This window comes from Eublepharis macularius, chromosome 7 (assembly GCF_028583425.1).
Source record: "Eublepharis macularius isolate TG4126 chromosome 7, MPM_Emac_v1.0, whole genome shotgun sequence".
In the NCBI taxonomy this organism is placed as follows: domain Eukaryota; kingdom Metazoa; phylum Chordata; class Lepidosauria; order Squamata; family Eublepharidae; genus Eublepharis; species Eublepharis macularius.
Genome location: NC_072796.1, coordinates 102,627,707 through 102,916,064, shown reverse-complemented (window position 1 = coordinate 102,916,064; position 288,358 = coordinate 102,627,707). Strand labels below are relative to the sequence as shown.

Below are 288,358 nucleotides of genomic sequence, written 5' to 3'. Positions count from 1 at the left end.
AACATCTGGAAGCTTAGATGGATGTATAGCAGTTCAAGCATTCTCAATCCAAATGCATCAAAAGTGTTCACACATGGAAATAAAAAACAACACTGATAGCGCCACAATAAATGCTAGATTTGGCAGAAACCTTAAACAAGAAATTGATGCCTCTAGCCCTATGAAAGCTTTTTGGAAAATGTTCCTTTTCATTGGATTGTAATTTTTAAAAACTTTGTTCATTTTTAGTGTTTGTTTTTCATTAGTTCCCCTTTTTCTTCTCCTCACCCTGCTTATTGTGTGGCTGGGAGAGTGATTCTGGGGCTGAGGCTGTTGTTATCTCCTTTCCCCATCCCTCTGACCTCTAAAAGTCTAAACCAAATAGCACAACACTAGAATAATGAAGAGATGCAAGTATTAAGTAACATTAATGAATGCTGTCAATTTTAAAAATTGGATTATATTCATAATATAAATAGTAACAAACTGGTTCTTGGGTATAATGGGAAGGCACTTGATACAGCTTGCTGAAGCTAAGCAAGTTCAGGTCTGATCAATGGCTGAATAGGAGAGTTCCTGAGAACCCCATGTACTACGACTGAGCACCACGATTCAAGCAAGGGAATATAATGCAACAAATAAATACTAAGAATCTCAATAACAAGGACCTTGGGGTGCATTATTTGACTTGTTAGTATCCAAGTGCCCATCACTAGCTATGTGCAGATATTATTTCAACAAATAAAGAGGGAACAAGGATCACAGACAACCCTCCTCCCAAATGCCATGCATTGGGCTGAAGGTAAACATAGAATTTATGCATATACAACTTCATGGGAAAGGATACATGTGTGCAGTACCTATTATCTGTGCATAGGCTTTATGCAGGCCATTATTTCAATAGATTGTATCCTAATAGTTCATTGGTGCCCTTATGTACCACCAACAGAAAGCCTTTCCTACAAGAGTATCATGCATCAGCAGAAGGCTCTTTGTATCAGAGGAGTAGGGGAACAAGGGGCTAGAACAAATGTTAGAAACTATCCCAGTGAATGGAGACATGGAATGAAGACAATGCACATGATGACCCTTGCTTTCCCTCCCCTTTGTGTTGAAATGATGTCTGCATAAGGCTTTATAATTTTATTTATTCAAAATGACAGCTGCATAAAATGGATTATGCACTGCTTTTCAATCATATTCAGAACTGATTTACTTTAAATAAATCTGGACCACAAGGAAAGGTTAGTTCAAATGCATATCCCTGAAAATTTCAAATAGATAATTGTAACTAAAAGGAAATACAAGTCATTATTCTCAAAAATGCAAAAAAAGCATCTTTTGGCAAGTACAGTTGGAGAGTAGGAGTCTGTACCTAAGGGGGGGCCACACTCAGCATCTAAGCTATAAATTCTTTTGGACTGTGAAATCTTAACTGCAATATTCAGTGATATTTGTTATTTAAGAATAATGCCTTTGTTTGCCCATCATATCATCCCCTTTTCTTTAAGATTGCAGGGGGCGGGGTGGGGGAAGTTCCACTTATGCCAAAAATATCCATTTTCTCAATATGCATTTTAACTGTGCTGTAATGACTTGAGATTCACCCCAAAGAGGCTTTTTCTCAGCTGTCATGTATTCCATGTCCTCTTCACTTTAGCTCATTTTGATGCCTGAGTAGCGAAGATCCCTCTTGACATGATGACTTTCTGACTGACAGGCAGCATGCACGCATAAAGCAGAATGTCAAAGAACATGGCGTGATAAAAACCAACCATACTTCAATATGGTTATGATAATGCCACGCCACTTAAAATTCTTGACAGGCTAGCCTTGCAATTCAGAATATGTCTACCAAGCTTTACATGTATTTCGATGAGGCTGGTTTTGCTGGGCCTTGAAGGGCTTAACCATGTATTAAGTACCATTCACCCTTTTTTGGTCTAGGTTTACACCAAATCGTATAGCCTCTTAAAACTATTCGAAGTAAGAAATATGAATATTGCCACATGTTAAGATAGCACTATACTGAGATGTGATTGTGTTTAACTACAGTCTAGTGTAGTAAAATATGAGGGCTACTTCCTACATCCTGACTTTTCAGTGTAAAAAAAAATGATTCTGAGACTTCTGCCTTACTAGTTATATTATGAACACATTGCAGAACCTGTAGTATTTTACTGTACAAGAAGTATAGGCCATCCTGATTCTACTTTGTGCACAACAGAGCAAACTGTCTTTTCAGAACTTGAACTGAAATTTAAGAGAAGCAACCCATCAACCAGAACCCAGTCCAGCAGCTACGTACGGTGGTCCAAAAGGAGCTTGATTTTTAAAAATGAAGGCTTGTTGCCTGATTTGAGATGGGGAAAGTGGATTTGTCAGGCACCTTACAAGCCACAATATGAAGTGTTCAGTTTGATAGGTAACAAATGTGCCAGCCTCTGCTACAGCAATTTTTTTCGCCACTAAAAAAAGGGCCCCTTATTCAAGATCAGAGTACTTTGCAATTAAGGATGAAAAGTGTGAGAGAGGGGTACCTACATATTGTTCTGTTTCTGAGGTGCATAGCACATTTTTTAGGGTTCTGGACATCTCCATCCTCCACTGCTTTTCCAACTTTGGACCATTATGAAGCTTCATTCTCCATCCCTTCAGCAAAATGACCTAATAGAAACCTATCTAGAAATTATCATCAGAATGACTGAGACAAGGAGTTTCCTTCTGCTTGTGGCAATTCAAATCTGCACTGGGGTCAAGCATAGATTCAGTACAGCATGAAGAAAGCTGCTGCTTTGAAGACCCAGAAAAAGGTTAAAGAGGTTCAGCAAATACTAGCTGAAAAGGCAGCATTCTCAATTTACTAGGATTATTCCTGCCTTGTGCCTTTAATGGATTGTGTTCATGTTTGCTCTTTCTTGCACTGTGAGTTACATAAATTGCTATGCAAGCACAAGATAATGTTTTCAAATCTACTCATTGGCCCATTTATCTACTGCACTATAATCTGCCAGAAGATCAGGGAGTGGGGGAAGGGGTGAAAAAACTTTATAAAGCTGTGAATGTCAGCTCCCTTGGGCAGGCAAGGTGTCATCAACTCAGTGCTAGCTCTGCTGACTCATGCAAACATCTATACTCAGAAGCATTAATTTTCTTAGTGCTACAGTACATTATGTGCTGGAAAAGGATAAGAAGAAAGCAAAGTCATCTGGAAAATATAGGCTAAATTTGTGCAGCCTGCATAGAAAACATGAAGTCAATGGGCAGGAGGGATGCTAAATAGCACATCAGCGATGTGTTTAGAAATGTAGGGCATATACTTCAGACATTCTCCACCCACTTGAACTATCACTGAGCTATTGAAGAGCAGCACAGGATCTGCAGAGCTGATCAAGGTGCAAGAGCTGACTTTGCTAACTCTAACTCAAAGCAATTTGCAAGCTAATTTTTGTTTGCAAAGGACCTGGATAGTATTGCATAGCGCAGGGTAAATTTTGTGAAATAACTTCCTTTTATCAATCAGGCCCAGCTCTTAGATTGTTCAGTTGCCAGTTCTTTGGGAAACTAATGTGAAACTGACCAGGACATAGCCAATTTAGGAGATTAGCAGGGTACAGAGCAAGGCAGATAACAGCCGTTTCCACATGTCCTTATAGGGATGGCCCACTCACGGAATACTGGCAGCTTTTCCCCAGGATTCCAAACATCTCCATTTACAAAATGATTGCAGGGAATTCCTAGAGATTTGGGAATGGTGCCTGGGGAGGGTGCAATGCAATGCCACTGGAGTCCACAGTCTGAAGCTTCCATTTTCTCTAGGGGCCCTGAAATTCTGCACTCATTGGCAATTCTGGGAGGATGCCAGGCCCCATCTAGAGACTTGTAATAGGGGTGTGCACCAAGAAAGTTTCCATTTCAGTTTTGGTTCTGGGAGTTCTGGAATGTTTCCATTCCATTACTAATTTGTTCCAGCTGGGCTGCTGCGGATTTGGAACTGATCCATTTGGGGTTTTTTTTTTTCATTTTGGTCTGCTGCATGTGTGTTGGCTGCACATGCACAGATGCACGCTGTTCTTTTCATGGAGGTGGTGGTGAAACAATGAGACTCTGGAGCGGCTGTTTGCTTGCTTAACCGAAAACAGCATCAACCATTACCCCCCCTCCAAGTCTAAACCATTGACCCATTTTTTTCCTCAAGCACAATAACACACACACACACACACAATGGATCCACAGAAGATGAGCATTGGTGGGTGATGTAAGGAAGTTCCTAACCTAAGATTAGGTCTTTGAAAGAAAATGGCTGAACTTAGGTTCAAGTCTGTAAGCATTATAAGGTTTGTGGCCTAGCTCAAATATATGGTTGCAGAGCTGATTAGAAACACCTGCAGAGCAGTCTCTGAGTTCCCCAGAGATTCGACCTTTGAGAGATTGTACTTAGAGGGCTCTGTGTTAACTCGCTAGTTTTTCACACAGCTAAAACACCAGTTAGCAGCTCAGCCCTGATTGGTTCTTGAGTTGCTGGGTGATTCACTGAGACCTTAAAAAGATGACTTTTTCAGGTCAGCTCACCCAGTTCAACTAGTTTTCATCATGATGCAAGTATGCCAGGGAGAAGCTGAAAGTTGCAGGGCAGGCTATTCTTCACCCCAGCATGTCTTTATGCCAAATCAACTAGGCATGAGAGAGGGTTCGCATTCTAATGGATGAGTGAGATATGCAAAAATGGAAGCCATGTGGAGATGCTTAGGTAACTAGCTTCCAAGTTTTAGATAGGCAGTTTTATTACGTAGCAACAGTAAGAATTTCTTGTTTTAATCATTGTTGCTTGAGTAAGAGTGCTTCATGCTTTTGGATGCACCCCTTAACTAATAAACTTATCTTTTATTAAGCTACGTCTGGAATTCCTGTCTTGTGTGTCGGTACACCCCAGAAATGAAACTTGAGATTGGAAAGACTGGCCTTTGGGAAAGGAAGAGCTTTCAGTCTCACAAAACAAAAGGGAATGCATCCCACCTGCCTGATTACTGGAACGGCTGTAATCAGTGTCTAGAACTGGGAGGTGAGGTGCCGGGTCCCCTCTAGGTGGAGTAGTGAGCATTCCCAAGTAGGAGAAAGCTCCATCCAGTGCAGTCCAGCAACATTAAAAACAAGCCTGCTTCATGTGCACTTTTTCTTTTTTCTATAATGCCAATAACTTATTACCTTTGCATTCTGCTGTTGCCTGTTGGTTTCATGTTTCCTTGTGCTTTGCTCTCATAATGGGCAAAGTCAAATCCCTCCGTTTTGATGCTCAGCATTCCGCAGCAAAATGCGGCATTCTTGCTGCCACTCTTCTCCATCACCCAAGTGCAGGGAAGCAGGCAGACAGAATGATTGGCTAAATACCACCATCACCCAAACAGATCTAAGTTTTCCTCTGGCTGTGGGGGCAGGAAGGCAGGATTGGTTTTTTAAAAGAGGAGTTACATTTGCCAATTGACTCAGAGAAAGCCCTGAAAGACTCTGGAAGCAACACTAAACAGGTTTACTCAGATGCTGGTCAATAGTGCTTACTCCCAGGGAAGTCTTTTTAGAATTGCAGTGTATGGTTGAAGTCTTCCAGTCTGATTGAAGTCTTCAAGTCTGATTGATTGAACAGACCACAACCCACCACAGTGCTTTTCCTCACAGCGATTCCAAGTTCTCTGATCGGGGCGGGGGGGGGGGGGGAGGGAAGAGATCAGTGCCTGTGTAGCAATGCAAAACAAACCAAGATGCACCCTAGCAGGTATACTCAGAGGCAAGTCCCAAGTTACTCAATAGAGCTTACTCCCAGGAAGTGTCTTTCAAATTGCAGCCTATTCCTACCAAACATGGCCAAATGCAAGAGGAGGGGAGGGTCTCCCTTGCGAGGACTTGGATTGGCAGAGAGGAAGACCTATTTCCAGGGTAGCTACGGGGTGAGGGGTGGAAAGATGCACTGACACTGCACGTATTGGTCTTATTCCTCCTTCCAGCCAACAGAGTTAATTGATAACGTACTGTCTCTCTCCCCTTGGGATCTGATTGGCACTGTTCAGGAAAACAAGTGAGCCCAGTGCCTCAGCACTGCTATAAGGTGTGAACTGAAACACACAAACTTTTGGTGGGAGACTCATTTCAATTTAGTTTCCCAGATTTGGTTCAGTGTTCCAGAAGTTGCTTTAACAAGCTGAACCAGCGAGTTCTGCATGTAATTTCAGCTCATTTTTTTCCTGCTACGCACTCCTCTAATTGGTAACCCTAGTCCCAGCTCAAGAATTCAACATCTGAAGCAGACATTACCATCTAAAGGTGCCCCATAATAAGACGGTTATCCCGAATTAATTATTCCACCCATGGATGAGCTTGCCTAATTCTGCTGGGGAATGTTTGATGTGGGGGCTAAGAATTCCCTGTTAGAGAGCCCTAGTTACTTCACAGAATTATGCTTCTCAGGGTTCCTTGGAAAGAGAAAAAACATTAACTCAAATTGATATTCACTAAATAAGGAACACTTGATAACTGAAATTACGTTTCTCTGCATTCTTGTCAATAAGCATACCTGAAGTACCAGAAGAAAACAAGTATCTGACCTTCCCCCACCGCAGAAGCCTACATTCAGCAATAAAACCATGCAATACATCCCATTACCTTCCCTCACAGCTGATCACAGGTTTGTTCTTCTACTTAACTGTACTCCTTTCTCCTTTGCTAGTCCCTCTCTTTAACATTGATCCAGCTTCCTCTATCTTTGTTCTTTTCTTGTACTTTCACTCTTCCTCAATTTCTTTTTACTTCCTTGGCTCCAATATCCCAATTTTTCAGCTTGCATGGCTGATTCTGACCTTATGTTGAACACTGTTCAAGCCCTGGCTTGTCCATAGTGCCTCAGCAACACAGATCATGCTTGTGTAACTCTGTCAGTGCGCTGTCATTTCTGACAGTTGGATCGATTATGCCTAATTTGTACTAACTAGCCAAGGTTGTAAGGCCGTTTGGTTTCACAGACTTTTCAGAGACTTTCTGAGTTTAGGTTTTTACATATCCTATTTACATGAAAGGAAGACTAAGCTCATTTTTTTGTACATGTATGCCATCAAGAAAAAGAGGGGTCTTCTTAAATTTGCATACAAATTACAGTTATATTAAGTAATAAACACTTTTTGTGTATAACCTTTCTTGGAGGGATCATCTTACATGTAGGATCCTCTTTCTTTTGAATAAATACGATATAATTATTTCAGACCAGGGCCCTGGGTTATTATGGCATGTGTGGATTATATATATTATGTGTATATCTCTTGCATGCTATATATGATTGTATAAAAAGATGACAGTCATTGTTAAAAGCTATTAAGAATGAACATAATTAAGTGGGATAGAAGTTAGCCTTTAATTATCATTATTGAACATTTATTTATTTTCCATTCTTCTCCCCAATGAGGGCCCAAAGCACCTTACAATATAGACACAAACAAACAGGAAATGGGGGGAAGGCTTCTGAGGGCCAAGCAGGTCTTCTCCCTGTATGCTTATCGGCCTTCTGCCCAGTTCTACACTATGATTCTCTAGTTCACAACCACAGGATAAGAGTTCTTTGGCTCACACCTGTGAGTGTAACCTGGTACCTGTGAGTAGAGAAGAGAACAAACTCAGTGAGATGTTATTCAGCTGCTGCAGCCAGCTAGCTAGCAGGATCTTTCCCAGTTCCTCCCCTGCCAGAAGTTCCTCTCAGCATGCCTAGGCCTTAAGCATCTGTGAGCAGAGAAGAAACATGAGATGCAGTTCACATGCTGCTAGCTTAGAGTCTCTCTACACAGGAGCCCTTTTACACAAGGACGCTCAAGTGAAGGGAGACACAACATTAGCCAGGAAACGTAGGAGTTTCAAAGACAGAGCCGAAGGCTTTGTCACTTTCTCCTCTCTACTAAGAGCTGGTGATCGTTCCTTGGAGGGTTTGTGAAGGCTATATTAATTTCACCATGTGCTCACAGAGGCAAAGAAGAAATAAACAAACCCTCGGAGGAGCGAGCTCCAGCTCTTCGTAGAGAGGTGAAAGTGAGGAAGCCTTCAGCTCTTATCTTTTAAATGCCTACGTTTCCTGGTTAACATTGCGTCTCCCTTCACTTGAGCATTCTCGGGTTAGAAGTCTCATGTAGAGAGACTGTTAGGGTGGCCAGATTTCCCACTTTGGAGGGGAACTTCCCACCCCCTGCCTCAGTCTCCTGCTGCCACTCAGTAGGGTTGGGGGAGCGTTGAAATGGTATCCCATGATGCTGCAATTTCACTTCTGTCTCTAGAAACAAAAGTGACACAGCACCATCTCAGGTCGCCATTTTAGTAAGTTACCTCCCCCCACCCTCCCCCCAGTCTCCCAGGGGTTGCTAGCTAGCAGGATCTTCCCCAGTTCTACATATTAATTTTCTCATAAAACTCAAAGAGGTTTGGCAGCATGTTAAAATATCCATTTAAAATAACTTCGGCCTTAAGGATAAATATATACCTGACTTTATAAATGTAACCAAGCTTAGAAATTCAATATATAAATAGTATTTAAATTGCAACAAATCAGAGAACGTTGATTAAAGAATTTCTTTCTGGATAGTTATTTGCTCAGGAAATGCAATGTGTTCTCATCTGTTGATATAACCACTAAACTGTATTTTCAACAGTCTAATGGAGTTTTCTTTGCACTATATTTATTGCTAGAGAAAGAAGTTTACTCTAACTGCCTGCATTTATCTGATCAATTATACATAATATTATTAATCATACATTTTATCATTTTAGAAAAGCCATACAATGTTACAGTGCTTAATTCATAATTAACTTTCTGCTTGTGAATTTGAGTCAAGCCACACCAGTACTATTATCATCAGAATTTAATTAAAACACATGCAAACAATAATCATTTATTCTTATTAAATAAACACATTTAACATATTCTACAAGTTTCTCCGGACTTTCTTTGAGCTTACTAGGAGCCTTGGTCTAATCATGTGATCTGGAATCTGGACAAATGTTGCACTGGATGTTCATTGAATCCTGTGCATAGTCACAGGTATGTAAGGTCAGCTTGCCATGGGCCAGGCATGGGTGAGATACAGTATCAGTAGGTGTTTTCTCACTTATGCCAAGGGGACATAGGAATCGGCTCTGCCTCACTGAACTAAGAAGAGAAACTAGCAGTGAGAGAAATTAAGAAGGGATGTTTGATCAAGTAAGGCTACTTTATATAGTTTTATGCAATATTGAGGTGGTGCAAATAAAGAGATTTGGTATACTCACTCAGGTGTAAATTGTGTCTTATGTCTCCTGGGTTTTTTTTAACATGGTGACCTTTAAATAACATGTATATGCCCTTTGAGTTTGCTCTTTACTGTTTCAGACTGTTACCATCTATTGTTCACCCATACAAAGTTCTTTACCATGTCTACTGAATATCTTTTAAATGATGCCAGGAGGTTACTGGTTTCTTCCACTTTTCATTGTATGGACATGGTCCTTTTTCTTAATTCAGTCTGAAGAAGACATCAGAAGGATAGCAATATGAGTTTGTCTTATTATCCTATATATTTCAGTGTGCATGTTCATATAAATTGTAGATCCATGTTCCTCTACTGCAAATAGATCTGGTAAATTTACACTTGAGTTTGGGTTCATAATTGTTTATATCTTTCCATCTGGGATTTAACTTTTGATAATTCCTGCCTCTAGGGAATTCTGGATGGTTCCTGCTCTACCCTAGCCCTTTGGTCATTTGAAATGAGAGCCAACTGTGTGTAGTTTGCCATTCTGACCTTTGTACTGGATCGCTATTTTGAGGGTTCCCCTTATGTATGGGACCTGGTCCTGTATAATGTAGTAGCCTGTAATAGTGATTTCTAAGGTACCTAAAGACTTCTGTTGGCATCTCAGCTGCTGTTTATCTTAACTCTTTTGGCACAGTTGACACAGCATGTTCCAGTTGATGCTTCAGCGCCTGGGCTCCTTCAGCTGAATTCACATATTTGTCTGAAGCCTGTTGAACATTACACAAAATAAGCAATTCATGCAGCCCTTCGCACCATAATCTTCTACGATTCCAAACATGGGAGGGGGTGTAAAAAAAATTCCATTCGGATCAATTGCCCTTATGAACAAAATTAACTTTTTTTCTCAATATTAAGAAGATGCTTTCAAGTATTTACAGTTACTTGCTCCTAGATGTTTGTCGTGAGAGCCAGCTTGGAGTAGTGAGCAGCAGGACTCTAATCTGGAGAGCCAAGTTTGATTCCCTACTCCACCGCATGAAGCCAGCTGGGTGACCTTGGATCAGTCACAGCTCTCTCAGAGCTCTCTCAGTCCCACCCATATCACAGGGTGATTGTCGTGAGAATAATAACAACATACTTTGTGACGGATGGAGGGTGGGAGTGGGGGATCCCCCACCCTCAGCAGGGGGAATGCCATCCCTAAGTAGTCACGTACCCACTGAGGTGATATGAATCCCCAGCATCAGGGGCTTTCTACTTGGAGAGAGCTAATTAATACCAACATCTTCTTGCATATCCTCTGTACCTCCCTTTATTCTGCATCTACCCCTCCCAAACTGGTTCACTTCCTTCTTCCACATGATATGCCCATCATACTTTCCATATCAGCTCTTGCAGTAGCCAATGAGTTTCAACAGAGGCTGCTGAGTCTGTTCCAGCATAATCATAAAGTTGCATATCATAAAAGAATATAAATAGCATTTCCAACTGAGTTATTGGAAATAAATTCCAGTGCTAAAAATTAACAGCATATCAGTTTACAACCTCCTAGGCCACTGCTTATTGAATTAGCCTCATTGTCTCTTGAATGAAATCATAAAGGCTTGAGTTAGAAAAAATAATTTGGAAGGCATATTTGTTTATGATCTTTCAGCACCAAGAGAGAGATCAAACTCATGATTTTAAAATCATCCTTCAGAAGGAAGCACCAAGCGGAAAACAATCTGCTTTCTCTCCACAAGATATGTTAAGTCTATGGGAGTATGGCAAAGAGCAGCTTGGCTGTGTGCAATTTTTCAAGGTGAAAGAAAATCCCTGTCAAATCCCAGCAGTGAAAGAAAATGAGAAAGCGTGATTAATAGCACTGTTGAAAGCAACAAAATAAACCGTAAAACCTAAACTACCTAACAATGTGCAGAAAGCATGTAAAATCACAAGAGACTGTCCAATGTGTGTGATGGTGGGAGCTGGCAATATATATCAGAAATATGTCTGTTTGAAATGCAAGGGCTGTTTATAGCATTTATGCAAATGTACACTTCAGTTTAAGAAATAACCAAACATAGCAGGCCTCATGCTGCAGCTCTGAGGTGATATCATCAGACTGCCCTTCATGCAAGTGAGGGACCAAGGAGCAACAGGAACTGCCTAAAAGAACAAGGAGTGACATACGAAGCTGCCTAAGAACAAGTCGAAACTAAGTATTGTTCACTCTGATCGACAATGACTCAAGCAGAGGAAAGAGTTCTCCTACTGTGATCCTTTACCTGGAGATACCTTGGATTGAACCTTGAGTCTTCTGCGTGCAAAGCATAAGCTGTGCCACTGAGTTACAATCTATCTTCAGGCTTACCAGCAGGACCGCTCAGAGAAAAACAAACAGATTAATAGTTGTTTCCGCGTATAACTGAATGAATACAAGCGCCCCTAGACATGTGTCCCTGTGAATGAAGCTCACTATCCAACAGAATACCAACCTTACACTAAAGTAGCTTGAGCATAAGGAAGAAAACCTTCCTTACATTTTCTCTCACTCCTAGGAGCTTCTAGCTTAGGTTTTACATTTGGCTTAAAGTAGTATCATTTTTTTAAATAAGTTTTATTTGAAAAGAGAAATAGAAATGACAATAGAAAGTGCATAAAAACAGAACTTACACAGAATACAAAGTACTACATTTGAACTACAACAGAAAAGTATATTGAAAATATATTCATGTATTTTTATTCAATATCTTTGAGTCTTCAAAGATATTGAATAAAAATACATGCATGTCCACCACATGTGATAGAATGTTGTATCCAGGTCAGGGGCAGGACTGAAAAGCCCTGGCTCTGGTTGAGGCTAGGTGGGCCTAACTGAGGCCAGGGACCACCAATAGCTGTTTCTCTCCTGATCGGAGCAACCTCTGGGGCATATATGGGGAGAGGCGCTCTCACAGATATGCTGGTCCCAGTCCACTTAGGGCTTTGTAGGTTAATATCAAAACCTTGAATCTGATCAGGTACTCCACAGGCAACCAATGCAGCTGGTGCAGTATAGGAGTTATGTGTGCTCCAATTGGCACTCTTACAATAATGTGCAGCTGCATTTTGAACCAGTTGTAACCTCCGGACAATACTCAAGGGAAGCCCTGAGTACAGTGAGTCACTGTAACCTAGTCTAGAGATTACCGTTGCCTGGATCTCTGCAGTTAAGTCACGGGTCAAGAGATAAGAGACAAGCTGCCTGGTCTGTCATAGGTGGAAAAAAGAAGACCTGGCAACCACTGCGAACCTGCGCCTCCATTGTCAGGGAGGCATCCAGAATCACCCCCTGGCTTCTAACCCTTGGAACAGGCATAAGCAGCACCCCATCAAGGGTCCTAAGCCTACTCGTGCACGGCTCAAGTGCAGGATCTCCGTCTTTGTGGGATTCGATTTCAGTTGCCTCTGTTTCAGCCATCCAGTCATAGCTTCAAAAGCATGCTCCAGGACATCCAGGGCTGAGTCAGGCTGGCCACCCATCAACAGGTACAGCTAGGTGTCATTTGCATATTGATAGCACCCATGTCTGAAACTTCTCACCAGTTGAGCAAGGGGGCACATATAGATATTAAACAATGGATCTATCACCCAACTCTGCCACTCTCTCCAATTTTCCTCTTTTTTCTAGTTAGCTCTCTCTGTGTGTGTTGTATGATTTGTATGCAATTGATCTTTATCTTACTATATAATTGAGTAAGCATGTTTCAGACAACTCACTTTATACCCTGCTGCACCACCAGATGGCGATGCCGCAGAGGAAAGCCCAGGTAACTCACCATGTCACTCCAGAAAACATGCCATGGTGGGAAGCCCAGGCCGGGAACGGGAGCAGAGCAGGTGGCAATGCCCTCCCCGTGCCTTAACCCGGCTGATATTAGGTGTGGAGCAGGTGGCAATACCCACCCCCACCTTAACCCAGCTGATATTAAGAGTGGAGCAGGTGGCAATGCCCACCTCCCTCCAGCCAGCTGGTATTAGGAGGGAACAGGTAGCAATATCCACCACCACCTTAACCCAGCTGGTATTAGTAGCAGAGCAGGTGGCAATGCCCGCCCCCTGCATTAAGCCAGCTGATATTAGTAGCAGAGCAGGTGGCAATACCCACCCCCCTTCAGCCAGCTAGGATCAGGTGCGGAGCAGATGGCAATGCCCACTCTCTGCCTTAACCCAGCTGGGATCAGGAGCAGAGCAGGTGGCTATGCCCACTCTCTGCCTTAACCCACCCAGTATTCAGAGCAGAGCAGGTGGCAATGCCCATCTCCTGCCTTAACACAGCCGGTAATAGGAGCGGAGCAGGTGCCAATGCCCATTCCTATCTTAACCCAGCTGGTATTAGGAGTGAAGCAGGTGAAAATGCCCTCCCCCTTCAACCAGCTGGTATTAGGAGCAGTATTTTTATAAATTGTAATAGTATGTGATCAAACCAAAATGATCATGAACATATCAAACATTCATACAGTCATACAGAAAGTGTATTCATACAGCCTTGATAATTTCTAAACATAATACATTCAAAAGTCTACAAATGTGTCTGTGTAGAAACTTTTAAATTTGTAGACTTTTGAATATATTATGTTTAGAAATTATCAAGGCTGTATGAATACACTTTCTGTATGACTGTATGAATGTTTGATATGTTCATGATCATTTTGGTTTGATCACATACTATTACAATATATAGAAATACTTTCTAGTTTCCCAGGTGGGTTTCCACTTCTTTTGCTTATCTGCACCGGGATTTGCCTTGTTGTTTGCTACAGGTATTAGGAGCAGAGCAGGTGGCAATTCCCGCGCCCGCCTTAACCCAGCTGGTATTAGGAGTGGAGTAGGTGGGAATGCCTATCCCCCACCTTAACACAGCAGATATTAGGAGCGTAACAGGTGGCAATGCCCATCCTCCCCTTCAGCCGGCTGGTATTAGGAGTGGGACAGGTGGCAACGCCTGCCTTCTTCACCAGATGGTATTAGGAGTGGAGCAGATGGCAACGCCCACCAACACCTTAACCCAGCTGGTATTAGTAGCAGAGCAGGTGGCAATGCCTGCACCCTTCAGCCAGATGGTATTAGGAGTGGAACAGGTGGTAATGCCCACCCTCTACCTTAACCCAGCTGGTATTAGGAGCAGAGAAGGTTGTAATACCTGCCCCCCTTCGGCCAGCTGGGATCAGGAATGGAGCAGGTGGCAATGCCTGCCCCTGCCTTAACCCAGATGGTATTAGGAGCAAAACAGGTGGTAATGCCCACCCCCTTTCTTATCACAACTGGCATTAGGAGCGGAGCAGGTGGCTATGCCCCCTCTCTGCCTTAACCCAGCTGGTATTAGGAGCGGAGCAGGTGGCAATGCCTATCCCTCTTCATCCAGGTGGGATCAGGAGCAGAGCAGATGGCAATGCCCACCCCCTTCACCCAGCTGAGATCAGGAGTGGAGCAGGTGCCAATGCCCACCCAGTGCCTTCACCTGGGTAGGATCAGGCACAGAACAGGAGGCAATTCCCTTCTGCCCTTCACCCAGCCGGGATAAGAAGTGAGCAGGTGGCAATGCCCGCCCCCTTTAACCTACTGGAATATGGCACTGAGCAGGCAGCAATGTCCACCCCATCTTCACCCTGTCAGAATCAGGCACCAAGCAGGCAGCAATCTCCACCCCACCTTCAACCTGCCAGAATCAGGAGCAGAGAAGGTGGAAATGCCTGCACCCCCTTCACCCAGTTGGGATCAGGAGCGGAGCACGTAGCAAAGCCCATCACCCGCCTTTGCCTATCAGGATCTGGTGAGGAGCAGGAAGTAATGCCCGCTCCTTCCTTCACCCAGCAGGGAACAGGTGGCAGTGCCCACCCCTCTTCACCCAGCTGGGATCAGGCTTGGAGCAGGCAGCAATGCCTATCCCCCTTCACCCAGCTATAATCAGGCACAGAGCAGAAGGCAATTCCCATTTTCCTTTCACTCAGCTGGGATCAGAAGCAGAGCAGGTGGCAATGCCTGTCCCCCTTTACCCGACCCGTATCAGGCATGCAGCAGGCAGCAAAGCCCACCACCCCTTCACATTGCTGAGATCAGGTGCGGAGCAGGTGGCAATGCCCACCCCCTCCTTCACCGGCCGGGATCAGTAACGGAGGAGGAAGGAATGCTTGCCTACCCACTCTCTCCTTTCTAGAGCCCATTGTATTTTTTTCCCACAACAGGTTTTGTTTCTAGTATATACATATATAGCAAAAAGGAATTACAACTCTATTGCTTACATTTGCATATAACATGCAGTTAGTTGCTAACATTAATTGAAAGCAGCAAGACTAACTTCAGGTTCTTGAAAGGAAAAATAGTACCCAGTTTAACACACACACACCGATGTATCTCGAATTACACATTTTCAGTGCTTCATTTGATTCTCACTAGGTGCTTCTTTGAAGCAAGCACCATAGTGATACAGGAAGAGCAGCAAGACAGCAGATTTCCAACATGAAAACAGGTAAGTAATTCTTAAATTAATGGGTTTTGCTCACAGGCATTTGCCAGATCATCAATAGCACCCTAAGCAGCCCATCATCCCCCCACCCATCTTGCACTCCAACCTCCTGCTGCAATTCAGAGCTTCACAACATGGTCACCATTACTTCTGTCAAAAAAGGCTAGATCCTAGTCATTTATTCCCATCATCAGAGGGCTCACAAACAAAGAGTCCTGCTATATTGGATCAAAACAATGCAATTCTTCAATAAGTAAGACACAGTTGTTGTTATTTTAATCCTATAATGGTTAAAAAAAATAATGAGGTCATGTACCAAAAAATTCTTTTCTATACCAGAAAAAAGCTCTCATCTTTGAAAAATAAAAATTACTGAAAGCAGTGAGAATTATTAGGTCAAATTGTGCAAGTCATTTTATGTTCAAGGTGCTTTCAATATGTTCCAACAGTGAAATTATATATAATAATACTCAGAATAATGTTAAAAACATAAATTAAACCTTGCTTGATCAAAAGAAGGGTTTATCTAGTTCAGCATACTTTTTCTATTTGGCTTCCAAATAATTCTGGGAAAACAACAAGCAGGTCATGGAAGCAATAAACCTCTCTTGTTGTTCATTGCCCAGCACTTGATATACAGTATCCTGACATAAAGGTTCCCTGAAGCTGTCATGATGACTAATAGTCATTGAAAACAGTGGGAAGACCCACAGAGACTCAAGAGGGGGGGGATACAATTTCTCCCTTGGTTCCCTCCACCTTCTTCCTTGCTGTTGTCTTCCTTCTCTTCCCATGTCCTACTCTCTCTCCTGGTTGCCATTGCCTCTGTCTAATTCCCTCCTACACTCTGTCACCAGTGTTCCCCCAATATTAGCTCCCCTGTACCTCTCTCTATCACTGTGTCCTCCTCCTCCTCTTGATCTCGAATCTGATAGGGATTAAAGATGATTATCTTCTCAGTAGGTAAAAAAGGTAAAGGTAGTCCCCTGTGCAAGCACCAAGTCATTACTGACCCATGGGGGGACGTCACATCACGATGTTTTCTTGGCAGACTTTTTGTTATGGGGTGGTTTGCCATTGCCTTCCCCAGTCATCTACACTTTACCCCCAGGAAGATGGGTACTCATTTTACTGACCTCGGAAGGATGGAAGGCTGAGTCAGCCTTGAGCCAGCTACCTGAACCTGGCTTCCACCAGGATCGAACTCAGGTCACGAGCAGAGCTTGGGCTGCAGTACTGCCACTTACCACTCTGCACCACAGGGCTCTGGTCTGAGGCATCCACGGTGAGTTAATCCTAAAAATAAATATTCCAAAATTAAATTTACACCATTCATAAATTGAATATTTATTGGCATATTCCAGAACACAGAATAAACAAAACCTAATGAAACTGAAAACTGGAACCAGTTTTTAAAAGATTTTTCTACACTTGTAACAAGACAGGCATGACACATCATAGTTACCAAATAAAAATGAAGTACAGCCTCACCAGCTTAATTCCCTAGCGGAATGTACACTGTGACCTTAACTAAATGTTTTTATTGTTTAAGAACATGAAGGAACCCACCATAATTAAGCCTTCTGACTGTCTCACTACTTCTTCATACATTCCTCAACCTAAATTACTTTTTCCAACCATCAGAATTCTCCCATGGAGTTCTGATCTGACTGGCTCACATAGATTGGCTCATATAGATACAAATCAATTAGTATAGATGGGTAGCTGTGTTGGTCTACAGGAGAACAGTAGGATTTGAGTCCACTAGCACCTTAGGCATCAACCAGATTTTCATGGCTTTTGAGAGTCAGAGCTCTCTACTTCAGACAGGAGTAGGAATGGAGATCCCTGAGCCTTTATATCCTAGCCAAAGATTGCTGGGGTATTACAAAGAAGGGCAAGGTACAATGCAACTTGATTAGAGAAGAAATTAGCATCTGTGGTGAGACAGGAATTTTAAAACTCTGTTTAGCCCCAGGAGGTCTATTGTCCTGAATTTGTGAATAAATTCCATTTCAGCAATTTCACTTTGTAATCTCCTCTTGAAAAGTTTCTCTGTCTGAGGACAGCGACTTTTAGCTCAGTAATAGAATGTCATGGAAGATTAAGATGTACTGCCACTGGTTTTTGAGTGTTGTGATTTCTAACGTCAGATTTTTGTCCATTTATTCTTTTGTGCAGGACCTGTTTGTCCAATGTAGAGAACAGAAGGATGCTGGTGACACTTGATATAACAGTGGAAGACAAACAAGTGAATGAACCTGAGATGGTTTAACAGGCATTATAATCATTACTCGTCACATGCCCTTGAACTACACAGCAACATGACTTCTGTTTCATAAGGCTGATTTCTACTTTGTAACCCATGTTCCTCTTTCACTAAATAAACAAAAAAAAACCACACCAAAATTGGAGGTAAATATACCACCATACACGAAATATTTTGTACTATGGTAGTTGATCATAAAATATGTGCATACTGCATCAATTGGGAAAAGAATGTGTGTGTATTTGAAATTCGTTTTTCTCCCTTCAAAATATACAGAAACAGGGATCTGCCATTCCATGTATTTGAAAGAGAAAAGCTGTAAGCTCTTCAAAATTCATCTTCATAATCTTCATAACCATTTACACACATATGTTGTACTTAGGCATTTGCATTCAAGAGCAATCTTTTGAGAAGTGGCCTTAATTGTTTCTTCATACCCTGCAACAATTTCTCTGTAGTACAATATTCTGAAGGACAAAATACCATAGACCTTTCACTCCCGTGCTCCCAGCCTCACACGCTATACTTTTTAATCCCTAAACATCTTACATTATAGGTTGTAATTCATTCATTTAAGTATATTTTTGAAAAATAAATAGCAAGACCCTCAGAGGGTTTAGTTCTCTCACACAATTTCAAGTGTCTTGAGCTCCTTTAAAGGGAAGTACCTTATTGATTTAAAGATTACTAGATGGCTGAGTGCCTGAAACGGATGTTCGTCAGACATAGAGCATTATGTCTTATCACTGGGAACTGTTCCCAACTCTCTTTATTACTTTTTTTACCATGATACCACTATAAGGTTGATATTTGTAAGTTCCTACTTAATTCTCATCAAAGCCATCTGATAACACTTTAGTGGATATTAGAGAAACTGAGGTGACTGGGAGTGTTAATGGGCCAAACTTTACTGTCCTGGTCACTCACTAAAGATGCAACTGAAACCAGCATGCTGTCTCTGCTTTCTGAAATGCACAGAATGAAGCTATTATCAAATTTCACCATTAATGAGCTTAAGATTAAACAATTTACTCAAATCTGGATTGCATTCCAAATGATTCATTTACTAAATGCATAGGCATAATCGTCATCCCATCTGAATAATTCAGGACCACTGTCCTTCTTCTCATGTGTACGTAGTATTTTGGATGTTTATCTGGGAGGGTGTTCCACTGAACTTAGTTGGGTTTCTTACTGAATTAATAAGCATAGGATCAAACTGTATGTATTCTGTTCTTGGAAAGTCAATGATCTAGGGGTGTAAGCTGGATAATAACTTATCAAAATTCAGGCTAAATTATTTCTCTTTTTCATATAAATATAAATAATCCAACAATAATAATGAGGTTCCCCAGACCCACTCTGGGTCCCAAAGCCACACAGCAACTATGGGGAATGGCTTCCAAAAAAAAAATCATATGGGTTTCAGAACACTGGTGCAGGAAGAAGAAGGGTTCCTGCTTCCCCCACCCAAACCATCCCCCCCCCCACTGAAACAGCACTGGGGGGAGTTTCCCCCCCATTTTTACTGCTCTAGATACACAATACTTCTTGTGGAGCAGCAAAAATGGGGAACCAACTGCCTCCCTCAATGCTGTTTTTACACAGGAAAACATGGGGGAGGCAGGGGCATGCCAAACACAAACAGGCTTTCCTTTATTTTTTAAAAAGCCATTTGTCACAGCTGCTATGTGGCAGCAGCCAGTTAGCTTGGTGGTTGTTGCATAGGCCTGCCTGCCCTCCAGGGTTTGTGAACTAGCCAGCTTAATAGCAGTTGTGTTTGCCGTGGTTGGGATGCTGGGCCCCAGAGGGAGTGTGGCAGTGATTCTGGGGCCCCATCCTAGACTTTTACCTATGTCCTCAAAATCATTCAGGCCATCCTAGCCATTGTAGGATTGATGCAGGCTATACAATTGGCTTGGCCATATTTATTCTATGATCCTTTTTCCCAAGGTATCCACTTTGTTAAGGCTTCAGGGCAAATCAGATGTAATGCCAAGTTCTGTGTCTTCTCTGCCTCCTACCTGGCACAGCTTTTTGTTAGACGGCTACAACTGGGAACAGCTTACCTCTTACCATTTTCTTATTAATATTAGTCTCAAGTTTTATTTTTTATTTATACCCTGCCTTTTCTCCCCAATGGGAGCTTACATCATTCTCCTCTCCTCCATCTTATCCTCTCAACAATCCTGTGAGGTAGAATACGCTGAGAGAGTGACTGGCCCAAAGTCACCCAACAAGCTTCCATGTGGCAGAGCTGGGATTCAAACCTGGGTCTCCCAGATCCTAGTCTGACACTCTATCCACTACACCACACTGGCTCTCACTGCTTTCCCAACCACGGGGGGGGGGGGGAGATGGTACCTCTGTCCTTTTTCCTCATCAAGTAAAAAGATCTTGGGAGAGAGGAGAACTGGCAACCCCATCCCCTGCCACACTTACACTCTTGTTTGCAGGGTTCTAAAACTGCTTTTCTTATAATAAAAGGTCAAAGAGATGCAGAAATCCAACTCCCTCAGAACTCCAAGTATAGGAAAGAGAAAGTTTTGATTTTGGCCTAACCCTTTGTGGGTGACTTTATTTATTTAGGGTAGTTAGAAATGCATTGTTGCCAAGAAAGCCAAAAGTTCACATCCTGAGAGCATTACCTCCAGCTCGAGTACTTCCAGCTCATCATCTTTTCATGTAGTCACTTTCCTCCCAATTAATGCTTTGTTCATGAGCTGAAAATGAGCTTACATTTGTATTGTATGGCTCATTAGAGAAGCTTTGCAGTTGTTTGTAGTATTTCTGTTGGTGCCAACATGTATAGGTTTATTAAGAGCGTGCTACGTGGGGGCAAGGGGGGGGGTCCAATGAAACTGGCCTCTACGTTTCTTTGGAAAATAACATGAATTTTTTCCTCTTCTTTACAAAATGATGTAATTAACAGCTGCCAGTCACACTTGTCTAGCAAGTAGAGGTGGGCACGAACAAAAAAATAAACAAACATGATGTTCGTTGTTCATTGCCATCCATGAACAGGGAATCATGAACAACCATGAACATGACCCTATTCACGAACATGTTTGTGGTTGGTTGTTTGTGGGAGGGAGGAGACTTGGAAGGGAAGAAAGTTCCCTGCGCCGTTTGCAAACGCTGTGGGGAACCTCCTTCCCTTCAAAGTCTCGCTCCTTCCAGCCGGCTGGAAGGAGAAGGGAGACTTTGTTAGGAAACCCCTGACAAGCAGCTGAGTCCAGGGTGAAGTGCCCCTCTCCCTGCAGCTGTGCAGCAGCAGGGAGAAGGGCATTTCACCCCATCAGGCTGCACTCAGCCACTTGTCAGGGGTTTCCCTGACAGGCAGCTGAGTGGAGGATTTAAATGTCCCTCTTCCTGCGCAGCAGCAGGGAGAGGAAAATTTAAACCCCAGCAGGCTGCAATCAGCCCTTGTCCGGGTTTTCCTTGTCAGGCTGCAATCAGCCCTTGTCAGGGTTTTCCCTGACAAGTGGCTGAGTCAGGGGTGAAGAGCCCCTGGGCTTAGATTGGGGCTTCCAGGGCAACAGGAGTTCAGACAGAGTTCAGAAAGTCGGGCCTAACTGTTACCAAGGGAATTGATTGAAAGGCACCAGACTGTCTGGCTTGACGGCTGATGAACACCACGAACAGGGCTTGGAACGAACACATGTTCATCGGGAATGGGGCCTCACGAACAGCTTGCTTGCGAATGGGCTGTTTGTGGCTGTTTGTGTACTGTTAAAAATGGTGAAACAACAAAAATACATTGTAATGCTGCATCAGTGATTTTGTCTCCTGGAAATAATTGTTTGTAACAACACTTAGAACAGGGGTCTGCAACCTTTTATAATAAAAGAGCCAAACGACATCAAAATTCAGAGCAATATATCAACAAAGATCGTGTATAAGAGAGCCCATTTGCAAAACTGAAATTATTCACATTAGCAATACTGATAATCATCATGTTGATTAATAATCCATAAAGTTTCTGCAACCAAAACATGGGTGGTTGTTAAGTCCTTATTAGGAAGTGGCACACATGAAGTCTCCCAATTAGTAATAAATATATACAGTACATTAACGTATATCTGTGTATGGTTTGCATTTGGATTGCTGGTAGCTACTGTCAAACTTTACAATGTCCCTTTCCATAAAGCATCTCTATGCTTGTTACATGTGGCACAAGGTAGGTCATGGGTGCCTGACCTGACTGTCAGTGACATGTTCACGTAGGGACTAACCTTTAAAAACCTCTCTGTTACTCCATGTGGCTCCAAACACTGTGAGAGGGAAAGAGGGGCTTCAGCTGTGGCATTTTTATCAGTGGATATGGCCATGTAGGGACCTGCTTGCCCCTTCCTCAGGCCCCATGTGCCCTAGGATGGACATGTGGAGCCCGAGGAAGGGGCAAACAAGTCCCTGCTGGTGAAAATGGAAGTAGGGCAACCTGAAGCTCCTCCTTTTCCTCATAGTGTTTGAAGATGGGAGGAGTTATTTAGAGGTTTTAAAATGTTAATCACCATGTGAATATGTAATTAAGAGTCAGTTCAGGCATCCATGATCCAACTTGTGCTATATGCAGGGCTGGTTCCAGGGTTTCTGGCATCTGAGGCAAGATATCTGCTTGCGCCCCCCTGCCCCCGGCTAACCAATTTTAAAAAACAGAAGAAATGTAGGGAAAATGAAAAGCACAAAACTTGAAACTTTTTACATTTTTAATTTAATTTTTATTTCTTAATTTAAATTTTAATTTTAATTTTTTTAAATAAGTGTGAGAATGACAACAATCTTTGTTTTTCTTATTGTGAGCCAAAAATCTATTCTGTGAGCAGAAACAGCGACTTGCATTGAAGTTTGGAGCACAGCTCCTTTTGTGTGTGTGTAAAAAAGTTTCCCTCTCTCTTTCTTCCTACCTCTCTCTGAACCCAGAGACTCTTGGCAGTAGAAGGAGGGCTTCTCTTACAGGGACCGCTTGGAGGAGAGAGATGTTTGGAAGCAGAACTGAACTGAAACCTTCTCTTTCTCTCCGACCCTCTCCAAGCCTTAAAATATTGATCACCTTTGTCAGAGATCCCTTTCTAGAACTACCCTCCATGCTCATCCTTCTCCCCTACCCTTGGGTTTGAAGTGAACGGCAGCTGACAGCTAAGCATGTGGTATATAAATATTGAAATAAACTATTGGGGAGAGGAGGAAGGTGGGGTGATATATGTAAACTAGGGAATGAGAGAAGGAAGGTGATAAAGAGGGGGCGCAGTGTGAGGTGCTGCTCTGCTGGAGTGAAGGGTTAGCATTGAGATCGGAGAATAGCAAGGGAGAGGGAGAACGAAAGGGAGAAGGGGGGAGGAAAGTAATAGAATTTAAAACAACAACTTTAAGCCCAACAACAGTAATTTGCTCCTACCTGTTGCACAGGGACTGAAAGGGAATTGTGTGTGTCTTACCTCACTTCCTCCTTCCTCTGTGGCGGTGCACACACAACCAGCCACTCTTTCCACCAAAAGCATCCCCCCAAAAAAGCCTGAGGAAAGGTGAGAAGTAGAATTGATGCCAGCCGGGGAGGGGGAAAGGGATGTACTAAATGAATGACAGGATTGTCCATTGGAAATAATGGGAGAGGCTTGAAGGTTTATTGGAGAAAATGGGAGCCAGGAATGCCAATTTACTTGCATGGGCTCCATTGAAATGAATTACAACACAAAACAAGTGCAAGAGTCTAATAGTGAAGCTGTGGCTCATGAAAGCTCATACCCTACCACAAATTTTGTTAGTCTTATAGGTGCTACTGGACTCTTGCTTTTTTCTACTGCTACAGACAAACACGGCTATCCATCTTGATCTATCAACACAGGCCCCAAAGTGAAATGACAGTGCCTGGGAGAAGAATCAGTGGACTGGGACTAGAATGGCAGTGGGTGTGGAATGACAGGGGGTGTCATTCCAGTCCCAGAGCCCTGACCCTATTCCCAGGAGCAGTTGTTCCACTCTTTGACCTGTCATTCCAGTCCCTGGGCACAGGTTCTATTCCTAGGGGCTATCATTCCACTCTGGGGCTATCATTCTGGTCCAAGAAAACTTCTGTGACTCCCAGGGGCTGTCATTCCATTGTGGTGCCTGTAATTCCACTCCAAGAATGCTTCTCTACTACTAGGGGCTGTCATTCTACTGTGCAACCTGTCATTCCTTCCCAGAGCACAGATTCTGCTCCAAGGGGCTGTCATTGCACTCTGGTAGTTGTCATTCCAGTCCCAAAACACTTCTGCTCCTCCCAGGGTCTGTCATTCCAGTCTGGTGCCTGTCATTCCAGTCCCAGAATGCTTATTCTACTCCCAGGGGCTGTCATTTCACTGCACTCTGGGGGCTGTCCTTCCAGTCTCAGAGCACTGGACCTATTCCAAGGACTGTCATTCCACTCTGAAACCTATCCTTCTGGTCCTGGAGCACAAACTCTACAGCTAGGGACCATCATTGCACTCTGGGGGCTGTCATTCCACTCCCAGAGTATTCCATCTGGTCCCAGAGACCTTTATGGAAAATCCATTCCACATTTTCTTTGCAACTTTTTTTGTGTTGTGATGCATTTCAATGGAGCCCAGGCAAGTAAATTGGCATCCCTGGCTCCCATTATCTCCAATGGGCCTCCAAGCCTCTCCTATTATTTCCAATGGGCAATCCCCCTGTCATTCCTTTTAATACATGGTGGGGGGAAGCAAGAAAGAAGGGAGGGAACGAGGGGGACAAAAGGCCAGATGGGAGCTCTCTGCTCCCCAGCCAGGTAGCGTGTCTCTTGCTCCTGGAAGCTTTGCCCAAGGCTTAAATTGAGAGAGAGGAGGAGGGGGGGGGAAAGGCAGAGGGAGAAATGTCCCCACTGATGGGGCTGAACTCAAAGCTCCTCAGGTGCTGGCTGAGCAGGAAGATAGGGCTGCCCTTCTGCGCTCCAGAAGAAATGTCTTGCACCAAGAGAGGAGAATTCCTGCACGAGTGCACAGGAGCGCGCACACTGCAGAGAACTCCTGTCATCTGTTCTGTTGCATGCAACTACACTGGAAGTATTTATAACATTTGCTTTGTGTACTCAAGTCTGCAAGATGTAACTTTGTCCCTTCTCCCCCTTCCATTTTACAGTTTGGTTTCAAATTTAAGAGACAGCACTTGGGAATCAAAGTAATACTGAAGCAATACTTCAGTTGTGTGTGAAAAAGCTTATAATGAAAGTGCAAAAAAAAAGGGAAAGCTTTTGAGCATAAAAGATGTATTTGTTGTAGAAACATAGAACATAATAATGTTAACAGAATGTGATGCCTCATTAGCAAAACCATATTCCATCTCTACAAAGGGGCACCAATTTATGCTTTGGTTATGTCATTTGGCTAGCACTACTAGTTTTGTATGCAATGGGATATTTTCTTCCATTGTAGGCAATGATATGTATCTGATAGTTCTCTCCTCCTCCCCAAATTTTTCGTATATATGGCCTTTTTTAAAATTTATGGTATAGACATTAGGTGAATTCTTGCTAGCAGAGGTGGGCACAAACAGCAATATGAACAAAAAAAGCCACGAACAGCCCGATCAGCTGTTCGCAAGCAAGCTGTTCATGAGGCCCCATTCCCAATGAACATATGTTAATTCCAAGCCCTGTTCATGGTGTTCATCAGCCGTCAAGCCGTTTGCAAACGGCATGGTGAACCTTCTTCCCTTCAGAGTCTCCCCTCCCTCCCTCCAGCCGGTTGGAAGGAGGGAGACTTGGAAGGGAAAGAGGTCCCCCACGCCATTTGCAAACAACACAGGGAACTTTCTTCCCTTCCCAGTCTCCCCCCCTCCCTCCCACAAACAGCCAACCATGAACATGTTCGTGAACAAGGTCATGTTCGTGGTTGTTCGTGATTCCCTGTTCATGGATGGCAACGAACAACGAATATCATGTTAGGTTTTTTCCCCTGTTCGTGCCCACCTCTACTATAAACAGCATAAACAAAAAAAAAAGGTAAATTGAATGTTTAGTGGGCAAAGATGGGAGTATCATGGCAGGCCCCACCACAGACTAGAGGCATTCGTGTAAAGACCTACATGCAAAAGAGGAATGAATAGGGATTTCTCCACATGATTAGGGTCCATATACATTAGCAGGGCTTATACAGGTTTTCAGATAAATTGGTATATGTTGGGAACAAGAAATCTGCCATTGCGCTTCTGAAGGCAGGCAGTGTGTTTGTTTAATAAAGTGGAATTCTAGTGAAGTCCAATGCCATTGATATCATGGAAATATAGGCTCCTACTAGGATTTATCTGTGCCCAAAATGTTTAATAAGCCACACAAAAAACATCTACTTAAGCGATACTACATATTATCAGTCAGAGACAGCATGATTTCACAGCCTGTTGAACAGAACCAGTAAGTGAGTTCATGGAGACGGAGTTGCAGCTACTGTGCCCATAATTGGTTTACTAGGATGAACTAACAGCTAACATAAACATCCTCATTCCACTATTCACCAATACAGAGAGAGACAATGATTCAGGTATGTGGGTCCTGTTTAATAAAGGGCTTTAAAGGTAAAAACCAGAACCTTCTGGAGTCCAGAAGCATATAGGCAAGCTTCCAATATAAGCTTCCAATTTAACCCTTAGTATGAGTAGGTACTACAAAATAATAAAAAGTTAGTATCTATTAGATGCATCACTGAACTCCCCTCTAGACAGTTTATCAATAAGCTACAATTCCTTCATCAATTTTGAATGCAAATATTATGGCTACATTAAGATCCTGATGTGTTAGTAACAATGATTCCTGTTTTATACCCATTGTTCTGCAAGCATGAAGTTCATTTTAGGTGGCAAAAAAGCTATTTAAAACAGCATAATGCAATTTTTTTCTGTCAGCAGGTGTAAACAGAACTGAAAAAAATAAAATAAAGTTTAGGTACCTCATACATTTCAGGAAAAGTGTTGCCAATACTGTGAATAGAATATGTATTTTCCAAACTTTTCAAGGTTTTTTCTCCCCGTATCTATTATTGCAGGGAGTGGATTAAGTTTTGGGGTACAGAAAAGTCTAATAGATTTACAAGTTCATTAAAAAGAACAGGAAATGCTGCACGATTCACAGGAAAGAATTAAAAGTTGGAGTCATTTATTCAGAACATTACACCCTACCTTTCTACTCTATAAATAGTACTCTATGCATCTTACCATATATAAAATCAACAATAAAACCGAAAACATAATACAGATATAACCAACAGAGACGCAGCATCAAACAGCAATACTGTTCTTAAAAAATTAAAATAACTACTGGAGCAAGCCCCAATCTCTTCAAATCCCTCCAAAATCAAAAGAAGACATCAGATTATGGGGAGTTAAAAATCCAGATGACCCTCTTGATAGGGATAAACACTGAGATTTTTGTTATAATTTCTGATCCGGAATTCGGGAAGGAAATGGTGACTATTAACGAAGCTGAAGTTGGTTCCCAGTTCCCAGTTCATTCTTCACAGCTCCTAGTTCCTTATTCGCAAAGCTGAAGACAAATATTGTGGGGAAATTGAAAAGCTCTGCACCCCAAAATGAAGTTTGTAGGGGCACATATCATACACCTACAGATTCAGCAGACTCAGCCCTCTAAGTAGATCTGTACTGGTTCATTTTGGGGTGCAGAGGTTTTCAATTTCCCCACAATATTTGTCTTTGCGAATAAGGAACTAGAAACTGTGAATAAGGAACTGGGAACCAACTTCAGCTTCGTTTCTGACGTCTTTAATGCGTCCCACTGATTTTGCGGTCCTATCATTTCTTTAGTGCCCATTCCAGCCTGTTCCATGGTGTTCCAGGTGTATTTGGACAGAGAAAGGGTTAATAAAAGCATGATATTTCCATGTTTTCATTTCAAAAATACTGTTGTGCCGTGTGTTTAATACTTCCCACTGTTCTCTGTGATCCTATAATTTCTTTAGTGCCTGTTCCGGCCTGTTCTGTGGTGTTCTGGGAGTGTTCTGGCAGGGAAAAGTTTAATAAGAGCATGATATTGCCATGTTTTCATTTCTAAAATATTGTTCTCCAGTTTATTTAACACATCTTACTTTTTTTGTGGTACCAGTATTTGTTTAACGCCCATTCCAGCCTGTTCTGGCTTTTACCCCTTCCTGTCACTTCAGGACCCCTAGGGGTACCCGGAAGTTTCTGGTCTATGTTTTGTGAGGATTTTCAGCCTCAGGTCTGCTCTGTGTGCTTGTATACCTTTGGCAAGTAACTCTGGAGACAGGCAGGTAAAATATATTATTGTAGTTTATTAAAGAAAGAACATAGGAGTGTATGCAAAGCAGGAAATGCTCTTCAAAGACATTTAGGCAAGGCACAAAACCAAATAAGACTTTGCTATTCTAAATACTATCTAACTAAAATACTGCAAGCTAACTATATAGCAATTCTCTGACTTGGTTCCAAGACTGATTGTTCTTACCAAGGTATTAGCAAAGAGTCCATCCATGCCAGCTAACTCGAGGCATGCTGATAGAGTGGCATGGAACTGAGAGGTTACTATACAATAATGGCTGGACGGTAAAGGTGATGAATTTGCCTATAGACAGTGAGGCTTCTTGAGGTCTGAGGTGGGCAGCCCATCAAACCAAGGAACCAATCAGGGCTCAGCAACTTAAATGGCATTACAGCATGAGAAACTATGGGGAGTGCTGCTTAGATATATGACCAGCCACCAGGCTCTAAGCTTCTCAAGAACAGCTTCCCAAGAGAACTCAACAACCCATGAGTGTATCCAATTAGCAGTCCAAGAGACTTCTTTCTCAGACAAGAGCCTGAACCAATGTATCAAACTTATACCTTTAGGAGCCTGTTTAAGCATTTTCCTTATAGTGGAGCATGGGGAGGATTGGGTTTGGGAAGTGGAGAGACCTCCGTTGGATATAATGCCATACAGTCCACCTTCCAAGGCAGCCATTTTTTCTAGGGGAACTGATCTCTGTCACTTGGAGATCATTTGTAATTCCAGGAGATACGACCTACCACCTGGAGGTTGGCAACCTTAGGGCAGAACCATATATCTTGAACTCCTTGGAAGAAGGATGAATTAAAACACATTGTAAGGGAGGGAAAGAGTATTTTAGAAATGGTGTCAGCTTCTTTGAGGACCTTACAGTTGAAAAATAGGCTATAAATCTAATAGATATGTATGTACTAAACTGAGAATGGTGAGAAAACAACAGGTACTTCAGTTGCATTTCATTTTTAAACCAGCAGTTATGCTGATTTGTGGTTTTTAAAAAGGCCATCCAAGACTACAAGAGGCCAAGGTTTATGGCATGATGGCAACTAAATCCATTCAGAAAGTGGCAGGAGCTTTTATAAGCTCCAATATAAGAAGTCTTTGCCTTGGGTAGTGTATTCAGAATGAAATAGAACCTGTAAATGGCTTTTCTTATCATCCATGAAGAAGCGTAAACTTAATCTAGTCACTGTTGCTTTATCTCAATACCTTTTTAATTGACGTTCTGCCTAAACTAATGAAAAACCAACCTCTCTACAGTGACTGCTATTAGCACCTTATTTTGGCCTTGTCAGGAATGACTGACTGAGAAGTGAAGCTTAAACACTGATAGCTAGAAATCTTTCTGCTAATCCAGAGTCAGCGAAATCTTCAGAGTCCTCATATTGGATATATCGCTATTATTCTTTGTATCTAGCTTGAAGAGGATTTGAAATGGAAGATAACACAATTCAGTCAGACCTTGATACTCTCTTACAACTTCCTTTAAAGAGTCCCCCCCGATTTATTAAATCTATTTTGGCGGGGATAAGCTTTTTAAGAAGGAACACAACACACTGAAAGGGCTGTCTCTTTTTCATCATTATCTCTCTCCTCATAATTCAACATATCAGCATTTCATGAAGGAAAGCCTTTGACAGAACTGGGGCTCCAAGTATGTAAGTTTAGAAAATAGCACTATTTATAAGGTTTTAAAGGTTATAAAGACCTATTTCTTACGTGTTGATATATTCTGAAAAGTGCTCTAATGATCCCCAAACTGCTCGATAGCTTGTTTAATCAATACATTAAACAAATGCCAAGGAAACACAATTACTAATGATTTACATAGCACTCTGTATAGATCTCATGAGAAATGTTACTATTTCTGATACATTCTGTAAAAAAGGAAAACAGTTTTCCTGGTCTTAACCCAATTTTATGTAAACATATCCTTCCTAGAATATAGTAAAACAGTTCCTTTCAGCCAGGGCTAAAGCACACATAATGTGGAAAATCTGTGATGCCATCTCCTAACATTTAAGACAGAAAAGCCATCGTGGGGAGCTAAATTGGATTAAAGCCATGGTAATGGATGAGGTAAGTTTTAACCCTTTTCCTATTGCATGATAGAACCTCACACACACATGCAGCCAGTGGTTTTTAGGGGAGAATGATAGGTGATATCTCCCTTCTCAGCCCACACCCCAAATGCACAAGAGGTGCTGGTACTTTGTACCATAGTATGGGAAAATGGTGGAGAGTGCCATCAAGTCATAGCTGACTTATGGAGACATGGCTGGGATTTTCAAGGCAAGAGACTAACAGAGGTGGTTTGCCATTGCCTGCATCCACTTAGCGACACTGGCCTTCTTTGGCAGTCTCTCATCCAATTGCTCACCAAGGCTGACCCTGCTTAGCAGCCAAGATCTGTCAGGATTGGGCTTGCTCCTGAAAAGGAGTCCTGGGTACAATATGGGTACCTGTCCTTTGTTTTCCACCACAGATAGTATTAGAACTCTAGCTTTCCTCAGAAACTTAGCAATAGTTGTTTTCAGTTAAAAATAGATACTGGTAGAAAATATTGTTTACCAGTTGTCTCACAATGAAGGAGACTGTTGGATCTGTTCTAGACGAGGGCGAGGTTGAAAATGTTTGGTCATTGCTGATATGTAGTATGCATATTCTTTTAATATATTATCACATGTATCCCTGCAGTCCAAGTTCACAAATTCTTTTTTATTATATAATCTATTGTTTAATTACTCAATAGAATTTGTTTGGTTTGGTTTTCTCTTTTCTTCAGTACATTTAAATTCAAAAGGAAGTAAATAGCCATAAAGGAGTAACCAAAAAAAGTATCCTTTATGCAGAAGAGTTAAGACTTCGTTTCTCATATCACATAACAAAGTGTTTTATTTTATGAATCATTTGGGCATATCTCAGACTGACGGGATGGTTCTTTGAAGACCCGAAGATCAAACTCTTCGTATTGGCAGGCATGTAGTTTGAAACATAAACTATGACATTTCACATAGCAAAACAAAAGCTTATTACTAATGAAATTGCCAGTTATGGATTTCAATTGCTGCTATCTTCTTCCACAGCCACTTTAAGCTTTTAGTTTTTATTTAAAAAGCTTAATTGGAAGTTTTTATTACTCCCAATTAAGCTTTTTAATTAAAAGGGGAAGTTGAAGGAAGCTGCAGGCAACTACTGCTGAAGCTCATATCCTCTCCCCCCACCACCACCCCAAAACACTGAAGGGGAAAAATTGTTTTCATAAAATCACAACTGTCAGCCAGCTGCAGCTTTCAGTAATGCTCACTGCTGGTCCTATTTACCTTGCCAGGGGCACTTTGTGAATACAGAGACAGACACGACTAATTGGAAAAACAAGGCAGCAGCTTTATCCGTTATTATAAAGCAATTAAACCCATTCCAGCATGGCAAAGTACATATCACAGGAAAACACCCTACCAATTCCATCCTCTGTGATCTGTCTGTCCACTCTTCAGGCTGCAAGCATAAAGGCAAAACGATTCCTCATCAATTGTCATTGGGTTCAGTGCAATGTACTCAGAATAACTGCATTTTAGATCAAGATCTTACACAAACAGGGATTTAGAACTGGCACAACAGTGGCATAAGCATGTGGTGATCTACCCTCAAAACTGTGCGTGGGGATGGAAGTACGGAGGTTGCATCCATCTAACTTGGTTTTTATCAACCAAAAAGAAAGCAGGGATCCCCTTGGACCACCAAAACTGGTTAGATATGGGAACTGCCCATACAAAAGCCATGAAAGACAAGAGCTGTAGCAAGGCATGGAAATGGGTGAAATTCAGTGGAAAATATCTCTGGATCCAGCCCATAATCCTTTTCTCTCTTTATGGTCAGTGAATCCTTGTATTCTTATAAGAACAGTGATCCATAAATTTGCTCCATGACCTCTGTGCTTCCTTCACATGTAGGGTCTCTGTGATCTCTCACTTATCATTGGTATTTGGGGATACTATTCCATTATGCAACATGTCTATAAGCAAAGGGTGATAAGTCTGGGTGGGATGTTTGTGTGCTAGAGATGTTGGGTAAGTTTTATTTGAAAACATTGCAAGCTTACTGTTTGACATGCTCGAGACATTTGTGTATGTGGTCATAGATGGTTTGCATTTTATCTTAATGTTGCCTTTTGAGTTAACTTTTGTGTTTCTTGTGCACAGCATTGCACTGACACGAGAATAGATCCTGATTTTGACAATGTAGGGCAGGGGTGGCCCACCCACTAGGTGGCACTAGGCTATTGCCTAATGACTAATGAGCCAGAGAACAGGTAGGGCCAGGAGGAGCCCCATAGAGTCCCAGACCCAGCACAGCTGCCCAAGTTGCCAAGCAAGCTGCCTGATGTCTCAGGGCAGGCCTGCCTTGGCCAGAGGACCAGTTGGTGATTTGGTATATGCCTGGGCCATGGCTTGAAGCACACCCAGGCAAGTGTGTGGCTTGGTTGTATTCATCCAGGCTGGCTGGCCAGCATGTGGCTAAGGACAGGTCTGTCCAGCTGGCCTGGGCAGCTGGACAGGCACAACACGTCCTCGCACAACATGCTCTTCTCTGTCCACATCTGAGTTATCCAGCCTCCTGGGGCTTTGCATAGCACAGCTACAGCCCCTAAAGGTTGTGTTGGTACAACAGCAGGCCTTTTTGGTTGCAGTGAATGATGTGCTTCTACGTAGCTGCCACATTCTTTATCATAGAAGAAGATCGGGCTGTTAGAGATGAGTGATATACTGCAACAGAAGAAGAAATTAAAATTTGCCTTGCAGCTTTTTTTCAGTTTTCAGAAAACCATTTGGCACTTTGCTCAGTTTTTCTTACTGTTTAAATCTCCTGAATTCTTAAACTGGAAAGCAGAGGTTACTTCTCAGAAATAGTTTGTTACTGTTACCTGATGCCATTATAGAAATTATTTTCACTTGTTTAAGGCAAGAAAATGCAAAGGGTTTCTACTCATCCATCCTGCGAGATGAAAGTTTAGTTTCAAACAGTGTTTTATTCAATAGGATACAAAGGAACAGAAAAAGCTCCTTTTTATTCTCTCTGCATAGATTCCATAGAGTAAAATCTTGTTGCTAAGACAAGAAGGTGAAGTCTATTAAAGCAATTATTTTCTCAACGGCATTGTAAAAACAAAGGGGTAGGAATGTCTTGTGTATATGCAACAAAACAGTTGTGTGCATTGTGTATGTATGGGTTATAGTTAACTTTATAGGGTTCAGTTTCACAAGCTATTTTAGGCAGCAGTCCAGCTGGGTGGGTGAATATCAAAACTAAGCATAACAGCTGACAACACAATTATTAGTAGTAACACTGAGCAAGAAATAGAGGCTCAGCATCCTTGTAAGGATAAAAGAAAACAGATTGAAAGGAGACTGATAAGCACTCTTACAGCGGAGGGATGTGCACCTTTGCCTTATTTCAGATGCTTTACCACCAACTGTCCAAATTCCCAATTAATTCCGACTGACAGAGAACATTAGATACTTAATTCAGCCATCTTTGCCAGTCGGCTTCACGTTTGTTGCTGCTTGGAAGCCAAACAGAAAATTCTATATTTGTGCTTGCTGAAGATCCTGGGCATGTTATTGGTTTTGTATTTGTTAACCACTTTACAGTGACCTCTTGACTATTGCAAACACAGGAAAAGCCATGCATTTTAACACAACAATCATGTCTGACCATTCTTCTTGCTGCTCTGCAACAGAGTTAAATCAGTTCATGGCTCTGAATGTAGAGGATTAAACTGTCTTGAATTCAACGACTTGATGGGGACAGGTTCTCATGCCATAAATATTATTGCATCTAATCCTGGACAGTGTCAGCAATGTTTTTAAAAAATGCTACATTATTATTGCAATATATACATTAATGGTAGCCCCCCATGAGATGTGAATTAATTAAAGTCCATCAAAGAGAAGAGGGACAGTATCATTAAGACCAAACTTCTACTTCATACAAGAAACACAAAGGCAAGAAATTCTCCTTTTGCGTATCTTTCCAGCTTGACCCCATTAAATGCACAGCCAGAACTAAGCCAGAGACAGAAAGAAACTAATACATTATTCACATAGTAACCTGTCAGTTATAGGACGAGAAATGATTCCCATTTTAAAAAGCAAGTTGCTTGCATATGTATATTCGACAGGACTTTTGAAAGAACTCATTGTCACAGCTGAAATTGGCAGGAGAACTCTGCTATCACTCTTAAGGAAACACTGTGCACAGGAACAACAAAGACTGATGAGAAGCAAGGAACCCACTGAGGGTCCCTTCATTTTACCCTGTATCCCCTTTCTTATATTACTTTCTTTTCCCCAAAGGCTCTGTCAATTTCAGCTTTCTATAGAGGGTTTATTAAAATTGTTGTAAAATTGACAGTGTCTTCAGGGAGGCGAAGAGGAAATTAACAAACCCTCTGAGGAGGGATCTTTGCCAGCTTTGTAGAGAGGTGAAATTGACAGAGCCCTCAGCTCTGTCTTTTTAAACTATGCTTCCCATCTAGCATTGTGTCTCTGTACACTTGAGCGTTTTCATGTAAGATGTCTCATGTAGAGAGACTCTTAGTTACAGATGGTAAAATGACAGAGTCAGTGCATGGGGATACATATGTGTAATGGTTTCAGAGTAATTCATAAGCATACTGGTTTCAGAATAGTTCATAAGCATGATGATTACAAGACAGGAACATATATTCAATCGTTTATAAAAGGGCTAGTTTACAAAGACTTATTTTGCCACAGCTACCACTTAGGCTGATTTCATCCACAAAGTCAAACACAGCTTCCCTCAGCACCTTACTCACAGAATAACACTTTCCTCTCATACCCACCTACAGCAATTGACTGAATTATTTCCCTCAGAACACTTCCTAAAAGCTTGCAGTTCACTCTGCCCCAGGTACAGCTACTATCCAATCACAACACACTTCACTTACCCATCTATCTAGGGATGTGCTCCAAAAATAAAATAAAACCTGGGAAATCCACATCTGGGTTTCAAGGATCCCCCCCCCACACACACACACACAAATCTGGGATTCTTGAAATCTAGGAATGATTCTCTGATCCAGTTAAGACAGATCAGAGAATCCTGGATGTATTCAGCCATTATTCCCTATGTGGAAAACTACACGGGGCTATCCAGGGTACGGGGTTGGGAGTGGGGCATTCAAACAAACTCCACCAAATTTTCAAGGAACCTATTAATCTATCCTCTAAATACTACCCAAGTTTTATAAAGATTGGATCCTGGGGTCCAATTCTATGGGCCCTGAAAGAGGTGCCGCCAGCCATCTCCATTGTTTCCTATGGGAAAAACATTTCCAAGCAGGCTGTCAGGCAGAAACACATGGGGCAGGACTGCCAGTGTCCAAAGACACACTCTCAAATTCAACCTCAACACAGAGAAAGCCAATAGAATCAAACTGAACCTCCCCCAAACTCAAGTGCCCCCTGGACAAGCAGCCCAGCCACTCTCCATTGTTTCATATGGGGGAAACATTTCCAAGCAGGGTCTCAGGCTGCAACACCCAGGGGCAAGGCTACCAGTGGCCAAAGGCACACTCCCCAATGCAAGAGGAAGCTCAATAGAACCAAACCAAAGCAAGGGAATTGATGGAATCCCCTCAGAATCAGGGGGACCAACATCAAACCAGAGAATCATGTCAAGGCAGAGAATTCCACCCAAACCAAACTGAAGCAAAAAGAACCAAACTGAATCAAATGAACCAATCATGACAAAACAGATAAGTCAAATAAATAAATAAAAGCCCAAACAATTCTGGATTTATATAAGCATATAAAGAGTATATGAATGTATTCATCGGCTTTTTACCAGGCCTTCAAAAATGTTTTCCATACTGAAGACTTCAATTAGAAAATCTTTATGTCTGAAAAACAAGAGATTTTAAAATGCTGCTATAATGCTAAGTAATCACCCAAACAAAAAGACATTTAGGATTGGACTAGCTATAGCTTCCTCTGTATTCAGCAATATTGGGACAGAAAAGAATGAAGAAATATATAGTCCAGCTCTAAGCAGAGTTACACTCTTCTAAGCCCATTGACTTCAATGAACTAAGAAAAGTATAACTGTCTAGTATTGCACCACTAGAAAATAAAATAAAATTTAGAAAATAAAAGGCACTAGTATGAAGCAAAAATGAGACAAAGTTACTACTATTTTTATGAAGTGAGACATAGTCCACTTCACTATGTTAAACATATACTTTAAATCTCCAACTTTTCATGTGAAACAATAGTAAAAAATATAATTCAAGAACTGAATTTGAGGTTATTCAACCAAATTCCACTTGGTGTAGAAATATAAAACAGGTTTCAGCCTTGTAACATATGGAGTAGAGGCAAAAGAGGATGAAATGCATGCAAATGTTTGCCGTTAAAGAGTGTGACAACACTAACATCAGAATATTTCAGGCATTCACAGAAATATGCATTAACTGATGATTTCATCCCCTTTCCTCCTTCCCAAAGCAGCCTGTAGATCTGCATGGCTATTTCTCCATATGGGTCCCAAGACCCTGGGAATAAATTCTTCTGGGGTTGGAAAGACTTCTGGGGAGAGGGGAATGTGGGAGAGAGATCCGTGTGACTATCTATGTCTTCTGTGGACAGATAGCTGGATCCAGCTCATTGGATCTTACATACACACTTGCTATAATGTATGTTTTATACCAATTTGAAGTGACAGAAGCAGCCCAAATCTATCAAGCCAGCTATGCAACACTGATCCCATACACACCCCACGTTGACTTGAAAAGGTGTCCCTCATACTGAAAAGGTGATGACACAGAAACATTTTTGTCAGTTTTGAAAGACCATGAAATGGTTTTAGATACCTAGTGATGAACTTGTGATTTATCTTGATTTATCTACAGGTCCAGATATGGGGGTGTTTAAATTAACTTTATGAAGCAATGAGGCTTGAGGATACTAAAGACTATGAGTTGGATCCAATGATGCATAAACAGAAATGCAAAGTCACTTAGTGTGGTTCCACTTGCATACAGAGTAGCACTAGATATTCTGCAATATGGAACAATAGTCGGCAATTACTTGCACAGTGTCATTCTCGAGTGGAAATGCATGCTAAGAAGTTTAACTTAGTCCAAGCTGCTAGCATGATCTTTTTAGTACATTTTCACTTTTGCAAGGCCTCTAGCATGCATGGGAATCTTCTGCTAGATCCAACCCTGTGAACCATATAAAACTCATATAAGAGAACTGTTTGGACTAACTCTGCAACACAACCAAAAAAGAATTCAGAACTCTTCCTAAAAAGCATAGGAAGTTAATCATGAAAAGCTGCCTTGGGCTTTTTGGAAAGATGGGATATACATATTTTCAATAAATTATATAAATTAATAACAACAGCAACAACATTCAATTTATATACTACCCTTCAGGACAACTTAATAGCCACTCAGAGTGATTTACAAAGTGTGTTATTATTATCCTCACGACAATCACCCTGTGAGGTGGGTGGGGCTGAGAGAGCTCTGAGAGAGCTGTGACTGACCCAAGGTCACCCAGCTGGCTTCAAGCAGAGGAGTGGAGAATCAAACCTGGTTCTCCAGATTAGAATCCTCAGCTCATAACCACTACACCCAACTGGGTCCCTTTATCCAGCTGGAGTAAAGATGGTGTCACATTTTGAGTAGGTGGGTGAATAGGTCTGAAGCCATAATTCAGAAGGTAATCTTATTGGCATGAATCAATTTATAATTTGTTGCCTGGATAGTATAATAGGCCTATGCAAGACAAAGAACAAGTAGCACTGGCTCAAGCAGCCCAGATGCTATTGCCCTTCACTGAAGCATTGGAGAGAGAGAGACCTTCACCTTGAACTACAGATCCTAAGGGCATCAGTGTGCAAAGGAGATAGCTTCACCTTTTTTGGAATATAAACTTGTCCCTTGACAAGCCTTTCTCATGAACCTGCCCTCCAGGGGGAACTTGGACAAGTAGAAATGTCATAATTGTGGTGGAACTGCATATCTGAAACCTTTCTGTTCAAAATTACCTAAGACAAGCAACCTGTTATCCCCAAACAGTTAAATTTAGTTACTCAAGCTGAATCCCAACTTTCTCCTGTATTCCCCTCCTTTCCTGGGAACTTAGCAGAACAGTGTTTAGAGATGGTTATGATTGAAGGCACATAGAAAGACTCATGGAGCGTGGAGGTTAGGTTATTCTTAGAGCCAAAACTTTGCAATGGCAAAGAAGGGACTTTTGTTCGTGGTATCTATAGATGTCTTGCATGTCATTGTGCTGGGAGTGACTTGACACAGATGGAACAAGAGTTTGCCTTGCTAAAAGCAAGTATATTCTACAAAAGTACTGCCCTCCATTGGTAATTTATAATAATTTCATATGTGGACGCATGGTATATTATGCAATTATGCTCTGGGATCCGTATGACATATAGTGTGCCAAATGTTCAGAGGCAGGCTGCCTAAGAATCCAAGCAATGAAATGATTCAATGCAAAATAAATAAATGAGGACAAAATACAGTAAGAGGAATCTGAAGTCCCTGGAAGCCTCTTTAACGACATTATCTGAGGCCAGATGGGAGCTATGGGTCTGCTACACAGCTGCTGCACAGACAGAGCAAGTGGGTACAATGCCAGCTCCACAGCAGGGGTGAGGGCTACAGACATAGGACTACCTCCAAGCTCCACATGGGAGGCTTTGCAGCTGGGCTGGGCTTCTCCAAGAAGGCAGTGGGGTGCAGCAGGCTGGCATCAACATGACCTCCAGACCAGGCAAATGAAGTTGAGACCACACCTCAGAAGCCCTACAGTGGCCAGAAGGTGCCAGAGTGGACTTGTCCATCAGGGGGCACAGGCCAGCCCCAAGCCATTTCCTGCAGAAGGAGACAATACATGGGGTTGGCTGGTCCCCCACCATCCAAAGAAAGGAATAGAGACTTGCAAGGACTGTGCAGAGCTATTTAAGCCCCTCCTGCCCAGAGCTAAAGAAATGATTGTTGCAGCTGCTCCTCTCCCCTCATAGCTAGCACAGAGATAAGGGCAGGAAAGCAAAGGAAGAGCCCCCAATAGGAGGCAGCAGACCAACAGGTGAGAATTCAACTCCCTCCCCCAGTCTGAGGCCTCCACATGGGTGGAGGGCAGTGCTGGCACACCCTCTAGTGGTCCCATTGCTAGGAAGGTTGAAAGGCAGTGCCTGCACTGCATGCAGTTTGGTGTAGTGGTTAAGAGCGATGAGACTCTGATCTGGAGAACTGGGTTTGATTCCTTACTCCCTCACTTGAAGCCAGCTGGGTGACCTTGGGTAAGTCACAGGTCTTCTAGAGCTCTCTCAGCCCCACCCACCTCACAGAGTGATTGTCGTGAGGATAATAATAGCACACTTTGTAAACTACTCTGAGGGGGTGTTAAGTTGTCGTGAAGGGCAGTACATAAATCAAATGTTGTTGTTGTCATGATGACCCCGCAGCTCCAGATTTTTGGATAGCCATTGCTCCATGCCCACCTCCACCTCCACCAGCCCACTTCCTCCAAACACATATCTTTAAACAAAATGGTCTCATAGGTGAGTATGGGCACAATCCTAACAACCATCGCTAATAGCTTAGGATAGCAATCAAGCCCCATGCCAGTGTAACTGTTACAGAGTTACATAGCACCCAGCCAGCAGTGGCACAGCTGCACTTGTAAAGAGGAGAGAAATGAGTGCGAGGGGATTCTGGGGAAGAAGTGAGGTTGATAATGAGCCCCATCATCCCAAAGCCCGCCCTGTCTGATGGGGCTCAAGCTGAATCAATCATAACTCTCAAAAATACTATATAAAATTATTTATATATTATTTATTGACTTCATTTATACCCTGCCTTTCTGTCCATTGGACACCAAAAGTGGCCTATAGTGTCCCCCCTCCTCCATTTTATCCTCACAAAAACCCTGTGAGGGAGGTTAGACAGTGTGTGACTGGCCCAAGGTAACCCAGCAAACGTCCATAGCAGAGCTGGAATTTGAAGGTGGGTCTCCCAGATCCTAGTATGACCCTCTAATCACTACACCACACCAGTTCGCACACCCACAGCTTTCATAATAAGGCACAGGGCATGGGGCTTTATGTCTCTGGCTTCTTGTTAGGCACACTTAGAGGTCTGAGTGATGGGAACTCTAGCAAAAGGACACTTTGCACAAAAAGGGAACACTTTGCACAAGCATCCAAGAAGAAGAACAAACATTTCTAACACTGGTCTGCTCAAAACTCTTACAGGTACTCCAGCTCAAGACACAAACAACCACCTGTGCCCTCTACTCCAAGGGCAATGCAGCTGAACAGGAAAGCGAGGAGGGGGATCTTTTGCTTCACACTTTGTTACAGATGTTCTCCCTCCCACAAAAGTGAATTGGCTTGACAATCCTTCCTCCTTGTACAATTGCCACTGGCATCTGCCCCACAGGAGCAGTGCAGAAAGTAAGTGGTGCAGAGGAAGAGACTCTTCATTTGAAAGAAATTTCCTTATGCTGGAGGATTTTGCTGAGTGAAGCAGTGGGATATAGACCAGTGACAAGTGCCAGTGTGGTGCTGTGGTTACCATTTAGGCCTTGGGCTGGGGAGCACCAGATTCAAATTCCCATTTGGACTATAAGTGGTAGAGTACAGTACACAAACTGGACTTTTCAGAAGGGAGCTTATTGAACAGTATATCTGTATGATATCAACATATATGAGTTGGATTCAGCCATTTTTTTCACTGTCTTGCCCAATTGCCTCCTTACATCAGCCACCAGCCTACATGGCTTTTGGACATGCAGGTCCCATGATTCACAACACCACCTTTTTAAAGATCAAAGGAGACCTCTTCCTTCCTTTTTGACTTGCAGAAGAGCTGGCTGGAACCAACTTGTTTGATTCGTACATCACATTTCTGTGTACACTAAAAGATATTAGATTAGGGTTCCCAGCCCCTCTTACCCTCAAAGTGGGGGTTGGGGGGTTCACTAGGCATGGGGGGGGGGCTTCTTTCTCATGCACATGCACAGTCCATGTGCATGCAGAGCCAAAATAGGCCCCATCCTTGCCACCACCGGGGGGTTGGCATCTCTGTATTAGGGGTACACCTATAAAGTGCAATGTGCAAAAAATATCCAAAAGTGTATCAAACATGATTTGTGCATGACTCCAAAGCCTATGTGCAGATATGGCCTAAGATTTAACCTTGCTTCCATTGTTTTAGTAGGGCTAGCATTCAGTTACTTGGTTAAAGCATCAAACCAAATTGGGAAAGGGGATGTCACAACACAAGCACAAAGCTTTTTGCTGGCACAGTTAAATGCAAGCTGCTGGAGAATTATTTAATGAATGCACCATCACTTTGCATGTCACTGAAGTATGATGGCATTATCCTGAATAGTACAGATTTTAGAGGTGTGAAATCTGTCTAGTTTTAAATGCTAGTACCTTAAAACATTTCCAGTGTTGGTTGTTGTGGGTTTTCTGGGCTGTATTGCCGTGGTCTTGGCATTGTAGTTCCTGACGTTTCGCCAGCAGCTGTGGCTGGCATCTTCAGAGGTCTCTGTCTTTTGGTGCTACACCTCTGAAGATGCCAGCCACAGCTGCTGGCGAAACGTCAGGAACTACAATGCCAAGACCACGGCAATACAGCCCGGAAAACCCACAACAACCATCGTTCTCCGGCCGTGAAAGCCTTCGACAATATTTCCAGTGTTGCACTTCTGTTGGTATATTTCAGTTAAGTTGAAACAGAAAAAACTTTTCATTATTTTATTCAAGAAAATATGGTTGCTTATCGTTCATAGCCCACTCTCCAAGTCATTGTGATATTTCAAAGGAGTATTGGCATAACTTTAATCTCCATGCAGATTAAATTCATCTCTCTGGACACATTACATCATCTCTTTATTTGCAAAATTGCCTCCTTCTGCAGTAGCATGCAGACTCATTTTCAATTGAACGATCCCCAATGAACACAGAGAAAGCAAGATTGATACACAACTTTACCCAAGAATGCACCTGCACCAGCAAATTCCATCCAAAGATTTTAGGATAGTTTTGTTTCTTATTACCTTGCTTTTGTTGTACACATGAAACATAATTTGTGAGCTTTATACATTGTGTACTCATAACTGTTTGAGTGATCAGTGGTAGGACAGGAGTGTAGTTAGGCAGGCCTTTCCTAAGCAATTATTAACTGGAGACACAAGGGAATGAACCTGCCACCATAAAGGTACGTGAACATTCTCAGTATCAGTTTTATTTTGATGCTCCAAATTAAGATGAGATCATAGGGGTAGGTGATCAGCTTGGCTGAAAGAGCTCCCAAACTATTGAGTAAACAAATGTTGGCCACTTCTACATGGATATTTTTCCTTGCACGACATTCAGGAAGCCTCCAAAAGACATTGTGGTTATTCCAAGCATGACTTGTGGAATTTTGGGGATTCCCCATTTAAACTGGATTTTTAAAAAATAGTCGAGGGAAATGAATCTGCAGAGTGTCAGCGTGGGCATTCCCTCCATCATCACTACAGGGAGAGTGGTGGTGCTAAGCTATACTTTCAATATGGCACGAGGCACATTGCTATCCTTAGACATGCCCCCCTTTTAGCCCTTTAAAGGGCTTTTCCCCTTTCCCTGTAGAGCTTTTCTGGCATGTTACAGTATGGATCAGTAGGGAAAGGGAAAAGGGAGGGTAAAGGCTCACAGCAAATTGCCATGACATTTGCACATTTCCACAAGTGCAATGGAGAAAAGGGATAGGAGAGAAGTGAGACCAGGGACAGTGGCACAAAGATGTAAGTAGTGTGACACTCAGCTTGCTGCCGCTGCTGAGTCAGCAACAGCGGGGGCATATTTTTACACCCTTGGGTAGATACAGCCATTACTGGCATTAAGGAACTTTGCAGTAAAGTAACTGGTGCTAATTTTAGTATTAAAACTCTAGAAACAGAGTGGAAATCAGGAAAGGACACAATTTTAGTATGCAAGCTACTCACAGGATTTGCTAGAGCAAACATAGACAATGGCCTATGTGGACACAGTCAAAGGGTTGGATCCAGATGAAATTTTCTGCTGAGGGCGCTTCCACCAGCAATAGAGAGCTTTCCTGATTCCAACCTCCCACTGAAATGCTGCTCCTGAGGAATGGGACTCTCAGGAATGGCAGAGGCAAACTGGGGGGGGGGGTCTGCAACAGAAAGAGGAGATAGACAGAAACTGCATCTCCCATTATCAGAAAATTTAGTCTGGATCCAACCCTAAATCAGGGCTAAGAGCATGACTTCTAATTCTGGCTCTCTGTCATAGACTAAAGTCTTTAGAGCTAGAAAACTTCCCCCAGAAAGAAAGATGAAGCACAAAAGCCATTTTTTGTATATTCTCAGAGGCTGAGAGAGGGGAAGAAAATAAAATAGGTGACTGAAATAGAGAATGCCCTTTCTGAACAACAGAACAAATACTCATTTATAATATATGTCAGGATAACAAATTATAGTAGCACAATTGAAAAGATGCCAGTTCTTGGAAGGACATTGGGAATGGATTTTGATGAGATGTGTGCAACGGATATGTTGCCTAATGAAGAACAATGGAAAGGTATGCTCTATTAAGCTACTAATCACTAGTCTGTTCTTTCCATACTGCTAGGAAGAGAAGCATGATGAAGATTTGAAGATATTTACACAGATGTTCCAAGAGTAGCAGAAAAGGACAGAGGTATAGAAGGCATCTCAAGGCAATGTCAAGAAATCAAATGCAAAGATTTTGCATAAGAGAACTTATGTTCAGATATGAAAGCTTTCAGACATGATTGTCAGATACTTAGGCAGAAAATGTGATGGATAGCTAAAAGTGCTATTGACTGATTAAAAATGTTTAGTTAATCTGATGGCATATTACTTTCAAGATACTGGAGGAAGTGTAAAATTGTTTGTTGGATAAGAAGCTATCTTAGTTTCATTTTTTAATATGGTAATGCACTAACATGAAAATTGTCTCCCTTCCCTCCTCAAAAACCGCAAGTGTCCCTAAGGCCCATTAATTAAACTGGCCTTCATGAACTAATCAAGGAACAGTGCAATCACATAGTTCAGTTATTTCAACAGGAGATCTATAGGATCTACATCTTCCACTCAGCCATTAGAGATTAGTACCATGGCACAGTTATGCCTGCATAAAATTATGCTGGCATTAACAGGCTGCAGCAAAGAAGGGCTGCAAGATGGTCTTGCCCCTTTTACTGATGAATCTACTATTAAAACTGGTTAAAGCTTGCAGCCTAGTTCATTGGAACACTTTACTGAAGGAATACGATCATCATAGGTTTTGAATATGATTGTAGTGTGCTGCAGTATTAGGGGTTATACAAATTGTTGCCATCAAGCCTTCATTTGGGTTTGTTCTTTTTCTTCCATACTGAGGCAAAGATTAGTTTTTTTACTTCTTTGTAACACGTTTATACATATTACCCATCAATATATGTCTTCCTGACCCAAAATGCTTTAGGACTGACTGTGGCAAGGGTGTCAGACAAGGATGCATATTATCTCCCTACCTGTTCAACCTCCATGCAGAGTATATCATAAGGAATGCTGGATTAGATCTAGAAGAAGGCAGAACGAAAATTGGTAGAAGGAACATTAACAATTTGAGATATGCAGATGACACCACGTTACTGGCAGAAAATAGTGAAAACTTGAAACAACTACTGATGAAGGTTAAAGGAGAAAGCGCCAAAGCAAGATTATAGCTGAATATCAAGAAGACAAAAGTAATGACTACTGAGGAATTATACAGTTTTAAAGTTGACAATGAGGAAATTGAAATTGTTCAAGATTTTCTATTCCTTGGCTCAATCATCAACCGAAAGGGAGACTGCAATGAAGAAATCAGAAGAAGATTGAGACTTGGAAGAGCAGCTGTGAGGAAGCTAGATAAGATCTTTAAAGATAAACGATAACGAAAGGATATATGTGAGGGGCGGGAAGGGACAGAGAGAGAAATCCTGAGTTTTCATGGCCAGGAACTAGGATTGCCAGCTCCAAGTTGAGAAATCCCTGGATATTTGGTGGTGGAGCCTGGGGAGGGCAGAATTTGGGGAGGGAGCTAAGCTGGGATGTAATGCCCTAGAACACGCCTTCTGAAGGTGTCATGTTCTCCATGGGGCTTATCTTTGTAACCTAGAGATCAGTTCTAATTCTGGGAAAACTCCAGTTCCAACCTGGAGATGTGCAACCCTACCAGGAACCCAGCTTCTTATACAGTAGTCCCAATTCAGAATTAAGCATGCAGTTCTCCACAGGCTAAATTGAAAATATTCCCCCATTCCACAGCAATAGTGTTGTTAAAAACATATCAATCATGGGGGGAAATCAAGCAATGTAAAGATGAGAAGTACTCAGATGGATATGTGAAATGTTGCGTGATTCATACTCAGATTAATTTACCGATTTCATTTTAATCCTCTATGATACATTGCTATGCCTGTTTTTTAGACTGGGCAGAAAAAATGGGAATTTTCTTTCTGCTATCTATCCAATTCCAGACACATTCTCTTTCTATAGACCACTATACATTCTTCATATGGCAAATATACTATGTGGATGCAAAGCTGTCTTTAAATACAGTGCTTTATAATCTCTGTTTAAATGAATAGTATATCACAATTATTTCTTGACATGACATGATTATGTTCCTAGACTTTTCTGCTCTTGCACAAGGAACAGGCAGGCATCCACAGTCACATGGCATTACAGCATGATTAAAATGTAAGGCAAGTTTTTTCTCCCCCTGGTTGCACAGGAAAGGAGAACGGAGATCAAAAGCTCCAGATGCTCTTACTTGTTTCACTGGAGAAACCGCAAACCAAATCAGACACGGATAGAATATAATTAGACAAAAAGTAATAAAATCTCTTATCAAGATGAAGAATTGTGAACAAGTAGATGAAAAAATGCTTTACCATTTCATGAATGGATGTCACTAGTTGGGTTATGGAGTGGCATTTTGTTTCTTAAAAATGGAAGTAATAAAACTGAACGTGTTCTAAATAAAGTATAGGTAATTATACTGGTTTCTTGAAAATAAGTGCATGTTCCAGTACCATGGCAAAAAAAAGGTTGGGGTTGCCTTTTTTTACTCTTTTGCTGAACATAAGATTTTCCAGGAAAATGGTTCATTCTAAATCTTGAGCATGTGTAATCACCATGGCTAGAACTCTTCCCTACAACATATTATTTGGCATAAATTATTGAAAGCTGTTGAATTTGTGCAAGCACGCTGACAAAGCATGCTTTGTCCATTTCAAAGTTGGTTTCTGAAAAAATCCCTTTGAAGAATGTGGAGTTTTAATTTCTGTTTCAGTAAAGAAAATAAGCTAGAGGCGCCATCGGTGGGAAGAGACAGAAGAGATTTGTAAAGGACTGAGGTGGAAGACATGCAGAGAAGATACTAATGGTGAAAAAAATCTGTTCTGGAATCCCCATCCATATTTTCTACATTTCCAGTGATGTTACTGATAAAAATCTGCAACTCTTAGTACTGAAAATGTTTCTACTTCTTGATTGTTAATTAATCATTAAGTTTTATGCATTCGTCTCAAGCACTTGGATTCACTTTAGAGAATATATTCCATCCTTTACTAACTGAATAACTAGTGATGAGAATTTCCCAAACTTTTGAATAACAGAATGAACATATAACACTCATCTACAACGTTCTTTTGGTATGGTGAGTTTATCTCAGTGGTGGTAGATTTCATCATGGCAAATCAGTCTTACAATTCAATGAAAGCATTGTTGTAATAATAACAATGATAAGGAGAAGGAAGAAGAACCTGTGTGGATTCGTGGTTAGAGTACCAGACCAGGCTCAAAGCCCCATTCTCCCATGGAAGGTCACTGGGTGACCACGGGCCAATCACACACTCTTAGCTTAATCTACCTCACTAAGCCACTTTGGATCCCCATTGAGGAGACAGGTGGGGTAAAAATGAAGTAAATAAATTAATAATAAATATTTGAATCTATGTTTAAGCACTAGCTAGTTCCATATAACTAGGGAAGTGAGAAATGCAGCAGTGTCTGAAATTGTGAACACCTTTCTTTTAAAGTATCAGTTTGTAAGCAGTAATATATACTCTTTGGGTGGAGGAACAATACTATAACAATACTTATGTACACCTGTCCATGTGCACATGATAAATAAAGGAGAGTTGCCATTGTGGCCCATTACAAATCATAGGAAACAATGTGCAAAATCCTCCCTTACTCTCAAATTCCTCTAAGATCTCAGGGACTTGAGCAGGTTGGTTTCTCCTGCTCCCTTTTTTTGCCTTTTAACAGACCCTTCAACTGCTCCCCCTATTCTGCCCTGCTAGGAGCACAGTCACTTCACACCAGGCCATTTTTAGGTTTTCTCTTTCTTTTTCATGTTAGTTGATTTACAAAGACATATTACTCTGCAATAATGGAATGTCCCCCCCCCCCTCCATCCTTTCTTGTTTTAGGATGCTTTCACTATCCAAAAGTTTTTTGTTACATATAATGAGTTGATTACTTATGTGAGCTTATTGCTATGCAGGTAAGCAGCTGAGGCTGTTCATATTTCTGAGTGGTCTGCCATGAAACCAGAGGTGTTTGGAGAAGTTTTATAGGAGGCATTTTGACCTGTTTGCTGAACAGACTAACTTTTCAGTTTCACTGCAGTAATTCTAGATGTCATCTTCTTGCAGAAGAGTGCCACCCAGAGGATAATTGATAACACACAAACTCAACTATTACTATAAAGGTAAGAAAGTAATGTTTTATGAGTTCAAGTACAAATATATACACATAACTGAGTTATTATGGATATATGGGCAGGTAAGCATGCTGAAAAACAGAAAACTTTTTAATAGTCTTAGATGAGATCCCCATCCATAATTTCTCCATGAATTAGACACTGCACATCTACAAGTCTTTAAACCATAAGGTGTCCTTCCTTCTCAGTGGTAGAGCACATGTTTTGCCTTCCACTTTTGGTCCCTAGCATCTTCAGTTCCAAGGATATCCTCTAGCAGTGGAACTTCATCTGTAAAATGTTCTTAAAATATAACATAGGATGGGTTGAGATCCACACTAATCATCAAGGGGAAAACATGAAACCTAACCAACTAGTCTGTAGAAAGAAGCATCATGGACTCTTGTGAAGAAAAATGTATCTTCCACTTGCCCAGGCAATAGCCGGTCACAGTTATATTAGAGAGGAGGGGTCATGACTGTGTGATTTTCAAAAGATGAAATTGTTGATTCACTTGAAAGTTGGAGGCACTGCTCTTGGGACTGGAGGGCTTTTTAGAGATGCTTTACAGAAAGGGAAGTGATAACTCTGAAGTCCATAAAACTACTCCCCCCAAAAACACAATACAGGAAGATCTTTAAAACAGCTATAGAAAACAACTGTAAAAACAGAACCAGAGGAATGTAAGACAAACTTTTAAAAATAATAACAACTTGGACAATCCCTCTCCAAAATCACAGACCCTTTAAAAATTAATTCTGAGCAATGGCTCCAGAGTGCTGCTAAAATAATCTGTACAATGGGACCATGTACAGATATGGCACTTTCTTCTTATAAACCTGGAGGAGAACCCAAGTTTACAAAAAAAAAATTCAAAAATGAGAAAAGATAAGGGGAATTATTAAAAATTCCTCAAACCTCAATCACTGGGTAGGGGAGATGATATACTGTCTGCAAAGCAATAAGAGGTTGGCTGCCATTTTAGCGTTGCCTAGCAACCACCTAAACAGGTGGCAGAAGACATACTGAGATGTAATGAAGGCAGGTATAGTGAAGAAAGAGGGAAGGAGGTGGCAGTAAAGAGAGATGCAGTGGGGAAAGGAAGACTCCAGGAGAAAGGAGGAGGAGGAGGAGGTGAGGAGGATAAGAGAGCAGTAGAGGCAGCAGAGTAGAGAGGAGGAAGCAGTAGCAATAGGGAGGGTGAGGAGAAGGGGGAGGTGTGAGTGGTAGAGGCAGCAATGAAGGGACGGTGAGGGGGAGAAAAGCAGCAGTGGGAGGGGGGAAGCAGGACATAGAATCTCTCCTTCCCCATGGGTTCCCATTTGTACATTTAGAATATTGGCCTGCAAGCAAGGTCAGCTCCCCCTAAGTTGTTGCATATTTAAGGGGGAAAGGAGCTCTTAAATGGCATGGGAAAATTCAACATGGTATGCCTATATTGACCTTTCAGTAATGAGCTTGGGACTATCACTTTTGGCAAAACAAAGTAAAATGAAACAGCCAAGGGACCACAGAGGATTCTCAAGCAAAACTGCTTCATAAAAAAATGAAAATGAATATACAACCTATTCCCCAAGACAGCTTTGCTAAGTATTCATATTTTCTCTTGTACATCGTTTTTCTTTTAAAAAATGCTGTTGCAATGAGAACACTCAGAAGAAACAAACTGATTTCTTCTGTTAAAAGCGCCCTAAGGAATCATCCTTTATGGATGCTGAAGACAGTGTCTCCAAATTTGAGATATCAGAAATTTACTTAGGTTTCATTTCTAAATTTTCTTGAAGGTCAACAAGAAAACCAAAACAACTTAACAGGGAAAGGGATCTGTAGTGTAAGTGCAGGCAGGCACCAAAACTGCTTTCACACATTTCCCATCTAAATTGCTTCTCTCATTGTTGAGGCACATGTAAAAGACATAAATGCAGACTTAAATAAACTGAATTTAGGTTTAAACTGGTTGATAGCCATGTAGAAAATGGAGTTAAAAATGGACCCAATATGGCATAGGGGATAGAGTGTTGGACTAGATCTCGATTCCCCTAGATCCCCACTATCATGGAAACATGCTGGGTGATCTTGGACCAGTCACACATATTCAGCCAAACCTCCTTCAGAAGATGAAGACAAAATGGTAAAGTGCTTTGGGTGTCCACTGGGGAGAAAGGTGAGCTATATTTTTAACTATAGATGACTCAAGTTTTACATATCAGGTGTGCAAAAATCTTACCCTTTTTATTCATAAAGCCTCTAAAGTCAAGCCCTTTATATGATCATGATGACGATGAGGATTCACTTGCAGCACAAACCAAGCAATGTTTCAAGCTTTTTTGTATCTTGGCAGTGACAGCATCAGCAAGACAGTCCTTGAGTGCCTTTCCATCCAAGCACTTAGATCTGCTTAGCTTCAAAGACTGTTGTCTGGGTCTAGCGCATTGTTTACTTCGCTTATATTTCACTGTAACAATCATAAGAGCCAAATTCATCTAGGTTTACGGGCTGTTAAAGGAACCAAAGAAACAAAAGCTCTTTTCTCTATTCATCCTTTTTATTACAATTTCTTCTTGGGACTTCAAAACAGTTTTTCAGCTCTCTGAAAGATTTTGATCCCGAAGCCTCAGAAGAGAATGTTATAAAAATACAACAGTACTAGATAATAATCTTCTTTACTGATCTCCAGAACAATATTTCTTATTCAAAAGAGGGGAAAATATTCTCAGCCATGGGAGCCACAAATTGCATTCTTGTAAATCACCATAATCACTTTCAGGTGGGCAGGCATATTGATCTGCAGAAGAACAGCAAGTTTTGAGTCCAGTAGCACCTTAAAGACCAAGATTTCCAGGGTATGAGCTTTCAATAGACAAAGTTCCCTTTATCAGATACAAGATTTTTAATATAACCTAACTGGCAAAATATATCAGTCATGATTATCATTTAAAATCAATTTATAGCAAAACTGTAAATTACATCACTGTCCAGGCACAGGTTAGACAGCTTCGAGTCCAAAGGGGGTATTCCAGAATCAAGTTCACAATAACAGGCCGAGGTCAGAGACAAGGGACTCAATTCCAAACCCAGCAGTCAGCCGATGCATTGCTTCCACACAGCCACTCCCTTCTCTGCTGCTTTTAAGCCTCACACTGCTCAGCCTCTTGTACTGCATCATGCACAGACCAGCTGTCTCAGTCCTGCTCCTGTAAGCACTCATCATCACTGTTGATGCTGGGCTGGTGCTGTGGGGCTAGCCGGGCACTGCACCTTCTGGCTTGGAGGGCTCTCCTTGCCATCCTCTGAAGGCGCTCTCAAGGCTCTGGTGATGAGAGGGGAGAGCTGGCTGGTGCCTGGCTCCCTGTTACTGGCCCAGGGCTGGGAAGCTGAGGGACCAGTGTGCTGGGACCTGGCTGTGGGTCTATGTCTCATCCTTCAGAGACTTCCTCCTCCTGCAGTGCCTAAGCCACTGGCGGTGGATCTGGGTCAGGTTCACCAGCTGCCTCTTCATCAGAAGAGCCCTCTGCATCTCTTTGCTCGGCTGGGCTGGGCTGGTCCACAAAAGTCACTTTCTAAACATGTGTACAATTACATATGCACACTTCATATTGCTGTAGCATAGTATTTAAGTGGTTGGTCTCTGAGTCAGCAGCACCCTGCTGGTCTGAATCTCACTACTGCCATGAGCTGAGCAGGTGGCTTTGGGTAAGCTGCCCAGCTGTATTGTGGGGATAATAATAACACTAGGGTTGCCAGATCCTCTTACTCTCCAGCAGGAGGGGGGACTTGGCACTTCCGGAAAGTTATGCCATTGTGCAGGGCTCGAGGATGTTCCCAGGGCAGTGCGATGACATCACTCCTAGAGTGACATCATCATGCCACCACAGGAATGCACCTGAGAGGCCCATTCCCCTGCCTTTCCCCACCGCTGGCCAGGTGAGTGGTGGCAGGGAACAGAGGGTGGGTGAGAGGGAACCCCCACCCCCTCTGTGGGACCTGGAATTCCTAGATAACACTGACTTTGTTCACTGCTCTGAGTAGGGCACTAATTTATCTAGAAGGGCAGTATATAAGCACACTGTTGTTGCTGCTGGAAAACTCCCAAATCCCATAGTTCTTACCATATTGTGATGAATAATGATCTTAGAAATGATGAGTTCATTCTAGATTCTAGGGCAACCTCTTATTTTGTGTGAAAGATATTGCTTTAACAACTGTCCAAACTGCTGAAGGGAAGTCCTGCAGTCTTTCTAAAAAGGGAACTGTGGTGTTAAATTGTAAGTTACCAAATGAAAGAACACACAAACTCCTCCTAAAGGATAATAATAGTAATAACATTTGTTTTATATACCACTCTTCAGGATAACTTAACACCCACTCAGAATGGTTTACAAAGTGTGTTATTATTATCTCCACAATAATCACCCTGTGAGATGGGTGGGGCTAAGAGAGCTGCGACCCAAGGTCACCCAGCAGGCTTCAAGCGGAGGAGTGGGGGACCAAACCAAGTTCTCCAGATTAGAGTCCCTTTGCTGTTAACCACTACACCAAACTGCATGTGGTGCAAACACTGCCTTTCAACCTTCCTAGCAATGGGACCACTAGAGGGTGTGCCAGCACCCTCTAGAGTGACTGATCCAAGGTCACCCAGCTGGCTTCAAGTGGAGGAGTGGGGAATGAAACCCTGTTCTCCAGATTAGAGTCCTACCACTCTTAACCATTACACCAAACTGGTTTTTGCTTTATGCACCTGATTTCAAATCAAACCTTATATTTCAGTCAAAGCTGGATATGGAAGGCTATGAATTTAACTGCAAAAATTGTGTGTGTATCATTTCCCTGGATGGAGAAATGCATGCAATGGCCACACTAAGGCAAAGATCTCTATAATGTGGAAGGAAACAATAAATGCAATTTAGGGGCTACTCAAGAGCAAGCAAACTTATTAAGTCACGTGCAGACAAACATTGCTTGCATCTATGGCCACAAAAGACTAGGTCACACCAGTTATGAATGCATTCTGCAAATACTAGAAGAAGGCCTAGCAGATGGAATTGACCTAGAACAAACTAATCAGAGATATGATTGCTACATTACTTCCAAATCAACTAAACCTTCTTGTCAAAAGCATAGTGAACAGAAAATAAAAAACCCAATTGATTTAGTTCATTCAGATACCACAGCATAAGCATTTCCTTTTTCATAGATGATTTTTCAAGGTACACAGTATTATATCTCCTCAGTGAGAAATCTCAGGTGTTGGACTGTCTTAAAGACTTTTTAGCTGTGCTCCAAAATAAATTTGGAAGGAAACCACAGATCCTGCACACAATGGTACAGAATATATATCCAATGCAACACTGCAATTCCTGAGAGAGGAAGCCATAGAACACCAGACCACAGTAACCTATACTCCAGAACAAAATGGAACAGAAAAAAGAAAGGTTAGAACACTGTTGGACATGGTGAGATGCATGTTATGTGATGCTCAACTACCAAATCGATTTTGGGGAAAAGCAATAATGGCTGCCATATATATACAGAACTGGCTGCCAACAGAAGCTACTGATGCCACACACATTTGAACTCTGGCACGGTTATGTACCAAGAGTAAAACTTCTAAGAGTCTTTGGAAGCAATATCTACTCCTATTTTCCAAAGGAGATGACAGAGCTTCACAATGAATCCTTGTTGGATATTCAGCACAAAGCAAAAGATACAGAATCTATGATCCATACACCAAAAGAACCATTGTGAGCAGAGCTGTATACTTCAATGAAAGTGAGAAGGCTACACCTGAAGATGGGGCCAACACTGAAGAGAACAGCAAAGAACCTGAAAGAAAGAACCTGAAGAATTTCTAATACATATCCCTGTTAAACCAAGTGCAGATACAGTACTAAGGGCTTCAGTGTCAGAAATACTTGACCAATCAGAGCTTAAAAAATGCAGCAGTGGAACTAAAATGATCAACACATTCAACCAAAGGTATTCCAAATCCATGACTGTCCTACCTTGCAAAAACAGCAGAGATAATTCATCCCATGAAGTTAGGTTCAAGTATCTCAGCTACCACCAGAAAAAGCAGAGAAATGGAGGAAAGCTGCAGAAGAGGAAACTGAAGCCCTATTCAAGAACAAGACATGGACACTGCTACCTGGGAAAATGAAAGCAGTGGAGTGTAAATGGGTGTTCAAAATTAAGCATGATAAGCCCCGCTCAAATCCAAAGCAAGACTAAAGGATACTCCCAGAAATACAGAGATTTTTATGAAATGTTTGCATTTATTGTGGGACACTACTGTAAGAACACTACTAAGCCTTGCTGCAAGCAAAAGCTTGCATGTGGAACATCTTAATGTAAAAATGGCACTTCTGCATGGAGATCTAGAAGAGGATATCTACATGCAACAGCCACCTGGATTTGAGAAACCAGGACAAGAACACCTTGTTTGCAAACTGGAGAAGAGCATCTAGGGACTCAAATAAGCTGCTTGAGTTTGGAATTAAAAGCTCCATGAACTACTCTTTCAAGAAGGATTCAAGAGAAGTGAAAATGATCTTTGCCTATACACCGAGCAGAAAATTGGCAAATGGGCATATATACTGATTTATGTATTATTTAATTCTAGCATGTTAAAATCCAAATGCCAGCAAAGAAGTTGTGCTACACCTGAGCAAACATTTTGAAATCAAGCAACTAGGAAACATTACTCACTACCTAGGCATGCAGCTATACAGAGAAGAAGATGGAAGTTTTCTTATCAACCAATACCAAAAGATCAAGGACCTTATATCCTTCATAAATATGGAAGAAGCATATGCAGTTGCTATGCCTATGAAACTCAGCTACGTAGAACAACTAGATGACACTAAAAAGCTACCAACAGACAACAAATACTATGCTGCTTTAGGAAAACTACTATACGTCTGTACACTGACAAGACTCAATATAAGTGCTGCAGTAGGTCTGCTGTACAGAACATCTTCAGCACTAACCTTCAAAGATTGGAATGCAGTTAAGAGACTTATCAGATACCTGAAAGATGCAGCACATTTCAAACTCAAGCTTCCAGCCAACAGCAAACCTGAACTAATTGTGTACACAGATGTTAAACTAGATCCTTGGATTAAATAGATAGATAGGAATCTCTCTCTCCTCTTTCCTATCAGAGTATGGAGTTCCTAAAATGAAGACCTCTCATTTCTTTTTTAAACCTAAGCTAAGTGTACATTTATTTTCTCTCTCACGCTCACACCAGACAGCAAGCCCATCACGTTCTTCCCAGCAATTGCTGCTACTCTGCTACCTTCCTACTAGTTTATGGAAAGCCCAGTTTATTTCTATATATTTTGATAGTTCTATTCACAACCCTATGGATTTTATACTCAAGAGCCAAGAAGCAAGCGAGCACCAGGAAACAAGTTAACGTGTGCCATAGTGCCTATAAACACCATGTTGAGAATCACTGCAAGTAAATAAGGACTCCAGCTGCAGTCACTCGGCCTGTGTTTGCACTTCAGTCCTCTCTTGCGCTTTCTTTCACATGATATCCCAGGTTTAAAAACTCAGTTCATCTTAAATGAAATTTGCTGCCCAGTCCATTCAAATCCTGATGACCGGCATTCTTCAGTTATACTTATTATCTATTCTTTGTCCCTAGTATACACTTCATGGCTTCTAAAACATAAAATCCGCATCTTGTTCTTTCTAGTGCCTCAGGTTGAGTCCTGCAATGACTGCTCGCTAAAGTCAAAGACAGAGTCACCATTTCTTCCTTGGTCTAGAGAAATGAAGGTGTTCAGTTAGAACAAGTCTACAAATTCCTGTACTTGAGTGTAGTTTTTGACCCCCATCTTAACTGGCAATCTCATCTTAAATTTGTAATAAATAAAATCAAACCTTCTATGTCAGCAATTGAATGCTTCTTTTATAAGGGAAGCAAATACATCCCAGGGAGCTTGCATGCATTTAACATGAAAATCATTCCACAGCTCCTTTATGGAGCTTCAGTATGGATTCTCAGAGTAAATGAGAACCTAGATTACTCGCTTTGCCATTTTCTGCGACGCATTACAGGAACCCCAAAATGTATAGCTGGTACAGCTTTAAGATTAGAATTGGGTCAGAGCTCTGTCAAAGCCAAAGCATGGCTGCATGCATTCAAACATAGGCTGAAGGTCTTCTTCTCCACAAATAAGGATGGTTTGCTCTGCAAGTAAAGGAAGATCAATATTATTCTCATTGGATGCAAGAAATAGACAAGAAATTATCTAGCCATGATCTAGCAAAGGATAATATACTGAGACTTGGGAAAAGTGAATCTTTGCTAACCGTCAAGAAATGCATAAAAGACCTAGATTACTCCAGCTCAGTGATACATGTTCAGAGAGTAAGCTCCAGTTCTTTGGCATTCTTCCATCTCCAACCATCCCAGCTTACATCAAATACCTAACAGTTCCTCACTATTGTAGAGCATTCATGCTTGCATGCCTGAACACTGCCACCTCAGCAGTTTTATATGGGAGATACTGTAACTTGCCTTATTCTGATAGACCTTGCCATTGTAACTTGAAAAAGGTTGATTCCCTTTCCCATATGATATTGGAATGCCCTTATTATCACTTTTATCACAACTTGTGGATTATCCCTACTTTAATTAAACTACCTCCCACTGTATCAAAAGATAATATAGTTCCCTATCTGCTAGTGGACAGAGATCCAAGGACCACACTGGCTTGAGCCAAATATCTCTCCACTAGAGATGGGCACGAACCAAAATACGAGCCAAAGTTCGGCACGAACCAGGCTGGTTTGTGGTTTGCCCATTTTTGATGAACCACCATGAAATTTAGGCTGATTTGTTTGGTTCATTTTTTAGTTCGCCTCTGCAGACAGCCTGGCACTGATCAATCAGTTTCCTAGGCAACAGGGGTGGACTTCCTGCAGACCTTTTGCTGACCCGGAAGTGGCCTTCTGCTAGCCCAGAAGTGATGATTTGCTGTCTCGGGTGTGACATTTTCATGAACCAAACAAAACGGTTCATGAACTGGGGCAGGTTCATGAAAGTTTGTAGTTTGTGAAATGCAATGAACCACAAACCGCATGGTGCGGTTTTTTTCCGGTTCATGCCCGTCTCTACTCTCCACCTTATTTTCCATAAAGAAATAAAGACTTCTTATCCACTGCTCAAGATCACTGGATCAAAGGAGCTTAAGATAATGCTAAAATTGATTTTAATTTGCATCACTCAGCATTATATGATATTTGTTGTACTAGCTCAGAAATTATGGCACCCATATGTAGGTAATCTGCTGGGGAGGGAAGTGTCAAAATACTGAGTAGGGGAGCCATGAGATTCCTCCCTACCCCTCCCTTTGTAGTCAGTGAAGTTATACTTTCATTATTATGCTGCAATACTCCTCCCCCCTCCTTTGTGGGAAGAAGCACTGAATTATCCCTATCAGTGAGCCATCTCACTAAACACTGCAGTTGGTGACCAAAATAATTGTTAAAAGTCTATCTGCAAGGAGAGCCGCACATTTAAATATATGGAAGCTGCCAACATTAATAATGGAGATTTATATCACACTCCAAGAGGGGCACACATAAATTTTAATATATCCCAAGTCTATACCACATGCAAATCAGCCTGCTTCACAAATGCTTGACTTTCAACAAATATATATCATTTTCCTCTTGTACAGAAAACAAGCATTTAGGATTTTTCAAGAGTTGTGTTGCTGAAAATATAACAAACACAATCAACTAAAAATATTACAAAATCCTCAAACACTGAACTACCATTTGAATTGAGATTTCAGCTGGCAGAAAGTTGTTGTGCTGAACTTGAGTGCAGAAGAGTGATTTGTTGTCATTATATAGATTTGTAAAGGGATTCATCTTGAAAGCGTGCTCTTAGCAACCGGCAGTCATGATGAACACAATAGCTGTACCTACGAAAACCCCCTGACAGTTGTATCTCAATAAACAAGGACTGTACATTGGGGACTTTGTGGTACTTCCAAGTCACTTAATGCAACTAAGGAATTACTTAAAGCTAAATGGTTAATAATCCCATTGATTTATTATAGATGAATTAGTTTGGAATTATATCTGGCAGCAGGCAATTACTTATCTAGCATATATCAAAAATTTCAACTACTTGTAGGATTTTTCCAGCTACCTTTAAAAATACCTAGTGTATGCAGATCAGCCTGAACTTGGAGATGCCCCCACCACCACCAATGCCAGCTTCCTGGGACTGTGCTAAGCTAACGCCACTCTAGCAAACTCTACTTACCCAACTGCAGCTGGAGGGAGATAGAGGAGGGGAAGTGGCTGGCCACCATGCAATGTTCCACAGCTGAGGGAAGAGTTGTGCCAGCCAATGACATCAATGGCCAGTGCTAGGTATTCCCCACAATACTGGGCCCCAGGCAAGGCCCAGACATGATGCAGGCATTCCCAGGTCCTTGCAAGAAGGCTGGGAGAGGCCATGGATCAGCAGCAGCAGTGGCACCCATCCAGAAGGCCCTGACACAATAGGGTGGAAACAGAGGAGGCCCAGCTGATAACCCAGGCACAAGCTGGTGAAAGCCCAGTGTGAGGCTCTCCCCTGCCCTGACCCTGCCTTAGTGGGTTCAGCCACAGCATCATTGATGTGGCAGTTCCCAGCTGGATGACCCAGGTCTCAAGAAAAGAGCATGGAGTGGGCTAACATCACCCAGGCATCCCTCACTGCTCTCTTGGATAGGCTCTAGTCTCTCTGTGCTCTCCTCAATACTCCTTCCTCCCCACCCCAGCTTGTGGGTGGACTTCCCTTTTATCCCTTCACCATTCCTAATCTCCACCTCCTAGTCCCGCCCCCAACAACCTAGCTGCTGCCCTGGCTGCCTTAGGTACCCACACCTGTGGCTGCTCTGCTTCCAGCCTCTCCTGGCTATTTCCAACCCCCTCTAGCCTGCCTGCTGATTTGCTGTGCTGCCGCTCTTCCTCTGCCTGCCTCTGTGCTGGAGTGTGGCCTGACTCCACCTTTGCTGCCATCGATCTGCTGTTTGCGGTGGTGCCAGCCGGTTGTCCCTGCATCCTGCACCATCTCTTTCTGGCTGGGCTGTTGAGCTTCCCACAGACCCAGGCAAGGGGCTGCCCTGGAGCCATGGCTGGGAAATTGGTGGCAGCTTCATGGCACCCAGGGGGTGCCATGCAGCCTGCCTCCTGCTGCCAAAGCCTTGCCTGTGCTTCCTGCACCTATTGCTTCCTCGGCGTTCCTGGCCCTTGTTAGTGCCTCCGTTGCCTGTCCCATCATCATGGGGTGACTGCTAAGGGTGGTAGGGCAGAATGAGGGGGCCTGTAAGCCTTGTCTTTGGGGTGAGCAGCCCTGGAAGGGTTCCCAAGTCCAGCCCAGGTGCCAGATGCCCAGGCAAGTTCTGGGGGGTAGGGGGTGGCTACATCCTGGTACAGATTATACCCCCACCTGTGGCCTAGATGGTGGCACTGGTACTAGATGTGGGGCTGGTTGTGTTAATAGGTGGAGGGAGGATAAAAGAGGACTTTCCAAACCAGGCCAAGGAGGAGAATGGCTGGCCCAGGGTGCTGAGTGGCAGGGCAGGATTGATGGGAGGCAGGGGGTGCTCCCAGCGCTGCCAAGGAGGGGGTGCCGGGCACAGCTGCCAGCCACCGGGAGCATGCAGGCGGCCTCCCACCTGCAGGACAGGGGGCGGCCGGCTTGCCGTGCGCCCCCTGTCTTGTGGGGCAGGCAAAAGGCAGCACAGGGGCTGGGAGGCCACCTGCGCCATTCGCCTGCCCCACAGGACAGGGGATGGGTGGCTTGCAGCACGCGCCCTGTCCTGTGGGGCAGGCAAAAGGCAGCCCGGGGGGCTGGGAGGCCGCCCGCACCATTTGCCTGCCCCACAGGACAGGGAGCGGCCAGCCGCCCCCTGCCCTGTGGGGCAGGTGAATGGCTCGGGCAGCTTCTGAGCTCAGCCCCACACTGTCTCTGCCAACTCACGGTGCGTCAGGGCAACTGGCTTGCCGCACGGGTGGCACGCTCCGCCCTGCGTGATGATGTCACAGAAGTGACATCATCACACAGCGCTGGGAGTGCACGCATGCCCTAGATCGAGCCCTGCTGAGGGGCCAGGACTCCTGGGAAGATGCTGGAGAGGACCTGGGTGCTGCAACATCCCTCACTGCACTCCATTCTGAGACCAGGGGAAGCTTAGGCCATTGCAGCAGCATGGCAGCAACCAGAAGTCAGCTCCAGTTGAGGGAGCACCTCGCACCTGAAGTCTTTCTTCAACTGAAGATTCTTTGCTTAGCGGAACAAAATTGGTGTATCACCAGCCATGAGCTGAGGCTCGAAGTTCTCTTAAAATTACAGATGATCTATAGACTATATAGATAAGTTCCCCTGAAGAAAATGGCAGCCTCAGAGACTTGACTGTATGGCATCACACACACCCTGAAATTCCTTCCCCTCCCTAAACTCCATCCTCCCCAGGTACCACCCCAAATCTCCAAAATATTTCCAAGACAGAGTTGGCAACCCTAATCCAACCCTAATCCAATGTCTAACCTTGTCCTGTAACAGTAGAAAGATATTCTGTCCCTGTATAAAGGATGAGAAGATAGCCCTCCTGTGGAGAAATTGCCTTGATTTGGAAGACAGCCCTACTCCAATTTAAAACAAAAGTTAAGCAGCATCTTAAAGAATAGGAACATTTATTCAATATGAGCTTTCATGAGTCTGTTCACTTCATATATATATACGTTTTAAGAAAGCAGAGAATTAAGGAAAAAACAAGAGGGAGAAGGAAATGTTTGACAAATGAGTTTTTTGCAAAGAAGTTGGACAAATAGCTAAAGGAGTATTCTTATTCTTGAGAAGTATAACAAGAAAGGACACAGGATATAAAGATGTTTTTAAATTATATTTTTAAACAGTGAAGGGCACATCATTTATTCAACCCACATTAACTGCTTTCTAAAGGCATTGTAAAACCACTAGCATCAGTGCCCATTGTGTAAAAACATACAATGGGCTCTAGCAAACTGATTTGTCGGGCCCCCACCTAGCGGCAAGCAGGTGCTTCGCAGTGGTCTTAGGCCAGAGCAGGAGGATACTGAGGGGAGGCACAGGGAGGACTACCTAGGTTGTCAATTCAGTGGGCCTCCTCCTGGCAGCAAGCGGGCACTTCGCAGTGGCCTCAAGACCAGAGTTGTCGGCAATGCTCCTACACAAGGATAAAAAGCAAGTTGTCGTCAATACGGCTTGCCTTTTATATAGTAGGAGGATTATAGGAATCAACCACAAGAGCATGCTCACACATCATGGACACACACATGGACACATGAAGCCACCTTATAATTAATCAGACTGTTGGTCCACCCATGCTAGTATTGGCCACACAGACTGGCAGCTGCTCTCAGGCAGAGGTCTTTCACATTATCTATTACCCGATCCTTTTAACTGGAAGTCCCAGGGATTGAACTTGGGATCTCTGCATGTCAAGCACATGCTCTGTCTCCGAGCCACAGCTCATCCCCTGAAGCAGCCTTTAGTTTAAGGCAGGGCTGGCTAATCTTATGTACTTTTGCTGCCTATTATTTCAGGTTCCTCCTACCTTGATCAGAACACTGGAACTTCTTTCATGTGCAAAAGGAGTCACTGAGTCAGCAATAGTTGTTCAACTGGCCAGCAGCATTCCAAACACCCTTCTGTGGAAGTCAATTGTTCCAGTCACTTGCCCTTCATTTATAATTCCTTTGATACAGCCTGTATGAAAATTACCACCCGCTAACTGATCTGCAAGACTCCAGCACTGTCTTTTTCCATCACAAAATGCTCTGTAGTTTCAGTTCTGACCTACATGGCCTGCTTCAGATGACTCTTCTCTTCCAATTGGCAAAGTCAATTGCATAGAAAACTGCCTTTAAAAGTCTTTTGAATAATGCAGGAAATCCTTTTCTCTGCCATTATTCTCTGGGACTGCTGATTATTATGCAGAACTTGAGTAGAGGGAAAGGCTTATAAAAAAAGGTTAATAGATAATGCTTTTTTATTTTCTTGAAATTTTACCATTATTGTAATTTTGGGGGTTATATATTATGTAGGTAATTTAAAAGAGCAGCTACAAACCTAATGACTGAACTACTGATGTGTGTGTTTTCTTCCTTTTTCTACGGCAGATAATATACTAAATACATTAGAGAAAGAATATGTATCTATTTATAACAGTGAGTGCAAACAATTGTTCTTTACCCTGAGGTGCATTAAAGAGATCTAGGCAGGTAACCCAAAGATAAGGAGTGCTATGGTTGTTGTGGGTTTTCCGGGCTGTATTGCCGTGGTCTTGGCATTGTAGTTCCTGACGTTTCGCCCCCAGACCCCCTAACCTCTGCAGGAGTATACCGTATACCCTGCAGCTGTGGACAAGTTTACATCGGGACCACAAAGCGTAGCATCCAGACAAGAATAAAAGAACATGAAAGACACTGCAGACTTGGACAACCTGAAAAATCAGCAGTGGCTGAACATAGCCTAACTCAAACAGGGCACAGTATCTTATTCCAGGACACCAAAATACTGGACAACACTTCCAACTACTTTGTCAGACTGCACAGGAAAGCCATTGAAATTCACAAGCATAAGCAAAACTTCAACAAGAAAGAAGAAACCTTAAGAATGAACCGAGCATGGTTGCCAGTTCTGAAAAACACCAGGCTAACAAAACATTCTATCCCTGACAATAGCCCTGCAGAGAAGATTAGCACATCAAGTACCAATCCATATGCAAAAGAACCTCCTCAGGATACAGTGAAGCCTCCCGCCATTAGCATTCAACACCCTGGGAAACTCTTACAGGATGACTCAGCTCAACCCCACCCCTCCTGAGTAGATACAAATGACCCACATCTTTTCCACACTGTGACACTGAGAGATCTCTGTCTTTTGGTGCTACACCTCTGAAGATGCCAGCCACAGCCGCTGGCGAAACGTCAGGAACTACAATGCCAAGACCATGGCAATACAGCCCGGAAAACCCACAACAACCATCGTTCTCCGGCCGTGAAAGCCTTCGACAATACATAAGGAGTGCTCTCCAAGTATTGTTAAAGAAACCAGAGTTGCAACATAACTTTCCTTCAGGGCACATTCACACTGAGAACATAATGAGTAGCCGATCCAGGGACAAGGCATCAAAGCACTGTGGTAGATGGGGAAAGTACTGCTGCCATCACAAAAATCATGCCTAGCAACTGTGGGATATGGCCTACTGCTTTTCAAGATGGATCTTTTTTCAGAACATAAGAACATAAGTAGCCACTGTTGGTCAGACTGGCAGTCCGTCTAGTTCAGCATAACTTTTTACATAGCTGTCGAATCCCTTTTTAAATCTGTTTGTGGCCATCAATACATTCCTTGACAGTGAATTTCACAGTTTACTCACTGGGTAAAATATTTCCTTTTGTGTATCCTGAGCCTATTTCCTAACAAAGAGGCTCACAGAATTATCATTAGATTACACGGCTGCCGATAGGTGGAGTTGGGGCAAAGGGCAAGCTACCTGGTATTTGTGGAAGCAGAGATTGCCAGGGGGATGGAAAAGGAAGGAGACAGGAGGGGCTTGGCATCATGCCATCTGCTGCTTGTGGTTGTCACCACCATTTCTGGACAGTGGCAGAGAACAGATGCTTTTTTCTCCCTTCCTCTCCCCCCAAAGGCCAGCTGCCACTGGGATACTTGTCTCAAGTTGGTGGAGCAGTTTTTGGGGCATAGGCCCAGACTCACTGGGCAGGGGCCATTTGATACGGTGAATCTGTTGCCCACATTCCATGCCAATGATCCAATAGCTGTGGCCTATTTCCAACTAGCAATGATATGTTGTGTATTTCTTGCCCAGAGGCACCAACCTCACACGTAGCCTATATGGATGCAATTTCATTGAGTGCTCCCCCAAGTTCTAGTAGTATGAGAGGGGGATAAAAATCTCCCTCTATCCATATTTTCTACCCCAGGCATCTTTAATATATAAAAGGATAACCATGTTGCTGACGACTCACTTTTTATCCCCACACATGCACAGTACACGGGGATAAGAAGCGATTGGGGGCAAAACAGTTTGCCTCCCGACTACCTCCTTGGAGCCTCCACAGGCTCGGAAAGGCCCAGTGCAGCAGTGGGAAGGTCCAGCACCGTGACACTGGCCTTTCCCACTGTCTCAGGGCTTTCAGAGGCCCAGAAAGACCCAGCCCAGTGACAGGTAGACTCAGCACGACGGCACTGAGCCTTCCTGCTGCCGAGGAGCCCTCCACCACCACCCACCACCCAGAAGCCAACCACCACTGCCTGCCACTGCTGAGGAGACCACCACCGAGGAGCCCACCCCCCTGCCGCCAAGGAGCCCGCCTACCCGCCACTCAGCTGGGCAGGGAGAAAGTGGAGTGAACCCACTTTTTCTGTGCCCAGCTGATCCTCAGGCAATGGGGGGGCAGCACCAGAGCCCAACCACCTGCCGCTCAGCTCTGCAGAGAGAAAACTGGGTGAACCTGATTTCTCCCTGCTCAGCTGATCTGCAGGCAATGGGGTGGGGGACAGTCTTGCGAAGGCCCAGCACAGCTCTCTGGAGGCTCAGGAAGGCCCATCACAATGGGCCAGGAGCACGATGGGCAGCCACAGCTGTGCCTCAGGCCCTTGAGCTGGCAGGGGCCAGGTGGAGAGCAGGAGGATGGGAGGGAAGGCCCTGGGGCTGAGACCACCCCAGCTGGCATCCATAGCATAGCGCCTGAGCTTCTCCACCCTCCTTCCGTCTGGACAGTTGCACTCAGTTGCGGAGATCCCGGTGAAGCCCAGCCCCTCCTGGCCCTCCTGTGTCCCCACAGGCATCCCGGTGGTTCCCAGGAGGAGGAGCTCACCAAGGCTTGGAGGGAGGTAAGACCTGGCATGACTTCTGAAAGAGGCACACAGAGAGGTCCTCAGGAGGAGTCGGTGGGGCACTGGCAGCCAGCCAGGGATGTACGAAAAGTAATGACAGGATTGCCCATTGAAAATAACAGGAGAGGTTGTAGAAAATGGGAGCCCAGAATGCCAATTTACTTGTATGGGCTCCATTGAAAAACATTACAGCACAAAAAAAGTTGCAAAGAAAATGTGGAATGGATTTTCCATAAAGGTCTCTGGGCCCAGACAGACTATTCTGGGACTAGTAGTAGTAGAAGTGTTCTTGGACTGGAATGACAGACCCCACAATGGAATGACAGCCCCTGGGAGTAGCAGAAGTGTTCTTGGACTGGAATGACAGGTCACAAAGTAGAATGACTGCTTCTGGGAATAGGCTTTCCCCTAAATCCACAGTGAGTACAGCACCAAAGACTTTTGTTTCATTTTTCTATTGGCCTGCCTGGTGTCATTGTTATGCTGCCATGGCAGCATCCTGCCCATCACTGCCTTTTCAGTTTAGAAAATAGAGGATTATAAAATTACTAGAAACAATGCCCGTTGTGTGAAATACAACGGTCTCTAGAAAATGGATTCAGTGGGCCCCTTCCCGGTATCATATCTGAACCCCATCCATGCCAATGTTAATGCTGACCTGTTGTTCTGAATCAATGTTTCATGCTATAACCTGATGTCATGTTGCCAATGTCATAACTGTTTCTTTCGCAGGCTTACTGCAGGTGCTTTATCTAATGGACTGCAGACACATTCAGTGCTTCTGACCTTGTAGACTGCTCACTCCCATGCACTGCTATGTCTTGACTTTGATTTTTTGCTTTCTCGGTGTCTCGACTTGATAGTATAAATATGTGAGATGTTTTCACACAAGTTCGTGCCAAAAGAGAGAAGGTGCTCCAACCCCTTAATCATCTTGGTTGCCTTCCTTGCACATTTTCCAACTCTTCAATGTCCTTTTGGAGATACAGTGACCAGAACTGCACACAGTGTTCCAAATGAGGCTTTGCCATAGTTTTATACGAAGGCATTACTATATTGGCTATTTTATTTTCAGTCCCTTTCCTAATAATTCCTAACATGGAGTTTGCCATTTTCATTGCTGCACACAGGCTCAGCAGTTTCATCAAGCTTTCCACTACTGTCCCAAGATCTCTTTCAATCTCCACTTCAGCCAATTCAGATCCCATCAGCATATATTTATAATTAGGATTTTTTTTCTCCAATGCAAGGAACCTAAGTCTTGCCACTGGCAGAAAAGTGTATTTGTGGAGGGAAGGAACATGGGCAGGGAGGACTGTGTATGAGATACTGAGTTCCTTGAAGGAAGGAAGACATATTAAAAGTAATAGATCGAGGAAAGAGGGTTCCTCTTCCTCTGAGGAGATCTTATTCCAGTCTATGAGGAGGCCAAGGTGGATTTTGACAGCTCTACACATACGAAATTGTATTCACTTCACATAGACTCTATTTAGTCTTTAAAAATAACACTGGGAACAGAAACAGTGTGTATTATGTATTCCCTCCCTCCCCCTATGCACTGAAATCACCTCTGAAAGGGGATGTTGCCTGACTTTCTAGCAGTGCTGAGTAAACGCCAGGCTTTTACTATAAACTTTATTGGAAACAAAGAAAAAGAAAACTTTCAGCACAGCATTGGGTTGCCCTTCTCCCCCTCCCCACCCCCGCCCCCCGCCGGCTTATTCTCTCTGGGTTCAAATATGAAACGATTAACAGGAAGCAAGGAAGGGGAAACTTCCATCCAGTGCATCCACCTCTCCATTCAACTGAAAAGTTACACAAGAACAGAGCAACATCTGGGGAAAAATCAATATCCAGTTCTATGCACAGCCCTATTTTTTAATTTGGATACACTCGCATGATAATTGCTCTGCCTTGTTTTAAATGCCTAGTGGCAACACGCTTCACAGTTGCTGATGCTACGGCTCAGTCTTGTGGGATATAAGGTGAGAACAACTTGATGTACAAATGGAAGTTCAATTTAAGTACATACATCATGCTGTAGCTTTTAGTACCACAGAAGAATCAATAAAGCATGACTCCAGATAACAAAAAGGAGAGATGACAGTAGAGGAAAGAAGGAGTGATTATAGATGCTGCAAAGAAATCTAAGAAAGAGAGACATTCTAAAATCTTTCCCCCTCCCTCTAGTGCAAATATTTTTTATTTGTATGTCTCCTTAAGACAGATCATAATTGTTTGGCACTGTTTAGCAGAAATGTACCTAGCAGTATCCAGACAAACAGTCGAAACTGGATTCAATTTTCACACAGAAAGACGCCCCCCCCCACCCGAAGGCAATGCTAAGCTGTATCAACTATAATTCACATTTTACAAAATGCAAATACTAATAAGATATCCCAGTATGATGGATGGTTGCTTGTAGTCTGTCATGTATGTCTAATATGTTCGTAAATATTTTCTTAAAATTCTGATGCTGTTATGAGGGTGCTTCCAAGATGAAAAATTCTAATCCTCAGTATATTAGCATATATCTCATACTAACCACAACAGCATATTTACTTGTTGACCTATGGCATATCGCTTTTTCCATTATAATCCACAGGAACATAAGCTCCTTTTAACATTTGACATGCAGGGGGTTCCAGATGAGGGCTTTGAATTCTTTCTCAATCAAATTAAGTTCAAACTAAAACAAATACTGTAACTTTTATCACATGTGCAATCCTGGTATTTCTTGGAGGTCTCCCATCCAGTTACAAAGGCCAGCTCTGCTTAGCCTCTGATATCTAATGAGATCAGTCTTGCCTGGGCTAACCAGGTTCGGGCACCTTTTTTGATAGCCCTAATTAAATGATATATTTTACTGTGCAGTTTTCTTTCTTTTTTTCCTTTGAATAGTTTTTGTTTGTTTGTTTCAGCAAATTTTAAGCCACCTTTCATTATAGCAGAAAGAATATATAATGCATACATCAGGGGTTTTCAACATTGTGCCTGTGGGTGCCATGACTCACTCTCATATCTTTCCTGTTGTCTACCAGTGTTTTTAGAAAGTGAGAAAGGCCAGGTAGGACTTTGCTCAGCAAGACTTCTGATTGGCCATTGGAGATCTGTTAGGCTGTGCAGTTTTTTGAAAAGTTGTTTTGGCTGCAACTGCTGCCTCAGCACAAGGATCTTCAGTGAGCGACTGAAATGAAGCTGTGTGTGTGCAAAATAATAATAATAATAATAATAATAATAATAATAATAAAGAAATATGTTCATTTAAAGGCATCTTGTTAAACAGAGCTTCTGTTTGAAATGTTGACTATTAAAGTTATGCATGACCTCATTCTCTGACATTTTGTATTTGGTTCCTCCTCTTGTGTCATCAGTTTTGTAGTTGTGCCCACCATACTGAGTCACAATTCCAAAAATGCCTGCAGACCCAAAAAGTTGAAGACCCCTGGCACAAAAAATTGTAAACAGGTTTGGAAAACCTCATTGTGATGTCCGGGTTCAGTTCTGCCTCTTCCAATGAACAAGAAAAATGAGAGGCACCACAGGGAAAACTAGGATGAAGAATCTAGGGGGGGGGGAATCCACCACCTGGGGTACACATTTGGATAATTCTTAATAATCATGAAAGACAATAATATTCAATTGATACGGTTATTGGATTTAGATAATAAATAAGTATCCAATAAATAGTCAATTATCTATGTTATTAAACGCATACAAAAGTCCTATCTAATTCCATCAATATAAACCTGTACATTCAAAATAACATTCAGGAATATGTACACTAATAATCTTTTGCAATCAACAGTCCACAGCTGCATGGAACTTTGGTGTATGGCAGCAGGTAAGTCTTGTCTTGTAACTAATCAATGTCTGTTTCTTTTTCTTTTTTCAGGTATGCCACAAATGGATCTTCCTTTAGTCTTCCATAGAATAATGGTAAGTAACCTCTAAATATAGACTCCAAACATAGGGTCTAAAATGACATCCTTATATTTCTTTTTCAGAATGGACCATTATATCATCAGGGTGCATGAGAAAACAACCCATTGGCCCTCAGCCCAACAAGAAGCCAGCTAATATGTTCAGCTCGTTTCGGAATGTTTCTTTATCAAGAGTATCAAGATGGTCCTCTATCATTTTAAACCTAATAAAATAAAAATACATGCATGAATCTGTATTATTCATTCAATATGGCTATATGGTTTTGACTCCCTACATAATGAATGGATGGATAGATGTGGGTTCAGGATAAACAATACACATCCTCAAGTCATTCTGGTCATGACCAAGATATCTAATGAACTAAATGGTGGCAGCGTATAAGGGAAATAAATATTGAGTTCCCTTACTCCAATAGCTCTGGGCAGCAGCTGGGTGAGGGATAGTGAATTTAGGGAACTGGTTTCCCTGTCTGCTGAAGCCTCTAGAAAGAGGAAAGAATGGACCTTGTGTATATTGGGGTCAGAGGTCTCTACCTTATACATACAGCAGGCTAGATGACTGGCAAATGGTGACTGCCCTGAACTGCACGTGTAGCCCAGAACTTGTAAATGGAGGTTTATGTTGGGTGGCTCTGTGTCAAGGGCCTCATGATATTCATTTCTAACAATGTGCCATCAGAAGGCTTACTGGTATATCCCCATCTGTTAGACTAATGTGATATCTTGAAACTACTTGTGATACCACATCACAACTTGCACTGCCAACTTGGTGCAGTGGTTGCTGTGCTAGAAGCAAAATTCTTATTTTCCAGCATGAAAGAAGTATTTTAGTCCATTCACTTTAAATCTTACCGTTTTTTATGTCTATACTCCATCTTCCTCTGCAAAAGCATGAGTACCTGGCTATAAAAGAAATTGCCTCAACAATTCTTTTATTTGTACCACTCACAGATTAATATTTTTTTAAAGATGCTGTAGTGCTAGGTTAGTTTATGGCACCTGCAAAGGGTTTACTTAATCTTTGGCTCTCACAATGCAGTTGACTGCCATTCAGATTCATGTTCTTAAGACTTGCATGTTTTGTTGGAAGTCACTGAAAGCTTTCAGAACACTGGCAACAACAAAAATAGATACAGTTGAAATGGAAACTGGACAGTCAAGGGATGGCTGCTAAATAATATCACAGTTGTGGTGCTTCAGGTGCATAGCATGGAATTTTTTTCACTAAAAGCAGATGGAATTAAATTAGAGATTCATTTGTTAAGTGTGAGTGCAGCATATAATAACTATTTCTCTATTTATATTTTTAATAAGCAAAAAGCACAGCAGCCCCCTGATCTGACAGGCTTAAAGGGGATATGTACCATTCCCATTAAAATAGCTGCTCTCCTTTGTATAAGCGAGAGATCACAAAATAATGTGATATGAACCATATTTAAATGGTATGAATCAAGGAAGCACCATAAATGTAACAATGTTCCCAAGACAGAAGATGGGATGCCTTCTGCAACATCTGGCAAAGCAGACACAGCAATTTCCTGCTTGGCATGCATGCAATGGATCCAGCATCAAACTTACTTCTACATTCAATCATTCTTACACTGATATGATGCAACCAAGGTTAACATATTTTCTTTCTTTTTGAAACATGTTCTGTGACAGTTTTCCTACTTTAAGTCAGTAAATGCCCATAGTCCAAACTAAAATGTGGGCAGGATGAACAGTTTGTAAAGTGGGAGAGGGCATAAAGAAGCACCAGGAAAGGGTTCTGAAACCATCCTCTTCCCACTACTTTTTCTCAATAACCTTTCCCTCAGGCCATTTTTCACCTCATCAACTTATTACCTGTCTCAGTGCTCAGATGTGAGAAGGGGGTTGGGCTTAGCTGTGGTTCAGTGAAGGAAAATAAAGCACATCCTTCTTCCTGACGACCAGTGGAAACCATTCAACTCACCATTTTTCACCTGTCTAAAGCAACTTGCATTCTAACATTACCATCCTATGCAAAGTAACACACTTCTAAGTCCATTGAAGTCTGTAGAACTAGAGACAGTTTGGTGTAGTGGTTAAGAGTGCGGGACTCTAATCTGGAGAACCGGGTTTGATTACTCACTCCTCCCCTTGAAGCCAACTGGGTGACCTTGGGTCAGTCACAGCTTCTAGGAGCTCGCTCAGCCCCACCCACCTCACAGAGTGATTGTTGTTGTGGGGATAATGATGACATCCTTTGTAAACCATTCTGAGGGGGTGTTAAGTTGTCCTGAAGGGCAGTATATAAATCGAATGTTGTTGTTGTTCTTGTTAGAAGGGTGTAATTCTGCTTAGGAAGATAGTATAAGACACAGGCCACTCTGTAACATGCATTTTGGTTCTAAGTATGGCTCCAAATACTGCAGTACAAAATAAATATGTAGTGTGTCAGATGATAAGTGATCATACACATTAAAAAGTATGTGTTGCAAAACAATGCCACTGACCCATGTATCCCCTCCAAGGCACCTAGGCATCCAGCAGTCCTCCCAAGTCTCACCTAGTAATGCAAATCCACCCAACTCTCAGAGGGGTTTTTCTGGTTGTCTCTTGTATTTCTGCTGCCACCAGCTGCTCAGTTAGAGTATTGCTCTCTAAGAGGGTCAACACTCCTAGCACTCCATCCCAATGCCACTTAAAAGCTTGGCCTAGTGCCCACATCTTCCACTACTCAGCTACTGGGTACCATGGAGAATGGCTTTAACTTACTTGCCCACTTCTGGGGAGACAGTGAACTAGCAACCAATCACCTTCCCCTGGCACCCGTTTTATGTAACATGCTCCAGCAGTGGAGGTCTACGTTGTACAGTGAACAACTACCAGTATTTAAGATACTAAAAGATATATTAAAAAAGAAAAGTACACACACATACACCTCTACATCAACTAATTGAGCAAGGAAAACAAAAAAGTGGTGCAAACATACAGTTCTCTGTCCCTCAGTCCTATATGTTCCCTAGCTGGTCTTCTTCTAAGTCAGGTTCTTTAAGTTTAGAAGTTACAGCATTCTAAAAACTTCATATTATCTTGGGATCTTTGTCCTGGTTGCCAACCCTTTGTTAGCCCCACATGGCAATGGCAGTCCCCAAGATGGAGCTCCAGTGAAAGATATTCCATTTTGGGAACTCCAAATGTGCTTCATGGCTAACTTCAGATCAGTTTATCTGATGTAGGTTGCCAGGTCCTTCTCCCTATGTGGTATAGCTTGAAATTAACTTAATACTCCACTGAACATTTCTGTAACTGTAGGAAAATGCTGTGTAATCACAATCATTCACACAAAGTACAGTCAAATCTTTTATTGGCTCTAATTTGATATATGATTATAATTTATATTATAGCTCACTAGACAAATTCAGAGTCAAAAGGAGATCACCGCAGCTGTTAACCTGAAGATTCAAACAGAAGAGCACTGAATACCAATAAGTAATCTTTCATTCTATTTATCTTTCCACTTCTTCCAGTGAGGAAGAGCCAATGTGACAAGCTGAGAATCAAGAAACTTCCACTCTTTTTCTTCATGCTACTTTTGGGCAGATACAGCAGCTATCTGCTCTTCTCATTGGCCACAGTAGCACTGAAATAATGCACATTGCCTTGTAAGAAAGAGAGCTGAACACGCCCTCACCCCGTGCCAGAGATAAGGACACATCATCTTCTGGGTCACGACAGAAGCAAAGTTACAAAATTGCCAATGACAGACCACCAGCTCTGGTAGATGCCACTAGTCCCAACAGCACAGGAGCAAAAGGACAAATCTCCCGGCCCTTCAGGGAAATTAACCAGAAAGTCCACCCCACAACGTTGGTTTGCAAGTAGAGTTTCTCAACAAAGTTTACCTGATAGGTGGTTTTGGGTCAAGACACTGGTTCAGCCTTTTGAGGTTAGGAAGTCAAGAACCACAAGAAGTTAAAATATATAATTATTTATTTGGTGCAAAGATATTCAAAAACACAAGACAGATGTGGGGAACAAAATAACAAAGCTTAGCAGTTAGCTCTAACTACACAATCCAGTAATTCAGAAGGCAATCACAATCAGGCACAATTTCAAATTACCTCAGGTTCTCTTCTCAGACAAAACAGAAACGTTGCTTAAATTCATAACAGCAGACAAGATGATGGCTACATTAGGGTAGCAATCTTCAAAAGGAAGCTAGTTTCTCTCTTTGCTTTGCTCGCTTTGCTCCACTTTGTTTCACCATTATAGTATTGCTAACTAACTTTAAGGGTGAGGGTCTTAATTGGCTCAGGCCTGTTAGCCAATCAGAACCTCAAGAATTGATATAACTGTTGCCAGCAGAAAACACATTAAAGGGACGAAACGGAACCTATCTGCAGCTTAGGCCCACCTATTTCCCACAGGTGCAAAGAATATGTGCTCGGTTCTCAGAAAGGTAAATCAATTTTTAAAACATTTTTAGACAACAAAGGAGATACAGAAAAAAAATAAGGAAAAACAGGACTATCCATTACACTAAGGGAAGGTTAAGATACACTTTACACAGATTATCTAGAGCACAATCACCATACATCATTGGAATATCATATTCAAACCCACAACAACTATTCTCAGAGACATTTCCTCTCTCTTCCACTGTCTCACTATTAAACCAAACACCAAAAATATTATTATTTTTACTAAACCAGGGGTCACGACTAGACATGAGCAAGAACAGAAAAAACCCGAACAATCTATTCATTGTCCGTTGCCATCCACAAACAATGAACAGTAACTAACATGATCCTGTTCACAAACATGTTCGCTGTTCGTTGTTCATGGCCCCTTAAAGATCCCTTTAAACTATCAGCTGGCAAGTGACAGGGGGAATTCTCCCCTGCCGCCTCCCAGCTGATAGTTTAAAAGGCCCTTTCCTGCCACATGCAAGGGGCAGGGCCCTTTAAACACCCCACAAACTGACCTTCCCAATGGCCAATATCCACCAAATTTGCAGGGGACATAGTCCTCACTGTCCTCCGAAGATCCCCCAAGTTTCAGAGAGATTGCACTCCAGAAAAGACATGATCCATGTGCCCCCCTTTGCTGTCATTTTCTGTTCACTGTGGCAAAAATGGAACTGCCTGTTGGAAGGCAGCTACTTTGAGGGGTTACAAACTGACCTTCCCAATATCCAATACCCACCAAATTTGCAAGGGACAATCCTCACTGTCCTCCGAAGACCCCCCCCCCAAGTTTCAGCGAGATTGCACCCCGGGAAAGGCATGATCCATGGGTCCTTCCCTTTATTGTTGTTTTCTCTTCACAGTGGCAAAAACGGGACTCTCTGGTGGAAGCTACTTTGAGGGGTTACAAATTGATCTTCCCAATGTCCAATACCCACCAAATTTGCAGGGGACATAGTCCTTAGTGTCCTCTGAAGACCCCCCAAATTTCAGAGAGATTCAGAGAAGGAAAGCCGGAAGGAGTTCAGACAGAGTTCAGTCCTTGCCGTTGCCAGGGGAATTGATTGAAAGGCCCCAGAATGTCTGGCTTGACTAACGGCTGACGAAGGCAACGAACAAGGCTTGCAATGACCACTTGTTCATTTAGAATGGAGCCTCATGAATGGCTTGTTCGCGAACAGACGGCCGGGCTTTTCGTGGTTTTTTTCCATTCATAATGCTGTTCGTGCCCATGTCTTGTCACGACACCTGGTTTAGCAACAACACAAAAAACCACAGTTGTTTGGGCAGATATCACATTAAACCAGTGTTTTATCAAAACATATTTTATAAATTGTGCTTTATTGTAATATCTCAATGCAGCTGGAGGCACACATATTGTTTGTACCCTGTGACTGCAGACTGAGGGAGGATACAGCCAAATATTACATTTATCCCCCACCTCTGATGCCAAACAGCAACTGCCAGACCAGCCTTTCAGTAATGAATGTGTGTTACAATCAGTGAAAATAACCTAAAAAAGAGATAAACAAGCCAGATTATATGTTAAGAGATAATTGATGAGGATCTCTCAATACCTTTAATTTTCATTAAAAGGAACTGCAGAGAAAGTCTGATTTGGGAATTGATTTTCCCCCTTTCTCATCACATTATTTTCTTTTATAAAAATACATCTTTCAACATGTTAGTCTGGGGAGAGAAAAAAGACACTGAACTTTAAAAAATTAATTAAACTAACAATTGAATTGGGTGTTTCAAGGATCTATATATATTCTCACAAGTTCATACATTCACTTCAAAGGAAGTGGGAAAGGGGGGGGCAATATTTTTCCTTTTTTAATAGTTTTCCTCTCTAATAGTTTCAATGTGAAATACATTTCTGCATATAACTAGAATGAATTTATCAGGGATTGTACTCCCCCTTACCAGCAACATTTTAGACAAAAAGAAGACAGTGTCTCCATTTTATAGGCAATTATAGTTATCTCTTGAGAGAGGTAGGAGGGGACATTTGGCAGCCCCAGAAAGCAGGCAGAGTGAGCACAAATAATAAATAACTTTTTAAAAAAATAAGCCATGCACATCTTATTTAAACGTAAGTGGGCAAACTTATGGAAATACCCAGGATCCTCCTATTTATTACTCATGACTTGTGCTCACATAGTAAGCCTCACTACCTGCTATTCCTGGGTTGCAAATAGACATGGGCACGAACCAGAAAAAAACCAAACTATGGGGTTCGTGGTTCATGGGGTTTCCACGAACCATGAACTGACACAGAACTGGCCCAGTTACGAACCAGTTCGTGGTTTGTGGTTCATGAGGTTTAAATGCCCCTTTCTAGCAGGGAAAGGGGTATTTAATCATTTAATGGGCCCTTTCCTGCCGCTTGCAAGGGGCAGGACCCTTTAAACTATCAGGTGGCAGGTGGGGGAATCCCCCCTGCCGCCTGCCAGCTGATAGTTTAAAGGGACTTGCCGCTTGCAAGCAGCAGGGTCCTTTAAACTCCCCAAACCCAAGCGCCCACCCCCAGCCCCAACCCCCAGCCCCTGCCCCCCACTTACCTTCCTTCTGATGATGGGGTGGTGGAGGCCTCCTTCACTGCCCTGCAGGCCCACGAAGCAGAGGAGAAGGCCAAAAACGCCCTTTCCGCCCCTCAAATGGCAGCCATGGCTGCCATTTGAGGGGTAGGAGGGCCCTTTTTGGCCTCCTCCGCTGCTGTGCAGGCCTGCAGGGCAGCGGAGGAGGCCTCCACCCCCCTCCCCCAGCATCAGAGGGAAGGTAACTGGGGGACTGGGGCTGGGGGCTGGGCCGTTTAAAGAGCCCTGTCGCTTGCAAGTGGCAGGTCCCTTTAAACTATCAGCTGGCAGTCAGCAAGGGGGAGGCCTGCCCCCCCAGGGAAATGGCCATTTAAACTGGCCCTTTAATATGAACCAAACAAACCAGTAGTCCAGTTTGTGGAAGTTCATGGAAACTTCCACGAAGCCCCTCACTTCCACAAACCCTGGTTTGCGAACCCCGAACCAGGCTGGTTTGTGGGGGGTTTTGGTTCATATTTAGGTTCATGCCCATCTCTGGTTGCAAATACCTCTGTGCTTATCAGCAAAAAGATAACTGTAATTGCCTCTAGAGGGCTGTTCCTGTTTCTCCCGACTTTTGGGAACTAGAACAGGAACCCCCTTATGGACACCATCATTGGCTAAAGATTTTGTGGGTAAGGTGGGTGTGTCTCCTTTAAACATTAAGGTGGACTGGGTTTGGGACTCCGGCTCCCAGAGGACTGTGTTCAGGACTCCAGCTCCCGGCCCTCAATGGGACACAGCTTGTGCCAGTTCCGAGGGTCAAGAGTCTTGGGGTGATCCTGGATGCCTCCCTGAAAATGGAGGTACAGGTCACAGCGGTTGTCAGGTCTTTTTTCCACCTGCGGCAGACCAGGCAACTTGTCCCCTACCTGTCTACCTGTGACTTAACTACAGTGATCCAGGCAACGGTCATCTCTAGGTTAGACTACTGTAACTCGCTCTATGCGGGCCTACCCTTGAGCCTGACCCAGAGATTGCAGCTGGTGCAAAATGCGCGGTGTGTGTCATTATGAAAGCACCAAATAGGGCGCATATTACACCAATACTGCGCGAACTGCATTGGTTGCCAGTGGAGTACTGGATCAGGTTCAAGGTTCTGGTATTGACCTATAAGGCCTTGTGCAGAATGGGGCCAGCGTACTTGAGGGACCGTCTCTCCCAGTATATTCCCTGAGGACCCTCCGATCGGGAGAAAAACAACTGTTATTGGTCCCTGGCCCCAAGGAGGCCCATCTCGCCTCGACTAGAGCCAGGGCTTTCTCAGTCCTGGCTCCTACCTAGTGGAACACTCTGTCTACTGAGACCATGGCCTGGTAGGATTTACTATCTTTCTACCAGGTCTGTAAGACAGAGTTGTTCTGCCAGGCTCATGGCTGAGGTTGAGCCTCCACTGGCCGGAGGATGCAGCATCTACCCCGCTCCCTGTGAAAGTCGCCCACTACTGTTTGTTTTTCAGCTGCTGTGTTATAGTACAGCCGGGGCTTGACGATTCCTCAGAGGAGGAGCAGCTGGAACAGCCAAGGCTTGCTGACAGCCTTGCTCCTCCTGAGGAGGAGCAGCCTGTCTCCCATCAGCCAACCACAGCTGAACTGTCAGATGCTGGATCCCAGCCAGAAGCTCCCCTTCCCCAGATGCAGCCAGCTTCCTTATCCCCTCCAACATCTCCAGACCCCCAAGAGCAACGAGAGCAGCAGGCACAGAAGAGACTTACAGACCCGACGTCAATCAGCACACCTCCAAGCTCTGAACACGCCAGCCTTCTCAGACGAAGGAGGAGCTTCAGAGGAAGAGACTTGAAGCAGCTGTGCTAGCTGACATAACGCTCCCAGAGTATAAGAGCATGAAGGAGAGGCCCTTTCAGCGTGGCTTCAACGAGTTCTCTGAACTGCTACTGTATTGCCTGCGCTTGCTCCTTGGAACTATTTCTCTGACCTCCAACCCAGCCTGTCTTTGACTACTCCCTTGATTTATCGACTTTGTTCATTCCTAGCCTTGCCAGCTGGTTCTCGTTACCTGTCAGCAGTACTCTGCAGACCCGGCTGCTACCTGAAGCAGGACATGCTGTTACTGTGCTGCTTTATCCAGTTGTATTGTTGTATCATTGGTTATTAGTTGTATTGTTGCCGCCAGGCAAAAGAGTGCTGCTATTTTTATATGATGTTTTAATGTTTTAATATGGAACATTTTAAAATGATTTTAAGGTTGTTATCCACCCTGAGCCTGCTTGCGGGGAGGGCAGAATACAAATATGATATGATATGATATGATATGATATGATATGATATGATATGATATGATATGATATGATATGATATGATATGATATGATATATAATATGAATGAATGAATAAATAAATAAATAAATAAAATCAGTAAAGGTTTGGGAAGAGCCTGAACAGAATCTTTGACTGTTCGTGGCCTCAGAAGCATGGCAATCTCACACAGATCTCTGTCCTCCATGGACAGAGAAGGCCTGACTCTTCTGAATCCTCACAGTTTGTTACACACCCTACAGTTCAGTATCAGCAGCTGAGAAATTATTTTATCAGTTGTATATTCTGGTTGTTGTAATAAACAAAGTCACGGCCCTTTATTCTGGCTATTCATATCAGCTCTTTGTCATTCCATGCCCACCTGCAATGAGCACCCTGAGCCAAGAGGAAAGGTAGAGTATAAATATTTTAATAAATGAAAATAATGTCAGTGTACGTGCATCCCAGCACCAAGGCCGCAGGCGAGCCAAGCAGAGTCACACACACCAGTAAAGGCCAGTGCAAAAACTATGCACATTTATTTACAGAACATACAGTCCAACGTCATCCAATACTTTGTTCAATCAGACAAAGTGCTTCGCCAGCCGGTCTGTTTTAAGGCAGAGAGAGACTATACAGAACATATGCACTTACATACATATCAGCCCTGACAATTGTCCAATTAGCAATCATGCTGAGTCATTTAGCTCCCCCTGGACTGCATCATTCACAGGGGAGGAACCAGACCAAAGCAGCTCAAACCAAACAGCACATGCAGCCGTTAGGAAGCTCTCAGTGATCATGGCCATCCACTAAGCGCCCGCAGTCTTATAGCAATGTAATGCTGACAAATAAATGAATAAATTCTTTATTGATACTGCTCGTTTGGCCAATAGGTCTTGAACAATGCCACACTAAATACTATTATGACAAACAGATAATTGTAAAATAACCTAACATTTGCCACACTTAAAATCGTTTACATTTAATTACATGTGAAAAAAATATTGGCAAGCCAGTGTAACTCTTAATGAATAAATACCCACCTGCAATGATGAAGCTTTCTGCTGAATAAAATCTTCTTGCTAAATAAAAAAGAAATCCAATGGCATCTTAAAGACTAACCTGAGATTATCCCGTGAACGCGGAGTACAATACTTGAAAATTATTTCAGTTGAATGGAAGGAGGACACAACCAGGAATGTGTTTCTATTGAAAACAATGGAAGGGAAACCAAACTGAATAACTAAAACTGATAACTTTAATACTAATTTAACAAAATGAAACTTGGGGGACAAAAATGAGGAAAGTATGTACATCTCTAATTCGTGGTATAAAAGACAAAAAATACATGTTGCCTGATACAGATTTACTCTGTTAGGTTCAAGCAACCCATGACATTTGAGGTCTATGAATGGATACTCTGAAGTTTAATTTAGCCTTGAAAGGAAGATTGGATTGGGAATTAGGCCAAGGTTTTCAGCTCCCAATTTGAGAAATTCCTGGAGATTTTTGGGGGGGGGAGCCGAGGGAGGGGAAGGTTTGGGGAGAGAGCTCAGTGGCTTATGATTCTCTAGAGACCTCCCTCTGAAGATGCCATTTCCTTCAGAGGAATTAATCTTCATATTCTGGAGATCAGCTGTAATTCCAGGAGAACTCCAAGCTCCACCTAGTAATGCTAAATAAGACCCTGGAGCAAAGGAGTTTAACCTCCCCACCTTTGGTACCATTTTCCTGATTGAGTCTTATCTCCAGGCTGTTTTTAGTTCTTGTGGAGAGAACGTTCATAGCTCGTGGTATGCAATCCCTCATCTAGGCCTATCCCTGGCCTTCGCATGCAGCAAAAATAGGTGGTAAAGAGGTAGAAGAGTCCTGCAGTAGAACTAACTGCTGTGCTTCACACTGCAAATGGGACATTTAAAGTTTCTCAAAGCTCCTTAATTTCCTGTCAGTGGGAATTTAGCACAGCATGCAAGGTCTTACAGCTTTTCTCTCTGGTGTGCTTTTCTCTGTTTGATTTTCTCTATTTTCACCAGAATAGGGGAGCAATACAAACGTGACACCCCCATGTGCAGTCTGAGGTGATTCTGCTCATTCTGTTCCATAGAATTCTACCAGCATACATTGTTCTGCATCTGTAAGCAAGGGCCTCTTAATGCTTTCCACTTAGGAAATACAAACCCATTAGAGTATGGCAGGGGCTCTCTCAGCAGGACTTTTCCAAGCCATTACTGGTCACTTCAGGAGTTGATGGCAACACCTCCTTGCCTGGATATGACTCTTCTTCATGAGAAAGTTTTCTGAGACAAATCTATCATATAAAATATCACTGACTAAGAACCCCTCTGTTCACCAAAGCACTTTGCATCGATGGTTCAGACATCAGAACTCTTGGCTATTCACTGAGTAGCATAGTTATTTTAAACCTACTGAACCACTGTAGTAATAAGGTGATATCATGAGCTCTATTATATCCCTACCTCTTCAAATGCTATCAAGTACGGCGTTCTGCAGGAACAGGTTGGCTCAAAGGATATGACATCCTTCAAAAACTACAAAAGCTCTCACCAGGATATTGTTTCTAATCTAGAAACAAATGTAAGAGACTTGCTACTATAAAACAAACCAAAGCAACAACTGTTGGCAGAGGAGGATCCAGCGCTGTCCCTTTCCTCAGGTTTCAGAGAGGCACAAACCAAAGAGCTAGAAAGATAGAGAGGCCAGGGCACTCTGTTTACTGTTTACTGCTCTGAATATCCTTTGATATGTAGATTGCTCTTCTCAGGATTTCCTCCTCCTAACTTCCTCCCTCTCACGTCTTCTCTTCCTGGCTTTATTCCAGGCAACATCTCTCTCCTTCTCCTCCCTCCATCTTGGAAGCATGGATGCAGGACTTTTCCTAGCATCCATGTCCATCCTTAGACTAGATAGGTAGTTAGGATCTGTCTCTCCTCTTTTTCTCTCAGAGTATGGAGTTCCTACAATAAAGAACTCTTATTTCCTTTCTAAATATAAACAAGAGTATGCTTTATTTTTATTCCTGCACACACACTTGCCAGCAGAACCAGCTCACAGCCACCTATAATCACACTTTCTCTGCTAAACAATAGACTCCGCTAATGGCACAAACATGGAATTCTTTAATTCTGGGGGCCAACATACAATTTTTTTATCAACAACAACAACAAAAAGCTGTAGGATATTTTTTGTTTCTTGTGATCATACATGCTTAAAAATATCAGAACTATCAGTGTTAATACTGAAAAGTGGTAAACAAGAGTTGGTGGAAAGATAACCTAATTGTCAGCTACCATAACATTTTCAATCAACTATACAAAGACTGCAGATTTGCCTGATTTGTTTCCTTCTTATGTCATTTGCCCAAGATAAAATGGAGAAAGGGAGAATGATGGGACCCATTTCCATTTGAGAGAAAAGTGAGGTATAAATGAAGTTAGTAAGTAAGTAAAGGTAGATTTATGTGACATTTTATTCAAGTATTTTTTTTTCAAACTCCAGTGTTATCAGCATTGCCTTTTAACTTAGGATCTTGTTCAGGAAGTGGAGTTCCCAAAATATTATTAGAGTCAAATATATGGGTCCAGATATACGTAACCTGAGATCTCCTCTTTGATGGCATGTTTACTATGAACTAACAATACACTGACAGCCCTAGAAATGTTTTTAAATCCTGGTTCATTTTTCATATTGAAACTGAAATCAGGGTAACTGCTACTGTTTTATTATATGTAATTGCCTAAATAATACAAGCAAGAGCCAACTGATACAATAGGCACATGTAATAATTCTGCCAATTAAAAATAAATAAAATGGATAGGGCTCTTTTAGACCCTAACATGATTCAAACCCCAGATGGTCCAACAAATCAGGATTCGTAGATTTGCACCACACCAATCTGTGATTATCTGGCACTATTATTATTCTATCCATTGAATTGTGGGTTTAGTGGTTTTCTTCAAAGATTTTGCTTCTGCACCTTTAATTTAATTAATTAATTTTAATTGTGTCATTTATAGTTTTTTTATTTTGTTTTGTTTAGCATATTTTTATCCCATCCTACCTCTAAAGAACTCGATGTGGGATCAGCATTCTCCCCTCCTCCATTTTACCTTCACAACAAACCTGTGAGTTAGGCTAGGATGAGAGAGTGACTAGTCCAAGATCACCCAGAAAGTTTCATGGCAAAATGGAGATTTGAACCTTGGTCCTAGCCCAGCCTGATGTTTTAATCTCTGGCCGTTTTCACACTGCTTACCGGCCATGGAACATCGCACCAAGCTCCCAGAATTCCTGGCGCAATTTCGTGCGAGAACGACAGCATCTTCACACGAGAACTACAATTCTCATGCAAAATTGCGCCAGGAAGACGCTGTCATTTGGGAGCTTGGCATGATGTTCCATGGCAGTGTGAAAATAGCCTCTATATCACACTAGTTATCTGTTTGTATTGCACACTCTTAATCTGGGTGCAGACTTCTTGGAACAATTAAATTTTAAAAACTGGGTATTTTTAAGTAATTTATAATAAATAATATTATAAGCTACTTTAACAGTAGGGACAGTTCTTTCTGGCATGTCAGTGCAAAGAACACCACTAGTGATCATTTGTATATGATAGGTCTAATTACCACTAGTAATCTTTTGTATATGAAATGTCTAATTCTCACTGTTTTCTGTTTCATTTTCCATATCCCTTCTCTCCTTCAAGAGGCAGCCAGCATTTATGCTCCCCACCAGCACCATCTGATCCACAAGATTTAAGCTCATTTGCTTATGGCTTTATCCACCTCCCAGTCTAGGTCTGAAAATCCATGTTGTGGTTGGCTGCCTGTTAACATATACTTTCAGTGAGTCTGTGATGGCATTTATTAGTTCCATCTTCCCAGTTCTTGCCAGCGCATATTTCTTCTTGTTTCCCAGGAGGCAGGAGTTTCTAAGTGCAAGAAAAGAAATTCCAGTTTTGCACCTGCATGTTCTAGCACACCTGGGTAGTTTTAACACCCAGGTGTACTAGAACATGCACCTCTGCACAGAAATCCATCATGTTATGGTTACTTACCTTTTCCTTACTAGCTGGCTTGCCTGTAGAGAGAGCATCTGGCATTCACACATGGATGCTTAATCAGACAAGGGAAAATTTTGTTCTCTGATCTTCAGTAACAAGAAAAACTAATGCCAAAGAGCACAACCTTAGCCTCTTAGTAACTCTTAGCCTTTCCATTTGCCTTTAGGAGATGTATTCACTCACCCCCATTCCTTGTGAACAGTGGTTGCAAAAGGTAAATTAGCAAAAATGAGCCCACACTTAGCAATATTTACTACCTGCACTCAGCAATGTTTATTCACAAAACTAGACTGACAGTGCTCTTGAATGCCTTTTGCAGAAGCTGTTTTTGCTTCTGCAACACATATCTATGCCATTGCAGCAAATACTTGCTAGCTCAATGTCAGCTGGAATGAACACGTCATGCTCTTTGTTGGAAATCACAAATATTCAAGTCTCATCCCTAGCAACATCAGTTTGCAAGATGCCAACATCATGTTTGCATCATGCCAGCTGCACAGTCTGATGCATAGCAGAATTCTCCTTACTACATGGCGGAATAATACACTACCAGCTTACTATTTGGCTACACATGCTAAGTAGTAAGTTGCTACATGGCAAAGAGTCATCTGTATCCACCTGCTTTCTTTATGCAGGGCTTCCTTATGCCACATGGTTGCTGTTTGCCTAGGGAGTCTGCTAATAAAGTTTTTTTCCCCTCAGAAGAACGAGTCTATAGCTATACTCCAAGAAGGAAGAATCATCTTATCTTACTTGGGCTTAAAATTAAACTGGAAATGAAAATAATAGGTCAACAATAGATGACATTTGGAAAAGATGGCTTTTCTTTTTCTCACCTGTCACCAACATATAATAAACAGTATCCTGTTTTGACACTAAAACAATAGTGAAATTGGAATTTCACAGATAAGCACATAAAATCTTCTTCTTCCAGATGGTGACAGAGGGCAGGGCAGGCATATATTGGCTCACATGGTCATGCTCATTCAGAAACTGAAAAGACTAGTCCAATTTCCTGCAGTGTCCAAACCTTACATGGGGATTGTAAAAGAATAGCTATACAATGCCCAGTTCTCTTCAGCTTGCTATCCTTCACCAAAACTAAATGGACCTAAACCAACTGGAATTTTGCCAATCAAATAAATTTAGAATTAGAGTTTAAACTGTGTAAGACTTCAGTGTAAGATAAATGTTTGAGAGAAAACATAAATAATTCCTTCCTGGTTCCCTCTAACACAGAGATCATCAAATCTAATTTGTTTTGCATGCTGAATAGTGGAAGCTTTCTGGTCTCTGGTTGCTGTCATCATACAACAAATTATTATACATCAAAGAAATGAGCTCTGCCTCAAAAATGATGCCAAAAGTTCATGAGCTAGAAAATAATGAAAAAATTGCACCTATGAAATTACTGAAAACATTTGAAGAAATGAGTTAACGGTGATTGCTCACCAGTTCCTTTCAAATGTCTCCAATGGTGTGCTAAGAAAGAAAGAATTGCAATATAAGTACCAGATGTGAATTTGTGGCTAGAATTCAAGCTTTATGAAAACTTCTAATCGAAAATTAATGGTTCCATATTTTATTGTAAATTCTTCCTGCTGAATTCCAGAGGAGTACTAATCTGTTTAAGTCAAAACAATAAATACTCTTGTGGCAGCGTAAAATCTAAAAATCAACACCACACTATCTTTAAGCCTGTCCCAAAATTAATTTTAGTTTTTAAGGTGTGATAGTGCTCTTGTTTGAGTGTAAAGAAAAGGGGAGGGAGAGCCATAGATGGGGGGGGAGCATTGGCTGCCACCAGCAGTAGAGTGATTTGCTCTGTTTTTTACTTGTTGCATTTGAACCACACTGATCCATCTCCTCTGATATATTTTCAGCTCTCCTCTGCGTCCTCCTGTCCACTCTCATTTGCCTCTTGCTCTAGATTCATTCCAGGATCTGTGCCATCTTCACCAAGGCTAAGAAATGGAACCCGTCTCAATGGTCAATCAACGAGTCCAATATTGAGCACATCAAGACCTTCTCCTGTTTGAGGATTCTGATTTCGGCAGATCTCTTCTGGACTCCCTAATTTAGAACGCTTAATAAGGCAAGACCATGCATAAACACTATAAATAGGTTTTTCTACAACAGGGGAGGGAAGTATATTCCTGGAGCGGTGCAAGCTTTTAATCTGAAAGTGGCCCCCATTATTCTTTATGGCTCAGACATTTGAATTAAAGCTATATCTGATGATATTAACCAACCCTTAGCATAATTTCTTAGGATATCTTGAATATCCCTGTTGTGTGTCTAACACTGTATTGTGAACAAAATTTGGACAGCTTTCCTTGGAAGCAAGAGCATGGCTATATGCCTTAAAACTGATATTAAAATTGCTCTGTGCTGAAGATGGTTTGTTAGATACTCTAAATCTAAATCAACTTGGATGAAAGCCCTGGATGAGAAACTGATGATAGTTGGAATGTCGATTGATAATATGATTTATGAATCAATGAGGTTCGAAGGGAAGGGAAGGGAAGGGAAGGATCTATTGTATAGCATCTTATTTATTCCTGACCTTTCCTACACAGTTATCTTTATGTATTTTTCAGGTTATTTATTTGCACAACCATGTTTCTATTACCAGAGACAGATAAAAACAGAATAAAAAAAAACCATTCTGCTGTCTTTTAAACACAAAAGGAACAATTCAGTACATCCATCAACTACTATAAAAGACACTTGTGGCAGCAGCAGTGAAGCTAAACATTCTGGAACTAAACTGAGTGACTTCTCCATTTGCATTTCAATGTGCCACATATTCATTCAGCCCAGAGCTGCTCCATAAAAAGTACTGCTGTATGAACTCTCTGGAAATAAACTGAAAAGCTTGGATGTCACTTTCAACAATAGAGCACAACACAGAAGAATTAGGTTTCTGCTTAGAGTTCATTGTGGCCTGTTTTTTTGTTGTTGTTTTGTTATAGTCTCATAATAAAGTATTTACAAGATTCACAATTTCCAGAGTGTTTCTTTTTCTGTTTAGGTATTGCAAAGGTACACGGAGGAAAATTTATTTGCTTGTTAAGACTTTCAGAGCTACTTTGTTATGAAATACTTCCTGACATTCTTCATACTCAGGCTGTGGACTCCCTAAAAATAATGTAATCTTAAGGACACTGTCCTGAAAATAAGCCCTATTGAATAGACTTCAGTGGGATTTGGAGAAGACCCACATGTGATGGCACTGTGAGCCAGTTCTCAGTGTCAGTTGTAGTGTGGTATATTGAGGGGAAGCAATTGCTTACGGCAGTGGTGTGGGTGTACATTTCAGTTTAAGCGTCTCTTCTCTATTAGGATGTTACATTAACCATGCATTGGAGATTAGGATTGGGTTGCAGAGGAGTCCCACTGTACTGCACAGTGCTGCACACACTGTATATTCATTGTACCCAATATGCTGAATGGCAAAGAAGGACTCAGGGTTACCCAATGCAATTCATTGGCTGTAGGGTCAGGGGAGCACTTATTCATCACACATAGCTTAAACAAAGTATAGATATTGTTGCTAAGAGATGTTAGCAAATAGAGGTTAGACAAATGCATGCAGGTCAAGATTATTTGCCCAAGTTAACCAACCCCCACCCCCCCAACAGCAATATTTCTGCATGCTTGGGGTGAACAGCAGAAGAGAGTGATCATTAGCATGCCTTGCCTCTGTGACTTTCACAGAAGGACATGGCTTATTTATTTTTATCTAACCCTTTCTTTAAGGATACCACACATAGCATTGTTCTTGGTCCTTCTCATTTGTCCTCACAACAACCTTGTGAGGCTGAGAGCGGGACCACAAGTGACGCCTGACACAGGTTGGACACTTGCCAGCTTCCCTCAAGTTTTGATGGGAAATGTAGGCAGCTTGGCAGAATGTTGGACAAGTGACAGTTGAAAAGTCCATTGGACAGCAGTCAGAGAGTCAAGCTGCAAGACCAGGATGCCTACATTTCCCATCAAAACTTGAGGGAAGCTGACTAGTGTCCAACCTGTGTCAGGCATCACTTGTGGTCCCACTCTGAGTGTTGGTGACTGCCCCAAGATCACTCAGGAAGCTTCATGACTAACTGGAGACCTGAACACAGGTCTCCCTATTCCTAGTTCAGGTCTCTAACTGCTACACCACACCAGATTTCTCATTGAATATGAACGCTAATCTGGGTGTACTTTTTATCTGTATCCAGTAAAACAACTGTTATGTGCCTACATTTGTATGCCTGCCTGAAGTGTTTCCTACCAGAGCTTTATTGTTGCCTCTTTTTTATTGATGTGAAAATGCAAAGTGCTATGTGATATCAACAGGCCTTTTTAAATGGCAGTATTTGCCATAGAACTAGCAGCACCTGTGAGGGGGAGGGTCTCCTGAGGGGGAATGGTGAAACCTTCTATATGAGTACTGGGAATTTTTTTGAAACAAAAAGAAAACGACTAGATATTCATATACCCCTCACAAATAATGCTTTTGTGGATAAAAGAAGCAAAGAGTGTTTTTTAATCTCTATAAATATTGGTATCTTATACAACTAAAAAACACAGGAGGGAAATGGACAAAAATAGAATCAGAGTTCATCAATTTGCTTAAAATATGTAGAAAGGAGTCCAGTTGCTGGAAAGGAATACTGCAATTTCTAACCAATTCCAATATAATTCATCAATAATTGTGAAAATGAAGTCTGTGGCCACGAGGTGGCTCCCTTTTGTATTCTAGTGAAACAGCTTCTAACATTTCCATTCCTTCTGTGTTTACAGTAACAACTTCAACATAATATTCTCACAGTTGCAGCTATGAATGAAACTACTTTCACCAAAAACCTGTTGTAAACAAAAATTTGGAAGGAATCAAGCTCATTCGGCAGTGAAAATCATTGTGTGTGAAGAGTATGATCATGTAAATGTAATTGAGAATCGCTAAAAAAAGCTAGCACCACAGTTACAGAATCCAGAGTCATAGTCTGAATATTTATTTATATTTAAATTTTCATTATGTGGGATTTGTAGTAGTCTCTCTCCACATATGCAAACTTCAGCAGCGAGAGTTTCAGATTGCTGTGTTATCTTTCAGATTTTTCTGTTATGAAGACAGGCACTCCAAGGGTGAAGATTTTATTTTATTATCTCATTTTATTTTACTTCATTTATACTCCACCTTTTTCCTCAATGGGGACCCAAAGTGGCTTACATCAGAGCATTTCACTTTCTATAAGCTAAGCAGAGAAGCCATGTAATACTTTTTATTAGGAACAACCAAAATGACACAAAATGGCGTGCAAGCTTTCAAGTTCTCCAGAACTCATTCTTCAGGCTGGATGTTAATAACAAAAAAGGTGGGAGGGGTGAGATGTTTCAGGCCATGATGTTAAGGCCTTGTCTTGCCAACATTGTGTGAAATGCTGAGTAGTTAAGCAAACTTGAGATGGTATTGGTGTTTGGGGAAGGAAGGGACCTCAGCAGGGTATAATGCCATAGGGTCCCTCCCTCCAAAGCAGCCATTTTCTCCTGGTGAACTGATCTCTGTGTTATAATTCCAGGAGATCTCCAGCCACCACCTGGAGGTTGGAACCCTTAGAACTTGCACAGCTTGGGAGCAGCAGCCAAAAAGAGCAGATGGTGACAGGGCTAAGAGGAGAGAGCCAGTCAGGTAATCAGGAGCCCCTATGGCTAGAAGTTTTGAGGGAAGAATGGGGGAGTTCAAGATGGGGGCACTGGATTCCAAATTCAAAAGTGAGATCATGCCTTTATTGTGTATTAAGTGCCATCAAGTCACAGCCATGTTATGGTAATCCCATAAGGTTTTCAAGGCAGGAAATGAACAAAAGTGTTTTGCAGTTGCTGGCTCTACATAATAACCCTGGCAATTTCTCATATCCAAGTACTAACCAGAGCCAACCCTGCTTGGCTTCCAATATTTGATGAGATCAGGCTAGCCTTGGCTGTGCCTTTTATTATAACTAAAACAGTATGCACATTTTAAGTTCTCAAGAATTCTTTCACCGGGCACTGGATTGGGGTTGCCAACTCCAGTTGAGTAAATTCCTGGAGATTTGGGGTGGAGCCAGTGGAGGGCAGGGTTTGGGGAATGGAAAGATCTCAGTGGAGTGTAATGCCATAGATTCCATCCCCCAAAGCCCCCGAGGAAACTGATCTCTCTAGCATGGGGATCAGGTGTAATTCCAGGAGATCTTCAGGCCACTCCTGGAAGCTGAAGAACAAGATTCGGATCCAGTAGCACCTTAAAGACCAACTAGATGAGTAGATTTTCCAAGATAAGAGCTTTTGAGAGTCAGATACCACCTGGAGGCTGGCAACCCTACTCTACACAGACAGCAAATTGCAAAGGGGGCTGTTTTTGCACAGTATGACTTCAGAATGTATGGGTGGTCCTGCTTTGCAACAAAATTTCAAATAAACCTTGAATACAGCAGAGCAGAATGGGAATGCTTCTTCAGTCGCCTGCACATAGGGTTGAAGCAGGTGAAGGACTCTTGTGAAAAGTCAGTACAATGGAGTCTAGACAAGTACTGTATCGAAGTGCTATAACAATGCAACAGATCAATTGTGCCAAAGCTACATTTCATTTTTATCACATTTTAATAGTAACTTTCCATATAATATTTAACAAAATGTAGTAACATAAAATTGTAGAGCCAATGTGGTGTAGTGGTTAAAGTGTTGGACTAGGATCTGTGGGATCCTAGTCTGAATCCCTGCTCTGCCATGGAAGCTCACTGGGTGACCTTGGTAGTCAAATACTCTCAGCCTAACCTACCTCACAGGGTTGTTGTGAGGGCAAAATGGAGGAGGGGAGAACAATGTAAGCCATTGGGTAAGCCTCCCAGTGAGAAAGGTAGGGTATAAACAAACAAGCAAAAATGAATAAACTCTGTTTCATGCAAAGAAAATTAAAATTTTAAAATAAGAATATAAAGGAAACATATCCTGGAGAAGACCAGACCAGAACCTTTCTATCTGACGTACTAGTTTTCTCTTTTTTGTCTACAGAAACCACTCGGCCCTCTGAACCCTGCCTTCTGTTGCAAGCGCAACAGTCCAGAGAGAGGTAACTTTGTCCCACACCGACAAAACTCGTTCCCTGATTTTTCCAAGTACAGAGTCAGCGCTTCTCAATGGCATTTTGCTTTACATGGCATTTTAGAGGCACTTTTATTGGACAGGAGATTCAGTACCCCACATTAGATACCTAAAATAGGAAGGATTTCTGGACCCCAAGATACTTCCGCCAGTTCACAATAGCTGCTGTCTTGCGAACCTACTCCCTCTCTCACGCGCGCGCGCGCACACACACGCACACACCCACACACACACAGGTCCTGTACTGAGGGAAGTGCGACTTCATCTCCTAACTGTGATAGTCATACAGAGAGAGCCCTCAGGGAACCATTTCCTTACAATTAGCTTCGGGGAGGAAACATCAGCCACCTATCCTGGGACATTAACTTCACAAAGGAATGGGGCAGTCCGACTGTTATGCAGAGACATGCACACCTGAAGGGCCAACCAGGCTTCCTTGCTGAATCTGCTCCTCGCCACTTTTATTAGCTCCGTGGAGCAGGTCGAAACGTTTCTCTCTCTTCGTTCTTTCATATTTATAGCAAACGTGAGTCGAGGGAGAGATCCTGCAACCCGGAAACGCCCTCTTCTCTCCCTCCCGCTGGCAAGAAGAGAGTGGCCACGCGAGTTTCTTGACTTGGAGAGAACTGGAGGAAGGTGAGTAGGGCCTGCAAGCTACTGGGGTAGCAGTGGGAGGGGTGGAGGTAGAAAGGAGGAAAATACTCCAACGGACTGCAGTTATGGATAGGGAATTCCATTTCTAGGGTTGCCTACTCTGGGTTGAAAAATTCCTGGAGATTAGGGGGCAGAACCTGACGAAGGTAAGTTTTGGGGAGGGACCTCAGCGGGGTATAATGCCATAGAGTTCGCTCTCTGGAGCTGCTGTTTTCTAAGGAGTCGTCGTAATTCTAGATCTCCCGGCCCCAACTGGAGGATGGCAACTGTATGCCAGTTTCATGCCAGCAAAGGAGGCAGAGGGAGATCTGCCTTCTCTTCCACGGTATTTATGCCTCTGTGCAGGAATATGTGTGTGCAGCCCCTCACTCTTCCCTCCCTCTATTGGGGGGCATGTGAGATTGTTGCTCAGGAGTACCTATGGCTTTGGCTATTCAGATGAAGAACAGTATAAAGAGGTCACACAATAAATTGTTTTAAAGCATGCTGCACTTCTTCTCCTTTTGTTTCCTATTCAGTCATAAGTATGAGTAAAAGCAAACCTTTGAACCTAGCAGAGAGTCTCCCCCCTACCCACCCAATATTCCTGTTCCTTTAACAGCATGCTGAGATGCAGAAAGGTGCTCCGATAAAGTGTCTTTTCCCCCTAATGAAATTTATTTATTCATTTATAGCTTGCTTTTCTAACTGAGACTCTGGGCAGATTACAAAACAACAATTAGACAGCAATTCAGTTAGACAACGTAAGATACCAGATAAACAATGCAATAAGATTTGGATTACAGAATTAGAAAAGAATGCACAAAAAAACCCTTGTTTTAAGGTGTGACCTTCCATAATGCAGAAAATGGGTTACAAGGTAAAAGATACTGTAGTATAAGCAAAGTTACTTTGATGGGAGGGGCATAGAGTCAGTTGCCAAGTGTGTGTTAAAACAGGGAGGAAAAGGGGCCACAACGATCACAGAAGTAAAGAAACAGCCCAAATGCCAATGGTGCAAAATAAGGAAGGATAGTTTATTGTTCAGGTAAAAAAAAAATCCTTAACCTTTTTGGACACAGGATCTGAAGTTTTACAATCTATTCCAATTATTTTTTCAATAACACTTTGCTAAATAAAATGTTTAGTCAATGGGACACTTATTCTCTTCGATCTGATAATATGAATTTGAGGGAATGTTTGGATCATAGCAATATTTCCAAATGTGTGACTCAATAGAATTTTATCAGGTCTTCCCCAGGGATATTTACCTGTGGTAATTGTATTTATTGTAAATTTACATGTAATATGAGATTTTTTATCAGTCCTTTGGATTAGAAAAAAATATCTACTAAGGGATTTTACAAGATGTAACCCTACACAAGTGGAAATCTAAGAACATGCATCACAGAACACATAAGTAATAGTACGGTGAAAAGAATAAATGCCCCATTGGCTAAACGTTTTATTGAAAATAGCTGTGGCCTTTCTGATTTTACATTTCAGGTTGTACTAAAATAGAGAATGAGAAACTGTTACTGAAAAAAGAATCAGACTGGATTATAGGACTTCAGACTCTGGAAAATAGTAACAGTCTTCTTAATAAGAGCTAAACTCTTTTTCCAGAGCACCTTGATCTTTGATCATCTACCACTTTTGTGGAAATTTTCCTTTAATGTATTCCCCCATCAATTTCAGAAAAATTCTGCTTTGAGTTCCATGGTGAATTTACTCATTGTGTGATTTCTTTGTTATGGTTCTCAACTACAGTGACATCTTAATACCAATAGTGTAAAACAATCGTCTATCTAAAATCTTTTCCATATTTTTCCACATGTAGAGATTTTTTTTCAATAGAGGATAGGGTTGCCAGCCTCCAGGTAGTGGCTGGAGATCTCCCAGAATTACAACTGGTCTCCAGGCCACAGAGATCAGTTCACCTGGAGAAAATGGCTACTTTGGTGGGTGTACTTATGGAATTATGCCATGCCAAGGTCCTTTCGCTACCCAAACCCCACTTTTCCAGGTTTCTCCAGGTTTCACCCCCCAGATCTCCAGGAATGTCCCAAGTTGGAGCTGGCAACCCTAACAGAGGAACATTCAGTCTTGTGAGCTGGCCACCTACAGTCTCAAATACATCTCTAGTAGATCAGGGTGGGGATAATTGTGAGCTCGTACCCTGACTGAGTAAGGATCCCACAGGGAGAACTAGGCCTAAATGTGGTACAAAAGGTGCAAATCAACTGATCATATTTTTCCCGCCAGGAAGCAGAATAACAGCAGAAGTCTGCCTGGATCTCTCTCCTCTTGGTGTTGGAGTAAAAACAGCCCCGCTATGTATCCTGCTCTGGTATGGCAAAGATCCTTGGGGAGATGTGCTGGGGACGGTTTGGGTCACCCCTTCTCATTTAAACAGTCTTGATGAGCCTCTCTTTCTTTTGGCTTCTGGAGTTGCAAATGTGAGTTTCCCTCATGAAGCTTTGAGCTCTGCAGTAAAAATACTCAGAATCTCCATCACTTTTCTGGATGTGGGTAGAGTTGAGATTAATGAGGGAGACATTTTTTTGTCTAATTCCAGGGGCCAGTGACTTTCATGGATGTGACTGTCTGCTTCACTATGGGAGAATGGGCCTTGCTGGATCCAAGCCAAAGAGATTTGTACTGGGAAGTCATGGTGGAGAATTATAAGCTTGTAACCTCTCTAGGTAAGGATTCATAGTTGTTCAAGGTCTAAATTATGATCGGTCATGTTATTAGGATGTCAGTAGGAAAGTGCCCTAGACACACCAGTAGAGTTGTGAGAACTTGGGGAAAAATCAGGGAGAAAGTAATTGCTTTCCTTTTTTTTCCCCTGAGGCCTATTTTTCCAACAGAAAAATTTGCAAGATTTGAGGAAGCGCTGAAAAGAAACTCCTGTGAAATACTTTGGCTTTTAGAATGAGTAAAATGCTTCTTAAAGCAAGGGTTTTCTCACTCAAAATGGATAGCATGAAAAAGTCTGAGGACTTTTTTTATTTTCCCAATGGAAAAATTGGAAATTGGAGGGGCACTGAAAAAACTCATACAAGATTTTCAAGATTTTTTTATTTAAACGTAAATAATTTTGGCAACAATTAATATGCTATAATGTGTTTAATGTTAATACATTATTGAAAGAGTTGAGAGTGTTCAATGATATAAAGGTAGGTTGCTGAGTTGGCCCGCAGGATTTAAGTCCAGTGACATCTTAGTGACCAACAAGATTTTCAGGTTATGTACTTTTGAAAGTCAAAGTTCCATTCTTCAGATTGGTATCTTTGACTCTTGAAAGCTTATACCTTGAAAATAGGGGTGCCAGGTCCCTTAAGTCCCCCAGTAGGAGACTGGGACGCTGGCACTTACCCTGTGCCGGCTTCTCAATTCTTTGTCGGTGTGCATGATGATATCACTTCCAGGAAGTGACATCACGTGGGTTAAAGGGCAGCCCAGGAGCACACACATGCTCCCCAAAGGGCTGACCCCCCCCCACGAGCCCAGTTTGGCCCAAAACGGGCCCATTGCGGGTCACGGGAGTGCACCGCAGTGGGGCGTGAGGGTGCGCTACGCTGCCCAGGGATGTGCCTGCGCCACTGGGGGGCATGCCCCCCTGCTGGCCAGGTAAGTGGGGGTGGGGGAGGTGGGAGTAGGGGATCCCCCACCCCTGGCAGGGGAATGGCAAGCCTACTTGAAAATCTTGTTGGTCTCTAAGGTACCACTGTACTCAATTCCTGCAATGTGATAAACTTTAGCATAACACGCTGGCAATCCTATTAATTGTGATTCTATGAGAGAGTTTCTGTACAAATAATACACTTTCAGTGCAATCGTAATCAGAGTTACTCCAGTCAAAGCCCACTGAAATCAATGGGCTTATGCTGGCATAACTCTGTTTAGGATTGCAGTGTTTCTTTTCTTTCCTACATAATTGATTTTCTGCCTTGAATTTTTATGTTTTCCTATCTATCAGCAAAAATCAAAGATAATTGTACTATGGTAGAAAGAGTTTGCAATTCTTTCTTGAGTATACTTGCAAATTTTTAATACAAACTAAAGCTATCTATACTTTTAAATTCCATAAGTATGCCAAATAGTACAATTGTATATGCTGACAAAGTTATAAGTGTATTTTATGCTGTTCATTCAATAGGAGAAGTTTAGGTTTGATAGGAAAGTAAGTATTGCTTGTATTTCACTCCTCCCACCCCCACCCCCCAAAAAACAGGGAAAGGGAGACTTGGTCCAAGGCTTCAAAATGTCTAGATGTTTTACATCTCTAAACATCTGCATCTGTTCCTTCTGGCTAGGCAGGATTCTAAAGTCTCTTCATAAAAAAATAGAGTCCTTCCATGATAACTCATGTTAGAATAAAGACAGCAGGTAAAAGGACTGGGTTGTCATAAAACTTGCCATTTTATATAACATTTTTGCATGTTCATAGTGCTTCATCTATGTTACCATCTTGTAATCTTTACAGACTCCTGTAAAATAAGCCACTATGACTGTCCCCATTACTGTGGAAGGGGGACTCAGAAAATATTGGCTTGGCTAAGGCCACCTATTGAGTTGGTAGAATCCAGATCATGTCTGTCAAATGCAACTCTGTCCATGCTTTTGGAAACCAGCCAAGGTTTCAGGCCAAGAACCTTTCTTCTGAAATCCTTTTAACTGGAAATGCCATGGATTGAATCTAGGACTTTGTCATTTACATTGAGCTACATCCTATACTTCCGGCCATCATTTTAATTCAAGCTTGGCCTACAGATAGGCAAGCAGTACAGTGATGTTTTCTGGACAGTAAGTGTAGAATTGCTGAACAACATAGTGATTTGTATTCCTGGCTAGTGGAAGACATAGAAGCCTTCTTGATCCAGTGTACTATATTTGATGGGATCTTATCTGTGGCAGCTCAGTTAGCAGGGCTTTGCCGCCACAGCAGTGAAGTTGCTATCTAGCAGCCAGGCGGGAGGCAGGGGGGAGCTGGTGCTGTGATGGTGAAGCTGGGGGTTTGCAGGGTTGGGGGGAGCCACCACTGTGAAAGTGAGACCAGCTGGGCTAGGAGGAAGGATAGAGCACCCCCCCCCCCGAGTGATTCTCATGAGTCTCTGTTTGTTCCTTCCTAATGGTGTTTTTAGCTAACAGGCATTCTATTTGCAGCTATTAAAGTAGCTCTAGTTAATATCATGATCCAGTTCACCAATGGAAGTACACAAAAACATTTGTACATAAATTCCGGTATTATCTATAGCTAAATTTAATTTCTTCCTTGCAATTTCATGAGATTTCTCTTTTTATTCTCTCACAGATGATGTGTGGAAGAATAGGAATCAGGGAGAGCCATCATGGGTGTCACTGAAAAGAACCATGGGGGAAGAGAAACTGCATAGCTGCTCAATTTGTGCTACAAACTTTTCTCAGAAATCAAGCCTTATTTCTCATCAAAGAATTCACACAGGGGTTAAAGCCTATAAGTGTTTGGACTGTGGAAGGAGCTTCAGTCAAAGAGGCAGCTTAACTTCTCATCGAGGAATCCATGCAAAAGAGAAACTGTATAAATGCCTGCAGTGTGGAAAGAGCTTCCATTGGAGAAGCTCTCTTACTTTTCATCACAAAATCCACACAGAGGAGAAAACATTTAGCTGCTCAGTGTGTAGCAAGAGATTCCTTCATAAATCATACCTCATTAAACATCAGAAGATCCACACAGGAGAGAAACCATATAAATGCTTTGTGTGTGGAGTCAGTTTTAGTAACAGTGCACACTGCGATCGACACCAAGAAATCCACAGAGGAGAGAAACCGTATCAGTGCTTGGATTGTGGGAAATGCTTTGGGAGACGTGACACCCTCAATTGCCATCAAAGAACTCACAAAGAGGAAAAACCGTATAAATGCTTCGAATGTGGAAAGAGCTTCCGTTTGAGCAAAGACCTTGGCCAACATAAAAAACTCCATGCAGGAGTGAAGCCACATAGCTGCTCTGAATGTGGAAAGAGTTTCTCTGTTAAATCAACTCTTATGCAACATCAAATGCTCCACACAGGTGAGAAACCCTATCAGTGCTTGGAGTGCAAAAAGAACTTCAGTCGGAGGAGCACTTTAACATCTCATCAAGCAATACACAAAAAAGAGAAGTTTTATAAATGCTTGGAATGTGGAAAGAGATTCATTTGGAGAAAATCTTTTACTTCTCATCAAAGAATCCACACAAAGGAGAAACCATACAGCTGTTCAACATGTGGCAAGAGCTTTTCTTATAAATCCAACCTTATTAAACATCAGATGATCCACACAGGAGAGAGACCATATAACTGCTTAGAGTGTGGACGCAGTTTTAATAACAGTGCACACTGCAGTCGACACCAAGAAATCCACAGGGGAGAGAAACCATATCAATGCTTGGATTGTGGGAAGAGGTTTGGTCGACGTGACATCCTCAATTGCCATCAAAGAACCCACAAAGAAGATAAACTGTATAAATGCTTCGAATGTGGAATGAGCTTCCGTTTAAAACAGTCTCTCACTTTTCATCACAAAAGCCACACAAAGGAGAAAACATTTAGCTGCTCAGTGTGTAACAAGAGTTTCTTTCGTAAATCATACCTTATTAAACATCAGAAGATCCACACAGGAGAGAAGCCATATAAATGCTTGGACTGTGGACGCAGCTTTAGTAATAGTACACACCTCAGTCGACACCAAAAAATTCACAGCGGAGAGAAACCATATCCATGCTTGAATTGTGGGAAGAGCTTTAGAAGACGTGATACCCTCAATTACCATCAAAGAATCCACACAAAAGAAAATCGGTATACATTTGGATAGAAATTCAGGCAGCGTGGTAGCCTTAACTGCCATCAACAAATCAACAAAGGAATCCAGGACAGTTCAACACAGATTGGGAGAAGCTGAAACAATATTTAGTGAAGAAATGGGAGGTGGGAGGAGAACTGTGGCAGTTTGAAAATTACTGAAATACAATAAAAGTAGAGGGAGGTGACTTTACCGGGGGGTGGAGAGGTAAATGAGAATTTCTAAGCAACTATTTTATTAGACTATTATATATAGCATTAAGTATTATAGGTGTTATTACAAGAATTATAATGATAGAAATTAACTAATTATAAGGATAGAAACTAATTAATTTCATTTCTGGCAATAATTGTATAATGGAGATAATTTTATAATTGCAATGAATGAATTTAAGTAAGGTGGGAAAATATATATTAATGTATAGATTATGTATTAAATTGATTGAATTGGTTTGGAGGTATATATGGGTCAAATTGGTTGACTATTTTTGGTGGATAGTTGCATAATGAAAGAATAATACAATTATATAATTAAAACAGTATGAAGATGAGATATGTAGAAAAAGAAATATATAGAGTATAAGTTAAATTGGTTGACTTATATTGAATGTACTGTTTATAGAAGTATCTAAAAATATGCTAAATGAGGGATAAATTGTTTGCTCCATATTGAAGATGAGATTATAAGATAGAGTACAGAGTACCAAAATTAGCTAAATGATTATTATCAAAAGAAAATATGCCGAGAATGTATTATTTAGTTATGCATTATTTAGTTGTTAAAGTAAGTAGGAAGACAGAAGGAGCACTGTGTTATATAGATAAGCTTAGAAGAAAGTGAAAGTTTACGTTTGATAGATAGAATAAATTAGAAATGAGTAAGGGAAAAGGGACAAGGGGTTGGAAAACTGTTGGAAGTCAACAAAAGGGGGGGAAAGGGAGGGGGTTAGAATTGGAAAAATTAAAGGAAACTGATTGTAATGTACAATTTAATGATATCTAATCCAATAAAATTATTTTAAAAAAAAACAAATCAACAAAGGAGAAAATGTGTAAGTACTTTAATTGTGGAAAGAGTTTCAGCTAGAGAAGATCCCTTACCTACCATCAAAGAATCAACACAAGAGAGAACCCCATCACTGCTGAGAGTGTGAAAAGAGCTTCAGTAAAGGCACACGTCATAGTCAACATCACAACATCCATATACAAACAAGGCAATAGAGATGCTCCACACAAGTTGGAAATTTTACACCACCACCTCAGATAACTAGTAGAGAGGAACCAGATGAACATTTCACATATTAGGAAAACCTAGCTGAAGTTCCAACATTGTGAAAGGGTTCTTAATGGACAAGTTCAAAACCACAGAAATGCTCTGTGTGAGACTCCCAACTATTTTAACTAGCCTCCTCCAAGTACCAGAACTGTAGAAATATGAGGAAGAAAGCCCTTTTCATGGTTGTACTACAGCTTTGGAAGTCCTTCCCCTGAGATACCCAAAAACTAGCAACCTTGTGCCACTTGACAACAGACAACATGTTCTGTTCTGTCAGTTTTTTCAAATTGCTTCAGATATCTGATATATCTGCTTTCTTTTTAAAATGCTTTTATATTTTTTTTAGTTTGGTTAAATTTTTATCAATATGCAATGAAGAATGTTTTCATTTGTTTACTGCTTTGGCTTTTTTTGAATACCTAAACATTTTAATCTACAATTGGTTGACAGACATGACAGCCCTCAGGCTACTAAGGAGATAAAAATACCACTCATGAAACATACTCATCCACTGATGTGGCAGGAGAAGGGGGGATTGCATCAAACTGGAAGTGATGCCGCTTCTAGGAGATGCTCTAGGAACCCCAAAATCTCCATGGTCTTTGCCATAGAGATTTTGGGGCTTCCTAGAGCACCACCCAGAAGTGGTGTCTTTTCCAGGTTCAACATAGCTTCCCCCAGTTTCTTTAGCCCTATCAGCAGGTGAGTCCAGAGCCAGCCAGGTAGTAGCTCAGGGTGCACCCAGTATGTGATGGGGGGATGGGTAATTCAGGCTGGCTCATCAAGAACACAGAAAGTCTTTGGGCTGGCTCTGCATTAGAGATATGTCTTCTGAAAATAGTAGCTCTTAGCTTGTATAAGACTGCTATTTCAATTAAGAAACACAGGCTTTTCTGTACTATCGCCTCCAAATTACCCTGGAAATAAAACTCCTTGTGAATTTTATGTTAGAGATCAAAACAGGAGTCTCAACAACTTCTCTTTGTAGCTTTGCAAGTGTGGGCCAGGTTAAGCCTTTATGTGGTTACAGAGAGATCGCCATACACGTGTATTATTAAAGAAAAATTACCTGTAATCAATTAATATAAAAAGGGAACACATACAGTGGAGCAAAAATTCTCTACCTGGTAAAGAGAAAGAAAAAGGAGCAATAAATACAATGTTCATTCACTAGGTTTAAAACTTACTCCAGTATGATAATGAGTTGGCTCAAGCTTGACTCAGCCTTCCATCCTTTCAAGGTCGGTAAAACGAGTACCCAGTTTCCTGGAGGTAAAGAGTAGATGACTGGGGAACGCAATGGCAAATCACCCCTTAACAGAAGTCTGCCAAGAAAACATCATGATGCAGGGTCAGTAATGACTCGGTGCTTTACCTTTTTATGATGGTGAGTTAAGTGGTAGACAGAATAAAAGTATCAGATTTCTGTTTTATCTTTTTGAGCTGCTCCAGGCCTTCTGGTTAACCCATTTTTTCTTCAGCTAGGCCATACACGGGCCTCTTTTCCACCCATCCCTGGCAATTCCTATCAAAACTTGTTTCTCTCTTAAGCTTTCCCATTCTAAAATGAAGCCTTTTCAAGTTTCCCCTCAAACACAGGACAAAGTTTCCCCTTGAAATATCATCAGAACCTTCCTGATGGAAAATTACTAGTTGCTCTCAGTAAAAATACTACCAGTCCATTGCTAAGTCTTCAGGCACAAGAATCAACTCTTGTTCATCTGACTACCAGCCCTTAACATATGAAAAGTTATCCTCCACACTAAGGCAGTCTGAAGACTAGCTAGCAGGAGATGCCAACTGTTGGTTGGGACATTCCTGGAGATTTGGGGGTTAGAGCCTGGAGATGGTGGTCTTCAGGAAGGGGAGGGACCTCAGCAGAATATAATGCCATAAAGTCCACCATCCAAGCAGCCATTTTCTCCAGGGATACTGATCTCTGTAGTCAGTTGTAATTCTGGGAGATTACCAGGTATGTTGTGCTACCTGACAACCCTAATGGTTGAGGGATTGGGGGATAGAGGTGCAGTCAACCACATTTTAAAAAAATTACTTCATTTATACACTACCTTTCTGTGCTATGGGAACCCAATGCAGCTTAGTCTCCTTACATCAGAATGGGTATCTCCAAGATCCTGGTCCAACACCCTCACCGTTTTATACGTTGTTTATAGAAGAGCAAGATTCCGGTCCAGTAGCACCTTAAAGACCAACTACATTTCCAGGGTATGAGCTTTTGAGAGTCAAAGCTCCCTTCATCAAAAACACATACTCTGGAAATCTAATTGATTTTTAAGGTGCTACTGAATCTTGCTCATCTACTGCAGACCAATGCGGCTATCCACCTGAAACTGTGTTATTTATAGTCTACCTTTTTTAGAGTCAAGGCAGATTACAGTGTTGTTCAATTGAGTGTCTATCAAAATTTCCATTGCATATCATTCATCATTCAATAGTACATAAATTGCAGTTCCACACAAATAAAATTGGAGTGGGGGAAGTTTTTTTTTTTTTTTTAACAAAATTGACTTTTAACTTTCTGGGAGTATATCAATTGTATTAGTAACACTATGGTCCAAGCTTGTTTCTGCACCAGTCTTCTCTTTAGCAAATGTGATGTCCCTGTGTACTAGTGCTTAGATTTCTGTGTGCTAGGGTTCTTCTTGAGGGAGATTTCCAACAATCTGAAGGGATTCTGAGCAGAAAACGGTTTGCAGCTTTCATGTGGTGTCTACCTCTTGAATCTTTAATGGTTAAAAACAACAACACAGCCCTGATTCCTAGAGTGGGATGAAATATCACAACAATTGGGAATGCCCTTTTCTGTCCTGCTCACTTGGAATAGAGAGCTTGACTGTGTGAATGGTTTGTCTTGGAAGGAGGGTGAAGGTGAGAAACTGCAATCTCTTGCTGGTGGCCCCAGGAAGAAAGTGGGGAACTCTCTCCATGCAGTTGCGAGGCTCAGAAATGCAACCCTCCACAGGGACCCCCAGTTGTGTTCACTTTATGGCAGGCAACATGGCCATCTGTCTTCTGCAGCAACCCTGGGTAAGGGGGTTGTGACTGTTCCCCCCGCCCCTTCGCATTATTCCACATTTTTTAGTAATGTGAAGAGAGATATAAGAGCTCCCATAAGTAATGCCTGGACTCCGAGGAAATATGTAAGGATAGAAATGTTAATTTTAAAAATGTATTTAAAAGTACACTGTGCCGCTCTATTTGTATGTTTGTAACTAACTGAAGATCCTGCAAATCTCTCCAGTTGGCTCACATGCACAAAAGTAAATAACCATGCAGTGCTCTTGATCTCTTTAGATCTCAGAAGCTAAGCAGGGTTGGCCTTAGTTAGTAATTGGATGGGAGACCTCCAACGGAGACCAGGGTTGCAGAGGCAGGCAATGGCAAACCGCCTATGTTAGTCTCTTGTCATGCAAACCCTGCCAGGGGGTCGCCATAAGTCAGTTATGACTTGAGGGCACTCTCCACCACCACCACTCTCCCTGGAACTTGTGCCATTCAGAGAAATAGGCCCAGCAATATTAATCAGTTCCTTGTATCTCCTTGCAGAAGGAAGCAGAGAGCTTAACTTAACTTGGAATTTACCTTTTAAAAACAAAACTGAAACCTTTCAGTGAGTTTCACGACTGTGTGAGGTTTGGCTAACGAAAGGAAGAAATTGTGACACAGAAATGTGAGATATTTTTTCCCTTTCCCTCTCTGACATTGTCTCTCCGCCTCGAAGTCACTCAGCACAAAAACGGAACCACCAGAACCGCGCAAAAGACATGCAGATTTCAAAGCCACTTCCGTCCCTCTGGTAACGTGAGTTGCAGCTCCGTAGAGAACGTTCCTATTTCTTCCCGCAGAGAGACGAAGCCTACAAATCCCAGAAGACATCGCATCGCTTGCGGTGGGAGGAGGAAGGCAGGGCTCTAGCCAGAATACGCCGAGTCACGCACAGTTATAAGCGCGCTGTCTGTTGGGAGCTGTAGTTTCTAAAGATGGGACGGCGCCGCTTGATGCTCGCCTAACAAATCGGCGGCGGTGTCGCGGGTAACTCGGGACGCCGCAGCGGTGAGGCGACTTCCAAACAACAGGTAGGCGCTGCTGGTCTCTCCCTCCTTCCCTTCCTCCCTAGCTGGGCTTGGCCGCCTCTGCTCAGGCAGGGGCTATTGCTGGCTTTGCTTCTTCGGCTTCTCTCTTCCTGCTGGGGTGCCATGAAGAGGGGGACGCTGAAGCGGAGAAGGAGGCGGGAAAACTGCGGCGGCCGGTCAGTGGAGGCGAGGGGCGCCGGGCCCCTGGTCGGAGTGGGGAGGGGGTATGGCCTTGGCTGCCTCCCGGTGGTGGGCTTCTCTATCCCCATCCGGCGGCGGTCCTCGTCGCACTTACAGGGAAGCAGTTCTCTTAGGGTCAGTGAGACTCGCTTCTGAGTAAGTGTGTGCAGGGCACGACCCAGGCTAAAGTTGCGCCCCTGTGCATGTTACGCGGGAGTAAGCCCCATTTGGCAAAAGAGAGGGGGGCGCCTAAGTAGCCATGCGGAAGGTTGCCGTGAAGAGTCCTTAGTAAAGGGGGCGTCGTTCCGCCGGTGTCTTGTATGACCCTGTAACGCCGAAAAGAATTTTTTTGTGGCATAAGCTACTTAAATGTGGTTGTCTGAGTTGTCACCTTTTTATCTTCAGGAAAATTAAACCGCAGTTCCTATAAATGAATGAATATAAATAAAACGAAATTTTGTTTCTTAGATATCTTTTACAAATGAAACGAGGTGATTTTTAAGGTTATTGTTGATCTCAGTTGCATTTTTATTGTCTCTCTCTGAGATTAGGTATAGATGCAGAGGAGTTAGCCGTGTTAGTCTGTGGTAGCAAAATCAAAAAGAGTCCAGTAGCACCTTTAAGACTAACCAATTTTATTGTAGCATAAGCTTTCGAGAATCAAGTTCTCTTTGTCAGATGCATCTGACGAAGAGAACTTGATTCTCAAAAGCTTATGCTACAATAAAATTGGTTAGTCTTAAAGGTGCTACTGGACTCTTTTTGAGATTAGGTATATACAGGGAGATTTTGTTGGTGTTAAGTACACTTTTATCTTATTCTGACACCAAATAGCTCATGGCAGCATATAATAATAGCTGTGCTTATATACTGCTGTTCTAGACAGCTGAGTGCCCCACTCAGAGCAGTGAACAGAGTCAGGGTTGTTATTATAATTCCCACAATACAGCTGGAGCTGAGAGGAGTGGCTTACTCAAGGCTACCTGCTGAGTTCATGGTAGTAGAGGGATTCATTCAAACCAGCAAACTATGCTACAGCACCTGTCTGTATCGTTCATTCTCCCTCCTTTATTCTGTTCTCACAACAATCCTGTGAGGTAGGTTAGGCTGTAAGTGTCTGGGCTGAGGTCACTAGCAAGAAGGATTTTTCTCACGAAGGAGGAGCAAGAAGGATTTGACCCGTCTCACAGAGTCCACCACTAGCCACAGCACCACACTGCACTAGAATAGAAAACAGATTGTAAACCGTGAGCGCAAAAGGCCATGGCAAGAGGTACTGTTTTGGGCTCTTGTTTTTAGCCCCCTCCATTTGCAATCTTTTCTTGCATGTTAGAGAGTGATAGTAAAGAATAGCTAACACTTTATACGCCTGAAGCAGTTCATTAAAGGTTAAGGTTATGCTATCTATAAACTGGATGGTACTTGAGATGCCAAAAGCCTGGCTTGTTCTTGCTTTAACATTGATATCCCTCTTGAGTTAATGTCACATTTTCACTTTTCTTCACTTTTCTATATTCCTGCCTTTAAAAAAAACCTTTCTAGTCATGGGATGTAACTCTTAGCTGTTGGTCTGATACAATATTATGATTCACAAGTCAGAACTTGTCAAATTAATATTTCAATTTGTGAGCACATGGGATAAAGTTGTAATAAGATTTTCTGCACCTCTTTATTTTCTGATGACTTGTCATTGCTGCCTTGTATGTTCTGATGTTTCTTTTGAACTTTTGATAACTTAGTTTGGAGAGAGTTAAGTTGTGTGTTCATGAGAATTTTCAGGATTCAAAGGAGATCACCTTGGGCAACTGTTTTGTGGCTGAGAATGCACAGGAATTTTTTATCAGCACATTTTAATGTTTCAGTTTTAACAAACCAACATTTTGAGATTTTGATGTTTATCTAGTCTGTAGATTGAGAGTGCTTGCTAATTGGCAACTCTGGATAAAATCCAAATGGATGTTTCCGTGGATTCTACATGGTTATGTCTTTTCTGTTACTCATTATAAAACAGCGGCCTGTATCCTGCCCCTCTAAAGTTTAAAGCATTTTTCCAGCCTAAGGAGCCTTTCATCAATCTAAGTAACTCTTCCTCTGGCAGAACAACTATTTGCCTTAAGCTTAAGAAAGGCTCCTTAAACTAGTGAGCTAAAGGAAAGGCCATTATTTTTCCACAGCTGGTGGTTGAAAGTGCCATCATGTCGCAAACAACTTAAGGCAACCTCATAGGATTTTCAAGACAAGAGATGGTCAGAGGTGTTTTGCTGTTGCTTGCCTCTGCATAACAGCTCTGGACTTCCTGGCAATCTCCTGTTCACGTACTCATTGGGCCAACCCAGCTTAGCTTCTGAGAACTGACGAGATTGGGCTACCCAATTGGTGAGTTGGTGGATGGATCCCCTAGTCTTGCAGTACTAAATGCGGGGAATGAGCTAGCATAAAAAGCTAGCTTTATTACCAGGTCTGGCTTTGAAATCTAAAGCAGATCCCAAATAGGCTAAGTTTGCCATGTAATGTAATAGGAACTGCTGGGATTTTTTAAAAGCCTCCCTTTAAATAACTAATCCTTGTTGTTCATGTGCAACCTGATTGACACTTTATTGTTGTTCTACTGCTGGAAACTCTTTTGGATCTGTTCCTAATATTGTGTGGGTCCTGTTTGACCAGCAGTCAGTTAATTGCTATTTCTTGAGGTATGATTAGAATAACATCCGACATTCAGTTTATATACTGCCCTTCAGGACAACTTAACGCCCTCTCAGAGCAGTTTACAAAGTGCATTGTTGTTATCCTCACAACAATCACCCTGTGAGGTGGGTGGGGCTGAGAGAGCTCTGAAAGAGCTGTGACTGACCCAAAGTCACCCAGCTGGCTTCAAGTGGAGAAGTGGGGAATCAAACCCAGCTTTCCAGATGAGAGTCCTGCTGCTTTTAACCACTATACCAAACTGGCACATGGCAACAACTTGCTAATATTAAATAGCTCTGGGTTTGGTTGCTACTTGAATGAGACACATGCTGGAAATTTCATGTACACCAGCTTGAGCATTATGACAGAAGAAAGGTATTGGTAGCCTTGCAATTTCAGTGGCCTGGGTAGATGTAAACACATCTGAGCAAGGAGAGCGAAAAGGCAATCAGGTTGGCAAGACAGAGGAAGAGAGAGGATGGAAGTAAACACTGAGTTGGTGGAACTCTGCAAGGCTTCTTTTCTGCCAAACATACTAGAAAGCTGGCTGCAAGGTTGGAGTGTGGCAGTAGAAGCATCTTGTCTGTTGTTCTGAAATTTTTTTTTCAAAGGGACAGTGTTTTAGCAAGGTGTCTTTGCCTCACCTCTTTATTGGAATGTCTAAGAAACCCTCGGATGGAAAGGCTGGATATAGGAGGATGTCTGACTCCCGACACCCACATTGCTTATCTTCACCCTGGATTCAGATATGTGTACTTGTTAGTATCAGCTTTTTCAGTCTCTTGCATAGAAAGAAGAATAAGCAGTGGGAGAGGGTTGAGTGCAATGAAGACATAATATTAGCCAGAGCAAGAGAGTGCTATGGAGCATAAAGAGAAAAGGGGATCAGGGAGACCTGGTACTGGGGCGGGGTGGGGGGTGGGGAGGCAAAGTGGAAGTTAACAGAGAGGGAAATGGAGAGAGTTCTGTTGAGTATAGGGGGGCACGAGAGAGATGTATGGAAAAGAGTGAAGGAGGAAGACAGAACAATGGTATAGACCTGTCATTGTACAGCAACACAGAATAGAACATCATGAGGGAACTCTCAAGGACATGGGGGCGCCCATCTCTTTTTCCCCTCCCCCACCACGTCCCCTTTCCCTTTCCTGGCTGCTTCCTTCTCTCCTCCCCACCAATCTTTGTCTGCCTCCCTGTCAGCTTTCCCTCCCCACTCTACCCTCCTGCAGCTTCTCCTTTATGGCCCAGCACTAGTGTTGAATAGTGCTGACTGAGCCAGGCCCACTTTCATGGTGGGGAATCTGCAGAGGGTACTTCACTTTACCCTGGATCTCCCTCCCCACACCATTTTCTCTTTCCTTTCTCCTGTCACCCCATATGCTCACATTTTCTTTCAGATCCATTAACCAACTTACCTTTTATCTGCCCCCATCTTAGGGATTCCATTCCCAAAATTGGCCCTGCACGTGACCCTTCACTTCATGCCGGGAATGACATAATTCCTGGCACAACATGAAAGTACTCCAGAGTGAGCAGTCTGTGCACACATGAGGTAAGTTCCCCCAGCACGCACCTGCCCATGACCCTCCATTCCCTCGTTTGGCCCGGGGGGGGGGACACCTGGCAACCATAACTCATCTTCATCTACATTTATTATTTATTTACTTCACTTATATACTGTCTTTCTCCACAAAGCAGCTTACACTTTTCTCCTTGCCTCCATATTATCCTCACAAAAACCCTGAGAGGTAGATTAGGCTGAGAGTATATGACTGGATCAAAGTCACCCAGTGAGCTTCCACAGATCCTGGGTTTTCCAGATCCTACTCTGAAATGACAACCACTACACTACACTACACTGGCTTGGGGGAGGGGAGGCTGCTGTTGAACAGTAGCAAGCATCAGGGTCTGGGTGAGTCAAGTTATGTGATATTAAGTTGTTCAGTGGTTGCTTCTGGGCTTGGTCCCAATGAGTCTTCCCTCAAAGGCCAAAACAGCCCTGGAAAGGGCCCTCCCCCCTCACCCTACCTTTTTACTGGCAAAAACCAAGCTTGGATACTGGCTAAACTGTTATAGTTGCCTAGCAGCAGCCCCTGAGGTCATCTGGTTAAAGCTACAGGAGCTGCTTTTATTATTTTGGAGGGGTTTTTTTTTTACTCCATCAGTGTATTTTATTTTAGATTTCAGGTTTTTCCTGCAAACCTGGGACATTTTTCAAGTGTGTATGAGGATCTGTCTGTCTGTTCATGGCTCCAGTATTTAAATTCAAGTATCCTCAAATCAAGGCCATTTGGCTATTAGTATGTAAGATGGGATTTAGAGAGAAAATGCTGTGGAGGGAAGAAAAGGAACAAAGAAACAGTAAAATGAGAAGGGGGTTAATGGAGAATGTTTAAAACAAGACTAAGTTAAAATTATATTAACAGGAAAAATGATTTCTTACAGATAATGTAGCAATGTGGCCCTTATGAGTTAGGGAAAAAAATAAAATGGTCCTTGGAGTGATTTGATTTATGTATACATGCTGTAATAGGATTACAAGAATTTCCAGTTCTAGGAGGGAAGTGCTTGGTGATTAATCTATAGGGTTGAGAAAATGATGTCATATTGTTTCATAGTATATGATGTTGCAGAAGTACAGGAATCTAGCCTTTTTACAATATGATAATCAGGTGGTAATTAAATGTTGATTCTCTTCTCATTTATTGTCTTTGTCTCTTGCAAGTTTTAGCATGAATAAGAGCTTAGGTTTTTCGGGAGACCATGAGCTCAATAACTGGATCAAATTAAATCAAGATTGGTTTTAAATAAGTCGGAAAAGATTTGTTGTACTAGTTGGAGTATTATTCTTGCAGTGGAATGTGTGTCAGCCTTATTAAACTTCAATATATCATATTTAAATTTAGATTGTGCCACAGTTAGCTTTGTTTAGTTTATTCCCATACCATAGGAATAAAATAAATTCAGGACATACCATTTTAGAAACATAAAAATTATAATTTCAAAAAAAATTAGAACTATGTGAACTCAACTTTATTCTTGTTCATCCTCATATTTGAGGTCATTAGTGACTTCTGCTTTAGGATAAGATATATCTTTCTGTATTTCCAAATGAGCAAACCACACTTTGAATTTAGTTTGCAATTCTGATTTGGATATAGCACAAACTATGATTTGCACTAAAGTGGAGTTCACAAGATTATGAAGGAAAAGTGCATGTGAGCACAAGAGCTTGTTTATATAGTGCAAGCCTATGTTCAGCTTTACACCTGAAATTCATGGAAATACAAAGAAAATGCAAATGTGAATTATTATTATTGTTCAATTATTTCTTAAACAATTTTATCATATTCTTTTGTCAAAATTAATGCTGATGTAAAAATATTGCTCTCTTCATAGCATCTATTTTCCTATGCCTTGTTGAGATTCACTGAAAATAGATGAGTGTTGATCTTAGTTATAAAGACAAATGTCCTAACTGACTCATCAACACCCAGCTAGGGATCCCAGACCCCCCCCCCCGTGGGGGCGGGGGATCCCCCGCTCTTGCTCCCCACACCCCACTCCCACAGGAGTGCTCCACTCTGCAGTGCTCCAAATGGGCCTGATCCACAGCAAACCGGGCCCATTTTCAGCAGCTGCAGAGTGCAGGAGTGCTCCTGCGTGCTGCACCGCCCCAAAATGGGCCCATTTTGAAGCAGATCGGGCCCATTTTGAGGCGCTGCCACAGTGCCCAAAACGGGCCCAGAGCGCTCCTGCTCTCCGCAGCGCCCAAAATGGGCCAGTTTCGGTGGGGATTGGGCCCGTTTTTGAGCTGCTGCAGAGCTCAGGAGCATTCCTGTGCTCTGCAGTGCCCAAAACAGGCCTGTTCTGCCACAGTTCGGGCCCATTTTGAGGCGCTGCAGAGCGCAGGAACCAAAAATGGGCCCAATCTGTGGCAGAACAGCCCATTTCTGGTGCTGTGGAGTGCAGGAGTGCTCCACAGCGCCCGAAAATGGGCCTGCCCAGGGGGTGTGCGATGACGTCACTCCTGAAGGGATGTCATCACACCTGTGGAGGCGCGCGTGCACGCTCTGCGCGTGCACACACCCCTCTCCCCAAAGGTAAGTGCCAGGCCCCTGTCCTCCGCCAGGAGGTTGAGGGGGCCTGGCAACCCTACACCCAGCCCAAACCCCTGGACCTAGAAACATGAAATGTGGGGAGAACATTCCTTTCATGATATAAACACCCACTAAGAAGGGATTTTAAGAAATTCACCCCCTGAGGGGGTAACAAGGGGTCAAATGTGTTTTCCCAAAGGGATACAGCTTCCGTGTGTGGCTGGCAGACTGCTGCCTCCTTGGCCGCTCTTTCCTGATTGGGCCAGCCTTTCAAGGTCATTTGCATATGCAGGCTGATTGGGACTCACAACATTCCACACCTCATCTTCCCCCCCCTCCCCAGACAGTTGGAACACAGAGGTTATTTGCATATGTGGCCTGAATGATCCTCACCCCCCTCCCATTCTAAACAGTATGCAGTTGCTATTGGGAGTCATTGAATGTGTCCTGAGGTAAAATGCACCTTCTAGTCTTCCCCTAAAAGCTCACTAGGGTTGCCAATCTCCCTGTGGGGCCTGGCTTTCCTGTGTGGTTGGCAGGCTCCTGCCTGCTTGCACCCCCTTTCTCTGATTGGTCAGCTGTGGAACTCTGTGTTCTGAGGTAAAAATCAGGTAAAGGAAAATGCAGACGGTTGAAGAAAGATGCTGTAAGACTCCTAAATAGGGATTTTATGTAAACCAAAAAATCTTACATACCCATAAGTATTATAATTGGATTTAAAGTAGTTAAATACCATAGCGAAGCACAAGTATCCAGCTAGTTAATTTATATATACAGCACATTTTTATCCTGCCCTTCCTCCAATCAGGAAAGTGTATATTGGTCTCTCCTCCTCCATTTTATCCTCACAACAACCCTGTGAGGGTGATTAGACTGAAAGACAGTGATTAGCCAAGGGTCACCCAGTAAGATTCCATGGCACAATAGGGATTTGGACTCTCGGGTCAAGCTGCATTAACAGTGTAATCCTAAACTGAGTTACTCCAGTCTAAACCCATTAACTGTAATAAGTTTAGACTGGTGTAACTCAGTTTAGGATTTCCCTGTATATCATGTTTATTGTTTTTCCTGTTGGTTTCCCTTTTACTAAGCCTGAACAGAGTTTCACATTGAAATGTTTAAGCCTCTACAAGTATTGTCCCTATTTATTCAAGGATTTGTTCTTCAATGTGTGTGACAGGGGTAAAGTATTGGGGTAGAGTCAGGAGTGAAAGAAGGAGAAATAAAGCTGGGATCTCTGAGTTTGTGTATAGTGAGCAGGACCAGATAAATCATTGATGCAAGCATTTACTGAATATTTTATAAGAATTGATGGTAGCTACTGAACTTAAATTACAAAGTATCATTCTCAGTCTGTAGACTTTTCCCCTCCAGTTTGCATAACTTTCTAAAATGATTCTATCCTTTATTGTTGCTTTATATAAATGTGGAAAAGAAATCTGTTGTAAGAAGCACCACTATATTTTGATATTCCTATAATCAAAAACTGCTTCCTTTCCCCCCCAGACATTTGAAAAGAAAGTTAACAAAAGATCGTTGTCTAAGTTCTGCAATCAAGAACAATAAAAGTTCTTAGGCTTTCTAATGAGGAATGGCTACCCCATATGTTCCTGTTCCAATTCCTATAGGAAGTTCTACTAGTTTTGCAACAAATAGAAACCAAAGAAGATCATCACTTGGGAGCATTTCAACCAGTTCAAATTCTTCCAAAGGGCAGCTGGAAGACTCTTCTAACAGTAGTTTTAAAAAGATGAGCATCCCTGATGAGATTGGTGCCACTTCATCTCCTTGTAACAGTCCACTTGTTAGGACTAAATTTATAGGTATGAACACATCTATGGAATACTGTACTCAACCCTCAGAAGATACAACACAAAATACAGACTCTGGAAGCTGGGAAGATCGACCTGCCACGCCTACGATACTAGGATATGAAGTGATGGAAGAGAGAGCAAAATTTACAGTAAGTAGTGGGTTTCTCCTTTCAAATGCTTCCTCCTTCAAAGGTTTTAACCCAGACACTTTAAAATTTGAAGGTTATGGAATGTTTTTCTAATATTAATCTTGTTTCACGTTAAGTTCTAAAATGCTTATGGAATTTTCCTAGGCTTCTCTTGTCTTTAATGATTTTTGAGCTGCCCTGCTATACAAAGCTCTTTGAACTGCTGTTGAAAATTAGCTGATTCAGTACCAAAAAATAAATACTCCAGTTCTGCAAATTTTAGCTTTGTTTTGAGATTTATACAGATAGCTTAATATCACATAGGATCACGTCTGACATTCTTTGCCTGATTCCACATTTTGGTTCTTGAAGGTATTGGAGGAAGAGGACTATTCTGAATTGGCAGCACTATTTTATACAAGCAAGGGGTCATGTTAAGTTGGCTGTTTACCCATGTTCATCATCATCAGCTCCAGTCAGTGAGTTGAAAACTCCGTAACAATAATCAACAGAATAGCCAAATTGCTAATAAGAGGAAAGGGACTTAATCTAGAGAGTTATATTCCTATGGAATATAATTCTAAAACCTTAATACTTACTAATTCTAAAACCATAATACTTAGATGTTTTAATACCTGCATATTTGGTAATGTTGAAAGATACACTAAAACAATATTAGTGAATATTGGGTTGCACCCTATCATTCCACAGCTAAGTTCAGAGCCCTTTTTTTTTTTTTTTTGGTGTAAGAAACTTATACCAGAGGAAGAGCCTTTTGTGCTGGCAGAAGGTCTGCATTTAGCTGAGAAGAGAGGTAGAGTACAACATTTCTTCTTGGCTGTTACTGTTCTTCTGATTGTGGTGGGTCCATGAAAATCCATGATAGCCACTGAAAAAACAGCATGTTCTAAATCTATTTGCATTCATGAAACTCATCACAATTTATGACCATATATGTCAGTTGAACAGATGAACCTCTGATAACACAGATTCAAAGCTGATTGCTTTCCAAAATGTAATATGACCTCCCTAATAACTTACAGATAATCTCTTCTAGGGGTTCAGTGTCCTTCTAGCGCTGGATGCGCACATTCACATGGAGTCCATGGGGCTCTGGAATGGCAGCAGCTTGTCACTTACAGCTAGTATTAAAGGCATCTGGCAGTTTCTGTTGGACTATATAGGCATGCAGTAGTTTAGGAGTATGAAGATTAGATCCACTTTGTCATATAAACCATCATAAATTAATATCAAGATTTGCTGACTGAGTGATTCCGCACACGTTGGATCATGCACTTCCAATCCTCTTTATAGATCACTTGGAACAGATTTTTTTGTGTGCGGAACAAAAAATCCACCTCAAACGATTGATAAAGTGCATTGAAAGTGCATTATCCAACGTGTGCAGAATCAGCCCCTTTCTACATTCTGTTACTTCTCCTTATGACAGTTAAAAAGCTTATGTCCTGGCCATACTATGTAGATAAAAGACAATAAAGCCCCTTGCTGCTGACACAGTTAAGACAGATTGTAAAGTTTTGCATAATTTGTGGAAATCTTCTATGTTAGTGAACATTTTTAGAAATGGAAAATCTGAACTCCTCCCCCTGGTACTAGTTGGCTTTTCTGCAGCAATAAAGAATACTACACATCCAAATACTGTGCCAGCCCTGCGCATGCATGAAACAGATGGTCATTTTTCAAACTGTAGTAAACAGTTGGCAAGCTTTTATTACATTTGTTCTCTTCTTCAAACAAAGCATGTTTATGTCAGCTTTCCAATAATTACAGTATAAGTATGCTACACAGCTCACAAGATGTAGTGAAGTTGCTTTAATAGATTTCTGCTTAACAGGTTTACAAAATACTTATTAAGAGAAATCCTGAGGAAAACTGGGTGGTTTTCAGAAGATACACCGACTTCTCCAGGCTTAATGATAAGGTAAAAAACCAGGCAAACATCTCAAGTTACTAATTCACCATAAAAATCTTTCTCTTGTTTCCTTTATACATAAATTGTGTCAGATTTTCTTATTCAAAATATGATTTTTTTTGTGATTGAAAAGTGCCAATTATCTTATAGAATGTTTGCCAGAAGGGCTATAACTTCTTTAATAGCTGTAAATAATATTACCGAAGGCCATAAAATGGATTGGATGCACCCCCACTTCTGACTAATTCAAACAAAAAGAACTTGCATTTGTGTGGCTGTGATCTTGGCAAATGCCCTCATTCAGCTGCAGTCTCCTGTAACATATTGAATGTCATTCTACAGTTCCCAGTATCCAGGTGAGGCCTGGAGTTCTCCTGGAATTACATCTCTAGACTACAGAGATCAGTTTGCCTGGAGTTTGCAGCTTTGGATGGTGAACTCTATGGCATTATGCCCCACTAAAGTTCCTTCCCAACCTCTCCTCTCCAGGCTGCACCCTCAAATCTCCAGGAATTTCCCCAACCTGAAGTGGACAGTTCTACTCCCAGAGATTCCAGGTCCCCCCAGGTCTCCCATCACCACTCACCTCGCGGGCACAGGGGAATGGCAGGGAAACAGGCCATTGGCAACCGTACCTACTCCCCATTCATGATGGTCACTGGACTTTCTGGCATGGCTTTTGGGGCACTGCAGTGACCTTCAGGAAGTGGGAGGTTGTGAAATATTTTATGACTAGAGCTCTGCTCATGTTTCTTAGGATCCAAGCTAGTGTATGGCAAATTAAAACTGAAACTTTGCCATTATTTGATAACCATGCAATATCTGCTTTAGAACTGCAATGTGGTAAGGTTTTTTTTCCTTTTGGAGAATCAGCTACATTCTAAGTCATATCTTTTGACTTTCTAAATTTCTAAACTGTTAAACGGTATTCTGGGAGAAATTATCCAGAGGTTTTGCTTAGATGTTCAGGTCAGCATCTCCTTCTGTAAGGAATGCACTACTATGGAGGCTTCTCTCCAATGAGCTGATAATCTGGCCAGTTGAATCAGGAGACACATGATTTGAAATGGTATTTGAAGAGCCAATCCAAAACCAGTTTATGAAATACTCTCTCTCTCTTGATTACAATACTGGCTAGGAGTTCAGGATTTAGTCTTTTTCTTCCAGCTATATTTTCTTCCTTTCGGGGCCTGGTCATTATAATCCCTATTGATAAGAATTCTGCTGCTAAAATGCAGGAGTGACAGCCTCACTTAGTAAACACACTCCTAACTAGATGCGAAGAGGATCAGTTCAGTTGCTGCTCTTCAAAGCATTTGTGTGTCTGTGTGTATTAAAATAAACAAATATATAATCTATTGTATATATATATATATTTGTAAAGGAGCAGCAACTCAGAAACAAAAGAGTGCAGAAAAAACATGGTTAGTGCAAACAATTCCTATTTAGGAATACAGAAAGCATCTGACTCCTTCCTATGATAATCTCCTGGTATATTTTTTCAGCTGAAAGATATGTTTCCTGGTTTTCGATTGGCACTTCCACCAAAGCGCTGGTTCAAGGATAATTACAACCCTGACTTCCTGGAAGACAGACAACTTGGACTGCAAGCATTCCTACAGAATCTAGTTGCTCACAAAGACATTTCTAATTGGTAGGTGATTCCCACCTTGCTCTTCCAAAACTGTGGCTGTCCTAACAAATTTTAAAAGTTCAATTTGAGTTGTGCTGCCCACTATTCTGAATTATATAATTGTTTTTCTCCTGTACCACTGTAAGTGATCTTTGTTTCTTAAATCAAGAACTTTAAAAAGCATAGGAAGCTAAGAGATCTTACAATTACTATAGAGATATTAAGTTAAACAATGGAAAACAAAACCTTTGAATAGAGAAATTGAAATATTTCAAATTGTTAAGTTCCAGCAAAAATTTTAGATTCCAGCAGGAATTTTAGGTGGCCCAAACAGTTTAACGATTGTGCAGTAACTTGGAAACAGAGATAAGGTTGCAGGAAGGAAAGAGAGTATCTAACTTGTTTAATATATAACAGAAAACAGTAATTTATCGCTGTGTGTACAAACCTGGGAGATTATTAAAATCATGCACTCCCTCCTTGACCCTAATCTCAGATTTAGTTTCATTATTCATTTATTTTAAACATTTATAGACCTTTCTTTCAGGTAGCTGGGACCCAGTGGAGGTGACAACAGCAATAAAACCAATGCTTCTTAACATCTAACCACCATTAAAATAGCAAGCAGTTGTAATGTAATATGGTCCAAGCAGTTGCTTTTCCACTTCCACATCTAACCATAGTCACCACTGCATTCAAATTAGTAAACTATAGCTTATGTACCCGGCAGAGCAGCATTCTAAACTGCAGATTGTTCCCAGTTTGAAAATCTGCTTTGCAAAGCAAGCACAAACCTTAATTTGCTCATTCAGATGTTGCCAGAAATAATTATCCTGTGCTTGATGGTCAGCAGGAGGAGGAGGACAGTGAACCCAAAGGTCTATCAGACTCTGTCACTTAGTGTCAGAGCGAAGCACTTGTGTGAGCCAAAGGTATATGAGCAAAGGAACACATTCCACCTACTCCACAAAGGAGGAAAGCACTGCATCAGTACAGTATGGGATATGAGCTGAGCACATCTTGCGTAGTGAAAGGGCTAATGTGTACACAATTGGGTTTGGAAAATAGGCAGTTCTAAATCCAGAGGTTAGATTTTTATTGGCTAGAAGGAAAGAAAAAAGGTGGAGAAGTGGCAGTTTTAATGCAATGCAAGCAATAAAACTGTATCAGTGGCAAACATTCCCAGCTGGAACACAAAAAAAACACATGTTTTCAGGAAGTACATTCCCGTGTATGGTTGCATGAAAAGTGTACCCCAGGTATAAGGAAGTGGGAAGATCAAGGGAAGAAAAGGGGGGTCATTAGAGTGGGAGACTTCAGATGAGAGGCTTTGGTATGGAGAAGGAAATAGAAGTGCACTTGAGAAAGAGACTGCTGCAGCCAGGGCTGGGAACAAGGGGGACTGGTGGAGGGAGGAAGAAAGTCTGTGGTAGAATAGGAGATTGCTAAACTTAAGCTTGAGTTGAAGGTTTGGAGTAGAGATGGAAACAGACAGTTATGGAGGAGGAGGTCAAGAGGACATGCAGCCACAGGTGGGACTGTGCTCCCATAAAGGAAATGCCATGGGTTTTGGTTGGATTGGGTTGAGGAATTGCTAAGATGTGGGAGGGGATTGGATGGCTGCTTGAAGTCAGCCAGGGAAGAAGAAAGAGGCTTGGAACTGGCAGGGAACAGATTTCCTGGTAAGAAGTACAGGAGATTGTTCTTTTTTTGTTACTTAATCCATGAAGGATGTTTGACTACCTTGCTTGATGGCTCCATATTTTTTTTGAATATGTAGGAATGGGTTTCAGTAGCCCTCCAGGTCAAGTCATCTTGTCTCTGTTTTGAGATTGATCTCAGTGAGTCAAAAGACAGTCCTTTAGGCAGAAGAGCTTCACAATTACTTTGTCTCCATACTTATAACATTGAAGGGTTGTTTAAAGTTAAAGTGATGAGATGGTCTTAGTTGTGCTATACCATTGTCTTGTAGGACACATGAATGCAGTTGCAGGGCAAAAGCATGAAAGGAGAAAAGGGAAAACGAATATTGTCATTGCTCCCTTAAAATCTCCATAATGAAGACCTTAGTATAATTCGTATTGTAACTAGACATGTGTTTACTCAAACATATTAATTCTAAGAACATAAAAAAAGCCCCGCTGGACCTGGTCACAGGTTCCTCTAGTCCAGCAACCTGTTTCCAACAGCAACTAGCTATTGTTGTTTCTCCCTAAGATCTGATATTCAGAAGTACATTCTGTCTGACCGTGACAATTATTTTTATGAGGATATATTTGTACCTCATTATCCAGTATGGTTGTCATGATGATAAAGTGGTGTCAAGTCCTAACTGACTCATGGCAACCCCTCATGGAGGTTTCAGGGCAAGAGATGAACAGAGGTGAATTGCAACTGCCTTCCTCTGCATAGCAACCTGGTCTTTTTAGGTGGTCTCCCATCCAACTACTATCCATGACTCACCCTGCTTGGCTTCCAGGTTCCAACAAGCTCAGCTATTCAGGCTGCTATGGTTATAATACAGTTTATGAAAACAGCTTATGAAAGCTATCCTATTAAATTTTCTTCTTAGCTGCATACTGTAAGTGTTGGTTGTAGTCCAATCAAATGCTGCATGTTGTGCTTTTTATCATCATACCGCCACATAAGAGTTTTGCATTACTAACAACTTGTGTATCAAAACTGAGCTGCCTGCAACTCAGTAGTTTAGTCTAAATGTGTTATGGAACAAGCGAAGTCAAGGGTGAAGAGAACAATGGTGAGCAGCAGTGCTTTCCTATAATAAGTTGTTTTAAGAGAGTCATTTGCAGCCTTGTTCCACAGAATTTCAAAAGAGCAGTTCAAGCATGAAGAGATGATCCACTGTAAATATGCTTAGGAAGGGTCAGCTATTGTACCTGTCAAATGAACCGAAGTAGCGGCGTTGTTTCTGATTTTTAGATGGATCGTTTGGCTGGATAAATGTTATGAATGGGAAAGTTATGCTGGCTCTGTTTTTCCCATCCGCTGCAAATTGACATGCTTAGACCTGGTGTTGATAATAACTTTCCAACTACTGTTTCTGTGATAAATATAATGCAGATATCCCCTGGAGAGCTTTCTGTGTTTAGGGCCTCAGCTCTCAGCCTTTTGGCATGCCAACACCCTGCAGAGAGAAGGGAACAGAGAGAGAAAGAGAATTTGTCTTGGTATATGGAAACTACTATTTACTTACTTACTTTATGCTCTGTCCTCCTCAGTGGGGACCCAAAATGCCTTACATCCATCTCCACTCTTCCATTTTATCCTCAGTACAACCCTCTTGAGTTAGGTTAAGCTAAGTGTGAGTGGCTGGCCCAAAGTTACCCAGCAGATTTCTACCGAAGACTGGGGATTTGAACCTGGGTGTCCCAGGTCCTAGCCCAACAATCTTAACAATTTCTGAGCCTCGCTGAAATGCTTTGCTATGCAATGCTGTCCTTAGGAATTCTTTCATGCAGTCTAAGACCCAACTTCTGCTCAAGTACATTGGAAAGGATATACTCCTGGCATTTTGAGCTCTGGCAATTTAGAAGTTGTACTATGTGCTGTGTAAAACAAGGCTTTAAAAAAAATCAGACAATGAAAGGTTTGTATACCCCGATAATTAAACACTTCAGACCTTGCAAATAAGTCCACAAGTTACTAGACCATAGAAATGTTCACTAATCCAGCTAATGTGTATGCCACCACAGATTGTCTAGGGGGAGAAGGAACTTCTGACTCTGTTGGAAAACAATTGTTGCCCCCCCCCCCCCAGAATAGCAATTGTTAACAATTTTGGTTTATGTACAGAATGAGGTTTTGGATAGAGATGTATGGATTTGGTACAATAAATACTGAACTCCAGAAAGCTGAATTGGGCCTACCCGGAAGTGGTGTTGGGAGTGGTTTTCAGCAAATCCTTATGTTTCATCAGTAGCTGCTTTTGCATCTCTTCTACAAGTTTGCCATGAGGCACAGAGGGCTTGTTGTTGTATTTCTCAAAATCCAGAGCCTCATTGGGTACTTGGAATTTATTGGGCATTCTTTGATTCCTGTTCGGAAACTGTTACATTTTCTATTTAGATTCATATTTACGCCAGTTGATTTAAACAATATGTATTTTTTAAAAAATATTTACATTATTTATAGTCCGCCTTTCTCACTGGGCCCAAATTGGTCCCTGTGAAGTGCAGGAGCCCGCCCGCCACCAGGCACCATGATATCATTGTGATGTCATCTCACCTGGTGATTGCGTGCACATGCTTTGCCAGGAGTGTAAGGGGATCTGGCAACCCTAGACGCAAGATAGGTTCTACAGTGTGAGTCAATACAATCAACAACTGGCATATTCAATAAACAATGGACTAGAAGATGCAAATGCAAATTTGCAGAAATTTAAAAACAAGCAGAAACCCAATACAGAGCTGGAAAAAGTGCTAAAACATAAGCAACTAAACATGATGTTAAACAATGCAGAAACTGCCCAGTAGGAACATCCTACAATGACAGACAGTGTACAGTAGTATAGTCGACAGTTCCTGTCCCTTTACCTATGTATCTCTTTGAACCATTTCTTATAGTATAGCCCTCCTACCTGTGTAAAAAAGGCCTTCTGAATAATTCGATTTTGTGTAATTTGTGGAAAGCCAGGAGATTGGGAGTTTTTCCTGACTTCTTCAGGTAGGCCATAAAGTGGGGGCCACCACAGAGAATACACATATATAGGCAGCTGTTGATTTTGTTTATCTTCAGGATGGCACCCGCAGAAGACCCTGTTCAGATGAGCAAAGCTGCCATGATAGAATGTAGAGAAAGATGTGGTCCGGCAGATACGAGGGACCAAGGCCATGAAGGGCTTTGTATGTGATAGCCAAATCCTTGAATTGAGCCCAGTAACTAATGGGTAGCCAGGGGAATGATCACAATGGGAATAATATGCATACTCATCTAGCTCCTGATAATAATTGATCTGTGGAATTATATAGCAACTAGGGTCTCAGAGTTGGCTTCAAGAAGAGACCTAGGTAGAGTGCACTGTAGTAGTCTAGTCTTGATGTTACCATAGTGTAGATCCAGGTGGCCAGATCGGCCCATCAGGAAAGGCGCCATCTTCTGGACTTGACTGGGTTGGGAAAAGGCCTTTTTTTGCCGCTGCAATGCCAGATCCAGTATAAATCCTAGCCAGGACTCAAGACCTCTACTGTAACACAAAGGGATTTAGATAATGAGATTAGAGCTGGGTGTCATGTGCATATTGATGACATCCAATTCCATAGGTATGAATGATTTCTCCCAAAGGCTTTATATAGAGATTGAATAATATAGGTGATAAGATTGTGCCCTGTGGAACCCTGCAAGATAATTCCCACAGTAAAGATAGCTGTTCTCCAACAGCAATTCTGAGTCTATTCCATGAAGAATCCTTTCTAAATTTCTATGGGCACATGGTGGGGCAGTTTTCACCAATTTTCTTTTCCTTCAGGAGTAGGGCTACCAGTCCCCCAGTGGGAGTGGAGGATTCCCTGCTTCCAGCGTCTCCCCCCCCCCCCCCCCGGCGCCATTCGCCTACCCAGTGGTGGGGGGAAAGGCCAAGGAGGCAAAAAACCTTCCAGGCCAGTGCTCAGTGGGCGCTCTCCAACCAAGTGCGACAGTGTCACTTCCTCAAGTGATATTGTTGCACTTCGTGGCGGGCATACAAAGTCATATCATTGTGTTCAGCTGGAGCACGCAAGCAATTTGTGTGCGTGAGAAGAGATTGCCCTTAGAAAGTGTCAGGTCCTCCCCTTCCCGCTGGGAGGGTACCTGGCGACCCTATTCAGGAGATCATTAGTCCCTCATCCCCTAAGTGGAGCATTTGGGAGGTAGTTGGAGTTTCTGCAGAAGGAGGGAATTTCTTTGTGCCCATGGAAATTCTAGGCAGGATCCAAGCCAGTATGTGTGTTCGGTCTATTTCTCCATCTTTACTTTGATCACTCTTCCCTTTTCAAGCAGTTTCACTATTTATCATACACGCAAGAGAGTAAAAAGTATAGGGAGATAAACCTATTATTAATTCACATTTTAAGAAAGCATTGCGTTTTAATATTCATATTCATTGGGCTATTCCATTCCTAATTTCTCCTTTCTGCCTTCTCTTCTTTATAAGCCTCGCAGTAAGGGAATTTCTTTGTTTGGATGATCCACCAGGGCCTTTTGATAGCCTTGAAGAGAGCAGGGTAAGTAAATTGTTACGAAAAGGACTTTAACTACACTCCTAAGCCTGAGATTTGCCTTAACAGTGTTCTATAACAGAGTTGCTTTTTAACAGAAGAGCACATATTTGTTCTTTATTTACCATAGCCATAAAAATGTCTGATGCGTAGAAAAAGATATAAAATGAATAATCCATGGATTGTGCACCAGTACCTAAAGAATAGCAGAACAGGTAAAAGGCAGAGCCAGTAATGAAGCAGAGATTGCTGAAAAGACAAGAAACTGAAAATAAATAAAATATCTTGGACCTTTTAAATATTTATATTGCACTGTTTTATATTGATGTTTTAAAATTGTGAAATGTGAGCTTTTTAGTGTGCTGTTTTACAGAATGTAATCCGCCCTGAGTCTGCCAGTTTGGGGAAGGTGGACTAGAAATTGAAAATAAATAAAATACGATGAGAACAGGAAAAGAATTAGGAAGTAATAACAAATAATTATACAGAATTTCACATTCTTTTAAAAATGTCATTGGCATGCTTCTGGTTGCCTCATGTGATTTAGCTTTGATAAAGCTGACTGATTTGTTCTTTCTTGAATTTGTTTGTTTCTCTGAACTTATCACTTGTAATGTGTGTTAGTCTTGATATCTCAAATTCAAGTCTTTTGTTTTGTTAATGTTGCTATTCATCTGTTTTGATCATGATTGCTAGTTTTTTTTTTAAAACTGGCCCATGTTTCATATTTTCAGAAAATTCATTCACATTTCTATTTGTCGTACATTATCCTCTCCACTCAGTGGCATATATAGTTCTTTCTTTTCTCATTTTATCCTCAGAACAATCTTGAGATTGTTCTGAGATTAAGCTGACAGTATGACTCCCCCTCACCCGTGATTACCCAGGGATTTTCTTGGCCAAGTAGGGATTTGAACCCGTCTCATTAATCTTAGCACACCCTCTTAATATTATCCCACACTGGCTCTATATTAGTTACATAAAATTATTTACTTGCTAATGGACTTGTACCTCTATAATCTTGCCTCAACAGTCTTATCCTGCTTAAAATAGTGTATTTTTCCAGATTGTATTCAAGTGATGGTTTTATCATTTTGTCCTGAGCATCTAATTTTGCAAAGTAGTATAGAACTCATTTAAGTGACTTTTTGAAATGAAGTCTACTTAATTAGAAGAGTGCATTCTAAATATATGCAACCAAGTAGCACATTTGGACTGCTTCCACCACAAGTAGATTATGGGAAAGACTTATCCAAAGCATTGATTTCAGCTGGTATCCTTATCAGTAGCATTAATTTACATATGAATCACATATCAAATGACTTGTTTTATGTGTCCAATAAGTTTTGAACATAATAAATAGCTTGAATACATTGTATTAATATGTGCTAAGGTCCTTAATACAGATCATTGTAACTTCATTCCAGTTAAAGTATGATAATATTATTCTTCACTGCCTATTCATTTTGGCTATGGTAAACTTCATATTGTAAAAATTTTCTCCAGAGTTAAGAGAGTGCCTGCAACTGGCTCCTTGTGAATATATGGTTAACAGTGTCATCCTAAACAGGGTTTACACCTGTCTAATCCCGCTGACTTCCACAAACTTAAAAGGCTGTAAGCTTTGCTTTGAATGACCCTGTGAATGTGCTACGCTGCCAAATGAACATCACTACCAGGTTCCATGGGCACTTTTTGCTAGTGAAGTTAATGATAAATTATGAAATGTAAACATCTTGTCATAAATTGCAGAATGGTAGATTCTCTACTAATGCTTCAGCTTCCTGTTTAGGTGGTTGCATTTGTATAATGCTTTGCAGTAAATAAAGGACAGCTCAGAATTCTTACGTAGGTGACAAAACACAAAAGAAGAAATACATTAACTAGGAGTTGGGGTAACCCAGCCAAAAATCAAGGTTTCTGTGTTAAATAATACTAGAACATGCTTATTTGCTTTTCTCTTATGAACCTGTTTATCTTTCTTGATTCTCTTACTTAGTTATCCAACTTCATGTACTATTGGGAGGCATTGCTTTAAAAATCAGATTTATATCTGATTTCATAATACTCATGTTGATCTTTATTTTATTTAATAGTAGTCTATTAATAGTAGTTTAATTTAATTAGTAGTTTAATTAAATTAGTAGTTTATTTTATTTAATAGTAGTCTCCTATTAAACAGATGCTTGCCTCTTTTTTTTTCTTTTGAAATCCTTTATACATTTCAAACCCATTATTTCCTATTATTTTCTCTGTATTAAAGTTACCCATTCTCTTTTATTCTTTTCAAACCAACTTTATCTTCTTTGATTAACCCTTTCATGTTTGGAGTGATCCTTTTTTGTGTTTGGAGTTATAAATGGGAGTACCAAAACTAGACATAACATTCCATCGGGGCTAAATCTTTTCTGAAAAGAATGGTAGCATTTTCAATGACTTTCATATAATACCACTTTTAATAAATTGAAAATACTATTTGCCTAGACTGGGAGCCGTCATCATCATTCTTTTTACCTGGTTTTCCTCTTCATTTTGATTTTCCCTCATTTTGTGTTTGCTTTACAATATGGTTTTTTTGCCTTCAAACTGTATAGATTAGTTAGTGCTTTAATTTTGAATGTTAATACTTTCCAGTCACATCTATACTTGAATTCTTATATTAAGGTTATGAGCTTGTTTAACTCTTGATGAAGATGCTGACCACTACATTTTTTTTAAGGTTGGTATTATTAGAGTTGGAATCTTGTGAAAGAAACCAGACTGTTAATTAATAATTCTGAAGGAACATCTCAGGAACAGGACAAGCTCTGCTTAAACGGCTTTAGTCGTGCTAAAAGTGGCAACATCATGGCTTTTTCCACGTTACTACCTCCTAAAAATATTCAGTTTCTCAGTATAATGAAATCAAAGGCATGTGTATATGCTTTGCTAACATTAAAAATTCAAAAATTCCATTGAGGCAACCATGAATAGTAAAATAATTCCATCAGTATAACTTCATCAGATAAAACTGTGGTAACAAAAATCTCAAACTTTCTTCTAGGCTTTTTGTGAGACTCTGGAGGAAACAAACTACCGTCTGCAAAAGGAACTCGCTGAAAAACAAAGGGAAGTAGAAGCTCTAAAAAAAATATTAGATGAAAAAGAAGTATATATAGATGCTATGGAGAAAAGAATTAGGTAAGCTGAAGGAAAATACTTGGAAATTTACACCACAATCCAAAGAGACACTGATAGTTTCTGAAATACCCTTCCTGTTGCAGTCAGTCCACTACCACCACCTCGAGCCATTCCCTTTGTAGCACCATCCCTCAGAGGCCTGTGGTGTAGCCTGTGGCACAGCTGAAAGAGCAAGTTAGGGGAAATCCCACTGTGTGTGTTAGAAGCTCTGGAGTGCACGCCTGGGACTGTTGAGATCCCAGCCTTAGTGGCTGATGCAGCAGCTGGTGTTTTTTGAGATTGGAATAGAGGGAAGAAAGCAACAGCATTGGCAGCTATACAGAAGGAAGACCTTTACTATATGTGGCGTGGTATCTTTTTCTGTAAAATGTTTAAAATTATACGGGTGGGGATGAAACCCCGTGAAATAAATGAAACTCTTTATATTTTTTTCAAAATAAAACTTGGTACTCACGTTGATGTCATCTTTTTATCAGATGAAATCAAATTTGCAATGCCTATTGGGAAGAGGGCTGTAGTCAACAGACGCTTGTGCTGTGGTGCCACAAGACTTAAACATCTTGTCATTTTTTTACACCATTCTAGCAAAAAGATTTTGCTGCTCACTATCAGTGCTCTTCGTATCTTTCCTGATTGCCAAGTCAGAGTCCATTGGGACATCTCAATTTTTCATAGCTAGGGAATTCAGTAATAGCTGTTGCTTGCAAGTGAAAAAAAAGCAATTGGAGCACAGTTGTCCCTTAGCAAATTAAAGTCTTAAAGTCAGTACAGTGGTGGAGAGGTCTTTTAAAGGAAAAATTACTCAGGTGCTTTATTTTGAAGCTTACATTTACTGTGAGTTAAATATCTATGGTTTTTATTTCAGGGATTTAAGTGTAGAGGAAACAAAGTCTCGTAAGTTGTCAGGAGAAGAAAGTGAGTGCAGTGGAGAAGTGGAATCTTCTGCAGTAGAAGCAGATCAGGGTGGCCTGGGTGAAGACAACAGGTAAACCAAAAACTCCAGTTTAATTTTAACATTGTTTGCAATGCGTTGCACCTGCAGGTATAAAACTCAGTACTCTGAGATGTTATGCTGCACCAGATCCATTAATTTTCATTAGTAGTGCGCAGGAGGATTTCCTAGAGGATTGTGCCCTGTGTTGGAAAGCTGAATATTATTTTGCTTGTTTAGAGAATTTCTATCCTGAGCGTCCAAGGGAGCTCACAAATAAAACTGTTAATATACGTACAATTATAACAAGAAGATAAGATCGACAAAACTGATCAATATACTCAAAGATGCAACAAAAAGGAAAAGGTTGAGGAGAAAAAACTCTTTTTAGGCAGCAAGCAAAGTTGAAGAATATGGTCTTAAGCAGAGTTACTGTTCTGACCCTTTAACTTCAGTGGACTTGGCTTAGGATTGCATTGTAAGTATAGGTAACAGTTGAACCTTACCAAAGAGGGGTACTTCCACAGAAAAGGCCTCGGCATGTATTCTACCACAGCCTTCTTCCAGTGAAGCGGCTTCTTATTCACATTATTTAAAACATTTTAATGCTGCTTTTATACCCAGAGTCCAAGATGGTGAACAATCAAAAGTATTTTAAAAATATAAACAGTGGCAATTAAACAAAATGCATACACTGGAAGGAGAATCAGCAAGGGAATGCCAGACAAAATGGATAAGTCTTCATCCAGTAGCAGTACACAATGATAGATGGGCAGATCTCCCTAGGGAGTTAATTCCATCATTTTGGAATTAAGGAACTTCCTTAATGTGGAGGAAGGATTCAAGTTTTGATAAGTAGATATGTTGCCTTATCTCTAGCTATCTCACTTCTGAATAAGGAGTTCCCTGAAACAGGGCCTCTGGTTATTTTAAATGAATCCTATCCTTTTCCTTCTCTAAATGTACTTGCTTCAAACCACAAAGCACCGTTTGAAATGGGAAAGGTTGTTGAAAGTGTTAACAATTATTTCCATTCACTAGTTCTTGTTTAAGAATACACAAACACTTCAGCAGGGGAATTGTTTAAAAGAATACACACACATAACCTGACTGTGAAGCCACCTGGCATACCTGTACCTATTGATCATGTCCATTACACAAAACAGAGGCATAACAGCCTGAAATAACTTTTGGGGGTAGACTGAACTGAATTTCCAAATGTTGTACCCACAAGAGCTATAAAATGGATATTAAGCATCTAGTAGGCTTTGTGACATGGTTTTCTGATTCCCCTTCAGTTCAGAAAAAGAGAATCAAGAACCGTCTTGGAGTACTTCAGTGGCAGAAAATTCTGTGCCAGAAATTGAAGTTGCTGAGGTTGCATGTGCTACAGATGAAGAAGTGTAAATGACACCAGTTGCTATTGCAAAATAATAATCATGACAATGTCTGAAACAGTTTGAACAAAAGTATACAGTAGCTCTGAAGCACATATAGCAGGTAAGAAGCCAAGACTGAATGTTTACAGAAACCAATCTGAGTAAACTTTTGGCATAGGAAGTATAATCAGTGCTGCTTTGATTCAGCTGTTATCTAGCCTTTAGATATATTTAATTTATATATAAAGTTCTGGTTAAGGCCAGCTCAAATTATACCTAGAATTCTAAGTAATGTACAAATGCTGCTGTTTATTAATGTAAAAAGGCTGAAAAGTCACATGTGTAGATACCAATCATGTTTGTTTATCATGTGACACCTTGCTGCATATCATATATTTGCTACTAATAGATGATACATTTTGTATGGGCAGCTTTAAGGCATCTGATTTTTTTTTGTACAGATTCTTTATATAGGCATATAATTTTATGCTCTTGCAAATATAACTATGCCATCTAGGCTTAGTAAAAGAATATGATATGTTTTGGATTTTAAAGTCATAAATGTAAATAGCTGATATGTAAATTTTAATGCATCAAAAATAGGAATACTTGTAATACCAAAAGAATGTTTCACAAATGGAAGTATGATTGAAAGACTTTATGATGAGAATTATCTCAGTGAAGTAAACTGTAAAACTCAGACACACTTGGATGTTCACCCTCATGGGAAAAACAGTGTAAAAACTGATTTAACAACTTCTTTCCATTAAACCTTCTGACACCTTTGCCACAATGCCACATAATCATCAGATCTACAACTTTGCCTTATATAAAGAACACACTACCTCTTTGTTGCTGATGCATCACATGTATTTAAAATACCTATATATTATACACGGATAATTTGGGTCCTTTCAACCGTATTTCTGCACCATTAGTTAACTAGGTAAAATCTAGTTGCATTTTTTTCTTTACGAATTATATACGCATGGGAACTTGCCACAATGTGTTGTGCGTAGCTTATCTTTCAAATTGTATTAAGTCTGACAGTGCACTTTATAATAAAAAGACTTATTGTGCCAAGTTGATTGGCTATTTTTTTAAAAGATGGACCGTTGGGATTTGGGAAGGTGGGGGAAAGGATTGCATAGCTGTGCCTTCTTGTTATGTTCCTTGTTCTAGGCATCTGTGTGGGTCCGCATTATGGAATCTTTAAAAAATTCTGGTCAGCAGTTATTTGCTTAAAGTGCCTTCTTTTGTCTGGTCTTCTGGTGGGAAGAATGCTTTTTTTGTTTCCCTCTGTGCCACCTACTCTTTTGTTTAATGTTAATATGCAATCACAATGTGCTGGTGTGTTTTGAATGCTCACTTTGTATTTCGGAGCGCAGGGACAACATTCTCTGTAGAACTGCCTAAAGCTGTCTGAGGAAAATAAACTTTTGAACATGACAACTTTTCTTGTCATTTCTGTTGAAACCTATACTGACCGTAATCATCTGGGGTGCAAGCTGATCAACATTTACTGTATGCTAAAGGTATTGTGAATAGTGCATAAAATAATTTTGATGTTCACATACAGCTCTTCCTCTCTCTCGGAGTGCCTTGAAATAGGACTTTAGTATACTTCTGGTGGCGGTTTCTAGTTGTATTATATATTATAATCACTAGTAATCTTCTGTTTCTGAACTAAAAACAGCTGAGAGTATGTAATAGAAATTTGAGTACATTAGATAGGTTTGTTTGTTTTTCTAATCCACCTGATCAACCAGTCTGTCTGGTCGCTCTTCAGGTCTTGAAAACCTCATCCATGCCAGCTCAGCTAGTCTATTGTGTGAAAGCTTTAGGTGAAAATACAAAAATACAGAAGGTTACTTAAGGCATGTTTCTGTAAGAACCAAACATTTTGCCCTACTTAAAAAAAAAAAAAGTGCACAAGTTGGTCTAAGTTATTAACCGAGCAATCCTGAACAGAATCGTGTTGTTAGATTCTGATGTTAGACGATTCTGTAATTATCGGTTTCTAGCTTATAGATCAATTGAAATGCATTGCTTTGAAATGTAGGCTTTGCCTTCACCTTCTCAGCACTACACTACCATGGCCCTCCTGTGACTAACAATCCTGACATAACATAAAGCTTAATAAGGAAAGGCACTTTTCTCACCCCACAGTCGTGAGTGCATAACGTTATTGACCCTGAATCAGTAGGATCCATAGTGATAACGTATGAGACTGAAAAAACTGGATTAGCCCCATACCTACCACTTGGGATGTGGTGTTTCATTTCTTAATTATTAATTCATTTTTATTTATTATTGCTTTAGTTTTGAAAACATTTTGTTTTCACAAAAATGAGATATAGATTTAGTTTGAATAAATTCAAAGTATAATTTGGATTGACACTGTAAAAAAACTTTGAACAACTAGTTGAACAAGATAAGGGGATAAAATAAGCCATCCCATACTCAAGGCACTTCCCTGTTCAGATAAGTGTGACTGACTAAATAAATTGGCAGTTGGAGTGGTTAAACCTAAATCAATGACCCAGGTTTTTATCACTCTTTGTTTCAAGAATATGATCTTCTCCCCCTCCCCTTCCTGAGAAAATGTGTTCTTCCCAAAAGTATTGAGACCCCTGGGTATAATTCATGGCATCTTGTACCTCTCACTCACAACACCCTTCTTTACTCCCTTGGCATATTTGGCAGCATCAGCCAAGTTTATTACCAGGTGAACTCTAAATTGTTATCTATTTTGTTTCCCGTGGTTATGATACAGTAAATTTAAAATATTTTGCAATTAGCTGTGTTTGAGTTCTGGAGCTAATATATCCAACTATAGCTCTACCCGAGCTCTGAAATCCAGCAATGGTGCCTTACTGTAGGAGCAAACCTTAAATGAGGTTTGCAAGGACCCCTTGGGAGCATGTTTTCAGATGCCACCCTTCCTCCAAACTAATTGAAGGACATTTTTGTTCTAGAAGTCCTTTTTAGAAGCCCTTCTAGGAGTCCTTCTGAGCTTAAATTCACATTCAGCGTGATACATTGCCTGTTTTTTCATTACTGGTAAATATTTAAATGATTTTTATTTTAATGTTGTAAATACTTGGTTTTATTAGCTGTCATGTGACTGAGTTTATCCTCAGTTGGATAGGGGTTTCTATGCTGTTATCCCAACCTGCAGTGACTCCACACACAGCTGCTGTTTCACCTGATGATGGAGGATGTTTGCTCCAATGGTCTAATAGCTACACAGGGCTTTTGAAGTATCAGAAAATGGTGAAGAGGATCGCACCCTGCTATTGATGGGAGCGGGAGAGGCTACGGGGAGCTCTGTTCTCAGCACTCCAAGAATCATGCTTTGTTTGGCCAAACTGCTCTCTCTCTTTTATTGTCTCTTCCATTTTAACCTCACAACAATAACAACCCTGTGGGGCAGGTTAGGTTGAGAGAGAGTGATCCTCCCAAAGTCACCCAGCAAGCTTTCAGGGTAGGTGTGTAGATTTGACACTGCGTCTTCCAGAATCTAATCTGACTCTTAACAGGGAAAGGGCTGTGCTTCTGCTGAGATCAGCAAACCCATTTATTGTCTTATCACTGCCAGAGGTCCTGAACATGGTGCCCACTGACATCTTTCCAAGTGTTTTTAGAAATTGGGAGGAGCCAGGTGGGTCTTTTGCCCAGAAGGGCTTTTGATTAGCTATTGGAGATTTGATTGGCTGTACAGATTTTTAATGTTGCTTTAGCAGCAGCTGCCACTACGACAAAAGGATTCTTCGCTGCATGACTGAAGATAAGCTGTGTCTGCAAGCTGTGTCTGTTTATTTTAAAAGACATCCTGTTAAACAGAGCTTCTACCTGAAATGTTGAAGAGTCACTATTAGAATTATGCATAACTTCATTCCCTGATATTTTGTGGCTGACTCCACATCTTGCTGCTTAAAGGGAGATGAGATTTTGAAAATGTGATAAGGTATGCCTGGGGAGGGTGCAAAGCTACCTTGGATTAACTGGAATGGGGGCATCAAAAGTAATTAAGAGTTTCTAGTAACTTGGGGGAAACTGTAGAAGGGGACAGTCCAACAGGGATAATTACAAGTCAAGGGAACAAGGAGATCGATTGTGTATTATTACCTTGGCAGCAAGGCACTGAGTAGTCTTTTTATTTGCTTCCCAGAACAATGACTTAAGAATAGAAAAAGTTTTATGGTCAAACACAGGACTTTTGTTTTTGGCATGATTTTGTACTATGTATTTTTAAATGTAGCTCTTTATATTTGCTATATATTTATATTTGCTTCCTTTTGCATCTCTGAGTATATCACCTAAATGCAGGTTCAAGATTACTTACTAGAATTTAGTTCCTCAGATTCTTAATTAGAGAATGTTCAAAGTAGCTTGTTTAACAAGGAAGTGCCATTTGTGGATTAAAGCATATTGAAAGGTGTGATTTGGAAGGATTTTATCACACTGGAGGCAATATACAAATCACTCAGAGTTGTTTACATTGTCGAATACTTCCACGTGGGTATGACAGCATCTTCCCTTCATCAAGCTGTCTGCCAGTCCTACATTGTGAGTACAGTCTAGTTCGCAGACCATGTTGTGTGCCCGCATGCACGTTCCTGTGTAATTACTTGAGATTTTGAATAAACTTCAGTATAATTAGCATAAGACGTGTGTTTGTTTCTTGAAGGTTGCTAAAGAATAGCCACTTTCCCACCTTTACCAATCCCTCCTCCCTTCTGTTGCATACATTAGTGGTGATAGAGTGCTAATCTGCTTTAACAGTTCCAAGATGGTTAGTATATAATTAAAACTGAACTGGTGCTAAATGGAATTTAGGATGATTCCGTTAGACTGTTGTGTAATGAAAGTGTGTGTACTTTCAGCACCATTTAGCTCAAAACTAGACATCTGTAGACTCGCTCCTAGCCATCCAGTATTCAAATATTTCCTTGTGGTGAGTTCCTCCTGTTTGCATAATATTCTGTCTCCTTTTTGAAAAAACACCATTTGGGTCTTTAGAAGTTCAGCAAAACCTGCTGCCTGTCGAGGAGCCAAGAAAAATTGTCTGGCTTGAGCTGAAATTTTAGGTTGGCTTTCAGTGTGGGTTGAGCTTCAGCATGCCAAACTGCATCTTCAGTGCACATATCCCAAATCACCATAAACTGGATAGCACCGTGGGCAAAGGAACAGTTAATGTGAGCAATGTGCCTGTCATCCCTCTGACTGTATTTGGCAGTTGTGCTTCCCATCTGGAATTAAATGTTGTGAAAGCCATGGAAATCCCTCTTAAGAAAAAAAAGCCTTCTCAGACTGCTGAATTCTTGCCTGTGATGCTTTAGTGAAATTCCCCAGCAGAGGAAGGTGTTTGCTCTGTGAATTTCCCCATCTTTAATCATTGGCAAGGGGCGAAAAGAAGCTCACTCCATGAAGTCTTTGTGTTACAAGGTGAGTTTTATTCATTGTTATTGAGAACTCGCTTCAGAGATACCATTTGGGGTAGTGATCTCAAGGCATCTGTAGCATTTCTAGAACTTCAGTGTATCATCCCGATCAATATATCACAATGGTATGAAGATAATTTATGTTTTTGGGGGTGACGTGGGAATAGCTTGAGAGGGTAATTATATTATCCAGCACATTTCCAGTTAATAGTAGAGGGATGAATTGCTGAATCTGAAGGCTGATGAGTAGGCTGAAATTAAATAATGTGCTGTAACGGGATTTCCTCAGTCGGCGCAGGAGCTATCTCTGTTTCAAATCTAAACATTGTTCATAACTTTGCTTGTCTGTAGTCTAAAACTCTTCTGCCAAGTTCAAGCTAAAAATGGCAAATTCTTATAATCTTAAGGGAGAATTGGAGAAGAGCCATGGCTCAGGAACAGAGCATCTGTGTGGCATGCAGAAGATCCCAGGTTCAATCCCTGGCATCTCTAGTTAAAAGTTCTGGTTATAGGTTATGTGAAAGACCTCAGCCTAAGACCTTGGAGAGTCATTGCCAATCTGAGTTGATAATACTGACTTTGGTAGATCAGTAGTCTAATTTAGAATAAGACAGCTTCATGTGTTCCTGCAGCAGCATGGCCATTCATACCACCTTATTCCTTTAAGCATGTGCTGCTTTTTCCAAGACACTTCTGAATCTTACAATTATAAGCAAAATGGGAGTATTTATTGGCTTATTTGATATTTCTGAAGTGTGCTTGTCTGCTTATTGTCAACAAGTTATGAGATGACTCTTAAGAAACTGCCATGTTACTATGTACACAACAATTTTTAAAGCTTTTATTCTTAAAGGAAAGTACCAGGTACTGTAAAACCGCCCCATGACTTAGACTTCCTAGCTCTCCTAATGTTTCATCAGTGTACAAACGTTGTTGTAAAAACAAATCTTAGAGTTTTTAAAAATACTGACATACACAGTATTTTTTAAAATACTGACATATAAACATTTGGGGTGCTAACCTATTTTATCAGATGCATAGAGTGAATCCTTAGTCGGCATGGATAAACCCATAGAAAAGAGAATACAATGTGATATTATGAAAAGGCCGTGATAGGCAAGAGGATAAATCTGTAGAAATTGCAAGGAAGGGAAAAATAGCAAAGAGCATGCAGGAAAGAAGGTACAGTGGGTGGTCTTGAGTGAGGGAGCAACATTTTTCAAAGGGAAAGTGTAATGATTTTTTAAAATCTTTGCCTTTGAACCTTCAGTTCAACTCCTCCTTATGTTACCTTAAACGTATACCTCAGAGGGGCTCTAATCACAACCAGCATTCTTGTTATTTTCACTCACACAGAACTTCAGGTATTCTATACTTTGCCCAGGCTTGTATCTTGAACACCTTCCCTTTTTGTGTGACCTATATATTGCTGCCTCCCTGACTTCTTCCTTTTGCTGCCACCAAAGGCTCTCCTCTTAGACCTCCTTGCTCTAACTCATAGTATAGGAAGGATATAGATAGTAGTTTGACAGAACAGTCAGCATGTGAAGGTGATTTTCAGGTTAAAAGGGGATCTTTGTTGCTTAAAAGTAGAATTTATTTATAAGCATGTAAGCTTGATAGTTGCAGTTCTGATAAGTACATTTGTTTCAGAAAAGTGCTTAAGCTTAGTAGTTTTAAAAATATCTTCTTGAACATATATTCACAGACTTAGTTACACAGACTAATTTTCCATACAAATCTTCACTAACAGAATAAACTTTCATTGCATCCACACAGACTTAAATTCTCTTAGGCCTATCCACACAGCTTGCCTAACCTAGATAGAATAATCTCTCAGATACACACAGACTGATGCAGGCGTGTACACAGTTTGCCTGACTTAGCCAGAATAAAACCCATTTCAGGTTTCCTCGCAACCTAATTCAGTCAGAATAGCCTCTCTCTGAGATAATACAAAGGCTGACTGAAAACCTCTTCCCTCAGCTCTGTAACTGAAAAACTGCAGTTCACTCAGCCCTTAGGGTACAGCTACCATCCAGCCCCTCATCTCCTTTCCTCAGATGCCTGCATTTAAACTCACAGTAATAGCACAGTAATAGTAATAGTATTAGCAAGCAGAAATAGAATCCCAGTTGAATACATTATGTGCAAAACATTACAGAAAGGAATAAAGGAAGAGACATTTCAAGTAGGCAAGTGTGTTTTTGTGGCTAGAACATCAAACTCAGATCTAGAAGACCTGAGTTCCACTCCCCGCTCTGCCAGGGAAACTTGTTGACCTTGGGCCAGTTGCTCACTCTCAGCCTAATCTACCTCATAGAGTGGTTGTGAGGATAAAGAAAAGGGAAGGATGATGTTATAAGCTGCTTTACTTCTCTAGGAAAGAGTATAAATAAGTATAGGAGCCAACCAGGCTGGGCTGTGCCAATGAAATGCAGGTGAGAGAGGGAAAATGAATTAAGCTAGAGCGATGGGAGGTAAGCTACCATGGAGAAAAGGAACACACAAATAGAAAACCTTAGCATGAAAGATCCCAGAGTGTCCGGTATATAGCTACGTTATATATTTCTGTGACTAATCGATACGTAAGTTAGGCAGAAGCCCACTGGCTTCAGGGAAACTTCCTTCCGTGTACACAGGTATAGGGCAGGGTATTTCCTTTGTGTGGAAGTACATACATTCTTCACTCTTAGCAGCTGGATTCATAGGTGCCGCTGTGTCTGTAGAGAGTTTATTGGCAGAACTGTGGTACTGCCCCACCAGTGGCAGAAGATCAGAGCAGGGCACAGCTGCTCTGCTGCCAGCCTGCAGGAGGTGGTGCTGATCTGGCTAAGTGCCCCCCCACGCTTTCCCAGTGCCTCTCTAGTTGCTGGGGAGCAGCGAAGGCACGTTGTACTCATCCTTACCCTAGGCGAGTCATGTGAGCTGAGCTAAGGATGGTATTTTCCCTGCAGATGGCTACCTGTATATGTCAGCAGTTGAGGGAAACAAAGAAGACACAGAATCCCATCACCATCCTGCACCTATGAAACTGCCCCCGAGTTTTAAACAGCTATTTTATATTTTAAATCAAAAATATTATTGTCACTGCTGTTCCTTTTGTTTCTGAGCATAATAGAATAGGGAGGTTTCTTCCTTTTCCTTTGAACTTAAAACTTTCTGAAGAACAGGAAAAGCCTGGAATAGCTAAAAGATTCACAGATTTATTCTGCTAAGTTTTGAAAATGCCACAAGACACTTTTGCATTTTCTGGCTTAATGGGGCGATTGCTCTGGGCTTTAAGAAGTGGTCACCCCTGTACAGCTGTGTAGAAGAGATGTTGTTTGCCTGCTCTCAAAAATACTTCTACGGGTGCCGATTTCTTCACAGGAAAAATGTTGATATACTGCAGTTCTTTTGAGAAAGTGAACTTAGAGTCCCCCCTAGTGGCCAGAAAAATGTCTTGCATAATTTCTGATTTCATTACGAAATCCTATGAAACAAAGGCACAATCATTTTTAGATGCTCATTGGTAGCTTGCTTCAAAGCACATCAGCATCAGGTGGCATTACAGCATCTTCTTGTCTTTGCTTCAGTGTGGTGTCTTTTTACTGCTTGTAATTTGCTTGCTTTCACCTTGTTCTCATGAGGTATGCTTTAGACAGTGTTCCCACTAATGTGAGCAACTGAGCAATTGCTCACAGATTTTGACTCCTCCACTCATAGCTTCTCAGCTGAAGCTCACAGGTACTAACTTTCAGGTGGCCCCACCCTCCCATTCAGCAAGCACGTGTAGGCAGGCTCTATAGGGATGGAGCCTCGTCCCGCTTCTCCCTTCCCAGCTGTGGCTGGCTTGGCCCCCGGGGCAGACTCAGAGAGCACCTCCAGCTATCACCAGCTCTCTATATGGGGAACAGAGCAAAGCCGAGCAATAGGGCCTGGCCTGACCTCTACAGCCTGAATGTGCTGGGATCCCCTCAGCCACAGAAAGCAGAGGAGAGGAGGGGTAGCATCTCAGCTGCCGCCATGGTGAGGGCTTAACTTGGCTTTGGCATAGAAGGAGGCTGGCAAGAAGGACAACGAGGAGGAGGAGGGCGGGGTGCTAGACCAGGTGCTCATCATGCCTGTCGACAGCCAGATGAGGAGGAGGAGAAGGCTGTTGCAGTGCTGAAGGAGGCTGGATGAGCTTTGCTGTTGACAAGGCCTCCTTTTCAAGGCCTCCTCCAAAGTGGCTTTTACAGCCTGAAATGCAGACTCAGCCAAAAACCAGATCTAGCTGCCCTGTTTTAGCAAGCTGAGCATCTCCATCTAAAATGAAATCAATGGACATAGACCAGAGTAACTCTGCTTAGGATCGCACTGTTGGGGGTTTATTTTAGCACAGCTGCTTTGTGGCTGGCTCCAGCTTGGCTCTCTCATTTTTAAGCCGCCTTCTACTCTGCAGGATCACAAGCTCATAGCCCTCCTTCGCCCCCCACTCCAAACCTGGATCTGAAGCTAAAGTGAGCCTCCAATGGCAACTGTGCCTGACTTGCCTTCTCTCCAGCAGCAGAAGCTGAGGGAAGGCCTCCTTGTTCACAGGGGAGTCTGTAGGTGCAGAATTAAACAGGAAGATAAGAAGAAAAAGGGAATTTCTCAAAAGCTTATACCCTGAAAATCTTGTTGATCTCAAAGGTGCTACTGGACTCCAGTCCTGCTGTTCTACTGCAGACCAAGACGGCTACCAAACTGAAACTCTTTTGGTGCCACAAAATCTCTTTTGCTTTGTCCAAAACCAGTGGTTACTGGTCAATTCCAGAGGTTTAGGGTTTGACCCTGTTCATGGGGGGGGGGAGGGGTTGTAAATATACTCATTTTATTAAAACAAAAAGGGAATACAGAAAGAGAAATGGAAAGAAAGGGGACACACAAGACAAATATAAAGCTGTGTGCTACAAGGATTGCTAAAATACAGAGTACAAAAATCATAACCTTTAGAGAGATTAGAAGACCCTGTTCATGTTAACTGGCTTGCAACCTGCTGACAGGCCCAGTTTTAGGCTACCCTAATGATGATAGATCAAAGCATTCTGGAAATGTTTCCTCCTGTCATCCTGACTTCTTAAAAATTATGTGGGTTGTTTGTTTGTTTGTTTGTTTGTGAGCCACCTTAAGGAGCTCTCTGTACAGGTGATACATAAATATTCTGAAGAAAAATCAAAGCTTACAATTCTGTATTTACACGTCCTATCCCTCTGACATGCAACACTGTACAGATCTTGTTTATGTGCCCCAGAAAACTGGCAAATGGACTTCAGGCTATTGAAGTTGCATGCACAAAGTTACTAAGGTGCCAGGTTTGCCATTCCTGAGCTGTCTAAAATGAAAGGAGTATATGAGCCACATTTTCTTTGTGACATGGGGAAGAATAGAAGTCTATGTGAGAGATACTGCATTTGGACAGCTTTTGTGTTTTGTAATTGTCTAAAGAACAATTGTTCCAAATAGATTTCCAGGTGCTTGTACAGGGTAATGGCTAACAGCCTGAGCTGAGAAATCCACAGTCAGAATCACACCTGAACCACAAGAAAGCCAGTCAGCATGGATCTGAAACAAAAGTCCAGTGGCACCTTAAAGACTTTTCAGTATGAGCTTTTGTGAGTCACTGCTTACTTCTTCAGATGCAGAAATCAAATTTAGAATCCTTCTTATGGGGCAGGATGAGTGGGGCGGGGATTAATATCAAGGATGAATTCTGTCATGAATCTTTCAAGTGCAGATTTATTATGTGGGGAAAAGAAAATGTAAGAATGATTCTCAGGTTGATTTCCATACATATCTGAAGAAGTCAGCACTGACTCACAAAAGTTCATCTTGAAATAAATGTCCTAGTCTTTAAGGTGTCGCTGGGTATCTGCTTTATTTTTTAACAACAATCAGCATGAACATATCCATTTTTATACACACATATATATATTCTGATTTTGTGGCCCTTTCACCAAATGGGATTAGACTGTCTTGGACAACTGGTTTTTATTATTAATTTTTTTGATTGTAATCAAAACGTATTACATGGTTTTTGGATTCTAGAGAGGCTAAAAATCAATGGGCTTAGACTGGAGTTACTTTTTACAGGATTATACTGTAAATCTTTCTGCCTGTCTGCTGCAATCTTACTGGAATAGAGAAGGCTAACATGTGCCCAGGATGGGAGGCAGACTCTAGCACATGTTCTCAGATATATTTATATTTGTATATCAAACAGTTGGGAAGGAGAATTATTAATAACTTTACCTGCAGAGTAATTTAGTATGATATTTAGAAACCATGTATGAATGACTGCTTGCATTATTTCTAAGCGAGAAACAATACAGATTAAAGTAGTTTGTAATTTGTATGTTTTGTGTTTGTAGATTGAAATAATTTTTTTTAAAAAGGGGCGCGCTCAAATCTTTAATGCAAGTTGTTGTTTTGGCTCACTAGGTAGATTTTTGGCTCACAACACTGCACAACTTAGAGGGGACATTGGTTGTAGACTACCTATAAGTTTGCTTACAAACTGTGCTTCTAGACAGATTAGTGCCCCATCAGAGCAGTGAATGAAATTAGTGTATTGTTATCCCTACAATACAGCTGGGGAGTTGGGGCTGAAAGGAGTGACTTACCCAAAACCACCTGCTAAGCTCATGGCAATAGTGGGATTTGAACTAAATGAGTGCTGATTTGCAACCCAACCACTTAACCACTATGCATAAGGTCAGGCCTCTGCAAGATCCATGAGCCTCTTGTCACATGCTGAAGAGCAAAAGCACAGGGGCTCTTGATCTCGTTTGCACAGCCAGGGTCCAGCCACTTCACACAACATTTGGAAGTTCTGCCACTACAGGAGAGGGAGAGAGGCATCAGTCATTTACCTATAATCCAGGAGCAGCTCTGACATAGAACATCTGTGGGACAGCACTAATGTCAACCCATCAAGATTGTAGATCTTGACTGCTATATGGTGTCTCTGTGGGTGGTAAAATGCCGGATATAGGAGATGTCTTAGAGACGCTGGAGGCAACCTTTACCTGGGGCAGGATGTTTGATGAGCGCACTATTCGAGTGAAGATGAGACCTGGTAGATACAGGGGTGGGATCTTCCAGAGACATGTTGTGTTGTAAATGTTTTATTTAAACAATAAACAGTAAGCATAAAAGAAAAAACAATCTAAAAAGCCACACTAACAGTACGTATATACATGAAGAAGAAAAAACAGAACACACAACTAATAATAAAAAAAGAAAATACAACTTAGAAAGATAGGAAAAAGAGGGGGGGAGAGAGAAAAACTAAACTACAAGTTGAGTTCCGATTTTCTCCGTGACAAATATATATTGTTTTCAAAGTCTCACTTATTCTAAGATGTCTCACTTACTCTATTGTTCATGATTTTTAATCCAGATATCATCAAATCGTTATCTATTTCATGTAAATCGTCTATATACGGTTTCCATTCAGCCAAAAATGTAGATGTCTTTTCTCTAATCAGTGAAGTAAGTTTTGCCATTGACACAAACGCCAAAACTTTTACCCACCATTCCTCCATTGTAGGCACTATCAGTGTTTTCCGTTTTTGTGCCTACAGTACTCTTGGTGCTGTGATCATATATAACTTCTTTCCAAGTGGCTGTCCATCATTCCCAACAAGAAAGTCTCTGGCTTCAACTGGATTTTGATCTTCACAATCTTCTGAACCAATTATTGTATCTGCAATCAGAAACGTTTTGCTTTCTTACACGCCCACCACATATGGTATGAACCTTCTTGTTTAGCACATTTCCAACATTTCCAGATTTGACGCATCCTTGTACATTCTAGCCAATTTTTCAGGAGCCATATACCAACAATACATCATCTTCCAAAGATGGACAGTATTCACTGCCTAACCTCCATAGCACCCAAGCAGCAATGTTGCAAGAGCCTCTGTTTCCGCCACATCTATTAACACCGTATTGGTGAGGCACAAAATTGCATTCCTGTCCAAGTAGTTAAGGAAAAGAAAATTGACTTGGCTTACATAACATAGATGTGGTGTCTTGTCCCAATTAACTCTGCCTGGTTACGCAGTCCTCTACCAACCCCACACAGGTAGACTGGGAGGACAGGTGGCTATTATTCTCTATGAGTCCTTCATGTTTGGTAGACTCCCAGTGCAAAGTATCATTGGCGTAGTTTGTATACTACCGAAATTGGAGACCAAGGATGTTAGCAGAATAGCACAGTATATACAGCAAAGCACGTGTGCACGCATGCATTGAAGAGGGCATGTGTGAGCCTGGTTAAGCTTTAGAAAAGAAATGTGAGTCCATTTATTACTGGAACTCCATTGCAGAAGGAATGTAGCCCCCCTTCACTCCCCCACTCTGAAGCAGATTTTCTCACCAAAATCCAAGTTTGCCTGCTTTGGCTGAGCAGCTCCAAGTAGCATGTCTCTATTTGTGCTTTTAAAATTGTTTTGTGTCCCACCCTGATAAACATATAATTTTGGCATTTTTGTCCAACCCAGAAACTTGATGGAGGAAAAGTAGATCACTCCCACAGCATTGGAAATGGCACTGGAGACTGTATAATGTTCCAGGTCAGGTTCAAGATTTTGATCTTAACCTTCAAAGCCCTTAGCAGACTCGGACCACTATATCTGTAAGACCACCTCTCACCTTGTTTCCCAGAGGACACTCTGTTCAGTGGACAAACATCTTCTGGTGGTCACCGGCCCCAAGGAGGTTTGCCTTGCCTCCAACAAGACCAGGGCCTTTTCAGTCCTGGCCCCCACCTGGTGGAACTCTTACTGGTCGCCATAGACAGACAAAGATGTTCTGCTAGGCATATGGTGGTTGAAGTGGGCAGGCCATGAAACTGGCCTCCTGCCTTTGGGGAGGGGCTATCCACCGCCTGTTCTGCTAACATCTAGCAGTTGGCCGCCTAGTCCCATGGATTGTTGTTATTGTTGGGTCATGCAATATGTGTGCCGCTGCCTTTCAGAAATTTGTATTCTTGGTTTTAATGATGTTTTATCTTGTTTTAAATTAATATGTTTATGTTATGTAACATAACATGTAACGTGTTCTGCTATGAGCCCTTTCGCGGGTATAGTGAATTAGAAATGCAATATATAAAAGAAACAAGAAATTTATTGAACAGGCAGGGATGGAATAAGGACAGTCAGGAAATGAAAGAGAGGAGGTAAAATTTGTTGGTAGAACAGAATACTCTTTAAGTCACATGCAAAATAGTCTTCTTGAATCTTAGTTTCTATGTTCTTAATCCTTAACAGTGAGAGGTGTTTTGTTTAATACTTTGGTTGCAGCAATGTTTCTTCACAGAGTTCTCTTTTACAATTCAGATTAGTTCAAAACTGTTTCCCCTTTACAACAGGCCCGGGGTCCTCCTCAGAGCCAAATCCCCACACTGAGCAGGAATTACTCTTCTTACTACCCAATCACTCTTCACCAAAAACACACACCCAGTTCTCTCGTGGCTGTGCAAATGGGTTTCAGTTTGTGCTGGCTTTTATACTTCAAATTCTTGACTAGAATTCTCCCTCAAAACAATGTTACAGTTAAGGCAAAAGATTTCTTTTCCCTCACACCAGAGGGGAACCTGTCTGGCCTTCCCTGTCAGACTTCACACACACACTCCTCAAAATCCTGTCAGCAACCAACTCTCATCCTGAAGGTTCGTTCTGACTGGCCAATCAGAAAGGAAGGGAAAATCTGTCAATCAAGCTCATATACCAGGCAATTGTAACTCCTTTCCTTCCAGCTCTCTGAGTGCTGCACTTAGGAAACCTTCTTTAAAGTTTCACAGTAGGATGCCAAAAGATGCAAGACCACATGTCCTGCACCCATAGTGGCAAGATGGAAGGAAGTCCCTAGGAGAACAATCTATACCCTTGACATCTCTATCTCCATGACTCTCATAGCTCCTCCTCTGAAACCTGAGACAAGGGACAGCATAATAGGCAACCTGAATAGCTCCTCCTCCTGCAATATAACTATTAGCTTCTTCTATACACCTAGATAAGGTTCCAAACAGCCCTTGTTTTGTGCAGAAATGAAATCGTATTTCTTGGGAATAAAAACTTATATGGATTTGATTTATTGTTTACACTATTTTTTTTAATCTTGAGATTTTTATGTTGAGAGTATCTTCCTTTCTAGTCTTGTTTATTCTCATTGGATCTTAACCCTTAGGTTAGTATAAAGGAGTGTGACAGAATATTGACAACCGCCATCTGAACCGCCACACTAGTCCACTCATGTTGGTTTCATGGTCTTTAGACAAACTTCAACCTTTGAGTACTTGCAGATCTGGCTGTTATTTTTAGCAATGTGCTGTATCTGCAACAATGAGAGACTTCTACAATCTGGTTTTAAACTAGTCTCATAGAAAAGAGCCACCAGAAAATTGGCTGTGGGTTTGGATTTCCTGAAACAAGCTAAAATTGTACAGTTTCCAAGCAGACACTAATGATAGCTTTGTCTTATTCTCTCCTGAATAACAGGCTCGCAAAAGTATCTTACAAAAACTGCTATTTCTCCTAGAAAACCCAAACCCTCTATTCTTGTCTTCCATTGCTCATGATTACTTCACACCAAGAAAGATGAAGCCCTAAGTATGCTATATGCAATACTGACCCAGATCTGTTAGGTGCTGAGGCAGAAAAGTGCTTGAACCCATAAGCCACTACCATCTCTTTTACTGAACTGGAAGGTCAACACATTAAATAGCAGAGGTCGGATAATACTGTCCTATCTACATGTTAGTTGGGGTTGGGGGTGGAGTAGCTTAGAAGGAAAATGATGCCATAAAATCTAAAACTGCCATTTCCTCCAGGGAAATGGATGCCTGTGGTCCACTAGTTATAATTCCAGGAGAACACCAGCCCCCATGTTAAGGTTGGTAATCTTAGCTGTTCATGATTTCAAGAGAGCGAAATATGGCCAGACTCTAAAAGCCTTTTATTCAGAAGGCTTCACTAACATTTGCTGCAACTCCGTATGACTTGGGAACAAAACATAAGCTACTGTGAAGATAACCTAAAAACTCCATACATGCCTGCAGAAGTAACCTCATGCTTCTTTGGATCCTGCTACTGAGTTTTTCAGCATCCCAAAGTGCAAGTATGAGTGATATCATTGTTCAAGAAAACGACCTAGATGTCTGAACCTAATACACATGAAAAAGTACATAACAGTCATTCAAAGTGTATTTATTTCAAAGGACGACAGAAGTGAGTATCTCAAAAGGAACAGGCCTGCTCCTAGATGCTTAGCAGCTCACCTTTATTTCCAAGCAACATCCACACTGGACATTTCCCACCCCCCTATTCACAACACTGGCAGGAATGAGGACATTCTCAGCCTAATAAATGGGTGGGATTATGATGTGGGCTGTCATTTTCAGACGCAGCATCCTATGTTTAATAATCTGCTTCTACCCTAAAGTATTTAGGATCAAGATGCAAATCTGTATTGAGGATTGAGATAGCAAGAGCTTTTATACAGTCTTGTACGCTGACCAAATGCTTCTGCAAAATAATTGAATGCTGCTTGTGTGGACTAGATCAACCGAGTCTTCTGTATTAAAAACCACTATAGAAAATTGCTGTCCTAGAAAAAAAAATCAGACATTAGAATACAGGATTTTCTAAGGTAATCATATGAAGGAAGAAAAATGTTCCTAACTTGTATTTCACAACATGCCACGAACATAACTTTAAATGAGGATCACCTACACTCTTTATTCTTTTTCTTTTATCTGATATACTGTTAATACACATAACCTCCTGAGGAACACATTTGGATGAAACCTGCACTTTTAAAATGTGTGCAATTTCAAGTGACTGGCAACCCAACATCACACAGAGTTAGGTGCACTTAAGCCTTAGGCATGCCTACCACCACACAGGACTGACAATGGCTATTGCCAGTGCAGTTTCCTGGCAATAAGTTGTGTGGAAGTTCACAGGCACTTTTCACAACATGGCTAAGACATGGACTTAGGTTATTCCTGACAGCATTTTCTCCTGTGTAAAGAAAGTACAGGAAGGCCAAAAGCCTGGCAGAATAGTCAACATATTTCTTTGAGTTTCTGTTGCAACCAGCTGTTGCCAATCAGTCTGAGGTGCACTTAAACACACAGTGCAGACATAAGGAAAACTTACTTTGCCTTGACAGTAGCATTGTTATGAGGAAGGGAATTCGCTTTTTTAGATACAACCATTGACTTCTTAGTCTTTTTTTTTCTCTTTTAAAATATGGATTTCTTTTTGAAGAGAAATCAAGCTGCCTTTTTGTAACTTCAGCCCTTGCAGTTGTATTATGTTACACCACAGGGTAGTGCTTTAGCAGGAGGACAGAGAAGTTTGGGGAGACGCTGCCTGCCTCTGTGCATCTGCAGGGTGAAATTCTGAAATTTTGCAGAACCTCCCTTCCTACCCACCCACCCCTTTAAATTTCTCTTTGATCCAAACAGAATTGATTAGAAACAGACTCCAGATTCTTAAAATGAAGAAGCAGACTGTAGCATTTCCTGGAGAAACTGGTACAGAGGAATAAAGAGCGTTTCTGTCAACATCATCCTCACTCTTCCCTCAAAGAGACTCAGTAGTATCCCTGCCTGCATTGCATCAAGGACAGGACCCAAGATAAGCCAAGATTCCTATGGTCATACACCAAGAAAGACTAATAAACCAAACCAACTATGGTCAGATCCTAGGCTGATAAACGCTAACCGTGACCTATGTTTGGACAAGCACAGTAACCATACGGGGTCAAGCTAAAGTATAGTTTCCTGAAACTATAAACGAAAACAAAATTATAAACAAACAAAAAATCTTTTGTACACAGAATTTCTTGGCTTTATAAAAATTGTTACAGGTCTTCCCTAGAAGTTTACATCTTCCACTCAGGCTTTTATATGACTAAGCATCAATCAGCAGACTGGATACAATGCCTGATTCCTCTCATCAATTACTGTCCAGTTTATAGATCCAAGCCAAATCAATAACACATTCTAAGTTTGTTTTTACAGTCAATACATGTGATTTGTTAAATTTTCCTTGACAGCAAAACATTAAAAATTTATTGAGTCAATCTCATATAGAAACCTGTCTTCATAGCAATGTGTTTTATTTGCCTCTCATTTCCAGTCACCAACAATCTCTCAACATACATCTAGTTTTGTCCCCTTAGTCAAAAGGTAATTGGACATGAAATATGAAACATACAATCAAATAAATTATTCTAATCCTGTAATTAAACCTTTAAAGAAATTCGTTCAAACAAAAGAAATTGAATAAATGAGATACAGCCATTTCAAAAAAAGTCTTTTAAAAGCCTTCACAATTGATCCTTCCAAGAACAGGCAGTGCAATATGCTGTCTCACTATGAAGGATTCAGCATTAAAAAGAAGATACACAGAGAGAAGCAGAGGAGTCTCTTCTTCAATCCAGCTGCAATGCAACAGAGACTTGGGTGTCCCGCTTTATTTCAGGATGAAGCATCTTCTGTCCTTTAAATGGTTTGATAAATCATTGGGCCACACATTCATTCTAATCTGGATTTCCTCTCAGTAACCTTTGTAAGTATATTAAAACTGAGTTAGTCTAACTCAAATGAGAAACCCGTGAGAGTTCCACTCTTTATATTCAGTATCTTAGATGGCATTTAAAATAAACAAGAATCTTGTGACACCTCATGGACTAACATATTTATAATAAAATCAGATTGCTTGGTGCTTTATGACTAACGTACCTACATAAGATTATGCTTAAGTCATCTTTCTATACTCATTAATGTAAGGAGGTGTTCATATAATACTTACATTAGTCTTTAAGTTGCCACTGGATTTCTCCCCCTCCCCCTATGAGTAAGGGAACAAGCATCTGCATGAAGGAACATTTTGTATAACGCCACAGAATCCAACTGTGCCAAAATTATATGCAGGCCTGCATTTCCTTTATGCAATCACAGTTGAATGGTGGCCCAATGGACTATGGACTATGAATTTTAACTTGAGTCTGAAAAAGGTTCAAGCAAGAAGATTCCTGTTTTTCTACAATAACTTGTTCCAGGGCTGTACATGTTGGGAAACTCTAGCATTTAACCTAATCTAGCTCTCCACCATTGCTTCTACTTTCCTTTGCAACATATTCACCCTGAGGATCAAAGCCTCCATGGACTAAAGGGGAAAGACGCTGGGGAGACTAGTGAGAACTGGACCTTTGCCTGCTGTTGAATCTTACTTGATGCCTACAGACACCAAAAGAGAGAGAGCCAGCCAGCCAGCCTCAAGGCCACAAAATAATACTGTGATTACCCAGGAATACAAGTCTTATCTGGTTTCTTCAATGCATTTTAAAAGCCAGAAAAGGCTACATCTGTAGAGAAAATTGTCTTAACTACCGGTTTGGAGTAATCCCAGCTGTTTTTTAAAAAATTAACATACAGAGTGTCAGCAGTGACCAGTTTGTGCCTTTCTGTATCAAACACAACCACATGGTGTATAACACACAAACTCCGGCCATAGTGTAGCTGTACACCTCCAAGCTGCTGTTAAGACGCCCAGGCTGCCAGCTGCTTCATGTCGTCATCATCCTCCACTCTCTTCTTTGAAGATGCTGTAGCAACAGATGAGTAAACAACAATTCACTATACAGAAGTAACTAGATACAAAGGCTATGAGACTCAACAGAATGTCTTCCATATAAATGTGGCCACGATGCATCTAACCAAATTCCAGTTGAACTGACTGAAAGACATACTCGCTGCTAGCAGAGAGAACTTAGTGGAAGGTACATCCTAGAACCACTCACAGAGTTTTGTTCTGTGACTTGAGCTTGGATCCATTTTCCAGAATTTAGTCCAGAGATCTGGATGCCCTTGACTGTGGACAGTTGCTGCTCTGCACACACTTTCCCCATATCTCCTACCCACCAATGCCACACTACCAATGTGGGTCTCTGATCATATCCTATTAAGTTGACATAATGGCTTGGATCCTGCAAACTGCCAGTGGAAGACGTTGATGGTCCGAGATCTTCTTGCCCATCCATCCCTTCCCCCAGAACCAATGCTGACACATGTACTACTGTCCACACAAGTTGGGTGGCTGTCAAAGGGAGGGGAAGGGAACAAAATTGCCCTTTCTGCCTCTTCCACAAGCAGAAGAGAAAGATAGGAGCAATTTCACCCCCTTCCCCATTGCAATCACTTGACCTAAGCAGCTATTAGTACATGCAAGTTCCTCTACCTCAGGAATAAACTTCCAAGGGCTGGAAAGAACTTGGGAGAGGGGAGATCCCACAGCACTTGCACTTGCAGCATGCAACTCAATATACGTGAGCAAGGGACAGTTGGAAAAATGAGGTAGCAGCAAAAAAAGGAAGCACCACAGACCATCTCTGTCATTAATCTTTAATGTTGGGTGACATTTACCAGAAAAACCCTATTATTCCTGTGAAGTCACTGACCATCTGCCAGGATGATCACATGACATCTGGTGGACAATAATATTTTTTCCTAGTTAGTGCACCCTAATGTTGCTGTATAGTTTAGCTCTGATCTACAAATGCAGCAACTCTGGCATCATTTAAAATCAACAGGTGCAGTGACTTCGGTGTCATTTAAAAACACATTTTTAAAATGATTTCTATAGAATTATAGATTTCTATGATTTCTATAAAATTAAACTTGTGGCTCAAAGAGTGCCCAACAGAATTTTAATGTTTTTAATTTTAATGTTTTTCAAATATGTGCAGTACTATTGAGAAAAACAAGAAAATGCCATCATTAAGAGTGAACACTAAGCACAGGACACCTGCATCAAGGCAACTGTACAGCAGGGTCTGATACCATCACGGCCTGCCATTCTAGCTTTTCCTATCAGTATGCTGAAACTTAGTCCCAATGGGGTGGAGGAGGAAGAACAACTGGGCCAGCCAGCAGAAGGTGTCCCCAATGACCACTAGGAGTTATGGCAGGTTAGATACTACAGCTCTTTAGTACGTTGCAGTCCTTTTATGCTAGCAGATAAAGAAACTGAACTTCCTAGCACACCTGGGTGCGGCTTGGCAAAATCAGTATTGTTCAGCTTGGTCCAAATGTTACCCACAAAAAGTAATGCTGCTCTGCAGAACTTCCCTGGAAAGCACTGTGTGTGGAACAGTTTGCTATGCAGATTCAGAGATCTTCATACCACTCTAAATACGAATTTTAAATATATGCAATGGCAATGGGCAAATGATCCAATAATAATAACAACAGTCATCTAGACAGATTACTGCTCCACTCAGAGCAATTAAAGTCAGTGTTATTATACCCACAATCAGGGGGTTTTTTTGAGGGGGAACGCTCTGCAACGGCATTCTGGCAGCTCTAGAATCTGCTCACGTGATTCTTTCCTCCTTTGCCCTGCAAGGGAGGCTAAGCTGCTCTGAGTTCATTCTGCTTTGTTCATTCCTCTGTGAATGAGAGAGAGCTGGGGCCCGGCACAGGCACTGCAGAGGAGGCTTAGCTGCATTGAGTTCATTCTGCTTTTTTCCCATTCCTCTGTGAGTGAAAGAGAGAGTGGAAGCAGAGCTGCTGGGGCCGGCTCTCCAGAGGCGGCTAAGCTGCTTTGAGATCGTTTTGCTTTTGTTTCATTCAGGGGTTTCTGTATATGTGTGTGCTGCTTTGAGTTCATTCTGTTTTATTTTCACTGGGGGAGTGGGTGGGTGGGGCTGTGTATGTAGGTGTGCTGCTTTGAGTTCATTCCGCTTTCATTTTATTCAGGGGTTTCTGTGTATGTGTGTGCCGCTTTGAGTTCATTCTGTTTTATTTTCATTCGGGGGTGGATGGGTGGGGTTGTGTGTGTGTGTCTGTGGCTTTCATTCTTTTGTTGACTGAAGTTGACATTGTTATGATTCCCACAGCTTTTGAATGCAGATTGGTTCTGTGTTAGTTAAATATATCAGTTATGGTTATGTGTATTAGTCAAAAATAAGTTATAGTTACTCCAGTTTTATGCTAGGAATGGATAGCTGTGTCCAAGTCACAGAAGGCTTTCGTCAATATATTCATCAGCATGTCTTAATAGCTGTAACTCAAATGGTTCTCCTTCAGCTGATTAACATCACTGAAATTGCAGTGGGCATACGGGTGTTAAGGAAGTTTTTATGAATATTGTTTGTCTGGGACATTGGAATATTTATGAGCATTTCACAATGTCACAACAGCTTAGCCATTGGTAAGGTAAAGTTGACAAGCAACAAAAAAGCCATTTTAAACTAAGTATAAATCTAATGCAGCTAAAGCTGAGTATCTAATTTTGAATTGCTCCAGTAAAGCAAAACCCTTCCTGAAAATTTGAAAATTCAATATTCATTAGATTAGGAATTTCAGACTGTGGAATTTTGAGAAAGAATTTTGGATTTTTTTTTCTATGCTGGCAGAGGGAATCTTTTAGAATTTAGATGTGTGAGATGGGTTTTGGATTTTTAGAGGCCCCCTCCTTCTTGCATATTTTAAAATATGATTTCAAAGAAATGAAATGTTTGGGAAAGGGAATGAAAGATTGCACTTTTTGTAGAGGATACAGAAAGAAAAAAAACCCTTTCTCATAATAGTGTAATTTTTCAAGCTTACTAACATTTATCTCGTAATGCATTGTGCTGGGTTCCGGGAAGCGGCATCACTTCTGGGAGTGACGTCATCATGCATTTCCAGGAGCGTGCATGCACACATGTGATAGAGAGTTCCACCACCTCTTTTCCCAGAAAAAAAACCCTGCCCACAATACAACTGGGGAGCTGAGGCTGAGAAGAGCGGCTTACCCAAGGCCACCTGCTGAGCTCATGGCAGTAGTGGGAGGCGAAACAGCAGTGCTGTTTTGCAGCCCAACCACTTAACCACTATGCTGCATCAGGTCCTGGATGGTTTCATACAAACAGCATACATGTTGCAGTGTGCAATATTTTTTCCTCTCCTACACTACTGTATCATCTAATTTCTCCTGTTCTACCAGTAGAGAACTACTGAGAAAACATATCTCAGGACTCATCTTTGAGTAAGCTATCTAGATCCTCACACAAAGACAACAAAGCAGGAGCATTAAGACTGCAATGAAGTCTGCAGGGTTGAACGTACATGTAACCTCCACATATTTAATCAACAGTTGCAAAACACAAGTAACAGAAATTCATTAGTTACTATTGAGCTATACACACACACACACACACACACACACACACACACACATCTCTGGTCCCCGATTCTATATTGTGCATTACAAACAGGCAACTCAACACAATCAGCAGCATACCAGGTTGGGAGGGCAGTGGCGTGGCCGGTACACTTGGTAATCGGACATTTGTCATTTTGTTGTTGAGTTCTTCTTGCTCCAGTTCCTCCAATTCTGCCAGCAGCTCATCCTGAAAGTGAGATGTTGGCCAGTTACATTTCATGAAACAAGGTCAGTTGTAAGTTGGGCACTTGTAAGTAACTTCTTGGGGGGGGGGGGAGGCAGAGAGAGAAATGAACTGAGAAGTTTCCCCCAGTCTAAGTTTTCCTCTCCAGGATACTATAAGGTGTTGGGGCTTGCATGTATCAGATTCCCATTTCCCTCTTCTTTTTTGTTTGACACTTTATGCCTCCTAAAAGGCAATAAGCATGCTCTGTCCACATCAGGCCATTGGGGGAGATTTTTATCTACAAAGTCATATTTTTCTACATATCTGGAAGTCTCCTTAGAATGTAAGGACTCTGCAACCTGGTAATACCTCAGTATACTGTACTGATAGGCAATCAACGTTACCATTGGAAATAATTATATCAAGGGTATCTCCACTTACACCACTCTTGTAAACCGCCATTCACATGGATTTCTTCCACTCACATTATCTGTCCTAAGGACAATGCTTTTGGGAAGCAGGTTCTTTTCCTGCTTCCCACAATATCATGGTGCATTTGTGCTCCACCATGGGGTTCCCCAGCTTTTCTCCAATCTTTCTCAACCCTGCTTTCCCCCTAAGTTTTGAGAAAGATCAAAGTAAAGCCTGGATAGCTGCTCTATGCGTGGGGAAATTTGGATTTTCCAGCCCACGTAGCAGCCATTTTCACTGATGCCTGTCCCTGTGGCAGCCATTTCCTCCCCAAGCCACCAGGGGGCTTTAAAAGTGGCACTATTAAATTGTTATATTGATATACTGTTGTAACAACAGGTAATATAGCTAGGGTTGCCAGGTCCCCTGGGGCCCAAACCAAGGAATGGGTGGGGTTGTGAGGGAGTGCATGCAGGGGGAACGTACCTCACACACATGCAGAGCACGCAGGAGCACCATCTAGTGCTCCAGGGCCCATTCCCTGCACCTTCCCCTGCTGCCACCAGCCAGGTAAGCAGTGGGGCTGGGGGCGGAGGCTGGGAGCAGGGTATCTCCTGCCCCCACCAGGGGAATGGGATCCCTAGGTATAGTGGGTTCTCTGAATTCTTGGCTTTCATGTTTTAAAAATCTCTACTCACTTCCCTTATGGAGATATAAGGAAAAGGCATATCCTTTTCAAGGAAAGAGGCCAGAGCTTTTTTTCCTAAGAAAAGCCAGGAATTCAGAAAGCCTGCTAACACCTATCAATATAATGATATTCTAGTGCAAAAGGCCTGATGACCCAGAGGAGGGGTATATGGCCACTTCTGTGAGACTGGGACATGGAAACGGGAAACTTGACATGGGGAAGCCCCACTGCTGTTGTGCTTTATCTACAGCCACACCAGCAATGGGGAAACCACAAAATCCCACCCCTGTTTGAAACACGCTGTGATTTCAGGAAATTGGGTTGGGAAGTGTTTATAAATAGGAAGATGGCCGATTCTTTGTGTCCTTTAGGCTTGCAACATACCACAAGCATATTTGGTATGTGTGAGAGACAAAGGAGTAAAGATCTTGTAGACTAGTAATTTGAAATGATGAATGTTGTAAGCCACTTTGGATCCCTATTGGGAGAAAAATTGAGGTATAAACGAAGTAAGTAATTTGCAGGGCTGAGTTACAGATCAATCAATGCAACAAACTAGTGATTGCTTGGGAGTAAGAAAACGGGCTGTGTACAAGTTTTTAGATGCACATTCATTCTGTTTTCCAAGATGGAAGAGCCACATGGATCTCAGCTTCTTGTTCATTAAAGATGGATTGGAGGGATGTACAATGGAGAGTGTGATACTACTTGCTTCAAGGAGTTGCCCCATCAGGTGTCCAATCAGGGGGCAGGACCCTTCGATACCCCCACAGCATCAGCAGAGCAGGTACAGATATCCGAGTGCCCCAGCAACCAGTCTTTCCCCCACCTCTTGGAAGAGGAATATCTTGTGAGGAGTTAGAAGCCTGCAAGAAGCATGTGCCGCTTGCCACACCTTCTTTACAAGGGACTGGGAGTTGGCCAGTGAAGACACAGTCAGCCACCTGTTCCCTACAATGCAGGACAGGAGCTAAAGGGAGGAGAAGAAATAGGGCATAGGGAAACCTCCTTCCTCTCTCGCCTGAGGCTGCATGGCACACTGCATTGGAAGGGGCTGGGGGGGCACAGCCTTGAGGAGGACCCACTTGCAGCAACACAGAGAGCTTGTATTATCTTCACACATTGCAGGACTCTTCCATGTTTCATTTGAAAGAGATGAGAATGTGGGAATGATTGAGGGAGCATTATGGGAGCTGAATGTCAGTGCTGTATGCTTCAGAGGCCGTCACGTGCAGTATCTAATTCTGCTACAGTGCATCACAGCATGGTGACAGACAGACACAAGCATCATTCACGCAACTGTCTTTTACAAAAATAGCAGAAGTAGTTGAAAGTCATGCTTCAGAGAAAAGCTTTTATAATATGGACCAAACTTGAGCAAATGTCCTGGTCCATTCCTATTATTAAGCTTCCCTTAGGAGAAAATGTCTCTCTAGCATGGCCCTTAGTTAGAACAGAATAATTCAAAGTCTAATTTTTCACCACTTGAACACAGACTGTTTCTTAGTCAACAGAGGTTTGAAGTGTTTGGGAATGAGCTGGACAAGATTTGATCAAACAATAAGGAAAGATAACTTCATTATTCATTTGATAACATTACCAACCTCATCAAAATCATCGCCAACTTTTCTTGTAAGTGCTTCTGTTATCTCCTGGGCAATATCTTGCTGTTCAGTGATATCTTGCATCATGTCATCAATTTTGTCCAGATCCCTGAAGAAACAAACATTCCAATGACCTGATTTCCCCCAAAGAATCCATAGGTCAGAACCTGACATGGAAGGGCCCACAGTGGTAGACCAAATACTTTGTATGCAGGGCTCTCAATTCAGCAGGATACCAACCTGCATGGTGCAGGGAGCTTGCCAGTGCTGTTGTGACATTCTGGGCACAACAAAAAGTGATGTCACACAATATGTTAAAGCATCCCCCCCAAACACTAAGAATCATCCCTATATGAATATATCACTTCCAGGACATGTCAGAAGGAACATCACCACACTGCCATCACAATTAACTGAATCTGGGAAATGAAATAGAATACTCAAGCTCTGCTAATGGCATTCATCATGAACATAACCAGTAGGTAGTTTGAACTGAACTGGCCACTAGCAAGAGCCAAACTGAACAGGGAAAATGAAACTGCTTTTGCAAAGGGCTGAATTCTAGGACTTCCTAGAATGGTAAGCTGGACACGCCCCTGCGGCTCCAATCTGCAATACCTACAATATGAGAGTATCTAGCCAAAAAGGAAACCAAACTCTAACAATAGCTCCAAATTGTAGCTATAACAACAAAGGCCATTGCTTCAGAAATGTTGTCTCTTGCACTTACATATTTTCATGTACTTTTTTCATTGCTTGGGCAGCATAGCCCATGTTCTTGAACACTTCTGTGTTTGTGTGGGAATTTTCAAGTGCTTCACGCTGGAATTCAATGGTGGAAAGTGTTCCATCGATTTGGCTCAACTGTTTCTCATATCTCTTTTTTCTCTTCAGCGCTTGCAGTGCAGCTGTGTAAAAAGCGAGAAGATGTCAGCAATGTATCATTTCATAACACAGTAGAAATGCAAATACTTCACGCACTTAGCGCTGAGCAAGGAAGGAAGCAAACAAGATGGAAAACTTGAACAAACACTGAAGGGTGAATGAAGGAGGCCTAGAAACCTCTGAGTAAATTATGAGAGACATGTCTTAATTGTTTTAAAGAACAGGGTTGCCAGATCTCCTTACCCTCCCAGCAAGAGGCAGGGAGAATTCACCTCGTCTTTGCTCTTTGCGCATGTGTGCTCCCACACCTGCATGATGACATCACATCCCAGAAGTGACATTGTTATGCCACCCTGGGAGCATGCCCAGGAGGCCTGTTCCCATACCGCCCCCCCCCCCCAGGTAAGTGGTGGTGTGGGACAGAAGGTGGGAGCAGGGATCCTCCACCCCGACCAGGAGACCTGGGATCCCTATTAAAGAACCAACTGAATCAGCATTTGTATTCTATCCACATGCTACTCAAAAGTGGGGCATGAATCTCCTCAACCCCTCCCAGGGGCATTTTGACTTGAGAAAATGGTATTTGGTGGTGGTAGAGGGGGAGAGAGCTTCCTCCTGAGCTGCCAACTCCAGCTTGGGAAATTCCTGAATATTTTAGTGTGGAGCTAGGGACAGAAGGGAGCTCAGTGGAAATGTGATTCCATAAAGTCTGCCCAATGAAGCTGCCATTTCCTCCAGGGGAACTGTGGTCTGGAGAGCAGTTATAATGCCAAGCCCCACCTGGCAAATTACTGCCCTACTCCCCTCATGACTTGATCCTGAGCTTAATCAGATCCTCACAGACCTTCAAAATAACTTTCCCTGTAACTACTATGTGGCTGCAGAGAAAATTAGTACTTATACCCAACTTGTTAAAAAATATGATGTATAGCTTGGCCCCATGAATGTTGTTTTTTAGATTACTGCCATGTAATCCGTTTCAACACCAATTTGTTAGATAGCAAGGGGAAGAAATGCTGTTCAAAGGGGGGGAAATGTAAAAAATCCCACAGAATGTGTGTAAGCCTTTCAAATTTAAAGCATGTAAGCCTTTCACATTTAAAAGCGATAACTGTATTGGGGCACAGGCTCTTCATCTGCTTTCATTTCCACTTTATGAATGTTTTTAAAAAGAAATGATGACTTGATCTATGGGTTTCTCTTAGATCAGGAACAAGGATTTCTATTGCAAAGGAACAAGTCAAAAGATATGATTTCAAAGTTAGCAATTTCTTTGCGCTTTTGTACTACTGGAGCAGGGACACCTCCCCCCACCAAAAATCCTTTAATGACACAACCAACGGCCAAATCACAAAGGTGAGGATAGTAAGTTGTCTGTAAACTATACCACCACACTATCTCATGGCACCCCAAGGATTATCCATTACCATTCTGTGCCATTCCCACCCCTTCTCCAGGCAGTTCAAGAGTACATGGTATCTGACATCCGCATTTTGTCCTCAGGACCATTTTGCCCAAGGCCAGCCAGCGACCCTCATAGCTAAGTTTGGATTTGATCATGGGCAACTGTAGTCCCAGTCCAACACTGTAACCACTAATTCACATAGTCTCACACTTAAAATTTATTTCAGCTTTCATGACTCAGAAATTCTAATCTCTTTTGGTACCATCAGATTCACGAACTAACACAGCTTACCCCAGTCCTGAAACTAATCAAATACAACAAAGCTAGACATTCCGCGCAATTTGCTAGGTGTAGGGTCATTGCTGCTTCAGCACTAAAAGAGTTCCACTTCCAATAATGTAATTCTTATCAACTCCACATTATGACACTTCTAATCAACATCATCATCATGTCCTTCTATACTGCCGTTTTGGACAGATTAGTGCCACACTCAGAGCCATGAACAAAATCAGTGTTATTCTCCCCACAATACAGCTGGGTTACTAGGGCTGAGAGGAGTGGCTTGCCCAAGACCACCTGCAGAGTTCATGGCAGTAGTGGGAGTCAAACCAGCAAGCGCTGTCTCAGAGCCCAGCCACTTAACCGCTATGTCACAGCAGCTATGCTAGAGCTTTAAGGAGCCAGTGATTCTATGCAAGCTTTCACTGTTATCTCTAAGTCAGAATATTTCATTATAGTCTGTTTAAGAAAGTATCCAAAATACATATGGCTTACTGAGAAACTGAGATCAATGGGAATGAAGAATGCTAGACTGGGCCCTTGATAATGTAATTACGGAGCAAAGGAGATACACTGCTTGGCTCCCAATTATGCTCAGACTCTTAAATCTGTCCTCCTTGCAGTAATTTATTTCCATACTTGAGGACATATTCAATCTCATGTCTTCATTTAATTTTCCCGTCTATAACCTCTCAGTCCAGATACCGCAGCACAAAAAGCTTCTTGCAAATCAGTAAAACAAAGCTAACCCACCACCAAAGATGTATTCTTCCTCATGTGCCCTGGCTACAGCGCAAAGGTCAGCCATTCCCAAGTGCTTAGATTAGACAAGCTGTCTCGCACCCACTAAATTTAGAAACACACCTTGTAAATTTAGATAATTATGGCTGTTCTTAACGGCACCGTAAAGATGACAAAGCGCTCTACTACAACCATCAGCCTCTCGCAAACAAGCAGTGGCACGACAGGTAAATAACAACCTTGTATCGAATCAGAAAAAAGATTTGACTAGCACCAGTGCATAAGCAACAGATAGTGGGCGCTCTTGGGATCAAAGCAGCCAAACTTTTAAGGTTTCCAAACTGCAGAATCCACCCAGTCTTGTTTGACTGGCTGGACAACCCTAATGTGTTCCAAGAAGACGCCACAAACCTCACTTGAATGTCTTATGTCATTGGAAATAGCAAGGCTATTCTCCTGAACCATCTAGAAAGATTTTAAAACACACACATTTTGTTGATGCACATAAAATGTTGCCCTTTGTTTTGCAAAACTTAATACCGTATGCCATTAACATGTTAACAAAAGCCTAGCAATCTCACAACACATGTGCTGAATGCATCTTTAATTACAAACCAAATTAACAAAATTATATTCCATAAAAGTATTGTTTTATTTATACCATTTGTATTTATTAAAGTCAAAACAGCACATATAGAAATCCACTTTGAGTCAGAAATACCTGGCACCACCTGGGCCAGCTTGCTTGGTAGCAGGCTTGTGGGGTGGGAGCTAGTTCTCTATTGGCCATTGGGGAACCTTTGAGCAGTAGTCACTGAAGCAGACAACATTTTATCTCTTTACCGCTCTGTACATTCATAACCTTTTTAAAAAAAGATCTGTTCATTGCGCCTCTGTTTTCTTTTGCTTTGTTTATTCAGACACCTAGATATTTAGATAAATGTATATATCCACACAACAACAACCCTATGAGGTAGGTTTGACTGAGTGTGCATGATTGGTACAAGATTCCACAAGATTGCACAGCAGAACAGGGATTCGAACTGGGGTGGCTCAGATGATCAGATCCTGGTCTGACACTTTAACCTCAACACAGTGCTGGCTTGTGAGCTAGAGGCCAATCATCAGGCAGAAAGGTGTCTTATGAATACTTCAAATAAATCAGGATGTATTCTGAAATTGCTTTTGGGTTTGTTAAAACCAGGGGTCATTTCGTAGAAAAAGAGCTGGAGGAACTCATTAGCATAACATATTAGCATAGCTCATTAGCATATGCCACACCCCTTGACATCACTGGAAATGTGTCATTGGCATAACTGATTTGCATATGCCACACCCCTGACATCACCTATCCTGGCTGCTTTGGACCCAATCCTGGCCATTCAGGGCCAAAATTGGGCTGAAAATGGCCCAAAAGGGGCCCAAAATGGTCAGGGTTGGGCCGCTGCTGAACAGGACCACCCGTCAGAGGCCCGATCCAGGCCATTTTGGCCCCAATCCAGGACGAAACGAGCCCAAAATGGCCGAGAGTCAGGTGGGCGGGGCCACCTGATATGTGACCTCTTTGGGGAACTGCCGGAACTGCGTTCCTGTGCGTTCCCCCTCAAAATGAGCCCTGGTTAAAACTTTTCTAGGCTCTTTAATATCATTTGTGCAATGAGTTATTTGTATGCAAGCTCCACTACCTCAAGTGTACTGAAAATATCAGGGATTACAACCTTTGCCTAAGGGCTCCTTGCTGGCAAATTGTGGGTGAACATCAAAAAAGTGTTCCTGTGTTACAGGCCTTTTGCATCCTTCCTTTCAGGGTAAGCACACAAAATCACAGGGATGAGTTTTCTGCCATCCTTTCCTAGTACAAAGATTCTTAATTTGGGTAAAATGGGGGCCTATTTTTAAACTGAAACAGCAAGGGGTGTACACACACACACACACACAAGCCCTGTGCTAGGTTCCTTCTTTTTCAGCATGTTTCTTCCAGCAGCTTTAGCGTGGAGATCCTTTAAAGAATAGCATTTTTTCATTCAGTAAATGCAGGTTTGTTACTCCTTTGCTGCATAGTCAATATTCCTTGATCTTTAGGATGTATTGTAAAGAATATGAACTTACTTCACAGACACTCAGAGACTGGAAAAAGAAGATCCCCATTCCAAAGAGTTCAGAAAAAGAAGAGAGCCAGTTAAGAGTCAAAGAGTAATCTGAGGAAATAAACATAATTATCACAGGTCATTTTTAGAAATCTCAACACTGCCATTATTTGGACTTAGAACGATGATAGTAAGAGAAGCACCAAAGCTCTAGTCTAGAGTTCTGTGGAGTCCTTGTATTAAAGAAGTATTCATTAAGTGCACTGTTGTTGTAATACAAAATAAAGGGGGGAAAGTCTTCCTTAAAAGAACAGAGATCAAGGAAGCATAAAGCCTATAAGGCACGCTAAAGTTGCTGACACATGCATTGCTCAGATTCAAAGCTAGAAGACAAATAAAATTTGCAGTACTCTCCGCTAGCATCCCCAAGCCTTAAACTACAATTATTTCAACAATGTGCAATGATCATGGCATATGTAATACCTGCAAGCTTAGACGGAAGCCTCTTTTACGTTTTTGAAACGTATTTGTCATAGGCAGCCAGAAGAGATGAATAAGAGGTGCTGCATGCACCTGCTGCTCCTTGCTACCTATCCCAGCAATCTGAGAAGCCCCACTGGACATGCATAACTCACCACACTGACATTAAAGAGGACTTGGGAGTCAGGAGACAAGAACTCCAGCTCTTAGGCAAAGGTGGCAGGGTGGGTGAGATACTGCAGGGCCAGAGGTAGCAAGGCTTGGAGCGGAGGAGGGTGCAAGGTGGGACGATTTGGTAGGGCAGAAGCATGCCAAGTTGCCAACATCACACTGTCCAACATTGCAATGTCCCTTGGAGCAAAAACCAGAGGATGTTCTAGGCATTACCCAAAACTAAAGTGTCCTGTGACATCATGGCATCCCTTCTGGGTTTTGCTGGAAATGTTGTGTGCAATGCCAACATGCACACAAACACACACACACACACACACACATACACACCTCTTCCCTTTTTTCTCCCACTGGCCTTACAAGCACTAGTGGGAAGAGCTGGGATCACCAGGTGGCCTCCCACTATAGCAGGAGACCTGGGCTCAGAAGAATGTGATGCCATAAAGCCCAGCCTCCAAAGCTGGCATTTTCTCTAAGGAAATGGATCTCTCTAGGCAGGTCAGCTGTAATTCCAGGAGAACTCCATGACTCACCCTTGAGGTTGATAACTCTGTGTTCTACTGAGGCCAAGCCAATGTACCACTGAGACTACTGCCTCAGTTCTCTTCACAGCAATGTTGGTCATATTTATGACAGCTGTTTAGAGTGGGGGGGGGGACTCTCATAACCAAGGGTGCAACCCAACATGGTTCCATTATTACATCAGATGTGATGAAGGCAGGAAGAAAAACGGTATAAATCAAAGAAGAAAAGGAAGGGAGAGCAGCAACACAGTTTAGCTCCCCTCACTCATACACTTCATTGTCTGCTGAAAATAGATGCCCCCACCTATGCCGCCTCAAGCTCTAAATATGGGGGAGAGGTTAAATAATTAATTATTTATTAAAATATTTGTAGCCCACCTTCACCCTCCAAAAAGGGCCCAAGGTAGCATATAAATGAGATTACTCAGACCTCTGGATAAATTAGGTAATAAATACAGGTTTATAAAAACTACTATAACCCACTAGTGGAAAATAGAAAACCCAATTCCTAAAAAATTACATACTAATCGAAACTGCTTCAAACTGTCCTCATAAGCGTTACTGGTTTACAGAGCTTCCTAAAAAAAAAATCAGTAAAGTTGGAGTTTGCCTAATATTTTTAGGTAGACTATGCCACATTGCCACAAACTAGGGTTGCCAACTCTAATATGGGGAAATTCTGGAGATTTGGCAGCAGTGCCCAGGGGAGGTGGGATGTAGGGATGCCAATTCCAGCTCAGGAAATTCCTGGAAATGTAGGGTAGAAACAGGGATTGGTTTAATTCCAGGAGAACTCTAAACTTCACCTAGAGCAGTGATGGCGAACCTGAGTGCCCAAACTGCAACACAAAACCAACTTATTTATTTAAAAGTGCCAGCACCGCAATTAAACCTGAATACTGAAGTTTTAGTTAAGAAAAAACAACTCATACAGTTGTCCCAACTAATTCTCTTACTCACTCACAAGCCACAAATGAAAGTAAAGCAAGTTAAATCAAAGCAGTTTGCCCTTCTTTAGACCAGCAGCCCTGCTTGCAAGCACTCTCTCTCTCTCACTCGCTCACTCAAGAGCCACGACTGAAAGTAGAGCAAGTTAAATCAAAGCAGCTTACTCTTCTTTAGAAAGCCAGCCCCAGCAGCCTGTCTGCTGCCTCCGCTTCCTGCTGCTAAAGAGATGGGCAGCAGGGAGGCAGCCTTGAGGAAAAGGAATCACGTGGGCAGGGCCAAAATCCATGTGATCTCTGCTCAGAGCTACTGGAACGCCATTCCAGGCGTTCCCCCTCCAAATGAGCCCTGGACCTAGCGATCGGCAACTTGGCTCGCGTGTCCACAGAGAGGGCTATGCGTGCCAGCTGTGGCACGCATGCCATAGGTTCGCCATCGCTGACCTAGAGTGTCCATGGTATGGGCGCCATACCATGGACACTGAAAAAAGACAAGGCAGAAGCAGCTCTAACCAGCCTCATGGAGGGCACAGTTAAGAGAAATTGTTGGAATGAACTGCCACATGGGCCCAGACAAGTGAATAAGTGGGGCTCTGTCCTTATATCAGCCACACAAGCTAAGTCCAGTTTGATTATTACCACCTTACAGATAGTGGGACTGAGGGTGATATAGTGAAAAAGACAACTTTTAAAACTGAGCCTGTGACTAAAATACTTACGAATTCTCCCACCATGACTAATTTGACTTAGGTTAAGGGTACTAAAGTTCAATGTATCAAATAAAACGCGGTAATACCAATATAACTATGGAAAAAAGGATCATTGTTGAAGCTCATAACTTATGGAATAAAGAGCTCTCTTTCCCAGTAAATACTACATATTTTGCAGATACCCTGAGGTTTTGCAAATCTCAGAGCTTCCTTTACTTTTCAGTATGAAAATCTGAAACTAGTATACTTCCAGGTCACCTGCCCCTGCCCAATAGCATGGAAAATGGAGGGAGGGGGATGGCATCTCATGGTGCCATAACATCACTTCCTGCTGCATAAACAGACCTGACGGTTGTTGTGGGTTTTCCGGGCTGTATTGCCGTGGTCTTGGCATTGTAGTTCCTGATGTTTCACCAGCAGCTGTGGCTGGCATCTTCAGAGGTGTAGCACCGAAAGACAGAGATCTCTCAGTGTCACTGTAACACAGAGATCTCTATCTTTTGGTGCTACACCTCTGAAGATGCCAGCCACAGCTGCTGGCGAAACGTCAGGAACTACAATGCCAAGACCACAGCAATACAGCCCGGAAAACCCACAACAACCATCGTTCTCCGGCCGTGAAAGCCTTCGACAATACATAGACCTGACCTGACATCACCATGTTGTGGGATGCTCCAGAATTCACCCAGAAGTGACATCATATCCTCCATGCTGCTATAGGAGTCTCTCCAGTCTGTGTGGTAAAGACCAATCTCTATGATAACGGTCCCAGGGCTCCCCCTTCTTGTTATAGCTACCTTTTGAGGGAGTTTTTTCCTATTATTTGCTAGAGCATCACCTGGAAGTGCCATCACATTTCTCCAAAACTCCACCATTCCCAGGCATTGTCCCCCAAATTTCCCAATATTTGCTGGCGCAGGTCTGTCAACCCTAAGAGAGTATCATTGGGGTTTCCTGTTTCAAATAGCACTGGATGAATTGTGGGAGATTGTTAATGCTTCATAGATATTATTACACACTCCTCACTTGGCCAGAACAAGGAGTTCTAAGGACAGTATTACTCAGCTTCGATCTCCTTGGGATGAATAAGTATTTTAGAGGCTTCTGGTGTCTTTGTAATATAGACTTTATTTACAAAAAAATAAATCCACGTCAACCACAGGTAGAGACAAACAGGATACAGACAACAGATCTACTGGCCCATATCCATGCCCTAGAGAAAGAAACTCTACACTTTTCAGCTAAATGACAGCTCTTTAGCAAAACTGTCTGCTCCAAACTCAAAACTCCTGCTTTTCACAGTAGACAATCTTCTGTCAGTCAGCTCCTACTGAGGAAACATCTACAGCCATTAATCAACACTAAACTTCTTTGGCATAGACACCTCAAATCCTATCAAGTGAAGACAATTACATCCATTCAAAATAATCAAACAGCAAATCCAAAACAATATTTATAGCATGGAGAACTGATTGTGTTCTGACCACGCCACTAAGAGAGCTTCTTCTGCTTTCAGGCTGCAAATAATAGGAAAAAGACCTTTCCAAAAGGCCTTCAGGGGAGAACTCCCATTCTAGTCTACAAGGCCCTGCTTTACCTCTCCACCCGTGTCTGGTCTTGGTCTACTTCCCCATCTCCCTGCTCACCATTTCCTTCTTTCTGTCTCCCTTGTCTGCCTGCCAGGCTCACCCAGTCTTCTGTCCGCCTGCCAGGCTCACCCAGCCTCCAAAGGGCTTCCCCTGCCTGCACCGTCTTCCCACTTCCCTTGCCTCCAGCCAGTGTAGCAAGAAGGAAAGAGAAGAGATGTGGGCAATGGAGGCAAATCAGAGCCAACTCCAGATTTCCTTGCTCACTGGCTCCTGATGGCCATTGCCACCATAACTTTGTATTGCTACAACAACATGCCATCCGATTTTTTTTTTGTACATGCATGATATCTGCACAGTTATCACTGTCATTGCTTATGGGTTACCTTCCAATTCACTATTTCACATTTTCTGTAAATCTGAGGGTTCCCCTGGGTTTGCAAATCCTTAATTAAAGAAGTGACAGGCCCAAGTTTGCAGATGTTTTGATCTGTGCAATGGTCAGTCCTTCACTATTGGATACAAGGATATTACAACATGGGACAGTCTTAGGGATGCCAGCCTCCAGGTAGTGGCTGGAGATCTCCCGGAATTACAACTGGTCTCCAGGCCACATAGATCAGTTCACCTGGAGAAAATAGCTACTTTGGGGGTGGACTGTATGGAATTATGCCATGCCAAGGTCCTTCCCCTCCCCAAACCCCACTTTCTCCAGGTTTCACCCCCCAGATCTCCAGGAATTTCCCAACTTGGAGCTGGCAACCCTAGACAGCCTGTTGTGTTGTGGTAATGGCAGGTGCCTCACAGATATACACGCTCCTCATTTAACCAGTGTGGGAAGTTCGAAGGACAAAACTATCCTATCAAGGTTTGGTTTCCTTTGTCTTAAAGAGTACCAGACTTCTTGTGACTTCAAACAATTCCCGAATATTTTTTTTTTGCTTAAAGAGGAGCTATATATTTATTGCAAAACTTTCTGAAAGAAAGACACTTGGTTGTTGCAATCAGCTTTTTAAAAAATCAATTTGCTTTTGGTATAGCGATCTCTATGCATAGCTACAACTGGGTACAACGGAGTATTGCCTGAAAGCAGCACATATAGTAACTGAATCCAAGTCCTGAAAAATTATATTTAAATGCTTAAACTCAGTAGAATTGGCATGAAGCATTTTTCCATAAAACCCTACTACTGAAAATGAGGTAAATACAGCCCAGTGCTGATACTTTTTATGTATACAATTTAAGGTAGGGGCTGATGGACATAGGGACTACTGAGTATACACATCTGATCCATAAAGAAAGCCTGGTCTTTAAAACAGTTATATCTAGAGTTTTGCATACTGTGCGCTTAAACATAAGCATGAAAATTCTGTGCCAATAAATACACCTTTCTTCATACATCTCAGCAATGAGAAGAGCTAGAGACTTTAATTAAAGCTGGAAATTCAGAGAACTAGCAAATCATGGCAAAAAATCATTATAGTATTATTGCAGTTTAACACAACAGCAATTGCCAACTTTATTTTAAAAACCCTCAGAAAGATCTATAGGAACACAGTGGAGGAAAATTCAAAGAAAATGACACCTGACATCATAAACTGCACACAAAACTCCTTTGTGGATTCTTTGTTGCTAGTACCAATGCCTCGGTATTCATAACAGCAATGGCAGGGAAACAGAGAATTCATTGCATGAATGCAGCCTTTATAATTTTGGCTGCAGTTGACTAGCACAGTTATACATCTGGTATATTGTAATGGCCACCATAACCCCTAAGTTATGACAGGCAGCACAATATACAAAAACCTCAGTATGACACAGCCTGCGGAGAACACACTATATGGTTGGCACTAAGAAATGTAAAAAGTTTTTTTCCTTTTAGCTTTTTTTTTTTTTAAAGGTAAAGTTTGCAATATATTTCCAGAAGATGAAAGCAGCTGCATCATTTGGGAGGTTTTCCCAGCCAGCCAGCCTTATTTCACTTGCCTCTGATGCAGGGTTCCTGTGACCACGCTTCTAGGCTTGTGCTGTGCGAACATGAAACTCTTACATCACTTCCCAACTTTAAATAACAAAGCCTTCACAACAACCAGGTCACCCCTGCGGAATGCTGAGACATCAACAGGAGACATGCATGAGAGAACCTGAGCAGCCTGGCCATTTTAAAAACTCATCACAAGCTGCCAGAATTCATTACCCTATATTTTCCTAGAGTTCACACCACCAACCTGCCATGTTGCTTTATGAGACTGTAATGGTTCTGTATTTTCTGAGCACTCTAAGAAAATTTCTCTCAGATAATAGATACTTTCCTCCCCAATAATGCAGCTAGACTATTGTCACGGGCACTGCATTACAACTTGAGACCACATTCAGTAATCAGTGATGAGGACAGGCTGACTCAAGGTACTTTGCTGCGGCGGCGGCAACACCTCAGCTTCTTTTGTTGTTTCCCACCCAACTAACCCCCATGACTCCAGCAGCATGGGTACAACCATGCATCACCGTCTTAAAATGGACAGTGCCTTCTTGCCCATGCCACTGTTCTGGGCCCAGGCAGTGTGGCTTGTGTACTGCACACTCCCCCCCTCCCCAGATCCAGGCAGCTTAGGTGTGTGTCTAGAAAGAATATGTCTGCCTCTCACCCATTCTGCCCCCTTGGACCACCTTGCTTCTGGGATGCTGGTACCCCATCATCTACACTATCGCTTTGGACACACAGCTGTGGCTCTTGGAAGCGCGCGCATCCTCTCCTAATCACCTAAGCTTATTAGCTTGGCCCCAGTCAGCACAGGCTTGAGTCAGGCAGGCTCACATATTTCCACCCTCCCATCAGCTGTGCTGCTGAGGGCATGGAGACAGTGCCTGGAGTTCACAATCTTGAACATGGGCAGTGCAAAAGTGGGTCTAAGAGGCACATGCCTCCCTGCTACCACCCATGCCTTGGTTGCTACTGAGGGGGAGGCACATCTCCATCCCAGTCAACCAGGCAGCTGATATCAGAGGCAAGGCAAGCTTCAAAGCGAAAACCAGTGGACCTCACCATCTCGGATCCAGTCCTAGTGCCCTGGCTGATTAAGTACACCAAATGGCTGATTGAGGCGCTTTAGCGCAGAGCCAGGCTTGGGCCAGGGATAATGATCCTTCAGTGCCTGAACTTCTCTGTGAATTTTGCTTTTATTTAATATGCAATTCTTTGGAGATTGTGTGTTTCTCTCCTCTACAAATCTAATTCAGAAGTGCCCATCCATCTGTTATTTTAAAAAGAGAGGTAGCTATAGCCACAGGGATTCCCATCAAGCAATCCGTTGCCATTTTCATTGTTTAGAAGCTATTTACTCTGCTGAGCTGAAGGGCATATCTAAGGCAGGTTTAAATGAAGATGGGGGGCACAGCTATCCTCTTCTTACAGCAAGGATATCACTCCCTGCCTATTAGAGGCAAGCAGTGTATCATCCTGCCTTTGAAAAAGCACTTGTGGCAGTATGTGAAAAGGATTTGGCAGATTGTATGGAAAGCAGTCCAGCAAAAAATACTCATTATTCAAGAAAAAAATCTGAAGCAAGACTGCGTCCTGATAACTTTAAACACTGCTCAAAAAGAAAGCATGAATGTCAACATAGCTCTCCTCTAGCTCCTTCCCTCATTAGTACAATAGAAGGTTCCTTATCTACAGCGCACACACCTAAATCAAATTCCTGTATTCATTTCCTAGGAAAAAAAACCCTTGTGAAATCTCCTTGGATTTGAAGCCTCCCTTCCCACTAACAATCAACAGTAAATTCAAACATTGCCTTGCTGTTAAGTACTTAAATACTAAACTGATGGTTGAAGAAAAGAAAGCATTTGGGCATTGACCGTTATTTTTACGTACATACAAAACAGATCATAATTTTCCAGAACTAACTATATGACCTCTAGATCTTACTACTCCCCCTCCCCGACTTTCCTGGATACATACAGCCAGGGCTTTTTTTCTGGGAAAAGAGGTAGTGGAACTCAGAACCGCACAATGACATCACTTTGGATCAGCCGGAACAAGGGGGGAGTTTTTTAAAGTTTAAATTGCCCTCAGTGAAAATGGTCACATGGCTGGTGGCCCCGCCCCCTGATCTCCAGACAGAGGAGAGTTTAGCTTGCCCTCCGTGCCACTGGCGTGGAGGGCAATCTAAACTCTCCTCTGTCTGGAGATCAGGGGGCGGGGCCACCAGCCATGTGACCATTTTCAAGAGGTGCCGGAACTCCGTTCCACCGCGTTTCTGCTGGAAAAAAGCCCTGCTTACAGTATGATCTAATACAGCAAGCTCTTCCAAGTGCTGTGCTGCCACAATCTCCTCTTCTTTCCCTTAAACTGGTATTAGATGAAAGAGTTGAGATTCAATGATTTCTGAATCCACAAACCATCTATAGCATAACAACCCCATCCAGTGAGAACGTGCTTACAGTGGAAACATGCTAAGCAGACAATGTACAGATTTGTTTATAGGGCAAGGATCAGTTTCCTGAGATTAAGTCTAACTGATAACAAGCCCAGCCCTCTTTCCTCAACCGCTGCTGTGGAAATAAATGCAGATAAATATTTAGGACATCCTAAAAAGGGAGTGCTTCCCACACAGGCAAAGTGAAACAAGGGAAGGGGCAGCTGTGCAGCCTGATTCTGTGCATGCTTACACAGAATTAAGCCACACCAGTTTTAACAAAACTTATACCTAAGGAACTATGAAGATAGCTTTACAGTACAATCCTAGTTACCTCTACTAAGCCATACTAAATTCAATGATGCTTATTCCCAGATAACGTGTTCATGGGATTTAGTCTTTTTTTAAAAAAAACAACACAAAAGTTACATTGGAAGATGGAACATGAGCACTTTCATCAAGCAGAAAACCATTTTTACATTATACTATTACATAAATATAGAACACGCCTCTATGACTTCATGCAGAAACTTTTATTGGCTAGTTAGGGTGGGTCAGTCTCCAGCAGCAGAGTCTTAAACACATTAAACACCTTTCTACAGCCACTGAAGTCAATGGACATAGGAGGGTGCAAATTTGTTTAGGACTGCATTGCAAATGCAAAGTAAACACACTGCAGCTGACACAGACCTAAAACTAGATTAGCTCCCTGTCAATCCTAAAATGTAACATTCTGAAGACCAATAATAAATACATTTTGGAGACAGTGACTGAAAACATATAAGACCCTTTCAGCTTATTTTTAAAGAAAAGGATTAGTTTTAAACATAACATATTCCTGCAGTATTTTACCAATGACTATGAAACGTATATCATTAAAGTGCCAAAATATGTGAGATTCTTTAAGGCAATCCACTCTAACAATAGTATTGGGTTTTTTAAAAGAGACAGTAACACATTAATTTATTTACTTAAAGTACTTCTATCATGCCAATGTGACAGTCACATCTGACTCCAAGGACACCTGCCTCTTAGCCTTCAGTTGATTTGCAAACATTGACTACTTTAGCACTGACAGTATATGAGGAGGCATCACAGAAGAATGTGTAAGTAATGCAATCTGTCTCATAGTGTGATATCATTTCTAACCATAGTCTTTAAAATGATCTAATTGTAGAAGCTTTAAAGAAGAATTCAAAGAGTAGTTCTTCTACAGTACTACCTTAACCAAGCAAGGCAAAACCTGCCAACTTCCTAATAGGTAGAAGATTCACACCATTACACAAGCAGGAAACAAGTGTTGTAAACAGAGACAGTCCAAGAGAATCTATATTGTAAAATAATAAAAGGAGTCTTCTTAGGGGTGGAGGACTTGTATGGGGACAAGGCAGTTATGAGTTTTTTTCTTGAAAAATAAAAGCCTTTCATGTAAAATATTAAGACTTCATAAACTGAGTGAAAAATCCACACTGTGCATGAGGAACTCAGTTTTACTTGATTTTCTACATTCTTCTACAAGCTGAACAGTTCCCCCGCCCCCCATCCATACCACACACACAAAATAATTTCTACAAAGTGGCTGAGGAATATCCTAATGGTAAACAACCTGGGTAAGCCTTCCTTTATTTAACAGCACAGTTTTATTAGTCATAGCCTTAAGTGAGATACTCTGCACCTGCTCAGAAACACAGGACTTGGCATTTGGCACTGAACCTCCGGGCCGCAGAGGCGCCACTCACCTCGCTTGTCTCTGGTGCCGTGCTTCCTGGCCACCGCCAGCTCCTTCTGGATCCTGGCCTCCAGGTACTCCTGCTTCTTGGTCAGCATCTCCTCCGTCTCCCGCAGGCGGGCCAAGGCCTCCTGGGGCGTGGGGCCCCCCTTGCCTTTGCCTCTGGAGTAGCCGGAGCCTCCCCCGCCCTTAAAGAACTTTTGGATCTTGCTCATCTTGACCCTTGTCGAGAACCGAGCCCACCTTACACCCGAGAAGAGGAAACGAGCCAACCGGTGCGCTGCTAAAACTCTTTCCCGGGGCTCACCAAAAAGCCAGAAGCGGCGCTGGCTGCATTTCCTCTCTCCGTCCGGCCGCGGCGGCGGAGCAACTCCGGGAGGGAGGGAAGGAAGCGGCGGCTCCCGGGGCGGATGGCTGGGCCACGTGACCGACACGCACCTGCCCCAGGTGCTGCCACCTGAGGAACGCGCCCCGCCTCCGCCAATCCCAGCTGCGCAGGAGCGCTCTGAGCTTTACAAAAAGTTTTTGCTGCTTTTACGCGACCCAGAGAACAGTCGCTACAGCAAGGTGGACATTAAAAAATGGGGGGGAAATAGAATCGATTCCTGAGTATTTCTCTTAGAGTCAAGCTTTGAGGTAACTAGGCCTTCAAAGGTCTAGAAATCACAGCTCCTGGCTGGAGAAACCTGCTTATTGAACTTCTACGAGCCTTGTGAAGTCCAGAATTATTGCTAGCAGGCGGGGCATACGAGGATCCGAGACACACACACACACCCCTTGTATGATGGGAGCAGCTGTTTCTAAATGGTACTGCTAAGGTTGCCAAAACCGAGTTGGGAAACTCCTGGAGATTTGAAAGTGGAACTACAGAGAGGGTGGGGTTTGCGGAGAGACCATAGCGGGGTATAATGTCATAGAGTCCACCCTCCAAGGCAGCCTTTTTCCTCACGGGAATTGATCTCACCACAGAATTTATTACTACTACTGTAAACATCGAGGGACCATAGATTTCACTACTATTGCTATAAATATGATCCTACAGGGTAGTTCCTACTATGGGGTTTAATATTCAGCTTTAGAATTGCTTATGCTGTTTCAGCATTTCTTGAACTCTGTATTAGATTTCTGCTGGCTTTTAAATCTGCAAATTTGCATGTCTAGGGCTCATTTAGAGGGGGAACAGGCAGGAATGCAGTTCCAGCAGTTCCCCAAAGAGGTCACATGTCAGGTGGTCCTACCCTCCTGACTGTCAGCCATTTTGGGATGTTTCGGCCTGGATTGGGGCCGAAACGGCCTGGATCAGGCCTCTGACGGGTGGTGGATCACTCTCCCACTCAGCAGCAGCCCGATCCTGACCATTTTGGGCCCCTTTTTAGCCATTTTCAGCCCCTTTTTGCCATTTTGGGCCCAATTTCAGCCCTGAATGGCCAGGATTGGGTCCAAAACAGCTGGGATAGGTGATGCCAAGGGGTGTGACATATGCAAATCAGTTATGCCAATGACACATTTCCGGTGATGTCAAGGGGCATGGCATATGCTAATGAGGTATGCTAATGAGTTCCTCCAGCTCTTTTTCTACGAAATGACCCCTGCTTATGCCCATTACGTTTATTGAAATGTCTTTGATATTGACTGTACTGACTCACATTGTGTAATCTGCTTTGAGTCTCAGTAAGAAAAGCAGACTATAAATAATGTAAATAAATAAATTTGTAATATGGGAGCTCTCCAGGACCCACTTGGAGGTTGGCAAACCTAGTTCTTCAGACCCAAAGGCAATGCCTCCTGGGTTCTGGAGCACCTCCTGCTTTAATTGGGCTAAGGAAAGTTGGAATTGGCGTTTCCCTTTGGGGAAGAAAGAAGTGGGAATTATCTGACCTGATGTATTGAAGGCCTTGGACCAAAGAATGCGAGTGTTCTTTAATGGCCGCGGGTGTTTCCTAAATGGGGAACTTGTCTTTGAACGAATTGCCTCTCAGCACTGTCTAGTGAGTCCATCCATAGCGAGATTCGAACTGGAAACTTGGCCTACAGTAGCAGCTATAAGAGCATGCCTTACGCGGTGGGGAGGGGACCTCTAGTGGTTTTGTCTGTTGCTAGGAGTGTGACCTTCCTAGAGTATTCCCACGTGCTTTATCTCACCTTATGAATTTTTTTAGGGTTGCAGTCCTGTGCACACTTACCTAGGCACGTAAGACTTATTGAACTCAGGCGGAGAAAAAATGCAAAAAAAAACCCCCAACTGGGCATGCTAAAACTTCAAAGGAAAAACGGGCGACACAAAATTCAGTTTCACAACTTCTGTCCAATTCTAAACGGCTAAGTCCCGCCTCTTGGGAGGACTCAGCAATTAACAGCTCACGGAACAAACCCACGAAGGACGCAGTCCTCCAGTGTCCCGGCACGCTCGATCCGGAAGCTTTGCGATAGGCGCGTGCGCGTTGGGCAGACATGGCGGAATTGGAGATTGGGCAGCACTGTAGGGTAGAGCACTGTCGGCAGCTGGGTAAGACACAAAATAGTAGAGTCCAGTAGCACCTTCAGCTTTATTGTAGCATAAGCTTTCGAGAACCACAGCTCTCTTCATCAGATGCATGATGAAGAGAAATGTGGTTCTCCAAAGCTTAATGCTACAATAAAGTTGGTTAGTCTTAAAGGTGCTACTGGACTCTTTGCTATTTTGCCACTACAGACAAAACACGGCTAACTCCTCTGGGTAAGACACGTATGCGAAAGGAGGGGGGCGGTTGAAAAACAGCTGTTCAATAGCAAGTTGTGGCGGTTGAGGGAAGGAGCTGTGTCTGGCCAAGCTGTAGCGGCGTAGGACGCGGTATCGTAGAGTTTTGGGAACAGAGCGGCGTTCCATTGGACGCCATTGCCCCGCATGTAGAGGGCTTTCGAACAGGAACCGGAAGGTGGTGCGTGTTTCCTTTAAGGCCTTGTAAAGACTCTCCAGCTGATTCCTAAATGGGAGGAGTTTCTATGCAATTAAGGGGCGAGGCTAGCAGGGAAGTGGGCGCGGATTTTGCCTGCCACCCGTCGCTTAGCAGCAGCTCCCCTAATCTGTCCTGGTCTCCGTTGTAACGGTAGGCGGGTCTCCTGGGGCTAACGCTAAAAGGAGAGAAAAATTCTATTTTATAAATTCTTCTGTTTAATAATATTTTATAATTTCCTTCAAATGTTATAATAACTTATATCGCTCAAACCAGGAAAACTGTAGTGTTTCAGACTAGGACTGGGGAGATCCAGGTTCAAATCTCCATTCACCTACTATCACCTCCCTCACAGGATTGTTGTGAGGATCTACCACCTTGATATGCTTGCAGGAAGAGCAGCCTTAGCCTGGGGTTGATGGGAACTCTTTCTGATGCATGGCACAACCGAGCCCTTAATATAAGGAGGCAAATGTACTCAGAAGCTCTCTTGCATTTTTTTATGTTGCATTATCAGGAGGTTTGAGAGTTGAGAACCAGTTTCTGACACTCACATACTTGCACTGAAACAGTCCAGGAAAGCTTGGGCTGGCATAAACAATTGTTAGTCCCTAAAGTACCATAAAACTTCTACTTGTTTCTGTCGCAACAGGCTAACATAGCTAACCTGGCAACTTGATGTACCTGCTGCCAAGTTGCACTATCACACTAAAGGGAGCTAATTCTTACAAGTTATATAACAAAGATAAGTCTGTATGCTGCACTTTTTACAGTATATTTCTTTGGGCTGAACAATCCACAAGGCAGCCCCCTATGTTCATGGCCAGAACGCCCAACTGCCAGGGAACTCAAAAGAAATCTAATCTGGAGCAATAGTCTACCTTTCTATTAGCTGTTCATACATACATTGTTCCACATGCTCTTAGCTGTCAAATCTCTCCTGTTTTCCTGTGCTATGTATTTGCAAAAGTTGGCAGGGAGAAACCAACTCATAACAATAATCAGTGCTGGATGTTGATGTTAAATCCGTTTGATGGATTGCTATTGCTATTGTGGGAGTTTAGTTTTAACGATGCTTGCTGTTTATAAAGGTTGACTTTGACAAATGTAGATGCTTTTGTGTTGCCATTTCTGCAATATTAAATCTCACTTATTAAGTGCAGAACTTGTGCTTATAGACTGGAACATTTGCTCAAGGAAAGTACAGTTTCCTTCCTCTCCCTTTCTACTATGCTATAGGCTTTGAAATCCTGCTTGTAGGGGGACATTCTGGAACAGCATGTGAGGGAAGCTGAGGGTAGACTTCTCTGAGTGGAGAAGTGGAAGAAATCTTGCAAGAGTAATAAGGCACAGTATTCAGTATTAGAGATGAATGTACAGGGCCATTATTGTTTGTGTTACAATTAGAGTATTTTCCCATACATATATACAACCATTCCTATAGCTCAAGGCAGCTTACAGAATCAGATTTAAAACAAACAGAACACAATAACCCCTCCCTGCTCCTATAACAATAATTATTCTCAGCCCACCTATGCAAACTGAGACCTTCCGCCTGATCTTCTGCATGTGTCCTTGGAAGTTTCACTGTATCAGCAAATGTGCATATGGCACTGCTCAAAAGTCATCAAAGTGTGTAAGAACCACACTTCCTTTGGGAATGGGGAGAGAGGACTCCTATGAGAACTAGCTAATTGCTGAAAGTTTAAGTTTTTCTTTTAAGTAATGCTACCGAAGAAATGTGCTTACAAAGATCAAAGAATCATTTGGCAAATTACACCAGTAAGTGTAGCTCAGCTTGGTTGTCTTGCTTCATTGTTTGTAGAATTAGTAAATAAGACCTCACTGAAAGTATGAGGGCTACAGTCCAACACACTTAAGCATGACCCCATTGAATCATGGCCTAAAACTGCTCCATGTGAAGAACAACACCTCGGCTGGTGAGAACTGATCATAATGGAGATCAGTTTCTACCTAGGCTTTGTAAGTGTGATTTGACTTCTTGAAATGTTACGCTATGAACATTTTAAAATTACCATCTTTTTCATTTCAGATTTTCTACCTTTTGTGTGTGATGGCTGTTCCCAAGTTTTCTGGTATGAAGCAATTAAATAATATTTATGAACTGTGGTCAGTTTTCTTGGAGCTTAATAATAATATAGCTTAAAACATTGCCATTGACAAGATGGCAGATAAAAGGTGGCCAAGGAAGTAGTGGAGAGATAAAGCTTCTAAATCAGTAGTGAAAGCATTGAGAGAGGGAACGGAAAAAAGGGAATTCTGTTGAGCAAAAACATTTGTGGCAAAGAAGCCTTGGTTTTTGCTGGGGGAGGGGGTCACACTATTTAGCACCACTTAGTTGAAAAAGTGCCAGGTGTCTCCCAATCATTTCAGTGTAGCATAGTGGTTAGACCAGCAATCCCCTAACATCATGGGCACCATAGTGCCCATCAGTGTGTTTCACACTACCCATTTCTCCTCTCCCAAAGCAAAGAGCCAGTTGTAGCTTTCTTCTACTTGATTGGAGTAAAAAGTACTTCTGAAGACCCAGGAGGCATTGCCTTAGGTCTACTGGGAGCACCCATTGGGAACAGCTGCCTCATCACAGGAGAGTGCCTAGTTTAGCACCTCCCAACATTTTATGATTGTCTCCTCTGAGGCAATCGTTTTATGACTGGTATTGCCTCCCATGATAATCATTGTGTGGTTGATACCACTTTTTTTTAATATACGAAATGTTACCAAAGGCTTAACAAATTTGGTGATCCTCGGTCAGAGTGTTGCACTAGGATCTAGGAGACCTAGGTTAAAATCCCCATTCTTCAGTGAAGCTGAGGTTGGCTTTGGATCAGCCCCATATCATAGGACTATTGTGAGTTCAAAACGGGTAAAGGAGTCACTACTGTAAACTTCTTGGATGGTGAGCAGGATAAAAATACTCTGGATAGATATGTTCTAATGTTCTTTCATGTTACACGATACTTTAATTGTTATGTAACTCTTAAGTCTTCAGCATAGAAGCCGGTCTGCCCATGGTTGCTCTGAGGTAAGGGGGTCATTCTTAATTGTAGCACATATAATTTCTATGGCTTATAGAAGTTCTTCCTGTTACGTCATTTAGGGTAACTTTTTAAGTAATACTTTGCAAGTCTTGCTTGAAAACATTCCAACTTACCTCTTTGTGAGAGGTCTTACATGTAAACCAGCCCCTCCCCGCAATCTGGCCAGACTGAGTGTTAACAGAGCTGTTTAGGGAAGCAGTCTGTAGTTATTTCTGTCATCATAGTGGCCAAAATCAATGTTCCCATTGATGGTGGAATTGTGCAACCAGTTACCTTGTGAGCATCTAGTTCACATTTAGCTTTCTTCTTGCAGTCTTGTACCCAGGGAGAATAGTGTGCATTTTAAAAGCAGGGTTGCACGTGTGAGATATGTCTTGAAATATCAAAAGATGGCAGTTTGCTGTTAGTTTACTGTTCATTCGTAGTAGAAAAATGGATTTAAGTGTCCCACTCTGGTTTCTATTGCTTTATTTATCTTTAACCTCAAACTGTTTGTCTTAAGGTTTCTGGTTTTACAAATATTCTTTACTTTGCCTCCACATTACTACTCTGCCTTAGACTATAAACATGCATTATGGTTCTGATATTCATAAGTGATATTAATTGCTTGTTTTTCTTTTCTGACTTACACATTTCAATTTTGGAAATTTTACCATTTGTGAATGTATTACTTTACCCATCTCTTTTCTTGACACTTTGGCAACCGTGTGTTTATGAAAACATGAGTCGTGGATGGGAAGTACTCTGGGGGGCATTTTTTATTCCAAATGGGCGATAAATTTGGTGGGTGTTTCATCGAAGAAAATGCTAGGATTGAGCCATCATTTCAGAAACTGTAGATTGCAGTAGAATTGCAATACATATTTATAAATAAATCATTACTGTACAGCATATTCTTATATAGCATTTTTAAAATTGGTTTAGGTAAATCTGAAAAATGAAGACGTGAAACCAGATCATCACAAATCTTTCTTGTGCATGTACAAAGGTTGTGATGGTAAAGAACTTGTACCAGTGTGGTGCTCATTTTGTGAAAAGCAGTTTTGTTTAAGGTGAGCAAAAGAATGAATCTGACTCCTATCCTTGGAGTAACCTGTCAGTTGACCATTAAATGTTTCCTTAACTATTATTACTCACAGGCACCGTCATCAGTCAGACCATGAATGTGAGAAACTGGAAATCCCTAAACCTCACATGGCTGTAACCAAACAACTTGTTAAAAATATTGTAGGCAAGTATAATAGAGTTTTTATTTTCTGCAGACTACAGTTTTGGGCTAGTTAGTCGAACAGAATATTAATACAAGGGTTTTAATTTGAAATATGAAAGCATTGACATTATTTGTACAAACCCTAACCTTTAAATTATTAGTTTGCCTAACAGCCTCCCTTCTGCAAGCAGAGGCACAAGACACATCACGTGCTGCTTGTTTTGATGGTGTCTTGAAAAGGAGGCTGTATCTCTAACTTCCATTTCCTCACAACCACTCTCAGTGCCATATCATATCATATGCACGTTTGTCTGCTAGTGGGCTTGTGTTAAAATTCTGCATTTTTATTTATTTATTTAATTTGTACCCCACCTTTCCCCACCACCGTGAGGACCAAAAGTGGCTTACATTTTCCCCTTCTCACGACAGCCATGTGAAATAGATTAGGCTGAAAGGGTGTAACTAGCCCAAGCTTACACAGTGAGCTTCCATAGCAGAGTGGGGATTCAAACCTGGGTCTCCCAAATTCTAGACCAACACTCTAGCCACTATACCACACTGGCTCTGTGTACTTGATGTACTTTTGAGTCTCTTCCTACTAGTTTGTATAAAGGAAAAGCCTATGCAGGAACAGGTCATCCCATGAATTGTACTTTCTCAGTGACAAAATGTTACCATTTTAATGCTAGGAAAATCAATTTAGAGACTTCTGTATCTCATATAACAATTAAGTAGCAATTGAGCATTTATAGTACAATGAACCCATTGACTGGGAAAGTCCCTTAGGAACAAGCTGATTCTTCTCATGTTTCTGGGCTGTCTCAGAAATCTATTTTACGTTTGCTGCTGTTCAATCTTTCTTGAGTATATAGAATAACAACAGGCACACAGTTGTTAGGGGTCAAATAAAGGGTTCCATTCTATGCATGCAAGCTAATGGAGGCTGCATGTTCTCCCAGTCTGCTATTTACTAAGCACTTTGAAAAGTTACACTGATGTATTGTTTTGTATAGCAAAATAAGGTGGAAATGCAAAGTTTGAGTCCAGTGGCACTTTTATTTAAAGCTTAAATCTTTTTAGTCTTTAAAGTGCTACTAGACTGAAATCTTGCTCTTCTACTGCACATCAACATGGCAACCCACCTGAAATTATCTTCACAGAAGGTAGAAATATGTTAAAAATGGGTAAATGCAATATATCTTAGATTCCAAGAAAGAAACCACAGTGACGAAAAGGTGCAAAGGAGCAAAGAGCACTGAAACAGCAGCAAAAGTGGCCCTAATGAAACTAAAAATGCACGCATGCGGGGATAAGTCCTTGCCACTGGTAAGTTATGGTTGCTTAATTCCAACCACGTTTATGATTTTTCCCCCTGATATGTTTTAATTCAACAAAGGGGTGTGCATAGTTAGTGTGCATGGAATCACTCCCTTAATCATTATGGTAATTCATGCATTCTAATGCAGTCCTAATTCCCCTCATTACTATTGCTGATCAGTAGGAATTTTGCTTTCCATTAGCATTTTAAAAAGACATTTATATGTAGTTTTATTTCCATTTTGTAATTTAAATACAGCCTTCTGATATGAGCTCCATCTTTACTAATGAGCAACTTGATTCAGAATGGAGTTCCCCATCTGTGGCAAAATATGAGATTAACCTAGATTCCCCTAATAGGATTTCAAGATCCACTACAAGGACCTACTCGTTTGTTCTTTGTTTATCCCAGTTTAGTTGTTGAATGAGTCTTTTCCTTTCTTATCCTCTCTATGAGTGAAGTGCTTTGGCTTAGACTGAAATGCAGCATGCAAATTATTTCTTGTTCCTTCAGATCATTGTAGTTGTCTTGGATTTTTAGATTTGAGCCTAATTCTCAGCATCTTATAGATGAATGATCCTGGCAGGGATGTTGACAGGTCACTGAATGTCTTTAAGGTAGTATAAAGTCCAGTAGCACCTTTAAGACTAAGCAACTTTACTGTAGCATAAACTTTCGAGAACCACAGTTCTCTTCATCAGATGTATGGAGGGTATGAAGAAACTGGCTATATATACATAGGTGGTGAGGGGAGGGGGTGTAGATGCAAATCAGTTTGCTTCTGATAATGAGATAATATCAGAAGCATCTACTCCCGCCTCCCCTCACCACCTACATATATCTACCTGGTTTCTTCATACCCTCCATGCATCTGATGAAGAGAACTGTGGTTCTCTAAAGCTTATGCTTAGTCTTAAAGGTGCTACTGTTTACTATTTTGCTACTACAGACTAACACGGCTAACTCCTCTGGATTTAAGGTAGTATGTGAACTACCTTCTGCCTTCCTTCAAAACTTAGGAAAAGGGATGTATTTTCAAATATAAAATTGCTTTTTGAGACACTTTGCTGGAAAGTTGTTTTGGTCCATCTTGCAGCGTTCCTGTTTCTTCGGGTGTTTTAAGGAGCTGATTTGTTCCAATAGCAGAGACATTTCCCATGCATTTTGCATCAGGGGAACATTTCTTCCACCAGAGGGAAGCGCCTTTGCTAGCTGCATCAAGCCCAGAGTTGCTGTGGAAAAGACAAAGTATCTAAATAGGAGGAAGGAAGGGGAAACATTAAGGAAATAGCTGACACAATACGCAAGAGAGAGCATTAAAGGAATATTGAAACCACATCTCTAGCTTTATAATATTTTCAAATACTTATTTAGTAACAAGGCCTCAGACTTTTCTATTTCAAAGGTGAACACCTGCAAGGTAAAGCTGTATCTGTGCAGAGAAAACAGTCATGAATAGAAAACCCTGGAATTGTGCGACAAATGTCTTTTGTCCTGGCCAGCTCCCGTATGTCTGTCTGTCTTACTGAGACTCAAGGCAGACTACACAGCTGGGATATTCAATAAACAATACAATAGGGTATACATTGCAGAAATTTGAAAAGAAGCATAAATTCAAATACAGGAGTATAATTTTGAATACAGGAATATAGAAATGAAACACTACTGAAAACAAATATAAGCATCTGAACATGACATATTAAAAGAACATGGAGGCTGCTGAATAGGAGCCATATCTGCATCAACAGATAGTACGCAGTAGTAGTCCACAGTCCCTGTCCCTTTACCACTGATACACTCCGATTTACATTGAGTCTTCTGTCATTCCTGTGTGACTAGAAACTCTTGTTTTTAATTCAACATGTTTGGCTTTTTCTGTTGTAGACCGAAAGAATCTATTTCCAAGTATTCTTACCTAAAGGAAACAAGGAGAAAAGCAAGCCCATGTTCTTTTGTAGTAAATGGAGCATTGGCAAAGTAATTGATTCGGCAGCTTCCTTGGCAAACCTTAAAAATGACAACAACAAAACCACAGCCAAGGTAACTTGACTGAAGTGTCTTCCTGTATCCCATATTCTTACCTGATTTATAATGAAGTAATGCCAAGATTTCTTTTTAAATTTTCAGAAATTAAGACTCTGCCACACAATATCTGGAGAAGCCTTACCTTTGGACCATACTCTAACATCGTGGATAAGCAACAAAGAATACCCACTCTACAATGGTGGAAATGTTATCTTGGAATATCTTGATAATGAAGCTCAGTTTTTAGAAGATGCAAATTCATATCTAGAATAATTGCAGTGAACTCTGGATATGTAATAATCAGCTTCAGTAAAAAACAAGGTCTGTTTAAAGCTGTAAGGGGAGGGGGTTCATTCACAGCAATCAGTTTTAGAAATAGATATATTAGAATGTAGCTTATTTATTTTATTTATTTATTTTTTCAATTTATATACCGCCCATCCCAGGGGCTCTGGGCGGTGAACAGTTAAAATCGATAAAAACAAAAACTAAAATCAATATACAAATAACAAAACAAATTAACAAGGTGCAGTGGGACAAGGGTCTAAATGCTTCTTGGCCCAAAGAAGCATCTCTTTAAAAAAGTATTGAGTCTGAGTTGATATCAGATGATCTGAAAATTCCACCTGTGAGCATTAATCTGTCCTCCCACATTATCACACACAAATCATCACAAATTCTGTATCGTATATACTAAACAGCCAAGCGGCCCTGATTTGTGGATACTTCAATCTGGAGATTGGAGCCATAAGCTGACAAGTAAGATCTTTGTAAACACCTGAAAAATGCTCCAGATTTGCAGAAAAATCTGAAATCTAAAAAAATACATTGAGGGGTTTTAAAGAGGAGCACCTGTAGCTTTAACCAGATCCCCTCGGTGGTTGTTGCTAGGCAACTGTAACAGCCTGTATTCCAGGCTGGGCTTCTGTCAGTAATAGGCAAGGAGGGAGCAGGCCCCTTTCCATGACTGCTTTGGCCTATGAGGGAAGAGTAATTGGGGCCAGGCCCAAAAGCAACCACTGGGCAACTTGATAACTCACGACTTGCATGACTCATCCAGGTCTGGATGTTTGCTACTGTTCAACAACAGGCACCCCAGAAAAACCAATGTAGTGTAGTGATTAGAGTTTCCAAGTAGGATGTCTGAGACCTAGGTTTGAACTGCCGCTCTGCTGTGGAAGCTCACTGGGTCACTTGGATCCAGTCATATACTTTCAGCTTAACCTACTTCTCTGGGCTGTGAGGATAATATGGCGCAAGGAGAATAATGTACGCTGCTTTGGGTCCCCATTGAGGAGAAACACAGTATGTAAATGAAGTAAATTAATAAATATAGATGAAGATGGCAGATAAAAGGTAAGTTGTGTAGTGGATTTGAAGGAGAGAAGGATGTAGGGAAAGGTGAGCATATGGAAGCCATCAGGAGGAAAGAAAGAAGAAATGGTGTGGGAAAGGGGATATAGTAGAGTTGCAAGCTGCCCCAGCAATCACTTGACACTGGGAGGCATCCTGGGCAAATGGGCGTACACACCTCTGTGCCCTGCCATGGTGTCATCACTTTGGAACTGATATCATCACGTGGGGGGCAGGAGTGCACACACACTTTGCACCAGGGCCAGATCCTTAAGAATCAGCCCAAAATATAATGTCATTCTGCAGTGGGATGTGGAGGTGCACGCATATGAGATACAAAGATAAATGCTGCACTCCTGCAACCCCACCCTCCCGATCTGGCAACCCTAGGATAAAGGGGAAAGTGAAATACCTCCCACAAGTCTTTACTGGATCCCTACCATACAACTGGACTATAGGGAAGAGGCTGCTGGGTGGGGGAGGAGGAAAGGTGAAGTCAGAAGGTTAGACTAAGGAGGGTGGGAAGGACACAAAGTCACAGGAAACAGGGGCAAGGCTATGGGGGGCAGGAAAGGGAAAGGGGAGCAGAAAATAAGATGCCCACCATCAAGCCTGAATCCTCCCTAGAGGCTAAAATGACAAAACTAAGGCTATCGTACTTTGGTCACATCAGGAGAAGACAAGATTCTCTGGAAAATAATGCTAGGAAAAGTGGAAGGCAGTAAGAAAAGAGGAAGACCTAAAACGAGATAGCTTGACTCAATAAAAGAAGCCACACCTTCCAGTTTGCAGGATCTGAGCAAGTCTGTTAATGATAGGACGTTTTGGAGATCTTTCATTCATAGGGTCGCCATGGGTTGGAGGCAACTTGATGGCACATAACACACACACCACCAGTCCTTGCAGGTTCCCCACTTGTACTTGTCTAAGCTATAGGGGGGAAAGTCCAATAGAGAATAGAAACATTACTGGGATTCCCATAGACTCTACAGAGATGCTTGGAGTTTAGAGAAACTTTCAGAATTGGAGAGATCATGAAATGTGTACATACAAGTTGGTTTGTGAAAGGTTTACACTTCCTTGCTACCAACATTTCTTTTAACATTTCTTAACACAGATACCTTGGTGATGAAAATATACCTGGAAGCTAAGAAGAGGTAATTAAACAAGGGAATACATGGTGATACAAAGACCCTATCTTCATTTCCTTATGTCTATGGCTCCTATAGTGCTCCCTAATCATCATGGACATCACACAGCCTCTGGAACATTTTACTATTTATCAGAAGATACAGTTTTAGAGGCAACATATGCAGTGCTTTCATCCTATCATCTTCCTTGAAAGCTAGTTGCTCTTCAGAGCTAGAAGGAAGAACGAAGGTTGTAAACATCATTCTTACATACAAAAGTGTATGAGCTACACAGTGAGATGTGTAGCCAAAGCCCGGCTAAAGATCCTGAGAGTGTAGTATGTGAAGTCTGTTACAACATGCAGCAGAGGCTTTTTGGCAGTGGTCCTGATTTTTATAGTACAGTTTTGAGAACTGCTGCAGCAGTCTTAATACTACAGCAGCACTTAAAATTGTTCATGTAATTAAAAGGAAAGGCATTCTAGTTCCATATCAAAACAGAAAGCTCAAAGTGGTGGTCCTCACCCACTATGGTTAAACTCTTTATTGGATCTTGTTTTAAACTAGACTGTTATTTATAGTATCTCCCTTCCCAAAAGACTTCAAAGCACCTGATGGTCAACTCTGATGTATGAAATCTTATGGGGGGATAAATTATGTACACCTTCAAGGTGCCACCAGACTCCTTCATTGTGTCTTATTTTGTGCCATTAACAGTTCAGCTGCAGCAGAGAGGGGAAAGAGAACTGTTGCATACACTAGTTGTTGTCACATTTTGAATATACTTTTCTGTTGCAGGTCAAACGTGGTGCTTTGTATTCTGTATAAATTTCTATGCGCTTTCTATTGTTGTTTCTATTTCCTTTTTCAAATAAAACTTTGTTTTAAAAAAAACCAGTTCAGCAGTGGAAAAACTCGCCTATCTCGTTCCTTCTCAGTGCCTTCGGCCGGAAAATCCGGGCCCAATAGCTCCTTCCTCCTGCCCCACTTTTACCACATCTGTTCCACCTCAGTGCTTTCCCCGTCGGCCGCCCCCAACGACGCTAGAGGGCGCTCGAAAAGCAAAGAACGAGAGCCGCCGCCTCGTTCTCTTCCTCCCTCCGTTCGCCAGTGCAGGCGCAGCAAGGGACGCAGCGCCTGAAGACTCCAGAGCCGGGGGCAGGGGAGAGCGTAGGCTACGCAGCGCCTGCGCAGTGAGCCTGGTGAGGCCGTCACGTGCCAGACTGAACCCGGCTTGGAGAGTAACGGTGGCTGGCTGGGATGCGGCTTCGTCCGAGTATCCTCCCTACCTCTTAGGCGGTCGTTTTCTCCCTGTTCTCCGGTAAGGCACCACTTTAGGGGCGTGCGTGCTTTCGAAGCAGCTGAGAGTGTTTTTGCCGGGTGGCTATGAAGAGGAAAGGGGTGGGATGGCCCCTCGCTGGGAAAAGGGGAGCGGGGGCTAGACGGAAACGAGGCTGCGGCTGCTGCGGACTGACGGGCAAGCCGAACCGTCTTGGCACGTGGCCACGCCCCTTCCCGCCGCCACGCCCCTTCACCTAATGGCGGGTCAAAGAGCGGGCGGCGGGGTAAGGAGCCGCTGCCTGTTGCTGCTTGCCAGGCGAGCCTCTCCCGTTTCAGGTGGGTAGCCGTGCTGGGCAGGCTGCGGCAGAAGAGCAAGATTCGAGTCTCGTGGCACCTTGGAGACCAACTAGATTTCCAGGAGATAGATCGAGATGGGCAGCCGTGTTGGTCTGCCTGGAGCTATAGAAAAAAGCAAGACTCCAGTAGCGCCTATAAGACTAACAAAATTTGTGGTAGGGTAGGAGCTTTCGTGAGCCACAGATCACTTCGTGACTCACGAAAGCTTCTACCACGATTTTTGTTAGTCTTATAAGTGCTACTGGACTCTTGCTCTTTTATAGGTTTCCAGGGTATGAGATTTCAAGAGTCAGAGCTCCTTCCATTAGAAACTGTGACTCTGGAAAGCTCATACCCTGGACATCTTGTTGGTCTCTAAGGTGTCACTGGATTCGAATCTTCCTCGTCATACGTGGCCACTCAGCATTCCCATACATTTCTACCTTGTCCTGTACTTACTATCGTTTATTATATTTTGGGGCTGAGTCATGACTCAGAGTAATGCTTGATCCATATACTGCAAAATTCTTTTTGGTTGGAAGCAGTTTTACTTAACTGCTCCTGTCCTTCCAGATACTCTCACCAGGAAAAGGGCCGTAGCCCTCCCTGGCTGTGCTCACAAAGGAGAAATTGCTAGCTGCTGCTAAGGACTGCTGATGTGACAACCAGGCCAAGGCACATTTTGACTTGCATTGTGCCCAGAGCCAGGCAAGGGGAAGGGCAACTCCCAAGCTATCAGCCCTCCAGAGTTTCCCCAGGCAGCCATAATGACTGGTGCATCCCTGCCCACTATTCATGCAAATGTTTTTACAAAAACTCAAGATTTTACTAATATGCATCATCTTTATATCACTAAAGAAGAAATGGGAAATAATCAAACTCTATGAAATGCTAGCATATTGCCATGTCAGGATATGATTATTAAGAAATACATGTGTGCTCCCGTCTGAGCTGTTTTGCGGGAAGAAGGCAGATTTATTTCTCTTAAAAAATCTTTTAAAAAATGTGAGTGAGGTGTGAATGGGTAATAATGTTCTTCATTGCATCAGTAGGGATTATCTGTAGGTGTCTTTGAAGCTCACACTTAGATTTCATCCAACAGTGATAATCACTATTGACAGAGTAGCTAGGAAAAAGAAAGTTCTATTTTCCCAGAAGCAAAATATTGCTATTTTGGTTGTTAGGAAAATGCAACATCCAAACAGCAATAAGCTGGATTTTCTACAACAAATGCACATATACATTTGCTAAACAATTGTGGTACTAGAAATAGGTTGGCTGGAAAACATTAGTATGGTTCAACTTTAACAACTAACCACAGTTGTCATTACATAAACAGGACTGTGGGATTCTTTAGTTTAAGTTCTGATTTGGTAGGAAGACAGTAAATCCTATTTTGTCATTTAGATGTCACATTTCTGTGTTGCTTCTCCAGAGGACTTGTTTGAGGCAGCTTACAAAGCAAAACATAATAAAAACATAAAACACCATAAAAGTTGTTAACAATTAATACATTTTCAAAAACTCTGGTTCATCGTTACAGTTGAACTATTCCTGTTTTTTCCAGATTGAAGCTCCATTCTTAACATGCTGAGAGTCAGTGTGATATAGTGGTTAGAGGGCCAGACCAGAACTGGGAGACCCAGGTTCGAATCCCCGCTCTGCCATGGAAGCTTGCTGGTGACCTTGAGCGAGTCACACACACTCAGCCTAACCTACCTTACAAGCTTTTTGTGAAGATAAAATGGTGGAGAAGAGGATTTTAGTTACTTTGAAAAGAAAGAAATATAAGAAATAAAACAGGAATTGTTAATGGGTCCTTGACTAAGGAATTTACAATCTATAATTTCTAATAAGCCATCAAAAGCAGTCTCTCTGGGTTTTTTCTTTTTCTTCTTTTGTTTTTTGCCAGCCAAGATTTTTTGTCTTTCAGTTAGCTTGCTTGATGTATTTCACTTGGCTGCCAGTTTCTGGCATTGGTAACCTAGGCCTTCTCACTGTAATTATATAAATTTGCGCTGCAACTGTTCAGCATCATTCAGCATATGAGGAAAGGTGTAATTCACAGTTACAAAGCCATGCAAATTTGGTTGCCTCTTTTATTTCATCATGGAAATCTGGAGAAGCTGAAAAAATGGCAGGCAGATCCTATCAGACAAGGAAACAGCTTTCTTTTTAGAGGTGCCAACCTAGTGATACTTGGGTTGTCATCTTTGGGGAGGAGCTGCATGCCCTATGTCTGCCTTTAGCAGAAGTTTGATATTCAGTGTGTGAAGTTTTTCATGGAATGGAAGTTGTCACCTGGTGATTGCTGTTGTTGCAGAATAACAGGGGTAGATGCAAAAGTGCTCCTCTAAATGACTGTTTAAAGGTTGGTTGCACCCAATGATTTTCATCTATACAAAATATGCTTGCAAAAGAAGATGAAAGCTTATGGATGTTGCCGGCACTGCAACAGCGAAGGCTTAAAAAAACAAAAACAAAGCAGCTGTGTGTTATCTTACTCTTTCAGTGGAGGAAACATGTTGAGATATTCTAAATGATAATATTAATTTCCAGGAGCAAGACTAGAGCAGCCATCCAGATTCCTGGGAACCAAACCCTGAAAGCAAAACATTTAAACTCTTAGACATTGTTTTTTTTTAGTGAACAAGTGGATTTCTCCAGTACTTTTAGGAAGAACACTGAGGTAATTTATTCTTTGCTTTTGGCCTTCCTCTGTTTTTTTGTATTATAATGTTGTAACTGTGTCTTTTACTAGTATCAATTTCATTTTACAGCTTAGGTGAACCACTTTCTTTTGTTTGTCATTGAAATATGCTGCCCTTTAATTTGACTCCATAGGGAGTCCATGGAGCTGGGGAAATCATGTCATTTGCTTTCATATAACATTTGAGTTGGCCCTGGATGTACAGGAGGGCAGAGAGAAACTTTCAGCGAGGCATGTGGCAGCTCTGGTTAATTCTGCCCAAGTACACTCAGTGGGACTTACTTGTGAGTAAATATGTTTTGGATTGTAATGCAAGTCTTACAGTGAAATCCTAAACAGAGTTACTCCAGTCTAAGCCCATTGAAATCAATGGGCTTAGACTGGAGTAACCCTGGTTGGGATTTCAGTGTTACTGTTATACACCTAATTTGTTATGTTCCATCATTTCAGTGACTCTATGGAAAGTTTGATCACATCCATTTTATAATTTTTGCAGAAATACTTGCCTGATTAAAGAAATTTAACCGTGTGGCTTGTATGCCATTTCTACTGGCCTCTTATACCAGCCGAGTAGTAGTTTTCCCATTTGAACACTTTAAGAATAACTGCAGCCCAGCTGTCTGACCAGTGTCGTCCTCCAGCTCAGCGGCACTTAGTTCCATGTATGTGTGCTTAAGAGTGCCATCTTGATCTCAAGAGTTCCGAAACAAAACAATTCCATTAAGCTAAGAGAAACAAAAGTGTAGTTAAAGCACCAGCAAGACAAAGTAAGGCTCCCCCCCACCCCCTGGAATTAATATTTGTAGTTTGCACATATATAAAAAGCCATCAGGAATAAAGCAGACTACTAAATAAAGCAGAGTATGTCAAGACTTTATCACATAATCAATATTTGTATGTGTGATATTTTTTGCTTCTGCACACTGTAAGATATGTACTTTTGTCCAGGTAACAATGGCTGATCCTTGGCAAGAATGCATGGATTATGCAGTTATTTTAGCAAGAAAAGCTGGGGAGGTAAGAATTGTTTAACTTTTTGAAGGAAATTTTTGATTACAGCTGTCATATTAATATATTTTAATAGGTCTGTTGCAGAGTACATTCTGTTATTTATCTGTTATGTTATTTATTTTTGCTTTCCAAAAAGTCATATAAAGAATTTATTTACAGATAATACGTGAGGCACTGAAGGAGGAAATAGCTGTCATGGTTAAAAGTTCTCCTGCAGATCTAGTGACAGTCACTGATCAAAAAGTGGAAAACATGATTATTTCTTCCATAAAAGAAAAATATCCTTCTCACAGGTATGGAATATTTTAGAACTCAAATTTTATTATCAATGAGATGCGTCTGAAAAGTATGAATTATTGTAAAGTTCATGCAGATTAACACAATGAAAGTGACATCCTTAAAGTTGTACTCATTGAAAGTTCTAATTTACTTCCTTCAAACCATTTTCATACAAATATATGTGGCTCCCCTCAGAGGTGCAGTCTGTGGCGAGGAAGGTGTGCAGCAACTGTCCACTGCAGGGGAAGGACCCACCAGGGAGCCCGGCTGGGGGTGGGGGGCAGAGCCCACTGCAAGAGCAGCCGGTGGACACAATCCCCCAGTGGATGAGGGGGCGCCAGATGAGATGCATCTCTGAGCAGTCAGGCATTCAAAGCTGTGACATTGGTCTCTTGCTGTCCAGCTTCTGTATTCTGATCTATTGTTAGTGCTGTTATCTGTTAGAGCAGAGGCTGGCCTATATGTCTGGATTTACCTGGCGAAAAAGCCAAATTGCTATCCTTTCTGTTCAAATTCCTTGGAGTAGAATTTAAATAAGTAGTCTATTGGACAGAACCTGAATCAAATATGTGCAAATTTTCTTCCCATTTGGACAAAACCAGGACCAGTAGCTCAACTATCATTACAGCTATACTGTCAGGAGGACAGTAAAGTTTGTTAAATTCCCCCACTCCCCGCCCCCCCCAAAAAAACCAGTGAAGCCTTTGAATTATTTAAACACTGCTATCTCTTGAAGATTGTGTTCAGGTGGTTCATATCAGCAGTAATCTCTAAGTCCAGTGAATTAATATCATAACATGGGAGACTTATAACTTACTAAAGCAATAAAACCCTTTTGATCAGGATGCTCACACTTAAACCTATGTTGGTTAAAAGATTATAATGGGGGAGATAAGGAGAGCCAGTGTGGTGTAGTGGTTAGATTGTTGGGCTAGGATCTGGGAGAACCAGATTCAAATCCTCACTCTGCCATGGAAACTTGCTGGATGACCTCGGGCCAGTCACACCCTCTTAGCCTAACCTACCTCATCGGGTTGTTGTTAAGATAAAATAGAGGAAAGGAGAATTATGTAAGCCACTTTGGGTCCCCATTGGGGAGAAAGGTACAGTATAAATGATGGACATTAAAAAAATAGCAGAATAAGAGAAACACATGGGTACATGCACCAGAATATAATGCAATTCTACACTTTGGTGCATCCTCTGAGGTTAGTATGTGGTCTCCTTGAGCGCGAAGGGGCTTGATGCACAGAGGAATCTGTAGTGAATACTGTTTCCTTGCAGCTCATTCCTAAGGGTGCAAATAAGACTGCAAGTTTTTATAGAGGGGTCAGACAAGAAGGGTTCTTTTTGTAGGTCTGGTTGGTGGTCTTGATGTTCTTGCCTTTGGCATGTGCTCAGTGGGGCTGCAGAGGCTAAACCTCTGCGTGATGTATCCCAGTTTCAAAGTCTGGATATTATTTTTTGTGTAAGTGTCCCTGTAGGAGCCCAAACAACAATCAGCAAAGTACATTTGGAAGAGGTGTTTGTATTTTAGCAAATTTGGTTGGATGGATCTACTTCTCGCTACATGATTTTATTTATCAAAGAGAAATGTGACAAAATTTAAGTTCCACATACCATTTTCAGAGTAAATTGCTTAACTGAATACTCAATAGTTAGCAGCCAGATTTTGTTTGTTTATTGGCTTTGAGCTTTTACAGAATCTCTGGTGGTACAGGCCTGTGTCAATTAATCTTTATGTTCCCAAAGCATGACTTGCTGCAGAAGAAATTTTTATCTGCTGGATGGGTGCTGGGTTTTGTTGCCTTTACATTTTAGAGAATCTGAATAGCTCATGTGAAGACAGTGTTTATTACATACTCTTCCGGAAAAGCTATCATAAACTCTGAATTTTAAAATATTTGTTCATTCTAGCTTTATTGGTGAAGAATCTGTTGCAGCTGGTGCAGGCAGTACCTTAACTGATAATCCCACTTGGATTATTGACCCAATTGATGGAACTACTAACTTTGTTCACAGGTATGTTTCAGCATCAGCTACCACATGTCCTGGGGAAATAATATTTGTATATCTTACCTTACTTCTCTAAATCAAAGCAGGGGCTTAGGGCTGTGTTGTGGAATGATCTTGTTTTCTTGGCTTGTTCTTGGTACAGAGGAGCTGTTTACATTTTTGTCAGTTGCAAAGTTCTGTAATTGATACTTGGACAATACTAGTGTCAATTTTTTTACAAATCCAAAGCCATAATTTTAATAGCAAATAGCTCTTTTTGTTTTTCAGATTTCCCTTTGTGGCAGTTTCCATTGGTTTTGTAGTAAATAAAAAGGTAACTACTTGTGTAGTTTTACTATTGCTTATAAAAAGTGTTCCTATCCCAATTTATTCCCAGAATGTAAAGCTGTATACTTATTTATTAAAAACACTAAAACATGGTGTTTTCCTTGTGGCAGATCGAATTTGGAGTTGTGTTTAGCTGTGTGGAGGACAAAATGTACACTGCTAGGAAAGGGAAAGGTGCGTTTTGCAATGGGCAGAAGATCCATGTATCACAACTACAAGGTAAGATTTCTGTTTTATGTTCATTGTTGCTTTACAAAAAGTAGAAGGAAGAGAGATGCAAGAATGGATGCAAAAGACAAAAGTCAGGATAAAATGCATTTCAGATGTTGGAATCCAGCTAATGACTTTAGCTGGTGGCTGTCAACCTGGGAAGTGTGAGATTTCCAGATAAGCATACCGTTGGCAGGACTGTTTTTCCATGTGCCTTAATCAGGTATCAGTTGTAGGTTAGGATAACTAAACTATTCAGTGCACAGAGGCAGAGAGAGAAACAGAGGAGATACCTTACTGTTTTCATTTTTTCCAGATATTACAAAAGCACTCATAGTGACTGAGTTGGGATCCAGCCGTGAACCGGAGGTTTTAAAAACTGTTCTTTCTAATATGCAGAGGCTTCTCAGCATTCCTATTCATGGGTATGTCATCTTTTAGATTCTTTATTAAAAATGTAACTTGTACCTAGCATTTTACTTTTAATAGTGACATCCTGAGCAGCATTACACCCTTCTAAGCCCGTTAAACTCAAGAGACGTAAAAAAATGTAACACAGCAAGTCCCTTCTTGGCTGATAGACTTGACCCATGAATGCAAGAGAGGTATTCCTCAGGACATAAAAGAATAGCCCCCACCCATGCACTCAAGTACCTAAAGATGACTCTTTCCTGTTTCATTACGCTGCTTGCAGAAGTAAAGGGGGCCTGGGCTGGAACAAGAGTAAAAGCATTGTATGCAACTGCTGTCTTTTTGCCTGCTGCCTCCAGTAATGTTTCTATTTTTAATTTAATATTTTATTTTATTAAAACTGAAAAGAGGATACAGGGAAAAAAGGGACAAAGGAAGGAGACAAGAAAAAAGAATGCAAAGCTGTGTGCCACAAGGATTATCAAAGTACAGAGTACAAAAACCATAACCTTTAAAAGTATTAGAATAATATTTGAGACTATTTAAGGTATATTTTTTCAAATAAACAACAGGAATGTTTTTTGATTGAGATGGAAGGATAGAAAGACTTCACTGAAAATAAAAATCATGTGCTTCTGTCCTCAAGGCATGAGTGGTTGCACAAGAATAAAAGACTAGAAGTATGCGAGACATGAGTCAACTAAGAAGCAGGAGAAGGAGCATTGTGGCAGGGACTGTGACTACCCAAATGTTTTGAATGAGTTCCCTTTTTTCTTTCATCTCTCCAGGCAATAGGATGCTCGTTGACAACACTCTTAGATCCATATCTCAAAGTGGGTTGTTTCAAGTATGACAGCGTGGTTCTAAAGATACTATTTAAGATTGTATGGTCAGCATATGAATATTTTATACTGTCCAAAAAGAACAAATAATTTGATCACTGTAGTTGCTAATATGACACATAATATGCTGATATGAAGTTGGAATCAAATGTCTTTTTCCACCACCAAGGGGCAGCTTTTTGCCAGTTCCTGCTATAAATCCACTCTTCACCCTTGTCCCAAGGAGGAGCATTCCTGGGGGTTCGAGATATGGGGAAGGGGGGCGTGTCTTGTTCCATTGCCAGAGTTCTGCTGAGAATACTTCGACTGTATCCCATTTTTCACATCAGCATCCCAGATGACTTCCACAGGTATAGTAATGCACAAACCTAAGTTTTCCAGTAAATACATGTTCTCTGTTGTAGGATAAGAGCAGTTGGGACAGCAGCTGTAAATATGTGTCTGGTGGCAACTGGAGGAGCAGATGCCTATTATGAGATGGGAATTCATTGCTGGGATATGGCAGGAGCTGGAATCATTATTACTGAAGCTGGTGGAGTTCTGCTTGACATCTCAGGTAAAACGTGAGAAACTGTTAAAAATTGAAAAGAACACCTGGCATGTGCAGACAATCTCTTACGAACAGTTAGCTAAGCACAAGGTTGGATCCTATGCTTTATGCCTCTGATTCAAGTGGCTCTTGGACTCTTGCAAGGTATCTACCAATTGCAAACACTCCACATCCACCCACCCCATTCCCCACAATCCACTTACACCACTGAAGACATCTGTCCTTTAAAAGGAGACGGTATCTGGATAGGCAGAAAGAAAGGACATCTAGGAAAATGCTATTCTAGAGTGCCGCCCTGCTTCTGGTGCATAAGATCTTCGAACACAATTCAAATCTAAGTACACAACTCAGTGAATGTCAGGTGAGACATACACATTTAACTGTGTGAGTGTATTGGTTCCATTCAGGGGATTCAGACACATGTAATTTGTATAGATTCAAACACTTGTGTGTCCAGCAAAATGGTTGGTTGTATGTGGAATGTTTGCTTCTCTGTCAATATACAAATGCATCTTTGCATGTTCAATGTTGACAATGCTCCCTGTTTTTAATATTGTATAGCTCTTTGTATTCGTTAGCGGTTTCAGGGCTCCTAAAAATGTTTCTAGGTGACATACACTGCCTGTCCAGAAACTACCTCCTTTTAAAGGACAGATGTCTTCAAAGGTTGTGATTCTCTTATCAGTTACTCTGCAGATAACAGCTCTTCAGATTTCAATGCTTGACACGTCCAGAGTGATTTGAGGATTACAGGCAAAATGCAGCTGCCTTGCTTTTGTGGGTTGGATCCTGTGGATTTGTTCCACTTGTGGGTGGCACTTTCCAGGTCCATATTTATTTATTTCTCACTAAAACTCAAGGCAGATTTACTTACACCTTTAATGCAAGAAAAGTATAACATAAGTAATGTAACAATATACTACATACAACAAACAAGGCAACAGAGCTTTAGTTGGATCTAAGGTCACAAATCAATTGTTCTCTTTCCCTCTCTCTCCCTCTCTCTTTATTCTCTTCTAGGTGGACCATTTGATTTGATGTCTAGAAGAATAATTGCAGCAAACAGCCAAGTTCTAGCAGAGAGGATAGCCAAAGAGCTTCAGATCATCCCTTTGCAGAGGGATGACGCAGCAAATTAAATGTCCTCCTTTTCACCCTGCCTTTGACAGGCAATCAGTCTGTGTACTTAAAAATAGCTTTCTTTGGAAAGGACACTCTTTTGCACTTGCATAGAATAGCAAGCAAGTACAGGTTTGGTCTGAACATTTCAAAGCCTGATATTTGAATTCCTCTTTCTTCTCCCCGCCCCCCCCCCCCGCGCCCCCACAAAACTTCACACGCTTTCTGGATTTTAATCCTTGTCAATTTTAGAAAGCGTTTTTAAAATATCACTGAATGTAATTGTGTTACTGACAGGAAGTGGGATGGACTTCATCTGCTGAGTTTTCGTATATAATATGTATTAGCGTATATGTAATGAACAGTGATTAAGTATCTCTTCATATCCAGCTAGTGTTCTAGAACTCAGGGCTGTGCTGGCAGCAATGCATGAAAGTTGAACCACAGACAGTGTTCCAAGGAAGAAAGTAGTTTATTTGTGGAAAATTTTTCAAGGTGGAATAAGACTCTGTATATAGTAGGAAGGCCGGGTAGACTATACCTCAGTAAAGCATGGCCCCAACTCTGTGTTTTATTGATATGAACAGAAATACCAGACAGGGCAATAGTAGGGCAGAAGTAGCCTCTAGGTGGCAGAAGTGCTTAACTCCTTGCCAGGTCTCCTTGGAAGATACCCTTTCCGTTATGAGGGAGAAGTGAGGTTGAAAACTCATAGTTGTCCTCCATTAACATACATTTTGACCCCAGGTTCTACATGTACCAACGTTGTTCATTCCTCTATGTTCCTGATTGGGTTTATATGGCATTTTATATAAACTCTGGTCATTGATATTGGCCCATTTTAAGTGTCTGTAGTCTTCAGGGGGACATAACAACACTGTACTTAAAGGCATGACCCTTCCAAAATTAAGCACTTTGAGATCAATGAAACTAAAATGACAGAACAAAAAATATGCTTATGGTACTTTTCACACTCGTACTTTACAGCATTTCCACAGCTGCTTCGCATCCCATGTTTGCAGAGGTTTCACACTTGCAAGCTAGCCATGGGACACAGTGCTGCTCTTAGTCGGCGGTATCCCTGATTTTTCCCCCTGCGGACACACCATGATGTTATTTTGAACCCACTGCCAACTCGTGGCTGGCCCGATTAATGCCAGTGTGAACACTTTTGTCCCTTTTTGCTTCTCTCCCCCCTTCTCCTTTTCCTCGGGAGCTGATTGGTCTGTGAGGATCTGACCACACACACTCTCCTCAGCTCCTTGACCACTTTGTCTACCCCTTTTTTTAACGTTTCAGCATTTGGTGCCAGTGTGGTCAAGTGTCCCTGCCCAACTGGCTGGCAGCAGGGAGCTGGGTGCCCATCTGGCCAGGCCTGAGCAGGGAAAGCAGAGTGCTGAGCAGGAGGGAGGCAGGCGGGCCCAAGTTGTGGAGTGTAAGTGTGCTCGCTTGCCTTCTGCGCCCCGGCGCCGCCATCCGAGCAACACTATTTCTAAAAGACAGTAACGTTTCAGCATTGTGCATTTTTTTTTAATCAATGGATAGGAAGCAACGCTCTTACATTACTGCTGTTTGGAAAAAAGGTGCCATGGGAAATCACCACCAGTAGATATGCTCTCTGGCTCCGCAGAGAACCACTTCTGTTCATTTGAACCTTTGGACATGTTTGCCTTTTGATTTTTAATGTTCAATATAAATTATAATGATGGTCTTAAAAATGGCATTTGAACAAACGGGGAGTCTTTCTCCAAAAAGTTCACCATACCCCATCCATTCAGGGTTCACATGATTGCATGAAACTAATGGTGGCCGGAAAATTTGCTGGGCGGGGACAATCATCTCTCAACACCCCTCAGCACTATTTTAAAACATGAAAAGTTAGGGCGCGAAAATACTGCACAGAGATGCAGTATTGATGTGCATAGGGAGGGGTGGGGTTTCAAGTGGTAATGTCACAACATTACAACACATGCGCAAACTTTAAAAAAGGGGGGGTGATGTGAATTCCAAAGCCCACAAAACATGCATCAAAACCGGGACTTCAAAGTGAGTGTGAAACAAAATGCAGGACACCAATTCAAAACTTCTCAGACAGTGTGAAACGCATGGGTGCCGAGCTGAATCTGTTACGATCGTGGCAACTCCTCAGAAATGGCGAGTTATCCCATGAGTGTGAAATGTACCTATATCTCTCCATTGAAATCAGTAGGGCTAAAAATTGCTTAACTCTGGCTAAAGTGTAATGGTTAGTTTCGTCTGCATTATTTACCCTTTTTTTGCTTCTCCCCAGTAGCTCAGGTGTGTTTCTAAAGGACTAGTGCTTTCCTGTGGAGCAAGGAGCCTTCCTCTGAGACAGGAGGCTCACCTCTTGTAACCACAGAAGGCTTCTTGAACTGAGGGATCCAGTCGAGTATACCTTTGAAATCTTGGGTCTCCGGAGTGTTCACATACACAGAAGGATTTCCACCCTCAGAGGGCAACTTTCTCAGCACCGGCTGAAGCATGCTGCTCTTGGGGGTGCATTTTGGGATGGGCGGGGAGGCACAAAAATCACTCTCTGTGGGTAGAAATCCTTCTTTGTACAGAAACATTCTGGTGGATCCGTGCTGTTGTGCATGCATTTGTGGGCTAAAGCTATGAAGTAAGCTCGAGCCATGAAGGATTGCTATAATGTATTTGTTTTTAAGGTTCCACAATAGTCTGCTGCTGCTGTTGTTTTTCTAGATAGCCATGTAGTCTATCTTGTTTGCTGTAAAATAATAATCTGTGTCATTGAATTATACGTTGAAGGGTTGACTGAACAGAGCTTTGTGTAGTATTAAGTAAAATTGACTTGAATCATACATATTTAGATTTGTGTAGCTGGATCTTTGCTGCCAAAATGCTTTCAGTGTCCCAGCTGCGGCCGTATCTTTGTCAGAAATCATTCCTCCGAGGATGGTGATTGCTCCTAATGGACTAGCAACTTGCTCACAAAACTGGAAAGTTTATAATATTACAAAACATTCTGTACATTTGTGGTACTAGCCTGCTGGCCTTTGCGTTGGATCTTCCGTTACCGTACAAGTTCAGCCATAACTATGCTACCGCTCAAACCTTCAGTCTTTTCTAAAGATTGTAATAATAGGTTGTTGAAGAAAATGTAACCAATAAGGTTAATTTTTAAGTTTCTTTTAAAATTACATGTATGCCTAAATTACTTACTATAAAGGTAAACTGTTTATAACCCCAGGGCTCAATTTCTTGCCATATCAACTTTGAGTAGCAAATGCCTCCTTGGAGCTGATAAGCTGTCCAGTCTCCTCGGTCTGTGCAGTCTCCTCTGTGCTGAAGGCAGTATCCTACGTGGTCTGGGGACAGGGCAAGGGGGTAGCTGCGTGATGTGTCAAAACCCACAGAACCCATTCGAAATTTTGATTAATGTCCTTGTAGATGCTGCTTGCGCCTAATTAGCCTTCAGGATTTTACTTTTTCCAGAGTATCAGCGTTAATTCCTAAGCATATCAGGACAAATAGATGACTTCTGAGTTTCTGTAGCTAAGCAGGGAGAGGATTGAATGAGTCAGATTTGTTTTGTAAAATGAAAATTGTTCTGAAATATTCCAGCTTTACAGTTAAAGTCCTTGTTTATTTAGACCATTGGCTTTGAAAAAGGATGAATATTGTTTCTTCAATTAAAATGTTGCTCTTCAGAAACAGAAGTTAGAAAGTAATAAATATCTAACACTTGCTCAGTCTGTTAAAAAAACATATGTAACTACTGTGATGGTTTTATGAGAGTTAGTTGAGGCAGCCAGTGTGGTGTAGTAGTTAGAATGTGCAGTTAGGATCTCATCCCCTTTATCATGGCTCTTGCTGAATGGTCTGGGCCAGTCACTCTTTCTTAGCCAGACCTACGTTATTGGGTTTTCGCAAAGAGGGGAGGACCATGCACGCCACTCAGGCTTCCTTGGAGCAAGGGTGAGATAAAGATGTGCTGTAAATAGTCTAAAATTGTGTATATCCAGTACTTAGCAGCCTGCCATCTTGTTCCCCTATAACAATCTATGGAGTGGCCATGGCCCAGTACATTGTCCTGTATAGTCTAGTATTGGATTCTAGGACCTGGATGCAAATCTCCATTCAGCCCAGTTCACAGTCTGTCAACCTAATCCACCTTACATGATTGTTGTGAGGATCAAATAGAAAAGAGGAGAAGCATATATGTTGTTCTGAGCTTCTAGGAAGAGAGCCAGGATAATAATGTAATAGAAATCCTTGTGGCCTTCGCTTTTTTTAAAAAGGGGGGGGGGGGTGGACTGAAGAAGACTTTACTGCGTACACGAGTGTGTGAGTATGATGGGGAAGAGACAAATTTGTGCTGAACACATTTTTTAAAATACAGCTGGACTGGAAGGTGTACAGATTTTACCTCACAGCCACTAGAGGGACTCAGTTTACTGAGCTGAAAAGCAATACAGTGAGCATATGATACACTTTTATGCTGATCTTTAAATACGGGTGTCACTGTTACATTTTAAAAATTAAAAAATTCTAAAATGTAACCTGTATATTTATTTCCTTAATTCGTCTGCTGTAGAAATACAAGCAATAAAAGCTTTCTGGCCAGAGTCTGGAACAATGCATTGTTTGTAGCTTTTTCTATAAGCTTTCTAAACTGCCTTTACAGAAATGATATTTATAGTACAGTAAATAAATGTGGCCTGAATCTAAGGACAACCTCTTATCCAGCAGGCTATAAGGACACTTTCCCTGTAACTGAAGAATCCCATGCTGCAGTGCAAATTGCTTTCGGAAACTAACCAGCCTTTGGAGATTAACCTTTCAGTGCAGAGGAGCTGTGGGGCAAGGAGAAAAGCCCGATGATCAATGCCTGCCAGTCTGTAGATTATTAGATGGTCCTGGTGTTGAAGGGTTCTCGTATAGCTACTCATGCAGTTGTTCTTTCCTTGGAACTTTTCTACAGCTGTATTGTATACGATGGAAGGTAGAAGAACCACGTAACAAGTCTCACGTTGCATGTGATAGAAGGTGGAAGAGCCACATAATGCAAGACATCTATGACTCTATTGCTTGCTTAATGTTAGCAATGGAAAGAAAGGCAGGCTGTCACTTTGCCTTTTTGTTTCTGGGGGGGCGGGGAATGCCTGGAAGGGAATTGCTAGAAAGGGGAAGCCTTTCCCATTAGCCTTGTGGAGCAGTCTCATCTGTACGTCCTAAGTCCCAAATAAGTCAGCTTTGATCTTCTGCAAGGGCAGGGAATGGGGGTTAAGCTCAAAAAAACATTATTAAAATTTATCAGTCAAATAGCAGTTAAAAGAAAAATCTGAATCAATATAAAGCCTGTTTTTTGTAAACTCGTCATGGCCAGGAAGTCCAGTCTTTCTTAAGCATGTGGGTACTAGCAGTAATGCAGTGCCGATCATGATCTGATTATGACTACTGTATCTAATAGTAAAGTGGGTGGGTCATACCAATTCTGAAAGCAGTGCTCCCTATGGACAATGTAGCAGGTGTTTCCTCAGGTATGCTGAAAAAATGTGGCCACAAATGTGATGTGACACAGAATTTTGAAAGTTCATTAAAAGACAAAACTCAGGGAAATGGGTAGACAACTTCCTCAGTCTGAAAGTTACATAGAAATCAGAGAGGGAGAGATCTGAATACAGGACGGAGCAGGTTTCCAAATTACTTCTTTGCCACCCCTCAGTTCTTTGCAGGCTAATGCCAAAGTTCATGGTAGAGTGACCCTCAGCCAGACAGCAAACAGGCTACCCATAGACTGCATATAAGTTTCTGTATATTTAAAGAATCCCCAATTATGCAGAAATATATATTGAGGGGCACACACCCCCAATCTTAAACACTGAACATCCCTTTTTAATGACAAAATAGGGCAGTAAAACTGGCCTACTCAAGCCCCTAATTGTTTTTAATAGTCTGGAGGGAAAAGCGCTGAAATTGATGCCATGGGGCTCACTCACATCCCCCTTAAACTAGCCCAAATGAGCCAGGTAGATGTCCTAGTGAACGAATGTACAATTGGTGTACTACTCTGTACAATCTGTGTACAGTATACACTTTATTTTTCTGTGCGCATTGAGTATTTCTTAAGTTACGTTCAATGCATGTACAGCTGAACACTCTAAACTTAACCCCCAGGTGCTGAGTCCCAGTTTTATTTTTAAAGTGTACGTACATTTGGTGCTTACTTATAGCATGCTCATGCATTCAGTGTAACCTGAACAGGACTGATACACGCATTTTAGAGTTCTGACTGCTTAAAAGTTACAAGTGATGGGAGAGAGTTAGGATTGGAGGTAAAATGTTTCCTATAATCCAAATTAATAATACCCTCAGAATTTTTCATTCTGTAGATCACCTGGGAGTTTTAAGTATCCCGGAATTGTGCAGGTGTGCACATTGTGACAGGAGATGTTCCACTTCAAGGACAGGAAGATGAAAAGCAATTTAGTCTTCCCCACTCAGGTGTGGGGCTACAGTGTGGCACTAGTAGTTTCCTGCTCACCAGGCCTCAAACCTCAGAAGTTGGACTGTGGCCTGCAGAACTTACCTGGATTCAGGCCTAAGTTGCAGGAGCTCCTCCTTGCCTAGTTGTAGGTCTCAGCAGCAGTCTTACGCTAATGTAATGGGGGGGGGTCCCAATTGTTTGTTCTCCACATGATTCATAAGCCTTCAGAACAAAATGAGGTCAAGTGCTCATCAGCAGAGCCATACACAGACAAGGGAGGTACAATCACTTCCTGAGTATGCAGAAAAATATTACTTTGTATTTTTTTTAAACCACTCATTCCTTACTATAATCTAAAGAGAACTGAGCATGTTCATTGCATTCCATAAAGTGCAGTTAAGTGTCAGGTAACAGTGAAAAAAATGGGGGCAGACAGGATTTCTGCTCATCAGCTCTAAGAACCTTTAGTATCCTGAAAAGAGTGAGCGTTTAGGCCACCTCTGTCCTGCAGGTCCTTGTGGGAGATGCCAGATGTTAGAAGAACAAGGATGGGCTGTGCCTGCTGCTGTTGAATCACTTCGCCAACCATAACTCATCTACACACTAAATATGATGTTAAAATTCCAGAGAGCTAAAGCTGCAAGGTCCAGCCTGAGAAATGGAAATGTCCCTCCAGGGAGATGTCTCTAATAAGCCATGTTTCCTTATCTGAGACAAAAAGCCCCATTTATAGGCACTTACCACGATGCAGAAGCTACTTCCCTGTGGTACCCTGTTACACTGCTAGAGAATATATGGAATACCATAACTCCACTAGCAGATCCAGCCACATAGATCTTGGCCAGAAGATAGGGTGGGTGGGAAAGGCCTACATGATTATCTTCCCCCGTGTAGAGAGTTAGAGAGGTAGTTACAGGTTGGTTCTAAATGAAGGGTTTTCTCTGGTTTACTGTAGTTGGCTTAAATGAAGGGTGGGGCAAAAATCTATAGATACGGTGACTTGAATCTAGCACAGCATTTCCAGGGGGCAGAGGAGGATTTCACCGACAAAGCAGAGCCTCATTATGGACAGAATCTTTTCATAGGTTGCCTCATATAAGCAACAAAAGCAGCACTCTCCCACAGGTTTCACAAAATTGCACAATTTAATCTTTCATTACATTGAAGCAACTTGTTAATCTTGTTAAAATCTAAGGGAAACCCCAGGTAAACTGTCACTAGCAGCATGATTTCTAGTATTTTGCTTTCTCAGCGCAATCAAATTGTGATTACAATTATATCTGATTGACATTCATGATTTTAATCCTGCTGTACTAGGTACAATGGGTATCAACTCCTGCCTGTCATTGGGCAAAAGAATTTGGTGAAGAGATTAGATACTCAAAAGCCCTACAGGCTAATTCACAAGAAATCCTATTACTTTGATCTACTTAATTAGCCATTTCTGTCCATACCAAGTTGCAAATTGCATATACACATACAGAACACAGGATTAGATTTTCCTCATATCAGCAGCATCCAATATTTAATACTACCTTTTTAACAAATACTTAAACATCAGCAATAAGTTTCTGTTTCTTCCAAGGGCTTTTTTCAATTTTTCAGACAACTGTAAATCGGGGAAGGGGGCCATGGAAGCCCAACCAGCTTCCACCTGGGCGAAGGATTTACAGTGCATTCCTAGGCAGAGTGACTCACTACTTTGATTTCAGTCAGTTTACTATACACCTGACATGTGTTGCATCACAGGTGCACGACCAGACTCGCAGTCAGACATGCATCAGGGAAACTCACCTTTAGTGCTCATTTGCTCCATGTGGGGTCAGAGAAGGATGCAAAAAAGCTTCACACTACCCTTCCTGCTAGTAAAAACGGGATGGGAGGGAAACGGGAAGATCTTCCCTCCTTACACTACTGCCTTGTGGCACCAAGCAAACAAGCTATTTTAAAGGTGAGTTCCCCCAATGTCCATCTAACTGCAAATCCAGTCAAGCACCCATGACTCAACACATTGGGTGTACCATGTAGTTTGGCCAATAGGGCCTTCCCACATGGTCACTTTGCAGCATTTCAGTTTCTATTCTGCTTCCCATGATCTCTGCACATGCAAGGGAGTCATGGGACACAGAATTGAATTTTGTCCATCTTTTCCCCAAGTTTTCCCCCTGTTGACGCACTGCATCTTTTTCTTGCAGCTGCCACTGAGTTGCCGGTGATGTGTCCTATGTGTGTGCAGAATTCTCAGTTCCTAATTGTGTCTCTTTCGCCCCACCCCTTTCCTTTCCCTGGACACTGATTGGTTGGCCATCTGAAACAAGCCCCAAGTGACTGAGCATCAATTCCTCTCGCCCACTGGTAACCACTCCCACTCTCCTCCCCTCTCTTAAGTCCTTTTCCACCATTTTTTTAAGCAAGGAAAAAATCGTAATGCTCCAGCCCCCATAAAAGGTTCAAACAGACACACCTCAACTCATCAGCAGACACCAATTCGCCTCAAGGTTGTACAGTGCAGAATGCCAGGAGCCCAAGCCGATTCAGTGCTGATTGGCGTGAATACGCAGAGGTGCTGACTTAAAGTGTGCCATGCAGAAGGGGCCTTAGACTGAAGTCACATTGTAAGTCTCCAGAGTGCATTGTAAATCTCTGGACTCACACTGAGTCTTTTTGACTGCAAAAACAAGCCATCTCACTATCTGCTCTCATTCTGATGTGCTCCCAGGATGTATGATCCCAACCTATGATCTAACATGCTAAAATTCTTTTTGAATATATGGTTTACCTCTTGGCTGGCTTTAACTTTACCTCTGAGAATGGATGCAATGCTGCTAGAACCCAGGTTGGTCCTGACTTTTCTAGAACAGCAGACGTTCAAATTGAAGCTTAACACAAACCAAGATGGGTGGCTGAGCTGTACTCATAGAATATAATAGCTGAGCAGTTCAGCCTGCTTCCTCACAGTATTGCAAACTGTTCCTTCCTATATTTTGGCATTTTCAACTTTATGTGGCTTGCAGTTAAGGCTACTTTTGCCATACAGAATGTAGAGACAGATTCTTATAGCTGGCCATTGTGGTTTATATTTGTCAGTCAAGCTAATCTCTCCTTGCCTTGTTACCTGTTCGTTATTCCAAGCACAAAAGGTGATGGTATATTTAAATGGCTTGTTTCAGTTTCCAGCTAGTTGGGGTATTAAAAGTGCACAGATCTGAAGTCTTGCCATATTGTTGGCAAGCAAGACGATATTTCTACAATCTAAACTTTGCAAAAGATAATTTGGGACTGCAGTAGGCAGACAAAGCCTGGCTGGCCCATCCTAGTGTACAAATATCTGTCCATTACAGTGGCCCTGAGTGTTTTCTTTAAGCTTATTGACAGAACAACTGCAATAAGGAAGCAAAGCGTAACCTTTGCTACTAGTACTTCAGCAACGGCACTCTAAATTGCCAGTGCTGACATCACGGTCTACTCTTCTTCCCATCCATGACTCATGTGGCATGTCTGTATTCAAACACCCTTTCCCCCACACACAGGTATTATTTCCCACGAAGATCTTGTTTAGGGAGTGGCCTTCCTCTTTCCTATAGTTGTAAAAGATGTGGATGTTGCTGGTCTTGGTATGATGAAAAGAGAATATACCTTTAATCTTAATATCCTGACAGATTTTTTGGAGAGGAAGATCTTCCACAAAGCAGGGTGTTTCTTTCCCCTATATAAAATGTCTCCCTAAAAATGTGACTAACTACTGGCTTTTGTTTGCAATGGAATTACTTCCATTTTTTGCTGCTTTATTCCTAAATTCCAGGAGTATAACCTGGTAACAACTATATTTCATATCCCGTGAAGTCCAAGTAATTACATCTAGAAAAACAAAAGACCTATAAAATCAGCATGGCCTAAAGATTGCTTTTTCCTTTCTTTCCTCCTCATTAACTCTCCCAAGACAGCAAGCCCTATGAAGACTTTTGAAGAACTTCAAAGCTTGCCTACTGTATTTGTTCTTAATAAAAGGTTCTATCTGAATGGGAAACCCAGTTGCCACCAGAATGGTAAAATCAATCACCCTGTGAATAATGGATTTTATTGGGGGGGGGGGGTAAAAGTACTTTAGACAGAATAGCTATTAAACAGGGTAGAATGGGTTTCCCCTGCCCGAGGGAATATGAATATATTCCTACTCTTTCATACTGTCTTCTGGCTCTCCTTATATTTCATTAGTAAGTATGCCTCCCCCTCGCCCCTTTCCTTTATGGTGGTAGTTGAACTTTTGGGGTGACTAACTTAAAGCCAACAAGTGTCCTCAGTGGAAAGAAATAGAGCCAAGCTGTGAATTCAGGTGTCTGTTACCTTTTAAGCTACTTGGACTTTGAGAGGTGGCTGCCTGGAGCTAAGCATCTCCTTGCCATTGTCACTACTGCCAGCCTCCCATTACTTCTAGCATGCCTCAAGGCGGGCTGGAGAAGGGTGTAGGTTAGGAGTGAAGGACAGTGAGATGGTGGGGAAGAAATGTGGAAAGCAAAGGCTAGAAGGGAACTTGAAAAGAGCAGTGTAGAACAGGACAGGAAGTAGAAATTGAGTGCTGGATAACTCATCAGCAGGTACCATGACACCCAGAGGGACCGTGTCAAGGACTGTTGTATTATGGAGTAACACAGCTTGCTCTAATTGTAAAACTAGGGTGCACTTGTAAGGAAGGGTACCTGCTTTATTTTGCTGTCTACATAAGGACCATATTCAAATGTGCATTGCTGAACTCACATGAAGCAACAAAAGTTCAATCTGAAGGAGAAAATTGACATTTCTTTCCTTTATACTCTTTCATAGACCCGAGTGCAGGTGATGTCATTCATGGTATATTCCTGTGGAGAAAGAAGTGAAAACACAACATTGAATATATCCCATTTCACAATACCAATTAGCAAGAGGTGTCCTCACTCATTTCTAGGAGGAGGGTAGTGCTTTCTTGTACAAAGAAACAGTTAGCCTATGTGAACCAGCATTGGACCAGGTTATTTATGGTGTGAAGTATTGTGGTAGCCCACAAAAAGGTAACTTCTCCAGGCACATTCCAGAACTGCTGGTGCAGCTTAACTCTTAGACAGTTCCAGGGCCAGCAGTAGTCTGCTTATCTTACTGGATGGTCAAGAATAATTTTCCTCTTTTGGATTAGCTTTAAATAAGGATGGGCTGGGAAACCTCTGTTTGCCCTGCTGGAAAAATGTAGTATAAGGATCAGCTCTTCTCAGGGTTACCAGGCCCCCACTAGGGGCGGGGAATCCTTCTCTCATGGCTTCTGTTTCCTGCCATTGTTTGGAGCAGCAATGGGAAAAAAAGTTTTTAAATGGCCATTGAGCCAATGGTGTGATGTCACTTCTGGGGAAAACTTGGAAATGGCATCTGTCCATTTGAGAAATCATCAGAATCTCTATAGCTATAGCACAGAGTTTCCAGAGATTCCTAGAGAGGTATAATGTCATTTTCATGTTTTCACCATTGCTGATGGCCTGCTTTGAGCTTCCCCCCAACCCCCAGTCTCCCATTGGTTGCCAGGCATAGTCTACCGTGTGCCTGAGAATTAAGTTTCAGCATGGAATTCATAGTTTGCTTTTGTTTTGACAGGATCCAGGGCTGGCCTGGAAACACAGTTTCACATCTTATGTGTTCCCTGCAAACCACCTTTTTCCACATTGCAATAAAATCCTCACAATCGAAATAATGTATATTTATAGTGTTAAATACTTAAATATATGATGTTGGCAGTCCTTTGCAGGCCTGTTACTGAAAGGCACTGCAGGCAGAGAGCAAGAAATAGCAAGGCAGCTTAAGCCTTCCTCCTCAGCTTCCAGTCTTTTTTTTTTTTAATTAATTTACTTCAGTCTTCATATTCAATATCTTTTCTCCAAGCTGAGTGCTTTCTAGATGTGTGCTTGCTGTAGAGGCATAAAATGCTGCTGGCTCAGAGGGCTGCAGCAGAGAAATGGTGGGTGAGCTAAGAGCTAATTCCCTCTCTCCCTCACTTCTCAAAATGTCAAACTATCCTCCCCATTACTGTTGTTCAGCTGTTTGCTCACAAAGTAACCTCATCGCAGCAAGGTATCACAGGAGTGTTACAAAATAAAGGTTATTTTAGTTGTCAGGTGATGCTCTAAAGCATTTCGTTAAATGAGATTGTCCTTGACATTAAGAATGTCATGGATTTATAAACAGAACTGACTGTTTTAGATCATGGGATACACTTCTGTAGAATAAAGAGTGGGGGGAGCTCACCAACACCATTTTCCCCTGTACTAATTTTCTTTTGATGGTTGTATGGTTGCCATTCCATTTCTGCACATGCATCAGTCCACCATTGTCCCTGGTTATAATACTCTAAAAGAAAGAAAAAGCAATTTGAATACTGAAGGGTGCAAGGAGATTATTCGTATGTTCCTCTAATGATGGTCAACAAACTCAGCTGTCAAGATATACCATTTCCTGTTCTAAAACATGGAAACCATTCCAAGAGAGAACCGCGTTATTCACCTTGGCTTTCCTGTTATCCATTGTTACTTCCTCAAACTCTTGGCCCAGTCGAAAGGAGATTTCATTAATCTTGAAGCCAGTCTCTGTTCTAATGGTGGTAACATCTTTGTCCAGGGTGATGGTCACTTGGGGTTTGGCTAGGCTGCCTATTTTCCTTTGGGCAAAACTTACTCCTGTAAATAGGAGGCAAAACAGAGTCTGAGTTTTCAGAAAGATTTCAGGTGATGATTAAGAAAAAAAATGAGTTCCAGTGACTCATAACCAAACCAGCCAAGGCAATTCTAAATTAGTTTTGGATGTGATCTTGCAGACCTCGTGGTGATTTTCTCTGGCGCAAGCAGCCCTCACTGATGCAAGAGACTCTTCTTGTGCTGGGGAAGGTTCTTTGCATCAGAGAACATGGAACTGCGAGAAGAATTGATTCACAGAATTTAGGTATACGGGATTGGATCCCCTGCTACCACTAATGTATTGGATCTGTGGGAACCAATCCCATGTATCTAAATATTTTCATACCTTATACATGGCATCAGTAAAAACACTATCAAGCAAAGCACAACTAAAACAGATCCTCCCAAAGAAAACTGTATATATTTTCTGATATTTTTACTTGGTTTGTTGCTAACAGGCTAGTGGTGAAAGAGACAGAAACGTCCTGTAAAGAGGCTGCTGCTGTGACCATCAAACAAGTATACTTTTAATCCATATTATTGTATTGGATATGTTTACTTTTTCTGTTTGTTCTCTTATCATAAAAACAACATTGTAACAAGATTCCTTGAGTGTATGATTTCATTTATCTTAAAAAGTATATGCAATTTTTTTTAGATAATCTGACGTTCAGATGAATGGATTTTTTTCCAAATTAGATTGCGTTGATGTAGGGCTCGAACAGAGGCATGAAGGGACATTTGAAAGGTAGGCAACAGAGGTTTGGACTCTGAAGATTCTGCTGAATCTAAAATTAAGTCCCCAATAGTTTTCTTCTAAATGCAGCCTGCCCCAAAGAAAGGCACCATAGAGGAATAAAGTTTCATGCCATACTACCACAAAGGAACTACTGAGAATATCACTTTATGTACATTATCAGCTTCAGGGTCATCTTTAATATTCCACAATAGAATAGGTTTGCTTACCCAATTCTTTCATATACTCATCAAAATTTTCACTGGAGATGAGTTTCCAAGTGCCTAAGAACTGCTCAGACATTATGTAAAAATGATGCGTAGAGATCCTTAAGAGAAGAAACATGACAATAGCATTTGCTGATAAAATATCATAGGCCTAGGTAGATTCTGCAGAAAAGGCTTCAGATTTGTACATGTCAGGCAAGGAGTGCTCTCAGGGCGACGCAATGATATCACTCCTAGGAAGTGACATCATTGCACTGTAGGGTTGCCAGTTCCTTGCTGGGGGCAGGGGATCCCCTGCTCTCACCCTCCAACCCCCATCCCCGCTTACCTGGCTGGTGGGGGAAAAGGTAAGAGAATGTGCCTCCCAGGGAACGCTCCCGGGCAGCACGCTCCCACGCTCTGCAGTGGGCCAATTTGGGCCCAAAGGGGTTGAATCAGACCCATTTGGGGCCTAAATTGGCCCACTGTGAAGCACAGGAGCTCTCCAGAGCCCTCCCGACAGTGCTCCCGCACTCTGCAGTGGGCTAAATTGGGCCTGTTTGGGGCCAAAATTGGCCCGCTGTGGAACGTGGGAACACTCCCAGAGTGGCGTGAGGCCCTGCACAATGACGTCACTTCCTGGAAGCAACATCATCGCGCAGCCCAGGAGTGCACGTACAAAGGCAACAACAAAAGTGAGTGCCAGATGAGTGCCACGTCTCCTGCCTCTCACCTGGAGGGTGAGGGAACCTGGCAACTATTGCGCTGCCTTAGGAGCTCACCCAGAAGGCCCATTCCCATGCCTTTCCCCTAGGGTTGCCAGGTACAGGTTGGGAAATTCCTGGAGATTTTGGGGGTGGAGCCTGGAGAGGGTGGGGTTTGGGGAGGGGAGGGGCCTCAGAATGGTATAATGCCATGGAGTCCACCCTCCAAAGCCACCATTTTCTCCAGGGGAACTGATCTATCACCTGGAGATGTTGTAATTCCAGGACATCTCCAGCCACCACCTGGAGGCTGGCAACCCTACTTTCCCTGCACCAGCCAGGTGAGTGATGGTGGGGGCAGAGAGTGGGAGCAGAGGACCCCTGCCCCCACCAGGAGATCTGGGATCCCTACCTCTATGGGTTGCATAACAGGCAGTTTTTCAGCAGGCCGGGATTTCCTAACTTCTACATTCTCATCAGGAAAAGCACATAGCCTGTTAAATACTACCTAGTTTTTTAGGCAGGCCCAAAAACATAATTCAAGACATCATATTCAACAAGGGGACAGAAGCCATTTCAATAAAAGTATTCATTTACTATATATTTTCATCAGTTATATTCGAAAAGGTTCATGTTTCTTAAAAAGTTATAAAGTTCTCCCACCTTACTGGCACAGGAATTTACCCTTGAATAACCAAACTGGAAAGCATTTCCTGTGTCAAAGGGCAAAAAGAATGTGTGCTTCCTGGGCAGGATGAACTATCCTTGAGAACTATATTAACAGAACCAAGTATAAATAACTAAATATGCAGCAATATAAATAAGAGTTATGGGATATGCTCCTGTAGGCCTTAGATCCCACATTTGTCTGGTTTCTATGCCACCTCACCCACCTTCATACACTCCTTCACCATAAAAAGTGTCATGTGGTCTCTTAATTCCTATTCAGAATGGAAAGTAAAATGCCCCCCATCTTTTGGGATGCACTGACAGAGGCCTGTGCCTTTCAAAGATGCATGAAGTGCTAGGGCAGAGGCCTTCCTCAGTGCTGCATGACCCAATTACCATGCAGAGAAAAGTTGCTTGTCACAAAATTGTTAAAGGTATACAGATGTCAGGTGAGGAGACTGGCAATTATTTGATCACACATTTGTCACTCCTCTATTGTAATAAAATCTTCCTTGCCAAGAGCCAGTGAAGTGAACTGGATAAGAGTAATGCACTATGGTTGCTGACCTCAAAGTCAGTTGTCCTGATGTTCTGCTGAAATAATAAGTGATCTTCAGAGATCAGTTGCCCTGGAGGAAATGGCTACAACAATACAGACTACGGCATCACATTGCTGCTAAGCCTCTTTCTTTACCTCTCCAAACTCCATCTTCCAGAAGTACCACTTTCAAACATCCAGGAATTTCCCAAGTCATAGTTGGCAGCCATATGCCAGACTAGAACTAGGAAGTTTCAGGTTCTATTCCCCCACTTGCCATGAATCTTGACCTTTGGCCTATTGGGTTGCCTTGAGGTGCTGGAGAAAAATGTCCTGAGACCCTTTAATAGACCCTTAATATGTGAAAATAGACAGCAGAAGCTTTTCATGGCATGAAGGTAAATAATATCACCTACCAAATAACATCCCATTATGCTTAAAGGGTCAGGGTTTTTTCCTTGAGATAGCTGGCAACTCTACCTACTTCACTGGGATGTTGTGAAGGTAAAATGAAGGAGGGGAGATCCATATATGTTGCCCTGAGTTCTTTTGAGGAATAACAGGATAAAAATCAAATTTAAAATATTAAGTATGACCAAACAATCTATTCCAGATGACAAAAGAGCATTGTCTTCAGTAGTTTGTTCTCTAAGTATTGAGTAGTAAAGGTCGTAACAGTATCCCCCGTCCTTTTTATGCACTACAGCCTCCACCAATATTTTGCTATTTCAATAAACATCTATCGCCAGTAGCTGTTAATCCTAGAGTGACATTCTTTTGAGTTCAGTTTGGAAGAACACATGGTTATAGAATTCAAAGTTTTGCATTGTACTGTTTAAGAGAACGCCTGCAACAATGTTACTCTTCCTAATAGCTTTTAATTAAACAACTGAATATCAAGTCTGAAGCAGCTACCTTCAGAGCCAGGAAGCCAGCCGATTGTATGATCTGTAGACAGTTTAGAGCTGGCATCTCACATGTAAACAAAAATGGTATGTTTACTTGTACTGTTTTATCCACTTCTCCAGGATCAAGGTCAAACGTTATGAGATCAGTTCCATTTTTAAAAGCAGTAGGTTGCTGTCAGCTATTTAATTTTATCTTCAGTATTTTAGGGGACCATTCAACAGAGGAAAGATAAAAAGCATGCTAGCCACAACTAGGGCTGCTAACTGCCCAGGGGAAAAATATCCTGTCCCTTTACCAGAGGCTTAATGAGATGTTGATTAACATTTGATGGTATTTACCACCATGCTATGAAAAGCATGCCCATTTCCACATCCTAAGCCTCTGTTAAAAGGACAGGATACTTTTCTCTAGACGTGCTATTCTATGGGCATCAGTCCTTCCCACTAGAAAATCTGCTGCTGCTTGTATTTCAAGCGGCAGGCAAGGGCCCAGCTCAGCCAGCGGACTTGACCTAAAGATGTGGACAATTTTCCTTGGCAATACCCAATTAGATGGCACATTTTGGTCATGTATAGTTGCATCTATTCCCAGAATATGCCAAGAGAGACATGTGCATCTAGCACCACAATCCCCACTCATAGATTAGTGATTTACTACTAAAAATTTGGATCAGGAGGACATGGTGACTTTGGCTGAGCTGGGGAAAGAGGGAAGTTAGCATGAGCAAGGGCTTTCCTGCTGCTGCCATACACTAGAATGATGGATAATGAGGTTCCTCAGTTTTGTCAATATATTTAAGGGAGTGCTGAGGGGTATACGTTCACTTCTGGATGACAAAGGAAGCACACAGAAGAGATGCAGAAATAATGCTGGACAGACAATAAAGAAATGAGAACTGATTATATTGGCAACCAATCAAGCTTCTGGAAGATGTGAGTATCTTTTCTCATACTTTATAAGCACTACAATTCTAAACAGGGTTACAGACTTTTAATCACTGGTCTTAAATGGTGTAATTCTGCTTAAGACTATACTGCAAAAGACCATAGTAGCTTACACAGAACTACCACCTAGGGCTTGGCCAGTTACTCTCTTGCATCAGGTTTGCTCATTTCTCTAATTTCCCCTTCCAATTTCCTCCTGTGTTTTCTACACTGCAACAGGCTATAGTTTACTCATCTCTGAATCAGGTGACCTATGGTTTGTGCAAGCCATTTTTGTGCACATCAACATAGAATCATGATCTTGTTATAAATCTTGAGTTCTGATTTTCAAACTGTGATATGTGTGACAAGCTACAATTTCGATATTGCAATGCTTACCATAAAAAGAGGAAATATAAAAAGCAGGACAAGGATGGGGGAGGGGGCGGGAAGAGAATGAGCTGCTAGCTGAGCCATGACTGAAACTGCTGCAAAATGTAGTGTGATGATGCTATTCAGTGGATCCTTTCTAATTAAACTTGCCAGTGTGTTGCTCATTACATTGCCATTTTTTAGGAGGCAGAAATGCCACAGGTAAAAGTTCTCTCCATTACTCTGAGGAAAAGAGCTTAACCTGCTGAATTTCTTCCTGTCATGAAATTGTTAAATCCATAGGAGCTCTGCCAGAAAAAAAGTGGAACCATACTTCAGCAGAGGCTATCCCTAGGGTCTCCTTAACCTTTGTTTGTTCCAAAGAATAATACACATCATTTCCCCCTTTAGAAGCACAGTGATTAAAAAACTGAAAGCTCATTTCCCCTGTAACAAAAAGACAAGGGGGGACCTAGAAAAAGGTAAAAGCCAGAAAATTTCCAGGACTAAAGTTCAGATAGATCTTTTCCTTTCTAAAGTTCAAGCTCTTACCAGTGATGTGAGATCAGTCAAACAGAAAATCACCTTTGTACAAATTTGATAATGAATTACAAGCAGCACTCTCATATATATATAAAAGTTATATATTATTGTATATATATAAATTATATATTATTGTATATATATAAATAATGAGTGCTGCTTGCAATTCATTAACAAATTATCAATTCATTATCAAATTTGTATATATATGTATATATATCTTTTTATTGAGTGCTCAGCATTATTCTAATTAGTATTTCAAATGTTTTGAACATTTGTATGTTCTTGCATTGCTATCCCAAGGTTATTTCCTTTTTACATCAGATATGTATTATGAGCCCAACAGGGAGCTTACTTTGGCTGGCTCAGTTCTGCTGAGATTTTTTTAATACTTCATTTTTCTCCTCAACAGGAACCCAAAGTGATTTATAACATTGTTCTCCTGTTCTCCATTTTAGCCTCACAACAACCCTGAAAGGAGGGTTGCCAACAGGGCTTAAGAAAAATGTCCTGTCCCTTTAATAGAAGCTTGCTATATAAAAAAGGACAGCTGAAACTTTTCATGGCATGGAGGTAAATAATATCACCTGGAAAATGGCATGCCACTAAACTTCTATGAAAGGGACAAGGTATTTTTCCAAGCAGTTGGCAAGCCTAACTATAAGGTAGGTAGGCAGGCGGGCATGCGCACACACATGCAAAGTCACCCAGTAAGCTTCCATGACAGAGAGGGGATTCAAACCTGGGTATCCCAGATCCTAGTCTGACACTTTAACCATTATAACATGCTGGGGGTGGAGTGTGGTAAACTGCATGCCTTGCAGGGCAATCCTAAATCTAGTTACACCCTTCTAAAGCAAGGTTTAGGGCCAAACTAGACATTCTGTGGCTGGAGAAAGGGGCAAACAGCCTTTCACCTTGGCAGCCATTTCCACTGGTAAAAATGGCACAAGAGAGAAGCTGAAGCCCCTCTTCCCCTCTTACATTACTCTGGAGACAAAAAGAGCAATGGGGCACTGGCACTCTTAAGGTTTCCAGGTCCCCTCCCCCAGCAACCAGCTGGACAATTACCCTGCTGAGGGGGTCCTCTCCACCACCATTATGACATCCCTGGTGATGCTCTGACATGACATCAGTGCAATGCTGTAGCATTTGGGCAAAACTCTATAGTTATAGATTTTTGCCAAAATGCCAAATGCTAGAGAGTCCCCGGTGATGTTCTGGCATCACTTCCAGTCACATGGGGATGGTGTCTGATGTTCTAGTTTCCTGCCACTTTTCTCTCTCTGGCCAACTGAGGGGTGGCAGGAAGACCCAGCGGGCAGCAGGGAATCTCCCACCCTCAGCAGGAAACTGACAAACTCCAAATCTGACTTTTGTCACAGATAACATCTAGTTTGTCTATTAGAGGATTTAAATCTGGTTAGAAAAGCACAGTTGGTCATGCCAATATTCCAGCCATGACCATTTTGCTGCCTGATTCCCAAATCCAAATCTGTTTGTTGAGTGTACTAAACAGCAAATATTTTGTGTCTTCTCACATTACCACCAGGAAAAGTATAATTTAGAGAGTAAATCTAAGCTGGTCTACTCAGAATCCTACTCAAGTTTATTTAATGAGACTTACTCCCAGGAAAGTGTTTTTAGGATTGCACTGTTAATCCACTAAATTGCTGAATACTGTTCCTGAATATTATTGACTGCATAGGCAGAAATATAATAATAACGACAGTGACAACAACAACAGCCTAACTTGGGCATGGTTGAAGATGGGTACAATCAAGAAAGAAACTGAAGGTCTGATCTTCGCAGCACAAGAACAAGCATTGCAAATGAATGTTATGAAAGCCAAAATTCAGAAAATCAGTGAAAATCCAAAATGTCAACTTTGTCAAGAAAAAGATGAAACTCTATCCTATCTTATTTGTGAATGCAGCAAAATTGCACAGATGGATTACAAAGCTAGACATGACAGAGTCGCAAAGCTGATTCATTGGTCATTGAGTAAAAAGTATAATCTGCCAATATCAAAGAATTCATGGGAAAATCAGGTGGAAAAGGTGCTAGAAAATGATCAAGTCAAGATCTTGTGGGATTTTAGAATATAATCTGATTGGTGCCTTGAATACAATACACCAGACATAACAGTTATGGAAAATCGAAAAGTTTAGATAATAGACATTGCAATTCCTGGGGATGCCAGAGTTGAAGAAAAATAACAAGAAAAAAATGATTAAATATAGAGATCTGGCAATAGAAACCACCTGACTGTGGATGAAGAATACATCAGTAGTCCCCATTGTCATCAGGGCACTGGGAACTACTTCGAAAAAATTTGCAACTTATATGGAAAAACTGCAGCTTTCTGACATAACACCTACAGAACCGCAAAAGACGGCGTTACTTGAAACAGCATACATATTACACAGATAACTGACTGATACTTAGGCCTTAGTGGAAACTTGTATCAGCTTAGCAACACCAATCAATGATAACATGTGATCTTTATTTATTATTGATTGTACTGTGTGTAATTCGAACAATAATAATAATAATAAGTGTGCTTATATACCACTCTTCTAGACAGATTAGTGCCCCATTTAGAGTGGTGAACAAAGTCAGTGTTATTATTATCCCAACAATATAGCCAGTGAGCTGGGACTGAAAAGAGTGACATACCCAAGGCCACCTGCCTCATGGCAGTAATGGCATTCAAACCAGCAGAGTGCTGATTTGCAACCCAACCACTTAACAACTATGCTACATAAACAAGAACAGTAATTGATTTTAAACAATTCATGATATGTCCTCAGTGACCCTGATGGGGCAGCGATCCAGTCAACAGTGAACATATGCCAACTAGGCTACCCAACCTGAATGCTGTCAACTGCCTAGGCACAAAAAAATTCAAAATATTGCCTGTTTTAAAATGCAAACAAATTATCAATATAAGTGTGTGAATGCTCACACCCATCTTAAGAGAAAGATGGGCATTATGAATAAGGTGTGTTAGATTTCCAAATACATTGTTCCAAAGATCACACCACACCACCAGATAGTATCTCTTGGAGTTCTCTTACCCAGCAATGTTAGATTGTCATATCATTATCTTAGATAGATCACATATGGATGTGAGGGGGTGATCTGGAAGCAACATCCATCACCCTATTGATTGCCAGGGTTAATATGACTGATCTGGCAGGCTAGATGGGTGCCCGTTCCTCCCTCGCTGCTCCATGTGCATCCCTCCCAAAGATTCACACTTGGTGGAAGAGGACAATCATCCCAGATAGGACTGTACCATTCTTTGATCAAAGGTGTACGAGAGCTCTAAACAAGCTCAAAGATAGATCACATGTTGTGTAGTTTGCTAGCCAAGCCCTTCCAGGGGCCGCATGATTCATTTATTGAACATATAATTTACATTAAAATACACAATAAAAACACAGAATTTCCATAAACATAGGGATGCCAGACCCGCACCCCCACACCTCGCCCCCACTTACCTGGCCAGCGGTGGGGGGGGCGCACTTTCCGTGCATGATCCCATGCAATGCTGCAGCTCCCGTGTGCTGCAGCCATCTGGATTGGGCCTGTTTTGGCCTGGATTGGGGCTGCTGCGGAGTGCAGGAGTGCTTCTGCGCTCCACAGCAGCCTAAAACATACCCGTTTCAGCCCGGATCGGGCTCGTTTTGGGCCCGTTTTGGCATGGATTGGGCCTGTTTTGTGCCGTTGTGGAGCGCAGGAGTGCACCTGCACTCTGCAGCAGCCTGAAACAAGCCCGTTTTTGCCTGGATCGGAGCACTCCCGCACTCCACAGTGGCTCAAAACAGGCCAAATCCGTGCCAAAAATGGGCCCAAAACGAGCCCTATCTGAGCTGAAATGGGCACGTTTTGGGCTGCTGTAGAGGGCAGGGCTTCCGCACTCCGCAGCATCCCCAATCCAGGCCCCTGAGGAAGGTGGGCGTGCTCCCAGGGGCCGTGTGATGATATCACTTCCCAGAAGTGACGTTATTGTGCTCGCGGCGTGTGCACACACCCCTACCCCCGCAGGTAAGTGCCAGGCCCAATCCCCCTCTGGGAGGTTGAGGGGCCTGGCAACCCTAATAAAACATCACCTCCAAACAGTGCCCTTACAACCCACCCCTGCCAATAACACACAGAGGGGTGGGAGGAGGGGAACAGGCCATTCAGTTTAACTTTTATGGGGGGGGCAAATGGTCTAATGCCCCCCCTTCAGCAAGAGACTGGCTGGGAGGCTCTCCAGATGACTGCTGGACCAGCCTCAACCACATGCCTGGTGGAACATCTCAGTCTTGCACGCCCGCCGAAATGATAGAAAATCCTGGCGGGCCCACATATCCACCGATAGAGAGTTCCACCGGGTTGGAGCCAGGACGAAAAAGGCCCTGGCTCTGGTTGAGACTAGTCCAGTACAAGCACAGTAGCCCCACCTACCAGCTAGGGTTCTCATTACACAAGATGTGTAAATGCAATTCAGGTCAAGGATTCTTTGACCTAACTAGCCTTACATATGTGACAGAGGACCAACCTTTAAAAATTGCTTGGGGGCTTGATTGTACTGCAGAGTATGGCACAGTGAAAAGAAAAACTTCAGCCTTCCCTCCTTTCTATCCCACCCTGGTTTTGCAAGCAAAACACAGATGCCAGGGGGGCTATTTACATGTGCACCCTAACAGCAGAACAAACAGGCCTGCCACAGTTATTGTTTCCTCATGGAAATGGCATAGAAAGGAAGGCTGAAGCCCTTCCACCGGTCATACCATGAAGTGCAGTGGAATCAGTCCCCAAGCAATTTTTAAGGCAAGTCCCTAAGGGACACCTCCCCTCCCCACGATTAGTATTACACTTCTTGTGGAGAAGGAAGGAGCTGTGGCACAGTGGAAGAGCCTCTGGTTTGCAAGTAGAAGGTCCCAGGTTCAATACCCAGCATCTCTAGTTTAAAAGGACCAGAGAGTAGGTAATATGAAAGACCTCTAGCTGAGACCCTGGAGAGCCACTGGCAGTCTGAGTAGACAATAACAACCTTGACGGAGAACTGGCCTGATTCAGTTTAAAGGAGCTTCATATGTGACAGTCTAAGAAGCATCATTATCAGGGTTGCCAACAGGCCTGAGAGAAAATGTCCTGTCCCTTTAATAAAGACCTAATGTGTGGAAATGGGCAGTTGGAGATTTTTATAGCACAGAGGTAAATAGCACAACCTGGTAGATAACATTTAATTAATCTTCCATTAAAGGTACAAGAGGGCACTTATTCTGCAGGCAGTTAGCAATTCTTTCAAGGCTATAGGTACTAAAAATGTTTTTTTCAAAGAGGATTTGAGTATGTGTCAGTAGAAACAAATGCCACGTTTACAGAATCTTGTTGAAATTCACTGAAGTCCTAGCAACTATGTGTGGATTCTTATCATTCACGGTGTCCTTAAATGGATCTTTCAGAGTCTATAACTTGCTGGGCTGTTGAAATTATTGGCACAGTATCACTAGCACAGAAAAAGGTCCTTATTGTCTTTGTGATTGATTGGATTTATGTTTCCTGATTATTATTATTGCTATTGTTATTATTATTATTATTATTTATAATCATTGTCATCTTCCTTTTTGTTCACCACTCTGTGTGGGGTACTAGTATGTCTAAAAGAGGGTTATATAAGCACAGTGATTATTATTATCTTGCAGACTGAAAGAGAAAATCTGGATATTTCAGTGAGTGACATGCAATTTGAATCATTTGTGGTTGGCTAGATTAACTAAAAGGGGTAGCTTATGCTGCTGTCCTTAAAACACTTTTCTAGGAGTAAGCCCCACTGAATAGAATTGAGCTTACTTCTGAGTAGATCTGCCTAGGTTTCCTCCTTCAGTCTGTTCCTGTAATGAGGAATCTAACTAAAGCTAATATTACTGCCATAGGAAAATCTCTTCCTCCAGGCCTTTTAATTTAGTATAGTGGGATGATTTAATATAAAAAACAAAATTCTCAGATTTTCTTTGATTTATTACCTGTCTATTCCATTTTTATATCAGCCTTCATGCAAGAAACTTGGGGTCCGCTTACTAACTTTTAAACTGGTGCTTTGCACTGTTTGAGCTGTCAGCAATTAGCAGGTGATGTTTCTTCAGCTGCCCATTTCCATTCATTAAACTCTATTAAAAAGAGACAGGACATCCTCCCCCTGTCCAAGTGACAACATTAAGGATTAAGCTTCTCACAACTGTCATTCTGAGGCTGCCTACTAGTGAATATGCCTCTGGATTGCAATAGTCCAAACTTGGGAATTGCTAATTCAGAGTTAATTGCAGTCATTTAGTTCTCATCATGACTATTGTGGTTTACAGATTACACCCATGGCACTTAATTTTGTAATCCATGAGAACACCTGTTCTCCATATAGTACTCATTCATGACTCATGGTGCCACGCCTTGGCAGTTTTGAAGAGTTAGGTTGCAGTCTTTAACTCACATACTCTAGAGTGGTTCACTGGCCCCACTGTGGGCATTCTACCCCTGCTCCATTTGCTTCAGGAATCTCTTGTTTAGGCTTGCACCTTTATGGCTGATGAAGGGTTTCTTTGCACACTGCTGATTCATAAGGAGAAAGCATTTTGCATGAGGGTTTCTAAGCTTCAAGTTGACATTTTTAGAGGACTACATCATTGCCTATTAAAAGTCATTTCCAAGATCTTTTTAGCTTGGTAAGCAATTGTGATAACATATGTGTATAGTGTTAACACAAGATAAATTAGACAGGATGTAAGAACACAAAAAGAGCTCTGCTGAACTGAACCAATGGTCTATCTAGCCCAGTACCCTACTTTCCACAGTGACCAACCAGATGATCTGGAAAACCTACAAGCAGGGCACCAGAGGTCAAATCTTGGAGACAAATCTCGGAAGCTAAGTCCTGGTCAGTATTTCGATGGGAGATGTTCAAGGAAGGCCAGCGTTGCTATGCAGAGGAGGCAATGGCAAACCATCTCTGAACATCTCTAGCCTTGAAAATGCTATGGTCAGCTGCAACTCGATGGCACACACACAGAGAAAGACCATTCATAACAGCAGTAATTGCCTCCATGAATTTTACAGCCAGCTAAAGTAGTGGTCATCAATATACTGTGGAAGTGAGTTCCATAAATTAATTGTGTATCGAGTGATGAATTACATATTTTTGCCTGTCCTCCTTAATCTACTATCTACAAAGGTTAGTATTTTTGGAGAGAAAAAGAAAAAGTCACTAAAGGAATTTGTTAATCTTAATTAACTACTGCAATACTTCCAGGATCAAGCCATTTTTGTCACTAGGGTACATACACAAGTTCACTGGATACCCTATAACATCTTATCAGCCACATTTAGATTCAGGGCTTTTTTTCAGCAGGAACGCGGTGGAATGGAGTTCCGGAACCTCTTGAAAATGGTCACATGGCTGGTGGCCCCGCCCCCTGATCTCCAGACAGAGGGGAGTTTAGATTGCCCTCCGTGCCACTTGGCGGCACGGAGGGCAATCTATACTCCCCTCTGTCTGGAGATCAGGGGGCGGGGCCACCAGCCATGTGACCATTTTCTCCGAGGGCAACCCACTGAGTTCCACCACCTCTTTTCCCAGAAAAAAGCTCTGTTTAGATTAATTACAGGCAGGTAAAGAAAAGTGTGTGTGGTGGGGGGGGGGGGTGTCACTTCTTCAGTGAACATGTATGCCTAAAAATTCTGATCAAATCATACAATCTTGGAAGCCCCCTGTAGTCAATGAATGCAAACTGCAAAGGTGCAGGGTCTTGTGTGTAGTAAAGGACTGTGATCAAAGATTTTCTTTTCCAGTCAAAGAACACATTTGATAAACATATAACAACATAATTGCCACAGCAAATCAGTAAGTGCTGATAATACAGTGCTCCACGTGCCAACAAATGCAAAAAGCTAATAGCACTATGACCTACTGAGAAAGGAGAAAAAACTGGTAATTGGAGTCCCAGATAGCCTCTGCTGCTATTGGCTAATCCTAGAGAGTCACATGGCAAAGCTTCTTTTTAAAGTCATGCTTAGGAAGTTAGAGTGGTGGTGGTGCTTCTCTTGACTGTTTTGTAAGGGTGCTTAGTTAATCTGCTACAATGTGTGAACCATTTTTGGGAACTTGGAAGCTAGTTTCTAGTGAGAACTTTGATGATTACCTGAAAGAACTTGGTAAGTAAAATTCTTCATAGCTTAATTTGATGTAATGATGGTGACTTTCATTTTGTATTTTTTTTTCCTTTTGGAGAACTGTATTTTTTGTTTCAGTGTTAAAAATGATTTTTCCAAAGCTTTTTGATCCCCTGAGAAATGCAATTGCTGGGTCATTCTAAGCAGTTGCACTGATTAAATAAAGACTTTTTTAATGAGCTAGAAGAAGTAGAATGCTGCGCTTGCTATTTATCTATTTTAGGGTTGCCAACTTTGTCTTGAAAAATTCCTTGAGATTGGGGGTGATGCTTGGGGAGGACAGAGTTTGAGGGAAGAACAGGGGGACCGATTTCTGCCGTCTGGGGTCAGTTACAATTCTGAGAACTCCAGGCCTTATCTGGAAGTTGACAACCCTATTCTTGTGTGTGTGTTTTTTAATTATGTTAAGTTTTTAGGCTTCTAAATCTGTCCAGCTAAAAATGTGCTTACTGGAGAGTTTATAGTTACTATATAGAACATGACTTCTAGAACATCATTCTTAACTTTGCTTAAATCATCTCACATGATATAATTTCTCTTTCAAAACTTGCTTCTTTAAAGAGGCTTCAGTGTCTCTTTCTTTATTCAGAGATGTCGAGCAAGAGAATGCTGAGTATATAATAGCCATGTGTGGCTAGCAGCTGTTCAAAGTATATTGGAATTATTGTGCAGAATGCTTACTAAGTTAAGTCCTTCAAGAATGTAAGGGGGAGTCTCACACAGCTTACTTCAATTTAAAGTGTTTTCAGGAGGAATGTGTGTGGCTTTAGCTATTGAGGGGGAGCTAATGAGACCACTATTGTAGTGCAGAGACTTGAATTAGTAAAAGTCTTGAACCAGAGGAGAGCTTCTGTTTTGTATTAATGATCGGAAGAGTTGAACACTGCATATAAGTGTGTGTATCCTACTGTGGTGGAAAGAGATCACTTTATAATTCACCATTGGATTAGGGCAAGATTCAGGTCCAGTAGTACCTTAGAGACCAACTAGATCTGAAACTAGAGATAAATCTAGTTGGTCTTTAGGTGCTACTGGACCTGAATCTTGCTCTTCTATTACAGACCAACATGGCTACCTGCTTGAAACTGACTATAGGATTGTAGCTAATTATTTAACAGCATTTAAGTAGTTTCACACCTTCTTATCCTCATGTTGCAGAAAGGTGTTCTTAACTTTTCTAACTGCATCAAAGTCTGCAACTTGTCTCTTCAATGTTGGCAAAAGCAAAATTACTTTCTTGTCTGGATTCAATAATGTGTCCTTCCAACATCAAACAATTGCATTACTGCCTAGAATCAGGTAACCTGTTCTGTTCAGGCTTGGGCATAACTTTTCTGGCTGTTGCCAGGGTGGTCCCATTTATTTGAACAGGTAGCTTTGCAATAAATGTCCTCAGAATGGTGTCCTTTGTTAATTTACTGAAACCAACAGTATGAATATATGTTCTCTGGTTTTCCATTAACTTACAAGAGGTCTAGCTCAGCTGGAATTAAGGCACAAAGAAGCTAATGTCAGAAATATCTGACATATCCAAAGTAGACCCAGTTCTATATGAAATTAAGAAATGTTTCATGGATAAGCAGGAGGGAGGTGTGACACCTTTGACTCATTATGTTCTCTTTTCTGAAATAGCTATTCACCAGTTACTTGTTCTGGTGAGGCTTTGTATCCAGAACTCACCTCCTGTGGGAGAAATAGTTGGAGAGAAGCAGCTTTCAGTCCACGTTCAGCACCCATCTTCAGCATTTCATTGCTGTGCTTTAAATCTTCCTTTGCTACCTCCCAGACTAGAATAAGCTTTTTCACACCCAAGATGAAGCTGTGTTTCTATTATGACTAGGTGTGTCATTATTGATATAGTAAAAGATCAAACTATGAGGCAAGTATGAGAACCTAACAATGTGCTTTGTTTCTAGGTGTGGGCTTTGCTACTAGGAAGGTGGCTGGTGTTGCCAAGCCCAATGTCATTATCAGTTGCAATGGGGGTATTATGACCATCAGAACAGAGAGCACTTTCAAGAACACAGAGATTTCCTTCAAGCTGGCAGAAGAGTTTGACGAGACCACAGCGGATGATAGGAAAGTAAAGGTCAGTCCTGTATTGTCTCTTAAAGCTGTTCTCGCGCGCGCGCGTGTGTGTGTGTGCGTGCGTGCGTGCATGCGCGCGCGCGCTTCAAGAGGGACTAGTGTTTACCACCATAACTCAAAGGTGCTTGGAGGTAGGCTAAACTTGAATGGAAGATGCAGGTGAAATTTCACCTTAATCAAGTGTGTAGCAGATCATTATGGAGCCTTGAAAATCTCTAGTGACTGATAAGTTGCTGGGCTTCATGCCTGCCTGCATGCTCAGTCTCTTCATCTGGTATCTCTGGTACTGACCATGCATACAAATTGAGATCCATGTGAACCTAAAGTTTGGGATAATTTGTTATTGTTGCAGTAGTGCCCTTGGTTTAAATCAGGCCTATGGTTCCAGGGTTGGCTTAGTGGTACAGAGTTTTGCTAAGCAACTGATCAAAGGGCTGTTCAGTTTCAGCAGTTCTTCTGCATAGATAACTGACTCTGCCTCAGATTTAACATTACGTTAGTCACCATGATGTCCTAGCAACTATGTGTGGATTCTTATCATTCACGTTAGTCACCATCCCTTGCTCCCTTTCCGGTCTCTCTCGCCTGTATATCTTCAATCAGCATTCCTCCTGGCTGATATTGAACTTCTTTGTTCACAAGTACGCCGAGCCTAGTCCAGGTCTCATGGTAGTGGTAGGTCTTCGTAAATTTGTATCCTCCTTCTGGGCTCTCTTCACACATCACTTAAACCTGCAACAGGCCACTCACAGTTTAAGGAGTCCATTAGCTTTTGTCTAGTGTGTGGCATTTGTTCCCTCTATGATGGAGTGATGGCTATAGTTACGGCTTATCAATTTAGATGACTTTGGCAGGATACATTTCAGCCGTCTCTTGGCATATGGGTAGGTGGGTGTCCAAGCACGATCCCTTAACTAAACAATAATTACTCTCTTATTCTCTTGACAGAGTCTTGTGACACTAGACAATGGAGTTCTCAATCAAGTGCAGAAATGGAATGGGAAAGAGACCACAATAAAAAGAAAGATTGCAGATGGAAAGTTGATTGTGGTGAGTTCACTTTATTTTCCAGGAGCTCTCTAGACAAATGTCAAAATTCCAAACTAATACAAAGGGAGGGTGAAAATAGGAGCAAATATGAGGTGTTATCAAAGCAAGAAGCCTTATGGTATATACTAGGCAACCTCAGATACCACTCATTATAATCCAACACACTGAAATGTTCTTTTAAAACATTCAGATATGCACCACTTTTGTGCTAAAGCAAAACACAGATCTTTTCATTGTGCTGTGGCTCTTGCATTTGAAGCAGAGCTGGATTTATGCACAAGCTAAATAAACTACAGGTTGGGACCTCCAGATTTAAAAAAAAAACGTACTGAAGTTAACTTTGGGGGGCAATTCCATGGGCCTTCTCTTAATTTGACATATTTGGGGTTCTCAACATATCTTAACTGGCCCCTGCAGAAAACACCCTGTCACAATGGTGGGCACAATGGCTATGGTACAGCTTGGCTTGGTCTGTCTGCCTCTATTAGGCTAGCTTGCGTGCATAAAATAGTTCTAGGTTTCTTAACCATTGATGTTGGTTATCAGATTCAGCCAAATTTTCTGCAACACTCAGTACTTGTCCCTGCTTGCAAATGCCGTGCCTTGGGCACAGTGTACCAAATAAGGGAGGATCCAGGCAACCTGATGAAATTATATTTTATACTACAAAGTATGTAGCAAGATTTTCTGTGCTTAACTTACTACTTTTATTTACCACAGTGTTAAGTCCAAAACTTAAAATAGTAGCTAAGAAAATGAGAGCAGTTCAATAAAAGCTTAGCAGGTGGGAAAAGCTGCCACGGCTGTTGCTGAGAAGAAATTCCTTAATTCAGGGTCCACTCAGGACATTCTGGATTTACAGCTGATCTTCAGACAACAGGGATCAGTTCCCTAGGCACCTTCAGAGGCTAGACTCTGTGGCTTCATATTCCTGCTGTGCTCGCTCCACCCCCAAATCTCCAGGAATTTTCCAACTTGAAGCCGGCAACCCAGGCCCACCACAGGAAACATTCTGCTCCTTCATTGACTGATTTAAAACCTGGAGTGGGGGAAACATAACGGGAAGGTGCTTCTCTTGGTATCGAGAAGACTTATAACCTGCAAGGCAAAAACAAGCACTTTTTAAAATTAAGGCCCCGAAACCAGTAACCCATGAATACAACTTTAAAATATGTGTGTGCAGTGGCCTGGAGAGTACAATGGGTAGACAGTGATTAGTCCAATTCCAGATCCTGTGTAGCAGGGCTGGGGTCAGTATATACTGAGGTGGGGTCATTACCAGGGCCCAGGGCTGCTGGTGGGGCCCACTACCACTGACCCTCACTCTCACACTCCTTCTGCCACCTTTCTGTATGCCCTTACCCATCTGTTTGCTTGAACAATACCTGTGCTTCCAGCGGCCCAGTGTTCCTGGGAAAAGGCATGTGGATGATGCACGGTGGTGGCCACTCCTGGTGGCCATGACAGCAGCACTCCCAGTTGTATGCACCAGCCAGTGTTATTGGGGAAATAATGTGCAGGCAACTGAGCATAGGAGATGGGAGGGCTTGCAAACTAGAGAAGGACGCACAGGTGGGGGGGGGGGGCTGCAGATGAGGAGGGTGGAAAAGGAGGCATGAATGGAGCTTGGTGGTGGGAAGTTTGCCCAAGGCCCCCCGAAACCTGGAACCAGCCCTGTTGCATAGGTGCAAAGCAAATGCAACCAAGAACTCTGTGAGCCATGTATAATATAACTTAGATTATTTTAGACCAGTTTGAATATTGGGAGAGGGGAGTAGTCTAGGAGATAAAGTCTTGGAAGCCAGGGAACTGCATCAGTTGGAGCTATAAAGAGGATGGTTTGTAAAACTCAGTTGCTTTTTGTCTTTAGTGCTTAGTGATGGAGGTCAGCTGGATTCTGCATAACTTTATCATGTATTACTTGTATTCTTACAGTGCAACCCTGTGTTAAGTTCCAATAGTGTACACCCATTATAGGCTTAGACTGGACTAGCTTTGCATAGGATTTAATAGTTCCTTATTAAAATATAACCTAGGATTTAAATTCTACTCTTAAAACGATTTCCATGTGGGGTGATAGTATGCAGCTGCATGTGAATGTATGAAAGGAACCTACAGAAGTTTCTTTGTACATGAGACCCACATGAGTAACTCCACAACAGCCAGGGCTCATTTTGAGGGGGAATGCACTGGAACACAGTTCCGGTAGTTCTCCAAAGAGGTCAGGTGGCCCTGCCCACCTGATTTTTTGGCCATTTTGGGCCCGTAGCAGCCTGGATTGGGGCTGAAACAGCCCAGATCAGGTTGGTGCCAGGTGGGGGAACCCTCCCCTCCCCTCCCCTGCCCGGCACCAACCCGGTCCTGGCCGTTTCAGTCCTAATCCGGGCCCAAAATGGCCCCCTTTTGCCATTTTGGGCCCAATTTTGGCCCTGAATGGCCAGGATTGGGTCTAAAACAGCCATGATAGGTGATGTCAGGGGGTGTGGCATATGCAAATCAATTATGCTAATGACACACTTTCTGTGATGTCAAGGGCCATGGCATATGCTAATGAGTTATGCTAATGAGTTCCTGCAGCTCTTTTTCTACAAAATGACCCCTGACAACAGCCATACAGTTGCCAGCCTCCAGGTGGTTGCTGGAGATATTCTGGAATTACAATTGATCTATAGATCACTGAGATCAGTTCCCTTGGAGGAAATGGCTCCTTTGGAAGATGGGCTCTATGGAATTATACCCCACTGAGGTCTCTCCCCTCGTCAAACCATGCTGTCCAGGTTCCATCCCCCAAATCTCCAGGAATCTCCCAATTTGGAGCTGGCAACTCTAGATCTGGGATTTAGAGCAGTAAAACCTTATTCTCACCATGTGGTTGTGAAAGTTCTTGGTCTCCAGCCAAGAAAATTCAGTCTGTAGTTCAAGTTGGCCCATGGGAAAATAACGTTAAGATTTGGTTGCAATGGTTTGATATAGACAGCTGAAATCCTGAACTGCTCTCTTTGACGCATTCTGTTGCTTAAATCAAGCTGCCTGGTACTGATACGCCCTCTCTTATGGGATTTTTCTTTCAGGAGTGTGCTATGAACAATGTTGTCTCCACCAGAGTCTATGAGAAAGTGTGAGGACTCTTGCCACCTGACAAATAGGACCTTGAAGTGGAAGATAAAGCTTGGTTGACAGAGCAGAGCCCTGCAAGGCTAATTGCTTCAAAGAACTGACTTGTTTACTGGCCAACTCCAAAGGCAGCTGTGTCTCATCAGAAGCATTGTGATTATTCAATAAAATGCTCACCTTTGGGGAAAGATTCTGTTTGACTCATTTAAACTTCACAAAAGATACAGAAGGGATAGCTGAGGAGAATTTCACATTCTATTTGTGAAGCCTGTAGAAGTTTTGCTAACCTACTTTCAAATATCAGGGTGAAAGCCTGGCTTAATTTCTGTAGTTGTACTTCTCTTTTCTACAAACTTGAGAGATCTTCAGGACTGTACAGCTAAGTGTTTCTAGACATATAAAAATGATCAGCTTGAAAAGGAATGAATACACATAACACTAATCCCATATGGAGAACACTGAAGCATGTCTGCTTCCTCATGGAGGTCTTTCTCTGCCTTGGCTTTCAAATGGGAAAGCTTTTGGAGCTTAGGCATGATCAGTCAATATTGTGTTTCCAGGTTTTCCCTGTCTTTGATATACTTGTTCTTAATATGCATTCATTATTTGATGTTGGCATCTTAACCTTGCTCTTCTTACCATTGGGGATCTAATGCAGCTTACAGAAATAACAACAAAGTACAATTTCAATTTTTTTAAAAAGAGGATGCAAAAAAAAATTTCAAGGAAAAAACGTGTGTTTTCAAGACAATTCTTAGGGAATGAATTCCCAAAAGGTTTCCAACTTTGATGGCAAAAGATCTTTCTGGACAAATTCAGCCTTTAAAGGTACCAGATGCTCATTGACAAGTTTCAATCAGCTGGCCAGGTGTTTCAGTCCCAGTTCTCTCCACTCTGATTTTTTTGGGAGGAAAGAATGCAAGTGCAAATGTATTAGCATGCTCTCTAGAAGGGATGGGTACATTTTACTGCCCTACAAAGATCTCGCCCACATTAGTGTCATTTCCCATAGTTGCCCCCATGTGGGAACTAATGTCTCCGCATCTTTATCTTGCCATACCCAATGGAAGGGGTGTCTTTGAGGTTTTTTATATTAAAAAAGCAAAAGTTATCACAGTGGTGGTGATTACCTCAACCCTAACAGCCACTGTGGAGCATGTGAGGAAGGGAAAGGAAAATGTGATAAGGAAACTCTCATATGCGGAAGTGCCATTTCCAAGGCACATGCCCCTGCAGTGGTGCATTGAAAGCAACACAGTGAATCTTGCTGTGTGGAAACACCAATGCCTCCATTAGTGTCTTGGGCTGGATGATCAGCTACCATCTGAATCAAGGCAATAAAATGAGCCAAGGTAGTTTTCTTTGTTTTATTTACCTCATTTGTATCCTGCCTTTCTCCCCAAGGGTGACCAATGCTGCACACAGTTTTTCTCTTCTCCAGATTATCTTCACAACAACCCTGTGAGGTAGGTTGGGTTGAGTGTGTGACTAGCCCAAGGTCACCCACTGATTTTTTTATGTCAAGAGTGTGGATTCAATCCCAGGCCTCTTGGATTCTAGTCTGATATTCTATCCACTGCACCACACTGACTCAAGTTCACATGAAGCTACCTCATATGGAATCAGAGCACTGGTCTATCAAAGTCTGTCTCATCAACTCTGCCTGGCAGTGATTTGCCAAGGTGTTTTGCATCATTTCAACTCTGATCCTTTTCACTGAAGATGCCAAGGATTGAAGCTAGGACCTTAACTACTAAGCCATGACCCTTCCCTCTGCTGTTGTAGCAGCATACATAAGGCCTATCTTCAATCCTACCCATCCTTCAGGAAATGGCACAGGGTCCTGCCACTTTACCCTCACAATCATGGTTGGTTTAATATCCTCTGCCTAATCTGCTTAGTAGAATGCAAAGAGAGGTTTGTCTCGCCTGTTGTCTGGCCAGATGCTCTTAAGTTGTTTATATGTTCTGCTACGAGTGCTGTTACCTAAATATCAAACGCTTGCTTGGCTCTTGTGCCTCACCTTTCATGTCTTGAGTAACTTGAATTCAGTAGTCAGCAAGCTTTTACAATTAAGAGCCAGACTACATCAAAATTCAAAGCAAGAGATTGTCTTGGATAATTTCCACTAGCTTTAGCTGCTCTTCTGATTTCCATTAAAATATTTTATGGAATAAGAGCTTTGTCTGAAAGTATGAGATCATGGTTATGCTTTACTCAAGGGGCTGCCTAGATTGCTTGGTTACAGACCTCCTTTAAAAGGCAACTTACAGCCAGATCTGGGGGAGCCATTGTTTCTGCTCAGCTGCCATTACATGTAAATAGGACATCTATTTCAGGCATTCGGAGTGTCAGCAGCACATCTGTTACATCACAACCAGTTCTTGCTACCACTTTAGATATCAGGGCCAGATATGGCTAGAGCTTTCATTCCTTTAAGTGCAGTGCAATAGAAAAAATGTTACACACGTGTATCTTGTTCTCTTAGATCTACCACAGTTTCCAGAGGCATTAGCCAGCAATGTCTCTGGAATTAGCTAGACATCTGGCCGATCTCCTGCAGGACCACATCGGGAAAACCTCGTCTTACATCAAAGATTCAGCAGATTTCATCAACAAAATCAGTTCTCTGAAACTCAATCCACAAGACATGTCAGTTTTGATGTTGTATCCCTGTTTACCAAGGTTCCAGTAAAAGACACTATTGCACTTATTAATCAGATTTTCCCAGAGGATGTAACAGCCTTATTCCATCATTGTCTGACAACCAGTTACTTCCAATGGGACAACGAATTCTATGAACAGATGGATGGGGTGGCCATGGGGAGCTCTCTCAGCCCAGTTATAGCAAACTTCTACATGGAACATTTTGAAAAAACAGCTCTAGAATCAGCACCCCACAAACCTAGTGTATGGTTCCGGTTTGTGGATGATACATTTATCATTTGGAGCCATGGGGAGGAAGAATTGATGGGGTTTTTTAATCATCTCAACAACATCCACCGGAACATACAATTCACAATGGAGAAAGAAAGTGAGGGAAAACTCTCATTCCTGGATACCTTGGTCATCCGCAAAGCAAACTTTCAGTTAGGTCACAAGGTCTACAGGAAACCAACTCACACTGATCGGTACTTACACAAAAATTCCAATCACCACCCTTGACAGAAAAGAGGCATAATGAAAACATTAGTGGATCGTGCAAGACAGATATGTGAGCTGCACTTTCTCAATGAGGAAATTAATCATCTAAACCATGCACTTCAGGCAAACGGCTACTCCAGAAATGAAATCCGAAGAGCAATCAAACCCAGGATGAATCAAACAACCAAGGAAAAACAGTCTCCTACAGGAAAAGTGTTTTTGCCATATATCAAAGGAATTACTGATCGGATGGGAAAGCTTATGAAAAAGCATAACCTTCAAGCAGTATTCAGACCCACCCAAAAACTACAACAGATGCTACGATCAGCAAAAGACAGTAGAGACCCCCTCACCTCTGCAGGAGTATACCGTATACCCTGCAGCTGTGGACAAGTTTACATCGGGACCACAAAGCGTAGCATCCAGACAAGAATAAAAGAACATGAAAGACACTGCAGACTTGGACAACCTGAAAAATCAGCAGTGGCTGAACATAGCCTAACACAAACAGGGCACAGTATCTTATTCCAGGACACCAAAATACTGGACAACACTTCCAACTACTTTGTCAGACTACACAGGGAAGCCATTGAAAAACACAAGCATAAGCAAAACTTCAACAGGAAAGAAGAAACCTTAAGAATGAACAGAGCATGGTTTCCAGTTCTGAAAAGCACCAGGCTAACAAAACACTCTATTCTCGACAATAGCCCTGCAGAGAAGATTAGCACATCAAGCACCAATCCATATGCAAAAGAACCTCCTCAGGATACAGTGAAGCCTCCCGCCATTAGCATTCCACACCCTGGGAAACTCTTACAGGATGACTCAGCTCAACCCCACCCCTCCTGAGTAGATACAAATGACCTGCCAACATCTTTTCCACATTGTGACACTGAGAGATCTCTGTCTTTTGGTGCTACACCTCTGAAGATGCCAGCCACAGCTGCTGGTGAAACGTCAGGAACTACAATGCCAAGACCACGGCAATACAGCCCGGAAAACCCACAACAACCATTAGCCAGCAACTTTGCACTTGAACACACATGAAACTGCCCTATACTGAACCAGACCTTTGGTCCATCAAGGTCAATCTTGTCTACCCAGACTGGCAGTGCCTCTCCAGGGACTCAGGGTGAGGCTAGGGACCTTCTACAGGCCAAGCAGATGCTCTGCCACTGAGCCAGAGCCTGTCAGGCAGACAGATGCAAGCAGAAAGAGGCTGGGTATTTTTATCCCCCAAAGCAGAGCAATTTGACATCTTTTTACATCTCCAAAATAAATATGTATCAGTGATTTAGGGGTGGAGGTAATTTGGGGTTTATTGTATTTTTAATCTTTTAAATTTGAATTTTTAAAAAGCCATGGGGAAAGGCAGCATATAAATATTTAAATATCACATTTTTATCCTGCCTTGCTTCCATAGAGCTCTGTCTGGAAATCTTAATTGGTTCTCTTCCCTTTCTTCTCAACAATCCTGTGAGGTCAGTTCAGCTGAGGGACAGTGACTGGCCCAAAGTCAACCAGTGCACTTCACGGCTGAGTAGAGATTTGAATGTTGACCCACCAAGTCCAAGTTCAACATCCTAACCATTACACTACACTTCCTCTCTGGGAATTAGACTGCTGATCTATTCCAGAGGTATTCCAAATCTAATCAAACATCCACATGATTTCAGGAAGTTATTCGTAATCTTGGCAAGTATATTGCTCTCAGGCTCTGTGGCTGGGTGATGGTAATGTATTTGTCTTTCTCCTACATTACTCAGAGAACAAAATAACTGTGACACATTGGAGCTCTCTTTTGCCTGAGCTGAGATACTTTTCCCCATCTAGGGAAACAATATTGTACAAAAAGTTGTAATCAGAACCGAAACTAGGGTTGCTGGCGCCTGGTGCAACCCTTGTCAGGCCCTCTGTGTGCGCACACAGCACGTGCGCACACTCCCGGCGCTCCATGATGATGTCACTTCCATGACATCATCATGCAAGGGCGGGAGGCTTGCTGCCCAAGTGCCCGGTGCACCGCGGAGCTAGCAGCGGAGGCACAGGAGTGCGCTGGGGCGGCCGGCTTGCCACACGGGCGGCTGAGCACAGGGCTATGAGGCTCTTGCGAGGTTCACCTGCCCCGGTGCCCTGTGCCACCCGTGCGGCAAGCTGGCCACCCCAGCACTGGTGCGCTGAGGAGCTGGCAGCGGCGCAGTCGTGTACTGGGGTGGCTGGCTTATCGCGTGGGTGGCTGAGCGCAGGGCTCGGAGGTCCTGTGCACGCGGCAAGCCAGCCGCCCCATCAGCGGGGCAGGGGAGGGCCTCCCAACCCTGCGCTCAGCCTCCCGTGCAGCAAGCCATGGCATGCTCCCGGTGGCTGGCAGCCACACCTGGCGTCCCCTCTTTGGCAGCACCGGGGGCAAGCTACCCCCCCTGCCCCCCTCGATCCAGCCCTGGTTGTAATGGAAGCTTTTTTTCTGTTTAGGACCTCTGATTCTATATCAAAAAAGAAATTCAAGGTTGAATCCTATCAGCTTTCCCACTTGACCTGCTCCATTTACCTTCCCCACTGTAGCCCTGTGTATCTCTTGTTCACATGGGATCCTGCTATCATAGATTTATTCATAATCAGAAGGGTCCCATTTCTCCATCTTTTGCTAGTGAGAAAAAGGGTAAGCTTGCTTGCTCAGGGCCTAGAATCTTTTCAGAAGTCTAATAACCCAGTCTAATAACTTTTGTAATAACAAGGACACAAAGTTTTCCTAATGAAGACAGAAGACTAATTGGACAATAATTGGTAGGATTTGCCCTATCATCTTTTTTATGGATAGGAACTATAATAGCTTGTCTCCAACCATTTGAAATTATATCAATTTCATTTATCACTGAGAAAATTGGAGGCAAAATAGAGCTCCACCAAACAATGTTATGCTGGTACAACATGGAAGGGAATCAGCCAGATCTAGGTGAGTGCTTGATGCCACAGTTTTCTTGGAAGTATGGCCTTCTGTTTGAGACAGCCTGGTGAAAGCACCTCCTTTTTAGAAGGTGTCTGCTGGCTGATTCTGGAGATTTGGTAGAGCTTGATCCAGGGGCATCTCCAGCATCTGGGACAGAGGTTGCCAGCACAATAACTAAAATACCACTCTAGAAGGGCTGAGGTGGGAGTGGCAGTTACATAAACAATGTTCCTTCATGTTTCCCACAAACAGGAAACAGTATCTTCTGTTTTGTAGCCTGTGTTCACTGCAAACAATGGAACAGGCTCGTCTGCTTATTGTAGCTTGTCACTATACAGCCTTCAAGGGGGCACAATCACCTCCAAACATATTCATTCATATGTTTATGCCTTCAGCCTAGCATTTCTTAAAGGGATAGGGACTGTAGACTATATACTGTGCACTCTGCTGCTGTAAGCATGTTTCCACTATGTAACTTCTACATCATTTAACATGTCATGTTTAAATATGCTTATGTTTAGTTTTTAGCTCTGTTTTCAGGTATCTGCCTGTTTGGAGATTTCTGATATCCAACCCTATAGCATTGTTCATTGGCTATCCCATGTTTGTTTTACACTGTGTAATCTGCCTTGAGTCTCATGAAAAAGGTGGACTATAAATAACTCTTTTTGATTTTGCTACTACAGACTAACACGGCTAACTTCTCTGGATCTATAAATAACTTCAGTCATCACCATCATGATTACAAAGATTCAGACTTCCGGTTTGGGATTCATGGAGGTCTGAAGCAGCTCCATTTGCGGAGCTGACCGGACTGCCGTTTTAAGCGGCCGGCGGGGGAAATTTAGCCCGCGGCCGACTGCTCTCAGGCGGAGAGCAGGCAAAGAACGCTCAAGACCCTAGGGTGTGCTAGATCTCGGACGAGGGGGGGCTCTGCACAAAGGGTCCCCTCCCGATCCTTGAGGTCCCACCCTGCGACAGGTCGGCTACGATCTCTGCGGCAGTTCTGGGGCCAATTTGGCTGGCATAAGACCTACATACCCAAGCTTCGATTGGGGAAAGAGGTGGAGAGGAGAAGTTATAATCGAAACAGCGATTACAGCCCGAGAAAAGTGAAAGAGAAGGTAAAGATCACTATCTTCTGATACGGGACAGATTGATAAAAACAGAGAGGAAGAAAAGTAGATTTTCAAACTGCAACAGGCTAATAATAAGGAGGGGAAGACTCGGCAAGAGTTGTATTTGAAAAGAGATTAAGTTTAAAGAAGTTATTAAAGAAATTGGACTATTGTTTTGAATACTTGCGGTTATGGAGCTGTGAGGAAAAAGATACCATCGCGAGACCTACTGTGGGAAGTCGGGAGACAGGAAGTACGTAATAACAATAGAGTTGCTGGAGAGAAGCGGCCCTTGCCAGGGGGCAGGAAGAAGGGAATCGCCATCTTTGAAAGGGGAAGGGTCGCGGCTTCAGCGGAAAAGGAAGTAAGCCATTTTGGATTACAAAATCATAGAGGAACCATAGAGAAAAGACGCCCGACATTTTGGACTCTTTAAAAATTATTGGCAAGAAGACCGGGACATTTGAAATAAAAAGACATTTAAATTCTACGCCACGGAGTTAAGGAAGAGAGCGGACTCGTGGGAGCGAGCCAAAGCAAGCCCCACGATGTCAAAAAAAGAGTGGCAATCGGCAATAGAAAACCTGGACAAAAAACTTTTAGACGTGATTAAAGAACTTAAGGACACGAAATTGGAGCTGATTAAAGAGGTTAAAGAGGTCAAACAGACAGTAAAATCGGAGCTGTCAGAAGTGAAAAAAGGTATGGAAACAATACAAAGTGAACTACAAGGAACGCAGCAGAGAGTTAAAACAGTAGAAGACGCGATGGAGAACTTAGCAGACACGCAACAAACAGAGATGAGACTGATGAGGGGAAGGATGTCGGTTGCGGAAACTAAACACATGGAGAAGCAGTTACGGTTTCGTGGTTTGCCAGAAGTGGAAGGAAAGTCAGCGCAAGAACAGATGACTGAGGTGTTAGCTGAATACCTGGGGAAGGAGGAGGAGGAAGTTGTGGCTATCCTTGATGTGGCATACCGTGTAAATTCGAGAATTGCAACCCAGAGGAAATTACCAAGAGACGTGATTGTGCAGTTTACGACACGAAATATGAAAGAGAAGATTGTGACAAAACAGTTTCAAGATCCATTGGAGATTGATGGCAAGACGATTATCATAATGAAGGAATTACCCAGGTCAGTGTTATTAGATCGGAAAAAATATAAAGTGCTAATTCAGATCTTGAAGGACATGAAAATCAGGTACAGATGGGAGTTGCCAGAAGGTGTGTCCTTTGAGTTTGGAGGGGCCAAAAAGCGTATCAGATCTGAGCGAGAGATGGAGCGATTTATAAGGGACAATGAAAAAGACTTACCAACAAGATTATGAGTATGGAGTGTAAAGTTTTATCTTGGAATGTAAATGGACTAAACTCACCAAACAAGAGAAAAAGTATTTTCCACTGGCTATTAAAACAAAAATGTGATATTGTTTGCTTGCAAGAAACCCATATTCGAAAGCAGGATGTAAAATTTTTAAAAATGGGGAAACTGGGCAATGAATTTGTAGCGGCCTCTAATAAGAAAAAAAGAGGAGTGGTGTTGTATATAAAAGAGGAGCTACAGCCAAAATTTGTAATATAAGATGTGGAAGCCAGATTTATAGCAGTGGAATGTACATGGAACTTAAAAAAAGTATTGGTAGTCAGAATTTATGCACCTAACGGTGCAAAAGAGAGCTTCTTTGAGGATTTGAGGAAGCAATTAGACGAACTTTCATACGACCAGATAATTCTTGCTGGAGACTTCAATGGAGTGACGAACTTGGAACTAGATAAAAAGACATCAACTGTACAAAAGAAAAGAGGATTGTTACCAAAGCTTTTTTTTGAGCTGATACAACAGGAGACTTTAGAAGATGTATGGAGAAGAGAAAATCCTAAAAGTAGACAATTTACTTTTTACTCTTCAAGACACTGTACACTATCGAGAATTGATATGATCTGGGCCTCAAAAGACTTAGCGTTATGGACTAAGGAGGTAGAAATAATGCCGATGGTAGGCTCAGATCATAATCCAATCATGTGGAAATTAGGGAGGAGGAGAAAAAGGAAAGCATGGAGAATAAATGAGGACTTGTTACAGGTAGGAGAGAACGTGGAGATGTTGAGAAGAGAGACAAAGTTCTTCATACAATATAACGTGAATAAAGAAGTACCAACTGACAAAGTTTGGGATGCCTATAAGGCGGTAATAAGGGGCATACTAATGGACTTAAATGGCAGAGTGAGAAAAAAGAAAGAGGAGGAGAGACAAGAGATTGAGGAGAAAATAAAAGCCAAAGAAATACAGTTAAAAAAGAGACCAGGGAAAAAGAAATTACATCAGGAAATTAAAATACTTCAAGAACAGTTGGCAGCAATGAATAATAAAGAATTGGAGTGGAACCTTAAAAGACTGAATCAGAAAGTGTTTGAAGGAGCAAATAAACCTGGAAAGTATTTGGCATGGCAATTAAAAAAGAGAAGGGAAAAGAAAATAATAAACAAAATATGTGAGGACAATAAAACGTATCTGGAACAGACTACCATTAGTAGAGCCTTTTACAAATTCTACGCTAAGTTATACAATAAGAAAGAGGTGAATAAAGAATCAATAGCGACATATTTGGAGAAAATGAAACTCCCAGTAATTTCGGAAGCTTGGAGAAATAGACTGAATAATGAAGTAACGGATGAGGAAATAAGTAAGGCAATACAATCCGCAAATCTAGGAAAGGCGCCAGGGCCAGATGGACTTACGGCTAAATTTTACAAGACAATGGCCAATGAACTGGCACCATTCCTAAAAGAGGTGATCAACGGAGTTTTAAAGGATCAACGGATTCCAGGTACTTGGAATGAAGCGAATATATCATTGATCCCTAAAGAAGGCCAAGACTTGACAAACGTGAAAAATTATAGACCTATATCGTTACTTAATAATGACTATAAAATCTTTGCGAAGATACTGGCGGAGAGACTGAAGGGGTGGCTTTCGGAAGTTATTGAGGAGGAACAAGCAGGCTTTTTGCCAGACAGACAAATTAGAGACAACTTGAGGACAGTGATAAATGCTATTGAATACTATGACAAGCGTTGTGATAAGGAGGTTGGTTTCTTCTTTGTTGATGCTGAAAAGGCGTTTGATAATTTAAACTGGGATTTTATGTTTGCCACTATGGAAAAGCTACAAATGGGAGAAAGATTCATTAGAGCAATAAAGGAAATTTACAGAGACCAAAATGCAGCAATTGTGGTGAATGATGAAGTGACTAAGAAATTAGTTATAAGTAAAGGAACAAGACAAGGTTGCCCGCTGTCTCCGCTGTTGTTCATTTTGGTATTGGAGATTCTGATGATACAAATACGACAAGATGAAGAAATCCGTGGAATAAAAATAAAGGACTATTCTTATAAGGTCAGAGCATTTGCGGATGACATAATGCTAATTGTGGAAGACCCAATGGAGAACATGCCAAAAGTGATAGATAAGATTAAGGAGTTTGGGGACTTGGCGGGTTTTTATATCAATAAAAAGAAATCAAAGGTATTATGCAAAAACATGACTAAGCAAAAACAACAATTGCTAATGGAAATAACGGAATGTGAAGTAACAAATAAGGTGAAATATTTGGGAATTGAACTGACTGCAAAGAACATAGATTTATTTAAAAATAACTATGAAAAACTATGGACTCAGATAGAGAGAGATCTGATCAAATGGAACAGATTGAATTTGTCATGGTTGGGAAGGATTGCAGCAGTGAAAATGAATGTGTTACCAAGAGTAATGTTTTTGCTACAGACAATACCAATCATCAGAGACTCTAAGCAATTTGAAAAATGGCAGAGGAAAATATCAGACTTTGTATGGGCAGGCAAGAAGCCTCGAGTGAAAATGAAAGTTTTACAAGATGCAAAAGAAAGAGGCGGAATGCAACTGCCCAATCTAAGACTTTACCATGACGCAATCTGCCTAGTGTGGTTGAAAGAGTGGATGACGTTAAAGAACAAGAAATTACTAGCCCTAGAGGGATACAAAAAAATATTCGGATGGCACGCATACCTATGGCATGATAAAGTAAAGGTGAACTCGATGTTCCTGCATCATTATATACGGAGAAGTTTATATACAATCTGGAAGAAGTACAGAATCTATTTACAAGAAGGAACCCCTTTGTGGGTAGTTCCATATGAGGTGATAGACCCGAGAGCTGTTGATAATGAGCAACAATGTTTAACTTACAAAGAAATAACTAGAACTGAAGCATCTAAACTTAGAATAAAGACTCAGGAGGAACTATCACCTTATTACGACTGGTTCCAGTACAGACAGATTAGAGATTTATATAACTCGGACTCTGTAAAGGGAGGTATACGAACAGAGAATTCGGAACTAGAGCAGACCCTTCTTAAAGAGGACAAGAAAAGAATATCCAAGGTATACCAAGTACTGTTGAAATGGTATACTGAGGACGAAATAGTTAAAGTACAAATGGTGAAATGGGCCATAAACTTCAACAAAGAAATAACAATGGAGACATGGGAATACTTGTGGAAGACTACAATGAAGATAACGACATGCACCAGCATTAAAGAGAACATTTATAAAATGATTTATCGTTGGTACATGACACCAAAGAAGATTGCGCTAGGGAATTTGAATACTTCTAATAAATGCTGGAAATGCAGGAAGCACGAGGGCTCCCTCTATCATATGTGGTGGACTTGTGAGGTAGCCAGGCAGTACTGGGGGGAAATAATAAGAGAAATGAGTGAGATTTTACAATTTCAAGTAAATAAGAACCCAGAACTCCTGCTACTAAACCTGGGAATGGAGGGAATTCCAGCCCACCATAGGACGTTGATATTTTACATGACGGCTGCAGCTAGACTTTTGTACGCGCAAAAATGGAAAGTACAAGAAGTGCCAACTATTGAAGATTGGATTTACAAATTGTTGCATATGGCAGAAATGGATAAAATGACAAGAAAACTGAGAAATCTGGACCCAGGACAGTTTAACACAGACTGGAAGAAGCTGAAACAATATTTGGAGAAGAAATGGGAGGTGGGAGGAGAACTTTGGCAGTTTGAGAACTATTGAAATATAATAAAATGTAGAGGGGGGTGACTTTACCGGGGGGGAGAAGAGGTAAAAATGAATCTCTAAGCAGTTATGTTATTAGATTGATATATATAGAATAATAAATAGAATATTGATAGAAAATAACTAACCACAAGGGTTAACTATAAGGATTGACTAACTAATAATATTTTCTTTTTGATTTTGTACAATGTACCAAATTGAATATGGTAATATGAAGGTATATATGAGTCAAATTGATTGATATCATATATAAAATATTAACGTAAACTAATATAATTAAAACAGAAAGAAGAAAATAGAATGAATAATATATAGAGTATAAGTTAAGTTGGTTGATATATATGATTGTATGGTTTATATAGTTTATATAGTTTATATAGTTTATGTTATTCAGAAATATTTGAAAACGGAATTATGGGATAAATTGTTTATCTATTATGGGTACAGAGTATTAAAAATAGTCAAAGAAGTATTGCTTAGAATAAAAGGAGAATACATATTTGATTAGATAGAGGAATATATAAAGAGTAAGGGAAAAGGGACAAAGGGCTGGAAAACTGTTGGAAGTCAATAAAAAGGGGGGGGAAAGGGAGGGGGTTAGAAATTGGTAAATGGGAGAATTGATTGTAATGTGAAAATAATTGATACTAACCCAATAAAAAAATTTTCAAAAAAAATGATTACAAAGATTCAGATACACAGGGTGCTAACATTACATGTTGGTTTAAATAAAGAGACAGTGTGGGGCAGTGGTTGGTTTAGGATCTGGAAAGCCCAGGTTCATATAACTTCTTTCACTTTGGTACTCCAGAAAGTTTCCCTTAACTTGGCTGATTTTACAGTTAAATGCAAAACCTAATCAGGTTTATCTTATTTGTTTGTTTTTTTTAATTTAAAATTTCTATCTCACATTTCCATCAATTCTTCTTAGTAGCTAGCTACATCAATTAAACAATCATAACAAGAATGAATTAAAATCAGAATAAAACAAAGACTCCCGCAATCATTCTCAGAGAGAAACATTGGTATATCTTCCACAGAGGTCCTTGTCTAGCTACATTTCTTTTCTTTTTTTTAAATAGATTTTTATTGGATGGGTCAATATATAATCAATTTCAAATACAAATACATTCCATTTCAATTCCCCTGTGTATATTTCCCCACCCCCTCCCCTCATTGTCTAGCTACATTTCCATACAAAGCCAAAACCCTGTCCTGGAACAGACAGCTGTTTCATAAGCTGTATAAGGCACTTTAAAGACTTTTCAATGTGCATGTGTAAAAGACAAAAACCCAGTTTTTAGTAGGCTTCTATTGGGTCATTGAGAATCAAAAAAGGTGAATTTACAATCAACACTGCAACTTTCACGCTTTTATATGTCACCTGTCAAAAGCAGTCTTCTATCTGAAGCATATTTCTTGTCCTCCATTATTCTTCCATGCAGCGATACATATTTGGCAATGACTTTTCACATTTTAACATTTCCAAAGTGCACAGAAGCATTTGAGGGATGAAAACTTTGTCAGTTCCTCTAAGTTCCTATTTCCCTGCTCACTAGTGAAATGGACAAGGGAGGCTGCAAGGCAAGCCATTTCCACTGATACTGGGGAAACGTTCCTCCTGTGTCTCCTTTTCCTGTTTCCATGGCCTTTACTTCGCAGAGGCTGAGATTTTGCGAGTGGGCATTCCAAAGTGAAAATATGTATACAACAATAATTTTTTTAAAAGAAATTAATTCTTAATATATAAGACTCGCAAGATGATTTATTGTTAACTGTATGTATTCCTTTTTGCAGAGAATATCTTAGTTTACAATATTTAATGGTTGAGGAATTTTTGTAAACAACACTACTATCCATTTGTATTGTTACCCTATGTGTCTGCTGTTTAATGTTTGTTGATGTTTATTATCTTTAATAAAAATGGCGGGGGGGGGGGGAGAAAGAAATTGAGATACCAGTGAAATTCAGTTTTACTGGAGAAGCAGAGAACAGAGGCGTTGAAGTGGGTGGGTTAGAAAGATTCCTGTGAGCCTGCATCCCAGTCAAGTTGCAGGGCAGGATAGAAAGATGTGAAAGTGTCTTCCTATATACGAGGCAGAGGAAGTGTGATATTTAAAGCTGGAAAAGCATAACCTAGTAATGTACATGAACTGAAGCTGATGAAGATTCTTGCGTGATACGTTAAAGTTCTTTAAAATGTTTTGTGTGGTTTTTGGTCTTACTTAAATACAATGCATTTGACAGACAAGACGATAGAAGTGCAGGTAGCATGTGAGAGACAATGTGGTTTAGTGGTTAGCGTTTAGACTAAGACCGGAGGCAGCTGGGTTCAAATCCCCATTTCACATACAAAGCTTACAGGGTGATTTTGCAACAGTTGTTCTCTCTCAACCTAACCTGTCCATAAGGTTAAGATGAAATGGAGAGGCAGAGAACCATGTATGCCATCCTGAGCATCTTGGAGAAAGCACAGGATGAACATTTGATGGCTGAGCAGACTGTATTGAAAAATTCATCTGCTGCAAGTTCAAATGGCTGTGTAAATGGACCCGTGGTCTGGGGATCAGCCAGTTCAAGTTCTGGTTTTGGAAATCCAGAAAACCAGTCTTTCCACTGATTTGATACCACAACATTTTTATGCTGCTATTTTTCAGAAATATTTTATAGTCCACCTTATCTCCCCTATCATTTCTTTGGTGTAGGGGTTAAGAATGGCAGGACTCTAATCTGGGGAACCGGGTTTGATTCCCCACTCCTCTGCTTGAAGCCAGCTGGGTGACTTTGGATCAGTCACAGCTCTCTCAGAGCTCTTTCCTCAGTCCCACCCATCTCACAGGGTGACTGTTGTGAGGATGATAACAACACACTTTGTAAACTGCTCTGAGTGTAGCATTAAGTTGTCCCGAAGGGTGGGATATATAGCTAATGTTATGGTGATGATGATGTTATCTTGTGGACTGTACAATCTTTCTTTCCATTTGGAACACAGGGCCTTTACATGCAATCACATGATACCTATGAAAACCCAAACTTGTTTTAAGGAGGCATCACAATAGCATTGTGTTGGATTATTTTTCTGGCATAATAACAGAAAGTGCATATTCTGGTACCCATAACACCCTCCAAACTGTTCTCCCTTGTGTCATAGCAGAGGCGTCAGTGGCAGGCGCAATGCTGCTAGCATTTGACATTGGCATGAATGGCTTGGGAGTTGGGACAAGGTGCTCATTGTTAGCCTCTGATGTTGTTCTGTTGCATTGGGTGGCTCTAAGCAATAGACGACTAGGACATCTTTTTAAAAGGCTCCATTGAGATGAGTGTGCCTCAGATACTCGTTCTGCCTCGAGCCCTGTCACTGCGTTTCTCCTGAGAAGGTGCTGCTTAACCAAACTTGCAAAATGTGCCACAAATTTGTGGGATCCTGGAAACTTGTCTCTAGTGAAAACTTTGATGATTACATGAAAGAACTGGGTGAGAAATATTTGATTCAGAGATCGCTGCTACTGCCATCCTTTTCTCTTGTATGCTGTGGCTTTCCAATCACTTTGCTTTTGCTTTTAATTTAAGAATCTTGAATTGAAAGGGGAGATTGATGAATTCTTTTTCTGACATAACAGTGCTGCAAGTCTTTCCTTTCACTATGGATGAGAAATAAATATTTTTCTTGTTTAATGGGAAATTTCATCTGCTAGTGACAACACAATGATACAATTTTTGTTTTGTTGAGTTTTGTTGTTAGTTAATTGGTTTTCTTCCACAGTAACTGGATAGACACAATACTGAGTATACACAGTTGATGTTTTTGGCAATTTTGTTTGTTTGATTATGATAACAGTATATGCTTTCAACATTTCTCTCACTGTATGAATTATGCCTGTGGAGCAAAACTCAGTCCTTGTACCCTTTAACTGATAAATGCTTGAAATACAAATTTGACTAGTACCTTTTCCAAAAAACTAAGATTTAGAAAAGTTACTGAAACAGAAAATGAAGATTTACAATGGCCAGTATTTACATGCCAGATGCATTTGTTTTCTTGCATCTTGTACTTTCCCTCAGAGAATTTTAAAAGATAACAGGTTAGATCCAGAGATTCTGTGAAGCCTGAATTAATTCAAGTGATTTTTGTCAATTAATAGAAATTATTTTTTTCAATTCACCATCTGCTGGAGGACTCCAAAAGTAGCTATTGAAGATATGATGCATTGAGGGGTGGGGTGGCAGCAAAAAGTAGGAAATTGGCTGAAATCCTCTGCTTGCACAAGAATTAGTGGAGCAATTTTGATGAGTTTCCTCATCTTGCTGCACACACACCCCATATCATCTAGCATAATATGGAAGGCCCTCCCCCCCAACCCTCAGCAGCATTTTGGTGGGCATTAACAGTAATCTTCCCTTCCATGTATTTACTGAAGCCTTGGAGTAAATCCATTAACAAGTAGTAGTTTATGCTAGAGTAAAACCTCCTTAATCTTTAAATTGCCTCTATACTCCTGTTTACTTTTGTTGCAAAAGATTAACACTCCTGGAATTATTATCTGGAATTATTTTAACATCACACAGTGGCTGCAATCCTAAAGTCACTTTCCTGGGAGTAATATGCATTGAATAACAGGGGACTTAATTCCAAGTAGACCTGCTCCAACAATCTGAAATAGTTGAAACTGAACTGTCATTTATTAGCCACATTGTTAAACCCAATTTATGTTCTATTTTAACGACATATCCTCAAAAGTCACAGACAGACAGACAGACAGACAGACAGACAGAGCTAACATTACGCAACCAAAATAACTCTGTGTATGGGAAAATATGGACACCATCACACATTAAGTAGGTTGCAATACTTCAATTAGAGGTCAAACTGGGAACATACACTTTCATATCAGTTTATTCACAAGAAAAGAAATTCTTATGTTTCATTTCATCTACAAGGGTACATGTGCTTATTATTCCCAAATAGAGATTACTGGGGGTGATACAATATTTAGCTATCACTTGTATGTGTGAATGAGTGAATGAGCCTCATAGATCAATCATCACAAATTGAAATCTCTTGATACTGAAAATGATCAAATGTGATAATTTTCAATAAAATCAGTTAAAGCATTCCACAGGGAGTCATCAAGCTCTGAGTACTCAAGGGATGGGAAATCAACAATGCACTCATAAATCTTGGTGTACCCTTCTAAGTCCATGAAAGTCAATGGACTTAGAAAGATGTAACTGTTTAGAATGACACTTTAAGTAAAATACATGTATGTGTGAACTGGACTTACATAGTGGGGAAAATGCCATATATGAAATGGCTCGGTGAAAGCCATTTTGTCTTCCACTGACTTCAAGCCAGAGGGGCACATTGACTTTCTGAGACTGCATTTGCTTGTCTTTTTAACAACTAGTAAAGTTCATAGGAGTTCACCTTTGTTATTTAAGATATAACATGAGAAGCCCTAAGCTGCCTATTAAAAGGTAGGCCCATGCAGGACATTTGTAGCTAATAGCTACACGTTCTCCTTTGGTCATATATCCAATGTGCCTGTTTTCCATTTACCTATAGCTTTCAGATACATACTTAGTGCTAAGAGTTTTGTAATGTGTATAATACAGTAGAGATTCCAGCCCCCAGCCCCCCATGTAACAATGTTTTTCGGTGTCTAATTTGTAGGTGTAGGGTTGGCCACCCGGAAACTTGGCAGCCTGGCCAAGCCTAAGGTCATCATCAGCATGAAGGGTGATGTGGTAACCATCCGGACTGAAAGTGCCTTCAAAAGCACACAGATCACTTTTAAGTTGGGTCAGGAATTTGAAGAAACCACAGCTGATGACAGAAAAACCAAGGTAATTTTTTGCAGTTTGGTCCAATGGCCCAAGTGAGAAATATTCTCTTCCCTTTAAGAGGAACCTCAGACCACAGCTCACTAGAGTGCATGGCAGGCTCAAGACCCAAATCACTTGATATACGATGCATGTATATATGTATAAAGTGCCTTCAAGTCACAGCCAACTTTGGGAGACCCTGTAGGGTTTTCAAGGCAAGAAACAAACAAGAGGTGGTTTGCCATTGCCTGCCTCTCTGTAACAACCCTGGACTTCCTTGGGGCCTCTCATCCAAGTACTAACCAGTGTGTTCCCTGCTTAACTTACATGATCTGATGAGATCAGGCTAACGTGAGATATCCAAGTCAGGAATGATATATGGTTTAGAGGGGCCATAAATCTTGTGAAACTTACTAGTTGTATGGAGGCTTCATTTAAGATGGGTGGTGGTAGTAGAGAAAGACAGATCCTCTGCAAGATAAATTGAAAAAACATTGTGAATTGTAAGAACATTTGTTGTGGTTACTTTTTAATATTCCCATAGCTGTGTCATCAAACGGCCACCCTCTTCTTTAGTAAAGAGATTTGAGCCTTTGGCATTTATATTTATTAATGTATTTGGACTTTTTATTCGTTCATAATTGTGCCTTACACAAAGATCCTTGGACTTCCCTGACTGAATGACAGGGTGCCAAAATTTGTAGGGTACTTTCCAGTGAACAGAGACCTGACACATAACCACAGGAGAATGCACAACTGCCTTACTCCCTCATCTAAACAGCTTCCCTGGCCCTGGCTTTAATATGTCAAAGGTTAAGTCATGACAATCACATTTTGATTTATTCTTTGGATCCCTACAGACTGTCATAACCTTAGAAAAAGGCTCTTTGGTTCAAGTACAGAAGTGGAATGGCAAGGAATCAACTATCAGAAGAAAACTAGTTGATGGGAAAATGGTGGTGGTAAGTCAACAACTTTTAGTCACTTTGGACATTTTTGCAATCTTGCTCCATTTGGAAAAACATATGTGCTGAGGGGCTGCACATACCTCTGCACAAAGGGGCAAACAGTGGCTACCCAAGGCCCTTTCAGGTCAGGAAAAGGCACAAGCTTAATCACCCTTTCTCTACGCTTTGTGGGCCTGAGCCAAATTGGACCTATGTGTGACTGGGAATTAAGTTCCCAGCACGGAACTTACAACAGACACCTGACTGTGCAGATCTAGAGTGGAAGTAAGGAAAATGTAACACGGTTAGGCTCTAACTCTTCCATTGTATTAACACGATTTAAATGATTGGGTCCAACATGTTTGAATGGTGGTGTGTGGTCTAATCATAGCCACACATTTCAGAAGCAGAAAATGTTCAGGATTTGTTCTTACAATGAAACAATGCAAACAACTTTGAATTAAAGATGGATCAAGATTGGCTGGTTTTAAACTTCTGTCTTTTGCATATATTCTCTCTTTAATGCAAATGCTGACTTTGGGTAGTATTTGGTTTTGTTTTCTTTAGTCTGTTTTTGTGGCTTTGGGTAGGATCTAAATACTAACCATTCTATTGAAGGCCCATCTAGGGGTTTAGATCTGCTGGCAGCTACTACATGGATGTGTCCAGTTTCCTCAAACTGGTTCTCTGCTGAAAAGGAGGTCAGGGGCTCACAATTGTTCCCCACCAGCCTGCTAAAGAAATGCTCGAGACTGTTCCACATATTATGATTAGGTGCATTCTGCAATCAGCTTTTTTTCTGGGAAAAGAGGTGGTGGAACTCAGTGGGTTGCTCTTGGAGAAAATGGTCACATGGCTGGTGGCCCCACCCCCTGATCTCCAGACAGAGGGGAGTTTCGATTGCCCTCCACGCTGCTCAGCGGCGCGGAGGGCAATCTAAACTCCCCTCTCTCTGGAGATCAGGGGGCGGGGCCACCAGCCATGTGACCATTTTCAAGAGGTTCCGGAACTCCATTCCACTGCGTTCCTGCTGAAAAAAAGCCCTGGAAGTGACTGTGTGCATCCATTCCTCAGTGAACCACATGTTCAGGTTTCCTTGAGAAAAGTGAAAACTGAAAAGTGACCTTCCTGGCTGAGTGGGAACCCCAGCTCCCCAGGCTCTAGTCCAAAACTGTAACCACTACACCACACTGAGAGGTTTCTAAACCCCAGGTTTAACATCAGGTTAGAGAGAATGGTGATATAAACATTTAAAAGTAAATAAATACAAAACTGGAAATGCAAATGCTATTACTAGCCACTACACACAATATCAGTTATTATAAGTCTTGGCATCTTATACCGCCTGCAGATGGACTGTATTCTCTGAGCAAACTACTGTAAATGCAAATATTTTTGAGGATGGTGGATCTAGTACAACAATTTAAAAAGCTTTAGATAAGACTAATTCAGATACCCCAATTATCTTTTTCTGTGTTTTAGGAATGCATCATGAAAAACATCACCTGCAGACGAGTCTATGAGAGAATGTGAGGAATCTCCATGTCTTCAATAGACTGAATTAGGTCTTAAGATCCACATTATTTCTTTGGAGAAAATTAGGTCATCCATCATGTTCTTTCATGTTCTTAATTTCCTATTACAGAGGAGTAACTACGCTATAAAGATATGTTTCACAACCCACTGTACAAGTAGTGTGAAAGTATTAGTGATTCAATAAATGCTTACAAATGTAAGAATCAGGTGTATGTTATTTCAGTTTAGTAACATTTTAGAACTGATCCTGCAATATTTGCTATAGAATCCACAATAAATTGCACTGTGTCAATATGGAGAGTGGGTCCATTGATGGCTATGACACACAATGGCTAACTGGAGGCAAGCTGGAAGTAGCATCCCTCCAAGGAACACACTCAAAAGTAGTGCTCTTCTGAATACCAGTTTCTGTGTTCCAACATACAGGGGAAACTTTGGTCTCCATGCTAAATGCTATTATGCCTTCCAGAGGCATCTGTTCAACTACTGTGGGAAACAGAACACTGGACTAGATGGACCATTATTCTGATCCAGCAGGGGGTGGTTCTTATTATTTATGATCTACAGTCAGTTGCAAAGAAGTAGGCCATACTATGTCTTAATTAAGCAGAGGCCAAACTAGATCTCCTTTCCAAGGAGCAGTGATGATCTTTTTAAAAAAGAGCATCACTGGAAGAGCAAGAAGGATGTTTGTTCTGGAAGCATCCATAGTCTAGCGCTTGTTTTCCTCAGAACCAGGGCCAAACAACAAGTGGCAGCAGCCATGGATCCATCCTGTGGCCACCAGTGCCATTCTAGAAGTATTTGTAGCTCTTTTAACATTATTATGAGGCTCCAATCTGGAGAGTGCATGAGGCACAGCAGCCCCAGGAGTGCTTGTTTCTCTCCCTCCCTTGCACCTTTTCAGGTGCCAGAACAGCAATGGCGGGCTGTTTTAGTATCTGAAAAGATGAGGGGGAGAGGGGAGAGCTCCTGGGAATGTCAGGCTGCATGTGCTCAGGACTGGGGTCTTGCAGCAATTTTGAAAGAACTACAAATGCTTCTAAAATGGCACTGGCAGCCACAGGATGGACCCATGGCCACTGTCACTCAGGTGGCCCACAGCCACCTGAGTACTGGGGTTCTGAGGCAACCTTATTGATTAGTCTCTTCCCATGTGGAAATTACCCTACATACGAGATTCTGTTTTACCCAATTGCCTTCTGGCCTAAGTGTCTTTTTTGTTTATTCCTTTCTGAATGACTGTTGTAAACTGTTTTATAACATCCTGGAGGGGAAAAAATAGTTCCCCTTTTACAGATTTGTCTGGCACATTCTGTATAGAAAAACAGACATTAGATCGGGTGTCATGGGAGCCGGGATTTTTTTTCCAGAACAGGAAAAATGCAGCTGAGCTGATAGCACTAAGGACAAAAACAGATGAGGTATGTGGTGTATCATATTAATACACAGGCAGCATTTATTTGAACTCTAAACCTCATGTCTTGACTAACATCAGGAGAACTGAGGAGGAGGTGCTTCTGAAACCTCACTTCCTGACAGGAATTTTGGCTGTTCTGTGCTTTCGCTTAATGGGATTTATGCTTGTCTAACAAAATAAAGGGATGTTACTGTTGCTGTGTTCTACTCACTACTACTTTTTCTCTACTCTCTGATGGGTCAACAGCTCTTTATCAGGAATATCAAAATTTTGTAACCCACTAAACTAAGATTGTTCTTTAATGATTTCTTTAATTTGACACAATCACAGCTTGTATCATATAAAACCTAGTTTACACTCCCTGATAGGACCAATAGTACATATGGTTGCTAATGGGACAGGAAAAAATAGTCTTGTCCCTTTAATATGGTTTGTTTGTCTGTTTTACAGTCAGCCTTTCTCATTGACACCCAAAGTAAATTATGCAGATTAAGTCAATATAATCAACAGCTGAGATACAGCTGAGTGATCAACATACAGTATGTTCAACAGCTAGGGCACCCACTGAACAAATGCAATATGGTATGGGTTGTAGAGAAGAAACATTTCTGAAACAATTACTTAAGTAATTAAACATGTCATCTTTAACGACATGCCATCTGAGCCATTTTTCATGGCACAGCTCTGTTATCTGAGTAAAAAGCCCTGTTGAATAATTAAGTTTTGCATAGTTTGCAAAAGGCCAGGAGAGTGGGAGCTTTCTTGACCTCTTCAGGCAGGCCATTGCATAATGTGGGGGGCCATCACAAAGAAACTGCATGAATGGGCAACTGAAGGTTTTCACCATTTTCAAGTGGTACCTGCAGAAGACCCTGTTCAGATGAGCAAAGCTGCCATGGCAGAACATAAGGAGAATGTGATTGCACAGATATGAGGGCCAAGGCCATAAAGGACTTTGTTTGTGATGATCAAAATTTTAGGCTGAGCTCAGTAACTGATGAGTAGTAGCCAATGAGATGACTGCAGAATGGGAGAAAGATGCACGCACCGCCTAACTCCTAAAAATGAATGAGTTGTTCTGCACCAGCTGGAGCTCTGAATGGACTTTGAGGGGAGATGAATAACAACACCTGATAACTGCCTACAGATCAAACTGATATTAAAGGGGCAGTGAAAGAAAGCGGTTTAAATGTTGGCAGTTCTTACTGGCACATGATCTCATTGCAAATTTAGAAAATATATTTTTCACATCTCGATAAAATATCCAAAGTGCAGCAGAGTGAAAAAAAATCAGGACCGCATATCTGCTAAAAATGAGGACATTTTCAAAATAGCGCCAATTTAAAACAACACTTGTATCAATTTAAAAACAAACTCTATTCAGCAACCAAAATTTTTCAAAATGCCTTTCTAGCAAATTAAAAACACTTTAAGTTAACCAATAAAAAGTAGTACCAAGTGTATTTCTTTAGACAGTGAATTCCTCACAGTTGTGAAAGCCTTGTAGGTATAACTTCAGAACTGGAGCTAAGGTTGCCAACACCCAGATGAGACACAAAAATTTCCCAGAATTACAACTGATCCCCAGACCACAGAAATCAGTTCCCCTGGAGAAAATGGCCACTCCAGAGGGTATACTCTATGGCATTATATCCTACTGGGTTCACTCCTCTTCCCAAACCACACCCCATGCTCCACCCCAAATATCCAGGAATTTCCAAAACTGGAGTTGGCAACCCTAACCAGTGGTTATACTATCTGGGAAGACCACAAGTTCAGTAGGGGGAGAGGAGCTGGCAAAGGTATCTAAGTAATATTACCCTTGAGGAGGGGTAAGAAAAGTTCGGATTAGTTATTTATTGTATTTGAAGGGAGAGACTCCATTTTTTGTTTCTTCATCCCAGGAGTCTTTGAAGCTTCCAGAAATCTGATCTGCACCCAGCTTCATGAAATCTAAACCCCATGGCATCTCCTCATCTCCATTTTTGTTCGATATAAATCAAACAAAATAAATAAAAATAAATTTTAAGAAAGCTACAGATAAATTTTAAGAAAGCTACAGACTGCAGACAACAGGGTGATAAAAACCATATAATAACACAAGCTTCTTCTTTGATGCAACCAAACTAATACGAGTGTTGAATCCTTTTTCTCTCCTCCCCCTTTGATATTTTAACATACAGCCTCATTAAGAGTTCTGGGAAATCAAATCCTTGCGCTCAAAATTTGTGATATTTTGGTTGGTCCTAATAAAAAGGTATTATGCTACAGTTTTGTGTTTTTCCCCCTTTGGATCAGGCTGGCTACCTACAATTTTTCTCCTTAATGGCTGATCCTTGGGGAAACTGGACAAAACGTAGCATTCAGAACTCCTTTACAATTCAGGAAGATAAACAAGCTGCTTATCAAAGAGGCAGTTGTTGCAGATCTTGCATTTCAGTGTGCAGCACTGAAAAATAGACCATTGTACTGAAGATGAGGAAAGAATAAACTCAAAATAATGATTACACAACAAACCAAAGAACAAAGCATAATTAGTAATTTACAGCCCAATCCTATGCAGAATGACTCCGGTCTAAGTCCATTGAAGTCAATGTGTTTACAATGGAGTAAGTCTGCATTAGGATTGCATTAGGAAATGTAAGGGTGCACCTTCTCACAAAATAGTTTGTATCACATTAGAAATTTGGATGCTGTCTCAGTCTGTCAACAAGCTTTCCCATGGGTTGTTTACTTGAACAATATCCAATAGATTATTTAAGGAAAGGAAAAAAGACTCCAGAATGAAATGGTCAGGCTTTATTTTCTAAGTCAACCATTTGGATCAGATCCAAGTGGACAAATGCCATGCACGGAACTTGTTTTTTCTTTCCAAAATGGGGTTTCAGCTAAGTTTGCCAACTCCAGGTTGGGGAATTCCTGGAGATATGAGGGTGAAGCCTGGGGAAGGCAGGATTTGGGAAGGGGAGAGACCACAGCAGGATATAATGCCATTGAATCCACCCTCCAAAGCAGCCATTTTCTCCAGGGGAACTGATCTCTTAGGGCCAAGCTACAAGTGACGAATGACACAGGTTGGACACTTGTCAGCTTCTCTCAAGTTTTGATGGGAAATGTAGGCATCCTGGTCTTGCAGCTTGGCTCTCTGACTGCTGTCCAATGGATTTTTTAACTGTCACTTGTCCAACATTCCGCCAAGCTGCCTACATTTCCCATCAAAACTTGAGGGAAGCTGACAAGTGTCCAACCTGTATCATTCGTCACTTGTAGTTTGGCCCATAGTCTGAAGATCTGTTGTAATTCTAGGAAATCTCCAGGCCCCATCTGGAGGTTGGCAATTCTAGCTTCAGCCCATCTGTCAAAGACTATAAAAATATGAACACTGCGCTTTACTACACAAAAATGTTTTCTCCGTGGGCCAAACTAGCTGTGTCATTCTGTTGAGGAAAGGAAGGTTTTCTGAGAACAGTGACATTCTGGAACAGAGGAACTCTGGTAGACCCAAACACCTGGTATTATGTCTTTATTGTTCAGACAGCATATGCAACAGGAACTAGGAAGTATGGCTTTGTCTAGAGTAAAACAAAGTTTACAAAACTTAGAAGAATAAAACATCACAGGAATTATTTGGAACAGAAGATGCTCTACAAACACCCACTTCAATGTTGTCCTAAATTAAGTTTATCTTTAACAATGCTGATACATCATAGTTTTTCCCCCAGTTTTTGTCAGGCATAAAGGATATAAACCAGCTCTTGTTTTTTAAGGTGAAAGTTTAGTTTGTGGTGCAGGAAATTACTCAGTGCTATTTAGAATACTCCCTTTTGGTACACTTTGTGTAAGTCATTTTTAGCATCTGGGGAAAGGGTCAAAGCACAAAAGAAACGTAAGAGTTCAAAAACTCTGCAGTAAAATGGCATATTTGGTCTATGGATGTCTACTGTGCTTGGCATCTCTCTAAGATGGTATTTTTACAGATAACTACAGAAATACTAGAGGACAGTTTTAAACTCTAATTCAAATAAGATTAGATTTAAACACTACAGCAAGTTCCCATCTAGAGCTATACTGAAATGGCTAATTCTGTGTTCATAAAGCTGCAGCCATAGTTTTATGGTAAAAGTGACAAAATGGATGAAAGATTTTCAGCCTGCAGCAACAGTCTCAGAGGTCCTATTGAATCTGTTCGGGGCCCTATTGTATCCCAAGGACCTCCCACGCATTAACAGGAACAATTTCAGTCATTTCTCCACGTGCGCTATCGCCCTGATCTTAATTGGGTACCAAGCACATGGGAATGAGGAGAACGCATATTATGTGTGATTGTGTTATGTATGTCACAGGATGAGGACTCCAGAACCAATTTATGTTCTCTGTAAGGTGTGAAGAAATGAGGTCACCCATTGCTTCTTCCCCAGTGCAGGTGATGATAGTTACTGAGCTGACACCAACTGCTAATGCTGATAAAGTCTGATCCAAATGGCCCATGAGGCACTAGCAAGAGGCTCTGTGACTTGGCTCTGCTTACTGGCAATGGGTGGCCCACTGGGAAATTTCCTTGTGTTAAATGGTCATTCTGCCCCTGGCCACTCCTACCTTTCACCACGCAGTGAGCCAGTGGGAGCCACAGTGCCAGAAACTGCGTTTTGACCCCATTAGCTGGGCAGCTACATTTCAGCACTGCTTGTCCTGAAAGTCTGAAGGAGGTAGCCGCTTTCCCCACAGCTCTTTATGGTGCCAGGAATTTGACTGAGCTATGCTAAGCATTCTGTTGGTAATGCTGTGGCCTTGTGAAAGCCAAGCTCACATGGCATGTCATCCTCCGGACATCCAGGGCAAAAGGCTGACAGCCAGTGGCTAGAGTATTGGACTAGATTTAGGAGACCCAGATTTGAATCCTTACTCTGTCATGGAAGCCAGCTGGGAGACCTTGGGCCAGTTGTACTCTCTCAACCTAACTTTCCTCACAAGGATGTTGTGAGGATTAAATGTAGGAGAGGAGAATGTTGCAAGCCACTTCGGGTCTCCATTGGGTAGAAAAGGTGGAGTATAAATAAAATAAATACTCCATAGAAAACAAGATTAAAAAATAAACTAGTGTGATCTGAACTCAGCGCTTAACAAATTACCAATCAAATAACATTTTCACTGTTTTCTGCTAGATCACTGCACTATATATCGTTCCAAAGCAAACCATACAGGACACTGGGGATCCATGTTCAGATAACCTATAGAAATCTAAAATGTGTACCCGCCTCAATACAGATCATGGCAATAGAAAAAGAGATGTTAAACCCTTTCCCCAGTCACATATGACAGTGCATTAAACTCCAGTAGGAAAAAAAATGACAGGTACCCATAGCGTGCACACGTGCATGAGTGTGTGTGTGCGTGCGTGCGTGCGTGCGTACCTTTCGGCTTAAAGCATCCTAAGGAAAAGGCCATTTTCGATCAGGGAAATGGTATGTGGGGAAAGAATTAAGCATTCCTAACACAGTAGACCCAATCCTTTTTTCGCCTCTATGCCATGGCTGTTTTTAGCATCTCGATTACACATTTAGGGATACAAACCTCTGTTGCTAGCTCCAGGCTGGGAAAATTTTGGATATTTCATGTGGGGAGTGGAGCCTGAAGAAGGTGGGGTTTGAAGAGAAGAGAGACCTCAGCAGAATATAATGTCATAGAATCTAAAGCTGCCATTTTCTCAATTTTATCTGTGGCCTGGAGATCACTTGTAATTTTGAGAGATCTCCAGCTACCACCTGGAGGGGCTGGCAATGCTACCAGAACCTCAGGCCTAAATATCCAGTTGGATTAGCCCGTTCTATTATCATCATATATCTAATTCTGAACTTGGCCCTTGAGCAAATCAAGAAACCTAGAAAATGGGTCTGGGTAAAGATAGGGGGTATTTCTCTACAGAAGATGGGCAACACCCCTCCCTAACTCCCCACCAAGGTTTGCAGAATTTTTTTTAAAAAAATTAAAGTTTGGTGAACAAACTTCATTTTGGAAAAGGGAAGAGCAGCTGCCTGCCACTATGTGAGCCAGGCAGGCAGAGGAGGTGGAGTGGGAGAGGTGAACAACTTCAAAATGTGGACCAATAATTCTGCACAATGGGGCCATGTACAGATTGGGGGTATTTTTCTGACGAAGCTCTGTTTAAAGTATGGGGAGTATGGCTTTAAAAATAAGATTTCCATATCTAAATTGGCCTTGGATCTTAGTGTAGCTTCCAAAGGAGGTTGTCAATAGCAAAAAACTCCTCTTGGGTCGGCGCATGATTTGCGTTTTATCATTTCAGTTTCCACAGAGTTTGAGAATCTATTTTCCTATTAAAAACGTACCTTTCCTGTAGATTATACAGTTAAAAACAAAAGAAAGTATAAGATTATGGCTGGATTTGGCTGTGGTGCAGGGTGGAAGCTGGGGAGATCTCCACCCAAACTCGGACTCTCAACAGAATAACTGAACATCCGGACAGACATTTTCTATTTAAGGGGCTTTTCCTGCCAAACTCTGAATTAACTTCCTCAGTAGTTGTGGTCTTTGGCAGAGCCTTAAGCCCTCACTCATCCCTTTGATTCCTAAGCAGAGCTGCATCTCAAAATAATACTAGGGGTGGGGTGGGGTATAAAGAAGGGTCCTTTTACTACCACATATTATTGACTTACCTCAGTTAACTCTTTCTTACAAATTTAAAACTCACTATTAGTATAATTTGTTTTCTTGATAATCAACAAACAGCAAACAGCACTCATTGATTTCAAGCCTATTTCTAACCACCCACCTGTTAGACGGGAATAACCTTTGAATCTCACCAGGGAGTTCAACAATAATGCACTTGTTCTGCATATAACAACTCCAACAGTTAATCACGGATGTTAAACAGGAAGCTTCCGTTTTATCACAATCACCACATTTTTGTAGAGTGACTGGCCCAAGGTCACCCACTGAGCTTTATGGAAAGCAACAAGGATATGAACATTGGTTTCCTAGATATTAGGCTAATAACCATTACACCAAATTTCTTAGAAATTTAGCTGGTTTGCAGAAGACCTAGAGCATGAGAGGTGCTGAAAAGAAGCCATTGAGGTTGGTAGGAACTTAACCTTAATAGTCAAATAGCCTCTTCCAGATTGCCAGAAAAAGGTTTAGATTAATTCCTTCAACAGCTTTTTGTTCCTCTGTCATAATTAGGGGTGCCAGGTCCCTCAAGGGTACAAATTGTTAGGTCAAAGACAGCTTCCCCTGTGCCCCTCCCAAATTAGACACAAATGGCTGGAGTAGAGAGAGTAATTTATAACAACTTTTATTGCAATAAGAGAAGACACAAGGCAATTTGATGCCAGAAAAATGTTCCCTTTGCTCCTCCCCTGAACAGCAGAGTTCTTTATAGCCTTCATGACATCAAGACATTAATGCAATTAATTATAACATGATTGGTTGATAGTTGTTATGTAGTGAAAAATCTAGTATGACTTTTAAGGCGCAGAGTCAGCTTCTGTTACAACACGTATGTGTAGCCCTGTACAGTTATTTAAGCTTGTTACAAGACATGCGCACGAATCGAAATACGAATCAAATTTCATGACGAATTGAGCTGATTCAGATATCGCGAAAACGTATTTCATGGAGCCATGTTTTTCATAAAATCCATGACTTTGGGGGCCAATTCATTCGATTCATTAATGCTTTGTGATGCCAGACAGGCTGGCACCGATCCATTAATTCCCTAGGCAACATAAGCCTGGAATGTCTGCAGACCTTTTGTTGCCGTGGAAACCCCAATGTTAGCCCACATAACCTTGATAGGCAGCTCTCCCTGACAACCTGAGAGCTAAGCAATGCAGCTCTGTGCAAGTTTACATGGGAACTGTAGTTGGAGACTCCTTCCCCTCTGTTTCCCATCTCCATTTATAAGAACGGGATGGTGGAGTAGCAGTGGTGGCAGAAGCCTCAGCAGCTCCTTCTGCCACTGCTCACTGCTTGCCAGCTTCAGGAACCCTTCCCTGACTCTCTACCTCTCGTCCTCCTGCTCCTCTGACATGACTTCCCACCCCCCACCCCCGCCCCCCAGAGTGGATCCGCTCTGCTCAGCTTTTCCTTTGAGAACTTGGAGGGGGGGAGGGCATGCCAGAGCAGCAGGAGGATGTGAGGATGTGAAGGAAAAGTCAGCAAGGAGAACCTGAAGAGAGGAAAACCCAAGCAGATCCACTCCACTTGACTTTTCTTCCAGCAGCAGCAGAAAGAAGGAAGCCAGGAGGATGGGAGAGAAAAGTCAGCAAAGAGAGCCTGAAGAGAACTACTTGGAGGGTGGCTGGAGGAGAGCCTGCTGAAGTCTCCCTGTGAGTTTGGCATCTCTGGGTATGAAGGGGGCCATTGAAGTGCCCCTGGTTCTGACGAATCACAAAACTAACAAATCGTATCGTGAAATGGGTCGATTTTGTGGAAGTTCGTGTTTCGTGATTTGTGGAACGCGATGAAATGCAAAACTCTTGTTTAATTTCCCCCCCCATTTCGTGACCTTCCCTACTTGTTACCTTTTAAACATTCTTTCTGCGTGTGTCCAGCCCACACAGTGTCTTCTTGTATGTTATCTCTAAGACAGGGCCATGAATTCCTGCTGTCAGCATCTCGTGTAACAAAACACAACTTCTCAGCACAATTAAGCAATTGCAAATTGCTTATAATAAACACATAGTTAAGAACATAGGACTATTAGCACCTAATTGGTTGTTAATTACTATAGCTGACCTTGGCTGTGGTATCAAAACTAGGGGGTGAGGAACAGAGGAATTATACCCACACCCATCCATTGTGCCTGGAAATAGTGTCATTTTCCAGCACAACATGGAAGCTACAGGTAGCACCGAGAAACAAATCACTAAAACTTACAAAGCAATCCTAAGAAGAGTTACTCCAGTCTAAGCCCATCAATGAAATCAATGGGCTAAGAATGGAGTAACTCTCCTTAGGATTGAGCTGGTAGTTCCCCCGCACAACCCACAGGTTCTACATCTCACCAGAAAATGATGTCATTTATTTATTTATTTCAAATTTGTATTCCTCCCTCCCCGACAGAATGTAGAGGTACAATGTGAAATATTATTAGTTTGATTAGAGCAGAGGAGGAAATGCAGAAAATCAGCATTTGTAGTGTGAGAACAATCCTGTCCCTATTCAGCCCTGGTGGGGCCACTTTTCTGAATTCGTAAATGAACTCAATTTCAGCAAACTACCATTGTAATCTTCCTTTGAAGTTTCTCTGTTTAAGGACAGCCACTCTTAGGTCAGCAATGGAATGTCCTGGAAGATTCAAAGGTGGTTTTTGGGTAATGTGATTTTTAAAATGTTAGACTTATGTCAGTTGTCACTCATAATAATGCATTTCCTAACATGGAGACAGACTCTGAGACCAGGGCATTCAGTAAACCAAGATGCCAGTTTTGTCCCCGCATTCACCCAAATGGCACAATTACTGGGTGTAAACAACACCAACCATATCATCTCAGGTTCATTCACTTGCTCATCTTCCAAAGTTATATATGCCATCAAATGCCACTCTACATTGGACAAACAGGTCAGTCCTTATGCAAAAGAATAAATGGACATAAACTTCTACACTGGTAAGACTAGCTCACTTCCCCTCCCCGTACCTTGTAAGAAGAAGCCCCAGTATAATCTTCCCTGCACATATCTGAAAAACGGAATTTGTGACTCACAAAAGTTCATATTGAAATAAGTGTTTAAGGTGCCACTGGACTTTTGTTTTGTTTTGCTGTGACAAATTGAATGTCTACTCCTTTGCAATCACCAGGATATGACTACCCTGCTCTGTTTGTTTGTTTGGCACAAATAAACAATTTCAGTGTGGGAAATAATCATTGACATGAAGTTCAGCACTTAAAAAATCATAATAGAAGCCACATGCCTTTGGAAATAAAATATTGTTCTATAGTGACATTCATAAATTCCTGCTACGAATGTTAGCCAGGCAGCTTAAAGAAGACTGGCCTTGGTTTTCATGTGTGCCCAGCAAGATTTTTGAATTAATCCTTAACTGCAGCTGAACAACAAAGTTTTAATTCTATACTTCAGAGCGGATTGTGACACTCCTGCTCCATGAGAGGGCTGGCAAGCTGCTCTTGCAAGTCATTGTGAGAGTTTCTGATGGAAAGACAGGTGAGGCGTATGATGCTTGATAGTTTCAGGAAGGGATTCCTGCTCCAAGCTTTTGCTGCCCCTATGGGCTACAGCATATTAGCGTAGCGACTATGTGGGAGAAATCATGAGGCAGCCTGCTTTATTCCTTTCGTTCTTTCATTTCTGTCAGTGACCTCAGCAAGGAGCCTATTTGCAGTGCCTCATAATCCATCTAGGGGTTTTGAGATCACGCCAGAGCATGCCTTAATGTTGCAAAACCATAGTTCACCAGTAAGCAGATTCTGAATGCAGTAATAATAATAATAATAAAAAAACTTGTGTAAGAGCTTGGGTAATCTTTCTTCAGGTATATTGCTCTACTTGTCTCTTTCTTCTCACGATTCCCAAGTATGTGGCAATTGGTGAAGGTGACGTTGCTTCCGCATAATGCTGAGCTCTTCAAATCATCAATCAAAGCAATTCCTTGTTCAGTTTAAAAGAGAAAGGAAGAGATAGTCCATAACATAGCATTAGTTCATCCATTCAAAAGGCTGATATCCTTCCTCTCAGACACAACTGCTTATAAAGAAATTTGCAGGAATAACTTAAAACACAGCCAATTATTATCAGCACAATACAACAATTATCAAGATAAAACTGTACAGGAAAAAAAATCGGTAAAATCACTCAATAGAGCAGAAGCAAGAATAAAGCACCATAAAAAATAATAAAAGGTAGGGCATTGGAGTCCTTAAGACATCAAGGGTGCAATCCTTTTGAACATTCTTTATTTATTTACTTCATGAACACCCAACCTTTCTCCCCAATGGGGACGCAAAGCAGCATTCATCATTCGACTCTCCTCCATTTTATCCTCTCAACAACCCTATGAGGTAGGCTGGGCTGAGAGTGTGCAATTGCCCCAAGGTTACCCAGCAAGCTTCTATGGCAGAGCAGGGATTCAAACCTGGGTCTCAGATCCTAATCTGAAACTCTAACCACTACACCACACTGGATCTCTTTGCATTGTATTCGGGGTGCCTACTTCTGAGTAGGCATCCACTGCATTGTGCCTAAGAGTGCTAGCAAAAAGAAAGTCAAACAAAACCCAAGGACCTAGGAGAACAAAAAGGGTTTTATCTGGCACCTAAATTCAAAGGCCAGACACTTGACAGCCTGCTGTGGGCTGATTCCATATGGAGGTGTTTTTCTGTTTCAGCAACTACTCTAGTCATCATGTGCTGTGTGTGTGTTCCTGCATGACAACCATTCCTGCACAAATTGTGAACAGCCCATTTTCCTGTTAAAAACATGGGGGGTTTTAACCTGAAAAAAACATAGTTCCTTGCATGATGGGGTGATCTGCTTCATGTGTTCATAGGGGAAGGTACACCTTTGTTTGAAAGAAGAACAGGGCCCCCTTCACCCCTTTCCTCTGCATTTCACAATGAACTGTTTTGGTGTCCTTACCAAGACCAACAAAAGTAAGTTTTTTATTTTATTTTGTGGGTCAGGCAAACTGTAATGTTGACACTTCATTAGGACCATGCAAGAGGTAGGTGTTTTTCTCTGCCTTCTCAATTCGCATTTGAAAAGTTTGTGAAGTGCTATCTCCCCCTTTCCCCAAGCTGTAGACGGCCAATTAGTCTCTTCATTGTAGATTACCTCAACAGGACCCCCAAGCTCTTTCAGTAATTAGCATTAACAAAATATTCAAGAATTGCATTATTGGAGCAATGCTATGCAAATTATGGTTTGGGGTTTTCTTAAGTGTACTGTTGTGCTTTTCTTAAGTAGCTCTACACAGGCACCAGATTTATTTTTTAAGGTGGGCCAAGAATCATGACAGCAATGGAAATGGAAATGGGAGGGGCAACACAATCCACATCTGGTGAACTGGAAGTCACAGCTAAGAGCTAACAAGGGTAAAAAAACTGGATTACCCTGTTCCATGTGGTATCTCTATTGCAAGTGCAAATTGAGTAACAATCACACCAGCAACATGATCACCACAGAAAAAACTCCTTGAGTAGAATCAGCCATGAAGAGGTCATTTTAAAGTTACAGTGCTATACAGAAAAAGACACGTCCGGTTGATACTCACCTTACTTCAGAAGGTGAAGGCTGTGGAAAGGCCATATGTATCTTTTAAGTCCTTTGCAATTATTATTCTGGTCCCAGACTGCTGGGCACTTTGCATTGTGCTCAAAAATGGATTAGGCAGGGAGTGCAAAGCCTTTAAGGCCAGAGAGGGGTATTTCTGATAACTAACAGCGCAATCTTAAGAAGAGTTACTCCAGTCTAAGCCCAAACTCTGCTTTGGGTTGCATTGTAAATCTACAATCTGAAGGACACTTTCCTGGGAGTAAGCCATATTGAATAACATGGGACTTGAATAGACCTGCTTAAGAAGATTGCTCCCTAAAGCTAGACTGTAATTTTGTTGTGGCGTTATGCCCCAGCTGAAGCGTCTGTGCATTGAAGTTGTATCAATGTCATTAGAGCATCATGGGTAATAACCGTGGCCAGATCGTGCCTTTCCAGGCTTTTGACGCTGACCATAGAGAGAGCACCTCGCCCTCGCTTTCGCCTGGAGGGATGCTGCAAGCCGCTGTCTTGCAAAGACAGATGGTTGCCAATGTCTTCCATGCTTTTTTCAAATTTTGAAATGTTCTCTTCATCTAAAAATTGGTAATACGGAATAAATTCTCTTTTGTTGTCGGTGTCATTGTTGTTCATCTGGGATCTTTTTAAGAAATCAAAATTAAAACACTGGCTATAAAAAAAACTTCACATTAGGACTGGCTATCAACAGCGATGGAAATAGTTGTCTGAGCTACCAAAAAACAAACCCCAGCTTGACAGAATCAGTTAAGCCAAATCAGTCATTGTGACAACCTTTTCATAATAAAAAAAAAATCCATAATAAAAAGGATGCAAAAATAAGTATTTATATATAATCAGGACTCCCCCCCCCCAACCCGGCAGTATGGGCAGGTATGCAGTACCAGCACCTCCTTCCGTCTTACCAACCCTCTTTCAACTGGTGGACTTGGGTCCCCAGGGAGGCAAATATTATGAGTACCCACATCTCTTCTTTTTTTTTAAGGAAAAAAGCACTGCATATAATTATGGGAACAAATGACTACTTTTTAAAATGGCTTCACTGTAAGAATTCCCAACATGAAAATGTATTTGCTACTTCCTGTTCTGTTCTTGCAATGATGAAATTGTGGGAAAGGGTAGCTTTCCTAGGCCAGATTTCTTAACACTACAGAAACTTTTTATCTTGTAAAGCACGTGTTTGTGACTAAGAAAATGCTGGACACGTTTCAATATCCTAATTTCAGTTCCCCCTGGGTTCACCTCTGTCTTAGTTTCACAAAAGCATAACCAAAGCATAAATGCTGGCACTAACACTGAGAACAAAGGTGACAAATTTGATTTTCCAGTAACACAAGCAACTCATGAGGGTCACTGAATTGAATGTATTGTGGTGTTTTGAATTCAGGTTAAAAAAACTGTAACTCAAACTGTCATCATTATCATCAGTTTATTGGATGCTGCCATACGGTATAATATCACTGAATTGGATCCTACTACTCTGCTCATTTAAGTGCAGAGCCTTTCTCCAGTATAAGAAACCTGCTTCTGAGGGAATGACACTTGCACCGAAAGAAGGCTCCATATTTATCTTAGCTTAGTGGTAGGATCCAACCCATTACATCAAAAACACAATGAAGCACCTTAACTCATCATATCTACAGGTTGGTATCCATGGGGTATCTGAGAATCTTTGGGTTATACCATGCTGTGTTCACTCTGGGTACCATCAAAAAATGTGTACTTGGACCTTTCATGTTTGGAACTCCCAGAAATTTTTGCAAATTAATTCTTAGTCATGAGGGAGACTGATTCAGATTGGGACTATATACACAGGGAGAGGGGGTTTAAGCCTCTTCCTGCACCACTTTCCTGACTTGAAAAGGCCCCGAGAGCTTCTGTTTGTTCCTTTGGGGAAACTTACATGTAGCCTTGATCACTATTTCTGTAGCCCATCAGTACACATAAGTATCTCCATGTTTCTGAGGATTAAGTTGCATCATGGAAGTCCCAGCACATGTGTAATTTATTTTATTTTATGTATATGTCACCTTTCTTGCTGAGACTCAAGATGAATAACACAGTATAAGACAATGGTGAACTCAGGATGGAACTTGTAGTTTTCTGTTTACCAACTGAAAGTAGTCCTTATTGTATCTGGGTCAGCTCTGAGTCACAAAAGCTAATGCCATAATAAATGTGTTAGTCTTTTAGGAAATTTTGGCAACTGTAGACTAACATGACTGCCCCTCTGGTAACTGTTCAGTGACACAACATTTTGCTTGCCCTGGGCATATTAGTTCACCTTTCTGCCAACTATAGATTTTCAGTAGACCTAGAAGTGAAAACCCATAGCTATAAAGTTGATTAAACTACCAGAATCCTTTGCTTCTGTTTCCATCTTTTTTCAGCAATTGGCCTAGGGAATCCATTATTCTTGGTTCTCTATTGTACAATACACAAATTGGTACCCATTGCAACAAGCAGGTTCATAAACAATTTGGCCTGTATCCAGACACAAGAAGAAACTTAAATGCTTGAAAGTTTTCTTTGGGGAGGGGGGAGCCAGTTTCCACCAGTTCCCCTCTCCTACTGCAGACCCCCCATTATGCTGTTCCTAAGGATCCACAAAATTTCAAGGGTCTTTGTAGGATACAGTAGGATGGGAAAATCACTGCTCCCTCTTAAGATAATGTATCATTACTAAGATTTTCTTAACTGCTTGGTTGGATACAGGCCAGTGCTTGGTTATTTATTTAAGTATTTGTCCCCTCTTTTGCTCCTCAAAGTGACTCCAAACAGCTTACAATAACAAAAACCCCTATATAAATAATCTAGTAAAAAGCAAGCAAACAAACCAAAACAAACCCTACATCTCAGGGTGGTCCTAGACTCATTGGCTTTTTGTTTGAAGACACTGGCTCTCAGTCATGGGCCACGCCCAACCTTTATAAGTTGCTTGTAACAGTAAAGTCAACCACGACTAGAGGTGGGCACGATCCAAAAAAAATTACCGATCAAGCTGATCATGGATCCGCGCCGGCGACGACCCCAAATCACCGATCCACACCGATCATCTCCCGTTTCCGATCTGTGGATTGGATCGGGGAGGCCAAAGTGGAGGGGCGCCCCGCTGTTCTCAGCTATGTGGGAAGGTGGGTGGTGGCAGCGACCACCGGGCACGGTGGGCACGGGGAGGCGGTGACGAGCCACCTCCCCTCAGGGAGGGGACGTTCACACACACACACACACACACACACACTTAGAGCAGAGGGGGGGAAAGTTTTTAACCCGGCAACGAGCCACCTCCCCTCAGGGAGGGGACGTTCACACACACACACACACACACACACACACACACACTCTCTTAGAGCAGGGGGAGGAGAAAGTTTTTAACCCAGCGACGAGCCGCCTCCCCTCATGGACGGAACGTTCACACACACACTTAGAGCAGGGGGGGAGTTTTTAACCCGTCCCTGCCTCTCCAAATAGAGAGAGAGAGACACCCCGTCAACATGTTTCAGCCAGCTTTTTAAAAAAAGCAGGGACAGAATCCTCCATTCCTCCCCACCCAATTTTAAAAGCAAACAGCCAGTCTTCCAAAAGCATATTTTAAACACACACACAGAGCCGTGAATGAGGTTTTCCCACAAAATACAGTTTCCCACAAAATAAAAGCAATTTAAAAACAGAGAGTGACAGACAGAAAAACAGCCATTCCTCCTACAAAGCCATGTTTTTTTAAAAAGCAAAAAACGTTTGGAGTGCCCATGGCTACAGAACTTCCCCTTCCCCCTCCCTCCCCTGGGTCTCTTCTCCCAACTGGTGGTGAGTGTGTTGCTGCTCCGTGGTTGGAAGGAAGCCCTGCTGATCAAGGAAAGCTGGGCTTCCATTCGGGTTTCCAGGGCGACAGAAGGAGGGCAAACACAGCTCAGGCATTCCCCTGGCTCCGTTGCCCCGGGAATAGATTACTGGCGCCTGATTGTTTGCATCCCCGATCAGATCCCAATGGCCCAAATCAAGCCCTGCTGAAGCCCCCCCCCCCGAACGCTGGATCGGTCACCATGGACGGCACTGATCCGCTGGGTCCCGATCGCACGAACGCCATTATCGTGGGTATTTTTCTATCGTAATGCTGATCGTGCCCATCTCTAACCACGACCCTCAGCAAAGATGTTACAGAGATGTTCCTTCCGCTCCTTCCCTCCTCCCATTTCTTCTTTTTGTGGGCGGAGCCTGAAGGGGAGTCAAGAAACACAGGTTGGGTTGCCAGCATGTTCTGGCTTTGCTTACTTTTGCATCTGCAAATGGATAGCTTTTTATATAAACCTATATATTAAACATTTGTATATTATTTATTGCATTATCAGTGTATAGAGTATTTGAGTGAGTATTTTACTTAGTGACATAAGAAAAAGACATTCCATTTTTTTATTGTTTATTCTCCATCTTTCTCCCCAGTGGGGACCTAAAGCAACTTACATTATTTTCCTTGCCTCCATTTTCCTCATAAAGACCTACCATGAATAGATAAGTCTAAAGCTTTAAAGTGCTACACACATCATTCACTAATTACAGCCAAATGATTTTTATATTGTAAATGACCACATCAGAAAGTGCAATGTGCTTGTCATAAATAACAATATACAATACTCAGTACATATTACAATATGTTCACATCCAAAAAGTAACAATATTGCACATGCTTGTAATAATGTAAATATCATTTTAAGGCAACTGGCCAAGGATTGAAAGTCCGAAGAATCTTAGTCTCTGTATGATACTCAGTAGCAATCCTTCCTTTATATTAATCACAAGCAGAATCCAAACAGAGGAGGAGTGTCTCCGTGGCACCCAACTCCCTGCAGGAAGCAGACCCCAGCAGACCCCCACACCTTGCCTTGGAAAGGTGCCCAAGCCGTGAAGAAGTGCTCAACAGGTTGCCAGCTTGTCTCCTGTTTTGAACAAACCTTTTTCAAGAGCATCCCCAAACAGCAGCAGTCTACCTGAAGTGTAAGAACGACAATAAAACCCATCCCAACAAAATTATGCATTCTTTTATGATGTTCTTAATTACTCACAAAACCAGTTGGTACTTGAAAATCTTTACTTCTCATCCTCCATCATAGGACCCCAGATACCAAATGAGAACGAGGACCAAGCTTATCCCATATATACATGTGGTCTCCCCAGGACCAATGCAAAATGCATCCTTATTAAAGGCACAGAGCAGCAATAGAGAAGCAGCACTAAATCACACTTGCAAGGAAAGCTGTAGCCAAATCTAATCCATTTTCCTCGCGACAATCTTGTGAGGTGGTTTAGGTTAAAAGCGTGTGACTGGCTTCCTTAGCAGATAAGGGAACTGAACCTGGGTCACCCAGATCCTCGTTCATAACTCTAGCCAGAGTCACTATAACACACTGGCTCTCTAAACTACGCTCTAAATTACAGTCTAATTGTGATGTGAACATAAACTCTACTTCACATTTCTTTTTATGATATCTCAAATTTCCTCCATATGTTAAACGTTTTTAAAACAGGAAGTACTTCCATGAAGGAAATACAATGAGTTTCACCTGGATATTGTCTCATGTGAGAACCACACATTTTCACCACAACTTTTTTCCTGACATCTTTTGTTGTTGTTGTTGTTGTTGGTACAATTAATGGGAATTCCACCTGTTGTGGCTTCAGAAAACACAGAAAAATATATACATGCTGAACAACACTTTTCACATAGGAAAAGTGTAACAAGTGAAGCAGAACTTGTTTAATAGGAGAAACAAATACTAGATTGTGGCTTTTCTTTCATACTTCTGCTGACTGCTTGTGACTGTGGGGGGTCATAAGAATTATTACCTGTTTATAAAGGGTGCACAGAGGCACAGTGAATGCCGGGCTCTACCCAAGGATTTTCACTCTGGCTTTAATCCTGTACTTACTGTGAGAATTAATTTTTATAGCTTACTAATCAGATGGAATATAAAAGTGTCACGATTAAAACAGTACAGTCTACCTGGACCGACAGGCTCTAAAGCTTTTATATTCAATTACAGAAGAATGTTTAATAACCATACAAAATGACCTTGGGTATCTCCTTCCTGCAGCTCAGCGAACCTACTCTGGTCTGAACAGTTTAATTAGATATGTGATTCTAGTTATCTAAAGTATGAAATGTCATAAAATTATATTAAGAAAAGATACAGGCTTTCTCTCTCTATTTGCCTCTTCTCTTATTTATGAACAGACCTTGGTTATATCAGAGCCAAATACTATTTACTTGATTATTTATGTAGGTTATATCTGAGCCAAACAGGCAATTTTATTGAGCTCAGCTTCAGCATGCCCTGTGGCTCCTCCATCACACTGGAAAATAATGTCATTTTCTGGTCTGGGCACACACGCACTTTGCATGCACAAGAGATATAAGTACGCCACTGCCCCCCTGCACCCCTAGTTTGGCTCCCGGGGGCCCCAGCAACCCTAGCACATTTGCATCCTATCATATCAATGGCTCGCATTTCTCCCTTCAAAAAAGGGACTGGGAAGCAAAATATTGGCTCTTTCCTATGGACGGAACCTTCCTTCGGCACCCAAAATGTGGCACAACAGAACAAATACACAGACACGATCATGTGAGGTCAACTGGTTGTTTGTTTATTCACATATTTAATTATTTTAAATGTCTGATCTACATCATCGCTTACTTAAACATCAGCTACCTATTTTGAGGGTGGGCTGCACTAGGCAACCTCCTTGGGTGCTCACCGGGCACTCTGGCTCCAAACACGGCCAGCAGCCTTGCCAGGCTTGTTTATTCCAGCCTGCACAGCTGTTCTGTGCCAAGAGATGGCTACCGTCATCCACCTCCCCTGATGAGCCGCAAAGCACCTACTAAGTTCAAGAGAAGATGCTCAGCACCAAGGAGCTCTTTAGGGTGCCAAGGTGGTGGCTGGAGATCTCCAGGCCACAGAGTTCAGTTTCTTTGGAGAAAATGGCTGCTCTGGAGGGTGGGCTCTATGGCATTATACCCCGCTGAGCTCTGTCCTCTCACCAAACCCTTCCCTCCCCAGGCTCCACCCACAAAATCTCCAGAAATTTCCCAACCATTAGCAGGCAACCGTAGAGCTCCTTCACAACACGACTCAGCCACGTGGCCTGTGACGGCCTGTTCCAGGCATGCCTCCCATCATCATGATGCATCCATGGTTTTGCTGATTACCTATCCTGACAAGCAAAGAAGGAAAATGACATGACAGACTAACTAAGACAATGTAACAAGCAATCACCATGAAAAATGAAATAGAACAGTGAAAAGAAGTTATGAGAAACTTCAATAATCATTTAATGCATGTAGGGAAAAAAGATTATTATAGAGGGCAACAAAGTCTAACAGGCAAAAAGGCAATACACATACAATTTGAAAAATTTAAAGGTACAGTATGCTTATAAACAGTTAATGACTAATTCCTATGACTATGTATAAAATGCTAATGCCTATACATAAAGTAATAGCAGGGCTGGATCTAGGGTTGCCAGCACCCAGGGCAACCCTAGTCTGACCCCTCGCACATGCGCTGCACGCCGGCCGCCCCCTGTCCTGCGGGGCAGGCGAAAGGCAGTGCAGGGGGCTGGGAGCCTGCCCGCGCTGCCGCCTGTGCGCTTCCAGCAGCTGGCAGCTGCTCCCGGTGCCCCCTCCCTGGTGGTGCCGGGGGCAGACTACCCCCCTGTCCCCCCTCGATCCGGCCCTGAGTGATAGTGCCTTCTCAATGTACTCCAAGTTCCAAAAAATGGAGCAAATCTCACGCCACCTTAAATACAGTGCAATAATAAATACAAATCAAGTATAATACAACAATACCATGAGACATTCACATAGTAAAGGGGAAGTCCATGTAATCAAATTGCATAAAGATCAATTCTGACATTGTCAGGAAGGTTCTTCATAGTGCTTCCAGATGTAACTGCTACGGGCAGCTGACAAAATCTTCCTGTTTCAAAATATCTTCTTCATGGCAGTTATATGCCAAAGCTCAGTGCCCCAGTCCATGCTGGTGGTGTGCTCTGGCCAGCGGCACCTGGTAAACCGATCCTGCTGCTGTTCCTTTGCTGCCACCTTCCTGGGAGTCACGCTCCGCACTCCCCTCCAGCTCCAGCACCTACCCAGGACAGTCCTTTTTTTTTTTTTTACCCATTACCTATCCTGAGCAGCCTGCCATATTCCTGCCAACTAGTTGTGGCCTAACCAATAAAAAAGCATTTTTTAAAACCAGGCCTTTTTAACTCCCACACCAAGGACAGCTCAGAGCAGGAGAAAAGAAGGGTCACACCACAGCCAATTAGGCAACCCCCCCCCTCCCAAATTCCTGCTTGGTCCCAACGTGACCAGCTATTCCAGATCTGCCCATTGGGTGGGTAGGCCGGTGGGTTAACAGCAGCAACAAAGTACCTGCCAAGGGAAGGACACAGCAAAGTAAGTAGCCTCCTGCTCCCTCCCCCTGATTGGCTGACCCCCACTAGCTACCCCACCAATGATGCCTCGTGCCACATGTGGGTTAAGGTGAGCTGAGGCAAACCAACCCCATAGCCCTTAAGACCATGAATCCTCATTCTCTGTATTCCAAGCCAGCAGATATTATGTCTTTCAAGATGAATTTCTAGATGATTTTCCTAGAAATGAAAACCATAGGGAACTAAGCTGAGCTTGAACTCGGTGTCAAAAATCTTTTCAATATACATCTTACAGAATACGAACAAACTAAGAACTGTCATTTCAGTTTTGCCTGGGTTATATATTACGACAACGTGATTTACAACTCAGAAACAACTTTCTAGCTTGAGAAACTACCCAAATGTCTACAGCTTCCCATCTTTTTACATGCTAGTGGTGCTGCGATTATCTGCAAAAAAGATTTCTTCTTCTTATGCCATATGACTGTATGCTGTTGTTTATTGTTTGTGTGCTTCAACTTATCATTGAGTAACTTGGGACAAGGCAAGGTACAGATCCAAATGTATACTTTCAGACCCAACACGCAACTGAGCGCTGATGCAAATTATACAATCCTATCAAAGTTATGCATTTTGAAATCTCACTGATTTCAGTGAGGAACTGTTAAACCTGTGATTCTTTTTTAAACCAATGATACTTTGGCTAAACCATGCCTTAAAAATTTTTCATTATAGGTGAGTTTTTATATGCATGCAAAGTATTGTGAGAAAAGTATTTTCAAAATATTAAAGAAAATGCTTGCCTTTTGCTGTTTTAACAGATTTTAAAAAATTAAAGTCAGGTTTTCTTTTTCTAAAAGATTGAATGATTTACTTCTTCTGCAGTTTTGATATGCAGGCATTTTAAAATGGCACCATTTATTTCACTTTCTTTGAGCAGCATTTGTTTCCTATGGTTCCCAGAGATGTGGGAGAAATATGCAGCAGACAATGAACAGTTGTAGGCTTTGTGGTTTAGATTAAAGAGTAGTTTGGGACTGCAATGTTCTGTCTGATCACATCATGCTGTGTAGGTGGTGCTCTGCTGGTCTCGTGCTGGGAAGCTTTTGTTTCTCACAGTTTACCTCTCAGCTTTCCTATTGGCTAGCATTTGAATGCCACAATATTAGCAAGCAGCATGCTCCATAGACTGATTATGTTAGGCTTGGAATGCTCCATTCACAGTCTCCATTCAGTCAGTACTCCGTTTTCCAGTTCTGCATGCTCAATGACACTTGGCGTACACTGAACATAACTAGCATGTACAAGAGAACAAATCAGTAGAAACAGTAGAAAAGTAGCCATGCTCCTCAGATCAATGTAGTCTCTAGAGGGTGCCTTTATAGACGCAAACACAACAGTAATAGAACACTCACATAGGCCCACCAAAATGGAAGCTGGCTGCAAAGGCTTCTGCCAGTAATTGTCTCATGTAAAGAAAGATTTGAACTATTGTCTTATTACCTTTGTTAGAAGAGAGAAGCGGTGTGGCTTTTGAAAGCAATTACTTTTGAAATGCAGAGATTCTCACGCACACACCTTTCCTTGAGGCAGGGATTAAAATTTTCCATGAAGGAGCACGTGATCCGTATCTACTATTTTTTGGTCCAGGCCAGGCAGTAAATGTCTTGAATCACCATCTGGAAACGTTTCTCTACAATTCTGATAAAATCTAGAAGTGGATTGGCTCTTACAGGTATTCCTTACCCCGAGTTTGGCAAAACGTTTAACTGAATTTATTCCTCTGCATATCCAGGTCATCTGGATATTATACACTGCCAATGTACCATGATTACATTTTGTGAGTTTTCTCTCATTATTACATAAACAAATTTGCCTGTGCAAATGGGGTCCAAGTGCAAGAAAGGGAAGAAAGGATATTTGTTCCACTGTTTTCAAATTGTGGTGTGGGTTTGGTTTGGGGTTTTTTTTTTGCATTTTTGGGCCCCAACTCTTCGTTGAAAGCCTCTTCTCCCACTGTTCCTTCTGCCAAAACGACATTGCACACTCCTGCCAGAGCTTGCAGATCCCCGATTGAGTGTATGCCACACTAGGAGTTTTTCTCCCCAGCACTTCTAAGAGAAAAGAGATTGATTTACCTTTAAGCTTTATTTATGCTGTGCTGTGGTTTAATAAGTTGCAGCCATTATTTATTGTATGTTTTTTATGTATTTAATAATTCAAGATATGTATTTATCTACTGTTCTACTTCGACATTGAATTGTGGAACGTTCCTTGGATAGTTTGTATATACCTTATGATATTTATCAATATTTATAAATGCAATAAGACACTTTATATTTTGGATAAATTTTGGATTTGGTATATTGAATTATCCTTACCCTTATTCCCCTGGCTATGGTTTCACCACTATATGATTTTGTACACTAAGGAACATGGCAAATGGGATTTACAGCAGCTTCTATAGACTTTGAAGGTTATAACTCTGCCCAGGATTGCACTTTTATGGAACAAATTTGGATGGTGTCATTGTGCTGGTCAAAAAGGTCTGTATGTAATGATACTAAATGATACATATGATATGGGTTGGGTCAGGGGCCACTGACCTGACTTGCAGTCATATGTGACTTTAAGATTCCCATGTGCTCCAAGGCTGAAATAGGCTTCGGAGCCTGGTACAGGGGGAAAGCAGCTGGACCACCCCAGGGACTAACAGCGGCCACCGTCTGGTCATTTTAGTTCAGGAAAATAGCAAGTGGGGCAGCTAAATCTGTTCCTCCCCTGGCTCCACACTTCTGAGCCAACCTGAGTCCTAGAACACTTGGGAACGTTAGTTTCCCAAAGTCGCATGCGACTGCATGTCAGGTCAGAGACCCCTGACCCAACACTGGTCACATATACTATTTAGTTTAGCCCTGAAAATACAACTCTGAACATTTCCCTCCAACACAAGCTTTTGGTAAGTACAATAAATAAAGGTAGTTGGGAGTTATAGTCCATGAAAGGTAAGCAGGCCTCCTCAGAGAAACTTCTCTCCTTAGGGTGGCAGAACCTGGAAGGTTCATCTTATTGCTAGTCATCTTATTGCACCCGACATAACATTTGAGAAAGAAATTTTACAGAGGGAGAAGGGCACAGGCTCTATATATGGCAATCGACTGCACATTGTCTATATACAATTTTAGGATGTGACACTGGCTGCTTTGTAAGGAAAAGTAGCTAGGGTTGCCAGCCTTCAAGTGGTGGCTGAAGATCTCCAGGAATTACAACTGATGTCCTGAAGAAAATGGCCGCTTTTAGGGTGGTCTCTATGGCATTATATAACCTGTTAAGGTTCTTCCTCTCCTCAAATCCTGCCCTCTCCAAGCTCCATTCCTAAAATCTCAGGGATTTCCCAACCTGGAGTTGGTAGCCCTAAGCACTCTCTCTACGGTTGCCCTCACCCTCCAAGTGGGAGGCGGGACACCTGGCACTCAATTTTGTTTATCTTTTTGCATATGCTCCCGGCACTGTGCAATGATTCTGTTTCCTGACGTCCTTATTTTAGCACCACAGTATCTCTATTATACCTCCTTACTCACATTAATACACACGTCCTCATAATCCAGCTGTGCAAATCCCATCATCGTCCTGTTATTGTTGCACTTTCTCCAAGAATATAGATTTCCTACATTTTCTGCTTTGAAACAGGTTTTTAGCAATATTTTTGGCACGCATGAGAACGCTTAGAAACTCTTCTCTAGAGAATGCCACTCCTCCTTTCTCGGTTTGTGCTTCTGCAGAACAATTGCTCCCGCCCACAAACAGAAATCTCGCAAGACTCTGCAGACTCCTGTCAAAAAGTTTTCCCCTAACCTTTTTTCAAAAAACCCCAGATGTTAATTGTGCTATTGCGATCTCTTGTTTAAAAGGATCCAATTGCATTTTCTGTTAAAAGCAATTCATGTCCTGGAGCAGAGGCACTGAAATGGAAAGGTGAGAGCTGGCAGCTAGAGGCAAAACACACACACACCCTCCCTCCTTTTAACAACATCTCTGGTGATTTTAAAGGAGACCAAAGGGGAGTAGGCCTGCCTATGATTCCCAGGAGCCCCTGGGCCATTTTTGGCGCCCTTTTTGACCAATCAGAACACAGGGGGCTGGTGCTATATAAGTCTGGGAGGTTGACCAATCAGAACACAGGGGGCTGGTGCTATATAAGTCTGGGAGGAAAAAAAAGCCTGTGTTCTTTCTCCCAGGGAGCAGGCCACAGGAGTTTTCTGCCAGGGGGAGAGGCCCTCATCCAGGTAGGGTGAGAAGACGGGCCTGGCAGACAGAGGGACAGTGCGTTCAGTCGCTCTAGGGCCTTTTGTTTATTTTATTTTCACCCATCTATTGTTGCTAATGCACCTTGTTTGTTTGTTTAATATTAACTGACCTCCTTGTAAATAAACTCTTTTGTTTGTTGTTACCCTGCTGGGTCCTCACACCTGTTTATTGGCCAAGCTACAGAGGTCAGAAGGGTTGGGAGGGTACTCTGGGCCTGCCCAAGGGACCCTAAATCCCAGAGAGGTGGCAGCATAAGGTGGCTCACCCCACCAGAGGCATGACATATATATATGAACGTATATTAAGTAACTTAAAGAGTAGCCATGGTAAGAAGGTTGTGTAGAATCTCTGGCTGATAATGTTACCTCTTCTTAAGGCAGAGTTCCAAAGAGGATTATGTGCCAGTTGTTACGGGGTTTTTTTTCAATAAAGGATTTCAAAATGAGCAACATGACTTGACTTGAAGAAAGTTCTCATTTGCTTCCTTGTGCTGCTGTTCTATGGGTCATCAGAAGAAAAGCTATTATAAAATCTCAATGGCCTGCATTACAACTTAACTAATGTCAATTGTTTCCAGGGGGCAGAGAAACTGGACCTCTAAGGATTAATGAAGCAAAAGTTTGATTGTAATGAAGTACTGGAATCTGGTTTGTGTCCTTGAGAAAATGTAGTGAATAAACGTTTAAATTGACAAGCACTTCCTCTCTACAAATTTACTTTAGGATAGTTTCCCCCACTCCCAAGCTTATCAAAAAATATTTCTTTATTAAAAGGAAAAAAAAATAATGCTCATATAGCTATGTGATTAGATTCTTGGACATTATTGTAACTCAGAAACAATGAGCCTTCACCCACCGAGCAATAAAGTTGTTACGAGCCAAACGTGCAGAAAAAAACATCCATAACTTCAGAAGTTAAATTCTCATGTATAATAATCAAGAGTAGGAGGGGGAATTGTGGGAATATGGCTGCCAGCTTGTAAGATCTAGGCTGAGTATTTGTCTGGTGGTAGGTACTTAAAGCATAAATATGGCTGGGGGAGCAAGCCAAAGGGTCTTATAACAACAACAATAATAATTCGATTTATATACCGCCCTTCAGGACAACTTAATGCCCACTTAGAGTGGTTTACAAAGTATGTTATTATTATCCCCACAACAAAACACCCTGTGAGGTGGGTGGGGCTGAGAGAGCTCCAGAGAGCTGTGACTAGCCCAAGGTCACCCAGCTGGCTTCAAGTGGAGGAGTGGGGAATCAAACCCAGCTCTCCAGATTAGAATCCCACGCTCTTAACCACTTGGCTCTTAGCCCATGGCTTGCAGCTTGTGGACCATCCTGGTAGTTACTAGCAGAGTTAGGGGAGGGGTTGTGTACCTTTGGGAATTTTTACTTATTTCTACACTGTTTGGTTTATATAAATGTATTTAAACTGTACTAGTATTTTTGTAAGCCACTTTGGGCCCCAGCAGGGAAGAAAAAATTTCTACATAAATAAATCTAATAAAATTGCTTTTTGTGCATTGGTCCTCATAGTTCAACAGGATAAGGTACATATTATTCACCTATTATTGGTGGGCAGGGGATCTCAGTAGCAGATAGAATGATGAAATGGATTCCAGAACTGTGCAACCTCCTGGTCAGATTATCACTTTTTAAGACCAATATCGGAAAAGTTACTACAGGAAGAAACCAGGGACTGGTAATAATAGCACCTTCTGGATTAAAGCTTTGCCCTTTCCAAACGTAGTTAAAGGGACGGCCCACTCACTGAATGCTGTTAGCTTTCTCCCTTGACTCCAGACATCTCCATTTTCACCTTTTCTGGGGGCGCACTTTCCCACAGTCCCAGAAAGGCACTGAAAAAATGGAAGCTAAACAACCTGCAACCATTTTGAAAATAGAGACATCTGGAGTCAAGGGGGAAAGCTGCCATCCCTTTAACAACGTGTGGAAAGGGCCCTTGTTGGGATGTACTGTTTCATTCAGACTGAAATATGGGGATGTTTTAATGATCCATTCTATAAAATATGGACACAAAATGGAAAGGCTAGGCCAGAACTTTTGCCCTGACATTCTAGTTAGAAGTCAACAGGAAGTATGTCATGTGATTGAGCATTCAGACTTTCAACCTGCAATCTGAGAGGAACCAACAACAATCATCACGGATTAAGCTTCTGTTTATCGCCCACTCTCTCACACACTGCTGTCGACCAATAATAGACAGCAGTGGTTTGTTGGGAGAGAAACAAATTCACTTTTGAAACTTCCATAGAAGTGAGGGACAGAATTTGGACATGTTTTATACTTGTTATTTGCTTGTATAGGACCATTGGTTAATTTGCCAAGAGAAGCCCATGGGGAACTAAATGCTATTAATACTGGGTTGGGACAAATATTTGGCTGGAGGCTAAGTCTGCTGCTAACACTGCAATGCAAATGTCATGGGAAAGTAATCCAAAGGATGCGCTGAAATTTAAGAGAGTAGCAAAATAAACTCAGGCTTGTTCTGTAAACAGTTCTGACACTCAGGTTTTCATCCATCATGAACAAAACTCTGCTTTCTTGCTTATGTTATGTTCCAAAGAGCAGATGGAAGATCAATGAATTAAGACAATTCATTAAAATATGTACTGAGTAGTTCTTAAAACAATATCAGGCAATGATTTCAATGAAATTTCAGGTGCCTTTTCCAAATTTGGCCAGAGAGCTGGCTGTGATTCTTGCTGTCCAGACAGATCTGGCCATACTGGTAAGTTACCTCCCACTGTAAGTTTGCCAACCTCCAGGTGAAGAAACAACAAGGCTTGTGGTTCCCTTATGACATTGTTCTGTGAATAGCTTGATGGAGTCATGAGTGTTTAAACAAATTATGGTGACCATCCGGATAGACATTATTGCCTGATGAAGTAATACCTTACGAAACGGGTACTGAAAATTGCTGGCTAAAACCCATAGCTGAAGGCTGCAGAATCTATTGGGCTCCAGCACACACGTTGTCTTCTGGATTTGGAGGCCACCTTTGGGCCATTGTGCAATATACCTGAATATTAATTCTCATGGACTCATCTATCTTTGTGCTTGAGGAATGGGTTATAATTGTTCATTAAATGTTATAGGAATTACTTGTATAGCACTGAGCACTGTTGCACTTTGAATTAATATAAATACCAAAAAAAATTATTCAAAATCATTTATTGAAAATTGTGACCGTGTAGTTCCTATACACCGGCGTTTTTGGTTGTTTCTACAGTATTGTTACCGGTGTGCCCTGTATTGTAGTTAATCTCCAGCTGAAGCCTGGAGATCTCGCAGAATTATAAATGGTCTCCAGGCAATCAGTTCCACTGGAGAAAATAGCTGCTTTGGAGGGTGGCATTATACCCTCTGAGCTCCCCTCTCCAAACACTGCTCTCCCTAGGCTCCCCCCCGCAAATCTCCAGGTATTTCCCAATCTGAAGTTGGCAACCCTATCCATTGATACTAATGCAATTTGTTCTGAGCAGAGTTGCCTTTGAAGATAGCCCAGAAAGCAACCACAGCTGGTATGGAATTTGGCTGCTTACCTTCAAGTAGAAACAGTACCAAGAATACATTACCCCAATTTGGGTTCAACAGTACTAACGGCCAATAATTTTCTGAGCCCAATTCAAAGTGTTTGTGCTTGCCTTTCAAGCTGCTATTTTCTGAGCCTTTCATTTTTAAGGAAATCCTTCTGTGTGTTCCTTCCATTTGCGCCATTGATCGCATCTACACATTACAGAATACACAGACTGAATCAAGGTCCCCACCCTGTGTAGCAAGTAGATAGGAGCTGCAGGTTCCATTTCATTGCAACAGGGACCATGGCATGAAGAGATAGTAGGTTTTAGCCTTTCCCTGGCAGTTCTCCCTATCTGAAACAGCCCCACAGCGCCATTACAGGAAATACTCTGTTTAGGAGCCTCCACTCACACAGTAGTGTCAGTTGTCAGACCGGGCACTACAGATCCTGGGACTACAGCTGACACTATTTTTGAGCTCTTGTAAAAACAAAAGCCCTCTTCATCTGGGTGTGACATATAATATGAAAAGTAATTGGCAATATCAACCTGAAAGGGAGATCCTCAAGAAATCAGCCCACTGGACAAATTTGTGAAGCAGCTGAGGGTTGCATGCAAGAAGGGAAATACTGAAAGGCTCAAAGCTAAGGTGGGTGGAATCTTTTTCAAATAACAAACCTGCATTTTGAAAAAGGCTTTTTACAAAAACAGTAGCACATACACTTTAGGAATTCAGCCTCTGTAATAATTCTAGGGAAAAATGATCAATGGCTTTTATTCATCCCAAAGGGCACTCTTGTAGAGATAGATTGGCAAAGGCTATTGGGAAGTCCAAGTAATAGTTCATCTTTCTGAGTCAATTTTTTTATCTTTGTATTTATTATTTAAGTCAGATCAACACAATACCAGTGATGGCATATAGATATTTTAAAAGTATTCCTGTATCTTATCATCTAATGATTTCTTTCATGCAATGTACTAGAGTTATGCAAAAAATATTGTTTAGGTTTGCTTTTTGGGGCTTGCTTTGTTGTTTTGTTTCAGTTTTTTGCTACATTTTATACTTGATTTCGGCAGCAATTTTGTTTTATTTGTTTTTTTCGATTATTTTTCATTGATTCTACCTGACCAATTTCTGTTCACTCATTTTTAAATTTTATTTCCAGAATCAGGTGAAGTTTGTAGGGATGAGGTGGCCCAATGAACGAACAATACCTGCTAAATTTTTCCAAATATTTTATTGCATTGTACAATTTTAAAAGGTCTTCTCTGGACCTACCATGAGTTTTTGTGACTACTTTGTATGAAACTTTCTGAGAATAAGGAGGTGCTCTTTTCGCTCTGTTTAAAATGTTTGTAATCTTAGTCTTATTCCATTATTTATTAGATATCTCATCCTTTTGATTGCATTGGCTTCCACCATATAAACCACCTTAAATTTCAATACAGAGCTGACATGAGGAAAGTTGACTACGAAATTTCCAAAGTGAACGCTCACCCTTGCAATATACTATGTTCTAGACCTGTGAAGATTCTTATGTGTTTGTTTTTTTAAAATATCTGTCACCTTTCCAATCAACTTACTGCTTTGGACAACTTGCAAAAATAAAATGGCAATAACCCGCCATAATGTGCCACCCCAGTTGCGTTTTCACACATACACACACACCCACACCTCTTCAGTGCTTTTGATATCAATGCATTTTGCACAACATTTAATAGCTGTTATCAACAAAGGACAACAACAGCAATGTCTTAAACTTGCTGTGCCTTACCAGTAACCTCAAAGAGGGGCAAAATTCCCACTGTGTGGTATTATTGCGTTAAAATGCTTAAGATCTGAAAAGACCATAAATACCTCTATTATGCTTAGATTAATTTCAGTGATAAAGGATTATTTCCTTTGAAGGACTGCAAAAAGCAACAGACCAAATAGCCTTAAAAGAAACAACTGATCATTTGCTTGGCTTTTCCCCGGCAAGCATTTTTCAAAGCTTAATTTACCCTACAGCTTATCTGCCATAGCTTAATTTATAAATCCTTAGCATAGCTTTAAAAGGGTGGATGATGGATGGCAGATCCATGGAATAATTGCAACATGATTCACCAGCATTCGAGAAACAGACATTTCTAACTGCCTAATTATAAAACTCAAGGCCTTGCTTTGATATTTCAGTAAATGAATAATGGCTGCTCATTTGATGTGTGGAATGCATATGATGGGATCATGTACACTCAGTGGAAAGAGGAGAGCATGGTACATTTCGCACTCGGTTTTTAGAGCGCGTTTGTACCTGTTCCACATCCCATGTTTGCAAGGTTTTCACACTTATAAGCAGTCATGGGATGCAGTCCCGCTTTTTGTCCGCTGTATCCCCGATTTTTCCCCCTGCGGACATACCCCGATGTTTTTTTAAGTTCGCTGCCGACTGGCAGCTGGCCCGCATTTTGCTAATGTGAACACTTTTGCCTCCTTTTTGCTTCTCTCCCCCCCTCTCCTTTTCCCTGGGAGCTGATTGGTTTGTGCAGAATTAACCACTCCCACCCTCCTCAGCTCTCTGAACTCCTTGTCCACCATTTTTTTTTAGTAAAGCGAGCTGAGGGTCATAAGGCTGCTTCTTCGTTGGTTTCCTTCCCCCCGGTATGCATGCTGTTTCATTTTTTTTCAAAAGCCAGGAATGATTCCTAAGCTTGCTGCTAATTCCCTGCTAGCTTTAAAATCAAGGAAAGTGTTAAATAGCTGCTTTCTCCTTCCTCCCTTAGGGTATGCACACACATTCTTTTTTTTTTTAAAGACAAGAATGGGTTGCAACGTTGTAATGTTCCTGCACTTTCTTCCTGGCTTTAAAAGCCAGGAAAGGATTAAATGGCTGCTTTTCCCTCCCTCCCAGGCATGTTTCAGACTTTGCCAAAGAGGGGGAAAAAACCCAAGCATTTTGCACAGCCCTTTGGAAACAAGCCTCTGCTTCCTGTGAGGAGATTAATCGGCAGCATTTTAACCCTTTCCTGGCTTGATTTAAAAAAATGAGAGTGGTACATGTTTTCCCCCAGAACTCTGCCACCAATTGCCTCTCCGGTGGGCAGGGGACAGCCCAATCAGCAAAAAGGGGGGAAGGGTTCCAACATTGCAACGTTACTACGCATGCTGAATTTTTTTAAAAAAAGTGTGACGTGAATTGCAAGGCCCCAAAAGCCCAAAATTGCACCGAGGTTTTGAAATGAAGCACAGACACCAAATCGAAATTGCAGTGGACAGTATGAAATTAACAGGTGCAACGCCGAAGCCATTGCGATCGGGGCGAATGCTCATAAATGGCGGTTTAAACCGTAAGTGCGAAAAGGGTCCATGTATTGTGTACCAGCACGCATGTACCCCAATTAGCATCATTTCCCCCCTTTAGACAGGATTTGTAAGATTGTGCAAAATGTTAACTCACAGGTACAGATCTCAGTGTAAACTAACCATATCACATCTAACCCCCCCCCCACAGATAGAGCGTGAGGGCTGGAGCATGTGGGGGGGGTGTTAATTCCCCCTTAATCGTTATCTGTTAAAGAGTCTTTGGTCATCTTTAATCATTGACAGTGCTATCCTAAGTACAATTGCACCCTTCTAAGATGACTGAGAGCCGAACTACATGAGACGAGTTACTAGAGTTCTACATGTTTCTGCTTACCTTGAGGGGAAGTTAATGTTAAACTTAAAGCTGCAAGGACACCTACACTTCCTCCACTTCCCATCAAACCTTGAGGTAAGCAGACATGTGTAGAACTCGTCTTGTGTAGTTCTGCTCAGACTTCAGTGGATTTAGAAAAAGCATAATTCTTCTTAGGACTGCACTGTAGGTTTCTTAAATCTTGAGGCAAAATGCAAGACCTTACCACAGAAGCATTAGATGTGGAAATATGTTTCAGAGTTGAGTTGGCTGCAGCCATTTGAAGCTCATGACTTTATTACAAATGCCTGTGGGACTCCTGTGAACAAAGTTCCTCTTTACCAGTCCCCAAAGTATTTCTAGTAGGTCTAGAATGTCATTATTTAGCAGAAATATTTAGAGAACAGTGTAAACAGTGTTACAAAGTGCAAGCAGCTTGTGAGCACTTCTGAGTTTTTTTTTAATTTATGCACATTTGAGTTTCATGATTTGACAGCCTTCCCAGATTCCCATTTTCTATGCATTTGCCCTTGTGGGAATATCATGCAACTTGTAAGTCCTGTCTGTCTGTTAGGCAGAAAAGTGTCACTGAAGTATGCAACCTGTTAAAAAAGTGTTAACCACACAAAGGGGAAATAACCCCTCACATAAGAAAGTCAATGACTATTCAAAATAAGAGATGAATTGAAAAAAATACATGAGTTCTAAAAGACATCATATGTAAACAACCACAATACAAAAAGCTGCTATATTACAGCTGCTATTGTTTCGAATTATCTTCTTCCTCAGATAAATAAATACTATTATTTTCTTCAGATGTGTAATGTGCTTCTTTCTTTCTCACATAAAGCCACCTGAGATCATCAAAACACTATTAAACTATCCACAATGCAGCTGTGACCTTGCATTGTACAGCCGTGAGAGAGAGAAACTGTTTACTTTCAGCTTTGTATTTCAGTGGTAAATGTGGCTTTTGTAGCCTGTTATTTCTTCTTGTGTAATAGATGTGAACTAAATATGTTAATGCCATCTTATTGACTGCATCATGGCTTGTTTAACATGTTTTGGGGGTACTTTATTGGTGCTTTGATCATTTCAGGTGGCTTTATGTAAGAAAGAAAAGCAGCAGGCTCCACATAGCTGAAGGAATTTCTATTTATTTTTCATTCTTTGTGGGCATTAGGGGTTCCCCCCCCCTTTGTGCGGTTATACTTTTTTACAGGTTGGTTCAGAAGGGCTGCCTTTTTCTTTTACTGAAGCACACAAGAGACATCTCTACAGTCTTTTTTCAAATACAGGCAGCATAAGATTTCTTTGCATCACTGGCATCTCTGACCTCTACAAGCTTCCACTATCTGTTCTTTCTACCTGGTAGAGTGGGTGGCATACCTGGTTCTCTCCTTATCGGTTTTATATTCCCCACAACCCTATGACGAGAGTTAGGCTGATGGGTGCATTGCTGCCTGGAAAGCATGGCTTTGTTGCTCTCTCTCTCTCTCTCTCTTACACACACACACACACACACACACACACACACACACACACACACACACACACCATTCCCTCAAGCAGCATTTCAACAAGCATTTTGAGTTGCAACAGGAAGGGGGGGTGAGAATGCCATCCACAAAAATGCTCCATTCAAAGCAGCAGTGGGTCCAAGGTCATTCAGTGAGATTTGAATCTGCCAGCTTGCACCTTATGTGGATGATCTGGGTAGGAGAGAAACAAATGAGAGATCGGCAAAGTGCAGAGGCATTGTTTTTGTATGTGCTCTTGCTGCTTTTTTTAATATACTGGCCTTGTTTTGAAATTAAGGACCTCAGATCTGAGTGGGTAGGATATTAATTTGATGGATAGATAAGCAAACAGGAGCATGATGTGCAGACCAAGGAAGCTTTCCTCACCACTTATATCTGTGTGCCAAGAACAAGCACACCTGCTTATTAATTTCATGGGGCTCCTCTTTAAGATACAGGAGCAAATGTACCCATCAGTCCGGTTGCCTGGCAAAGAAACTGCAGCCAGTTTACCCAGGCTCAAAACATATCATCCAGAACTGGTGTTCAAGTGACTTGTTTACAGCCAAATATGCCATACAAGGGATGGATAGTTTAAGTTTTCGTGGCCCAGCTAGTGCTTTGATACTATTTTAAGTTTGCAGTAAACTTAAGTTGATAAGATTGTAGTAAAATTTCACCATGTTTTCATTTTCATAAAAGTGTCTTTTTCATGCATTGTTCTTTTTCAGAGGCCAGTCCTATAAAGAACCATGATTAATCCTAGCAGGGTAGATCCTACCTCTATCCTTCCAGTCCACTGAGCAATGTCTGAAGCCTCCCTCCAGCCTCCCTCCAGGAGCCTTCCTCCAACTGAAATGGTTCTCTGCCGTTGGAGGTGCCTTAGGCTGGTCCATGGAGGATGGTTGGCTGAACCTCAATATTTTCTTTGTATTATACCCTGTTTCTGAGAATAAAGGCATTTTGTTGAATTCCATGGGAATTCTGTCTGAGTACACACTCTTAGGATCCCAAGATCTTAGTCTGGGATGGATAATTTTCATCATTCAGGCTCCTGTACTTTTCATATTATGGGCATTACTCTCAAAGCAGCGTCATACAGAATATGTTCACATCAGGTGTTTTTGCTGGTGTGCACTTTGAGGTTCTGGTTATGAGTTGTTTTATGATAACCAAGCTACTCTGGTGGCCCACAATGTATTTATTTAGTTAGTTATTTAAAGCCCACCTTTCCCACCATCTGCAGTGGCTCAGGAAAGCAACACTGCGCAACTATAATTAAAGCATCATTGACAATAAGGCATAAAAAGCCCTAAAGAAAATCCCAGTCAGGATCAGGATTTCTGACATGTAATTTTGCTTGTCAACCACAGAGGCAGAGGGGAGGGGAAGTATCCAGTCTGGATCAAGGTTACAGCGCTAAAAGGTTTGCTAGTCCTCCCTGCGCTGTCCCCCCGTCAGAAATGTTCCTTCTGTACGTTATGGGCAGTGTATCTTTCTTCCTGGGCTTAAAGTCAGCAGAGGAAGGTGGGCGTTTGAGACAAGAGAAGTGGCGGGGGGGGGGGGGAGAGGAGTTGCTGGAGATGGAAGCACCCCATGTACTAGGGTCCTCCAAACTAAAGTTAATCTAGCAGTCTGCTTTTATTGCTCTGTTGCATTCTTATCCCACCTTTCCTCTAAGAACCTGGTATAATTGAGCAGCTCTGACCCCTAGCGGCATCAACTGAGCAGCACACTGGATTTTGAAGGATAATAAGGCAAGGAGGAGGAGTGGATGCCGATCAAAGGAAACAGACAAAGAAGAAACAAAAGGAATCGTGACAGAGAAATGAGCAATACCAAAGTTGTCTACAAAACATGGTTGAACAAGGTGATTTTTAGTGATTCTGCTGTATCAGAACCTAAACGTTCTCACTATTGTTACTGGAGAAGCAAAACAATAAACTTGTTTTGTGAGAGAGAGGCACTGTGGCTGATTCCCCTCAGAGGTTTTTCCTCTGCCTTGGCTTTCAAATGGAAGCTTTTTTTTTTTTAAAGCTTCCATACAACATGATGATTCTTTCCAGATTTTCCCTCTCCTCGATTTGCTGCTCCCCAAACCTGCTTTAAACTGATTTTTTTAAAAAAAGAATGCAGCCCAAGCTCATTAGCACTCTAACTGGAATAGTGAACACTTTTCCACTCTGCAAAGTTCATACCCTCATATTTTCTCATCATATTGTTGTCATTTTCCTATCATCATGGGCACTATTTTCCCAGCATATTTTTTCCCTGCCATGCCAATGGAAGGCTTTTTGAGTTTACATTTTTAAAGGTAATTTCTATAGCATTATAACAATATATTACCACATACCTGTGTCAAAGTTTAATAGAACTGTTATAATGCTATAGTGCACATGTGCAGCATACAACGGGGTGGGAGGGAGAACGAATTGCCATGGAAGCCAGAAATGTTACACGTCTGAGAGTCACTGCAGAGTTCTCCCAAGAGGCAATGGCAATTTTCTTCCATGAACTATGCAGTACGAAATACTGTATTCTTTAGTGGAAAGGACTGGGCTGGATCCTGATATATTAACGCAGATTTTAAAATTTGGAGATCTCCATCTAAATACATTAAATGGTTCCTTTTTAGAAGACTTAGCATAATTGTTTTGTAAGATAGTTCCTTGTTTTTGCCTGTTCTTCAGATAGTCACATTTAGCATTTGTATAGTCTCTGGAGGAATATTATTTCTACAGAGACAAGTAGCAACCCCTGATACCCATACCCTATAATCATTCATTTTCATTATTTATAGTCTACCTTTCTCACTGAGATTCAAGGTGGATTACACAGTAATCCATAGTAAATCAATGTCGTCAACAGGATGGGACATCCAATAAACAGTTCAGTAGGATTAGGACTGCAGAAATCTAAAACAAAGCTGCATACTTCTTTCTCCCTCCCCAGCATAAAACACAAGAATTTCAGAATTTCACATCCATTAATACTGAAGACATTTATAGTACAATATATACCATATATACACACAGGTGAAGTCAGCAGCAGCCCGTACACCGGCTTTCTCTGTGGTGGCCCCTATCCTGTGGAATGACCTGCCTGAGGAAGTCAGAAGAGCCTCCACTCTCCTGGCTTTTCGTAAATGATGCAAAACCAAACTATTCAAAAAGGCTTTTTACTCAAATGGGAGGGCTGTTTTGTAGGGATGGGGTCTCAGATGCTTTACTAAAGAATTAGGGACCATAGACTTCATCACTATATTGCCTTACGTATTATCTGCTGCTTTAAATATGTATTCCTATGTACCGCCAATGCTCCATGTTGTCTAATGTTAGTCTTAGAATTGATTATGTTCTGCTTCAGTATTTTTTCTACCCTGTATTGGATTTTTGCTAATACTATGTCTTTAAACTTGTATCTATTTACCCTATCGCATTGTTTATGGAAATGTCCTTGATACTATATTCAAATGTACTTGTCACTGATTGTACTAATCTCATACTGTGTAATCCACCTTGAGTCTCAGTGAGAAAGGCAGACTATAAATGACATAAATAAAATAAAAAATAAAATAATCCCTGAGCAAACAGGCTGTATTTCACGGCCATTTGTGGCAGAATGCAGAGGCAAACTTGAATTATGCCTCCCAGAGCCTCCTGTCTAGGGGTATGCATAATGGGGAAAAATGAGTTGAAAATACACAGAGAAATCGCTGGTTTGACTTGTTAAGACAGCTTCCAGCATGCTGAACCAAGTCCAGGAAGCTAAATTGTAATGAGTCTCTCTCACCAAAAAATTTGGTGTGTTTCATTTCATAACCTCCAGCAGCTGGCAGGCACTGGGCTCACCTTGCAGGGCAGCATCTTGTTTTCTTGAACAGTATTCACCAATCACACCCCAAGGAGAGAGAGCCCTTCGTTATTAATTAACTCTCTTGGTGGGAAGAGGAAGTGAGCACAGTGCATAAGAGTACATCTCTCCCTCCCAGCACTACCTGGGAAATGGCATTCGCTCCCTGCCAACTGAGTCCTCACAAAGGGAGACCCCTCCCTTTGGAAACATTTGGAATGGAGACTTCAATCATACTACTTCCCTGGTAGTAAGTACTATATAATAACATGGGATTTAAATCTGAGTAGACCTGCTGGGTGTGTCTTGGCTTATTTTGCAGTGCTACTCAGGCACTGGCCTCCTGCTTCAATCAGGGTACTTGGATGACCACTGTGTGGAAAAGTGCTGGGGGCGGGGGTAGAATTCAGCCAATCATTCTGCCTGACTGACTGCACTTGGGTGATGGAGAAGATTGGCAGTGAGAATGCCCCGTTTTGTGGTAGAATGCTGAGCATCCAAAAAAAGAATTTGGATTTGCTCCTTATTGTGCAAACAAAACTATAAAAAACAAGGAAATATAGCTACAACAGCAGAATGCAAAGGTAAGTTATTGGCACTATAGAAAAAAAGAAAAGTGAACAAGAAGCAGGATTGTTTTTGATGTTGCTGTACCATGGAACGCTCTCCTACTTGAGAGCACCCCACAGCTTCTGCTCTGCCAACTGACACTCTCCTTCTACAGGTCATTGTTGTGTGCCTGTGTTATTGTGCTTGAGGAAAAACTAGGGATCAATGGTTTAGAATAGGAGGGGGACTAATGGTTGATGCAGTTTTTGATTGAGTGCAAAAACAGCTACCCCGAGTTTTGTTTCTCCATACACATCCCTTGAAAAGAACAGAATACATCTGCACACGTGCAGCTAACACCCATCTTGTGCATTCACAATGGGCTGAAACCTCATGAAAACAAAAACCCAAAATGGGTCAGATCCAAGCCAGCGCTGGCCCAGTAGGAACAAACAAACGGAATGGAATTATTCCATAACCCCTAGAATCAAAACAAATGGAAATTTTCTCAGTGCATGTCCTTACTCGTGTCCCAACTTACTCTGTTTCCCCTCCTCTCTCCTCATGCACAAAACATTAAGAGGGCTTTTCCCATACAGACTTTTTTTTTTACATAAAAGGCCCCTTGTTTATCTAATCTTCATTGTACACATGATTGCAACCTGTGTCATTCTGTGACATGATTTAGAGTCCTTACTGAAATCTGATGCCATTCTTCAATGCACATCTTAAGGGTCATGGCTCAAACTAATGCCATTTTGTATGGAAGTAGGATACTTCGAATAGACTATCCGATATGTTTTTAATAGCCCCTCTCCCTCACCATCACACACAAGCTTGTTACTTAGGAAGCAATTGTTCAGTCAACAATGAAAATGATTAATAAATGTATTTGGG

At 41.8% G+C, this 288,358-nt stretch overlaps 8 protein-coding genes across 20 annotated transcripts; 6 read left to right on the top strand and 2 right to left on the bottom strand.

Moving 5' to 3' along the window:
* Window positions 1–68,850: 68,850 nt before the first annotated feature.
* Window positions 68,851–98,115, top strand: LOC129333963 (zinc finger protein 883-like). The gene is made up of 7 exons (XM_054985892.1): window positions 68,851–68,860; window positions 68,912–68,955; window positions 90,355–90,412; window positions 90,976–91,080; window positions 93,343–93,536; window positions 93,656–93,782; window positions 96,398–98,115. The coding sequence occupies exons 1-7, from the start codon at window positions 68,851–68,853 to the stop codon at window positions 97,915–97,917; spliced, it is 2,058 nt and encodes a 685-aa protein (XP_054841867.1). The 3' UTR covers window positions 97,918–98,115.
* A 5,021-nt stretch (window positions 98,116–103,136) lies between these two features.
* On the top strand, window positions 103,137–128,898 carry SNX16 (sorting nexin 16). 3 transcript variants are annotated; one of them, XM_054984328.1, is made up of 9 exons: window positions 103,137–103,277; window positions 107,574–107,688; window positions 111,743–112,199; window positions 114,034–114,120; window positions 115,617–115,765; window positions 121,893–121,962; window positions 125,000–125,136; window positions 126,002–126,121; window positions 127,366–128,898. In XM_054984328.1, exons 3-9 carry the CDS (start codon window positions 111,828–111,830, stop codon window positions 127,472–127,474), a joined length of 1,044 nt encoding a protein of 347 aa, XP_054840303.1. In that variant the 5' UTR covers window positions 103,137–103,277; window positions 107,574–107,688; window positions 111,743–111,827; the 3' UTR covers window positions 127,475–128,898. The 3 variants fall into 3 exon arrangements, with proteins under 3 accessions (XP_054840303.1, XP_054840305.1, XP_054840302.1); XM_054984327.1 differs by lacking the exon at window positions 103,137–103,277 and adding an exon at window positions 103,381–103,450; XM_054984330.1 differs by lacking the exon at window positions 107,574–107,688 and having other exon boundaries at window positions 103,183–103,277.
* A 15,195-nt stretch (window positions 128,899–144,093) lies between these two features.
* On the bottom strand, window positions 144,094–170,543 carry CHMP4C (charged multivesicular body protein 4C). The gene is made up of 5 exons (XM_054985067.1): window positions 169,962–170,543; window positions 154,723–154,900; window positions 153,993–154,101; window positions 151,202–151,310; window positions 144,094–147,521 (listed from the first exon to the last, which is right to left on the bottom strand). Exons 1-5 carry the CDS (start codon window positions 170,164–170,166, stop codon window positions 147,457–147,459), a joined length of 666 nt encoding a protein of 221 aa, XP_054841042.1. The 5' UTR covers window positions 170,167–170,543; the 3' UTR covers window positions 144,094–147,456.
* Window positions 170,544–172,370: 1,827 nt separating this feature from the next.
* Window positions 172,371–183,869, top strand: ZFAND1 (zinc finger AN1-type containing 1). 2 transcript variants are annotated; one of them, XM_054985709.1, is made up of 9 exons: window positions 172,371–172,457; window positions 174,938–174,980; window positions 175,891–175,930; window positions 176,871–176,998; window positions 177,086–177,177; window positions 178,361–178,482; window positions 180,359–180,514; window positions 180,602–180,820; window positions 182,970–183,869. In XM_054985709.1, the coding sequence occupies exons 1-8, from the start codon at window positions 172,403–172,405 to the stop codon at window positions 180,770–180,772; spliced, it is 807 nt and encodes a 268-aa protein (XP_054841684.1). In that variant the 5' UTR covers window positions 172,371–172,402; the 3' UTR covers window positions 180,773–180,820; window positions 182,970–183,869. The 2 variants fall into 2 exon arrangements, with proteins under 2 accessions (XP_054841684.1, XP_054841685.1); XM_054985710.1 differs by lacking the exon at window positions 182,970–183,869 and having other exon boundaries at window positions 180,602–182,790.
* Window positions 183,870–184,123: 254 nt separating this feature from the next.
* IMPA1 (inositol monophosphatase 1) lies at window positions 184,124–198,679 on the top strand. 10 transcript variants are annotated; one of them, XM_054984848.1, is made up of 10 exons: window positions 184,124–184,303; window positions 187,444–187,593; window positions 188,258–188,326; window positions 188,480–188,613; window positions 190,517–190,621; window positions 190,883–190,928; window positions 191,053–191,161; window positions 191,469–191,577; window positions 192,810–192,961; window positions 193,976–198,679. In XM_054984848.1, the coding sequence occupies exons 2-10, from the start codon at window positions 187,507–187,509 to the stop codon at window positions 194,092–194,094; spliced, it is 930 nt and encodes a 309-aa protein (XP_054840823.1). In that variant the 5' UTR covers window positions 184,124–184,303; window positions 187,444–187,506; the 3' UTR covers window positions 194,095–198,679. The 10 variants fall into 10 exon arrangements, with proteins under 10 accessions (XP_054840823.1, XP_054840828.1, XP_054840822.1 ...); XM_054984853.1 differs by lacking the exon at window positions 187,444–187,593 and adding an exon at window positions 187,246–187,288; XM_054984847.1 differs by having other exon boundaries at window positions 187,246–187,593.
* Window positions 198,680–205,351: 6,672 nt separating this feature from the next.
* On the bottom strand, window positions 205,352–208,274 carry LOC129333533 (myelin P2 protein-like). The gene is made up of 4 exons (XM_054985252.1): window positions 208,202–208,274; window positions 207,066–207,238; window positions 206,811–206,912; window positions 205,352–205,402 (listed from the first exon to the last, which is right to left on the bottom strand). Exons 1-4 carry the CDS (start codon window positions 208,272–208,274, stop codon window positions 205,352–205,354), a joined length of 399 nt encoding a protein of 132 aa, XP_054841227.1.
* A 12,628-nt stretch (window positions 208,275–220,902) lies between these two features.
* Window positions 220,903–227,497, top strand: LOC129333345 (fatty acid-binding protein, adipocyte-like). The gene is made up of 4 exons (XM_054984927.1): window positions 220,903–221,037; window positions 222,972–223,144; window positions 224,092–224,193; window positions 227,265–227,497. Exons 1-4 carry the CDS (start codon window positions 220,965–220,967, stop codon window positions 227,313–227,315), a joined length of 399 nt encoding a protein of 132 aa, XP_054840902.1. The 5' UTR covers window positions 220,903–220,964; the 3' UTR covers window positions 227,316–227,497.
* Window positions 227,498–242,902: 15,405 nt separating this feature from the next.
* On the top strand, window positions 242,903–248,117 carry LOC129333346 (myelin P2 protein-like). The gene is made up of 4 exons (XM_054984928.1): window positions 242,903–243,082; window positions 245,280–245,452; window positions 246,292–246,393; window positions 247,861–248,117. The coding sequence occupies exons 1-4, from the start codon at window positions 243,010–243,012 to the stop codon at window positions 247,909–247,911; spliced, it is 399 nt and encodes a 132-aa protein (XP_054840903.1). The 5' UTR covers window positions 242,903–243,009; the 3' UTR covers window positions 247,912–248,117.
* Window positions 248,118–288,358: the final 40,241 nt, after the last annotated feature.

What these genes read in the sequence shown, in the direction of transcription:
- LOC129333345 (XM_054984927.1), top strand. Translation starts at nt 220,965, where the DNA reads ATGTGTGAACCATTTTTGGGAACTTGGAAGCTAGTTTCTAGTGAGAAC. An exon ending in CGGATGATAGGAAAGTAAAG is followed by an intron (nt 223,145 to 224,091) that starts GTCAGTCCTGTA and finishes TTCTCTTGACAG; the next exon opens with AGTCTTGTGACACTAGACAA. An exon ending in CAGATGGAAAGTTGATTGTG is followed by an intron (nt 224,194 to 227,264) that starts GTGAGTTCACTT and finishes TTTTTCTTTCAG; the next exon opens with GAGTGTGCTATGAACAATGT.
- LOC129333346 (XM_054984928.1), top strand. Translation starts at nt 243,010, where the DNA reads ATGTGCCACAAATTTGTGGGATCCTGGAAACTTGTCTCTAGTGAAAAC. An exon ending in CTGATGACAGAAAAACCAAG is followed by an intron (nt 245,453 to 246,291) that starts GTAATTTTTTGC and finishes GGATCCCTACAG; the next exon opens with ACTGTCATAACCTTAGAAAA. An exon ending in TTGATGGGAAAATGGTGGTG is followed by an intron (nt 246,394 to 247,860) that starts GTAAGTCAACAA and finishes TCTGTGTTTTAG; the next exon opens with GAATGCATCATGAAAAACAT.
- LOC129333533 (XM_054985252.1), bottom strand. Translation starts at nt 208,274, where the DNA reads ATGTCTGAGCAGTTCTTAGGCACTTGGAAACTCATCTCCAGTGAAAAT. An exon ending in TGAGTATATGAAAGAATTGG is followed by an intron (nt 207,239 to 208,201) that starts GTAAGCAAACCT and finishes TCCTATTTACAG; the next exon opens with GAGTAAGTTTTGCCCAAAGG. An exon ending in TGGATAACAGGAAAGCCAAG is followed by an intron (nt 206,913 to 207,065) that starts GTGAATAACGCG and finishes TCTTTCTTTTAG; the next exon opens with AGTATTATAACCAGGGACAA.
- SNX16 (XM_054984328.1), top strand. Translation starts at nt 111,828, where the DNA reads ATGGCTACCCCATATGTTCCTGTTCCAATTCCTATAGGAAGTTCTACT. An exon ending in AAGAGAGAGCAAAATTTACA is followed by an intron (nt 112,200 to 114,033) that starts GTAAGTAGTGGG and finishes TCTGCTTAACAG; the next exon opens with GTTTACAAAATACTTATTAA. An exon ending in ATAGCCTTGAAGAGAGCAGG is followed by an intron (nt 121,963 to 124,999) that starts GTAAGTAAATTG and finishes ACTTTCTTCTAG; the next exon opens with GCTTTTTGTGAGACTCTGGA.
- ZFAND1 (XM_054985709.1), top strand. Translation starts at nt 172,403, where the DNA reads ATGGCGGAATTGGAGATTGGGCAGCACTGTAGGGTAGAGCACTGTCGG. An exon ending in AGAGCACTGTCGGCAGCTGG is followed by an intron (nt 172,458 to 174,937) that starts GTAAGACACAAA and finishes TTTTCATTTCAG; the next exon opens with ATTTTCTACCTTTTGTGTGT. An exon ending in CTGCCCATGGTTGCTCTGAG is followed by an intron (nt 175,931 to 176,870) that starts GTAAGGGGGTCA and finishes AAATTGGTTTAG; the next exon opens with GTAAATCTGAAAAATGAAGA.
- LOC129333963 (XM_054985892.1), top strand. An exon ending in TAGTCTTCCATAGAATAATG is followed by an intron (nt 68,956 to 90,354) that starts GTAAGTAACCTC and finishes TTTTGTCTACAG; the next exon opens with AAACCACTCGGCCCTCTGAA. An exon ending in TAAGCTTGTAACCTCTCTAG is followed by an intron (nt 93,783 to 96,397) that starts GTAAGGATTCAT and finishes ATTCTCTCACAG; the next exon opens with ATGATGTGTGGAAGAATAGG.
- CHMP4C (XM_054985067.1), bottom strand. Translation starts at nt 170,166, where the DNA reads ATGAGCAAGATCCAAAAGTTCTTTAAGGGCGGGGGAGGCTCCGGCTAC. An exon ending in CGGCACCAGAGACAAGCGAG is followed by an intron (nt 154,901 to 169,961) that starts GTGAGTGGCGCC and finishes CTTTTTACACAG; the next exon opens with CTGCACTGCAAGCGCTGAAG. An exon ending in AAAAAAGTACATGAAAATAT is followed by an intron (nt 154,102 to 154,722) that starts GTAAGTGCAAGA and finishes TTGTTTCTTCAG; the next exon opens with GGATCTGGACAAAATTGATG.
- IMPA1 (XM_054984848.1), top strand. Translation starts at nt 187,507, where the DNA reads ATGTACAGGAGGGCAGAGAGAAACTTTCAGCGAGGCATGTGGCAGCTC. An exon ending in ACACTCAGTGGGACTTACTT is followed by an intron (nt 187,594 to 188,257) that starts GTGAGTAAATAT and finishes ACTTTTGTCCAG; the next exon opens with GTAACAATGGCTGATCCTTG. An exon ending in AGTTCTGCTTGACATCTCAG is followed by an intron (nt 192,962 to 193,975) that starts GTAAAACGTGAG and finishes ATTCTCTTCTAG; the next exon opens with GTGGACCATTTGATTTGATG.